Source organism: Carcharhinus amblyrhynchos, chromosome 12, assembly GCF_965287045.1.
Source record: "Carcharhinus amblyrhynchos chromosome 12, sCarAmb.v2.hapA, whole genome shotgun sequence".
Taxonomy (NCBI): Eukaryota; Metazoa; Chordata; class Chondrichthyes; order Carcharhiniformes; family Carcharhinidae; genus Carcharhinus; species Carcharhinus amblyrhynchos.
Window position 1 is genome coordinate 2,011,390 of NC_137335.1, and position 275,820 is coordinate 2,287,209.

The 275,820-nt window shown below is 45.9% G+C and overlaps 5 protein-coding genes across 11 annotated transcripts; 3 read left to right on the forward strand and 2 right to left on the reverse strand.

The window, feature by feature from the left end:
- The first annotated feature begins 54,170 nt into the window (after positions 1 to 54,170).
- slc1a4 (solute carrier family 1 member 4) lies at positions 54,171 to 79,638 on the forward strand. The gene is made up of 8 exons (XM_080199971.1): positions 54,171 to 54,750; positions 63,158 to 63,200; positions 63,936 to 64,013; positions 65,744 to 65,910; positions 68,331 to 68,564; positions 70,892 to 71,086; positions 75,394 to 75,528; positions 76,156 to 79,638. Exons 1-8 carry the CDS (start codon positions 54,206 to 54,208, stop codon positions 76,388 to 76,390), a joined length of 1,632 nt encoding a protein of 543 aa, XP_080056097.1. The 5' UTR covers positions 54,171 to 54,205; the 3' UTR covers positions 76,391 to 79,638.
- Positions 79,639 to 90,928: 11,290 nt separating this feature from the next.
- cep68 (centrosomal protein 68) lies at positions 90,929 to 129,532 on the forward strand. Of its 2 annotated transcripts, none has more exons than XM_080199972.1 (7): positions 90,929 to 91,015; positions 108,207 to 108,567; positions 111,025 to 112,551; positions 114,809 to 114,931; positions 117,039 to 117,135; positions 123,503 to 123,669; positions 128,464 to 129,532. In XM_080199972.1, exons 2-7 carry the CDS (start codon positions 108,538 to 108,540, stop codon positions 128,485 to 128,487), a joined length of 1,968 nt encoding a protein of 655 aa, XP_080056098.1. In that variant the 5' UTR covers positions 90,929 to 91,015; positions 108,207 to 108,537; the 3' UTR covers positions 128,488 to 129,532. The 2 variants fall into 2 exon arrangements, with proteins under 2 accessions (XP_080056098.1, XP_080056099.1); XM_080199973.1 differs by lacking the exon at positions 90,929 to 91,015 and adding an exon at positions 91,565 to 91,712.
- Positions 129,533 to 132,871: 3,339 nt separating this feature from the next.
- Positions 132,872 to 162,628, reverse strand: rab1ab (RAB1A, member RAS oncogene family b). The gene is made up of 6 exons (XM_080199974.1): positions 162,472 to 162,628; positions 148,451 to 148,523; positions 140,304 to 140,399; positions 139,657 to 139,752; positions 137,804 to 137,935; positions 132,872 to 134,210 (listed from the first exon to the last, which is right to left on the reverse strand). The coding sequence occupies exons 1-6, from the start codon at positions 162,492 to 162,494 to the stop codon at positions 134,013 to 134,015; spliced, it is 618 nt and encodes a 205-aa protein (XP_080056100.1). The 5' UTR covers positions 162,495 to 162,628; the 3' UTR covers positions 132,872 to 134,012.
- Positions 162,629 to 168,510: 5,882 nt separating this feature from the next.
- On the reverse strand, positions 168,511 to 195,869 carry LOC145350734 (N(4)-(beta-N-acetylglucosaminyl)-L-asparaginase). 5 transcript variants are annotated; one of them, XM_080199978.1, is made up of 11 exons: positions 195,790 to 195,869; positions 188,967 to 189,105; positions 187,963 to 188,114; positions 185,382 to 185,430; positions 181,463 to 181,501; positions 181,263 to 181,355; positions 179,500 to 179,511; positions 177,936 to 178,003; positions 176,350 to 176,454; positions 171,151 to 171,300; positions 168,511 to 168,909 (listed from the first exon to the last, which is right to left on the reverse strand). In XM_080199978.1, the coding sequence occupies exons 2-10, from the start codon at positions 189,094 to 189,096 to the stop codon at positions 171,193 to 171,195; spliced, it is 756 nt and encodes a 251-aa protein (XP_080056104.1). In that variant the 5' UTR covers positions 189,097 to 189,105; positions 195,790 to 195,869; the 3' UTR covers positions 168,511 to 168,909; positions 171,151 to 171,192. The 5 variants fall into 5 exon arrangements, with proteins under 5 accessions (XP_080056104.1, XP_080056101.1, XP_080056103.1 ...); XM_080199975.1 differs by lacking the exon at positions 195,790 to 195,869 and adding an exon at positions 195,502 to 195,737 and having other exon boundaries at positions 187,963 to 188,119; XM_080199977.1 differs by lacking the exon at positions 195,790 to 195,869 and adding an exon at positions 195,502 to 195,601.
- A 184-nt stretch (positions 195,870 to 196,053) lies between these two features.
- actr2a (actin related protein 2a) lies at positions 196,054 to 243,522 on the forward strand. Of its 2 annotated transcripts, XM_080199980.1 has the most exons (9): positions 196,054 to 196,185; positions 206,010 to 206,120; positions 213,161 to 213,376; positions 225,097 to 225,169; positions 228,442 to 228,578; positions 235,119 to 235,268; positions 235,885 to 236,030; positions 236,337 to 236,469; positions 241,550 to 243,522. In XM_080199980.1, exons 1-9 carry the CDS (start codon positions 196,138 to 196,140, stop codon positions 241,718 to 241,720), a joined length of 1,185 nt encoding a protein of 394 aa, XP_080056106.1. In that variant the 5' UTR covers positions 196,054 to 196,137; the 3' UTR covers positions 241,721 to 243,522. The 2 variants fall into 2 exon arrangements, with proteins under 2 accessions (XP_080056106.1, XP_080056107.1); XM_080199981.1 differs by lacking the exons at positions 196,054 to 196,185; positions 206,010 to 206,120 and adding an exon at positions 209,520 to 209,534.
- Positions 243,523 to 275,820: the final 32,298 nt, after the last annotated feature.

The following is a 275,820-nucleotide window of genomic DNA, read 5'->3' on the forward strand; positions in this document are numbered from 1 at the left end:
TTACACATAGTTTCAATGTCTTGTTAAAAATTAGACTAAAACTTGATTTTGTTTTATTACATTCTTGGGAAATGTCTTGGAATGTTTTACTGCATTCAAAAAATATACAAACAGAACTTGTAACATCTCTTCCCCCTCCCTGCTCTGCCCACCAAAAACAGAACTTAATTCTATTCAATGTATCAGAGACATTGAACTATAGGACTCTTAATTCTAAATGCAGATCTCCCAGTGTCTGACATGAGCACTGGTGAAAGCTGAACATACTTTTCCACAGATGTTGGTTTATACAAGGATGGATCTGCTGTGACTTTCTGTGAAATCCCACTTGATCTTTCTCTGCACCCTAGCTATGACTGTAACACTATATTCTGCACTCTCATTTCCTTCTCTATGAATGGTATGCTTTGTATTATGTGCAAGAAACAGTACTTTTCACTGTATGTTAATACATGTGACAATAATAAATCAAATAGCCCACAAGTGTTTGTAAAGAGACAGTACTAATCAACCCCGACAATAACTTGAAACAATAAGAATCACATATATAACTGACAATATTGAAAAAAAGTATTGATTTTTTAAAAATAATTCGTCCATAAAGAGCTGTAAATTTCATTGTTCTGAACTTCAGTTAACTTCTGATTATCCGAAACCTATTATTGAATTCAAAACTTATGTGCTATATATAGAAGTGATTTCCAACCTCTATTTTAGCAGGAAAAGTTTGAAAACAGTGCAGTGTAATAAAAGACAGTGGAACTGCCATCCAACAATGATTAAAAGACAACAATCCCATTGAGGGATATCAGTCCAGGTCAAAACTAAAATAGTAAAGATTTAGGCAGATGGAGAATCCAAACATTTTCTAAACATATAACATCAGACTGCTGTTTTCCACCCACTCCTGAATACCCATTATTTTATTAACACAGAGTTAAAAGCTTAGCTTCAGAGGTGAATGTTACACGGGCAACATGCGCACATTTCCATTCACACGTGATGACACCCAGCTGCAGTGACTGACATTCAGCTGGAATACTCTGTTTATTGAGAAATGACTCACACAGTTTAAGCTGATCAACAGAAAACTTAACAACAACTTGCATTCAAATAGCACCTTTCATGTAATACAACATCCCAAAGTTTTTCACAGCAGTATCATAATGGCAACATTTGACACCAAGTCTATCAGGATGTTTTAGGGCGGGTGACCAAGAGCTTGGTCCAATAGGTGGATTTTTAAGGAGCAGGTTAAAGAGGAGTGTGAGGGAGAGAGTTGGAGAGGTTCTGGGGGGAGATTTCTGAGTTTAGGGTCCAGGCAGCTGAAGCCACGGCAACCAATGGTGGATCTACCAGGAGCGCATTGGAGCTGACGTTGGACTGAGGTGGACACAGTGAGACGTCTCACAACACCAGGTTAAAGTCCAACAGGTTTATTTGGAATCTTGAGCTTTCCCTGTTCCTTCATCAGGGAAGTCAAGGCTAGAGGGAACAAAGGTATAATTGGTGACTTTATCAGCTGATGGGCTGAGACTGAGGCAGAGTACAGAGGTGGAATAAGGTGCTCATAGTGATGGCATCAACTCATCCTGATGCTAAATATGACACCCTAACTGTGAACAGCTTGGCTCAGCAGAGTTTGTTGGGGAAAGATTGGCAGGGGTAACCAGTGAATGGAAACTGTAGCAGGGATCAAAGACAAAGATTTTAATCTTCCCAATATCTAATTAGAGAAAATGTCTTCTCATCCAGAACTGGATACTGGAAACCAGTCTGACAATTTGCAAGGGATAGGAGCGGGGGTGTGGTGATGTTGAGAGAGGTGCGGAGACAGAGAATATCAGCACATGTTTGGAATCTGTCACTGGGTTTTCAGATGGTGTCAGAGGGCAGATTCTAAACCAAAAATGATAAGAGAATTAATCAGATTACCAAACCACCTGATTCAAGGTGGTCGATGTCCAATATTAAAGTGAATTAAAAAGCTGCATTTCAGGGATTTGCTTCTGATGACAACTGTTTCAATAAGCTCAGATGGTTCTGAACCACATCATATCACAGCTAACTCACCAGTTTGCAGATAACACACTGAACTGGATTAATGGAGTCACATTTACAATTCCTATCTTCTATAAGGAGATATTCCACGTGGAGTTCAAGCAACTCCCTACGAATGAGAGTCCGCTACAGAAACATACAGAGAGGATGTACTGAACAGACAAACTGCATCTTGAACAGGAATCATTTCAGATGCACACGAGGAGAAAGTTCTTTACCAGCTCTACTTGGTGTGGGGTGGGGGCGTGGGGTGGGGTGGGCTTTGTTGAACAGTTAGTTCCCCATTTGAATGGGTAGCATTCACACCAAATGGGACAGTGGCTGTTCCAATGGAGAGGACAACCTGAGAGCCTAGCATGGGATGGAAACTAAGTATTGAAAATAAAAACATAAAGCACTGGGTAAACTCAGCAGCTCTGGCAGTCTCTGTGCTAAGAGACAGAGTTAATGTTTTGGATCTAGGTGATGCTCCTACAGAACAGAAGCAAGGAAGAAATGTACAGAATTATAGAGTAAGAAAAGGATAGAAGACCTGGGATAGGTCAGGGTGAGGGTGAGCAGTGGTTAGCACTGCTGCCTCACAGCGCTAGGGACTCAGGTTCGATCCCCGGCTTGGGTCACTGTCTGTGTGGAGTTTGCACATTCCCACTGTGTCTGCGTGGGTTTCCTCCGGGTGCTCCAGTTTCCTCCCACAGTCCAAAATTATGCTGGTTAGGGTGCATTGGCCATGCTAAATTCTCCCTCAGTGTACCCAAACAGGTGCCAGAGTGTGATGACTAGGGAATTTTCATAGTAACTTCATTGCAGTGTTAATGTAAGCCTACCTGTGATTAATAAATAAACACAACAACACAGTGGTTAGCACTGCCACCTCACAGCACCAGGGACCCGGGTTCAATTCCCAGCTTGGGTCACTGTCTATGTGGAGTCTGCACATTCTCCCCGTGTCTGCATGGGTTTCCTCCAGGTGCTCAGGTTTCCTCCCACAGCCTGAAAAATGTGGTTAGTTGCATTGGCTGTGCTAAATTGCCCCTAATATCCCAAGATGCATCGGTTAGGGGTGTAAATACGTGGGGTTATGGGGATAGGGCCTGGGTGAGATATTCTGTTGGCGAGTCGGTGCAGACTTGATGGGCCAAATGGCCTCTTTCTGCACTGTAGGGGTTCTACGAGAGAGTGGTGTTGAGAGGACTAGACTGGATACCTTGGCTGGTAGAATCAAAGTTAAGTCGTACTAAATGACTACACGAAGGTTTAACACCGTGATGGTAACGCTCTATAGAATATTTGAAAACAGTGATAAAGTGACTTCACCGTGGGTAAAAACACTTCCTCAAGTTGGTTATTTGACAGCTTAGTTGTATGAAAAAGTTTCTCAAACTGCACCAAACTCCACTGCCTTGCTAGCATGTAAGATGTCAGACAGGAAATTGTTATAGGTATTGAGTGAATCATTAGACAATGAGAATACAAAGGTATCAGTTTACACTGCTGTAATGGAACAGTTGTCAACTAACCAAGCTGCTGTCAATTATTTTACCATCAATCTATCAGACTTCAACTTGGAAAGAAGTTAATCTCTTCTCTACAATTCCTCTGTCACAGTCTCTGGCTAAAAACAAAATCAAACTGTTTGTAAGTGCAGCAGGAAAGTGGAACTCCCCAGTTCAACTCGGTGGCAAAATCTCGAACTTTCTTCGACAAGGATCCTTAACACGGCCCCCTTACACAATCGTAAATAAATCAAACCACAAGTTTCTCCAAATGTTAAAGATGACAGTTTAACTCAAACACACAGCAGAGGAAAATGAGCAGCTTCACAACTGTTGGTCCAGTCCCACAGTCCAAAGCCACAGAGAGGGTTTGAAGGGAAACAGACTGGGGGACTGGCTCTGTCAGAGTGCAGGCAGAGCAGATTAGACACTCCAACAGCAGCCTCTCTGTGTCTCTCTGAATGGGATCAAAGCAAGCCTCCAGCAGCATGCCCACCCTCTTTGCATCTCTCCCTCACACAACTTGCTGCTTCTCACTTCAATATCAAACAGCCCTGGATGAACTATCACCCTGTGTGTATATGTGTGAGTGTCACATTCTGGGTGTCGCTGTGTATGTGTCTCTGTGTCATTCTGCTTCTGTGTTTGTCACTGTGCATCTCAGTTTGTGTGTCTGTCAGTTTGTCTGTCTCACTGCCTGTGTCTCATGACCTGTGTCACTGTCTCTCTCATTGCCTGTCTGTGTCACTGTGTGTCTAGCCCTGTGTCTGTCTCTATCCCTCTGTATGTGTGTGTCTCTGTGTATGGGGGTGTGTGTGTGTCTCTGTGTGTGGGTGTGGATGTGTGTGTCTCTGTGTATGGGGTTGTGTGTATGTCTCTGTGTGTGGCTGTGGATGTGTGTGTCTCTGTGTGTGGGTGTGGATGTGTGTGTCTCTGTGTGTGGGTGTGTGTGTGTCTCTGTGTGTGGGTGGGTGTGTGTGTCTCTGTGTATGGGTGGGTGTGTGTGTCTCTGTGTGTGTGTGGGTGTGTGTGTGTCTCTGTGTGTGTGTGGGTGTGTGTGTGTCTCTGTGTGTGGGTGTGTGTGTCTCTGTGTGTGGGTGGGTGTGTGTGTCTCTGTGTGTGAGTGTGTGTGTGTCTCTGTGTGTGGGTGGGTGTGTGTGTGTGTCTGTGTGTGGGTGTGGATGTGTGTGTCTCTGTGTGTGGGTGTGGATGTGTGTGTCTCTGTGTGTGGGTGTGGATGTGTGTGTGTCTGTGTGTGTGGGTTGGTGTGTGTGTCTCTGTGTGTGGGTGTGTGTGTGTGTCTGTGTGTGGGTGTGGATGTGTGTGTGTCTGTGTGTGTGTGTGTGGGTGTGTGTGTCTCTGTGTGTGGGTGGGTGTGTGTGTCTCTGTGCGTGGGTGTGTGTGTGTGTCTGTGTGTCTGGGTTGGTGTGTGTGTCTCTGTGTGTGGGTGGGTGTGTGTGTCTCTGTGTGTGGGTGGGTGTGTGTGTCTCTGTGTGTGGGTGTGTGTGTGTCTGTGTGTGTGGGTGGGTGTGTGTGTCTCTGTGTGTGGGTGTGTGTATGTCTCTGTGTGTGGGTGGGTGTGTGTCTCTGTGTGTGGGTGGGGGTGTGTGTGTCTCTGTGTGTGGGTGGGTGTGTGTCTCTGTGTGTGGGTGGGTGTGTGTGTGTCTCTGTGTATGTGGGTGTGTGTGTGTCTCTGTGTGTGGGTGGGTATGTGTGTGTCTCTGTGTGTGGGTGTGGATGTGTGTGTGTCTGTGTGTGTGGGTGGGTGTGTGTGTGTCTGTGTGTGGGTGGGTATGTGTGTCTCTGTGTGTGTGGGTGGATGTGTGTGTCTCTGTGTGTGGGTGGGTGTGTGTGTCTCTGTGTATGTGGGTGTGTGTGTGTGTGTCTGTGTGTGTGGGTGGGTGTGTGTGTGTCTGTGTGTGGGTGGGTATGTGTGTCTCTGTGTGTGTGGGTGGATGTGTGTGTCTCTGTGTGTGGGTGGGTGTGTGTGTCTCTGTGTATGTGGGTGTGTGTGTGTCTGTGTGTGTGGGTGGGTGTGTGTGTCTCTGTGTATGTGGGTGTGTGTGTGTCTCTGTGTGTGGGTGGGTGTGTGTCTCTGTGTGTGGGTGGGTGTGTGTGTGTCTCTGTGTGTGGGTGGGTGTGTGTGTCTCTGTGTGTGTGGGTGGATGTGTGTGTCTCTGTGTGTGGGTGGGTGTGTGTGTCTCTGTGTATGTGGGTGTGTGTGTGTCTCTGTGTGTGGGTGGGTGTGTGTCTCTGTGTGTGGGTGGGTGTGTGTGTGTCTCTGTGTGTGGGTGTGTGTGTGTGTCTCTGTGTATGTGAGTGTGTGTGTGTCTCTGTGTGTGGGTGGGTGTGTGTCTCTGTGTGTGGGTGGGTGGGTGTGTGTCTCTGTGTGTGGGTGGGTGTGTGTCTCTGTGTGTGTGTGGGTGTGTGTGTCTCTGTGTGTGGGTGGGTATGTGTGTGTCTGTGTGTGGGTGTGGATGTGTGTGTGTCTGTGTGTGGGTGGGTGTGTGTGTCTCTGTGTATGTGGGTGTGTGTGTGTCTCTGTGTGTGGGTGGGTGTGTGTCTCTGTGTGTGGGTGGGTGTGTGTATGTCTCTGTGTGTGGGTGTGTGTGTGTCTCTGTGTATGTGGGTGTGTGTGTGTCTCTGTGTGTGGGTGGGTGTGTGTCTCTGTGTGTGGGTGGGTGGGTGTGTGTCTCTGTGTGTGGGTGGGTGTGTGTCTCTGTGTGTGTGTGGGTGTGTGTGTCTCTGTGTGTGGGTGGGTGTGTGTGTCTCTGTGTGTGGGTGGGTGTGTGTGTCTCTGTGTGTGTGGGTGGATGTGTGTGTCTCTGTGTGTGGGTGGGTGTGTGTGTCTCTGTGTATGTGGGTGTGTGTGTGTCTCTGTGTGTGGGTGGGTGTGTGTCTCTGTGTGTGGGTGGGTGTGTGTGTGTCTCTGTGTGTGGGTGTGTGTGTGTGTCTCTGTGTATGTGGGTGTGTGTGTCTCTGTGTGTGTGGGTGGGTGTGTGTCTCTGTGTGTGGGTGGGTGTGTGTCTCTGTGTGTGTGTGGGTGTGTGTGTCTCTGTGTGTGGGTGGATGTGTGTCTCTGTGTGTGGGTGGGTGGGTGTGTGTCTCTGTGTGTAGGTGGGTGTGTGTCTCTGTGTGTGTGTGGGTGTGTGTGTCTCTGTGTGTGGGTGGGTGTGTGTCTCTGTGTGTGGGTGGGTGGGTGTGTGTCTCTGTGTGTAGGTGGGTGTGTGTCTCTGTGTGTGTGTGGGTGTGTGTGTCTCTGTGTGTGGGTGGGTGTGTCTCTGTGTGTGGGTGGGTGGGTGTGTGTCTCTGTGTGTGTGGGTGTGTGTCTCTGTGTGTGGGTGGGTGTGTTGAGTATCCCACTCCCCCAGAACCAGCTCCCCACCCTGCCCGGAACGGTGACATTAATAACAACTCACCCTTTCCAGGTCACTCCGGCTCGGGGGGAGAGGCAGCCGGGGGTTGGGTGGGGGTGGGGGTGGGGTGGGGGTGGGGGTGGGGGTGGGGGTTGGGTGGGGTGGGGGTGGGGGGGGGTGGGGGTTGGGTGGGGGTGGGGGTGGTAGGGCTGTGGTTCCTGATTCTCTTTAATCAAATGTAAAATGTGAGGCGGAACCAGGAGCCGCTCTGCCCGGGGGAGGGGGGACTATCCCATTCCCCAGCAAAGCTGCAACTGCCTGCTCGCTGCAACTTGTCCACAGCCTCTCCCACTCTGCACTCACACACACCCACCCACTCTCTCTATCTCCACTCAGACTGAGATACACACACACTCTCTCTGTACACACACTCAGGCTCTCTCTCTCTCTTTATACACACACTCAGGCTCTCTCTCTCTCTTTATACACACACTCAGACTCTCTCTCTCTCTTTATACACACACTCAGTCTCTCTCTCTCTCTCTAATACACACACTCAGTCTCTCTCTCTCTCTAATACACACACTCAGTCTCTCTCTCTCTCTCTAATACACACACTCAGTCTCTCTCTCTCTCTAATACACACACTCAGTCTCTCTCTCTCTCTAATACACACACTCAGTCTCTCTCTCTCTCTCTCTAATACACACACTCAGTCTCTCTCTCTCTCTCTAATACACACACTCAGTCTCTCTCTCTCTCTAATACACACACTCAGTCTCTCTCTCTCTCTCTAATACACACACTCAGTCTCTCTCTCTCTCTCTAATACACACACTCAGTCTCTCTCTCTCTCTAATACACACACTCAGTCTCTCTCTCTCTCTAATACACACACTCAGTCTCTCTCTCTCTCTCTCTAATACACACACTCAGTCTCTCTCTCTCTCTCTAATACACACACTCAGTCTCTCTCTCTCTCTAATACACACACTCAGTCTCTCTCTCTCTCTCTAATACACACACTCAGTCTCTCTCTCTCTCTAATACACACACTCAGTCTCTCTCTCTCTCTAATACACACACTCAGTCTCTCTCTCTCTCTCTAATACACACACTCAGTCTCTCTCTCTCTCTAATACACACACTCAGTCTCTCTCTCTCTCTCTAATACACACACTCAGTCTCTCTCTCTCTCTAATACACACACTCAGTCTCTCTCTCTCTCTAATACACACACTCAGTCTCTCTCTCTCTCTCTCTAATACACACACTCAGTCTCTCTCTCTCTCTCTAATACACACACTCAGTCTCTCTCTCTCTCTAATACACACACTCAGTCTCTCTCTCTCTCTCTAATACACACACTCAGTCTCTCTCTCTCTCTAATACACACACTCAGTCTCTCTCTCTCTCTCTAATACACACACTCAGTCTCTCTCTCTCTCTAATACACACACTCAGTCTCTCTCTCTCTCTCTAATACACACACTCAGTCTCTCTCTCTCTCTCTCTCTAATACACACACTCAGTCTCTCTCTCTCTAATACACACACTCAGTCTCTCTCTCTCTCTAATACACACACTCAGTCTCTCTCTCTCTAATACACACACTCAGTCTCTCTCTCTCTCTAATACACACACTCAGTCTCTCTCTCTCTAATACACACACTCAGTCTCTCTCTCTCTCTCTAATACACACACTCAGTCTCTCTCTCTCTCTCTAATACACACACTCAGTCTCTCTCTCTCTCTCTAATACACACACTCAGTCTCTCTCTCTCTCTAATACACACACTCAGTCTCTCTCTCTAATACACACACTCAGTCTCTCTCTCTCTCTAATACACACACTCAGTCTCTCTCTCTAATACACACACTCAGTCTCTCTCTCTAATACACACACTCAGTCTCTCTCTCTCTCTCTAATACACACACTCAGTCTCTCTCTCTCTCTCTAATACACACACTCAGTCTCTCTCTCTCTCTCTAATACACACACTCAGTCTCTCTCTCTCTCTAATACACACACTCAGTCTCTCTCTCTAATACACACACTCAGTCTCTCTCTCTCTCTCTAATACACACACTCAGTCTCTCTCTCTCTCTCTAATACACACACTCAGTCTCTCTCTCTCTCTAATACACACACTCAGTCTCTCTCTCTCTCTCTAATACACACACTCAGTCTCTCTCTCTCTCTCTAATACACACACTCAGTCTCTCTCTCTCTCTCTAATACACACACTCAGTCTCTCTCTCTCTCTAATACACACACTCAGTCTCTCTCTCTAATACACACACTCAGTCTCTCTCTCTAATACACACACTCAGTCTCTCTCTCTCTCTCTAATACACACACTCAGTCTCTCTCTCTCTAATACACACACTCAGTCTCTCTCTCTCTCTCTAATACACACACTCAGTCTCTCTCTCTCTCTCTAATACACACACTCAGTCTCTCTCTCTCTCTCTAATACACACACTCAGTCTCTCTCTCTCTCTAATACACACACTCAGTCTCTCTCTCTAATACACACACTCAGTCTCTCTCTCTCTCTAATACACACACTCAGCTTCTCTCTCTCTCTAATACACACACTCAGTCTCTCTCTCTCTCTAATACACACACTCAGTCTCTCTCTCTCTCTCTAATACACAGTCTCTCTCTCTCTCTCTAATACACACACTCAGTCTCTCTCTCTCTCTAATACACACACTCAGTCTCTCTCTCTAATACACACACTCAGTCTCTCTCTCTCTAATACACACACTCAGTCTCTCTCTCTCTCTCTAATACACACACTCAGTCTCTCTCTCTCTCTCTAATACACACACTCAGTCTCTCTCTCTCTCTCTAATACACACACTCAGTCTCTCTCTCTCTCTAATACACACACTCAGTCTCTCTCTCTCTCTCTAATACACACACTCAGTCTCTCTCTCTCTCTCTAATACACACACTCAGTCTCTCTCTCTCTCTCTAATACACACACTCAGTCTCTCTCTCTCTCTAATACACACACTCAGTCTCTCTCTCTAATACACACACTCAGTCTCTCTCTCTAATACACACACTCAGTCTCTCTCTCTCTCTCTAATACACACACTCAGTCTGATTGATGGACTGCTCAATAGCCCATTGGCTCCTCCGTACATGCTGGCTCTGCTCCCACACACCACTGACCTGTCAGCAGCCCGCATCCACAGCACAGCCGGCCAATAGCAGCAGAGCCTAGCAATTAAATCCCATCCTCCTGCCCAATTGTAACAGAGAAAAGTTTGTTACTCAGACAGACACAATCTCTCTGACAGACAGACAGACAGACTCACTCACTCAGACAGACACAATCTCTCTGACAGACAGACAGAACAGACAGACTCACTCACTCAGACAGACACAATCTCTCTGACAGACAGACAGACAGACAGACAGACTCACTCAGACAGACACAATCTCTCTGACAGACAGACAGACAGCCTCTCTCACTCAGATAGACAAGTTCACTCACTCACTCAGATAGACACAGACAATCTCATAGATAGATAGACAGACTGACTCACTCTCACTCACTCACTCACTCTCTCAGATAGACAGCCTCACTCACTCAGATAGACATACAGATGCACACTCATTCACTCAGGGGGTCTGGCGGGTGGTTTCCGTCTGTTACAGGGGGTCAGGAGGAGGTTTCCCCTGTTATGGGGGGGGGGGTGTCGGAGAGGGTTCCTGTCTGTTGGGGGGACGTTTCTGGACGGGGTTTCTGCCTGTTATAGGGGGCGGGGGGTGGTCTGGAGGGGGGTTAAAACAGAAACAATGGTCTGAAGCACTTACAGTCTCTGGATGAGATCTCTGCTCTCTCAGATCCTGCTCCTCGAGTCAGAGTTTCACGGCACAGAGAGAGTTATGGTTATTGCAGAAGGTCAGGGGACATGGAGTTGGGGGTAGGGTGTTAGCGTGGATAGAGGACTGGTTGTCAAATAGGAGGCAGAGAGTGGGGGTCAGTGGGTGCTATTCGGATTGGCGGATGGTGACTAGTGGAGTGCCCCAGGGGTCGATGCTGGGGCCTCAGCTATTTACCATTTATATAGATGATCTGGAGGAGGGAACCGAGTGTATGGTGTCGAAATTTGCTGATGACACCAAGATTGGTGGAACGGCAAATTGTGCGGAGGGTGTGGAGAGTCTGCAGAAGGATCTAGATAGGCTGGGCGAATGGGCCAGGAAATGGCAAATGGAATTTAATGTTGGCAAGTGTGAGGTGGTCCACTTTGGTAGGAATAATGGTAGGAAGGATTATTACTTACGTGGCGAAAAACTGCAGCAGGCGACGGTGCAGAGGGACCTCGGGGTCCTTGTGCATGAGTCGCAAAAAACCCAGCCTGGAGGTGCATCAGGTGTTCAGGAAGGCGAATGGGATGCTGGCCTTCATAGCGAGGGGGATTGAATATAAAAGTAGGGAGGTCTTGCTGCAGCTGTATAGGGCATTGGTGAGGCCGCAGCTGGAGTACTGTGTGCAGTTTTGGGCGCCGCACTTACGCAAGGATATTTTGGCCTTGGAGGGAGTGCAGAGGAGGTTTACTAGGCTGATTCCGGAGTTGAGGGGGTTGAGCTATGAGGAGAGGCTGAATAAACTAGGCTTGTACTCGTTAGAGTTTAGAAAAATGAGGGGAGATCTCACTGAGACGTATAAGATGATGAAGGGGATGGATAGGATAGAGGTGGAGAGACTCTTCCCGCTCAAAAAAGACAGTAGGACTAGGGGGCACAGCCTCAAGATAAAGGGGGGGGGGGGTTTAGAACGGAGTTGAGGAAGAACTTCTTCACTCAAAGGGTGGTGAATCTCTGGAATTCTCTGCCCGTTGAAGTGGTGGAGGCTGCCTCGCTAAATATTTTTAAGAAGCGGGTTGATGGGTTTTTGATAAGAGAGGGGATTAAGGGTTATGGGGAGAGGGTGGGAATGTGGAACTGAGCAGCGACAGATCAGCCATGATCTTATTGAATGGCGGGGCAGGCTCGAAGGGCTAGATGGCCTACTCCTGCTCCTATTTCTTATGTTCTTATGAGAGGCCATTGGGCCCAGCGTATCTGTGCTGGCCCTCAAACAGCTTTCTCATCCAGTTCCATGTCCCAGTTCCTAAACAACATTATTTCTATTCTCTTCCCAGAACACACACACACAGGTGCCTGTTCTGACAGCTCTGTAACCTATCCATATAGATAGCAACAGGGGCAATCTCAAACACTGTCAAAATATTCTCATTCCCCACAGGAATACCAAATCTTCATATAAGAATTAGGATGTGGTACAAACCCCTTTGAAAGTGGGTATACAGAGGGAAGACAGTCAGTGGAAGTGACTGTCCACACTAGCTTGTGACACGATACAAAGTCAGTTTTCCACAGCCTATTCATTCAGCCAATATTTGGTATAAATAGAAATTGTAAGTTGCCAGTGAAATGTGTCATGTTGTGAATTGGCGACTTGGGAGGTGGGATTTCCACCTGTGAATCAACTCTCGCTGATCTTTCTGCCTTCCTACAAGGACAAGTGACTGGGGCTGGTAGATTGTAACACAGAACCAAGTCAAGCCTGGCATCGCACAGCAAAGGCCATGTTTTAGGAACTTTTTCCTCAGATGCAACAACTGAAATGTGCATTTATATGGCACCTGTAAAGTAGTAGAAGATCCCCAGGCAGCTTAGAGAAGTGTTATGGATGTGAGGGGAGGTGACCGATAGCCTCAGTACAGAGGATTAGGGAGGGAATTCCAGAGGTTGGGGGTGAGGCAGCTGATTGTGGAGCAATTAAACTCGGGGATGTGAATGGCCAGAGTTACAGGCGAGCAGAGATCCCAGATGGTTATGGGGATATATGAAGGTGCACGGTTTACAAATACTTCCATTCCATTGTGTCAAATTCCAAGCTTTGAAACACAAGATTATTTCTAATACTTGGGTGGAAATCTGTGTGGAAGTTCAAAATTAGGGTTTATAAATGTAAGATAGTCACTGATAAACCCACCAAGGGAACTCAGGAGTAACGTCTTTACGTAGAGAGTGATGAGAATGTAGAACTCACTACCAAGGGCTAATGAAGCAAAAAGCCCAGCTAGTTTAGGTCAAGTCAACAAAGTCCCAAATGACCACAGAGCTACCGGTGATTTAACCACAGCATCACCACACCTCAGGTGAGAGGCAGGGTTGAGAAAGGAGGGCCTTCATGAATAACCATATAATATGTAGGGATATGGGGGTAGGGCCTGGGTGGGATTATGGCCGGTGCAGACTCGATGGGCCAAAGGGCCTCTTTCTGCACTGTAGGGTTTCTATGATTCTAACCACAGCCTAGACAGGAATTGAACTCCTGCTGTTGGCATCAACTCTGCATCATGAACCAGCCATCCAGCCAATGGAGCTAACCAACTCCCCAGTCCAGCACAGGATCCTTACAGTGCAGAGGGAGGCCATTCAGCCCATTGAGTCTGCACCAACCACACTCCAACCAGGCCCTATCCCCATAACCCCATGCATGAACCCTAACTAGCCACCCCCCCTCCCCCAACACTAAGGAGCAATTTAACATGGCCAATCCGCACATCTTTGGACTGTGGGAGGAAACCGGAGCACCCGGAGGAAACCCAAGCAGCAGGTTTAAGGAAAGTGAGGTAAGCAGGAGAATAGATGACATTGAGTAGGTGAGATGGAAAGTGGTGAGATGAGTTTGTGTGGGACACACCAGTTTGGCTGAATGACCTGTTTCTGTGATGTGGGACTCTCTGTGATAGAAAAGGCTCATGTGGGAAAAATTAAGCATTGAGTTTCTTAAAACAAATTCAAAACATATCTCCAACTTCTATAAAAGCGGATAGAAACTGATTATATCTTGCAGGATATCCTAACTTGTGTAGGCTTTTAGAGGATTTTTCTTTTCAGCACCATCTCTTTAGTGATATGTTCAATTCTGTCGGAGAGTTAAAGAACTCCATTTGTAAAATACTTACTGTTTATCCTGGACTCAAACATATAACTGAGTTTGATACTTCAACATGGTACTGACTATTGTAGGAGATGCTCTGGTTCAAATGACACTTCATTCACACCTGGCTGTTCAGAGGACTCTGATCCCATGGCATTTTTCACAGAGTTCTCTGGGTGAACTCACCTATATTCCTCCAATATCAACACAAAAATGTATGTGTGTACCATCTACAAGATGCCCTGCTCACTACGGCTCCTTCAACAGCACTTTCCAAATTCCTAACCTTTACCATCTAGAAGGACAAGGACAGCAGATACAACCACCTGCAAACTCCCCAACAAGTCACTCACCATCCTGACTTGGAAATATTTTGCCATTCCTAAATGTGGAAAGATGTGAGGTCTTTTTGGGTGAAGAACAACACAACAAACTTTCTGGAAGAATTTACATTTCCAGAAATGACCTTCTGTTCCCAGCCGAATCTCGGCAGGCGGTCGACATCCTTTATTACCACGATGAAAGTGCTTGTCAAACATGCAAACACCTGGTGAGTGTTCAAGGTGCCCTCCTGAGGGTGACAGGTTACATGATGTTTAAATTCAGTGTCAAAAATAATCAGTTCACCACAATGACCTGATGTTTGCCATCTCCCCAAACAGTAAAATTGGTTAATAACATGACTGCCCTCCTATTGCGAAAGAATCAATTTAATTTGAGGTGTTATAACCTGCTTGGAACATCACAAGTGCGACTGCTGTCACCTATTTTCCTTTCCCCATTCGTCTGTATCCCTTTATCAGGATGGTTCTGTTAAGCTGAAGTTGTAATGATCAAAGACTATGAAAATGTTTTGTAAGAGCTTGGATCTTTTAAAATTATTTTTGAAGCTGTTTAATTTGCTGTTAGGTGAAACAGTGTATTGCTAATTAATTGTTGATTGCTGCTTCTGTGTAATTATTGATTGTTATAAATAAATGCGACCTCCATTTTTAGCCTGACAGAATGTTGTTGATTCCTTTTGCTGTGGATCAGAGACAGATGATAATAATAAGCTGAACATTGTTGTTAATTGATAGTCCTTAGTTGTTGGCCCTTTGACACACCATCCTACCACACATGATCAGGGGTCAGTTTATGGAACCTACCATTTTGTCAGATAGAATACTGGAAGAATCCTGGGAGCGGATTGAGACACTTGTGTAAATCAAAGATATCGAATTTGTCATGGATGCTGAAAAACAGTTTAACCAATGAACTGGAAGCACAGCACACTGGGAGATTTCCCTGTCAGCTCTGTTTAGATGGAACTTACTGTTGGCATTCAAAATATCTACTGCGGCTCCTCTGGGTTCGAAAGAACAGGAGAATTCGACCTTATTGGTGTTTAATTAAATGTTTTGTGTTAAGATCTGCCTTCTAGCTCTTTCTGAGTGGTTGGGTTTGTGTGGAGATGTCTGGTCAGCATTCTCACCTGTTTTTGGTAAGAAGGAGATCTCATCATTTACCTGCTGAGCCTAATCATTTGGACCTTCAATCATTCCCATCAGTGTGTCCAAACTGCCCGATTCTTCACAATTCTGTCCTTGCCTAAAGACTCACATAAGCAACCCGGAAATTCTCTCTTCCACCTTCTTCCATTAGAAAATGATACAAAAGCCTGAGGTCACGTACCGACCGACTCAAGAACAGCTTTCTTCCCTGCTGCTGTCAGACTTTTGAATGGACCTACCTTGCATTAAGTTGATCTTTCTCTACACCCTCACCATGACTGTAACACTACATTCTGCACCCTCTCCTTTCCTTCTCTCCTCTGAACTCTAATGACGATAAGTTCTGCCTGTACAACATGCAAGAAACAGTGCATCTCACTGTATCCCAATACATGTGACAATAATAAATCAAATCAAATCAAAAGTGCTTAGGTAAACAAACAATTTTGGACTAATGTTTATCTCATCCAACCACTTTACAGATTTTACTTTGATCTTTGAAATCAGTGAGGTATCACATTAAACACTGTTTAAACATGAACAACTATTTGTCTCAGAAAGTCAAGGCTCTCAGTCCAGGGCAGGTCTGAGGGGTGCTACACTGTTGAAGGTGCCATCACTTGGAGAATATGGGATTTGATTTGATTTGATTTATTAGTGTCATGTATTAGTGCACAGTGAAAAGTATTGTTCCTTGCGTGCTATACAAACAAAGCATACCGTTCATGGAGACAGTACAGAATTAGTGTTGCAGTCACAGCGAGGGTGTAGAGAAAGATCATCCCTACGTGAGGTAGGTCCATTCAAAAGTCTGACAGCAGCAGGGAAGAAGCTGCTCTTGAGTCGGTTGGTACGTGACCTCAGACTTTTGTATCAATTCCAGCCTCAGGTCACTGTCTGTGTGGAGTTTGCACATTCTCCCCGTGTCTGCATGGGTTTTCTCCGGGTGCTCCGGTTTCCTCCCACAGTCCAAAGTTGTGAGGGTTAGGTTGATTGGCCGTGTTAAATAGGCCCTAACGTCAGGGGGATTAGCAGGTCACGGGAATGGAGCCTGGGTGGGATTGTGGTCGGTGCAGACTCGATGGGCCAAATGGCCTCCTTCTGCACTGTAGGGATTCTATGATCTTCAAAAGTTGGTGAGAGTCATAACGAACATACTAAATTTCCTTAGCCTTCTGAGAAAATAGAGGCGTTGGTAAGCTTCCTTAACTCTTGTGTCGGCCTGGGGGGACCAGGACAGGTTGATGGTGATCTAGACACCTAGAAACATGAAGCTCTCGACCATTTCTACTTCATCCCTGTTGATGTAGATGTTGCAGCTAAGCAGCAATACACCTGAACTGGGATTGTGTGAGTGCAGACAGAGTGGAAGAGGCCTCAGATCTGTGAAGGTGATGTCCAATTTCCTGTCCATCAGTTTAAATAACTGGTATACGGTGCTCTCACCTAATCCCCAGACCAGGGACTGCGTCAGGCTGACCTCATTCGTACCCAGACTTCATTCCTCAGGTCTGATGTCACATTCAGAAAAGTCACCCAAATCTATGGGGAAAAAGAAGTCACTTTTCGAACATGTTCCATGTCAAATAGTCTTCAGGGTTAGAAACATCAAAACTTTAAAAAACTGGCCTGAGGCTCCCAGACGGTTCGTTACTGCTCACACAGACACCATTCAGAAATAGTCTATAATTACTGCGGCCTAGATTAGACTAGTCGTGTGATCCCAACATTCGTAGAAGCTTTGAGACAAAATAATGAATCTGCCTCTTGCTGTTGGTAATGTATCTCCAGTCTTAGTCCCACTGTTAAATGTGAAATAATAGTCCAGATTAATCCCACATCTGTAACAATTTCATACGTCACAGCACAGAGTCAGGCCATTCAGCCCAGACCTATCCACTTCTTCTCCATTGAACCAAAGACTCCCTGCAGTTCAGGGAGGTCCATCGATTCTGCACTGTCTCTCTGACACAGTATCTCACCCAGACCCTCATCCCTATCCTCACAACCCCACAAATTTATCACAGCCAATCCACCTAATCTATACAGCCCAGCAGGGGGATCAGTGGGGTAAAATGTGGGATTATGGAGATAGGGATGACACAGTAGTGCAGTGGTTAGCACTGCTGCTTCACAGAGTCAGGGACCTGGGGTTTGATTCCTGTCTGTGTGGCATTTGCATGTTCTCCCCGTGTCTGCGTGGGTTTCCTCCAGGTGCTCTGGTTTCCTCCCACATTCTGAAAGCTGTGCTGGTTAAATGCATTGATGATGTGGGTATGCCGGCGTTGGACTGGCGTAAACACAGTAAAAAGTCTGACAACACCAGGTTTTAATCCAAAACCTGGTGTTGTCAGACTTTTTACTGTGTAAATGCATTGACCCAGATAGATGCTGGACTGTGGTGTCGAGGGAAATTTCACAGTAACTTCATTGCAGCGTTAATGTAAACCTTACTTGTGAGTAATAAATTAACTTTACTTTATAGAGGCCTGGGTGGGATTGTTATCGGTGTAAACTCGATGGGCCAAATGGCCTCTTTCTGCAGCGTAGGGATTCTATGATTCCATCCAGACAATAACCCGAGGCAGGAATCGAACCCAGATCCCTGAAGCTGTGCTAACCACTGTGCCACCGTGCTGCCCTTTAGTGCCCATGATGTGGCGATGCTGGCGTTGGACTGGGGTAAACACAGTAAGAAGTCTCACAACATCAGGTTAAAGTCCAACAGGTTTATTTGGTAGCACGAGCCACTAGCTTTCGGAGCTCTGCCCCTTCATCAGGTGTTTTACCTGTTGGACTTTAACCTGGTGTTGTGAGTCTTTTTACTGTCTTTATTCCAGTAGCAGCTTCTTTTCACCGGCACAGCCTGGTGAGGGTGGTCCACGGGCCGGTGAGGGTGGTCCATGGGCCGGTGAGGGTGGTCCACAGGCCGGTGAGGGTGGTCCACGGGCCGGTGAGGGTGGTCCACGGGCCGGTGAGGGTGGTCCATGGGCCGGTGAGGGTGGTCCACAGGCCGGTGAGGGTGATCCACAGGCCGGTGAGGGTGGTCTACGGGCCGGTGAGGGTGATCCACAGGCCGGTGAGGGTGGTCCACGGGCCGGTGAGGGTGGTCTACAGGCTGGTGAGGGTGGTCCACGGGCCGGTGAGGGTGGTCCACAGGCTGGTGAGGGTGGTCCGTGGGCCGGTGAGGGTGGTCTACATGCCGGTGAGGGTGGTCCACAGGCCGGTGAGGGTGGTCCACGGGCCGGTGAGGGTGGTCCACGGGCCGGTGAGGGTGGTCTACAGGCTGGTGAGGGTGGTCCACAGCCTGGTGAGGGTGGTCCACAGGCCGGTGAGGGTGGTCTACAGGCCGGTGAGGGTGATCCATGGGCCGGTGAGGGTGGTCCACGGGCCGGTGAGGGTGGTCCACGGGCCGGTGAGGGTGGTCTACAGGCCGGTGAGGGTGGTCTACGGGCCGGTGAGGGTGGTCCACGGGCCGGTGAGGGTGGTCCACGGGCCGGTGAGGGTGGTCCACGGGCCGGTGAGGGTGGTCTACGGGCCGGTGAGGGTGGTCTACGGGCCAGTGAGGGTGGTCCACAGGCCGGTGAGGGTGGTCTACAGGCCGGTGAGGGTGGTCTACAGGCCGGTGAGGGTGGTCCACAGCAGAATTCAGTGTCCATCCAGGCTGGTGACATTTTCACAGTGAACGTATTTACCTGTTTTCATTCCTCTTTCTACATTTAGCCGTGACTTTGTGCTGTCCAGTATTCAGTAAATAGGCACAATAGAGATGTGCTGTCCACCCCCACCCCCACCCCCACCCTGCCCTGCACCCCTCCCGCCCCCCGCCCGCCCCCCCAATCCGTGTTGAGTTTCCGTTACTATAACACAGCACAGGGAGTGTTACAAAAGCAGGAGGGCTTTATCAGTGTGTTATAAAGGAGCTCCAATTAAACTTTGCAAACTATTAAAAGATGAGATTTTTCTTAGCAATGTGATTGCAGAAGGGTAGCTCAGTGGTTAGCACTGCAGCCTCGCAGGGACCCGGGTTCGATTCCTGGTTTGGGTCACTGTCTGTGTGAAGTCTGCACATTCTCCCCGTGTCTGTGTGGGTTTCCTCCAGACGCTCCGGTTTCCTCCCACACTCTGAAAGATGTGCTGGTTAGGGTGGATTGGCCGCGCTAAACTCTCCCTCAGTGTACCCCAACAGGCAGCGGAGTGTGGCGACTAGGGGATTTTCACAGTAACTTCATTGCAGTGTTAATGTCAGCCTTACTTGTGACGAATAAACAAACATCAAACTTCAAACTGATCTCCAATCTCCCTGATCACTCTGGGCACTGTGACCCCCACCTTGCCACACTACCCACAATCGCGATTTAACACTGGGGAGCTGTTCCCTGGATGCCCAGAACCCTCCCCCACCCCCCACCCTCCCCCCCCCCCCCCCACCCTCCCCCCCCTCCCCCCCCCCCACCCTCACCACCCCCATCCCGGGACAAGGAGAGTTAGCGGCCAATGTGTCAGCCCAGCAGCGCCACCCGGCTGTGATGGCCAAGGCTGGGATTACAAGCAGCTCTCCCACCACAATGGGAAACCCAGCTGGGTTTGGGTTTGGGGATCTTGGTGAGGCTCCGGGTGGGGGGGGAGGGTAAGGGGAGTGTGGGGTGGAGGGTACAGGGGGAGGATGAGAAGGAAGAGGATGACCTTTGGTGGGGGACAGGTCTTCAAAAGGGGCTTCCGTCCCCCTTGCCCAACAGCAGGTAAAGCTGCCAACCTCACAGTGTGAGCGTCCCCGAGAGAAATATTGGGGGTGGGGGAGGATGAAGCTCGGAAATGGTCACGAATGAACCCCTCAATAGGCACAATAGAGGTGGGTGTCCAACACCACCACCACGACCCCCCCCCCCACCCGTTTCAGACAGATCGGGGTGGGGTGGGGGGGTTGCGGTTACAGGGTCAGACGACCCACCTCCTGGATTTTACACGTTGCTGGTGGGGAAGTGTCACACCCGGCCCTCTGCCCCATTCACCAAACGGCTTTGTTTAGGTCGCCTTATTTTCTGAATGAGTTGTCAGAGGCGGCTTCCCGTTCGGGTGGGGGGGGGGGGGGGGGTTGGTGGGGGGGTGGGGAAGGGGAGGTTGGGGGGGGGGAAGGGGCGGGGGGTGGGGGGCGTGGGGGTGCGGTTGGAAATCTCACAGCTCCTCGGCCTGACACAATCGTTCTAAAACCTTCACTCCTCTGAATCACCTCTGGAAGATGTACAGTCCTCGGGGCCCTGCTTGTAAACTCGGAGACTGGGAAGAACTCACACTGCTTTATTTCAGGATCATCCCTTGGGATCTCCTACCCCCACCTGAGAGAACAGAGGCGTCCCCAGGTTAACATCTTTTCCAAAGGACAGCACCTCTGACACTGCAGCTCCCCCTCGGTACAGCACCGAGGTGTCTGGCTGGACAGTTGTGTTGAAGTAGAAGAAGCAGAGCAGTTGGGTAGAATCTAACAATCTCTCACTGGGTTTGTAGGTGGAAAGTCCTGGGGGGGGTGGTGCAGGGTGCCACCCTGTCATCCATCTTTGATCTGTCTACAACTGGGCCTGGGCTTTACACCCACCACTTCAGAGATTCTTAAAAGAACAATTACTGGCCGTTCAGTGACCCCCCCAGTGCATGCCCCCCTCCCTCCCTTCACTTGCCTCCGCAGCAAGTTCCCTTCTCCCCATCCCTCACCTCCCCTCCCTGTTGTGAGACCCTCTGCCCTTACCTGGGCCTGGACTCTGGGAGTGTGAGACTCATGGTGACTGGTGGTTGTCCCAGTGCTGGACACTGCTGCTGAGTGTGGCTGGAGTGACTGGCAGCTGTCTGAGGCCGCGCTCCCTGTCTGGAGAGAGGGGCTGAGGGGTGTAAGCAGCTGGAAATCTGTACCCCAAACCCAATCTGCCCTGAGGTGCAAACTTCAACTGTTCTATGATGCTGACACTTAATCACTTAAGTTCGGCACTTCATCACAAAGTCACAGCACTTTCCAATATTTGTTTTTGTTTTGAGAGGGGCAGTGCGGTGGCACGGTGGTTCGCACTGCTGTCTCGCAGCGCCAGGGACCTGGGTTTGATTCCCGGCTTGGGTCACTGCCTGTGCGGAGTCTGCACATCCTCCCTGTGTCTGCGTGGGTTTCCTCCCATTGTCTAAAAGACGCGCTGGTTAAGTGGATTGGCCGTGTTAAATTGCCCCTTAGTGTCCCAGGGTGTGTAGGTTAGAGGGATCAGTGGGGTAAATATGTAGGGTCACGGGGATAGGGCCTGGGTGGGATTGTTGTTGGTGTGAACTCGATGGGCCGAATGGTCTCCTTCTGCCTTGTAGGGATTCTATGGTTCAATGGAAAGGTGGAGGGGGCGGGTTTGAAAATATTACTGAAGAAAACGGTTAAAGTTACACAAATCCCGAAGGTGAACTTTGGAAAGATGATGAAGAATTTCAGATTTGTCTCACAATCGGAAACACAAAGTATTTCCTTCTACAAAATGTAAATCCATTGCAATATTGATTTCAGTTTCCCGCACTCTCGGATTGCAGTTAGTAACTTTTCAAAGTGTTTCAGAGTGTATGTTAGGTGGGACACCTGGATAGATCCAGCCTGTTGTTCTTGGCAGGTTGCCCACGCTGGTGCTCCATAGAACCACTGGCTGGAACTCTGCGATCCTGTAACATAACAGGAAGTGGAGAATTGGATTTTTTTTTCCACTGGAGGGTTACGGGTCTTTTTTTCAGCCGAAAAAAAATTGCTCAGTGCAAAACTGAAATGTAATCTCACCTTCTGGCCTGTAAACATTTTATCTGTTGCATCGACGGAGGGACGTCTGATTATTCAGCAAGTAGCCATTTGGGAGAGTGAGGATTGAGGTTGTTCTGCACTGTGACACGTTCCGTGTGATTGATGTCATGTGTAGGTGATTTGAGAATTCCCCCTCCCTCCTAACTCACTCTGGAGTGTACAGACCTGGCTTCCCTCCAGCTCCTATTCCAAATGGTTGCCTGTTGTGTATGAGGCTGGAATGTGTTAGCAATCTTCAGTGATAGAGTCATAAAGACATAGAGTTAACACAGCACAGAAACACTGGTCCATACTGACCATGCTGCCCTCTCAGCTCGTCCCAATTGCCCGCCTTTGGCCCAATATCCCTCTAATCCTTTCCCACCCAATTACTTATCCAAATGCTTTTTAAATGTTGCTATTGAACCTGCCTCTACATCACTCCTGGCAGCCCATTCCATACACTCACCACCCTCTGTGTGAAGAAGTTTCCCCTCCGGCCCCCTTTAAATCTTTCCCCATAACCTTTAACCTCTGCCCTCTAGTTTTCAATTCCCCCTTCCTGGGGAAAGACACCGTGCGTTCATCCTATCGATGCCCCTCATGATTTTATACACCTCAGGAAGCTCATCCCTCATTCTCCTACATTCCAAGGAATGATGGCCAACCACTCCCTATAACTCAGGACCACTAATTCCTGGCAACACCCTCGTAAATCTTCTCTGCATTCTTTGCAGTTTATCAATGTCTTTCCTGTAACAGGGTGATCAATTCTGTACACAATACTCCAAGGATGGCCTCACGAATGTTTTATATAACTGGTATACATTGTCCCAGTTCCTGATCTCAATGCCCTGACTGATGAAGCCCAATGTGCTAAACACCTTCTTCACCAAAAGGGAAAATGCTGGAAAATCTCAGCAGGTCTGGCAGCATCTGTAAGGAGAGAAAAGAGCTGACGTTTCGAGTCTAGATGTCAAAGCACCTTCTTCACCACCCTGTCTAACTGTGACAGTGCTTTCAATGAAATATTTATTTGTATTCCTATGTCCCTCTGTTCCTCAGCACTCCCCAGGGCCCTACCCATTCACTGTGTAAGTGCTACTCGGGGGAGAGGGTGGTGTGGGTTATATCTCAGCCAGATTCAGTCCCTGCCCTGGTGCACCTTCCTGTACCGATCGCGACCGGGAGCAAGATTCAAAAGGAACTTCTTCACTCAAAGGGTGGTGAATCTCTGGAATTCTCTGCCCGTTGAAGTGGTGGAGGCTGCCTCACTAAATATATTTAAGACACAGGTAGATAGGTTTTTGGTAGGCAAGGGGATTAAGGGTTATGGGGAGAAAGCGGGAAAGTGGAACTGATCCACTTCAGATCAGCCGTGATCTTATTGAATGGCAGGGCAGGCTCGAAGGGCTAGATGGCCTACTCCTGCTCCTATTTCTTATGTTCTTATGATTCCAGTCCCAGGACATTGGAACCAATCGCAGCATTCGCCCTCTGGCTTTGGCTGGGATTCCTTGCCACAACCCAAATCAAGGACTGAACCTGGAAGTGGACGAGCCTTTCTGGTGATGTATTCCTGCAGTGTTATGGTGCATGCAGCAGGGAGGTGAATATAACTGGAATGAATCACTTTGGGGCTTTCTTATCCATTAGCTGTTGTTAATCACCCTCTAACACCCCTTCCTGAGACATAATCCGATTCCCTGTTTATGATTCTGTCTCCAATCGGGAAAATCCTCCAGCTCTTCCCTGCTGGTCACACAGCCTCCACGGGTTCCCACTTGGCCTGTCCAATACTAATGTCAGGTCCAATCACATCGCTCTGTTCTACTGCTTTTCATTTCCTTGCAGCACAGTGTGGACCATCATTGGATCATAGAATGGTTACAGCGCCAAAGGAGGCCATTTGTCCCACGAGGTCTGTGCTAGCCCTCTCAGCCCACTATTCCAGCAATTGTAACTGTAATGTCATTGGCCTTTCGGGGTTTATAAAACTGGAACGTTTTGGTTAAGATGAACCTGTCCTCTACCTGGATAGAGTCTGGGGTTCTCCGGCTGCTCCTGTCCTGATAGGACAGGCAGTGAGAACGGAGAATGTGGTGCTCAGTTCTCCGTGTACACAGGATCTGCTCAGACGGGGAAGATAACAGCAGACGTGTACCGCTGAAAGACGCCCTCGTGAGAACGGGGTATGATCTCGACTCATCTGTTGGCAGTTTCAACACGACACAGTGAGAAACCGCACCGAGCTCCCAGAAAACAGGCTCGGGACATGACCGTGAAGGATGCTCTGTCTGTGTTTGTCTCCTGAGAAGGTTCTTTGGCGCCTCAGAACTGTCAATCGATGAGTCCAGTGTCAAATGATGCAACAGACCATCAAATTGTGACGAAACAATTCGAGGCTCTATCAGCTGGGTCAGCCTTATCCCTGCTCCTGCCTTCAATCCCATTGGTGAGTGATTGTCACCTCTCAGGATCGCTCTATGTGATTGGCCACAGGCTCTGCCCCTGCTGAAATGGGTTGGAGATGGGCAGGTGCAGAACCTGCTGTGGAAATTGGGTTCACGTCAATGTCTCACTGAACAGGTCATCACCTGCTCTAATAGATCTTTTAAAAGCAATTTAGACACTTTCCTGCGGAAGGGGAATTCTGAAGGATGGGCCGTAGGATGAGATGGTTCATTTCCTCACTAATCACAGCATTGTTACAGTGCCGTAGAGCCCCAGGGCTTTGTGCTATTCTCCTGCCTTTTCTCCATACCCAGCACATTGTTTCTATGTAAATAATCAGTAAATGACCTCTCGAATGCCCCGATTCATCGAATCACACAATCCCTACAGTCCAGAAGCAGACCGTTCGGCCCATTGAGTCTGTACTGACCACAACCCCCCACCCCCCAGGCCCTATTCCTATAACCCATATTTATTCCGTTAATTCCATGACACTAGGGTGAGTTTAGCACGGCCAATCCAGCTGACTTGAACCTGTTTCCACCACACTTCCAGGCAGCGCATCCCAGACCCCAGCCACTCACTGGGTGAAGAAGTTTCTTCACGTATCACATTTACTTCTTTTGCAAATCATGAAATCTGTATCCCCTCGTCCCCGATCCTTTACAAATAACATAAATATAGAAACATAGAACAGAACAGCACAGTACAGGCCATTCGGCCCTCAGTGTTGTGCCGAGCTGTGTCCGAACCCAAGATCAGTCTATCCCACTCCCTATCATTCTGGAATGCTCCATGTGCTTATCCAATAACCGCTTGAAAGTTCCTAAAGTGTCCGACTCCACTATCACAGCAGGCAGTGCATTCCACAGCCCAACCACTCTCTGAGTGAAGAATCTGGAACAAAGATCAAAGAACAACACAGCATGGGAAACAGGCCCTTTGGCCCAACGAGCCCACGCTGCCATTTCAACATTGTGAGTCCCCTCTTCCACCCATGACCCTTGTCTACGCTTGTGGCACTCCACATTGGAAACCAGATTGAGGGGAGACTAATTTAGGGACAATTTGTCACTCCAATCAGCCTAACAGCACATCTTTGGGGCGTGGGAGGAAACCGGAGCAACGGAGGAAACCCACACTGAAATCTACCTTGGACATCCCTCCTATATCTCCCACCATGAACCTTACAGTTATGCCAATAGTTTTTCCCCAGTCCATTCCCTAAACAATGACATATCAACGCTGTCAGACTGGACGGCTTGTCCACATTCAGTAAATCAGAAGTGGAACTCTCTCACGGAGCCAGAAACAGTGATTTTGTTCCTTCTCCAGAATCCAAACCCTCTCTCTGTCCGTGGACATGTTGATTCCCGATCGGCCACAAACTCTTCCCAGTCACCAACAATCGTTTGTTTCTATTGCTGTTGATGTCGACACGAGAGCAGTGAGAGAGTCAGGCTGCCCGGGGTAACTGGCCAAAAGCAACACACCAGCAACCAATGGGGACTGATAGCAGTGAGTAGGAGTGAGAGGAGTCAGCACTGAATACAAAGCTGCTCTTATTATTTCTGTTGAAGCAAAGCAGTTTGGGGTGTTAATGAACACAAACGTGGCTCTATAGACCCCAAAATAATGTTGCAATCTGACTTCACACATTGTATTAAGGCCAAGTCCAGGGCTCCAGGATTTCCCACCACTCCATCCTGGCACTGGGATATGGATAACTTCAGTCTGAGCCCCCAGCATCCCTGTCTGCAAGAATTCTTCCTGAAACCAGTCATTCTTTTCTAAATGTGATCCTGAGATGTGGGTGTCACTGGCTAGACCAGCGTTTATTGCCCCTTGGGATGGTGGTGGTGAGCTGCCTTCTTGAGCCGCTGCAGTCTGTATGATGTAGGTACACCCAGAGTGCTGTTAGGGAGGGAGTTCCAGGATTTTGACCCAGCGACAGTGCAGGAATGGTGATATATTTCCAAGTCAGGATGGTGAGTGACATTGAGGGGAACCACCAGGTGATGGAGTTCCCAGGTATCTGCTGCTCCTTGTCCTTCTAGATGGCGGCGGTCATGGATTTTCACACAGGCATTGTGGATCTTTAAAAATGGCTGCTGGGACTCGATTCCGAGATTCACAACCACATTCCCAGTGTTTGCAATTTCCCCTCGGGCCTTTTAACGGTGTGGTCTGGTTTAGGTCACAGCCTTGTACCCTGCAGTCCTGATCTGGTCAGCCACGTTATGGAGATGAGTGTGTAAACATTGCCGGCACTTTCCATAGAGTCGTACCAAGGGTCAGCAATGTTCGCTGGTGTAAATAAAATATCATGAAATTGACAACATAGATCAGAGACCCAGAGCAGTCAGTCAAGCAATGTTTTCCCTGGGGTTCAGCTGTTTCAACAGACTAATGGATTTCTGGACTCTCAGCTAAGTCTTATTGTATATTCTCGACAGTCAGCCCAGACATCCATTAGAGTGTTAAAACACCTGGGGTACAGAGGGCACCCCTGTAACCATCAACATGCGCTAGCCATGAGGTATACCAATATATTGTTTAAATATATCTTTTCATGGGATGTGGGTGTTACTGGAAAGGCCAACATTTTTTGCCCATTCCTAATTGCCCCTTGAACAGAGTGGCTCACTCGGCCTTTTCAGAGGGCAGCGAAGAGCCAACCACATTGCTGTGGCTCTGGAGTCACATGTAGGCCAGACCGGGTAAGGACAGTAGATTTCCTTCCCTAAAGGAGATTACGACAATCGACAATGGTTTCATGGTCACCATTACTGAGATTAGTTTTCAATTCCACATTTCTTTATTAATTTAATTCAGGTTTTAGCAGCTACCTTGGGATTTAAGCACCTACAGGCAGGATGTTAGACTGGGTGTTTAGATTACCCAGTGACACGGGGCTCTCTGTCTAACCGAGATGGAGTTTAGATGAATGAAGTAAATCAATGCAATATTTACGAGTGAAATTAAAATTTGATAGGAAACCGTGCCTCCTTTATAGTTTCAATAAGTTTTATGTTAATGGCAGTGGAAATGGGCAGGGAAGTTCCAGTCTGACGCACAGCATCCTTGTCAAGCTATAGAATCCCTACAGTACCAAAGGAGGCCATTCAGCCCATCAATTCTGTATTGACAACAATCCCACCCAGGCCCTAACCCCGTATCCCCATATATTTATCCTGTAAATCTCCCCGTCCACCATCTACAAGGCACAAGGCAGGAGTGTGATTGGATATTCCCCAACTGCCTGGGTGGGTGCAATTCCAACACTCAAAGCTCGGCACCATTCGGTTCAAAGCAGCCCGCTTGATTGGCACCACATCTACAAACATCCATTCCCTCCCCCACCGAAGCTCAGTACCAGCAGTGTGTACTATCTAAAAGATGCACTGCAGTAATTCACTAAAGATCCTTAGACAGCACCTTCCAAACCCACCACCACTTCCATCTAGAAGGACAAGGGCAGCAGATACATGGGGAACGCCCCCACCTGCAAGATCCCCTCCAAACCACTCACCATCCCGACTGGGAAATATATCGGCTGTTCCTTCACAGTCACTGGGTCAAAATCCTGGAATTCCCTCCCTAACGGCACTGTGGGTCAACCCACAGCACGTGGACTGCAGCGATTCAAGAAGGCAGCTCACCACCACCTTCTCAAGGGGCAACCAGGGATGGGCAATAAACGCCGGGCCCAGCCAGTGATACCCATGTCCCAGGAATGAATAAAAAAAATTAAGGAGCTATACGCCATAGCCAATCCTAACTTATGGCTTTTTGGAGTGTGGGAGGAAACCGGAGCACCCGGAGAAAACCCATGCAGACACGGGGAGAATGTGCAAACTCCACACAGACAGTGACCCGAGCTGGGAATGGAACCCGGGTCTCCAGCGCTGTGAGGCAGCAGTGCTAACCACTGTGCCACCGTGCCATCCACCAGGCTTTGTTTTAGCCGCTTGTGGCAGTGGCACTGTTTGAACAAAAGCTCCCTCTGTCGAGAGCACAGCATTTTAAATGATAAATGGAATTGTGTGGAGATGAGAATCAGGAATGTGCGTTCCATTAAAGCTTCACGGTAATTGTTGTTCAGGGTGTGGTTTATTATCTGATAGTTTCCCAGCACTCGGCTCAGATACATCCAGCTATCGTCTGCAATGAAACTAATCTCTGTGAAATGTCAGTGTGCAGACAGTGAAGCTGTTCCGTTTTGGGAGCAGCCTCTCTGTTACTTTGTTGGGTGTATTTACCCATCAGTGCGACTTGGTCACACTGAAGCTGATGTTATAGAGCAAGCAGGCGTCACAAGGTAACCCTCAGGAATTGGGGGGCCTGTACCTCACTGTCAGGGGGCAGCGAGGGACATTACAGTGTGCCAGCTGCTGCAGGTCCTGAGCTTGCCTGGGTCTGTGGAGCTGACTGGCAACAACAGCAACCTACATTTATATAGCACCTTTCCAACACAGTAATCCATCCCAACAGGTTTCATGGGAGCGATCATCAAACAAGAGCGATCAGCACAGCGCCAGAGATGCAGGTTCGATTCCTGGCTCAGGTCACTGTCTGTGTGGAGTTTGCACATTCTCCCTGTGTCTATGTGGGTTTCCTCCGGGTGCTCCGGTTTCCTCCCACAGTGCTGGTTAGGTATATTGGCTGTGCTAAATTGCCCCATGAGGTTGAACCCACAATGATGCAGGGAAATGTTATTTGTTGCTGATTTAGAGTGAGCTTTGTTGCTGTCTGCTTTCTGCTGCTTTTGATGCCGGGAGGAGGACTGAAGGCAGCGAGTGTCTGAGAACAACTGTCTGTGCGAGCGTTCAGAACCCAGAATGACTGCAGCGTCCAGAGGAACAGACACGGCTGGAGCCAGAGTTAGGGTGGAGCTGGCTGAGGACTCGTGAGTTTAATTGTAACTGTCCCCACATCAAAGGCAGAATGGAAATGAATCTTATAATTACTGAAGCATGTGCTGATTGAGGGAGTTGAAAGCTGAATGCAGAGCGGTGACTGGCATTGCCAGCTGCTGATAGAATTGTACCTGATTTAATATCTAACACAGCCTGTCAGGGCTCCGCACTGTGCCAAGGAAACATAAGGTGATGCTGAAAATAGGAGCAGGATGGATTCTGTCTAAACTGAAACCTTTCCCCTCCCTCTTGGCCAATGCTTTATCCCAGCTCCCTCCAGTGCTCCCTCTCTACGAGTTAAAGTATTAAGCACCGGGAGAATCTTCAGCAGTTGACCCAAATGTTATCCTGATCCAACATTGCTGCTTCCCGGCAGGAAACTTTAGCAGAACTGTACACTGGGAGACCAGTTTCAGGATATATATAAAATATGTTGGGGTTTGGGGGTGAGGACTATCCCTTTAAGAATATGGGTCAGGTGACCCCTTGGGCCATTAGCTCCGCCCAGTGTGGGACCCTATTGGTCAGTCTTAGATGTGACTGTGAATGAGTGAAGAGCTTCAATAAACAGCTCCCGGTGCTGATAGATTCAGGCTCACCTCCTGATTCCTGCTCTGCCCAAGACCACAAAAAACTACAAAGGGTGGTGAATGTAGCCCAGTCCATCACTCAGACCAGCCTCCCATCCATTGACTCTGTCTACACTTCCCGCTGCCTCGGGGAAAAGCAGCCGGTATAATCAAGGACCCCCCACACCCCGGACATTCTCTCCTCCACCTTCTTCCGTCGGGATAAAGATACAAAACTCTGAGGTCCCGTACCGACCGACTCAAGAACAGCTTCTTCCCTGCTGCTGTCAGACTTTTAGATGGACCTACCTCACATTAAGTTGATCTTTCTCTACACCCTCGCTGTGACTGTAACAGTACATACTGCACCCTCTCCTTTCCTTCTCTGTGAACAGTATGCTTTGTCTGTATAGTGTGCAAGAAACAATCCTTTTCACTGTGTACTAATACATGTGATAATAATAAATCAAATCAAATCTACTCATTACTTCCACAGGGGTGCACACATCATAAATTCTAGCCCCAGACCTCATAGTCCATGTCTGGTGAGGGGTGAATATTATCAGGAGCAATCTCTCCACAAATCTCCATCCTCCTTTTACCCTAAATTGTAACCCAGTGATGCAATAAACCATCAGAGTCTCCCATTAACTCATTGTTAATGTTATTTATTTGATTGATTTATTATTGTATCAGTATGGAGTGATAAGTATTGTTTCCTGTGTGCTGTACAATACATGTATTGGGTTTGGAGGGAGGGAATGTTTGTGGATAAGCTGCCAGCCAAGCAGGGCTGCTTTGTCCTGGATGGTGTCGAGAGTTGTTGGAGCTGCAGTGATCCAGTATAACTTGATAAAACCTCCTTTCTTTTCTAATCTGCGGGCTGGATTTTCACTCCAGCTTCCCAGTTGAAGTTGGGATGATTTCTGGATTTGGAACCCGGAGATGATGGTGGTGGGAACAGGGAACTGAAGCCACCCCAACGAACCTGAGGTTCCCTGGACATGGGATCATTCCCAGTGCAATACAAACTCCGAGAGGAACACACTGCAGCTCCAATGCAGCCAGTGCAGCTACAACACAACCGCCTGCAGCTCCAGTGCAACCAGTTGCAGCCTGGGTGTAGAGTTTGTGGGGAACCCTGGTTAGAGCGTGCTGGGAGTACGGTGACCTATTCTGCTTTCTGTAAACGGGATCTGGGGGCACGGGAGGAGATTTGTGTGGATGTAATAACCAATACCTGACAGGAAAGGTTTGAGTGGACTTTTCATTGGAGGGCAGTGTTTTTCGAAGGGTTTATTGAGTAGATTTGGAGAACTTTCTCCTGCTAACCAGACAGACCAGAATGGGGGGGGTAAATACTGGGAGCACTGAACAGGGCAGGCAGCGTCTGTGGGGAGAAAATCGAGTTAATGTTTCAGGTTGGTCAGGACTGGGGAAAGTTCAAAATAAACTTTATCCATTAGTCATAGTAGGCTAACATTAACACTGCAATGAAGTTACTGTGAAAATCTCCTAGTTGCCACACTCCGGCGCCTGTTCAGGTACATTGAGGGAGAATTTAGCACGGCCAATGCACCCTAACCAGCACGTCTTTGGACTGTCGGAGGAAACCAGAGCACCCAGAGGAAACCCACGCAGACATGGGGAGAATGTGCAAACTCCACACAGACAGTGACCCAAGCCGGGAATCGAACCCGGGTCCCTGGCGCCGTGAAGTAGCAGTGCTGACCACTGTGCCACCATGCGTTTAACAGGTTATAAATGGAGCAGAAACACACACTCAGATATATCTCAAAAATACAGAGTTAATGATTAGGAAATGAGGTCAGAATTCTGAAGATTCCCAATTTAAACTCTGGTGTGTGCTGGAGATGTGGCCCAATATCGCCCTCTGGTGCTGTTACCAAATACTGCTCCTCATCACCCAGTGTGGCACTCACTCTGCAAACTGTGCTGATTGCGGTAAATTCAGGGTAAAGATTCCCGGCACAAATCCTCCTGGTTGCTGCTTTCCCTCAGCCACTGGTGAGGCCATCCGTACCTGGAGTACTGTCAATAGTTTACATCTTTTGACCAAAGGAAGGAGAGACTCACATTGGAGGCAGTTCATAGACAGTTCGCCGGTTGATTCCTGGGATGAAGGAGTTTTATGGAAAAGGGTTTGGTGGATTGGATCTGGTGGAGTTGAGTGGCAAGGCAGAGCTCGATGGGCTGAATGGCCTACTCCTGCTCCCAATTCTAATAATTTTATAAAAAGCTCGGTCTGGTCCCCTTACAGGAGGTTAAGAAGTGACTCAGGATGAAGGAGGTGATAACTAGACAGAGAGACACGATGTGCTTTGGGATTGGGTTAATAACCAGAGATCAGAGATTTAAAAATCTCCGGGAAAGAGGGAGATGAGGAGTCACTGGGATTGGGACATTTGACCTGGAAAGGCGATGGAAGCTGATTGAATGAACTAATTTAAAAGAGAAATTCATGAGTTACTGATAAACAGCGGCAGGGATATGGGACCACAGCTGCTCCTTCAGATAACTAACACACTGTAAGGATTTTTTGGAATGTTTAACTTCCAAATTTGTGAGTCTGAACTCACTCAATATTAGTTTTGTCTGTCTGAGATTTAACCATTCCAACAATAGGAGATCAGGAAACATTTATTCAGCAAGTTTTACTGAGCGAGATAGCAAGGCAGCTTAGCCTGGTTCCTGCCGCCCAATTCTGCCAAGGGACCCGGAGACAGGGAATCTTTCTCAGTCCCTCTCTCACTCTGTCAATCTCCCTCTCTCTCTCTCTCTCTCACTCAGTCAATTTCTCTCTCTATGTTTTTCTGTCTCTGCCTCTATGTCTCTGTCTTTCTGTTTCTTCCTCTCTCTCTCTCTCTTTCCGTCTCTCTGTCTTTGTCTCTTTCTCTCTGGATCTCTCTCTTTCTCTCTCTCTGTCTCTCTCTCTGTCCCTTTCTCTCTGTCTCTCCCTCTTGTCTCTCTCTGTCTCTCTCTGTGTCTCTCTCTCTCTCTCTGTCTCTCCGTCTCTGTCTCTCTTTTATTGGTTTGGTCTGTGGAGGATGAGTTTCTGTTTGGTTTAGGTGGTACATGGTCAGTGATTGGGTCATCCCCTGTCTCCTGGCCTCTGTCGAATTCTATGTTGTGATTTCCCAGTGAGGGAGTGCACAGGCCTTCTGGGAGTTGTGTGATTTGCTTTCCTGAGATAAAGCAGTGTGGTGTCTCACGCTACAATCAACACTTGAGCTCTTTAACCTAAATATTTCATTGGTATCTGAGTATTCTGTAGAATTCACATCTGTCTGTGTTTGCTACAGACTAATTAAAACTATTAAAAGAGTACAGAGTGCTTCGATAGCCTTACAGAATTTACAAACATACAGAAGTTACATGGGTGGCACAGTGGTTAGCACTGCTGCCTCATAGTGCTAGGGAGCTGGGTTCGATTCCTGGCTTGGCTCACTGTCTGTGCAGAATCTGCACGTTCTCCCTGTATCTGTGTGGGTTTTGTCTATACGATCAGGTTTCTTCGCACAGTGTGAAAGACATGATGGTTAGGGTGTGTTGGCCATGCCAAATTCTCCCTCAGTGTAACCCAAACAGGTGCCGGACTGGGGCAACTAGGGGATTTTCGCTGTAACTTCATTGCAGTGTTAATGCAAGCCTACTTGTGACTAATAAGTAAACTTGATTCTGGTCAATGTAACCTGTCCTCGTAATTTACCCCTTGTTCAATAATTTGTGCAGCTACCTAGGAAATAAATTCTGGTTTTAATTATCTTTTGCTTTGATTTCTGGTCACCTCTTTGCGCAGAGTGTGTCCAGAGGAACTGACAGTGAGCAGTCAGTGGGTGGGGTGAGTGAGCAGCCGAGCTCTGGGTGTTTGAGAATCTCTCTCTGTCCCCACCCTGGATGGAGATGGTCGGCTAATTCCCCCCTGGACCCTCCCTGCGCAGGGTGACTGCGACCTGAATTCACTCACACCTTTTGTAACTATCCCCCACTGGCTGCATTTTGCACGGGAAACTGTGAAATATTTGCACAGTAAAAAGTCTGACAACCCCAGGTTTAAGTCCAACTGATTTATTCGATAGTAAACTCTCAAGCTTTCGAGGTTTCCCTCTTCGTCAGGTGAATGGAGAGTTCTGGCCTCAGACAGAGCGTATAAAGCACAGACAGTTTACAGATTACTGATTAGAATGTGAATCTTTACACCTAACCTGCTGTTCAAGTCCTAAAGTGGCCGACAATGTGAGTGGTAGGAGCACTGAGCACAGCACAGAATGAGGCCATTCGGCCCATTGAGCCTGTGTTGTAGACCGATCCCGTTATTCCCCTGCTCTATTCCGTTTGATCAACTTTTGCTGCCCTCTCTCTACGGCAAGTATAAATTTTCCAGGATAAGGAGACCAAAGTTGCACACAGTGGAGACAATTTTCCCAAAAGTGGGGAAGCTGTTTGAGATCACGACTGTCTTTTCAGTGCAGTTTCAGAATCTCCGCACTCTCTGCGCTGCTGAGATCACATCTCTGGATCTCATTAAAAACCCGGGGGGACGGGCTCTAATCACACCAGAATTTGACAGTTCTGGAACTCTGTGCGTGCAGAGCTCTGACCTGTCAGACTCCCCGTTTACTGGCCAGCCCGGGACCCCCACAATGCAGCCCCCCCACATGGCCCAATCACAGCCCCCACAGCATTCCCGGGCCAGCCCTGACCCCCTCCCGTCCCAATGTCCAGGCCCCGCTCCCCCAGCGGTGGCAATTTCCTCCCCCCTCATCCTAACACTAACTCCCACTGACCCCCACCCCGGGTCAGACCGTCCCCCCCAGGAGGCAGACCACATCCCTCCCGGCAGACACCACCACCACCACCCCCCTTCACCCCGCACCCCCACCATCGGCCTGCCCCGATCACTGCTCTCCCTCCATCCCAGACCGATCCCAATGCAGAGTGGCAGTGGGACCCCCCCCCCCCCCCCCCCCGCTATCCATTTCCCCCTAGGCCCTGCCCCCGATGGGCAGTTCCAAGGTGCCTCCTTGGGCTTGGGCACTTTGCCCCTTGGGCAGTGCTGGGGGCGCAGGCTGGCATTGCCAGGGTGCCCATGCCCAGGGGTCACCACCTCCCCACTGCCCAACCTCCCGGGGGTCCCGATTGCCCTCCCTTCATTCTGACGGGGTCTCCCGCTAGTTCCCCGAATGTGGGGAGCTTTCTAAACCCCAGGGGAATGAAGTACTCCTGGGGGGGGTGGGAGATGCTAGCACGATCGCAGGTTCTGACGATCACATGCAAAATATATTGAAGCTAAATTTAGAAAGGGTTTCGGCCCGCTGGTTTCCAGTCTGCTCCGATCGGTGACCGTTCTCTGGCTCTGGGAGATGTGCTCCCGGCGCAGGCACAAATCCCGGAAAAAGGCCGGCATGTAATTTTCCAGACTGGACACACCAGGAACGTTGTGGGTTGCGATGGGAGAATCAGGGCCCATTATTCCAGGTATGGTCTCACTGTGGCCCTGTCGATCTGCAGCGAGACATCCTTGTTCCGGTTATCCAGCCCTCCTGCAGTGGGAGCCGCTGTCCTGTTCACCTTCCTCACCGATTCCTGCCGGACAGCAACACTTCCCAACCTCCCGCTGTTTACGTGCTGCTTCCATCGATGATACCAGTGCTCCGTACACACACCGATAAACAGGCATTCCATATATTCCAACTCATTTCTTACAAAAACCAATGGGATCAGGGGGAGGTCCCAGAGGGGGGAGGGTCCGGACTGAGGAAAGATTCTGGAGCAAGAGAGGGTCCAGAAGGGGGGAGGGTCCAGAATGCTCAAAGTTCCAGAGAAGGAGCAGTTCTGGAGCGGTAGAGATTTCAGAGTGCCGCACTGTCAGAGGGTCAGCGCTGAGGGAGTGCCGCACTGTCAAAGGGTCAGTGCTGAGGGAGTGCCGCACTGTCAGAGGGTCAGTGCTGAGGGAGTGCCGCACTGTCAGAGGGTCAGTGCTGAGGGAGTGCCGCACTGTCAGAGGGTCAGTGCTGAGGGAGTGCCGCACTGTCAGAGGGTCAGTGCTGAGGGAGTGCCGCACTGTCAGAGGGTCAGTGCTGAGGGAGCGCCGCACTGTCAGAGGGTCAGTGCTGAGGGAGTGCCGCACTGTTAGAGGGTCAGTGCTGAGGGAGTGCCGCACTGTCAGAGGGTCAGTGCTGAGGGAGTGCCGCACTGTCAGAGGGTCAGTGCTGAGGGAGCGCCGCACCGTCAGAGGGTCAGTGCTGAGGGAGTGCCGCACTGTCAGAGGGTCAGTGCTGAGGGAGTGCCGCACTGTCAGAGGGTCAGCGCTGAGGGAGTGCCGCACTGTCAGAGGGTCAGTACTGAGGGAGTGCCGCACTGTCAGAGGGTCAGTACTGAGGGAGCGCCGCACTGTCAGAGGGTCAGTGCTGAGGGAGTGCCGCACTGTCAGAGGGTCAGTGCTGAGGGAGCGCCGCACTGTCAGAGGGTCAGTGCTGAGGGAGTGCCGCACTGTCAGAGGGTCAGTGCTGAGGGAGTGCCGCACTGTCAGAGGGTCAGTGCTGAGGGAGTGCCGCACTGTCAGAGGGTCAGTGCTGAGGGAACGCCGCACTGTCAGAGGGTCAGTGCTGAGGGAACGCCGCACTGTCAGAGGGTCAGTGCTGAGGGAGTGCCGCACTGTCAGAGGGTTAGTGCTGAGGGAGTGCCGCACTGTCAGAGGGTCAGTGCTGAGGGAGTGCCGCACTGTCAGAGGGTCAGTGCTGAGGGAACGCCGCACTGTCAGAGGGTCAGTGCTGAGGGAGCGCCGCACTGTCAGAGGGTCAGTGCTGAGGGAGTGCCGCACTGTCAGAGGGTCAGTGCTGAGGGAGTGCCGCACTGTCAGAGGGTCAGTGCTGAGGGAGTGCCGCACTGTCAGAGGGTCAGTGCTGAGGGAGTGCCGCACTGTCAGAGGGTCAGTGCTGAGGGAGTGCCGCACTGTCAGAGGGTCAGTGCTGAGGGAGTGCCGCACTGTCAGAGGGTCAGTGCTGAGGGAGTGCCGCACTGTCAGAGGGTCAGTGCTGAGGGAGCGCCGCACTGTCAGAGGGTCAGTGCTGAGGGAGTGCCGCACTGTCAGAGGGTCAGTGCTGAGGGAGCGCCGCACTGTCAGAAGGTCAGCACTGAGGGAGCGCCGCACTGTCAGAAGGTCAGCACTGAGGGAGTGCTGCACTGTCTTTGGGGTAATAGTCACTTTTCAGTCAATATCACAACAGCAGACTCTCTGGCTGTTATGATATTGCTGTTTCTGGGATCTTGCTGTGTACAGATTGCTTGCTGTGTTTCCAGTGTTCCAGCAGTGTTTTGAAAAGGTTCTCATTGAGTTAGGTGAAATACTTTGCAATGTGCTGGAGTCTGCCAGGGCGCTATACAAATGAATATCTGTTATTGATCTTTCTTGGAAATGGAGAGAGAGTTGGGAGTGTGTGGAACCGGTGATTTAATCTCTGTCTGAATGCCAACAATGTGATCAGAGAGTGAGGATGTAATGGAGAGTGACGTGTGATTTACCCAGCTGTGCCCTCATTGTGTAAATGAATCGAGATTATATCAAAGCTTAAAGTTGAAAATAACTTTTTACCTTTGCCAAGATGAGGATTATGCTGTGGGTACATTGCAAATTCCAGCCTGGACTGTGACCACACACAGTGTCCAAGCATAAGGCAGGGGATATTTCTGAAAATCAGCATCAAACATCAGACAAATCCCCCTCCCAGACTAATATTCATTAATTATTCAGCAGTTTTGAGAATGTTAACAGGATTCAAAATGTCATTGATTTGATTTATTATTGTCACATGTATTAACAGACAGTGAAAAGTATTGTTTCTTGCACGCCACACAGACAAAACATACCATTCATAGAGAAGGAAAGGAGAGGGTGCAGAATGTAGTGTTACAGTCATAGCGAGGGTGTAGAGAAAGATCAACTTAATGCGAGGTAGGTCCATTCAAAAGTCTGACAGCAGCAGGGAAGAAGCTGTTCTTGAGTTGGTTGGTACGGGACGTCAGACTTTTGTATCTTTATCTCGATGGAAGAAGGTGGAAGAGAGAATGTCCGGGGTGTGTGGGATCCTTAATTATGCCGGCTGCTTTGAGGCAACAGGAAGTGTAGACAGAGTCAATGGATGGGAGGCTGGTTTGTGTGATGGATTGGGCTACATTCACAAATTTTTGTAGTTCCTTGTGGTCTTGGGCAGAGCAGGAGCCCAGACCAAGCTGTGATACATCCAGAAAGAATGCTTTCCGTGGCTTATTCGTAAAAGTTGGTGAGAGTCGTAGCCGACATGCCAAATTTCCTTAGTCTCCTGAGAAAGTAGAGGCGTTGGTGGGGCTTTTTTAACTATAGTGTCAGCATTGGGGGGACCAGGACAGGGTTGTTGGTGATCTGGACACCTAAAAATCTGAAGCTCTCGACCCTTTCGACTTGGTCCCCGTTGATGTAGACAGGGGATGTTCTCCTTTACACTTCCTGAAGTTGATGACAATCTCCTGCGTTTTGTTGACATTGAGGAAGAGATTATTGTTGCCACATCAGCTCACCAGATTCTCTATCTCATTTCTGTACCCTGTCTCATCATTATCTGAGATGTGACCCATTGTGATGGTGTCGTCAGCAAGCTTGTAAATGGAGCTTGAAGGGGAATTTAGCATATCACCATGCTCTGGATCTTTAATGTGTTATACACAGTGCCTTACACTGGCAGGGTGGCTGAACAGAAGTGAAGGATAGTTATAAAATACAGCAGCATGATAATAAGATCATAAATAACCAGATATTGGAAAGGTTGATGGGGGAAACTGCGTTCTGGAAAGTTCTGTGCTCTGAGGCCAGCCACTCTCCAGTGTGAGGGACTGTATGCAGCAGGCTCTGTCCTTGCTTGTGGGGTGAGTGTAAACTCCCCTGACTGTCAGCAAAATGGACCTCACCGAAACCTGCCATATGATGGCTTTGGATTTGCGAGAGGAACTGCAGAGAGAGCATCTGCAAAATGTAAATCAGACTGTGAAACCTTTTAGCTCCATTGCATCAGCCGGTATTACCGATTGTATTCAGTCCATTTACTCAGAAACTGACCAGTGAAACTATGAACAAGATCAGCGCAGCCTTTTTGACGTCGTTTTGGATTAATTCAGATCTGGTTAGAGATGGAGATTTGGACACACATTCGGAATGTTTCTGTGACCTCCCTGCTGTCAGCTCTTTGGGTAAAGCCACACCACATTCCCAGTCTTCAATCAATCGAGGAACATGTTTCAAAACAAAGGAAAAGTCACAAATATTCTGTTAGTTGCCCAGTTTGTGAAATGAAATATTTTATAGAGATCCAGACAATCCCTACAGTGCAGAAGGAGGCCATTCGGCCCATCAGGTCTGCACCCACCGCAATCCCACCCAGTCCCTATTCCCACAAACCCTCATATTTATCCTGCTAATCCCCCGGACATTAGGAGCAATTTAGCGTGGCCAATCCACCTAACCTACACATCCTTAAAGTGTGGGAGGAAACTGGAGCACCCGGAGAAAACCCACGCAGACACGGGGAGGATGGGCAGACTCCGCACAGACAGTGACCCAAGGCCAGAATTGAACCCATGTCCCTGGCGCTGTGAGACAGCAGTGCTAATCACTGTGTCACCGTGCTGCCCCGGGTCCCTGGCACTGTGAGACAGCAGTGCTAATCACTGTGTCACCGTGCTGCCCCGGGTCCCTGGCACTGTGAGACAGCAGTGCTAATCACTGTGTCACCGTGCTGCCCCGGGTCCCTGGCGCTGTGAGACAGCAGTGTGAATCACTGTGTCACCGTGCTGCCCCGGGTCCCTGGCGCTGTGAGACAGCAGTGTGAATCACTGTGTCACCGTGCTGCCCCGGGTCCCTGGCACTGTGAGACAGCAGTGTGAATCACTGTGTCACCGTGCTGCCCCGGGCCCCTGGCGCTGTGAGACAGCAGTGCTAATCACTGTGTCACCGTGCTGCCCCGGGTCCCTGGCACTGTGAGACAGCAGTGCGAATCACTGTGTCACCGTGCTGCCCCGGGTCCCTGGCGCTGTGAGACAGCAGTGTGAATCACTGTGTCACCGTGCTGCCCCGGGTCCCTGGCACTGTGAGACAGCAGTGCTAATCACTGTGTCACCGTGCTGCCCCGGGTCCCTGGCACTGTGAGACAGCAGTGCTAATCACTGTGTCACCGTGCTGCCCCGGGTCCCTGGCGCTGTGAGACAGCAGTGTGAATCACTGTGTCACCGTGCTGCCCCGGGTCCCTGGCGCTGTGAGACAGCAGTGTGAATCACTGTGTCACCGTGCTGCCCCGGGCCCCTGGCGCTGTGAGACAGCAGTGTGAATCACTGTGTCACCGTGCTGCCCCGGGTCCCTGGCACTGTGAGACAGCAGTGCTAATCACTGTGTCACCGTGCTGCCCCGGGCCCCTGGCGCTGTGAGACAGCAGTGTGAATCACTGTGTCACCGTGCTGCCCCGGGTCCCTGGCACTGTGAGACAGCAGTGCTAATCACTGTGTCACCGTGCTGCCCCGGGTCCCTGGCGCTGTGAGACAGCAGTGCTAATCACTGTGTCACCGTGCTGCCCCGGGCCCCTGGCGCTGTGAGACAGCAGTGTGAATCACTGTGTCACCGTGCTGCCCCGGGTCCCTGGCGCTGTGAGACAGCAGTGTGAACCACTGTGTCACCGTGCTGCCCCGGGTCCCTGGCACTGTGAGACAGCAGTGTGAATCAGTGTGTCACCGTGCTGCCCCGGGTCCCTGGCACTGTGAGACAGCAGTGTGAATCACTGTGTCACCGTGCTGCCCCGGGTCCCTGGCACTGTGAGACAGCAGTGTGAATCACTGTGTCACCGTGCTGCCCCGGGTCCCTGGCACTGTGAGACAGCAGTGTGAATCACTGTGTCACCGTGCTGCCCCGGGTCCCTGGCACTGTGAGACAGCAGTGCTAATCACTGTGTCACCGTGCTGCCCCGGGTCCCTGGCACTGTGAGACAGCAGTGTGAATCACTGTGTCACCGTGCTGCCCCGGGTCCCTGGCACTGTGAGACAGCAGTGTGAATCACTGTGTCACCGTGCTGCCCCGGGTCCCTGGCACTGTGAGACAGCAGTCTGAATCACTGTGTCACCGTGCTGCCCCGGGTCCCTGGCACTGTGAGACAGCAGTCTGAATCACTGTGTCACCGTGCTGCCCCGGGTCCCTGGCACTGTGAGACAGCAGTCTGAATCACTGTGTCACCGTGCTGCCCCGGGTCCCTGGCACTGTGAGACAGCAGTCTGAATCACTGTGTCACCGTGCTGCCCCGGGTCCCTGGCACTGTGAGACAGCAGTCTGAATCACTGTGTCACCGTGCTGCCCCGGGTCCCTGGCACTGTGAGACAGCAGTGTGAATCACTGTGTCACCGTGCTGCCCCGGGTCCCTGGCACTGTGAGACAGCAGTGTGAATCACTGTGTCACCGTGCTGCCCCGGGTCCCTGGCGCTGTGAGACAGCAGTGTGAATCACTGTGTCACCGTGCTGCCCCGGGTCCCTGGCACTGTGAGACAGCAGTGTGAATCACTGTGTCACCGTGCTGCCCCGGGTCCCTGGCACTGTGAGACAGCAGTGTGAATCACTGTGTCACCGTGCTGCCCCGGGTCCCTGGCACTGTGAGACAGCAGTGTGAATCACTGTGTCACCGTGCTGCCCCGGGTCCCTGGCACTGTGAGACAGCAGCGCTAACCACTGTGTCACCGTGCTGCCCCGGGTCCCTGGCACTGTGAGACAGCAGTCTGAATCACTGTGTCACCGTGCTGCCCGGGTCCCTGGCACTGTGAGACAGCAGTGTGAATCACTGTGTCACCGTGCTGCCCCGGGTCCCTGGCACTGTGAGACAGCAGTGTGAATCACTGTGTCACCGTGCTGTCCCGGGTCCCTGGCACTGTGAGGCAGCAGTGTGAATCACTGTGTCACCGTGCTGCCCCGGGTCCCTGGCACTGTGAGACAGCAGTGCTAATCACTGTGTCACCGTGCTGCCCCGGGTCCCTGGCACTGTGAGACAGCAGTGCTAATCACTGTGTCACCGTGCTGCCCCGGGTCCCTGGCACTGTGAGACAGCAGTGTGAATCACTGTGTCACCGTGCTGTCCCGGGTCCCTGGCGCTGTGAGACAGCAGTGCTAATCACTGTGTCACCGTGCTGTCCCGGGTACCTGGCGCTGTGAGACAGCAGTGCTAATCACTGTGTCACCGTGCTGTCCCGGGTACCTGGCACTGTGAGACTGCAGTGCTAATCACTGTGTCACCGTGCTGCCCCGGGTCCCTGGCGCTGTGAGACAGCAGTGCGAATCACTGTGTCACCGTGCTGCCCCGGGTCCCTGGCACTGTGAGACAGCAGTGCGAATCACTGTGTCACCGTGCTGCCCCGTGTCCCTGGCACTGTGAGACAGCAGTGTGAATCACTGTGTCACCGTGCTGCCCCGGGTCCCTGGCACTGTGAGACAGCAGTGTGAATCACTGTGTCACCGTGCTGCCCCGGGTCCCTGGCACTGTGAGACAGCAGTGTGAATCACTGTGTCACCGTGCTGCCCCGGGTCCCTGGCACTGTGAGACAGCAGTGTGAATCACTGTGTCACCGTGCTGCCCCGGGGCCCCTGGCACTGTGAGACAGCAGTGTGAATCACTGTGTCACCGTGCTGCCCCGGGTCCCTGGCACTGGGAGACAGCAGTGTGAATCACTGTGTCACCGTGCTGCCCCGGGTCCCTGGCACTGTGAGACAGCAGTGTGAATCACTGTGTCACCGTGCTGCCCCGGGTCCCTGGCACTGTGAGTCAGCAGTGTGAATCACTGTGTCACCGTGCTGCCCCGGGTCCCTGGCACTGTGAGACAGCAGTGTGAATCACTGTTGTCACCGTGCTGCCCCGGGTCCCTGGCACTGTGAGACAGCAGTGCTAACCACTGTGTCACCGTGCTGCCCCGGGTCCCTGGCACTGTGAGACAGCAGTGTGAATCACTGTGTCACCGTGCTGCCCGGGTCCCTGGCACTGTGAGACAGCAGTGCTAATCACTGTGTCACCGTGCTGTCCGGGTACCTGGCACTGTGAGACAGCAGTGCTAACCACTGTGTCACCGTGCTGCCCCGGGTCCCTGGCACTGTGAGACAGCAGTGTGAATCACTGTGTCACCGTGCTGCCCGGGTCCTGGCACTGTGAGACAGCAGTGCTAATCACTGTGTCACCGTGCTGCCCCGGGTCCCTGGCACTGTGAGACAGCAGTGCTAATCACTGTGTCACCGTGCTGCCCCGGGTACCTGGCACTGTGAGACAGCAGTGCTAACCACTGTGTCACCGTGCTGCCCCGGGTCCCTGGCACTGTGAGACAGCAGTGTGAATCACTGTGTCACCGTGCTGCCCCGGGTCCCTGGCACTGTGAGACAGCAGTGCTAATCACTGTGTCACCGTGCTGTCCCGGGTACCTGGCACTGTGAGACAGCAGTGCTAATCACTGTGTCACCGTGCTGCCCCGGGTCCCTGGCACTGTGAGACAGCAGTGCTAATCACTGTGTCACCGTGCTGCCCCGGGTACCTGGCACTGTGAGACAGCAGTGTGAATCACAGTGTCACCGTGCTGCCCCGGGTCCCTGGCACTGTGAGACAGCAGTGTGAATCACTGTGTCACCGTGCTGCCCCGGGTACCTGGCACTGTGAGACAGCAGTGTGAATCACAGTGTCACCGTGCTGCCCCGGGTCCCTGGCACTGTGAGACAGCAGTGTGAATCACAGTGTCACCGTGCTGCCCCGGGTCCCTGGCACTGTGAGACAGCAGTGCTAATCACTGTGTCACCGTGCTGCCCCGGGTCCCTGGCGCTGTGAGACAGCAGTGTGAATCACTGTGTCACCGTGCTGCCCCGGGTCCCTGGCGCTGTGAGACAGCAGTGTGAATCACTGTGTCACCGTGCTGCCCCGGGTCCCTGGCACTGTGAGACAGCAGTGTGAATCACTGTGTCACCGTGCTGCCCCGGGTCCCTGGCACTGTGAGACAGCAGTGTGAATCACTGTGTCACCGTGCTGCCCCGGGTCCCTGGCGCTGTGAGACAGCAGTGTGAATCACTGTGTCACCGTGCTGCCCCGGGTCCCTGGCACTGTGAGACAGCAGTGTGAATCACTGTGTCACCGTGCTGCCCCGGGTCCCTGGCACTGTGAGACAGCAGTGTGAATCACTGTGTCACCGTGCTGCCCCGGGTCCCTGGCGCTGTGAGACAGCAGTGTGAATCACTGTGTCACCGTGCTGCCCCGGGTCCCTGGCGCTGTGAGACAGCAGTGTGAATCACTGTGTCACCGTGCTGCCCCGGGTCCCTGGCGCTGTGAGACAGCAGTGCTAATCACTGTGTCACCGTGTTGCCCCGGGTCCCTGGCACTGTGAGACAGCAGTGCTAATCACTGTGTCACCGTGCTGCCCCGGGACCCTGGCACTGTGAGACAGCAGTGCTAATCACTGTGTCACCGTGCTGCCCCGGGACCCTGGCACTGTGAGACAGCAGTGCTAATCACTGTGTCACCGTGCTGCCCCGGGACCCTGGCACTGTGAGACAGCAGTGTGAATCACTGTGTCACCGTGCTGCCCCGGGACCCTGGCACTGTGAGACAGCAGTGTGAATCACTGTGTCACCGTGCTGCCCCGGGACCCTGGCACTGTGAGACAGCAGTGTGAATCACTGTGTCACCGTGCTGCTGTATGTTTGTGATTATACAAAGGAGTTTGGACAGAAGCCTGAACCTTGGAATCATTTTATTCCAATTATTGGACTTCTGGATGAGTACATGGCGCCGTACTTACGCAAGGATATTTTGGCCCTGGAGGGAGTGTAGAGGAGGTTTACTAGGCTGATGCCGGAGTTGAGGGGGTTGAGCTATGAGGAGAGGCTGAATAAACTAGGCTTGTACTCGTTAGAGTTTAGAAGAATGAGGGGAGATCTCATTGAGATGTATAAGATGATGAATGGGATGGATAGGATAGAGGTGGAGAGACTCTTCCCGCTCAGAAAGGACAGTAGGACTAGGGGGCACAGCCTCAAGATAAAGGGGAGGCGGTTTAGAACGGAGTTGAGGAGGAACTTCTTCACTCAAAGGGTGGTGAATCTCTGGAATTCTCTGCCCGTTGAAGTGGTGGAGGCTGCCTCGCTAAATATTTTTAAGACGCGGGTTGATGGGTTTTTGATGAGAGAGGGGATTAAGGGTTATGGGGAGAGGGCGGGAAAGTGGAACTGAGCCACGACAGATCAGCCATGATCTTATTGAATGGCGGGGCAGGCTCGAAGGGCTAGATGGCCTACTCCTGCTCCTATTTCTTATGTTCTTATGTTCTTATGACCTAATAGGATTGAGGGTTATAGGTCGGCCTCGTAGGTAGGGATATGATCAGTGAAATTTGTGGGCCGAAGGGCCTGTTTGTGCTGTGGTTTTTCTATGTTCTTTGTTTTATTTTGAACAATCTTTGGCCCTGTTTCCTCAGAGTGAGGAAGCCAATCCCTATCTCAGTACCTCGGCCAATTCAATCAATCAATTTTCACTATTCTCGGGTGGAAGGATCTCCTGTTCAAATGGATGAATAATCACAGCCCCGCCCCCCCACTAAATTATACAACAGTCAATGTGATAGTGCTGGCTGGAACTCCCTCCCAAACAGCACGGTGGGTGTACCTACACCACATGGACTGCAGCAGGTTCCAGAGGGCAGCTCACCACCACCTTCTCGAGGGGCAATTAAATATGGGCAATAAATGTTGGCCCAGCCAGCGATGCCCAGACCCTGTGACACTATTATAAAAGTGTTTCAGTATGTGAGTGTTTATTTACAGGTGTCAGTCTGATGGATGTGACTGTTTTTCACCACAGGGTCTGTCTGATGGAGCCACTTTCATCGTGAACCTCTTAAATTATTCTCTACAAAAGTCAACATTGCTCATTTTTTGGGGAATAGTGGATGGAATTGTGGAATGTTGTCCCTCAAACACCAGCCCATGGGAAATAGGGTTTGATTTACTCAGTCTGGAGGAGGCAGGGGGAAGTGTGGGCATTCGATTGGTTTGAGCGCTAGGGCACTGAGCCAAGAGCTGCAGACTCTGCCACTTGCTCCATCACTCGGCAAGGAGCTTCTCCCCAGTCCATCCAGACGGAGCAGGCACTACCAAGTGTGCCACGCTGAGATGCCAGCTCTGTCCCTGGTGCTCACCCACCTTGCCCGTCTGTGAGACTTCAGCTGCTCTGTGGACACTGCCAGGTTATTGCCCGGAGCTACCCGGAATCTCCCTGCTCTCCCAGGGTCCGGAGACACCGGGTTTAAACATTCAGTCAGGTTAACCCGGTGTTTAGGTTGGTTTTCAGTTTTTTCCTGGAGAGTTCTCTCCTGCTGCAAGCTCAGTGATGAGGGCAGAATCTCACCAACCTCCTGCAGGCGGTAGGAGGGTGGGGAATGTCCGAGTGAGGGGTCATCATTGCTGAGGCTACGATCAGCTCATCAGCAGTGGGTAGCCAATCAGTGACAGCTCAGCCCCCTGGGCTTTAGACTGGTGATGCTGCTGGGATCTTTAGACAAGCAGATAGCCCCCCTGCACCCCCCCCACCGCCCACCCCCACACCTCCCTCCACCCACCCAGCTGGGTCTGAAAGCAGCAGTTACCTGGAAGTGGCCTCTCTAGAACAGGGTGGGAGGAGGGACAGGATATGGGCAGAAAGGCCTTTAATTCCCCCCTTCGTTCCCCAGAGTCTCTGGCTCTGAGATACACACAGTTGCCCCGTCCGCACTGTGGCCATCCTGGCCATGTTTCCATGCTCTGAGGCAGTCCTGTGTTTCCCACATACATCAGCAGCACCCACCGCACCCCGCAGCTTCAAGCACTCTGATTGGCCCTCACACCCATGGAGTCTGCACGTCTTCCCTGATTGGATGGAGCTCCAGGCGGTGGCCTGTTATTGGCTGCCTCCGGGGTTCCGATGTCTCCGAATCTTTAAGCCAATGGGATTCCACCCGGAGAGTTTGATGGAGTGGTTGTTTCGCCGTTGACGTTCTGCACTCAGAGCAGACTGGGTTACTTGTGGATGATAATGTGGCTAAACGGTTACAGACTGTGGCAATCTTCCTTTAGTTTTATCAAATTAGGGAACTATAGCAACAAAACAGAGATGTTGCATCAGCCTCAAAGCTTATCACATGACGCAAACTGAAATGAGAATACTGAAGTATTAACTTCCACATCGAGAGAGGGTCAGATTGTAATGCTGATAATGTGAGACTTGTCTATCAGTGGGATAGCCGAGAATACTGCATTCTGCACCTTCTCCTTCTCTATGAACAGTAAGGAGTCTCACAACACCAGGTTAAAGTCCAACAGGTTCATTTGGAAACACGAGCTTCCGGAGCGCTGCCCCTTCATCAGGTGAGTGCTGAGGAAGGTACAGTTCTTGACAGCCGCTCACCTGACGAAGGGGCAGCGCTCCGAAAGCTCGTGATTCCAAATAAACCTGTTGGACTTTAACCTGGTGTTGTGAGACTTCTTACTGTGCCCACCCCCAGTCCAACGCCAGCATCTCCACATCATTCTCTATGAATGGTATGCTTTGTCTGTATAGCATGCAAGAAACAACACTTTTCATTGTATACCAATACCTGTGACAATAAACCAAATAAAATTATGAGACTAGGGACACCACTGAGATGGGAACAAAACTGTACAGTTCTACAGCCCATTGGTGTAGAACTCTTAGACTGAACGGCTCCCCACTCTATGTGGGTTGAGTGGGAATTTAATAGCCTCATCACAGTGAGAGTTTTTGATGGACTGGGGAGGAGTGGGGGGAGTAGTTTTCACTGGCAGAGCGATCAGTAACCAAGAATCACAAACTGAAGCAAATTAGCAAAAGGAAAAGGGCGGAAACCATGAAGAGAATGGTTTTGGCAGTGAGTTAGAACATAGAACCATAGAACATAGAAGCCTACAGTGCAGAAAGAGGCCCTTCAGCCCATCGAGTCTGCACCGACCACAATCCCACCCAGGACCTACCCCCATATCCCTATATATTACACCCACTAATCCCTCTAACCTACACATCCCAGGACACTAAGGGGCAACTTTTTTAGCATGGCCAATTAACCTAACCCGCACATCTTTGGGGTTGTTGTGATCTGGAACACACTGCCTCAAGGACACTGGAAGCAGGTTCAATAACAATTTTTGAAAGGCAGTTGGATAAATATTTTGGTAAAAATTGCAGGGATATAGGAAAGACTAGTCGGGAATGGGAATTATTGGTCAGTTCTTTCATTGATTTGATTTATTATTATCGCATGTGTTGGTATACAGTAAAATGTATTGTTTCTTGCACACTATACGGATAAAGCATACCATTCATAGAGTACATAAAGGAGAAGGAGAGGGGAGGGTACAGAATGTAATGTTACAGTCACAGCTAGGGTGTAGAGAAAGATCACCTTAATATGGTCCATTCAAAAGTCTGACAACAGCAGGGAAGAAGCTGTTCTTGAGTCGTTTGGTATGTGACTTCAGACTTTTGTATTTTTTGCCCAATGGAAGGTGGAAGAAGGAGTTAGCAGAGGGACAATGGGCTGAATGCCTCCTTTTCTGTTTTGTTCTCTGTTTCAAATATTCACCATCTTATTCTGAGCAATGTCTTGGCCCCTGACATTCAGAGACAAGTCTGTTAATCATAGAATGCGTACAGTGCAGAAGGAGGCCATTCAGCCCATCGAGTCTGCACCCACCACAATCCCAATCAAGCACTATCACTCTAACCCCAAGTAATCCTCTTGACACAAAGGGCAGTCCCACCCAGACCTGTTCCCCGTAACCCTAAGTATTTATCCTGCTAACCCCACCTAACATCTTGGGACACCAAGAGGCAATTTAGCTTGGTCAAGTCACCTATCAATCGGCATTGGGAAGGAGTGAATGATAATGGAACTGGAGCAAGTGGCTGCTTCAGACTATCCCACTCTCAGTTGTAATATGGTTCAGAAAGGGGGCAGGATGCTATGGGAACTGACTGATGATTTGCCTTTAAAGACAGAGGTATAATCCAGGCTGCCCTTAATGGTGAGTTTAAGTTGTTTGTGCGGGACTGAATCCTAACAGACAGAAGGGGAGTCGCAGACACAAATATCAGGGCCTCACTGAGGGGAAAGGAAGCAGGTTCATTTTTCTAATCGAGAGGCAATTCATTCTCCCTCCTTATAAAAATAATTCTCATTGGGAAGCTCCTGGCTTTAAAAACAAATCATGACCTTGGTAATTCTTATCATCATTAATTATACAAATACTACAAACTGAATAATTGGACAATTGTTTCTCCTAATGTAGCAGGACGAAGAGGTTAATTTACAGAATCTCACAACAAAACCTCCAGCAAAAGAATTTGCAACTTACAACCACAAAACTGTTACTTGCTATCCTCCTCCTTCCCACACGCCTCTTCCCTTCTGAATTTCTGCCGTGCTTTAGTAACTTGCTCAAATAGCCATGTGCAATGTGCAGCATTCAATTTTGGCCAGTTATCAGAACTGTGGCAGTTGTTGTAGTTAAATCCAGGCTCACAGAAATGTCCAATCAACGAGGGAACACGTTGACTCAGTTCTCAGACAGACAGCTTTGACGCCTCAGGGTACACCGTACACTGGTGACAACAGAACAGCGAGAGCTGGAAACCCTCCGGTCAGGATAAGCAGGGTTTCTGGCGGGGTCTGGTTAGTGTGAAACATAGAACAGAATAGATCAGAGCATCCCTAAGGTGCAGAAGGAGGCCATTCAGCCCATTGAGTCTGTACTGACTCTCAGACAGAGAATCTTATTCAGGCCCAACCCCCCCCCCCCATCCCTGTAACCCTAATCATTTAGCCCGCTAATCCTCCTAATGTTTGCACAGTGAGGGGTAATTTAGCATGGCCAATCGCATCTTTGGAAGAAACCGGAGCACCTGGAGGAAACCCACGCAGACATGGGGAGAGCATGCATACTCCACACAGACAGTCACCTGAGGCCAGAATTGTACCCGGGGTCCCTGGAAGTGTGAGGCAGCAGCGCCAACCACTGTGCCACCATACTACCCCTTCTGCTGACCCAGACATGACCTGTGCCATCCCAGAAGATAAGGCTGGATGGAGATAATTCCCAGGCTGGGAATTCCATCAGCCCTGGAATGAGGCGGATGGGATTTGTAAACGGGCGCAGTGGCAGCAGCTGGGATGTAATCCGGACAAGTCAGAACCCCGTGGACAGGGAATCCTCCAGGAATGGAGTTGAAGTTATTCAGCACGAAGCCCAGAGGGAGCCCAGGGTCGGAGCACCCTGGGTGTTAAAGGCAGCCAATCAGAGCAGAGTGGCCAAAAACAAACTTTACAAGAACAGAGAAAGTGGGAAACGTTCAGCAATTCCAGCAGGAAGAGAAAACAGAACTCACACCCTGAGCCTTTCTTCAAAACTAAAGAGGTGGGTCAGTGGTGATTGTGGATAAGGGGGGGTGGAATCGCTGGGAGAGTGAATCGTGGGAGCTGGGGGAGATTGCAACAAAGATGAAGCAAAACTTAAGGACAAATAACAGCTGGCCCAGTTTGGGGGGGGGGGAGGGATTTTTGCATTGGGAACAAAAAAAATTCAGGATATTTCAGAGAAAAAGGGATCAATGTGGAGGAGAAAGATCCCAGTAAAATGTTACTGAGCTCAATGTTGGGTCTGGAGGGCCATACCGTGCCTGTTTGGAAGTTGAGGTGCTGATCCTCCAGTTTGTGTTGGGCTTGACTGGAACATTACAGCAGGCCAAGGATGGAGGTGTGGGCCACGGGAGCAGGGTACTGCGCTGAAATGGCAAGTGACAGGGGGGTGCACTTGTAGACTGAGTGAAAATATTCCACAAGGCAGACACCCAGTCTGTGATTAGTAATAGACAAAGTGAATAGACTGTTGGACTCTGTAGAATTTAACTCAAAGGAGATAAAGATTAAAGTTTATAGTGCTTTATTCAGATTCTAGAGAGAATATTACATCCAGGTGCTAAACCTCTCCATTTCTCCCTCATCCTTTAAAACCCACCTGTCTGTGCATGTTTCTGATCACCTGCCTGAATTAATCTTTATGTGGCTTAGCACAGGATAATCTTTCCTATAAAGCACCTTGGGATGTGTTACCAGGTCACTAGTCACATTTGGGGTGGCACAGTGGGTTAGCACTGCTGCCTCATAGCACCAGGGACCGGGTTCAATGCTCAGGTCACTGTCTGTGTGGAGTTTGCACATTCTACCGGTGTCTGCGTGGGTTTCCTCCGGGTGATCCAGTTTTCTCCCACAGTCCAAAAATGTGCGGATTAGGTTGATTGGCCACGCTAAATTTCCCCTTAGGGTCGGGAGATTAGCAAGGTAAATAAGAAGGTGTTTGATAAGGTGCCTCACAAGAGGTTATTGCAGAAGGTAAGGGGACATGGAGTTGGGGGTAGGGTGTTAGCGTGGATAGAGGACTGGTTGTCAAATAGGAGGCAGAGAGTGGGGGTCAGTGGGTGCTATTCGGATTGGCGGATGGTGACTAGTGGAGTGCCACAGGGGTCGGTGCTGGGGCCTCAGCTATTTACCATTTATATAGATGATCTGGAGGAGGGAACCGAGTGCAGGGTGTCGAAATTTGCTGATGACACCAAGATTGGTGGAAAGGCAAATTGTGCGGAGGGTGTGGAGAGTCTGCAGAAGGATCGAGATAGGCTGGGCGAATGGGCCAGGAAATGGCAAATGGAATTTATTGTTGGCAAGTGCGAGGTGGTCCACTTTGGTAGGAATAATGGTAGGAAGGATTATTACTTACGTGGAGAAAAACTGCAGCAGGCAACGGTGCAGAGGGACCTCGGGGTCCTTGTGCATGAGTCGCAAAAACCCAGCTTGCAGGTGCAGCAGGTGGTCAGGAAGGCGAATGGGATGCTGGCCTTCATCGCGAGGGGGATTGAATATAAAAGTAGGGAGGTCTTGCTGCGGCTGTATAGGGCATTGGTGAGGCCGCATCTGGAGTACTGTGTGCAGTTTTGGGCGCCGCACTTGCGCAAAGATATTTTGGCCTTGGAGGGAGTGCAGAGGAGGTTTACTAGGCTGATACCGGAGTTGAGGGGGTTGAGCTATGAAGAGAGGCTGAATAAATTAGGCTTGTACTCGTTAGAGTTTAGAAGAATGAGGGGAGATCTCATTGAGACGTATAAGATGATGAATGGGATGGATAGGATAGGGGTGGAGAGACTCTTCCCGCTCAGAAAGGACAGTAGGACTAGGGGGCACAGCCTCAAGATAAAGGGCAGGCGGTTTAGAACAGAGTTGAGGAGGAACTTCTTCACTCAAAGGGTGGTGAATCTCTGGAATTCTCTGCCCATTGAAGTGGTGGAGGCTGCCTCGCTAAATATTTTTAAGACGCGGGTTGATGGGTTTTTGATGAGAGAGGGGATTATGTGGTTATGTGGAGAGGGCGGGAAAGTGGAACTGAGCCACGACAGATCAGCCATGATCTTATTGAATGGCGGGGCAGGCTCGAAGGGCCAGATGGCCTACTCCTGCTCCTATTTCTTATGTTCTTATAAGTGGGTTAAATATTTACGTATTAGTGTCACAAGTAAGACTGACTTTATCAGTGCAATGAAGTTACTGTGGAATCCCCCTAGTCGTCACAGTCCAGCCCTGTTTGGGTCAATGCACCCTAACCAGCAGGTTTTCCAGAATGTGGGAGGGAACCAGAGCACCTGGAGGAAACCCAGGCAGACACGAGGAGACTCCACACAGACAGTGACCAAAGCTGGGAATCGAATCCAGGTCCCTGGCACTGTGAAGCAGCAGTGCCAACCACTGTGCCACCCTGCCACTCCTTTTGGATAGGGTTTCGATGGGATTGTGATCTGTGCAGACTTGATGGGCCGAATGGTCTCCTTCTGCACTGTAAGATTCTATGATTCTAGATTGTATCAGTACAAGCTGGTACGAAGCAACAAGTGAGTTAAAGACAAGAGTTAGGACAGCGAAGAGATTATAAAATGGACCTCCCAGTGTTAAGCTGTGGGGTAAAGGGGAGAAAGTGTATTAGTGCTGGAGAGGATGTGTCTTATACATAACATTCCCGTTTGTGAAAATCTAGAACTAGAGGCCATTGATAAATGACAGTCACTCAGAAATCCAATCAGAAATTCAGGACAAACCTCTTTACCACAGGGGGCGGGGAGAATGTGGGACTCGCTCCCACGGGGAGTGGGGAGAATGTGGGACTCACTCCCATGGGGAGTGGGGAGAATGTGGGACTCGCTCCCACGGGGAGTGGGGAGAATGTGGGACTCGCTCCCACGGGGAGTGGGGAGAATGTGGGACTCGCTCCCCCGGGGAGTGGGGAGAATGTGGGACCACAAGCTTTTGGGGTTTGCCCCTTCGTCAGGTGAGTGACACACACCTGAGGAAGGAACAGCGTTTCTGAAAGCTTGTAGGTTTACTATCAAATAAACTGGTTGGACTTTAACCTGGTGTTGTGAGACTTCTTACTGTGTTTACACGGTATGTATCAGTGTACAAGTGTGTGTGTAGGATCTGTGATCACAGCGTGTGTGGGTGTGGGTGTGTGTGTGTGCAGGGTATGTGTTCACAGTATGTGTGCAGGGTGTGCGTACATGGATAGCTCCTACTGCCTCTGTGTACACAGTGTGTGTGCAGGGTGTATGTACACAGTATGTGTGTGCAGGGTGTATGTACATGGACAGCTCCTGCTGCCTCTGTGTGCAGGGTGTGTGTACACAGTATGTGTGTGCAGGGTGTATGTACATGGACAGCTCCTGCTGCCTCTGTGTGCAGGGTGTGTGTACACAGCCTGTGTGCAGGATCTATGTACACAGTATGTGTGCAGGGTGTATGTACATGGACAGCTCCTGCTGCCTCTCAGATCGATAAGAAGCAGGCTGAGAGGCAGTTGCATCATCTCAGTGCCTTCCCCCTCCCTGTCTCCCCTCCCACAGCTGGGTTAATATAGCCCTCTCCCCTGTCTGTGTCCCTCACTCACACACACAGGCAGCGATGGAGAAGGTAGAGGAGGCAGTGGCGAATGGACACGCCGGGCTGCAGAGAGGGGCAGGCTGCAGCTTGTTCAGGCTGCGGACGGGGGCAGGAGCCCGGGGGGAAGCAGCCTCCTCCCGGCTGCTCAGGCTGCGCTCAGCGCTGCGGAGGAACGGGCTGGTGCTGCTGACAGTGTCGGGGGTGCTGCTGGGGCTGGCGGTGGGGCTGGCGGTCCGGGGGCTGCAGCTCTCCCGGGGCCAGCTGCTGGCCTTCGCCTTCCCCGGGGAGCTGCTGCTCAGGCTGCTGAAGATGGTGATCCTGCCCGTGGTCTTCTGCAGCCTGGTGTCCGGGGCTGCCAGCATCGATACCCGGGCCCTGGGCAAGCTGGGGGGCAGAGCCATCCTCTTCTTCGCCATCACCACCCTCCTGGGCTCCGCACTGGGGGTGACCCTGGGGCTGCTCATCAAACCAGGGCATCACAGCCAGGCTGGGCACAGCAAGGTGCCATCCTCCAGCACCCCACTGCCCTCCAAAGAGGCCACAGACTCTTTCCTGGACCTCTTCAGGTAAGGAAGATCCCACCTGATTTGATTCATTATTGTCACATTTTATTAACGTACAGTGAAAAATATTGTTTCTTAAGCGAGACAGGCAAAGCATACCATTCATAGAGTACAGAGAGGAGAAGGAAAAGGATTTAATTTGATTTATTATTGATGTGGAGGTGCCGGCGTTGGACTGGGTGGGGGGGGGTGTTGGCCCAGTAAGAAGTCTCACAACACCAGGTTAAAGCCCAACAGGTCTATTTGGAATCACCAGCTTTCGGAGCGCTGACTCACCTGATGAAGGGGCAACGCCCCAAAAGCTTGTGCTACCAAATAAACCCAATTTATTGTTGTCACGTGTATTGGGGTACGGTGAAAAGTATCGTTTCTCGCGCGCTATACAGGCAAAGCATACCGTTCATAGAGTACGTAAGTGAGGAGGGAAGGAAGGTGGTGCGGGACGGCTGGGCAAACTGGATAATGCTTTCAAAGAGCTGTCACAGACACGATGGCCTGAATGGCCTCCACCTGTATCATTCTGCTGAACAGTTCATGTTAGCCAGTGAGATGCTGTTAAAAGTTGACACATTCAGTGAGGAGGTGGGTGGTGGGTAGTGCCCACAGCAGTCGCCAAGGGCAGGCGTGAGTTAATGTTCTTTGTGCTAAATCAATGGGCTTTCCTGTATCTGATGAAATAGTTGATTGAAATGACACAGGTTCCCAGTCACGCAGAAACTCATCATTCCAGGCAGCACAGTAGCACAGTGGTCAGCACTGCTGCCTCACAGCGCCAGGGACCCGGGTTCGATTCTCGGCTTGGGTGGAGACTGCATGTTCTCCCCATGTCTGCGTGGGTTTCCTCCGGGTGCTCCAGTTTCCTTCCACAGTCTGAAAGATGTGAATGTTAGGTTGGTTGGCCCTGATAAATTGCCCCTGGGTATCGGAGGGATTAGCAGGATAAATATGTGGAGTTACAGGGATAGGATGGGATTGTTGTCGGTGCAGGCTCATTGGGCCAAATGGCCTCCTTCTGCACAGTAAGGATTCTATGATTCAGGGGGTTGTCTGGAGAGTATAACTCAGAACTGGTGGGATTTCAGAGTGGGGGGGGATCGATTTGGCATGGCCACACGGTCTATCTCGATATCGATGTGGGTCCCTGCCCCAGTCAGTGCCTGGGTCTCGATCAGTGTGAGTGAGGTTGGAGGCATTGGGGAATTATGGGGGGGAGTTTTCCAGTCGTGAGATTTTAGTGGGACAGGTGCACTGGATCCACCGGCTCTTATCTTCCAGGTTTCCCAAGGTTTTCAATTAGAAATGGTGGATAAATAAATAAATATTAAAATTGTCAAACTGCTCCACGTGGAGAGGTTGTTCCCTCCCCTGTTAAAACCTGAAAGTGGGTAGAATTGGTGGGTGGGGTGTGGTTACTATTTATTACACTTTAACCCCCCCCCCCCGCCCACAGGTCAACACTGCAGGGATTTTATTCTATTTTATAATTGAGGGGATTATTTATTTATGCCCATGAATACTGAAGTGTTCCCCAACTGGAAGGGAACACTCCTGCCTGGGGATTGGAGAACGCTTACCCAAAGATCAGAGGCTGAATGCCTGTGAGTGCAGGAGTGTTCCCTTCCAGTCAGGGGAACACCTCAGCAGTCACGGGTATTCAGCCTCTGATCTTCGGGTAACCGTTCTCCAAGGCGGTCTTCACGACACACGACAACACAGAATCGCTGAGCAGAGACTGATAGCCAAGTTCTGCACACATGAGGACAGCCTCAACCGGGGTCTTGGGTTCATGTCACACTATCTGTAACCCACATGACTTGCCTGGATTTGCAAAATCTCACTAACTGTCCTGTCTGGAGACAATACATATCTCTTTAACCTGCGCTTAACCCTCTCTCCACTCACATTGTCTGTACCCTTAAGACTTGATTACCTGTAAAGACTCGCATTCCAACCATTATTTTTTAAATTGAGTTTGTGTCTATACACGCCCTGTTTGTGAACACAACTCCCACTCACCTGATGAAGGGGCAGTGCTCCTGAAGCTTCTGCTAGCAAATAAACCTGTTGGACTTTAGCCTGGTGTTGTGAGACTTCTTACTGTGTTTACCCCAGTCCAACGCTGGCATCTCCACATCAGAAGCCAGAGAGACAGAGAAAGGTTTAAAAAAAAGGAGTGATGACAGGGAGCGTTACAAACAAATTCCCAGGAAGGGAACAGGGATTATGGGGTATGCCTCAATTATTTTCTTGTGTAGAGGTGTGCAGTGATGTTTCAAAGGTTGGGAGCCATTGTATTCAAAGACAGATCTGTCAGATCTCGTTGGATTGTGGAACAGAATCGAGGGGCTGAGTGACCTCTTCCTGTGTAATGATATTTCTCCGAGTTCCGCACTGGATTAATAGTGACCGGTATTTATAAACTGCCCTCAAAAGTGGAAACATCTCAATGTCCACCTTATTAAACCCCTTCATCATTCCAAAGCCCTTGATCAGGTGAGTCCTCAATCTTCCCTTTTCTCATTTAATAAGAATTAAAATGAAATCATTGCAGGTGACACACACCTGGCTGGGAGGGTGAGCTGTGAGGAGGATGTAGACGTGATTCAATGTGATTTGGACAGTGACTGGGCAGAAGAATAGCAGATGCAGTTTAATGTAGATTGATGGGAAGGCAGATTGCTATCGATTGGCCATACATTAGGAGAAGGGAATGTACAAGGAGACCTGGGTGGCCACCAGTCACTGAAGGTAAGTGTGCAGGTACAGCGGGCAGTGAAAATGGCAAATGGTATGTTGGCCTTCATAGTGAGGGGATTCCAGAACAGGAGCAGGAGTGTGTTGCTGCAGTTATATTCAGCTTTGCTGAGGCCACACCTGGAACGTTGTGTTCAGTTTTAGTCTCCTTACCAGAGGAAGGAGGTCCTTGTTCTGGAGGGAGTGCAGAGAAGGTTTACCAGACTAATCTCTAGGATGGCAGAGCTGACATATAAAATCCTGACAGGACTAGACAGAGTGGTCTTATTAGAGTTATTCACACGTGAACCTTTCCACACGTGACCTTTTCTACATGGGGTGGTGGGTGGTGCTCCCCTGTCTAGACCTTTTGAGAGACCCCCAGAGGTGGCAAGCAGCCCACAGGGGTTTCCCATGTGGCGACAGACCCCTCCTTCCCCCACAGCTGGGCTAATACAAGGGGTGGTGGCTGGATGAGCCTCTTATAATGGTCACTAATTGGCCACTTGGTGACCTCAGTTGATGACAGGAAGGTCAACAATGGACCCCTACCTGCCCAGAGCTGGGTGTGTTTGGAGCTGGGATATTGGGGGGGATCCAGTAAGCCCTCCCCAGTGAAACACCCTTCCCATCGCCAGGCTCATCACCGGAGAGAGCAGATTCCCCCAGGGGCAGCGCCCGGGAATGACTCCGAGAGAACCTAATTGGCTTCCAGATCAGTGCCAGGAATCACATCTCATTAAAAAGATCTATTTGATCAGAGTGTCTGAACCAGTACAGACACTGACGGCCTGCCTTAGAAACCCTTTTATCTCTGACTAGATGTCAGTTCATTCTCCTTCAGTTGTGTTAACAGCTGTGACTGGGTGGCGAGTTTGGAAATCTGGGCAGGGTTAGAGAGACGAGACAACGACCTCAATCATTAGTGAAAACCCTGATCAAAGGGGCAGGCAGGAGCTCTGCTCGGACTGAACACGTCTCACTGAATCTTGTCTTGGCAATCTGATTCCGTTCACTTACAGAATATCTCTCCATACGTCAGTCCTGCCTTTCCAGGAATCAGTTGAACTTTTAGCTTACAAAATATTCAGGTTGGTCTGCCGAACCCTCACTTTTATCATTTTCATCCAAGTTTTCAAAGCCCTCCATGACCCCTGTAACCTCCATGACCCCTGTAACCTCCATGACCCCTATAACTTCTTCCCAGCCGTACATTCTCCAAGAACTCTGTTCCTCTCTCATCCCCGAGTTTAATTGTTCCACTGTTGGTTGCCGTGCCCCTCAGCTCTCAAATTCCCTCCCTAAATACCTCCATCCCTCTTTCTCCTCCGGTAAGACCCTCGTGAGCCAGTTTTTGGTCACCTGTCCTAATATCTCTTTCCCGTTTTGTGAGGATGACCCGACGCCAGTTAATAATTCCGACCTTGAGGAATTGGCATAAGTTTGGGACAATAATGAGGCCAGGTTGACCGTTCCTTTCAGAGGGAATTTGTCAGCTCTGAAGCCTCTGAGCGCTCAGTCGTTGAGTATATTCAGGAATGAGATGGCATGATATTAGAACAGTAAGGAATTGAGGGAAATGGGGCTAGAGCCGGAATGTGGAGCTGAGAGAGATCAGTCGTGATCTTACTGAGTGGCAGCACAGGCTTGAGGGGCTGAATGGCCTCTTCCAGCCCTCAGTTCTAGTCTCTGGGGAACCGGGGAAGGTTGTAACCTGAGGGTTCACCGTGCAGGCAACTTGGCATTGAATGGAAAATCATCTCACTTTGAGTCAGACTGAAAGCATGCAAACCTCTCTTTCCTCCCACACTCAACTCATTCCTAGAGCATTGTTTGGGATGTGGGCGTAACAGGAAAGGCTAGATTTTATTGTCTACCTTCTCATTTCCCCTCAGGAAGGGAGAGATGAACCAGCTTCTTGAGCTGCTGCAGTCAGTGTGGTGAAAGATTAAGGATCCTGTCCCCAGCATTGCTGCTCATATATCTATCAAGTGGGTACAGTGTAGTCACATTTGTTGAGTCAGAGCAACAGACCGTGAACACTGAGAAAGATAAACTGCTCTGAGTGACAGGGCCAGAATGTAGCTGCTCTTGTTCCACATTGCAGTTCTATATTTAACAGGCTGATCCTGTCACACTGCAAACTGCAGCTTTACTTTCTAGTATTTGTTTGGACTTAGAAAGATCCTCTCAAACAAGTAATAAGATAATTGAGTTAATATTTTTAATGGAAAAGCTGAATGAAAAAACTGCCATTGTTATTTCTATTTCCCCAATCCTGCTGTCGGTGGCACAGTGGTTAACACTGCTGCCTCACAGCGCCAGGGACCTGGGTTCGATTCCTGGCTTGGGTCCATGTCTGTGTGGAGTCTGCACATTCTTCCCATGTCTGCATGGGTTTCTTCCCACGTTCTGAAAGACGTGCTGGTTAGGGTACATTGGCCGTGCTAAATTCTCCCTCGGTGTACCCAAACAGGTGCCAGAGTGTGGCAATAGGGAATTTTCACAGTAACTTCATTAAGTAACACTTAACTGCCCCCTGATGTGTTCATGAGCATTGATGAAAGGGTAACAAATATTAGCCTTGCCAGCGCCACACACATTCAATGCAAGAATAACTAAACAAAATTGGATCCCATTAAGTTTCTTTATTCAATCACACTTTCAACAACGATCTCAGATCAAGGCTTCCAGTCTAATCTTTTGTCTGGACAATGTACCAATATTAAACAGTATCAAATGTTAAAAACAGTAGAGATTTCATCGATGCAGTAATAATACACAATGCAAAATCGGATCACTAAATTACAAGAATCTCCTTGGACGGAATTCCCCGTCTCGCCCACCGTGGGAATCGTAACGGGTGGGATACAGACCATGCAAAGGTCTCAACCTTGGGCCGGAAAATCCCATCAACTGCGTCTGTGTGGAGTCTGCACATTCTCCCCGTATCTGCGCGGGTTTCCTCCGGCTGCTCCAGTTTCCTCCCACAGTCCAAAAGATGTGCTGGTTAGGGTGTATTGGCCGTGCTAAATTCTCCCTCTGTGTACCCGAACAGGTGCCCAAGTGTGGCGACTGGGGGATTTTCACAGTAACTTCATTGCAGTGTTAATGTAAGCCTACTTGTGATGCTAATAAATGAATACACTTTAAAATAATTAGCCGAACTGCAGTTTAACCTGGAGAAACGTCAAGTCCAGAATGGAATTTTTCTTATCGTTACAACATAGAATATATCCCTACATTTGCTCCTGTTTAAAACCTGTCCTGACTGGGAGGTTAAGGTTAGGCTGAGACCCTTGATGGATATCATTACCGCAGGGTGGGAGTGATTTATACAGACACTTTCTCACTGCGTGATGAGTAACCTCGATTTGACACTGTTAGACTGAGTGTCTGTAACAGGAGAAGGTTCACTCTCTGATAGATTCACTCACTTTTGGGAAAAGTGTGTTGTGATTTTGTGAATCCATCCTGCTCACCTCTGCTTTAAATCTGACTGACAGACCAGGGGCCAGGGTAACTGGACCCCAGGGAGGTCTGCGTCTTTACCAGGGAGAGGTGGAGGCAGGGACACAGGGAGCCAGAGAAATCTTTGGCCTGTGACATTACACATTTATTATCTAAATATCTTCATTCCACCTGCACAACAACTGCCTGATGGATATCAACATTCTGTCAGCTTTCCCACAGAGCCAGTGAGAAGCTGGAACATCTCCCCAGGGCTTCCTAATCACACACTGCTGGAGCTGAGGTTTGCCACAAAGGCGGAGGGAGTGGGAAGGGGAGGGGGATTGGGAGGGCGAGGGGAGTGGGATAGGGAGGAGAGGGAGAGATGAGAGGAGTGGGATAGGGAGGGGAGGAGAGTGGGATGGGGAGGAGTTTCCGTTTTGGAATGGGATGTGATGAGCTGGGAATGGGGTTTGGAACGGGGAATGTGAAGGAGGATGGGATGGAATGTAGGATGGGGGGGGGTCAAGTGGAGGGTGGGAGGGGCAGGGGATGGGTTTTGGGATGAGTGGGAGGTTCCGGTTTGGGATGGGGATGGGATGGAGTGTTGGGATTCAGAGGGTTGGTCTTGAGGCTGTCCTGTCCCCTGATAGGTTGCCATGGGGATTGATAATCCACCATGGTGGAGATAGCCCCACCCAGGGGCATCTTTAAACCCACCCGCGTTGGGCCTGCACCCCCGCTGAGTCCGGAATGGTGGCAGCATTGTGAACGAGGTGGTGGCAGATCAGGAACCCACCTTGTGTGAAGACACGTTGACAACAGGAGTGGGCACAGGAACCACACGTGGTTCTGGCTTTGGAGCCCTGAGAACCATGGGAACATTCAGCCCATCGGGAATTCCAATAAAGTGTGGATAAGAAATCTGCTTTTTCAGAAAATACATGTAAATATATCCCAGAGGCTCTGCACTCCCCCAGCTGATTGGAGTGGTTAGTAACGATAAATTGAATGCAGAAGCTGTGGCTGGTTGGGAATTGTCCACCAGTGAGGGTCAAGAGGGTTTCCTCCGGAGCAAAATGCGCAGGTTAGAGGGATTGGCCATGCTAAATTGTCTCTTTGTGTCCAAAAATGTCTAGGTTAGGGGGATTGGTGGGGAAAATATGTGGGGTTACAGGATAGAGCCTGGGGAATAGTGTCAGTAATAATGGAATGAAGCAGTTTAATAGTGTCAGTAATAATGGAATGGAGCAGTTTAATAGTGTCAGTAATAATGGAATGGAGCAGTTTAATAGTGTCAGTAATAATGGAATGGAGCAGTTTAATAGTGTCAGTAATAATGGAATGGAGCAGTTTAATAGTGTCAGTAATAATGGAATGGAGCAGTTCAATAGTGTCAGTAATAATGGAATGGAGCAGTTTAATAGTGTCAGTAATAATGGAATGGAGCAGTTTAATAGTGTCAGTAATAATGGAATGGAGCAGTTTAATAGTGTCAGTAATAATGGAATGGTGCAGTTTAATAGTGTCAGTAATAATGGAATGGTGCAGTTCAATAGTGTCAGTAATAATGGAATGGAGCAGTTCAATAGTGTCAGTAATAATGGAATGGAGCAGTTTAATAGTGTCAGTAATAATGGAATGGTGCAGTTCAATAGTGTCAGTAATAATGGAATGATGCAGTCTCTCTGTGACTGTCCAGAGTGGATGAAAGTAGGGAAACATAGCATACAAATGAGCATTTCTGTTTTTTGTGCTGATTTTGAAAAGGGATTTGTGTCTACGTAGATATTGCTTACATTGGAACTATAGAGATAGCTAGCTGTTAAAAATTATGCCTTGTCATGTTTAAATATTTTAATAGGTGAAGACTGTGCTAATTCTTTCTTTTATATTCCATTTGTGCTGTTAAATAAAGTTTGTTTTAATGAAAGCTTCTTAGTGGGTTAATAGAATCATACCTGAAGTGAAATACCTTCTGCTCACACTGATGCCAAAATCAATAATAGTTGAAACTTAGGCTAACTTCAGAATATACCTTAGAGTCTCTGAACTGGTCTCTGACAAGTGATGAAAAACCAGACAGACCAGAATCAGACATTACAAAGAGTATTCTCACTCGTGCTCCTTCTTCCATTTCTTATCTGAGATGAAGTTACTGTTTATTTTTCTCCGTATCAAGTTTATCAATTGATCGCTGAGAGATTGCGCCTTCTATTTGTTACAGAAATCTAGTTCCTTCAAATCTTGTTGCTGCAGCTTTCCGATCGGTGAGTTTCACTCTATTCAAACATTCGGGCAAATTCAATGCGAGTTGAAGTAGATCTGTGATTGGAAACACTTACTAAACAATCCTGATTGTGTTAGGAAGTATTCCAGGTTATCAGTCAGTCTCACAGTGTGGCTTATTATGTGCACAGAGAGGACCCTGTCCCTTGCAGATAAAAGGAACATGTCAACACTTTGTGCTTTTGCTGAATGTGTTGACTCCTGGGACGGCAGGCCTGTGATATGAGAAGAGACTGAATTGGTTAGGATTGTATTTACTAGAGTTTAGAAGAGTGAGAGGGGATCTCATAGAAACTTATAAAATTCTAACAGGGTTAGACAGGGTAGATTCAGAAAGAATGTTCCCGATGGTGGGAGAGTCCAGAACTAGGGGTCAGAGTTTGAGGATAAGGGGTTAAACCTTTTAGAACTGAGGTGAGGAGAAATGTCTTCACCCAGAGGGTGGGGAATGTGTGGAATTCACTCCCACAGAAAGTAGTTGAGGCCAAAACATTGCCTGGTTTCAAGGAGAAATTAGATATCACTCCTGGGGCTCAAGGGATATGGGGAGGGGAAGGGGGGCATCAGAATATTGAATTTGATAATCAGCCATGATCAAAATGAATGGCAGAGCAGGCTCGAAGGGGCAAATGGCCTCCTCCTGCTTCTAGTTTGGATGTTTCTGTTTGTGCTGATCTATGTACTGGGACAAGTCTAATGCAACCTTTGTTTTGCAGTATGCGACAGATTACAAATGGGTGCAAACATCTGCCCCGGGTGAAAATGACACATCTGGAAACAAGACATATGAAAAGGTAAGAGAGGATAGGACTTGGTTAGCAAAGGACAGAACCAGAGCCTGGTCTTTACACATCAATAAAATTTTATTTGCGGAGATATAATTGCGAGCATGCACCTCCAAACCCAACAACCACAGATTCAGTCTGCTCCTAATTTGTTTTTCAAACTGGAGGCCTGTGACCAGCGGTGTGCCTCAGGAATCAGTGCTGGGTCCACTGTTATTTGTCATTTATATTAATGATTTGGATGAGAATATAGGAGGCATGGTTAGTAAGTTTGCAGATGACACCAAGATTGGTGGCATAGTGGACAGTGAAGAAGGTTATCTCCAATTGCAATGGGATCTTGATCAATTGGGCCAGTGGGCTGACAAATGGCAGATGGAGTTTAATTTAGACAAATGCAAGGAAAGGCATTTTGGTAGATTGAACCAGGGCAGGACTTACTCAGTTAATGGTAGGGCATTGGGGAGAGTTACAGAACAGAGAGATCTAGGGGTACATGTTCATAGCTCCTTGAAAGTGGAGTCACAGGTGGACAGAGTGGTGAAGAAGGCATTCAGCATGCTTGGTTTCATCAGTCAGAACATTGAATACAGGAGTTGGGACGTCTTGTTGAAGACATTGGTAAGGCCACACTTGGAATACTGTGTACAGTTCTGGTCCCCCTATTATAGAAAGGATATTATTAAACTAGAAAGAGCGCAGAAAACATTTACTGGGATACTACCGGGACTTGATGGATTGAGTTATAAGGAGAGGCTGGATAGACTGGGACTTTTTTCTCTGGAGCGTAGGAGGCTGAGGGGTGATCTTATAGAGGTCTATAAAATAATGAGGGGCACAGATCAGCGAGATAGTCAATATCTTTTCCCAGAGTTGGGTAGTCTAAAAGTAGAGGGCATAGGTTTAAGGTGAGAGGGGAGAGATACAAAAGTGTCCAGAGGGGCAACATTTTCACACAGAGGGTAGTGAATGTCCGGAACAAGCTGCCAGAGGTAGTAGTAGAGACGGGTACAATTTTGTCTTTTAAAAAACCTTTAGACAGTTACGTGGGTACGATGGGTATAGAGGGATATGGGCCAAATGCGGGCAATTGGGATTAGCTTAGGGGTTATAAAAAAAGGGCAGCATGGAGAAGTTGGGCCGAAGGGCCTGTTTCCATGCTGTAAACCTCTATGACTCTGTGACTCTCTGTAAGGGCACCAGTCGATCTCTAGTTAATGCCCACCACCTGAACACAATTAACACACCCAGTTCATACACAATTAGAATAAAGACTGGGGTGGAACTTGCTGATTGGCAGTGGGGTTCATGGTGCTAGATCTTTCACCTTGTGAACTGAATAAAGTTATTACCCGGAGGGTGAGAGTCCAGTGGTGACGGGGAATGGAGAAACAGAAACTGGAAATATTCAGCACCTGTGGAAAGAGAAACAAGAGTTAACGGTTTGAATCTTCCCGTCCTCCCCACCAGGGGAATCGTAGCAGGCAGGGCAGCGGACCATCCGTGCAAACCTCGGACGGGACTTTCCGGTTTCGATGTGAGCATGGCTGGAAAATCCCGCCCATTGTTTCAGCTCCGTGAAGGAGGAATCTTTTAAAAACGGAGAAAGCAATTCTCTCAGAACGACAGGAATGAGTCACTTTAAACTTCTCCTTGTCTGTGTGACCATGAAGATTGTTGCTTTTATTATCCTGCCTCCTGTTTATTTCTCTGCCCTGTATTTGTGTCTATGATTCCAGGTTCCCGTTGGCACTGAGGTGGAAGGAATGAATATCCTGGGATTGATTGTCTTTGCAATGATCTTTGGGATCGCTCTGAGGAAGCTTGGCCCCGGTGGGGAGCAGCTAATTCGGTTTTTTAGCGCCTTCAATGACGCTACAATGATCTTAGTGTCTTGGATTATGTGGTGAGTTACTCGGTGTGGTGCTGCTTGGAAGGATCTATGATTATGGAGAGTTGCAAGCCTTCACCCAGTCTTAGATTCTAACTCCAAATCCAAGGGTGGGATTGTTGCCAGTGCAGACTCGATGGGCTGAATGGCCTCCTTCTGCACTTGCAGGGATTCTATGATTCTAAGGTGGGGTAAAGGATGGAATGAAGTTAGAATAGAGCAGAACTCTTAGCTCCTGCTTTCCTGTCCTGTTTTATTCATTCCTGGGACATGGGCATCGCTGGCATTTATTGCCCATCCCTAGTTGCCCATGGAGGGCAGTTGAGAGTCAACCAGATTGCTGTGGCTCTGGAGTCACATGTAGGCCAGACCGGGTAAGGATGGCAGATTTCCTTCCCTGAAGGACACTAGTGAACCAGACGGGTTTTTCTGACAATGGGTCATCAGTAGATTCTTAATCCCAGATATTCTTTTATTGAATTCAAATTACACCATCTCCTGTGGTGGGATTCGAACCCTGGTCCCCAGAACATTAGCTGAGTTTCTGGGTGAATAGTCCAGTGATAATACCACCAGGCCTCACCTCCCCTCCTCCCACTGATTTCACTCATTTTAAATCCCAGACAACAAGGATGCAATCCCAAACTGCTGAGATCATCCTTAAACATTCAGGTCGAACTCTGATATCTCATTGGGACTTGATGTGCTGTTTTATTTCAGGAGCTGAGCTGTGATAGATTCCTCGCCACACTGAACCCTGGGAACACAGTCAGATCCAGTATCTTTAACACATTGCCTAATCATCCAGACACTCGGTTTCATTTTGATCTCTGTCCCTCAGGAGGAGAATATTTAACTCCGAGAGAGTACAACAAAAGTTGCTTTGATTTGCCTCTCAGTTGAGGGATTCTGTAGTGCGGAGAGATGAAAGAGAATGAGCTTAAGGTCTCCGAAACAATGAAGACTCTTGGAGAGCATCATGGGGCAGATGTTGAGCAGCTGTTCCCCTGGATGGGGTATCTAGAACACTTGGTGGGGGGGGGGGAGTGGGCATAGTCTTGGGGGGGTGGTGGGTGATCATCTAGGACTGAGAGAAGGAGAAATTTCTTCAGTCAGAGAGTTGTGAATCTTTGCTATTTTGAGTCCTGCGGGTTACGGTCACAGAGTTTCTGGGTCTATTTTGGACAGCGGACGATAGGTTTTTGGCTCCAAATGGGATTACAGGATGTGGCATTATTGTAGGAAGGTGGAAGTGAGATTGAAGATTAGCGGTGATCTCACTGAACCGTGAACAGGTTAAAGGGGCTGAATGGCCCCTCCACTTCCTGCCTCACAGGAGAAGCAGAAATGTCTGCCATGTCCTGTGCTTCTCCCACACATTCCCCCTACCACCCCCCCAAAAGCCCCCAGAGTGCCCTTCCCCCACCACCACACACCCAACCACATACCCCCATATCTCCCCCTCCCCCACCCTCCACCCTCATATCTCCCCCAAGAGTTTCACTGTTTATTTCAGAGTTAGAGAGGATGAGAGAAATCACCTGTTGGCGTCAACACTATAATCAGCCTCGATATTGCTGGAACAGCGATATATTTCCAAGTCAGGACGGTGAGCGGTTTGGAGATGAACCTCCAGGTGGGGGTGTCCCCAGGTACCTGCTGCCCCTTGTCTTTCTAGATGGAAGTGGCCGTGGGTTTGGAAGGTGCTGCCTAAGGATCTTTGGTGAGTTGCTGCAGTGCATCTTGTAGATGGTCCACACTGCTGCTACTGAGCATCGGTGGTGGAGGGAGTGGATGTTTAAGGGACTTACACTGATGCTAACCAAAGATAGAGCGGAGCTCAGGCTGTGAAAATATATTTTTACCGAACCAAAGATCATGGAAAGTACTCTGTAAATGGAGGGGAATGTGGCTGATGTGGATCCATGCCTCTGCCCCCTATACTTCTGTAAATTGTGTACCATCAAGGGAAGTTTCACATTTTATTAAACTTGATTTGATTTATTATTGCCACATGTATTAGCATATAGTGAAAAGTATTGTTTCTTGCGCACTATACAGACAAAACATACTGTTCATAGAGTACATAGGGGAGAAGGAAAAGAGAGGCTACGGAGTGTAGTGTTACAGTCATAGCGAGGGTGTAGAGAAAGATCAACTTAATGCGAGGTAGGTCCATTCAAAAGTCTGACAGGGAAGAAGCTGTTCTTGAGTCGGTCGGTACGTGACCTCAGACTTCTGTATCTTTTTCCCGATGGAAGAAGATGGAAGAGAGAATGTCCGGGGTGTGTGGGATCCTTAATTATGCCGGCTGCTTTTCTGAGGCAGTGGGAAGTGTAGACAGAGTCAATGGATGGGAGGCTGGTTTGCCTGACGGATTGGGTTACATTCAGCACCCTGTTTAGCTGATGATTGTTCTGTCTTGTTTTAATCAGGTACGCGCCGATTGGAATTCTGTTTCTGGTTGCCAGCAAAATAGTGGAGATGGATAATGTTGTTTCCCTGGTCGCTGGTTTGGGAAAATACGTTCTCGCATCAATACTGGGGCATTTCATCCATGGAGGACTTATCCTTCCCATGATCTACTTGGCATTTACTCGCAAAAATCCGTACAAGTTTCTCCTGGGCATCGTCACACCGTTAACAACAGCCTTTGGAACATGTTCCAGGTCAGAGATTTTCTGTTGTTTTGTCATCTGCACGGGGGAAAATGGTGTTTCTATTTACAGCTGTTGAGATCACCAAGTTCTGCAACCTCAAAACGCAATCCAATTGGGAGATCTCACATGTCCAAGAGGCTGGTCACAGGGGCTGGTTTTCAGGAGCAGAGCAAAACCCTCATTCTTCCAAACTCCTTCCACTCAAACACTTGCCACTGGACGGCCCAGTCACCAGGGGAACCTGGCTGCGGGTGTTCACAGGCATCGGTTTTTGACAGGCTTTTGGGAGATACAACGAAACAACAAAATCAAGCGGTTTTGGGAAAGATCAGGGCCTATTGCATGAAACGTTGGCCAATAATGTCCAAATGTGAAGAGAAAATCAGAGTTTTTAAGTTTATATATTAGTCACAAGTAGGTTTACGTTAACACTGCAATGAAGTTACTGTGAAAATCCCCTAGTCGTCACACTCCGATGCCTGTTCGGGTACACTGAGGGAGAATTTAGCGTGGCCAATGACCCTAACCAGCACGTCTTTCGGACTGTGGGAGGAAACCAGAGCACCCGGAGGAAACCCACGCAGACACGGGGAGAATGTGCAAACTCCACACAGACAGTGACCCAAGCCAGGAATCAAACCCAGCTGTGCCCCCAGTTGGAGTTGGAGTGTGGAGGTCGTAGACTGGGAACTCTGAGTCGAAAATTGTTTTAATTTTGTGGGTTGAGATCACAGGATAATTGGATGACAAGAATAAATTGATGCACAGATGGAGGGGGAAGGCAAGGTTATATCACACTGTGTTCAAGAGAGAGTACAGGCTGTGGAATTATGGTTTAACTGAAGTTTTTACTGTCAGAATGGGGTAGGGAAGATTAACTAGGAGAACAGCCAAAAAATTGTTTATTGTGATGTGAGCAAAACGCTAGACCAGCATTTATTGCCCCTCCCTCGTTGCCCCTTGAGCACCTGGGGGTGAGCTGCCTTGTTGAAGCGCTGAAATCCCTGTACCTACTGCTCCAGGATTTTGACCCAGCGACTGTGAAGGAACAGCGATATATTCCCAAGTCAGGATGGTGAGTGACCTGGAGGGGAACTTGTAGGTGGTGACGTTCCCATGCGTCTGCTGCTCTCATCCTTCTAGATGGGTTTGTAATGTGCTGTTGAAGGAGCCTTGGTGAGCTCGGGCGGTGTATCATGTAGCTGGTACACATGGCTGTGTGGTCCTGGTGGGGGGCAGCGGGTGGATGTTGAGGGTAGGCGAGTATGTGAATGGCAGCTTCAGACAGGGACAGGAGCGGAATGTTACGGAGATGAATATTTACATTTTCCGGATTCAGTCAACTCGACCACCTTGGGAATGTTACAGATGGTGGATTTACACCAAAATATCGAGATGTGGACGTGCTGCAGCTCGGCAAAAGAGAAATGTCTGCTGAATATTGAGACAAAAGACAGAGTTTCTGTCCTGGGAACAAGGCGCTGTTTATTATTTTGTAGAATTGAGGGATCTCTGAGTCAGCAGCCTGGGAGATAAGGATGAGCGATGGGCTTTTCCATAACAGGTGTGAAGAGAGAATTGTTAATATTTACCAGATTTCACTCCCATTAATCAATGGATTGACATAATTGATGTCCTAATGGACACTGCACTAATGGGGAATTTACTCACTTGCTGCTAGTGTTTGCTTAGCTGGGTATTCTTGGGCTGAAAGCTTCACATTTAAAAGGATGGTCACACAAAATCTTGCAACCAAAGCATCGCTGCAAAGTGGTGTTATTGTAACCAGGCAGGAAGGAGAGAGTGCAGCAGAACTGGTCAGTCTGCACATGGCGGGGGGCTCACTGCCCCCCCCCCTGGTCACAGAGCAATGACAGAATGTGAACAGGGAGAGAGGGTGGAGGGGAGGGATGGGAGATGGCAGGAACATGGGCGTGAGGAGGAGAGAGAACAGCAGCTGAGGGAACAGAATAGGAGAACAAAGAAAATTCTGCTGGAATCTGAAACGAAAACAGAAAATGCTGGAAAATCTCAGCGGGTCTGACAGCCTCTGTGGAGGGAGAATAGAGCCAACGTTTCGAGTCTGGGTGACCCGTCACCAATTCATGAGGCTCATCCCAAAACTGTAAAATCCCACCTCAGATCAACAAACATTCCCAATCTCCACCTCTCACCCGCTCCGATGGGGGAGGGGAGGTGGTGGGACATGATGTTTTATTACAGTAAAGGGGCTATATAAATGCAAGTTGTTGTTACTGGGAGGGAATTTCAGAGTGTAGGCCCCAGGCAGAGGGTAATTTTGGAAGGACTTTATTAACACTATCTGATATCCACAGCTCAGCCACACTCCCGTCAATGATCAAGTGTGTGGAGGAAAATAATGGAATTGATAAAAGGATTTCTCGCTTTGTCCTTCCTATTGGAGCTACGGTCAACATGGATGGTGCTGCCATATTTCAGAGTGTTGCCGCTGTCTTCGTTGCACACCTGAATGGAGTCACCTTGGACGCAGGACAGATCTTTACAATTATGTGAGTACCATGTTCTCATTTTCACCCTTTGCTGCACAAATAACTGACCCTGGGATCCATTACTATCAGGAAGCTCTTACCCTACGCTGCTTTCACACATCTCATCGTGTGAAAAGGGGTCAGAGTTTGAGGATAAGGGGTAAACCTTTTAGGACTGAGGTGAGGAGAAATTTCTTCACCCAGAGGGTGGGGAATGTGTGGAATTCACTCCCACAGAAAGTAGTTGAGGCCAAAACATTGTCTGATTTCAAGAAGAAATTACTAATAGCTGTTGGGGCTAAAGGGATCGAGGGAAATGGGGGAAGGCGGGATCAGGATATTGAATTTGATGATCAGCCATGATCAAAATGAATGATGGAGCAGGCTCGATGGGCCGAATGGCCTATTCCTGCTTCTAGTTTCTATGTTTCTATCTCACCCTTTCCCTTAACGTCATCTGCAGAGAGGCAGCTTCTGTTAAACCAGTGTAAATGCTCCCAGGCCCCGATGTGTAGTTCTATAACTCAGATTGCCAGTATGGGATGATTATGAAGTCATTGTATTTTATTGACATTGTAGAATGCAGAAAGAGGCCATTTGGCCCACAGTGCCTGTGCCAGCTCTTAGAAAGAGCTGTCTGATGAATCCCACTCCTCCCCATAGCCCAGCAAACATTCTCTCTTTACATATTTATCCAGTTCCCTTTTGAAAGTTATTATTGAATCTGTTTCCACTGCCCTTACAGGCAGCACCTTCCAGATCACAAAAACTTCCCCATCTCCCCCCCCGGCTCCTTTTGCTGAAGACTCAAATTGAGACACTCGATCTTTGATGTCCCAGTGTTTAGCATTGCTGCCTTACGGTTCCAGGGAGCCAGGGTCAATTCCATTTGGGTCACTGTCTGTGTGGAGTTTGCAGGTTCTCCCCGTGTCTGTGTGGAATTTGCAGGTTCTCCCCGTGTCTGTGTGGAGTTTGCAGGTTCTCCCCGTGTCTGTGTGGAGTTTGCAGGTTCTCCCCGTGTCTGTGTGGAGTTTGCAGGTTCTCCCCGTGTCTGTGTGGAGTTTGCAGGTTCTCCCCGTGTCTGTGTGGAGTTTGCAGGTTCTCCCCGTGTCTGTGTGGAGTTTGCAGGTTCTCCCCGTGTCTCCCACAGTCCAGAGATGCGCGGGTTGGCTGGATTGGCCGTGCCAAATTGCCCCTTAGCGTCAGAAGGACTAGCGAGGCTAAATGCATGGGGTTATGGGGATAGGGCCTGGGTGGGACTGTGGTCAGTGCAGACGCAATGGGCCGAATGGCCTCCTTCTGCACTGTAGAATTTTATGGTTCTATGATAATTAAGAACATAAGAAATAGGAGCAGGAGTCGGCCATCTAGCCCCTCGAGCCTGCCCCGCCATTCAGTAAGATCATAGCTGATCTGTCGTGGCTCAGTTCCACTTTCCCGCCCTCTCCCCATAACCCTTAATCCCCTCGCTTATCAAAAACCCATCAACCCGCTTCTTAAAAATATTTAGTGAGGCAGCCTCCACCACTTCAACGGGCAGAGAATTCCAGAGATTCACCACCCTTTGAGTGAAGAAATTCCTCCTCAACTCTGTTCTAAACCGCCCCCCCTTTATCTTGAGGCTGTGCCCCCTAGTCCTACTGTCCTTTCTGAGCGGGAAGAGTCTCTCCACCTCTATCCTATCCATCCCATTCATCATCTTATACGTTTCAATGAGATCTCCCCTCATTCTTCTAAACTCCAACGAGTACAAGCCTAGTTTATTCAGCCTCTCCTCATAGCTCAATCCCCTCAACTCCGGTATCAGCCTAGTAAACCTCCTCTGCACTCCCTCCAGGGCCATACTTAGCTCATTGCTGTGGTTTGAGCAGTTATGGAAGTGAAAGATCAACGTGTTAACTCACTCCAACCCTTGTCTCAGTAATAACTAACTTCAAGACAGGAAAGAGGGCCCTTAATTTGAAAAGGGACTTTTTTTGGAATAATAATTATAATAAATGTGTTCTGAATTGATGGTAATCACTGCTGCCTCTATCCTTACTCCCACTCAATCCCATTGATCCCATCAGCCTGTGCCCACTGACCTACCTGAGCTCTGTGTGCCTGGCACACGGCCTTGGCCGCAATCTCCTCCAACCGCCCAGAAACCTGTTCTCCTCCAACTCGGACCTCCGCGCATCCCCAATTCTAATTACTCCACCATTGACCCAATGATATCGCGATCAAATCATGTGACCTGCTCTTAAAGCAATCATACAGCCACTTAAATATGTAACAGTGGGTCATGTTACAAAGATGGGAAAAGACTTTGTGATGGATGATGGGAATGGGCTGATGTATGAGGTGGGTGGGGGTGGTGGGTGTGGAGGGGAGAACCGCGATGTACAAATGAACCAACTCTGACACAGAATCAAGAACAGCAGTTTGAAGTCATCCAGGCTCATTTGTCTGAAAGTTAATTCCGTGTTTACTCTTTGGGTGAGATTTTCCAGTCACACTTGGGCCAAGTCAGAACAGTGAGTAGCATGGAGAGGAACTTGCATGTGGTGGTGTTCCCATTTACCTGCTGTCCTTGTCCTTCTAGATGGAAGTGATCATTGGTTTGGAGGGTTCTGTCTAAAGATTCTTGGTGAATTGCTGCAGAGGATCTTGTAGATAGTACACACTGCTGCCGAAGGGACATTTGTTCTTGGGACATTTTATTGGTGTCACTGTTTGAAATAATCGATGGATTAAAGCACAAAGCTGCCAGAATTGAGAGATCAGGAAACACATGAGGAGGTTGGAGCTCTTTCCTAGAAAACAGATCAGGCCAAAGGGTGACCTAATCAAAGCTTTTAGACGTTTTTGCTTCCGGGAGAGACCGGAACTAAAGACCAGAGATATATGATAGTCACTAAAAATCCAATTGGGAATCCTGGAGAAAGTTCTTTACCCAGAGAGTGGGGAGAATGTGGGACTCGCTCCCATGGGGAGTGGGGAGAATGTGGGACTCACTCCCACAGGGAGTGGGGAGAATGTGGGATTCGCTCCTACAGGGAATGGGGAGAATGTGGGACTCACTCCCATGGGGAGTGGGGAGAATGTGGGACTCGCTCCCATGGGGAGTGGGGAGAATGTGGGACTCACACCCACGGGCAGTGGGGGAGAATGTGGGACTCGCTCCCACAGGGAGTGGGGGAGAATGTGGGACTCGCTCCCACGGGGAGTGGGGGAGAATGTGGGACTCGCTCCCACGGGGAGTGGGGGAGAATGTGGGACTCACACCCACGGGCAGTGGGGGAGAATGTGGGACTCGCTCCCACAGGGAGTGGGGGAGAATGTGGGACTCACACCCACGGGCAGTGGGGGAGAATGTGGGACTCACACCCACGGGCAGTGGGGGAGAATGTGGGACTCACACCCACGGGCAGTGGGGGAGAATGTGGGACTCACACCCACGGGGAGTGGGGGAGAATGTGGGACTCGCTCCCACAGGGAGTGGGGGAGAATGTGGGACTCGCTCCCACGGGGAGTGGGGAGAATGTGGGACTCGCTCCCACGGGGAGTGGGGGAGAATGTGGGACTCGCTCCCACGGGGAGTGGGGAGAATGTGGGACTCGCTCCCACGGGGAGTGGGGAGAATGTGGGACTCACACCCACGGGGAGTGGGGGAGAATGTGGGACTCGCTCCCACGGGGAGTGGGGAGAATGTGGGACTCACACCCACGGGCAGTGGGGGAGAATGTGGGACTCGCTCCCACGGGGAGTGGGGGAGAATGTGGGACTCGCTCCCACGGGGAGTGGGGGAGAATGTGGGACTCGCTCCCACGGGGAGTGGGGAGAATGTGGGACTCGCTCCCACGGGGAGTGGGGGAGAATGTGGGACTCGCTCCCACGGGGAGTGGGGAGAATGTGGGACTCGCTCCCACGGGGAGTGGGGGAGAATGTGGGACTCGCTCCCACGGGGAGTGGGGAGAATGTGGGACTCGCTCCCACGGGGAGTGGGGAGAATGTGGGACTCGCTCCCACGGGGAGTGGGGAGAATGTGGGACTCGCTCCCACGGGGAGTGGGGAGAATGTGGGACTCGCTCCCACGGGGGGAGTGGGGGAGAATGTGGGACTTGCTGCCATGGGGAGTAGTTGTGGTCAATCGTAGGGATACATTGAAGGGGAAAGCAGGGGGAGGGAAAGGAACTGAAGGATATGCAGGTAGGGGGAGATGAAGGGGGGGCTGAGAGGTTGATGTGGAGCATAAATCCTAGTATGGGCCATTTGGGCAGAATGGCCAAGTGTAAAGGAACAGGATACAGGGTGAAGGAGTGAGATTGTGTTTGTTGTGATTACAGAGTGACCGCCACAGCGTCCAGCGTGGGAGCGGCAGGGATTCCAGCGGGAGGTGTACTCACAATAGCTATTATTTTGGAGGCGATTGGACTTCCCACCAATGACCTGTCCCTGATATTAGCAGTGGACTGGATAGTGTAAGTGCCTCAGATCTCTCCAATGTCCAAATCATCACCCTCTTTAAAAATAGAAAATATAATTTAAATGTAGAATTATTTATTTGCCTGAATTTGTGAATTTCTATTTATTATCCTGTGTCACTCAGAATGACTGGAAACTGGGGAATATTCCAAAACAATGCCAAAATGGAAATTGAATTCCCTAAAAACTGAGAACTCACTTTGATGAAAGTGTTCATCTCGGCTCAATATCAGTGACAATGTAAAAGAGACAGCACAGCGGGTTAGCACTGCTCCCTCACAGCACCAGGGACCCGGGTTCGATTCCCTGCTCGGGTCACTGCCTGTATGGAGTCTGCACGTACTCCCTGTGTCTGCGCGGGTTTCCTCCGGGTGTTCCGGTTTTCTCTCACAGTCAGAAAGACATGGGGGCTAGGGTGCAACGGCCAGTGGGGATGGGTGGGGCGGTGGGACAGGGTAAGGTGCTCTGTCAGAGAGTTGGTGCAGGCTGGACATTCCTCACTATCCAGAGGGAGTGAGGAATTGGGAGGGCCAGTTCCCCCCCCCCGTCAGAAGGGAGTGAGGTATCGGGAGATGTAGGAGTTAGCTGACTCATTGTGAATGATTGCTGTGGTTGTGTATCAGGGACCGGACCTGTACAGTGGTTAACGTTGAAGGCGATGCTTTGGGTGCAGCAATCCTGCACTACACCAGTCTGAAGGAATTGGACACGGGGAAAACGGAACTAACAGATGTGAAAGTTGATTCTGTGGCTAACCCTGGGGCGGAGGAAGAAACATCCCCACTGGTGACCTACAGCACGCAGCTCCCACCTCCCACCCATAACAACGACCCAGAACCGAAAGAATCGACACTGTAAATTCATCAAAATATCAAAATATCCAAGATAAACAACTCCTACCTGTGTCAGGAAGCCAGTTTATCCTGGTCCAGCTGTGATATCGATTTCTGCTGATATGTTTTGTTGGTTTTAGTGCCCGAGTCATGAACATTCCATTTCAGCAAAGTGTAGTGTTTAAAAACTTCTACTTGATTTAATATTTGTTTTTTTTTTCCCTATTTAACCTCAGTGTCTGAAGAATAAAATGTTCTTGCAATGTACCCCTTCCGTTAACAGAGAAAATAGGAGGCTTCATATGTTCTTGTGTCAATTATTAATTTTTCACAGTATTCCGTTGCCATGTACGAGATCCTCTATATCATTACCTGATAGTGTTACAGCAGCGCTGAAAGATCTTTCCGATAAAAGGGTGTTTTCAGATGCTGGAAATGTTGCTTTGACCTGTTACTAAGCCCTGTGCCTTAGAGTGTTCTCACTCTCTGCTTTCTTTTGACTCCTTTTCAAGCCCATCCTGAACTCTCTACAGCTGGATTTTGACCCAACAGTTAACACAAAGAGAAATATTAATGGGCGACACAGTGGCACAGTGGTTAGCTCTGCTGCCTCACAGCGCCAGAGACCCAGGTTCGATTCCCAGCTTGGGTCACTGTCTGTGTGGAGTTTGTACGTTCTCCCTGTGTCTGCGTGGGTTTCCTCCGTGTGCTCCGGTTCCCCCCCACGCTGCAAAGGTGTACAGATTAGGTTGATTGGCCATGCTAAATTGCCCCTTAATGTCCCGGGATGCACAGGTTAGAGGAACTAGCTGGATAAATAATGTGGGGTGACAGGGGGTCGGGCTTGGATGGGATTGCAGATTTGATGGGCCGATTGGTCTCCTCCTGCACTGTAGGGATTCTATGAGACACTCCCACGAAGCAAAAATAATGCCACAAAAAAATGGAAAATGGTTAACAAAGCAAAGGGTTTTGCTACCCTGCGTGCCACTTGAATATGCAGCAGTGCAGAGTTGCTGCTACAAGCTTCTGGTATCCCCTAGCAGCACATTGTACAGAACAAGGTCCCCCCACTGCCTCTGCCTTTGTACCTGAGGCTAGCGGAGCTCAGTGCCTGGTGGGACCGGCTTTCTGAGGGTGCGTTTCAACAGTTGACTGCTAGAAGATCTGCATGTAAAGAAGGCAACAAGGCAAAGGCTTCCAAGAGTTTCAGTTGCTTTTTTTTGATGTAAACTATTTTGGCCTGAATCAGTGAATGTCCCTCATTCACCCAAATCTTAGTGAAAAACGCTTCCTTTTGTAAAAGCCCCCTGGTAAAGATTGTAACGCCAGTTAAAAATATTTAGCAATGTATCCACCATAGTTTTCAGGATAGTTTTTAATGTTTCCAGATTGAACCTGGGGAGTTATTCAATAATTGGCAGTCACCCTTGTTACTCTCACTAACTTTTGCCACATTTATGTTCAGCTTTTGTTTGCAAGACGTTTTTGCATCACAGTTTTGTGCCATAAAGCTGCACATAAACATTTGCAAACCGGGGGTATGTGTCCATCAGGAGGTTTCTCTGTCAGCCCAGCCCATTACCTCAAGGACTAACATCAAGGATCTTTTTAAAAACCTCTCCCTTTGGGATCCAGGAACAACCCTTGACTCGTCTGGTTAGAACTCGCTTTCGCGACTCGTGGGCCAACTTTCACACTCACTTCTCTCGAAGCAGGTTGTAGCCTTTTGTTACTAAGTCCTTGAGGGAATGAAGCAGGAGGGTATTTTTATTGAGGAAGACAAATTAATCTCATTTTTAAACCATTTCCGCCGTAGTGAGAAAGGAAGGAAAAGAGGGAAAAAAAAATCTTTTCATATTTGCATCCCTAAAGAAATGTGATACATTACAACGGAATGTTTAGTTGGGATGAATGTAATAGTTTTTGTTTGTATTGATCTTTTCATTTTAAAGATAGTATTTCACTTTATTATACATGTTTGTTACTTAATGACTTTATACGTCAGTCGGAACAATAGAACTTGGCCAATTCTCATTCCTGCCTCACACAGCACAGATAGGGAACGGGAGCTTAGGGATCACCTTACTGGGCTAGTAAACCAGAGGATGGGTTTGATTTGCCAGGGGCGTGAGTTCAGCTTCCACCGTGACAGCGATGGGATTTAAATTCAATGACTAACCATTGGAAATAGGAAGCTAGTATCAGTAATAATGACCAAGGAATACTGGGTTATCACATTTTTAAAAAAACCCATCTGGTTCACTAATGTCCTTTAGGGAAGGAAATCTGCCCATCCTTACCCAGCCTGGCCTACATGTGACTCCAGGTCCCACAGTTCAGACGTGGTTAACTCTCAACTGCCCTCGGAAATGGCCGAGTGAGATCCCCGGATTAGGCTGGGTGGCAAATGCTGCTGTCAATATTCACATTGCCAGATAGACCAAAAACAGTGCAATGTGTACAACACGACAGTCTACAATACACAGCAATAGCATAACGCCAGCTTCTTCTTTCCGTTCCACCCCTACCCCACCCGTTCCCTGCCAGTGCTAGAACTGGCGCACTCACTGCTGATGCCCCCTCACGTTTGGGTGACACCGGGCCCTTTCTCTCTAGTGCTCCGTCCTGTACGTCTGGTTAAAGTAAGACACAGCGGAAAGACCTGGAAAGAGATCGTGGCTGTTTACAGATTCTCACCCGGGGAAGATTATTGGACACAGTGAGGATTGGAACAAGAAGCCGGGGAAAAGAGTGCACAAAAATATTGCCTTTAGGATTTAAGCAATTATTTCACTTAAACACAGCGGCCTTATTTCAATCTGATTTTAACAGTATTGCTGCAACTCAGCATTGTTCCATCACCCCAAACTGCTCAAAAGGTGAAAAGGACAATGATAGTTTGCACTTGTTGATGTGACTACTGATGATTGATATCTTGTTTGTTTGTTTAAATTGTGTAATTTAACCCACTTTGACGTAATTTATCACAATAATTTCTAATCTAATAATCTGATTCTTGTTGTGGACAATGTTACAGGCGAATGTCATGAATTTAAAGTGCCAACTTTCATCCTATGAAATGAACAGAGTTATTACAAATCTGGATGTGATGTTCTTTGAATAAAGTTCCAGCTGTCAGTCTGATATCTTTGTATTTTTCGAACTAAAATCCCACTGTCACCATTTAGGGGTTTGTGTCCTTTAGAGTTATTTCCCATTACAGATCTTCTGGACTAAAAAAACAGAAATAAAAAACAGGAACTAAATTATGAAATGTAATTTTTATGCTAATTTCGCAAGTACAGTGCAACATCAGGCGATACAAATTACAAGTAAAATTCCCCATAAAGGAAGACTTATTAGAATCATAGAATCTCTACAGTGCAGAGAAAGGTCATTTGAGATTGCATCATTCATCTTACCCAGGCCTCATGCCTGTAACCCTACATATGTATCCCTCTATGTCCCCCTAGGCTACACTTCTTGGCACAGTAAGGAGCAATTTAGCATGGCCAATCCACCTAACCCGCACATTTCTGGACTGTGGGAGGAAACTGGAGCACCCGGAGGAAACCCACGCAGACACAGGGAGAATGTGCAAACTCCACCCAGACAGTGACCCGAGGTGGGGAATCGAACCTGGGTACCTGGCGCAGTGAGGCAGGAGTGCTAACCACTGTGCCATCATGTCGCCAAGGCTTTAGCGAGAGAGCAAATATGGTTCACTGGAATGGTATTGGGGATGAAGAACTTGAGTTCAGGTGAAGAAGCTGAGGTTGGTTTCCAAACAGGAGCGAAAGTGAAGAGGAGATTTAATCGAGATGTTCAAAATCACGGAGGGTTTGATTGAGTAAGTAAGGAAAAAACTGTCCCCATTGGCAGATCTTGGTCTGATTGGCTATTTATCCACCAACAAAGGCACACAATCAGAGAGATTAAAGCAGCAAATAATTTGCAGAGACATGAGAATGCGGTGGTGCCTTTGTTTCAAGATCCAGATTGTAATTGTAATGATTTAAATCAGGCCCATGAAGCGGGCCTGTTGGAGTACAAGCTCCCTGATTGAGGTCTGAATTACCTGCCCAATCAGTGGTGTCAGGTCCACTGGTACTCCGGATTCTGACGGTGAACCTGACCCACTCTGGGAGCGGAATGGAGTTTGTAAATAAAGGGAATGTGATGAAGGTACGCCAGTCTCTCTCTGAGGAATTAATTCAGTGATTATAACATTGACCAATGTCATTGCTGTTAGCAAAATAAAGAATATTAAAACATCGAATTTATTATTTTATCGAGCAAAAGCTGATAAATATGAATGTTTGAAACAAGTTTCTGAATAATATAGAATGTTACAGACAAGCTTATCTTACTCTTCATCAGACTGATTCAAGTCAAGGCAAGGCATGTTGCTTGGGTTTTTTGATTTTATCGACTAAATAACGTATTGACAGCATTATAGAGAGGTTCTGGATATCTGCTTCAGTTGAGTAGCAGAGTTACTGGTGAGATTTTTAGTGAGAAAACACCAAATCTTGTTTCCAGTTTGTAGTCTGTTTACATTCTGACCATAAAGATCTGTCAGAAATGTGTAACAAAGCTGTTCTCAAATTCAAACAGTTCAAAGACATTGGCTGGGATGTCGGGGTGGTGAGCTTGGTTAAGTGAAGGGTGTTTAATTAGTAGGGTGATGGCGCACAGGAACCCAACACATTCCCAACTCCACTATGATCAGGTTCTGAGTGGGAAACACCATCTTACCCCACTGCCAATTTACTTGGTTGGTTAATGACCACCCTAGGGTGTTGTTGGAGGGAATGAGCAAATTAAGTCTTCAAGACCATATAGAACTTCAACAAAAAGGCTTTATTCAACATGCATCAGGGAGAGCTGTACTTGGAGCTGTAATTCCAGCTTGTTCCCAAGCTACTGTACCCATCATAGGTGCTTAGACATTTTCATATGTTTTCACATTACAACGTGCTACATTTCAATTAGGTTATCATATTGTTACTTTAAAATTGCTAAAGCTCTGTTTTGATCACATTATGCTGATCCATTGTCCTGTGTGCTTTATCTTTAATTGTTTTCTGAATATATCTTATCTACCTGTTTGCAATATCAAAGCACTGTAGTTATCATGTCGACTTGAATGGTGTCCCCATTTCCTTGACACTTGATTAGTTTCCCAGAGACACAATGGCTCCTCTAGACATTGTGGAGTCTCGACAAGTGGTATTGATTCTTTTATTGTTGCTGTAACCTCGGAGCGATCTCCTCTGCGGTGTAACAGTTTAATGCCGGCTGGGATGTAGTTATTTGTAATTTGTCGTGTGTCTGCCTGCACTGAGTGTGGATACTATAGTCAGGCAGTGTGCTTAACCCTTTCCGTTCTTTCCCCTCCTGCTGCAGCCCACGCTCTGTGGGTTGCCCAAGTACAGACCTCAGTGTCACTCCTGGTATCAATCCAGCAGCTGGGGAAGGGGGGTGGTGGGGTGGGGGGGGGCATGCCACCATGTGATCGGCATGACAGGTAAACTTCTGTGGGGCTGCTCCCCCTGGGAGCCAGGTGAGGGGGTGGGGGGGGGGGGGGGGGGGGCCACGAGCAAAGATACTCAGTCCTTGATCGTGGGACTAGACACTGAAAGCAGGGGAGGTGCTGCGGAGAGGCCCCCATCCCCCAAAACTCACTCCCCACCCCCCCCACCCTCCCCGCATCATTTACTTGTAGCCTGAGCCTCTGGGCAATTCTGGGACTCTCCGATGCCTGTTCTTCCGGCAGCAGCCACAGGGGCGCTACTGAGCATGACTCTGGCTGGCAGCTCGCAGTGGGCGACACGCTCCTCCCCAGGGTCTCAAATCCAGTGGAAGCCCCCACTCCCACAGCCCATGCCTCTGTCTGATTGGCACATGGTTTGATAGGCCCTGTCTGGTTCCCCGGAGATTCCCTATAACTGGGCCCATTGACTCTCAGATTCTCCAGGAGGAGACGCCCCAGGGCTGATCTCAGTGTAGAATTCTCAAGCTAACTACTCACACCCACCAAATCTTATTGCATCATCTAGAATGAGGAGGTATCTCTGAGGTGCTTGTGTTGCTAGTTAAATGAAAGTTGTTGTTGTTGATGGAAGTGACTGGAATTTAAGGATATAACTGAAGCAGTCCGTTCCCTCTGAAACAGAGGATTGGGAGGAAATCCCACTCTGACATTGAACTTGTGGCAAAGAATTTGAAGTTTTTCTGAAACGCCCTTATCCAGAAGGCACAGAATGTGCTGGCAGATAGAGCTGGCACAGCGCACCGACCCCACTCAAACACAGTCCCCCTCGTGGTGCTGGATGTGGCACAAGGTCTGATTTAACCTGGTTCTGTTAAAGATGCTGCGTTAACTGCCCCCACCCCCGAGAGAACTGACAATGCAGAAAATCAGGTGGAGATAAAGCTCGGAGACATCGCTCCCGTCCTGTTTAACCTGCTTCTGACTGCCCCAAATACACGGGAAGTGACATGGAGCAGGCGGCACGGTGGTTGGCACTGCCGTCTCACTACCTGGGTTCGATTCCCGACTTGGGTCGCTGTCTGTATGGAGTCTGCATGTTCTCCCCATGTCTGCATGGGTTTCCTCCGCGTGCTCCGGTTTCCTCCTGCAGTGTGAAAGCTGTGATGGTTAGGGTGCATTGGCCTTGCTAAACTCTCCCTCAGTGTACCCGAACAGTCACTGGAGTATGGCAACTAGGGGATTTTCACAGTAACTTCATTGCAGTGTTAATGTAAGCTGACTAGTGACACCAATAATTGAATAGCTTTGATGTCCCCACAGAGTCTGTGTCTGGGTGATGTCTCTGTCTCCACAGTGTCTGTGTCTGAGTGATGTCTCTGTCTCCGCAGTGTCTGTGTCTGGGTGATGTCTCTGTCCCCGCAGTGTCTGTGTCTGGGTGATGTCTCTGTCCCCGCAGTGTCTGTGTCTGGGTGATGTCTCTGTCCCCACAGTGTCTGTGTCTGAGTGATGTCTCTGTCTCCGCAGTGTCTGTGTCTGGGTGATGTCTCTGTCCCTGCAGTGTCTGTGTCTGGGTATGTCTCTGTCCCTGCAGTGTCTGTGTCTGGGTGATGTCTCTGTCCCCACAGTGTCTGTGTCTGAGTGATGTCTCTGTCCCCGCAGTGTCTGTGTCTGGGTGATGTCTCTGTCCCCGCAGTGTCTGTGTCTGGGTGATGTCTCTGTCCCCACAGTGTCTGTGTCTGAGTGATGTCTCTGTCCCCGCAGTGTCTGTGTCTGGGTGATGTCTCTGTCCCCGCAGTGTCTGTGTCTGGGTATGTCTCTGTCCCTGCAGTGTCTGTGTCTGGGTGATGTCTCTGTCCCCACAGTGTCTGTGTCTGGGTGATGTCTCTGTCCCCGCAGTGTCTGTGTCTGGGTGATGTCTCTGTCCCCACAGTGTCTGTGTCTGGGTGATGTCTCTGTCCCTGTTTGACTCCAGTTACATTTCCTGGGCTCAGATCGATGTGAGGATGTCTAACAGCCAGTGATGGGGGGGGGAGGCGCTGAATCACCAGTTCTGCTGTACTTATTAAACGGCAGCAGTGACACACATTCAGAGAGAGGCCATTAAACTGGAGCTCCCTGCCCAGGGGGCTGGGTTAAAGAATATTTCCTGTTAATATTCTCATCCTTGTTTTCAACTCCCTCCATGAGCAATATACATATACAGTAAAAATATGTAAAGAAATGTATTTAAATTTACAGAACTATATGTACACATAAATATAGAGGAAACAAGTAGAGTAAAAGTATGGATATAGTAAATATATACACAGAAATATATACTTTGTAGATACAGAAACATACATACAGTAAAGTGCTGTAATTCACATCATCACAGTTGGCGAATATGCTTATCTGCGTGAAACATTATATAAACCATTCCACTGATTGTGGGCATAATGTTCACTTAGCCACAGTTTTCAGAGAAAAAAATTAGAAAGAGAGTTGGAGAAAATGCCAGTGACACAAAAGCTGTCTAAATGACCATTAACAAAGCAGGATATTTCTTGGACTAGAAGATGCGCAGTGTGTGCATGTGTGTGTGTGTGTGAGTACGTGTCTTAGTGTGTATGAGTGAGTGTGTGCGTATGAGTGTGTGTGTGTGTGAGTGTGTGTGTGCGTGTGTGTGTGAGTGTGTGTGTGCGTGTGTGTGTGTGAGTGTGAGTATGTGTCTTAGTGTGTGTGAGTGTGTGTGTGAGAGTGTGTGTGTGTGTGCGTGTGTGTGTGTGTGAGTGTGAGTACGTGTCTTAGTGTGTATGAGTGTGTGTGTGTGAGTGTGTGTGTGTGAGTATGTGTATTGGTGTGTGTGTGTGAGTGTGTGTGTGTGAGTATGTGTATTGGTGTGTGTGTGTGTGTGTGTGTGTGTGTGTGTATATATGTGTCTATCTATGAGTGTGTGTGTATATGTGTGTGTATGTGTGTCTGAGTGTGTGTGTGTATCTGTATGAATGTGTGTGTGTGTGTGTGTGTGTGTGTGTGTGATTCGAACTTGTTACAATTCCACTTGTGTCTACAGTACGGTATCTGGGTAATCTCTGAGTTATTGAACCATTATTGAAAAACCAGTGAATCTGAACCATCCTAAAAAAGTGATGAAACTTGCCAAAAAATTGTCAATATCAGATAGGATGAAAACTGGTGGCATGTTAGCATGCTGGCCAGTGGTAATGAATCAACACTTAGGTATATTAGACAGTTTGAAGGTAGATTAAGGGTTGGAGAGACTTATATTAAGGAAATATATAACAATACATATTTATTATTTTGTTAAACAGCAGGACAACTTTATATTGTTTTTATTGTATTTTATTCTCTAAACATATCAAATTTTTGGATGGTTGGAACCTATCTAATTGACTGCCATTATAAAATATGTTTGCCATTTGCACATTAACCATTTGCAACATTTTCCAAGAAGTCCCATGGGTGACAGGAGTATATTATATACATTCCACTCTGCCCAAATCTAAAACTCAGAGGGAGGCAATAGCCCAGTGGTATTATCACTAGACTACACAGTGGCTAACACCCTTGACGTTCAGCAGTGATAATGTGATTCTTGGGGAAGAATTGTCAAAGATATGAGCTAATGGGGACTCGGGTTCGAATCCCACCACAGCAGATGGTGGAATTTGAATTCAATAAAAAGTACCTGGAATTCAGAATCTTCTGATGACCCTGTCGGTTGTCGGAAAAACCCATCCGGTTCACTAATGTCCTTTAGGGAAGGAAATCTGCCGTCCTTACCCGGTCTGGCCTACATGTGACTCCAGAGCCACAGCAATGTGGTTGACTCTCAACTGCCCTCCAAGGGCAACTAGGGATGGGCAATAAATGCTGACCAGCCAGTGACGCCCTCGTTCCATGAATGAATAAAAAGAAACTCAAACATAATCCACATGAAGATTGCTCCCAAATTTTACTTTTAAATATATGTATTTTTTAGATATGTAAATGTTTTACATACCTGTGTATCATGTATATATCATGTTTGCATGTGTTTGCCATGAGTAGGTGTGGGCGAGAAAGAGGGTAAATAACATGAATTAATGTAGCTACACATCTACTTAAATGAATAATCTCTTACTGAACCGTATTAGTTCCTGCACTGTGACTAATGCCCTTGAGGTTCAACATTCATAATGTGACTCTTAGGGAAGAATTCGTTAGAGATATGAAGAATTGCTACAGCTGTGTAACTTCACAAGTTAAATTGTAACAGCTTTCAACTTTTAACGTTTTAATTTTTGCTGGAATATGTTGCAGGACGCGCAAAATATAACCAATTGCAAGCGAGAAAGAACTGACAGTTTCTTAACTCTTTCTGAATGTGTTGACAAACTGAAAGAGAAATGCGGTGAGGAACCTCCCAGTTATTGATGGGTGCGGAATAGTTACAGTAAAAAGTCTGACAACACCAGGTTTTAGTCCAACCGATTTATTTGATAGTAAACTCACTAGCTTTCAGGGGGTTTCCCTCTTCTTCAGGTGAATGGCGAATTCTGGTCTCAGACAGAGCATATAAAGCCCAGACAGTTTACAGATTACTGATTAGAATGTGAATCTTTACACCTAACCTGCTGTTCAAGTCCTAAAGTGGCCGACAATGTGAGTGGAAGGAGCACTGATCACAGGTTAAAGAGATGTGTATTGTCTCCAGACAGTACAGTGAGTGAGGTTTTGCAAACCCAGGCAAGTCACGGGGGTTACAGATAGTGCAACATGTGAGTGGGTTCATGTCGCACTATCTGTAACCCCCGTGACTTGCCTGGGTTTGCAAAACCTCACTCACTGTACTGTCTGGAGACAATACACATCTCTTTAACCTGTGATCAGTGCTCCTTCCACTCACATTGTCAGCCACTTTAGGACTTGAACAGCAGGTTAGGTGTAAAGATTCACATTCTAATCAGTAATCTGTAAACTGTCTGTGCTTTATATGCTCTGTCTGAGGCCAGAACTCGCCATTGACCTGAAGAAGAGGGAATCCCCTTGAAAGCTAGTGAGTTTACTATCAAATAAGAACATAAGAACATAAGAAATAGGAGCAGGAGTAGGCCAACTAGCCCTTCGAGCCTGCCCCGCCATTCAATAAGATCATGGCTGATCTGTCGTGGCTCAGTTCCACATTCCCGCCCTCTCCCCATAACCCTTAATCCCCTCTCTTATCAAAAACCCATCAACCCGCGTCTGGACTGAAACCTGGTGTTGTCAGACTTTTTGCTGTGTTTACCCAAGTCCAACGCCGGCATATCCACATCATGACTACTTTCGGAATAGTTGCCAGCCGCTACCTTAAAAAGGTTCCTGCGCCTGGGATGATTTCTAATGAATGTGGAATTCTTGAGCTTGGCAGGACAGGAGCAGGAGGTTTGTTCAAACTTCAGCACAAGGTGGAGCTGCAGTGTGCGCACTTGTAGTTTGGATTAAACCAACCCAACGCACTTAATATTTCATGTTGAGTTTATGATCTTCTGAGAATCACACAGCACCGCAGGATTCAGCCCATCATTACTGTGTTCGACAGAAAGATCCAATTAGTCCTAATCCCCTGCTCTTTCCCTGTATCATATTTATCCATTTCCTTTTGAAAATGATTGAATCTGCTTCCACCACCCTGCCAGGCAGTGTGTTCCAGATCAGAAAGGCTCACTGTGTAAAAACACTCCCATTCCCCTCCTCCGCTTCTATCGTTGATTAACTCCTGTTCCATGGGAGACAGAATTTATTAAACGTTATGAGTGTGGGTGCTTCCTCAGCCTGCCCTGAAGCACAGAGATTCCCTTCTCATGTCCAAAACTGCCCAGACACCATCCCCCCTGGTTCAGCTCAAACACTATTGGGTCAAACAAATGGGGGGTTGGAGTGAATGAGCCACTGGGTTAACAGAGCCTGAATGTGTGCCATGGAGACAGTTATAGGAATCATTCCAGCTATTTCCAGGGAAGGACAGGGTGGATAAGGATAGACTGTTGGATGGACTGTTTCCACTAGTCAAAGGCCCTAAAACCAGTGGCCATTATCTAAAAATTAGAGCCAAGCTGTTCGGGAGAGATGTTAGAAAACATTTCTGCAAGAATCTTTCTCCACACCATAGCTACGACTGTAACACTACATTCTGCACTCTCTTGTTTCCTTCTCTATGTACGGTATGCTTTGTCCGTATAGCGTGCAAGAAACAATACTTTTCACTGTATGTTAATATATGCAACAAAAATAAATCAAATCAGAATGGTGGAGGTTTGGAACCTTCTCCCTCAAAAGGCACTGGATGCTGGTCCAATTGTTCGGAGTATCTCTGAGAGAGAGAGAGACTGTTTTTTATTGAGCAGGGGTATCAAGGGATATGAACTTAGGGCTGGTACATGGAGTTAGGCCACAGGTCAGCCATGGTCTTATTGAATGGTGGAGTGAGCTGGAGGGGCTGACTGGCCTTCTCCTTTGATTTGATTTGATTTATTATTATCACATGTACTGGGATGCAGTGAAAAGTATCATTTCTTGCGCGCTATACAGACAAAGCATACCATTCATAGAGAAGGAAAGGAGAGAGTGCAGAATGTAGTGTTACAGTCATAGCGAGGGTGCAGAGAAAGATCAACTAAATGCGAGGTAGGACCATTCAAAAGTCTGACAGCAGCAGGGAAGAAGCTGTTCTTGAGTTGGTTGGTACGTGACCTCAGACTTCTGTATCTTTCCCAACAGAAGAAGGTGGAAGAGAGAATGTCCGGGATGCGTGGGGTCCTTAATTATGCTGGCTGCTTTTCCGAGGCAGCGGGAAGTGTAGACAGAGTCAATGGATGGGAGGCTGGTTTGCGTGATGGATTGGGCTACATTAATAACCTTTTGTAGTTCCTTGCAGTCTTGGGCAGAGCAGGAGCCCATACCAAGCTGTGATACAACCAGAAAGAATGTTTTCTATGGTGCATCTGTAAACGTTGGTGAGAGTCGTAGCTGACAAATTTCCTATTCCTATGTTCCTATTGTAATGGGGGATCAGGGAATGAGAATCCAACTGCAACCCAGAGCCCAGGGAGTGAGGGGTTTGACACTTTTTGATCCTAAATTGTAAGTTAGCTTCAACTTGTTCCTGAAATGGCGTGGAGATGCCAGCATTGGACTGGGGTGGACACAGTAAGAAGTCTCACAACACCAGCTTAAAGTCTGAAAGGTTTATTTGGAATCACGAGCTTTCGGAGCGCTGCTCCTTCATCAGGTGGGTCACTCACATGATGAGGGAGCAGTGCTCCGAAAAGCTGGTGATTCCAAAAAAAGCCGTTGGACTTTAACTGGGTGTTATGTGAATTAGAAATGGGTGGAGGCTCAATGGAAACAGGAGTCAGAAGGCAAGAGAAAACTGAAAGCGAGGCTCCGAGTGCAGTAAACCAGCAACAGGAATGGGGCCAATTAGTAGAAAATAGATACAGAAACCACAAGAGGGAAATCTAAGTCAAATAAAAACCTGCAAGGAGACACACAAATAGTAAGATTAAAAAAAGGGGTAATTATCAACCCTACATTTCAAAAACACCTGATGCGTGTGTGAAAATAAATTGTATAATCTGTATAAGGAGCTTAAACTAAACAATAAAAGCTTGTGCTGCATAGAAACTATCTCTCACATCCCCAGGATATCCCCAGTCATAGAACCCAGCACAAAAGGGAGGCCCTTTGGCCCATCATGTCTTTCTGGCCATCAAGCACCAATCTATTCTAAAAATTTATTTCAAAGTCAATTAATTACTTTTAAATGGTTGTCGCTAAATGGGAAGATTTAACTTTTTGATTTGATTTATTATAGTCACATGTACGGGGATACAGTGAAAAGACTTGTTCCTTGCAAATACTATACAAAACATACCGTTCGTAGGGTGTATAGGGGAGAAGGAAAGGAGAGAGTGCAGAATGTAGTGTTACAATCATAGCTAAGGCGTAGCGAAAGATCAACTTAATGCAAGGTTGGATTATTCAAAAGTCTGTTGGCAGCAGGGAAGAAGCTGTTCTTGAGTCAATTGGTACGTGATTTCAAAATTTAATATCTTTTACCCGACGGAAGAAGGCAGAAGAGAATGTGTCCAGCGTGCGTGGGATCTTGAGTAGAGGGGCTGGTGGACTTTCTCAATTATAGTATCAGCACGGGGGGACCAGGACAGGCTTTTGGTGATCTAGAAACCTGAGGCAGAGACAGCTGCCAATTTGTACACAGCAAGATCCCACAGACAGTAGGTAGACAAATGACTGGTTGAGCAGCTTTGATGGTGTGAGCTGAGAGACGAATATTGGCCAGGACATGAGGCAAACTCTCCTTTCCCTCCTCACCTGGTACAGTGGGATCTCTCGTGGCCCACTGGAATAGGGATTAACACTTCATCCAATAGGCACCAACTCTGCCAGTTCCAACCATCCCTCACTCCTGCTCCAGGGCTCCAGGCTGGAGTCCCCTTCCCCAGCCGCTGGGATGGGTAAACTCACAGAGCCTGTGACTGGGTCAGTGAGCCTGGAGCTCAGTGCAGATACACAGCAATCAAACTATTCTTCACACTGAGATTCCAACCTGGCTCACAAGTTCATGATGTGGAGATGCTGGTGTTGGACTGGGGTAAACACAGTAAGAAGTCTCCCAACACCAGGTTAAAATCCAACAGGTTTATTTGATAATAAACCCACAAGCTTTCGGAAACACTGTTCCTTCGTCAGGTGTGTGGAAAGTTTGGAAGGAACAGCGTTCCGGAAAGCTTGTGGGTTTATTATCAAATAAACCTGTGGGGAGATTTCTCACAAAGATCATCACAGAACCAGATCCCAGATCCCTCTCCCAGCATTGACCAATGGAACCCCTCCCTGGGACCGGATTGCAGCGAGCTCTCTGATTGGTCCTGGGGACAGTGTAACAATGTCCTTGCTGCGCTCTGATTGGCTGCAGCAGCGCTCGCCCCGCCCCTTCTGTTTGTTACACTTTCCCCGAACGTCTCAACTTCTTCCGGAAAAAACCGAATTTAGAGACAGAGATCCACCGACAGAGATCCAGTGAGATCCACAGACAGAGACAGGTAGATCCAGACAGATCCAGAGATCCACAAAGAGAGAGCAGCAGCAGCGGGATCCGGGCTGTGGGTGAGTTTGATGATTTCATTGATTAAAAGCAGAGTCTCTGCTCCAGCCCCGTGTCCCGGGGATCTGCTCCCTCTGCGGCTTTGATTCATAACTGGGGAGGGGTCCCCACTCTCCCTGGGGAACGGGGGAGGGGTGGGCGGCTCCCCACTCTCTCTGGGGACTGGGGACTGGGGACTGGCGGGGGGGGGGGGGCTTCCCACTCTCTCTGGGGACTGGAGAGTGGGGAGGGGGGGGCTTCCCACTCTCTCTGGGGACTGGAGGGTGGGTGGGGGGCTCCCCACTCTCTCTCTGGGGAGGGGGGGGGGGGGTGGAATCAGTCTGGAATCAGAGGAGGAAATGCCACGGAGAAGGTTCCGCTTTATTTTGCACATTTCTGCTCCAGCCGTTGCTTTTTCTACAATGGGCAATTCTGCAAATAAATCCCTTTGTCTTTAGATATCCGGGAAGTTGGTGCAGAAAACGAGTCTCTCACACCACTCTGTCTCTCACTCTCTCATTCTGTCTCTCACTCTGTCTCTCTCTCTCTGTCTGTCTCTCTCACTCCCTTCCTCCCTCCCTCACACTCTCAGTCTGTCAGAATCCTGTTCAGTTTCCTCTGGGGAATCAGTGGCAATGGCGGATGAGGAGTGAGTCTGACCCTCTGCCTCTCGGAGTGAACTCAATCCATCTTCCCTTCACTCAGAAACCTGAGTTTGCAGTAAGTGATTTGCAGAATTTGAAGCCTTGGACAAACATTGCAGATGGAAAGCAGTTTAAATGAGCGATGCAGTGTTAGAGACAGAAACTGGATTGTGTATCAGAATTGCTTTTTCAGGAAGTGAATTGGATCAGTTATCTTTGCTGAGTTTTCTCCCTGGTCTGTTCCAGACAGCCTGTGCTTGCTGTGACACTCTGTAACAGGGATTCATCCTCTGATCTCTCACACATTTCCCCAGAAGGGGTAAATGATCTGTAGATGAACCAAATTTAATGTGGATGATATTGCTACCATTCCAGTTCAGTGAGTGTGGGCACATGTGTCTACCTCTTGTATCTGGTGGGGAATCCCTGTGGGGGAAATTAGTCTGTGAAATTGCCAGTGTTGTTTTGGTTCTTTGGCTCACCAGAAACAACACGTGGAATTTGGTAACTTGACAATGCACAGCATATACAACATAAAGATCTAACTATCACTTGTAGGTAACTCATTGCCAAAAATAGCATTTGCCAAGATTTTGTCATTATTTGCATACCCCAAATGCTCATAATTGTGCAATCATTTTATTTTGTACTTGATTTTTATTTTAATGATCTGAATTATTATTTTTCAATCTAATAGCACAGTGGTACAGTGGTTAGCTCTGCTGCCTCGCAGCGCCAGGGACCTCAGTTCGATTCCCAGCTTGGGTCACTATCTGTGCGGAATCTGCACATTCTCCCCATGTCTGCGTGGGGCTGCTCCGGTTTCCTCCCCAGTCTAAAAGATGTGCAGGTTAGGTGGATTGGCCGTGCTAAATTGGCCTCAGCATCCTAAAATGTAAAGATTAGGGGGATTAGTTGGGTAAATATATGGGGTTACAGAAATAGGGCAGAGGTGGACCTGGATAAGATACTTTGTCAGAGAGTTGGTGCAGACTCAATGGGCTGAATGTTCTCTGCACTGTAGCGATTCTATTCTATGACCTATCTCTGTTTTCTTTTAACTCTTTGCTTTCTGACTACTGACGACCTTCTGTCCACCAAATAACACCATGGAAATGTGAATCAGTAACAGTGGGGACAGTCAGGAGTTCAGGAAACCAGTGTCAGAGGAAGACCAGCTTTTGAATCCATCACTGCAACTCCCATAGGCCAGCAGCACTGAGAAAGAAATGGGAGGGTTTAGGCAGTGCCGAGCTGGTGAAGAGATGGTGAGGTGGCTGGAGGGTGAATGGTTAAAGAGCAAGGCAGAAGGAGATCTAATGAGAGGAACTGAATGTCCAAAAGGCAAAGTTCCCAATCTCTGCCTTTTAGAGATCATTCACCCACCTCCAAGAGAAAATCCAACTATCGCCTCTTGACATTCAATGGCATCACCATCACTCAGTCCCCACTGCCATCATCCTGCGGGGGTTACCATCACTGAATTCCCCCCACTATCAACATCCTGGGGGTTACCATCACTCAATCCCCCACTATCAACATCCTGGGGGTTACCATCACTGAATCCCCCACTATCAACATCCTGGGGGTTACCATCACTGAATCACCCCACTATCAACATCCTGGGAGTTACTATCACTGAATCACCCCACTATCAACATCCTGGGGGTTACTATCACTGAATCACCCCACTATCAACATCCTGGGAGTTACCATCTCTGAATCCCCCCCACTATCAGCATCCTGGGGGTTACCATCACTGAATCCCCCCCACTATCAGCATCCTGGGGGTTACCATCACTGAATCCCCCCCACTATCAACATCCTGGGGGTTACCATCACTGAATCCCCCCCCCCCACTGTCAACATCCTGGGGGTTACCATCACTGAATCCCCCCCACTATCAACATCCTGGGCGTTACCATCACTGAATCCCCCCCACTATCAACATCCTGGGGTTACCATCACTGAATCCCCCCACTACCAACATCCTGGAGGTTACTATTGACCAGAAACTGGACGAGCCATATTAATACTGTGGTTACCAGAGCAGGTCAGAGGTTGGGAATCCTGCGGCGAGTAACTCACATCCTAACTCCCCAAAGCCTGCCCACCAGCTACAAGGCACAAGTCAGGAGTGTGATGGAATACTCCCCAATTGCCTGAAATTTAACACCATTCAGGACAAAGCAGCCTGCTTGATTGGTACCCCATTTACCACCTTAAACCTGCACCAGTGGCAGCACTGTTTACCATCCACACTGCAGCAACTCACCAAGGCTCCTTCAACAGCACCTTCCAAAACATGACCACACCATCTAGAAGGACAAGAGCAGCAGACACATGGGAACACCTCCAGCTACAAATTCCATTCTAAATCACACAGCATTCCTGATCTGGAAATATATCGCTCCAACTGCTTCATAATCCAGCTTCAACTGCATTTGATTTGATTTGATTTATTATTGTCACATATTAATGTACAGTGAAAAGTATTGTTTCTTGCGCGCTGTACAGACAAAGCATACTGTTCATAGAGAAGGAAACGAGAGGGTGCAGCGTATAGTGTTACAGTCATAGCTGGGGTGTAGAGAAAGATCAACTTAATGCGAGGTAGGTCCATTCGAACGTCTGACAGCAGCAGGGAAGAAGCTGTTCTTGAGTCGGTTGGTACGTGACATCAGACTTTTGTATCTTTTTCTCTTGGAGGAAGGTAGAAGAGAGAATGTCCGGGGTGTGTGGAGTCCTTGATTATGCTGGCTGCTTTTCCAAGGCAGCAGGAAGTGTAGACAGAGTCAGTGGAGGGGAGGCTGGTTTGCAGGATGAACTGGGCTTTGTTCACAAACCTTTGTAGTTTTTTGCAGTCTTGGGCAGAGCAGGAGCCCAGACCGAGCTGCGATACAACCAGAAAGAATGCTTTCTATGGTGCATCTGTAAAAGTTTGAGAGAGTCATAGTGGACATGCCAAATTTCCTTAGTCTCCTGAGAAAGTTGAGGTGCTGGTTCTTAACTATAGTGTCAACATGGGGGGAACCAGGACAGGTTGTTAGTGATCTGGACACCTGGAAACTTGAAGCTCTCGATCCTTTCTACATCAACCCCATTGATGTAGTCGGGGGCATGTTCTCCGCTATGCTTTCTGAAGGCGATGACAATTTCCTTTGTTTTGTTGACATTGAGGGGGAGATTATTGTTGTCCCACCAGTTCACCAGATTCTCTATCTCATTACTCTATCTCGTCAATGTTTGAGATCCGACCCACTACGGTGGTGTCATCAGCAAACTTGAAAATTGAATAGGAGGGGAATTTGGCCGCACAGATGTAGGTGTATAAGGAGTATAGGAGAGGGCTGAGAACACAGCCTTGTGGGGCACTGGTGTTGAGGATGATGGTGGAGGAGGTGTTGTTGCCGATCCTTACTGATTGTGATCTGTGAGTTCGGAAGTTCAGGATCCAGTCGCAGAGGGAGGTATCGAGGCCCAGGCCACGGAGTGTGGAGATGAGTTTTGTGGGCTTCATTGCTTCATACTGTCCCTTGAGCTATAATGGCCCAACGAGGCAGCTATCCTTCGCTCATACACTGTGCCCATCTTGACACTGTACATCTGTTTTAAACATGTCAGTAATACTCCATGGCGTGTGGATGCTGCAGATATCTTGAAGATTAATTTCAGCACAAACACCAGCACTTACTGTCTCACATTTCCCATGATGTGGATGTGCCGGCGTTGGACTGGGGTAAACACAGTAAGAAGTCTGACAACACCAGGTTTCAGTCCAACCGATTTATTTTTAGTCCAACCGATTTCTAATCAGTAATCTGTAAACTGTCTGTGCTTTATATGCTGTGTCCGAGGCCAGAACTCTCCATTCACCTGACGAAGAGGCAGTCCCCTCGAAAGCTTGTGAGTTTACTATCAAATAAATCGGTTGGACTAAAACCTGGTGTTGTCAGACTTTTTACTGTGTATCACATTTCCCAACCAGCAAGATAAGGAAGCAATCCCTCAAATTATTGATTTCTTATGAGATGTTGCTCGGTGATTTTATCCGATTTCAGTCAACGAGCGTGTCATCTTGCCAGGGAAAGAAGCTGTCAGTTAAAGGCTGGCCAGGGTGAACTGTGGCCGTACCTGGGTCCCGTGGTGATGGCGGGAACTTGGCGAGGGCTGGGCTGACCAGTGACCCGGGAGGAAGATGAACGGAGGCCGGGCAGCTGAAGGGACAGGGATTGGGAGGATGGGGCACGGACATGACCGAGACACCATTGATAGTTGGGCCTGATGTTGGCCTCTGTACCGTGTGGGCATGGCAGGTGGTGTTGGTGGGCGCTGAGCTCCACACTTCACCGCTGTGGTCTCTGGGACTGGCAAGGAGTACCCAGGGTCATGTCCTACATGGGATGACAGGGGGAGGGGCGCTCCACCAGACCACGAGGACCTGGGCAGAGGTGGCTGGACTGACCCAGGCTCTGGAGGCTGCAGTGGGTTAAAATGTTCACAAATATCTTAAAAAACTGGAGAGCTCCAACAACAAGTTAAACTCTGCAAAACACTCAGGAAATCAGTCCAGTAAATCAAGAGGAAGCTCTCGGTAACCCCTGTCTCCTCACCCTGTCAATGTCCCTGTCTCCCCCCTTCCATCCCATCCTTGGGTGACAATTTGACAAATTTGTTGACCTGAACCTCGCGTGGGCAATGTCACATTTTACTCCATTAACCCTTTAATGAGCTTAATGAGTGTTTTAATTGTCAGTGGATATGTAACCCACTCCTGATCGCACCTTCCAGCTGAAATATCACCCGACTGCGCGATGATTTTGGAATGTGTGCCTGAATCTTCTTGTGCCTTTTTGCCCACTTCTGGATTGGGGGCGCATCTGTCCGCGACGCGTTTAGTTCTGGCTGTGGTTTCTTGTAGTGAGAATCTCGGTACGTTTTCAGAGAAGATAAACATCCTCAAATCATTGTCAGCTTTTGGCGCTTTTTAAACACTGATTTAAAATTGCTTGTTTAGTCCAAATGCTGATATCTGTTTTTGTGTTATTGGCCATCTCAGCTCTATGTTATTGCTGTAGTTCTTGCTGCTTATTGGGTTTAGCCAAATTTTCTGACTTTTTGGCCTCTTGCTAAACATTTGACCATAAATATAGGAGCAGAATTAGGCCACTTTGGCCCATCACCACTCAATCATGGCTGATAAGTTTCTCAACCCCATTCTCCTGCCTTTTCCCCGTAACCTTTGGTTCCCTTACCAATCAAGAACCTTTCGATCTCTGTATTAAATACACTCAATGCCCTGGCCTCCACAGGCTTCTGTGGCAATGACTTCCACAGATTCACCACCCTCTGGCTGAAGAAATTCCTCCTCATCTAAAGGATCGTCCTTTACTCTGAGGCTGTGCCCTCGGATCCCAGTCTCTCCCACTAATGGAAACATCCATGTTCTCTCTATCTAAGCATTATTTTCTATCACAGATGAATCGCTGCGTTTGTCTATAGTAAGAAAGTGTTTACAATTTTTAACCAGTTACTTTAGTTCCAAAAGCCCGTTGGCCTTCACAGCCCATGTTTGGGGGGTCCAGTCAGTTCCTGCGTGCGCACCCGTTCAGTATGTCATTAACCGATCTGTGTTCCAAGTCTCTGAGCTCCAGGAAGGGGTGGCAGGAGTTGAGCTGGAGTACACACCCTTCCTTATATTAAACACAGAGTCTGGGTGAAGCAGCCATAAGCTGCTTTGTGTTTATGCCACGGGTGTTTGCCGGGCAGTGATGGAGATGAGGTCACAATAAGGAGGGATATATTCAGATTAAAGTCCATTGGGCAGGATGCCTGCATGTCTTTTTGTGGTTTTCCCCAATTGGGTTTAACACCCTCAGGATAACAGCCACTCGATAGCCAGGAATCCTGCCCAAAGCCAAATCTGAGCTGCCAGCGATGGAATTCCCGTGTTGAATTGAAGATGTGAGTTGGGGCATTAATTGACCAGCAAAGTGTGTTCCAACGGGCAGGAAGTGGACAATGGGTTTTCCCACTGACACCTCTCCGTGACCAGTGCCATATGAAGACTGGGTGAAGATCATCGATCTGTCCCTGTTCAAGGGGGGGGGGGCTGGGGGGGAGCAGTGAATTGAGAGAGAGGAAGTGGAACTATTTTGGAAGAGGAAGGGAGGGAGAAACCTGTCTCCGCTGGTTCACGTTTATTCTTCATTGACTGGAAAGATCTAACACCCAACATTTTCCAAGGTAATTTTTGATATTTGTGTCTGTTCCCCGGAAGCTTCCTGCAGTTGGGTTGTCCTCATTGGGAAATGATAAATCACGGTTGTAATCCTAACCAATCAGAGTGTCAGAAATAAATCTAAAGTCAGGGAGACCAACTTTACACCAGTGTGAGAAATCTGTCCCTGTGCGTTCGGTTGTTTTGTTCCTGCTTTCTCTCTGATACTTGCTCAGAGTTGGTGATTTTGTTTTAAGAATGACCAGTCCTCACCCAGGTTTCCTCCTGATTGAATTGAATCTCTTTGGCTGCTTCTAGAACAGGTCAGATTACAGCAATGTCAGAGCCAACAGTGATTGGCTGGAAGGTCCACTCGGAGGATGTTTTGAAAAGGTAGAGGGGAGCCTTGTAACCGGAGAGGGGGACTGGGGCTTCCATAGGTGTAGGAGCAAAATTACTGTGGTGCTTGAGGGATGGACTAGCAATGGAATTGGGTCAAGAGACGTGATGCTGTGTGGGGCGAGTGGAGAGAGCAGCGGTCAGTTGATGCTGACCTTGAGAAGCTGATGAGGAAGAGATTGGAGAAAACTGGTGAGGGGGAGGGGGGGGGGGTGGGAGATAGAAGCTTCAAGGGAAACAGTGACAGGCAGAAGTTGACCGTCAGAGGTGGGATTCAGCAATGGAATCAAGTGGATTCCACCACCACCCCCCCGGTTGAGTTTGAGTGGAAAATGAGAGATTGTGGGGCAGTGGGATGTGGAAAGGTGTGGAGTCCCAAGTCCTGGTGAAAGAGAAATGTACAGCACAGGAATAGGCCCTTCGGCCCTCCAAGAAAGAGGATAGCTCAGATCCTGCCAGTGTTGAGCTGTAGAAAGTGTGGACCACCCATCAGTTAATGCAGGAAATTTGTATAGCGCAATAACAGTGGAGCATCATGGGACTGACTATGGTCAGTATATAAAATCATGAGCTTTACAAATGGTTCTGTCGTGAACTGTACCAAGAAAAGCAGAGAATTCCAGATAAACCCCTCTGTTCAGAGACATGTGACCCAGTTGTTTAAAGTTTATTTATTATTTATTAGTGTCACAAGTAGGCTTACATTAACACTGCAATGAAGTTACTGTGAAAATCCCCTGGATGTCACACTCCTGCACTGTTTGGGTACACTGAGGGAGAATTTAGCACGGCCAGTGCACGTCTTTCAGACTGTGGGAGGAAACCAGAGCACCCGGAGGAAACCCACACAGATATGGGGAGAACGTGCAAACTCACGCAGACAGTGACCCAAGCCAGGAATCAAACCCTGGCGCTGTGAGGCAGCAGTGCTAATTACTGTGCTACCCTTTGTATTTAACTCCCTTGTAACTAATATTTAAGCTATGTTGTTTTTTGTTACAGCAGAGTCTTAAAAGGTGAAATCTTGTCCTTTGATTCTTTCCACCAGTTGCTAGGGAATGAATCTCTGATTCTATAGGAATTATAACTATATATAAAAAGCTGTCTTTCTGATAGAGTAAGAGGTCTCACAACACCAGGTTAGAGTCCAACCAATTTATTTGACAGTAATCCCACAAGCTTTGGGAAACAGTGTTCCTTCGTCAGGTGTGCGGTTCCTTCCACACACCTGACAAATAAACTGGTTGGACTTTAAGCTGGTGTTGTGAGACTTCTTACTGTGTTTACCCCAGTCCAACACTGGCATCTCCACATCATTTCTGATAGAGGGCATGTTGCTCTGGAATGTGAGCATTGTTAGCAAGGCCAGTATTTACTGTTGAACAGAGAGGGTGATTTAGAGTCACTACATTGCTGTGGCTCTGGAGTCACATGTAGGTCAGATCGGGTAAGGACAGCAGATTTCCTTCCCTAAAGGACATTAGTGAACTGGATGGGTTTTTCCGATGATTGGTTACTGAGACTGGTTTGACAATTCCTGGATATCACTTGAATTCCACCAGTTGCCATTGTGGGATTTGAACCTTTGTGACTCCTGAACATGAGTCTGGGCCTCCTGGATTATCAGTGACATTACCACTGTCACCATCTCCCCTATATCCTAACTTGCACCAAGTCCCATTTACCAGTCACCCCTGAGCTCCCTGACCGATGTTGGCCTCCCACCAATACACCCACCCCAGTCAAACAACACCCCAGATGGAAATTCTCATCCTTATTTTCAAATCTGCCCATGGCCGTCCCCTCCCTATCACGGTCATCACCTCCCCAATCCTCCATGTTATACAATCATACAATCCTACTGTGCGGAAGGAGACCTTCGAGTCCACACTGTCAACAATCCCACCCAGGGCCTAATCCCACATATTTACCCTGCTAATCCCCCTGACACTAGGGGCAAATTACCATGTCAACCTAACCCGCACATCCTTGGAGTGTGGGAGGGAACTGGAGCACCCAGAGGAAACCCACGCAGACACGGTTATCTCTGCGCCTTCAGTTGTGACCTCCTTGGTATCTGATTTTATAATTGCTCTTCCATTTGCAGTTGTGACTCCAGCTGCCTGTGTCCTCGGCTCTGGAATCTCCTCTCTAAAACCTCCCTCTCTCTCTCTCTCTGTCTCTCTTTCCACCCCCCCCCCAACCCCCGTCTCTCTCTCTCTCTCTTGCCCTCTCTCCCCCACCTCTCTCTCTCTCCCCCCCGTCTCTCTCTCTCTCTCTCCCCCTCTCTCTTTCCCTTTAAGACATTTCTTAAACTTGTCTCCCTAATGTAGTGTCCTGTGGCTCAGTGTCGAATTCTGTTTGCCAATCGCTCCTGTGGTATGGTTTACTCTGTTCGAGGTGATTTATAAGCAGACGGAGATTGAAAGGGTTAATCACTAATGGCAAAGGAAGGAGGTCATTAATCCTTTAGTTAAAGATGGATTAATGGCAAAGTTTGTGAAGCTATTGTAGACAGGATTATAAATAACTCTGATTGTTACAGGACGTGTTGTTACATGTCGGTGGGGTGAGGAGAATTTGATCTTTTACGGTTGAGGCTGAAGTATAATTTTTGAGCTGTCCTTCGACCGCTGATTCCCAAACCAATGGTGTTCGGAGTCTCTCCCACAAACTGAAACAGCATCTCAACATCTACACCACCAAACACACATTCATCGTCTTAAAGACTGCTCTCCAGCCATCCCCACCGCACCAACCTTTCCTTCTCGAGGCTGGAGACACCCCCAGCCCATTCAGCCGAGGGTCGCCCAGAAGCACAAGAGCTTCTTGAAGACAGCAGTGGCTGTGATCAGATATTCTCAGAGAAGATTGGCTGCTGGACCTTGAAATAGTGGAAAATGTGAATCACAGACCCTCCTGAATGGGCAGGAATTCAGATCCATTTGTCTCTCAACATGAGGAATTTGGGAATATGATTCGCTGTGTAAGTTCTGCATTATGTTGTAACAATTTCCGTTTGTAAAGATTACACGTGACTGTGTAAGATTTACACAAGTCAAACAGGACAGAGAAACCCCGGATCAACTCATTGGAAAACCAGGAGGAATCTCCCACTGGATAAGAGGATTTATTTTTCTTTGATCTGGCTTTGAAGATCTAGAGTTTTACCTCCTGGAATTTAAAAGGTTGACGGGAAGATTTGATTGAAAATTCCAGGGAACAGGCAGGGTGGAGAAGTGCTTTCCTCTGGCTGAGGAATTTGGGATGAGGGGGCAGGGTCTGGAGTTTAGATATTTGAGGATTGACGTGAGGAAAGCCCTTGACGCACAGCGGGTAGTAAAGGTTTGGAATTCTCTTCCACAGTTGAAGCTCGATCAGTTATGAATTTGAAACCGGAGATTGGTCGGTGTTTGTTAGTGACGGGGATTGAGGGGAAAGAGGTGAGGAAGTTAGCTCACCAATCAGCCCCCATTCCACTGAAGGATGGAACAGGTTCAAGGGGCTGAATGGCCTCGTGTTTGGTTTGGGCTGGTGAAAACAGGAACCTCGCTGTTTCAAATCGCTTTGCATCTGGTTTCTGCTCTTAAATTTTACACAAAAAAAATTGGAAATGTGATCAGCCTGAGTCTCTGACTCTTCAGTATCCCTTCCCCTACACTTCCCGCCTCCCCCACCCACCCCATTGTTTCATAGAATCCCTATAGTGCAGAAGGAGGCCATTCAGCCCATCGAGTCTGCACCGACCACAATCCCACCCAGACCCTACCCCCATAATCCCACATATTTACCCTGCTAATCCCCCTGACACTAAGTGTCAATGTAGCATGGTCAATCAACCCAACTCACACATCTTTGGAGTGTGGGGGGAAAACGGAGAACCCAGAGGAAGCCCACGCAGACACGGGGAGAACATGCAGACTCCGTACAGACAGTAACCCAAGCTGGGAATTGAAGCCGAGTCCTTGGTGCTGTGAGGCAGCAGTGCCAACCACCGTGCCACCCTCTTCTCATCTCCCCTCCCCTCACCTCCCTTCCCTCCTGTCTCCCACCCCCTCTGCTTCCTCTGCCTTCCCCCTCCCCCCTTGCCTCGTCTCCCCTCCCTTGTCTCTGTGAAGTTGCTTGGGAGGGGGTGAATGAATGTGTGTGCAGGGATTGTAGTCCTGGGGACGAGCATGTTTTAACTTGTCCTGTTGAGTAGCTGAAGGATCGGGTGAAGTAAAGGGTATTGTCCTGTCGCTTGGCAAAGAAACTAATTTGTGGGGCCCCCAATATTCAAGTGTTAATTAAAACATTTGATAGGAGTGTGATGCCCTGTGCCAGGGAGGGGGTTGTGTGTGTGTGTGGGGAAGGGGGGGATGTTTACTGCAGCTAAAACTGGAAAGGCCACACTCGCTGTTTGGTAATAGTTTGGCATGACAACAGCTGCTGTGGCCGGTTAATAAGCCCAGGAATTTCCCAGTGGGTGGTAAGTGCTGGAAAGGTTCACCTACCTGAGTGCTGAGGATCCCTCAAGATGTCTTGCAGCAGGAGGGAGAATATCAGAAGCATGTTCCTCTCCACAGGGAGCCCTGTAAGGCCAGGACTCAGATCTACATTGAGGAGCCAGACTGAAGCAACACTTAACCTACAAACATATCAGTGAGGAGTTTAGGACAGGAACAGATTGAAACGTCCTGAGGGGAGTGGACAGAGTGAGTGTAGACAGGATGATTCCTCGTGTGGAAGAACCTAAAACCAGGGGTCACTGTTTATAAAGAAGGCGTTGCATGTTTAAGACGGAAATGAGGAGAATTTCTTCCTCTGAGGGCTGTGAGTCTTTGGAACTTTCTTCCTGAAAAGACAGTGGAAGCAGAGGCTTGGAGCAGGGGTAGGCCACTCTGCCCATCAAACCTGCTCCCCCATTCAATAAGAACACGGCTGATCCAATTGCAACTCAGCCCCACCTTCCAGCCGACCCCCGATAATCTTTCACCCTCCTTAAAGAATCCATCCACCTCTGCTTTAAAAACATTCAAAGACTTTGCTTCCACCACCTTCTCAAAAAGGGAGAAAAGTTCTGTTTAACTAACTTAACTAAATCCTTAGATTTACAAGGATGTTGCGAGGACTCAAGGGACTGGGTTACAGGGAGAGATTGACAGGCTGGGATTTTTTTCTTTGGCGAGTAAAAGACTGAGGGGTGATCTTACAGAGGGGTATAAGATCATGAGAGGCACGGATAGGGTGAATGCACTCAGTCATTTTGCCCAGGGTTGGGGAATAGAGAACTAGAGGGCCCAGGTTTAAGGTAAGAGGGAAAAGAATGAATGGGAACCTGAATGAGCTGCTGGAGGAAGTGGTTGAGGCAGGGACATTGTCAACATTTAAAAGGTATTTGAGCAGATACATGGATGGGAAAGGTTTAGAGGGACATGGGCCAAAGGCAGGCAGGGTTAGCTTTGGTGGCCATTTTGTTCAGCATGGACCAGTTTGGGCTGAGGGGCCGGTCTCCGTGCTGTGGATCTATGTGATTCTATGACTCTATAAGTTACTAGAGTTTTCTGAGAAGGTTGATGAGGGTAATGCGGTTGATGTGGTGTATATGGATTTCCAAAAGATATTTGATACAGAGCCACACAACAGCGAAATTCCTGCTCATGGAATAAAAGGGAAAGTAGACCCTTGGACAAGAGATTGCGCTCTGTTTCTCACCCAATGTGATTGGTGGAAGGTTTGGGATGGAGTTCCCCAGGAGTCAGTTTGGAACCCTCGTTCTTCCTGTTCTATATTAATAACCTACACCAGAAATCTCTGACCCCCCCGCGGCTGGGATTCCCGCTCTAGTGAATGAAGTTTACGCCAAAATCTCCATTCCTGCTGACAGAGTGTGGGAATGGATGATACTTCCCCCCCCAACTGAAGGGCCGAATGGCCTCGTCCTGCTCCTGACTTCTATGTTTCAAAAGGACATAGATATATTGAATAGATGGGAATGAGATAGAGAATCTGGTGAACTGGTGTGGCAACAATAATCTCTCTCTCAACAAAACGAAGGAGATTGTCATCAACTTCAGGAAGTGTAAAGGAGAACACGCCCCTGTCTATATCAACGGGGACAAAGTAGAAAGGGTTGAGAGCTTCAAGATTTTAGGTGTCCAGATCACCAACAACCTGTCCTGGTCCCCCCACGCCGACACTATAGTTAAGAAAGCCCCACCAACGCCTCTACTTTCTCAGAAGGTTAAGGAAATTTGGCATGTCCGCTACGACTCTCTCCAACTTTTACAGATGCCCCATAGAAAGCATTCTTTCTGGTTGTATCACAGCTTGGGATGGGCTCCTGCTCTGCCCAAGACCACAAGGAACTACAAAAGGTCGTGAATGTAGCCCAATCCATCACACAAACCAGCCTCCCATCCATTGACTCTGTCTACACTTCCCACTGCCTCGGCAAAGCAGCCAGAATAATTAAAAACCCCATACAGTCCGGACATTCTCTCTTCCACCTTCTTCCGTCAGGAAAAAGATACAAAAGTCTGAGGTCACGTACTGACCGACTCAAGAACAGCTTCTTCCCTGCCGCTGTCAGACTTTTGAATGGACCTACCTCGCATTAAGTTGATCTTTCTCTACACCCTCGCTATGACTGTAACACTACATTCTGCACTCTCTTGTTTCCTTCTCTATGAACAGTATGTTTTGTGTGTATAGCACGCAAGAAACAATTTTCATTGTATGTTAATACGTGTGACAATAATAAATCAAATCAAAAATATTGGTCTATTGGACAGACAAATGACAGATCTAATTCAATGCAGAGAAGTGTGAAGTGATTAATTTTAACAGGAAGAGCACAGAGAGACAGTTTGGAATAAAGGGAGAAGCTCTAAGAGGTGCAGGAAGAGGGACCTCAGTAAGTCCTTGAGGATGGCTGGACATATTGAGACAGGAGTAAATAAACGTATGGTACCCTACTTTATTTAAGGATATTGAGTACAAGGTGCAAGAGTAAGGAGGTCATATTGAACTTGCTTAAGACACTAGTTAGGCATCGCCTAGAGGCTGTGCCCAGTTCTGAGCACCATACATGAGGAAGGATGTGAAAGCATTGGAAAGCATACAGAGAGATTCACAAGGATAATTCCCAGGATAAAGATCTGTAGCTCTGAGGATAGATTGGAGAGATGAGGACTGTTTGCTTTGATGAAAAGAAGCTGGGATGGGATTTAATAGAGAGATTGAAGGAATAGAGGAGCATGGATAGGTTAAACAGTGAGAAACTGTTCCCTCGCGAGAGAACATCAGGAACCAGAAAGCACAGGTTCAACGTTGGCAAATATGGGTGGCATAGTGGTTAGCAGTGCTGTCTCACAGCGCCAGGGATCCTGGTTCGATTCCAGCCTCAGGTCACTATGTGGAGTTTGCATGTTCTCCCCGTGTCTGTGTGGGTTTCCTCTGGGTGCTCAGGTTTCCTCCCACAAGCCAAAGATGTGTAGGTTAGGTGGATTGGCCATGCTAAATTATCCTTTAGTGTCGGGGGGACTAGGTAGGGGAAATGCATGGGGTTAAGGGGTAGGGCTGGGTGGGGATTGTGGTCGGTGCAGACTCGATGGGCCAAATGGCCTCTTTCTGCACTGTAGGATTCTGTCAAAAGGCGTGAGGGTGAAATGCTGATTTTATTTTACCCAGATTGTGATTGGATTCTGGAACAAACTCCCTGAGAGGGTGGTGGAGGCAGGTTTGTTTGAGATATTCAGGAGGGAACTGGATGGTTATCTGAAAAGAATGTGCAAAGTTATGGGGAGAAGGCAGGAGAGTGGGATTGGGTAGAATGCTCTTTGAGAGAGCTAGTACAGACTTGCTGGAACGAATGGCCTCCTTTACGTTGTACAGATTCTGTGAACCCATTTTTAAATCATTGAGTCCTGCCAGTTTTCAGGATTTGTGTACATGGACACCCAGGTCTCTGTCTGTTCTCAAACACTTTTGAAAACCCTCCCATTATAAAGGTACTGTCTTTACATAATCATACTCCCAAAGAGAGAGGTTAACATGAAGAACAGGACCCTCCAAAGCAACAAACATGAGAGAGAGAAATACAACATGATCAAAAATAAGATTGAGGTTTAATATTTCAGCTTTAAGTTCTGGTTACCCTATTATAGAAAGGATATTATTAAACTGTGTGCAGATAAGATTGACTAGGATGCTACTGGGACTTGATGGATTGAGTTATGAGAGACTGGATAGACTGGGACTCTTTTCTCTGGAGCGGAGGAGGCTGAGGGGTGATCTTATAGAGATCTATAAAATAATGGGGGGCACAGATCAGCTAGATAGTCCATATCTTTTCCCAAAGGTAGGGGAGTCTAAAACTAGAGGGCAGAGGTTTAAGGTGAGAGGGGAGAGATACAAAAGTGTCCAGAGGGGTAGTTTTTTTCACACAGAGGACGATGAGTGTCCAGAACAAGCTGCCAGAGGTAGTAGTAGAGGTGAGTACAATTTTGTCTTTTAAAAAGCGTTTAGATAGTTCCATGGATAAGATGGGTATAGAGGGATATGGGCCAAATTAGGACTGGCTTAGGGGTTTTAAAAAAAGGGCAGCATGGACAAGTTGGGCCAAAGGGCCTGTTTCCATGCTGTAAACCTCTATGACTGTTGTTAGATCAGTCTGTGGCCACTTGAGTTTGGTTTGGAACGGGGATGAGAATATGGACACAGCAACATGGGCTCTGATTGGAGTGAGTTCTGTATTCTGGTGGGGTTTGTGTTGGCCAGCTAACCCCTGCTTGCTAAAATCTTTCACCTCAATGTGCCCAGCTTCCTGATGAACACTCACTCCCAGAAGTGGATCCTGTCAAAATGGGGAAGTGTTGACTTGTGTATCCCGGAATCCTTGCATCCTGAAACTCCCCCAGCTGGATTGAAAAGCAGCTCTCAATGTAGAGTGCCACGGTCTGGTGCGATTGTGAATTTACAACAGTGTCAGTCAGAACTCCCGAGGAACTACTTCCTCGGAGCACAGGGAGGAACTTCTTGGCTCCATGTCTCCTAGCAACAAGCTCAGGAATTGGCAAAGGCTATAAATGGAGAAGAATGTCAGTCTAGCTGGGGAAATGTGGACTGCAGCCAGGATTGATCACAGCTTCTGAATTTCTTAAGGCTGATACTGGATTTAACGTACTTTCAGCTGTGTCCTCAAACTGTGAAAATACATTTTTACTGAACCAAACATTGTGGAAGGTACTCTGTAAATGGAGGGGGAAGGCGGCTGATATGGATTCCTGTCCCCTGTCCTTCTGTAAATTGTGTAGCATCAAAGGAAGTTTCTCATGAGTGATTTTTTTTTTACTGGATTTGATTTATTATTGTCACGTGTATTAGTATACAGTGAAAAGTATTTTTCTTGCACACTATACAGACAAAGGATACCATTCATAGAGTACAAGGGAAGCAGGAAAGGAGAGGGTGCAGAATGTAGTGTTACAGTCATAGCGAGGGTGTAGAGAAAGATCAACTTAATGCGAGGTAGGTCCATTCAAAAGTCTGACAGCAGTAGGGAAGCTGTTCTTGAGTCGGTCGGTACGTGACCTCAGACTTTTGTATCTTCCTGATGGAAGAAGGTGGAAGAGAGAATGTCCGGGGTGTGTGTGGTCCTTAATTATACTGGCTGCTTTTCTGAGGCAGCGGGAAGTGTAGACAGAGTCAGTGGATGGGAGACTGGTTTGTGTGATGGATTGGGTTACATTCACAACCTTTTGTAGTTCCTTGTGGTCTTGGGCAGAGCAGGAATCATACCAAACTGTGATATGACCAGAAAGGGTGCTGTCTATGGGGCATCTGTAAAAGTTGCTCAGAACTGGAAGAAAATTCCTGTGGAGTATAAACACAGCAGGGGCTGGTTGGGCCGAATGGCCTGTTTCTGTGCTGTAAACACACTGTAACTAACAATGTGTTTTTATTTTTCAGACAATGCCAGGTGTTGTAACTCTATCCGGTTTAGACCTTCATGGATGTGAAGATTGAGGTCTTTTCCAATGTTTGAAAACCAGGGACTCCGAGAGGTCCAGTAAAGGGAATAACCCTGAGTGAATGGTGACTGCATTAAACACCCTCCCTCTGTCTGTCAGTCATTTCTCTGAAATGAATCCATCTCCGTTCACTATTAAAGCTTCCTCGGTGTCTGAGTGAGGGATCATTGCAGCTAGTGCAGGAAAAACATGTCCACATTGTTCTTCACTTTTCAACTCAAAAATCATTTTAGGAAAATTGATAACTGATCAAAGATCTCTCCAAGCAGATGTCCAATCAATTTGGGAGATCTCAGCAGGTGAGAAATACAAATGTTTTGCGTACACATTGTCCATTTTTTAGAAGGTAATTAGAAAGTGGAACAATACAGATTAAACTAGACTGTTGTTTAAATATTAAATTAGCTCCTGCACAACAGAAGCAGGTTCACTTACTGACAGCGAGAATACAAACTCTGTCTGTCTCTCTCTCCATTTCTCTCTCTCTATATTCCTGTCTGCCTCTGTGTCTGTGTGTGTCTCTCTCTCTCTCTCTCTCTCTCTCTCTCTCTCTCTCTTTGTCTGTCTATCTCTCTCTCTGTCGCTGTCTCTCTGTCTCTGTTTGTCTCTCTCACTCTATCTCTCTCTGCCTCTATCTCTTTATCTCTGTGTCTCAGTCTGTTTTTGTCGGTCTCTGTCTGTAAGAAAGCTAATAGAATGTAACTCTTTATTGAGAGGGGAGTTGAATTCAAAAGCAGGGAGGTCATGTTACAGTTTTACAAGGCATTAGTGCGACCACATTTTGGTCTTAGTTAAGGAAAGATGTAAATGTTAGAAGCAGTTCAGAGACCAAGAATGGGCAGCTTGTCTTTTGAAGAAAGATTGGAGGGGGTTACGTGTGTATGATCTGGAGGAGGGAACCGAGTGTAGGGTGTCGAAATTTGCTGATGACACCAAGATTGGGGGAACGGCAAATTGTGCGGAGGGTGTGGAGAGTCTGCAGAAGGATCTAGATAGGCTGGGCGAATGGGCCAGGAAATGGCAAATGGAATTTAATGTTGGCAAGTGCGGGGTGGTCCACTTTGGTAGGAATAATGGTAGGAAGGATTATTACTTACGTGGAGAAAAACTGCAGCAGGCGACGGTGCAGAGGGACCTCGGGGTCCTTGTGCATGAGTCGCAAAAACCCAGCTTGCAGGTGCAGCAGGTGGTCAGGAAGGCGAATGGGATGCTGGCCTTCATAGCGAGGGGGATTGAATATAAAAGTAGGGAGGTCTTGCTGCAGCTGTACAGGGCACTGGTGAGGCCGCAGCTGGAGTACTGTGTGCAGTTTTGGGCGCCGCACTTACGCAAGGATATTTTGGCCTTGGAGGGAGTGCAGAGGAGGTTTACTAGGCTGATACCAGAGTTGAGGGGGTTGAGCTATGAGGAGAGGCTGAATAAACTAGGCTTGTACTCGTTAGAGTTTAGAAGAATGAGGGGAGATCTCATTGAGACGTATAAGATGATGAATGGGATGGATAGGATAGAGGTGGAGAGGCTCTTCCCGCTCAGAAAGGACAGTAGGACTAGGGGGCACAGCCTCAAGATAAAGGGGGGGGCGGTTTAGAACGGAGTTGAGGAGGAACTTCTTCACTCAAAGGGTGGTGAATCTCTGGAATTCTCTGCCCGTTGAAGTGGTGGAGGCTGCCTCGCTAAATATTTTTAAGACGCGGGTTGATGGGTTTTTGATAAGAGAGGGGATTAAGGGTTATGGGGAGAGGGCGGGAAAGTGGAACTGAGCCACGACAGATCAGCCATGATCTTATTGAATGGCGGGGCAGGCTCGAAGGGCCAGATGGCCTACTCCTGCTCCTATTTCTTATGTTCTTATGTATCCAGTGGAGTTTAGAACAATAAGAGGTTTCAGTCGAGTCACCTATCAGATCCTGATGGGGTGGGTGCAGAGAGGATGTTTCCTCCTGTGAAAGAAAATCAAACTAGGGGCCACTCTCTAAAAATGAAGCTCAAGACAGAGATGAGGAGAATTTGTTTTGAGGATAGTGAGTGTCTGGAACTCTTCCTCAGGAGGCAGAGGAAGCAGGAGCCTTTAAATTATATTTAATCAGAGCGAGATAGATTGTTAATTTAACAAGCGGATGAAAGGTCAATGCAGTAGAGGGGAATGTGGGGTTGAAGTTAGTCAGATCAGCCAAGGAGCAGGCTTGAGGGGCCGAATGGCCCTATCTACTCCCAGTTTGTATTGATGTACATTTGTCTATCTCCCTCTCCCTCTCTCTCTCTCTGGCTGTTGCACTCTCCTCCCTGGCTCTCTCGCTCACTCTCTCTGGCCTTTCTCTCTTTGGCTCTTGCAGTTACTCCCTCTCGCTCCCCCTCTTGCTGTTTCTCTCTGGCTCGCTCTCTCTCTCTCTCTCTCTCTCTCTCTTTCTGGCTTCCTCCCTCTCTTTCCCCCCTTTCTCTCTATCTTGCTCTCTCTCTCTCTGTGTGTGTCTCTGTCTCTGTGTGTGTCTCTGTCTCTGTGTGTGTCTCTGTCTCTGTGTGTGTCTCTGTCTCTGTCTGTGTCTCTCTCTCTGTCTGTGTGTCTCTCTCTCTCTCTCTCTCTCTCTCTGTGTCTCTCTCTCTGTGTCTCCTGGACACACTGGCTGATATATTGAATGGTTTCTGGGCCACTCTGACTATCCAGGGAATGTTGTCAGTGGAATCTATTGTTTGAAAATGTGATGTTTTATAAAGAGAAAAGCAAATTTAATAATCGCTTCCCTCCCTTTTTTTCGAAGGGTGTTGATATGCAGGAGCTGAATAAAAAATATTCCTCCCCACATTCGGGATGTTCATCCAGAGGAATCCCGTCAGAAAGCGGGAGTGACAATGTGACCTCTTCCCTGCTCAGTAAATCCTTACAGTCTTCACTTGCCGGATATCAGCCCAGAACCTCCTCCCCCTCGCTGTCCCAAAATCCAGCTGGTCGAGTTGATCTGAAAATGATCCGATTCCATGTGTCCGTACCGAGATCCCTAAAGAAATTGGAGTTTGAGAAGGCAGATGACCAGAGGTGTCTGTCCACTCCGAGGTACAGTACCTGTCTCGACACATCCATGTTCTCTCGGTGCATACCCAGGCGAAAGGCCACGTTAAGCTCCCAACATGTCAACTTTAACAAATATCCATCATTGGACCAAAATTCCAACGGGTGCCTTTCCTCTGCTGTGTCCAGCGGTAAACCTCCGGCACAGAGCCTGCCGTACTCACCACAGCGCTGGGAACCAGGGCATCCTGATATCTTCAGCTCATTTCGAGATAGGATGTCGCCTGATTGGGACCCCGATGAGGAATACCAAGCTCTGCTCGATTTTACATACCCGTTAAGACCAGGGCACCTCACCTCCAAGGGCTGTCTGGATGATGATGATGTTGAAGATGATGACTTGTCCTCGGACTCCTATTTGAAGGACTCTGGCATCATGGATGACAGCCCTTTGCCCTCTCAGTCCAGCACACTGATCACAAGCAACACCTTCTCATTGCCTCCCCACCCGTCTGCCTCCAGCAGCTCCACTAACCCAACCTGGGAGCTCAGGGAGGAGAACAACCTGGACTTACCCCGTCATTCCTCCGGCCACTTCCACTTGTACAGCCAGCCTTCCAATTGGACCTCTCGCCTGAGCTACAAAGCCAGTGTGGTGCCGAGAGTCTTTGCGGAGAGTCGCACAATCAGTGAGGCACAGCTTTCCGAGGATTCTGTCGACTGCGCGATCACGTCCGATTGCACCTTGGCCAATTCTGCGATTGACTCCAGCGTCCTGTCGAGAAACTCAAATGAAGAATCTTCCGATTGGTTAATCTCGGCAAAGGACCCTGCAGCCTTCATACTGAGCACACGGATCCTTCCCTTACACAAGGAGTGGGAGACGGATGAGGAATTCCTAACTCTCCCGTACAAACTAAATGAACTGGAAGTCTTGGCCCAGCAGCTGGACAAACTCTCTGTCCACTTGGACAACGATCCACTGAGCGATGTGAAGATGGGGGAGGACACGGACATTCATGGTGGCTGCTCGGACGATAGCCTCGTTGATCAGAGCTACAGCACCGAGGTCACCCAGCTCAGCTCCCAGCTGGAAAGTGCTCCTGGAAACAGAGGCCGGGATTGGCAGTGTGAAGATATAATCATTGATCTGAAAAAGGCCAATAACTTTATTGAAAAGCTGGGCAGGTGGCCCGCCTCCCGGCTGGTATCCCGTGAACCAGTGGAACAAGGAAGTGAGGAGCAGAAGAATGATGATAGTCTCCTGGCCCACATTCAGGTAAAACTGCCCACTCCTTTAGGAAGCTCCGAGTGTCAGTCTGATATCTGTTAGGGACCGGATCACAAACCTCAAGATATGTCTTGAAGCCGGACTGGACCCCAGCAATTTTCTATTTTGACATTAGAATCATAGAATCCCTACACTGCAGAAAGAGGCCATTCGGCCCATCAAGCCTTGTTGTGGGGTTTGAGGTGGCCAGGTACTGTCAGAATTTTCAAACAATAGAAGACTCACAAAGCCAATCCCTCCGTTTAAAGACATAACCTTTATTTTGACCCCTAGGAGAAATTATTGAAGAGTCCTAGGCCCCTCCAGGTGTAGAGCAACCAGACATTTCCAATAATACAGCTCGAGATAGATCAATTATACATTTTCTTGTCAGATACATCTACTTTTCACTAGCTTTGATTCAATCACCTTCAACATACATAAATCAACAATAATACCTGTCAAATACCCAAGCCAAACACATCTTATCCCCTGGCATAGTGACATTCCGTTGGTCTATAAAATCCAGACCAATCTTCCCATTTTGACGCCTGCCACAAAGTTCAAAGTGAACGTTCGCACAAGTTCCTCTATACGTCACTGCCAAACCAGATTATCGCACGATTCCACGCCTGGGTATGTATCTGCCTTATCTGGGCAGTGAATAAATCTTACTCATCAAGGTTGATTTGAGATTTCTGAACGTTTTTACCATTTGAAACTCTGCTGATAAAACTTGCACATTCCCAAAGTTTAATTATTCCCTTAGAAAATGGCTTTGTCCTAATGCCCTTTACCGTGATGCTTTGCAGCAACCTGCCTTTGGCTAAAGTGAACACTGATTCTTAAAAATACATTCAAAATATCAGCGTATCTATTTTTAAATCATAATCACCTAGTTAAATCTCTTACTGCATTGTGTAGGTGTGTAAACTGCTTTCTCGTTACCGTATAAACCTGTTATAAAGTCATTTAATTCAATGCTGGGAATTCTGTCCGTGTCTAAGGCTGGAATTTTACTGGCACGCCCACCCTGGAATAGGGCAGGTGAGACTTGCAGAATGGAATTCTCCGTTGGCCTCAGACAGGATTTTAGGAGTCTCTCCCGAGTGAATTCTCTGTGTCTAATGGTTTAAACATCTTTACTAACCTATTAGAATTTCTCCCTTTATAAGCCTGCACCCAGACACTATCCCCATAGCCTACTTATGTAGCATATTTACTCTGCTAATCCCCCGACACTAAGGGGCAATTTAGCACAGCCACATCTCGAGGGCAACATGACAGCTCAGAGACTATCTCTGTTGCTGTGCGGACACATGGATTTGGGCCTGTGTCTGTGGGAGTTTGCACGTTCTCCCCGTGGTTGCGTGGGTTTCCTCCGGGTGCTCCGGTTTCCTCCCACATCCCCAAAGATGTGCTTTTAGGCTGATTGATTGGGTAACAAATTGTCCCTAAATTGGACCTCCCTGATCCTCGCACATTAGGCGTAGACTAAAATCATGAATAGGTCACTGAGACAGTGGGACGGCGGCGTGGGCTCGTTGGGCCGAAGGGCCTGTTTCCCGTGCTGTGTTGTTCTTTGTTCTTTGTTAATCCACCTAACCCGCACGTCTTTCGGACTGTGGGAGGAAACTGGAGCACCCGGAGGAAACCCACACAGACACAGGGAGAATGTGCAAACTCCACACAGACAATGACCCAAGCCAGGAATCGAACCCGGGTCCCTGGTGCTGTGAGGCAGCAGTGCTAACCGTTGTGCCACTGTGCTGCCTGTTAGGGTATATTATGAAACCAGACCAGTCCCCCAACAATTTACAATTTTGGCATTAGTGTGAGGATGGGCTGTTTCTCTCCAGGTGTGATTCTACTGGCCCACTAGGAAACTTTCATTAAACCAAACTTATTACAAATGAATCAGCTTAACGTTTAACAATTGAACAATATTTAAATTGGACAGGATGCAATTCTTAACTGCTAACCTCTCACTATTAGCACCATTCAAGCAATATTCCTTTTATAGACTTAAGGCCCCTCTTCAAAATTAGTCAGCAAAATACAGGATGATTTGCTTGTCTCAGGTTAACAGTCCTCACCTAGTTTGGTCCTTTGTTCCTTGGGAAGGGAACAGAAAGATGTTCTGAGAGAATGGGAGCGACTGGCGGGGAATGTAAACAGTACAGAGCAGTTGTCCTGAATGGCCTGTTTCAGTGCTGGACATTCTGTGTTGATTCAGTGTAACTGAGCAGTGGTTTTGTTTAAATAGAGCTTCAGTTGTAAACTGGAAGAGATGGTCCAGTGGTTGTACCAGGTTGCTGAAACCACAGATAACTGGATCCCACCACAACCCCAGATGGACAATATCAAGGCGTCCCTGGAGAAATGCATGGTAAGCGGTAAGCAGCTCCCGGCAACCTTTCACTGCCAAAAATCCCTCAAATAAATTATTAATCAGGATTATTGTTTTCCCCAGGTTCAAACATACTGGATTTTTGATAAGATTTGGATTGAGACATCATGAAAATTGAACTGATTTTTGTTTTAGTTAATCCTGTCTTTCTGATATCATTGTCTTAGTTTTGGACTGACCAATTCACTCTCTCTCTGATTTGTTTCAGTTAACTTGCTAATTAATCTTCCGTGTGAAATAAATGTTCTTATTCAGTTGATGATAAAAGAAACTTGCTTTTTTCTAGTGACCTCCGAACTTTCCAAAGTGCTTTACAGCCAATGAAGTTAGCTTTGAAATGTGGTCTGTCTGTAAGAAAGACTGCAACCATTTTCCACACTTCCAGCTCCCACAGACTACAGTAATTGTAATCTCCTACTGTGCTAACTTCTTTCACCAGAAGGAACTCTTCACGTGCAGACAATAAAAATCGAGCAAAACTTACTCCGACTTTTAAATCAAAGAAAGGGTTTAATAAAGAAACTTCATTACTCCAAACCGGGGCCTTTGCCAGGGGCCAATCCAAGCTCCTCCACAATTCCAAACAGGTTCTTATTTATAATGAGTCAGCTGGTCAGCTGACCATTACATCATTCTGTCATTGGTTCCATGGTTTATTGGGTCAGCTGACCTCTACAGCTTGTTATCATTGGCCATGTTACATCCAATACAAAGTTGTCGCTGGTTACATTCTAACATATCTTACCCGTATGCCACTATCAGCACCTTCTTTAGTCTTTAACACTGCAATTAACACTTCCTTCGTCTTGTGCCTTGGACATCCACGTCCAAGCTCCCAGCTATCTCTGATTACTATGTTTCACCCCTCTGAACCCACTGTGAAAGAGCTATTCTCTTTAGCTCGGAATGAGAATCATTTGGAACTGAAACGTTAACTGTGTTTCTCTCTCCACAGGCGCTGCCAGACCTGCTGAGCTTTTCCTGCCTGGTTTTATTTTAATTTTAGATTTCCAGCATCTGCAGTATTTTACATTTATTATTTATGATATTTGGATGATTTGTAGACAGTTTGAATCCATCCTCAGGTTAAAATAATGAACTGACAATCATTCCCCCGGTGCTGGAAACAGAAAATCACAGCAGGGGTTTTAAAGGCTGATCAGCTAAGGTGGCTGTGAGTCCGGGGATTGGGGGTGTTGGTGGATGTGTAGAAAGATCAGGGTGGCACAGTGATTGGCACTGCTGCCTCACAGCTCCAGGAACCTGGGTTCGATTCCCAGCTTGGGTCACTGTCTACGAGGAGTCTGCATGCTCTCCCCGTGTCTGCGTGGGTTTTCTCCGTGTGCTCCGGTTTCCTCCCACACTCCAAAGATGTGAAGACTAAATGGATTGGCCGTGTTAAATTGCTCCTTGGTGTCAGGGAGACTAGCTAGGGTAAATGCATGGGGTTATGGGGATAGAGCCTGGGTGGGATTGTGGTGCAGACTCGATGGACCAAATGACCTCCTTTTGCAATATAGGATTCTATGATTAGGTGCACATTCAGTGGCGCAGTGGTTAACACTGCTGCCTCACAGCACCAGGGACCCAGGTTCAATTCTGGCCTTGGGTCACTGTTTGTGTGGAGTGTGCACATTCTCCCCATGTCTGCGTGGGTTTCCTCTGGGTGCTCCGGTTTTCTCCCACAGTCCAAAGACATGAAGATTAGATGGATTGGCCGTGTTAAATTGCCCCTTCGTGTCTAATAATGTGTATGTTAGAAGGGTTAGTGAAGTAAATATGTGGGGTTACAGGGTTAGGCCTGGATGAGATGCTCTGTCAGAGTTGGTGCAGGCTCGATGGGCCGAATGGCCTCCTTCTGCACTGTAGGGATTCTAGTCTATGTATTGTGGGTGGGAGGGGGGGTCAGATAGATCACTGAGGTAGGTGGGTCCAGCAGGGAGGGACTGCGAAGGTGCAGACGGAACGGACAGTCACTGAAGTGAGTTCCTCTTACTGAGCAGTGGGGACATTTGCTGTAAATACAGTGTTTGATTTTCTCCTGTATGAAGCTGCTTCAGAGTTGGAATTTTGTCTTTCTCTGCAGGCTTTCAGGAGTGACATTAAGGAGCACAGAGGGCTGACTGAAGCTGTATTAACATCTGGAGAACTCCTGCTCAAGTCACTGACTAACATCACCCCAGGTACAAACCCCTAGCGTGCACACAACTCTCTGTTCCATCTTCAATACCTTATTGTTACCTGTACTCCTTTGTAAATTAAAAACTATAAAAGAAAACTCAAAAGAATCCTTTGACTGTGAAACCCGTCAATTTAATCGGATCTTAGAGACAGAAGATTTTCTTTTTTCAACAGAGAAGAGGCCATTCTTTTTCACTTGGGTACTGTCGATGTGCGTTGGCCTAAAGGAGAGGCAAAGGCCTTTTTTTAATTCATTCCTGGGAATCGGGTGTTGCATTTATTGCCCATCCCTAATTGCCCCTTGGGAAGGTGGTGGTGAGCTGCCTGGTACCAGCTGCAGTCCTCGTGCTGTGTGTTGCCCCGTTAGGGAGGGAATTCCAGGATTTTGACCCAGTGACTGTGAAGGAAAGGCTGAAAATTTCCAAATGAGGATGGCCTCGTGGTATTATCACCAGAATATTAATCCAGAAAGTCAGCTAATGTCCTGGGGATCCGGGTTCGAATCCCGCCACAGCAGATGGTGGGATTTGAGATCAATAAAAAATATCTGGGATTAAGAATCTACTGATGACCAAGAAACCATCGCTGATTGTTGGAAAAACCCACTAATGTCCTTTAGGGAAGGAAATCTGCCGTCCTTACCCGGTCTGGTCTACATGTGACTCCAGAGCCAAGGCAATCTTAGCTGCCCTCTGAAATACCTGAGTAAGTCATTCAGTTCAAGGGTAACTAGGGATGGGCAATAAATGCTGGCCCTGCCAGCGATACCCATGTCCCACAAATGAATAAAAGAAATGGTGATTTACTGGACTAGGAGGAGGCCATTCAGTCCCTCAGTCATTCAGTGAGGCCGTAACTGATGTGGAAATGCTTTTCTTAATGCCCTTGTCCAGCACAAATCTGCGATTGTAAAGTTAATTGTGTTACTGGTTTTAGCAAGAGTGATGTGTCAGTAACTTCCTGTTGGAGATCAGTGGAATCCTGAAAACAATATAATCGAAACAAAACAATATCGGGCAGATAGCAGCTTTTAAAAACCCGAAAATCAAACCTCTTCACGTTTGAGAAGATTAACTCACCTGATTGGCTGTTTCGTTCTTCTAAATAAAATAACTGGAATTCAGATTGAAAAATAGAAAGATCCCAAACTGCTTCACTAACTGATTGTTAAATGAAACTCTTCTTTATTGGAGAGACTTCAGGATATGCAGTTGGACAATATCAAACCAGTGGAACAGTTATAAGATGATGGAGAAGTTGAGTTAAGCCTTTCACAACTTCAGGGAATCCTAAACCGTTTATAATCTTATCGGTGATTTCCCACAAACTAATCGCAGGGGACAATCCTTTATTCAAGCATACACAGGGTCAGCACTACTTCAGGGAGGGGTTCCTGAGGCAGACTCTGATGTTTATATGAAAATGTACCCAGTGAAAAATCACCAAGTGCTACATATAGGCTCCAGCCTATTTTCGATTCACATTAAATAATTTACACCCCCTTACGAGGCAGGCTGTCTGTCATCTTTCTCCCTCGTTGGTCTTGCAGTGCCAGCTTGAGGTGGTACAGAGGTCACTGGGCGTACGGGCCAGCTGGTCACTGGGCGTACGGGCCAGCTGGTCACTGGGCGTACCGGTCAGCTGGTCACTGGGCGTACGGGCCAGCTGGTCACTGGGCGTACGGGCCAGCTGGTCACTGGGCGTACCGGTCAGCTGGTCACTGGGCGTACTGGTCAGCTGGTCACTCACATTAACACTCTCTGTTCTTTTGTCGATGGTGGAATTTTACCTCAGCCCCTGAACAGTTTTATGTAGATTCCCTCGTCCCATCTAATGAGAGATTTAATTTTTATGGAGATCCCTTAACAACCCATACCCGCTGCTTACTGAGGAAATTACATATTCATCATTTCCCTTTGATGATGTGCAGTTGCCGTGGTAACGTGCGAAAGGCAGAGGCTAAATTGTACACAGCTCAGCTCGCACAGACAGCGCTGAGATAATGACCAAATAATTAGTGTTGGCAATATTGGTTGTTAAATGTATTAATTATTTTTCATCGAATCATAGAATCCCTACAGTGCGGATTGACCCATTGAGCCTGCACCGGCTCTCTGACACAGAATCTTACCCAGGCCCTCTCCCCACCCTATCCCTGTAACCCCACACATTTACCCCACTGATCTTCTAACCTGCACATCTTTGGACACGAAGGGGAAATTTAGCTTGGCTGACTCTGTCTGTCTGTGTGGAGTCTGCACATTCTCCCCATGTCTGCGTGGGTTCCCTCTGGATGTCATAGAGTCATAGAGGTTTACAGCATGGAAACAGGCCCTTCGGCCCAACTTGTCCATGCTGCCCTTTTTTTAAACCCCTAAGCTAGTCCCAATTGCCCACATTTGGCCCATATCCCTCTATACCCATGTAACAATCTAAATGCTTTTTAAAAGATAAAATTGTACCCGCCTCTACTACTATCTCTGGCAGCTTGTTCCAGACACTCACTACCCTCTGTGTGAAAAAACTGCCCCTCTGGACACTTCTGTATCTCTCCCCTCTCACCTTAAACCTATGCATCACGGTGGTAGCAAGGGATGATATTGGAGCCAAGGAGCAGAAAGTGGAATCGTTGTGGGTGGAGATTAGGAACAGCAAAGGGAGGAAGACGCTGGTGGGTGTCGTCTATAGGCCCCCGAATAATGATCTGGAGGTGGGGCGGGCTGTTAACGCGCAAATAAGTGCGGCGTGCAGGAATGGGACGGCCGTAGTTATGGGGGATTTCAATCTGCATATTGATTGGTCGACCCATGTTGGACGCGGTGGGCTCGAGGAGGAGTTCTTGGAATGCTGCTGGGATAGTTTCCTGGAACAGTGCATGTTGGAGCCGACGAGGGAGCGAGCTATCTTGGATCTGGTGCTATGTAATGAGGTGGGTAGAATTAGGGACCTTGTGGTGAAGGATCCTCTTGGGGAGAGTGATCATTGTATGGTGGAGTTTCTGGTGCAGATGGAGGAGGAGAAAGTAGGATCCCGGACACGCGTCCTCTGTTTGAATAGAGGGGAGTACGGTAGGATGAGAGAAGAATTGGTGAATGTGGACTGGGAGAGCGCGTTGGAGGGAGGGTCTGTTAAGGAGCAGTGGAGGATCTTTAAGGAGATCTTTCTTGGTGCTCAGCGGAAATTTATTCCGATGGTCAAAAAGGATAGTAGGAAGAGAGGTAATAAGCCGTGGATAATGAAGGAGGTGAAGGAAAGTGTTAAACTAAAAGCGGAGGAATTTAGAGTAGCTAAGAGTAGTGGGCGAGAAGAGGATTGGGAGAGGTTTAAATGTCAACAAAGATTGACGAAGAAGTTGATAAAGAAGGGTAGGAGAAACTGAAGCTGGGCTAGCGCTTAATATAAAAAAGGATAGCAAGAGTTTTTATAAATATATAAAAAGGAAGAGGCTGGCTAGGGTGAACGTTGGTCCTTTAAAGGATGAGAAAGGGGACCTAGTGGTAGGGGATGGGGATATGGCTAAGGTATTGAATAACTTTTTTGTTTCTGTCTTCACGGAGGAGGACGTGATTAATTTGCCGGGTGTTAGCGATGGAAAGGTGGTAGGACTGGAGGGTCTTAATGACATTACTGTTACTAGAGAGGCGGTGCTCGACAGACTGGAGGGGCTGATTGTGGACAAGTCCCCAGGACCGGATGGAATGCATCCGAGGGTTCTGAAAGAAATGGCGGAGGTGATAGTGGATGCCTTGGTGGTTATTTTCCAGACATCGCTGGATTCCGGGGAAGTGCCGGATGATTGGAAAACAGCTAATGTTACGCCGTTGTTTAAGAAGGGTGCCAGGCAAAAGGCGGGGAATTATAGGCCGGTTAGTTTAACGTCTGTGGTAGGTAAAATGTTAGAATCCGTCATTAAGGAGGAAATTGCGAGGCATCTTGAAGGGAATTGCTTGATAGAGCAGACGCAGCACGGTTTCATTAAAGGGAAGTCGTGTCTGACAAATTTACTGGAGTTCTATGAGGATGTGTCTAGGGCGGTGGATAGAGGAGAGCCGGTGGATGTGGTCTTTCTAGATTTTCAGAAGGCGTTTGACAAAGTGCCTCACAAGAGGTTATTGCAGAAGGTCGAGGGACATGGAGTTGGGGGTAGGGTGTTAGCGTGGATAGAGGATTGGTTGTCAAATAGGAGGCAGAGAGTGGGGGTCAACGGGTGCTATTCGGATTGGCGGATGGTGTCTAGTGGAGTGCCCCAGGGGTCGGTGCTGGGGCCTCAGCTATTTACCATTTATATAGATGATCTGGAGGAGGGAACCGAGTGTAGGGTGTCGAAATTTGCTGATGACACCAAGATTGGGGGAACGGCAAATTGTGCGGAGGGTGTGGAGAGTCTGCAGAAGGATCTAGATAGGCTGGGCGAATGGGCCAGGAAATGGCAAATGGAATTTAATGTTGGCAAGTGTGAGGTGGTCCACTTTGGTAGGAATAATGGTAGGAAGGATTATTACTTATGTGGCGAAAAACTGCAGCAGGCGACGGTGCAGAGGGACCTCGGGGTCCTTGTGCATGAGTCGCAAAAACCCAGCTTGCAGGTGCAGCAGGTGGTCAGGAAGGCGAATGGGATGCTGGCCTTCATAGCGAGGGGGATTGAATATAAAAGTAGGGAGGTCTTGCTGCAGCTGTATAGGGCATTGGTGAGGCCGCAGCTGGAGTACTGTGTGCAGTTTTGGGCGCCGCACCTGCGCAAAGATATTTTGGCCTTGGAGGGAGTGCCGAGGAGGTTTACTAGGCTGATTCTGGAGTTGAGGGGGTTGAGCTATGAGGAGAGGCTGAATAAACTAGGCTTGTACTCGTTAGAGTTTAGAAGAATGAGGGGAGATCTCATTGAGACGTATAAGATGATGAATGGGATGGATAGGATAGAGGTGGAGAGACTCTTCCCGCTCAAAAAAGACAGTAGGACTAGGGGGCACAGCCTCAAGATAAAGGGGGGGCGGTTTAGAACGGAGTTGAGGAGGAACTTCTTCACTCAAAGGGTGGTGAATCTCTGGAATTCTCTGCCCGTTGAAGTGGTGGAGGCTGCCTCGCTAAATATTTTTAAGACGCGGGTTGATGGGTTTTTGATAAGAGAGGGGATTAAGGGTTATGGGGAGAGGGCGGGAATGTGGAACTGAGCCACGACAGATCAGCCATGATCTTATTGAATGGCGGGGCAGGCTCGAAGGGCTAGATGGCCTACTCCTGCTCCTATTTCTTATGTTCTTATGCCCTCTACTTTTAGACTCCCCTACCTTTGGGAAAAGATATTGACTATCTAGCTGATCTGTGCCCCTCATTATTTTATAGACCTCTATAAGATCACCCCTCAGCCTCCTACACTCCAGGGAAAAAAGTCCCAGTCTATCCAGCCTCTCCTTAACTCAATCCATCAAGTCCCGGTAGCATCCTAGTAAATCTTTTCTAGTTTAATAATATCCTTTCTATAATAGGGTGACCAGAACTGTACACAGTATTCCAAGTGTGGCCTTACCAATGTCTTGTACAACTTCAACAAGACGTCCCAACTCCTGTATTCAATGTTCTGACCGATGAAACCAACCATGCTGAATGCCTTCTTCACCACTCTGTCCACCTGTGACTCCACTTTCAAGGAGCTATGAACCTGTACCCCGAGATCTCTCTGTTCTGTAATTCTCCCCAATGCCCTACCATTAACTGAGTAAGTCCTGCCCTGGTTCAATCTACCAAAATGCATCACCTCGTATTTGTCTAAATTAAACTCCATCTGCCATTTGTCAGCCCACTGGCCCAATTGATCAAGATCCCGTTGCAATTGGAGATAACTTTCTTCACTGTCCACTATGCCACCAATCTTAGTGTCATCTGCAAACTTATTAACCATGCCCCCAACCATTGGCCGTGATAAATCCACCTAACCCGCACATCTTTCGGACTGTGGGAGGAAACTGGAGCACCCGGAGGAATCCCAAGCAGACATGGGGAGAATGTGCAAACTCCACACAGTCACCCAAGGCGGCAATTGAACGCGTGTCCCTGAAGCTGTGAGGCAGCAGTGCGAACCACTCTGCCACTGTGCCACCCATGGTATAAAATAATTGCTGAAAATTCTTCACAATCTTTGTGGATATCATTTATCAGTGAAATACTCAGCAGGTCAGGCAGCATCTGTAGACAGAGAAACAGAGTTAAAGTTTCAGTTCTGATGACAGGTCAGCGATCTGGGTGATCCGGTGCTACCTGACCTGCTGATTGTTTTCCCTGTTTTTATTTTGGATTTCTGGAATTTGTCGTGTTTTATTTTTTGTTGGTTGCTCTGAGCTGCTTTTCTGATCACCCCCCCCTGCTCCTGTTTAGTTCTCAAGGAGACACTTGAATTGATAGCAAGACAATCCAAGAAACTGAACGGATACGCGGCACACCTGTACCTATCGGTTCTCACCGCCATGAACACGGTAAAGGATGATCTGGAATTGAAGCATCGGGAATTTGAGGTTGCTAGTTTGGAAAATCACCCCACACCGGTAAAGAACAATTAATTCTGGCTGGATTCTTGCTTTGTATGTTGCTCAATGTGATGAAGTAAAAACCTTGTTTCTGGATGGATATCGTGCTGGAGAATAGGAATAACAGTGTGTCCTTTCACACTTCACTGAGCTTTTAGAGTTTGTTTATTACGAGTAGACTTACATTAACACTGCAATGAAGTTACTGTGAAAATCCCCCGAGTCGCCACACTCTGGTGCCTGTTCAGGTGACACAGTGGTTAACACTGCTGCCTCACAGCACCAGGGACCCGGTTCGATTCCTGGCTAGGGTCACTGTGCAGAGTTTGCAAATTCTCCCCGTGTCTGCGCAGACTTCCTCTGGGTGCTCCAGTTCCCTCCCACAGTCCAAAAGACGTGCTGGTACTTGCGACTAATAAATTAACTTCGACCGTGCTAAATTCTCCCTAAGTTAATGCACCTTAACCAGCACATCTTTCAGACTGTGGGAGAAAACCAGAGCACCTGGAGGAAACCCATGCAGACATGGGGAGAATGTGCCAGCTCCACACAGACAGTGACCCAAGCTGAGAATTGAACCTGGGTCCCTGGCGCTGTGAGGCAGCAATGCCAACCACTGTGCCACCCATTTCAGTTATTGCTTCAATTTTAGTTTGTGGTGGGGTGGTCTATAATATATATACTATATTAGAAAATGTTGTGATTTAAAGCCTAAGAGATGTGATTCTAAATGTTTTAAAGTTGGTTTCTCACGTAGCTAGACAGAATATCAATTCTCTTGCTTTAGGAATGGTCAGAATCTAGGGAATTAATGATTTCTGTTACTTTCTGCATTTTTTTTTTTGTTGAAGTAACTTATTGTTTTGTCAGGAGCGAGGGGATATAGTCCTGGAAAAAGGATCAACCTTTTTGGACTGAGCTCTGGGGCAGTTTCTTCACTGTAGGTTGTGAACTGTTGCAGTCCACTCTCCCAGAGAGCTGAGGGTGATCAGTGATTGGGTATATTCAGCACAGAGATTGATCAGATTTTTGGACGCTAAGGGGAATTGGGCTGAGGTTTGGAGAAGGGAGTTTATGCGGAAAATCAGCCATGATCTTACTGAATGATGGAACAGGAGAGGGCTTAGGGTGGCACAGTGGTTAGCACTGCTGTCTCACACTGCCAGGGACCTGGGTTCAACACTGGCCTCAGATCACTGTCTGTGTAGAGTTTGCGCATTCTCCCCGTGTCTGCGTGGGTTTCCTGCGGGTGCTCCAGTTTCCTCCCACAGTCCAAAGATGTGCAGGTTACGTTGATTGGCTATGCTCAAGTGTCCCTTAGTGTCTTGGGATGCGTAGTTTAGAGAGATTAGCAGGGTAAATGTGTGGGATTATGGGAATAGAGCCTGGGTGGGATTGTTTTTGGTGCAGACTTGATGGGCCAAATGGCCTCCTGCACTGTAGGGATTCTATGATATGCACGAATTCTAGTCTCTCCTGCCTTCCATTGCAATGCCACGGTCATGTTTTAATGAGAGCTGGGTCATGATCAGCAGAGGTTTGTGTTGGGCAGAATCTGGGAGGCTATTGAGCAGTGACAGGGTGAAACAGGCCATAATTTCCAACTAGTCCGTGCTGGTGTTTATAATCCTCACACCTCCTCCTGTTCCACCAATGTCATCTGTCTTTCAGCAGATCTTTCTATTCCCTTTAAACCCCAGCCCTGTTCATCTTTTCTGATTTAATTCTTCAAAAAGAAATTCCTGTGTGGAGTTTGCACATTCTCCTCATGTCTGTGTGGGTTTCCTCCAGGTGCTCTGATTTCCTCCCACAGTCCAAAGATGTGTAGATTAGATGAATTGATTTGATTTTGATTTATTGTCACATGTATCAGTATACAGTATATTGTTTCTTGTGCGCTATAGAGATAAAACATACCATTCAGAAAGGAGAGAGTGCAGCATGTAGTGTTACAGTCATAGCTGGGGTGTAGAGAAAGATCAACTTTAGTGCAAGGTAGGTCCATTCAAAAGTCTGATGGCAGCAGGGAAGAAGCTGTTCTTGAGTGAGTTGGTACGTGACCTCAGACTTTTGCCCGACAGAAGGTGGAAGAGAGGATGGCTGGGGTGTGTGGGATCCTTAATTATGCTGGCTGCTTGCCCAAGGCAGTGGAAAGTGTAGACAGAATCAACGGATGGGACACTGGTTTGTGTGATGGACTGGGCTACCTTCACGGCCCTTTATAGTTTTTTTGCCGTCTTAGCTGGAGCAGGAGCCCATACCAAGCTGTGATACAACCAGAAAGAATGCTTTCTATGATATATCTGTAAAAGTTGGAGTGGACGTGCCAAATTTCCTTAGCTGCCTGAGAAAATAAAGGCATTGGTGGGCTTTCTTAACCATAGCCTCGGTTATGCTGACCCTTAGTATCAGAAGGATTATCAGAGTAAATATGTGGGTTTTGAGGAGATAGGGCAGGGTTGTTCTCAGTGTAGACTGGGATGGGCTGAATGGCCTCCTTCTGCACTGTAGGGATTCTATATTTCTATGAAACTAAGGTAAAAAAATACACTCATTCAGAGAGTGACCAGAAAATTGACTGATTTATCATAAAACCTCAACCAATCGCTAATGTTATTCCAGGAGGAATCAATCCCACACCCACATCTGCAAAATGCCCTGTGAAACAGACACACTATTAGCTTGTATCTATTGTACAACCTGACATTTCCCTACTAGTCTTGTCTAAATACCTGCAGAGAGACAGATTCCTGCTGGGGAACAGGGTGAGGTTCAGGTTGCTGGGCCACAGTCTGCAAACAGCAGGATAAATAGCAGGATCTGAAATACACTTAACATTGCAGCATCCTTCTCCTGACCTTCTCTGAGTGACTGTGAATGTGCAGTTGATGTGGGTGTGCCTATGAAGGGACATCCTGTACACTCAACTAGGAAGTGATCTGCAGAATACGCTGCAGCCAAATTAATCCCACTACTCAGCCAATCCTCAAAATAAAAAGGTGGTCTTTGAACTTTACATTGTTAATAATTCCCTCAATAAAAACCCAGCTTTTAAATTCTTTATTAAACAAATGCTTCTTTCCTCCTTCATACAATCATTCAAGTAAAAAAGTTTAAGGTTTATGTATTAGTCACAAGAAGGCTTACATTAACACTGCAATGAAGTTACTATGAAAGTCCCCCAGTCGCCACACTCTGATGCCTGTTTGGGTACACTGAAGGAGAATTTAGCACGGCTAATGCACCCTAACCAGCACGTCTTTCGGAGTGTGGGAGGAAACCCACACAGACACAGGGAGAACATGCAGACTCCACACACAGTGACCCAAAAGCAGCAGTGCCATAGTGGCACCTGTGCCCTAGAGTACAGGAGGAAACCATTTGGCCCACTGAGACTGCACCAACAACATTCCCACTTATCTATTCCCAACTTATCCCCATAACCCAGAGTATTTATCTACTTGTCCCCATGACCCAAAGGGGCAATTTAGCATAGCCAATCCACTAATCCATCTTTGGACTATAGGAGGAAATGGGAGCATCTGGAGGAAACCCACTGAGACACAGGGAGAACGTGAAAACTCCATGCAGAGTGTAAACAAAGGGCAGAATTGGAGCCAGGTCCCTGGTGCTGAGAGGCAGTAGTGCTAACCATTGTCCCACCCCAAGTTTTCCTTGAAAACTAATCCACTGGAGGGCACCATGGAGCTTTGAGACAACCCACATTAAAGGACCAACCCACTGAGTCATTGCAGCAATAGAATTAAATGTGATGATTTGAGCTTTAAACCTTTTTAGGTTTTTGTCAGAATTTAGTCTGTTGTCATTTAGATACAGGTTTTACTAATCATTTCTTCCACATTCCTCAAAAACCATTTACAAAGTGGCAGCTGTTGTGTTTTTAGTATATTGTCAAATTTTCATTCAACCTCTTGTTGAGTACATAGCAATCTAGTTCTTTCTAAAATTAAACTTTAAAGTACTGAAGTATTTTTAAAGCTAATAAGCACTTGAAGCAGGGATTTTAATTTTAGCTTTTTGTGAACTGACTTTCAGAATTTTAAACAACACAAAGCCTATCGAGTCGACCTGTTTTAAACAAAGACTCCTTCACTGGTTAAAAAAAAACCTGTAACAGGTGCTTTGACAACTGCAGCTGATGAGCAGCAGGATTGGGGATTGATTTTAATTAAAAGCTTTAAAAAAAAAGACATATAGACTGTGCCAAAGTTTAAGAAGTGTCATCACTGGAACTCGTTATTCCTAACCAACTACTGGTTGCTGAGAAACAGGATGTGGGGATCAGTTTCAGTATTTCCTGAAATGTGACTCACCAAATCACATGAATATAATGTTACTTTCGCATTTAAATCTTCAGAGGGGAAGCAACTTTGTATTTGTAGAGATCAGGGGTTTGGAATAAGTAAACTACACACAAGCTTCCTTACATTGTTAATTACATTTTTGGTCTTCACTAAGAGTACTCACCTTCTGGAAGTCTTCAGTTTTAAAGTTTTATTTATGGTGGATAGTGCATCCAAATTACACTGCAAGAAGTTTCACAATGCCAGGTTAAAGTCCAACAGGTTTATTTGGAATCATGAGCTTTTGGAGCACTGCTCCTTCCTCAGGTAAGTGGTCCACTTACCTGATGGAGCAGCACTCCAGAAGCTTGTGATCACAGATAAACCTGTTGGACTTCAACCTGGTGTTGAGAGACCTCTTACTGTGTCCATCCCAGTCCAACGCCGGTATCGCCACATCGAATTACATTGAGCACAGGAAACTGACGAGTGAATGTTGCTTTTCCAGACTCAGGATGGCAGCATGCTTTGAGGAAGACAGTACAGCAACCCACATGAAGTTGGATCATTGTTACAATGCTGAGCAGTGGGGAGGTTGAAATGCCTTGAATTCAACGTGGGACAGAACTCGTTCTGCCAAACTGTTGATCTACATTTACACACTAATTTAAAAGTTAACTGTCAAGTGAAAGGGTGTGTACATTTCCTGCATATAGTAATTCTTTCAAAGTGTTATGCAGTCAGTCACATGGTTTACTTTCATTGCCATAACAATTTTAATTACATTTTTAAAACTGGTCAAATCTAGAGGCATACAAAATAAAAATCTGTTCTTAAACTGCACTAAATATTTTTGGAATTGCAGATAGATCTCCTCTGACAATGCCCACAGGCCACCTGTGACTGGAAGTCCAGAGGGGAGAGAACTTCTGATCATTACCACCAGCTGACGATTTGACATTCACTCCTTGCTCTGGAGAATTTCTAAGCTGGTGTGTTATCAAACCCCACACATGGGAGTATCACTTCTCCCTCTGCCCATTCCTCCCTAATTCTGTATGCTGGGGGCTACAGAATGAGTTCAAAAGCACCAAGTGACCTGTACATGGAGGAATTCTGATTCTATAGCTTATGTAGCAAGTCAGCCTTCCTCTATAAGCACAGGGCAGATATTCAGAGGTATCCTCGATCCGGCTAAAGGACAAAAAGGATGATCCTATTCTGTCAAAACTTACCAAGGAACAAGGTCTCAAAACAGCACGTTACAAAAAGTAATTGATGTGGAGTGCTGTTTTGATGACACCAGAGTTTATTGATAAGGGCACAAACTGCTCGAGTACAATGTCCTGCAACTGGGATATAACACACTGAAAGAAAGAAACATTGCATGAAGTCCCACAGGTAATAGAAATATTGTGAACTAACTCTGCAATAACTTGCTCCAACCATATTGCATAACTAGAAGTAACCTAGCTTTTGTTAATTTTTCAAAATTACATTTATAAATGAAGACATTTAAAATGGATTTGCAATGTTATGTAATTTTTTTATTAAAGCTTTGGTCATATTTCAATGATTGTGCTGACTTGTTTTAGCATGTTTGTGGATCTTAAGGCAAAACTCATTTACTTTTAGAATAATGTAGTTCTACAAAAACAAAGTTGGGGGGGGTCGGTAAATGGAGGAAGAGCAAGGGAAAATAATCATTGCTTGCACCTTCATGAAAACCAGGGTTCCAAAGCAGAATTGTGTTCCGTTAATCCAAAAGTGATGATGATGCCTTGTTGCAAAGTCTAAACTTCTTGAAGAATTCTATTAATGCCCACTATAAGTTTACATCAATTTTAAAGGGCTTTTACAATAGAAAAGTTAGTCTTGTACAGAAATATCATATAACAGGAAATTCTGGAAGTGATTAGAAAACAAAAATCTAATGGACTTTACAAATCATCCCAGTAAAACCATGCAAATCATTTAAAGATGTGAAGTGAGCACTGGTCTGAGAGGTTGCAGAATACCTTACCACTGTGTGTGTTTGAAGTCGATTGTGGATTAATCCAGTATTAGAAAAGCAGCCAAAGATCAGGCTTGCTGTTATGTGCTGCCTTTAACATAGTACAACTTGGAAAATGCTTTACAGAAGTGGAATCCAACAAAAACCCTAATTGAGTCTAAGTAGCCATATGTTTCTCAAAGGAAGCAGTTTAAGGAGAGAATTCCAGGGCTTCAATCTTCAGTATTAAGGCTTAGCTGGTAATGATGGCCAGCTGACAGTGAGGGATCATTGTCAATTCAACCCATCAAGCCTGATCCACCACTCAGTAACATCACATCTGATTGGATTGTAACTCCTTTCCTACCTAACCCACATTGCCCTAAAGTCCCCAGTAAATCAAAACATGTCTAACCCAACCTTGAATAAATCCAGTGATACAGCCTCTGTTGCCCAGCCTAATAACCGGTGAAGAAATTCCTCATCTCCACTTAAAACAGTGCCCCTTGGTTCTAGATTCCTCTCAGGAAACATCCTCAAGTCTTCAGGTTCAATAAGATCACCTCTCATTGTTCTAAACACCAATGAATACAGGCCCAGCCCACTCATCTTCCTACCTACACAAGACAATCCCTTCATCCCAGTAATCAACCTAGCGGATCTCATCTGAACTGCTTCCAACACAAGTACATCCATGCTTAAGGGGTGAGGTGCGAGTGACTGTCCTCCATATCAAGTTAGCATTTGACAAGTCTGACATCAAGTAAGTCCAGCAAAAGGAATCTGTGGGAACTGGGGAAAAACAATACACTGCCACTGGTTAGAGTCCTAACTGGTACAAAGGAAGGTGAGCACTGGAGGTCAATTGTTTCAGTTCCAGGCCATCACTGCAGGAGTTCCTGAGGGTAGTGTCCTAGGCACCACCTGCCTTCCATCATATCATCAGATATTCACTGATGTTCAGCACATTTGCAGCTCCTCAGATGAAGAAACCTGTGCTCACATAAGAAATAGGAGGAGTAGGCCAACTAGCCCTTCGAGCCTGCCCCGCCATTCAATAAGATCATGGCTGATCTGTCGTGGCTCAGTTCCACATTCCCGCCCTCTCCCCATAACCCTTAATCCCCTCTCTCATCAAAAACCCATCAACCCGCGTCTTAAAAATATTTAGCGAGGCAGCCTCCACCACTTCAACGGGCAGAGAATTCCAGAGATTCACCACCCTTTGAGTGAAGAAGTTCCTCCTCAACTCCGTTCTAAACCGTCCCCCCTTTATCTTGAGGCTATGCCCCATAGTCCTACTGTCCTTTCTGAGCGGGAAGAGTCCACCTCTATCCTATCCATCCAATTCATCATCTTATACGTCTCAATGAGATCTCCCCTCATTCTTCTAAACTCTAACGAGTACAAGCCTAATCTATTCAGCCTCTCCTCACAGCTCAACCCCCTCAACTCCGGCATCAGCCTAGTAAACCTCCTCTGCACTCCCTCCAAGGCTAAAATATCCTTGCGTAAGTACAGCGCCCAAAACTGCACACAGTACTCCAGCTGCAGCCTCACCAATGCCCTATACATGCAGCAAGATGAGTGGCGAGTAATATTTGTGCCAGGCAACAACCATCTTCCAAGAGAAAAATCACACCACCCCAAGACATTCAATGGCATTATCACTGAATCCCCTACTATCAACATTTGGAGTAACCATTAACCAAACTGGATTAGCCATATAAACACTGGCTACACAAGCAGGTCAGATTCTGAGAATTCTGTTTCGAGTAACTCACCTCCTGACTCCCCAAAGCCCAGCCGCCATCTATAAAGGCATGAGTCAGGAGTATGGTGGAATAATCTCCCCTTGCCTGGATGAGTGCAGCTCCAACACTGAAGATCGATACCATCTGGGACAAAGCAGCTCCATTTGACTGGAACCCATCCACAAACATTCACTCCCCCCATCACTGATGCACAGGCACAACAACGCACACCATTCACAAAATACTCTGCAGGAATTCACCAAGGCTCCTTAGACACCATCTTCTAAACCTATAGCAGCTACCCTCAAGGTCAAGGCTAACAGATTCATGGGAACATTAGTAACTGCAAGCTCCCCAGGTCACACCATCCTGACTTGGAAATATATTGTCATTCCTTTACTGTCAAAATCCTGAAGCTCCCTCCCAAATAGCACTGTGGGTATACCTGCACAACATGGCAGTTCAAGGTATGAGCTTGCCACTTTCTCAAGGGCAGTAAATGCTGGCCTATTTAAGAGGATAAACTGTACACAGTGTTCCAGTTTGGTTTCACTAATAGCCCGCACAGCTGCAGAAAGACATCTCTCATACTCCACTCACCATGCAGTAAAACCCAACATTCAATTTGCCTTCCTAATTACTTGCACACTGACTTTTGTCCATAAATCACAAGGACACCCAGATTCTTTTATCATTCTGCTTCCCTCCCCACACAATGTACTCCATCTGCCTGTTTCCATTAACAAACTATCCACATCCACTTGTGGGTCTTTGCAACCTCCCAACTTGATACAAAGGTAGGAAAGCATCAGCAAATTTGGCTAGAGTATATTCTGTTCCTTCATCCAAGTCACTCACATCATCGAGTACCGTCCACTGATCCCTGTGACAGCCCTCTCAGTTTACCAACCCAAAAGTGATGGAGGTGTGAAAGGCCAGAATGAGAAGGGAGTGGAGATCTCAGAACATTGTAGGACTGGGAAAGTTTAGAGAGCAGCAAAACAGGCACAAAGTGTTAGGGCCTGCTTACATGAAGAGACTGGCTGGGTCCAACTGTGTTTCTATGTAATTCTATGATTTATTTTGTAATCAGTGACTTGCATGATCCAAGTAAAGTTTAATGTCTTTTACAGAATTAATGAATACATACAAAATAAAAAGAAGAAATGTGGAGGAAAATGTGCCATTAAGCATTTTATTTAGAATGAGTAAAAATAAATTTGAATTAAATCACCCTTAACCATGCTTAAAATATTTTAATTAAATTGTTTCAAATTATATGGGTCCCTAAACTAGTCCTAGAAAATGAAATGGTTAGCATGCCTGATATACTGTAACTGTTTACGAAACTTTCTGGAGAAAAGAACAACCCACCAGCATCCAGATGCACAGTTTCTAAAAATCCACAAAAATAAATGAAATTCACTTGTAAAAATGTCACCTGTTTCGAGCACCTCTTCAATGAGCAATGTCTCTGTGCTCACATACGCAGTTTATAAATACAAGCCATTTTCCAAGGCAAATGGGAATCGTAACAACCAGTGATCTACATATTGAAAACTGTCATCCACAACCAAATCTACATTGAGATACAACAAATGAGATATATGCAGAATAAATAATTAAGACATTTAAAGCTCTGCAGCAGTTTAGCCCACTTTGCCTTGTAGACCATGAAGCTCTGTGTGGACCATTCTGTGCCACCATGTTAGTTCTAAGTAATTCTAGCAAGTACAATATTCATTAAACATTTCTTCAGTTGTTTAATGTTACATATGTGCAACAAGTTACAATATCCTGCAGCCACAAGTTATATGCAGAGAATATGAAGGTAATGCAGTGTAATCCTCTCGTATCTGCACAAAGTACTGGGAAAATCAGGTCTGACACATAACATTTCACTAAACTTTATTGATGTCAATGAACATGACAAACACTTGTGCTGCTTGATGCAAAATGGCTAAACTTCATCTTCAGAGGAGATCCAATGTTGACATTTAAAACATGCCATTATAAACAAAATCAATTTTTATAATAAACCGACCGCAGGAAAATCTGATAACGGGTATGAGATTTATGCACATTATTAATGACCTGCACGCTTTAAAGTTTAAAACCGTTCTGAAAATGAAGTTAGTCTCAAGTTGGAAATTGTAGCCAAGAGTGGCATTTTCAGTCCCCGATTGTGTGTCTGGAAGGGAGCAGGAAAGGGGCAAGTCTGTAGTAGTGTGGCTACATACAGTACAATTCAGGCAACGTTTCTTACTTTTGGGCCTATTAAATCAAATTTATTAGGAGAATGTGAAAACTTTAGCAGCAGCCCCCGCTGGATGGCTTCACTGGTGTGCTCTGGATATTTACATTTGACTTTTCAGAACCACCAGATGTGGCTCCAGGACCCATTCGCTTTTTAATCTCAGCAGCCATTGTCATGAAGGCTTGTTCTACATTTGTTGCATTCTTTGCACTGGTTTCCAAAAATGGAATCCCAAGGGAATCTGCAAATTCCTGTTAACCAATAAAAGAGGAAAGAATTAATCAGCAAGAATAAAACAGTGTTTTAAGCTTCTTGTGTAATTTGCTACCTCAATTGCACTTAAAAGTTTTTCTTTAACTGAAATGTCTTAACATACATTTTAGTGGTCTCAACACCAAGTCAAGTCCAACAGGTTAATTTGGCAGCATGAGCTTTTGGAGCCAGATGAAGGTATGGGTATAGATGTGATCGGCACAACTTGTGGGCCAAAGGGCCTGTTTGTGCTGTAGTGTTCTATGAAGGAGCAGTGCTCCAAAAGCTCGTGCTACCAAATAAACCTGTTGGACTTTAACCTGGTGTTGTGAGACTACTTACTGTGCCCACCCCAGTCCAACACTGGCATCTCCACATCATGGTCAACACATTGTTCAAGAATATACAATGACATTATAATGCAATTTTAGATTAGTGTTTCTCAGAGCTACAAATATCCACAGCATCATAAATATTGCCTTCAGGTTGCAGTTTACACCAGTTGGTACTGCCTAACCACAAGTTTTCTATTCATTTACTGCAAGGACAGCTACTATGTAGGAATGGAAGATATTAAATGATGTAAAAGGGAGGGTGGGAAGGCACTCCTTACCTGCATCAATAAGCCAACTGTTTTGAAATACAACTTGCGTTCTTTTTTAAAACTGCTTTTAATGTAGGTAAACAGTAGAGCATTATCAAACAATGACACTAAGCCAAGTAAGGAGATACCAGAAGAGGAGGGCTTTAAGGAGCTTTTTAAGAGGAAGACAGAGGTGTGATATTTAGGAGCTAGACAAAGGAAGGTAAGACAGAGATGCTAAATTAATACTTTGCCTCAGTTTTCATAGTGGAGGACACTAGTATCATTCCTATACAAACAGGCAAGTCAGATGTAATAGAAAGGATAAAACTTAGAATAATCAACATCAATAGTGAAAAGCTAATCAGCAAACTATTGGCATTGAGGCAGACAAATCCCCCAGGCCTGATAGCCTACATCATAGGGTATTAAAAGGGAGTGGTAGCAGAGATAGTACATCCATTGGTTATAACATTCCAAAACACTCAACACAGGAAAGGTTCCAATGGAATGGGAAAATGCTCTTATTTAAAAAGCATGGGGTGGGGTGTGTGTAAAATGTGGGAAAATACAGACCAGTTAGTTGGTTTAACACGTGTTGTTGGGAAAGTGTTAGAATCATTCAAGGAAGCAATATATCCAGAGTCAGCATAGTTTTATGAAAGGCAAATCATGTTTGACTAATTTGCTAGAGTTCTTTAAGGATGTAACAAAGTGGATACTGGGGATCCTGTAGATGTAGTATATCTGGAATTCCAGAAGGTGTTTGATAAGGTGCCACATAGAAGATTAATTCACAAGGTTAGACCACATGGGATTTAGAGTAATTTATTAGCTTGGATAGGTGACTGGCTGATGGACAGAAGAGAGTGGGAATAAACAATTTTTTTCTGGATGGCAAATAGTAACTAATGGGGTGACACAGGGTGTTGTCACTGGGCCCTAGCTCTTTATAATCTATACTAATAATTGGCTACAGGGACAGAAGGCTCATAGCCAAATTTACAGATGACAAAGGAATAGGTAGGACAGGAAGTTGCAGTAAGGAAATAAGAACCATACAAATGTGTACAGATTAGGTTAGGAGAGTGGGCCAAAATGTGGCAAATAGAGTTTAACGTGGATAAGTGTGAGATCATAAATTTTGGTCACAAAAATTTGAAGGCAACTTATCTAAATGGGGAGAGACTTCAGGGTACTCTGGTGCAGAGATCTGGGTGCCCACATTCATGAGTCACAAAACACTAACATGCAGGTACATCAGATAATAAAGCGAATGGAATGTTGGCATTTATAGCTGAGGGAATAGAATATAAAAAAGGTAAGAAAGCATTGTTGCAACGATACAAGGCATGGGTGAGGCTGCACCTGGAGTATTGTGCATAGTTTTGGTCCCTGTATTTGAGGAAAGATGTAGTGGCATTGGAGGCAGTTCAGAGGAGGTTCACTAGATTGCATACAACAAACCCCTCATCTCTGGAATCAAAGAGATTCAACAGTTGAGGCCAACACTATGGAATTTAGAAGAATGAGCGGAGATCAAATTGAGATATACAGGATAAAAGGTCTGGATAAAGTAGACTCGGAGCGGATGCTTCCTCTTGTGGGAGATTCTAGGACGAGAGGTCATAGATTTAGGATAAGGGGCAGCAAATTTAAAACAGTTGAAGAAAAACTACTTCTCCCAAAAGATTGTGAATCTGTGGAATTTGCTACCCCAAAGTACAGTGGATGCTGGGACAGTGAGTAAATTTGAGGAATGGCACAGATTTTTAATTGGTAACGGGTTGAAGGCTTATGAGAAGGCAGAAAAATGGGGATGAGGAGCATATCAGCCATGATCGAATGGCGGGGCAGACTCAATGGGCCAAATGGCCTAATTCTACTCCTATATTTTGCAGGCTTATGAATGTCAATGATGGAGCGAGTGATATCAGGGGAGTGCCAGAGGCTTGAACTGGGGTGTAGATGTTGGAGTGTCATAGGGCTGGAGGTGTTCAGAGATTGGGAGGGGGCCAGGACATAGACTGATTTGAAAACAAGGATGAGGATTTTAAAACTGAGGCAATGTCAGTCCAGGAACTAACATAGCACATCGAGCACAGGAGTGGGTGTGCAAATAGGACTTGGGCAGCAGAAGTTTGGATGAGCTCAACTTAATGGCAAAGCCTTAACCACAAAAGGCCGATGTTTAAAAATGACACAGCAATCATAACTGTACATTAGCATTAGTGATGATCACATTTGCAGAAATACTTCACCAAAATGCTTTGACTTCACAGTGATACAAGTTTAATGCTCACTGAAAACCTTGGAGGAAAGTTCAAATTAAGCACTTTGACTTTTTAAAACAATGTTTGTGCTCAAAAAGGAAGTTCAGCAACCTGACATTACAAATGAAGATGTGGTCCACAGGCTTGCAGGTTGCTTCTGCAGCAAGCACCAGACAAATGTGGCCTAAAGATGGATCTGCCCAGAACCTCCCAGTGCACAGACACACAAAACTCAAGTCTAGGAATGGATCACTGCTCTATCTAGACTGCGAAATTCAAAAATATCTCTCCATATAAATCTCAGACAGGTTTATCCCCACCTGAACGCAACAGCAGACAGGTAGCAACCTCAAAAAATAATGAAAAACAAACTGATATATTTAAGTTTTCACTCATTTAAAACATTTTCATAGAATCCCTACAGTACAGGAGGCCATTCGGCCCAATGAATCCCACTCAGGCCCTATTCCTGTAACTCCACACATTTACCCTGCTAATCTCCCTGAGGCTAGGATTAATTTAGCATGGCCAATCCACCTAAACCACACATCTCTGGACTGTGGTTTTAAACAAGTATTTAAAACTGTGAATTTTGCTTTTGATTTTTTTTTCTACATGCCTAAAACTGCCAATATTCTTTTCCTCATTAACATTTGTGAATACAAATTGGAATGTTTCCCATCACCAGTTCTATATTAAGTCAAGTATATTAGAATCTGACATTCATACAACATACCTTTGCTGTTGTATAGTCCACCACTTTCTTTGTTGTCAGGTCACATTTGTTCCCTACCAATAACTTGTTAACATTTTCACTGGCATAACGATCTATCTCCTGGAGCCACTGTTTTACATTGTTGAATGACTCCTGGAGGGAAAGAAACAAATAAGATTCAAATTGTGGTCGACCCGCCCCTTCCTTCCTTCTCTAAAGATATTCCGGAAGTTTTAGAAATGGTAATTATTCTCCAGTCTCCACACCCCAGCCCTGGCTTTCAACCTGAGCAGTGCCTGCAGGCTCCAGCTGACAGGATTGTAAATCTATTAGCATTTCATTTGATAAGTTTCTCCAGTAAAGATTCAGAGAGGGATACGCATTCTAAACTCATTTTTAAACAGAAGCTAAACAAAACCAAAAATGCAAAGCCCAAAGGGGAAATCAAAGATGTTATCTGCACAGAACAGCAGATCATGGCACACAAGGATCATGTGAAAGCAAATCACATCAACTTTCATCTGTTTGGGGCGAAAAGGATGAAGGGATATGGGAGAAGGTAGGATCAGGATATTGAATATGATCAGCCACGATCATAATGAATGGTAGAGCAGGCTCGAAGGGCCTAGTTTCTATATATGCTTATTTGAAAGTAATATTGGCCTGGACATTATCGTTCTTGAATAGTGCCATGGGATCAGTACATCCAGTTTAACAGGTAGATTTGGACCCAAAAGGATACCACCTCAGACAACTGAGTACTTAAATGTCTGGAGATTATATTCTCAAATCCCAGAGCGGGATTTAAATCCTTATTTGACTCTGGTAGCAACTACATCACTAACCAGGCTGAGGGCCAAGCTGATGTCATGTCCTGGAGAGGTCAAACAGGAAGCAGGAACTACCCATTGAAACATATCGCCCCAGAGTAGTAAGGAAAGAAAGTTGAGACTAACTGTAGTGACTCTACTGGTACAAATCAACTTTACATAGACCTAGAACCTACCCATTACCTTCTTTGTACACCATGCCTATTTATCCACTGATCAACAGGGAGTGTTGCAGTATTGTTACCCTACATTTAATTATCACCACATACAGCAGTACTTCCAAACCCCTCACTAGAAACAGCAAAGCATTACTAGGGCCATTATTAGTTTAAAAAATGTCACAAGTAGGCTTACATTAACACTGCAATGAAGTTACTGTGAAAATCTCCTAGTCACCCAAACTCTGGCACCTTTTCGGGTACACAGAAAATTTAGCAGGGCCAATGCACCTAACCAGCACGTCTTTCAGACCAAAGCACTTGGAGGAAACGCACACAGACACAGGGAGAACGTGCAAACTCTCTCAGACAGCAAACCAAGCCAGTTGAACTCAGGTCCCTGGTGCTGAGAGGCAGCGCCAAACACCATCAACCACACTTTTACACTTGGATGATTGACACGACTAAAAGGTTTTAACTATACATATTTCCCATGTTAACTTCTTTCACATACGTTCCCATTTATAACAGAAACTAGCCTCATTAACTTAAACTGATTGCATACTCCCACCAGCTTGATGTTTTTACAATACAACACCCAGTTCCACAATCCATGCTAAGAAAAGCTTATATGCCCCCAAGGTGATAAAATAGGCTTCTGTAAAATACTGCAATGCAAATCAGCTTTGTAAATTAGACAATTAAATAGAATGGGTGGGGACTAGCCATCCCTGTACTTCTATTTACCTATAATCTGTCTATAAACATTGCTGGACAACAATAGCTGATCATTTCTGGGAATAGATTTGGTTTTAATTGTGTAGCCATATCTGCTGTATATGTTCCCCTTCCCCACACTGCCATTGTGTTGTTAGTTTTACAGTACCTGGTCTGTAACATCGTACACAACTATGATGCCATGTGCTCCTCTGTAATAACTGGACGTGATTGTTCGAAACCTCTCTTGACCAGCTGTGTCCCACTGGAAGCAAGAAGAAAAAAAGAGAAATTCCCTTCAAGTCAGGGTTGACGCAGTCATAGTGTGCACGACACTTCAATCTCAAAACAGCCAGCCAACTAATGGCCCCAGAGCTTGTGCGTTGCTCTCCATCTCCCAGTTCAAGCCATAGCTTCTGGATCTTTAAGAATGAGTAGTTGGAGCTAAAACAGTGCAGATATATACTTTAAAAAGGTGCTACTTTGTTCAAGTTGTTAACAATTACATTTCCATAGCACCCTTAATGTATAAAGCATCCCAAAGCTCTGAGCAATCAAACATTTTGATACACAGCCACGTAAGGAGATATTAGGCAAAGTGACCAAAAGCTTGGTGAGACATAGGTTTTATGGAGATGGGCCAAATGGCCTCCTCCTGCACCATCAGGATTCTATGGATGATGTCTCAAATGAAGGCAGGTTTACGAATTGATTTTTTTTTAGAAAAAGAAAAATGCTGGAAATTTCCAGCCTTTTAACTTTATAAAAAAGTCTGGATTTTCCCATTTCGATGCTGCAGCATTTATAAATACTTACAATTTGAAGTTTGATGGTCTTGCCGTCTAACTCTATAGTCCTGATTTTGAAGTCCACACCAATTGTACTGATATAGCTTTCTGTGTACGTATCATCCTGGAAATGAACAGAAAATTCAAGTTTTATATTAAAACTACAGTAGGACCACAATGAAATCATTTACTTTTGACACTGACATATTCCCCATCACCCAAAGATGTGCGCGTTAGGTTGATTGGCTATGCTAAATTGACCCTGAGTATTCGGAGGGTTAGCTGGGTAAACACGTGATGATGGGGATAGGGCTTGGGTGAGATTGCTGTTGGTGCAGGCTCGATGGGGCGAATGGCCTCCTTTTGCACTGCAGAGATTCTATAATCCTATTTCATGAGCCTGGAACATTCTTAATACTGACATGGTGTCCATCTGCTGGGTGGTAATGTCCCTACAACCCAGCTTTGAATGTGTTTATTTTAAAACTTCTGCAATACCCTGAGGAATTTATGCTAATCAATCACTACCCAAAAGTGCATGTCAATTGTAATAGAGTTTTTCCTTAATGCTGCTCATCTTGAATTGGAATACCTATACACATTAGTTTTCACTTAATTGTACCACCTTCTGCAGTTTGCATTAATTAATTTAAAACTTGCCCACAAGCAGGAACGTAATCAGTTTGGATCAGGGATTGAAAATGACTGTGTAATGCATGAACAAGTAAGCAATCACAGATGTTGCTCAAGCTGAATACAGAATGACAATCTGACAATCACATGAAACATGCATTACTCAGCATCCATCTGCCATTTACAAGCAGTGCTTATATGGGCAGCAGTCACACAGCGGTTAGCACTGCTGCCTTACAGCGCCAGGGACCCAGGTTCAATTCCCGACTGGGGTCACTGTGTGTGGCGTTTGCACACTCTTCCCCGTCTGCGTGGGTTTCCTCCGGGTGCTCCAGTTTCCTCCTGCAGTCCAAAGATGTGTGGGTTAGGTGGATTGGCTATGCTAAATTGCCCCTTAGTATGAGGGTAAATACATGGGGTTGTGGGGATAGGGCCTGGGTGGGATTGTTACTGGTGCAGGCTCGATGAGCTGAATGGCCTCCTTCTGCACTTTGAAGTGTGTGAGAAAACATTTCCAGGAACAATCCTGATAACTATTCTTCACTATTAGGTTGCTCCTGATAGTTTTTAACTGAGCCAGCATCACCCCAAAGTCAAACCTTGTGCTTTGGTCACGGAGACAGGAAAGCGAAGGTCAGAAAATTACAAAAATGCAACTTATGAACCGCTGCTGTGAGAATCAGCTCATCATCACAGAATGGTCCACTCAGGAAAACAGCTACTCATTGTTTAACACCAAAAGGTGTTAATTTTTTTTGTACTACTGAACACAGTTCTTGATTTTCTTTTTGTCGTACAACAGTAAGCAGTTTCTAAAGAAGTTTCATTCCCATTCATATTACTCTGAAGAAAGCACCAATGTAAGGCAGCAGTTATGCGGTGAATTCATTTCCAGAACGAACGAGTATGCTCATTTTAAGGTAAAGAATATATCTTGTCTTATGACTGGGGCAATTACAATGGGTTATATGCCTGTTATAAGCAGATTGATTCAGTTTAAAATTGAAAAGTGTGATGGGGGATGGGGGGGGAGAGAGAGAATATTAGCATCTCTGGGTGTGGCAATTTTGCTTCATCTTCCTGTGACAGCTTGATTAAGTGATCAGTTCAAACTTGCCTCCCTCTAAGGCAAGGAGAATGGTGAGACAAGTTAGCACAATATGCTTCCACTCTGCCTGCCATCAATGAGTTTATGGGTTTGTCACACCAAGAACTGTAAAGAGATAAGTCTTCCTCTGGTCTTATCTGGTGTATATGTTATGACTTGTAATATTCTTTGTTCTAGTGCAGTTGAACAAAATAACCTTTATTTTCCAGTACTGGAACTCTGTAGAACACTCAAGTACAATACTCGAAATGGATTCAGGACACTACGTTCTGTAATTAATGTTATGCATGGATAGGCTCATCAACTTTCAACTAGTATTGAATGACTGCAGGAATTCATCACAACTCCCATTATGAATACGGAACAGTCTGGTCTGAGTTTTAGATTTTATTTTCACAGGACTGTATGATGCAATCAGATAACAAGGTCAAGCCACCATTTTGTACCAATATCTTATCCAAAAGAAGCCATTTTGTATTTGGCCACTTCCTGTCTGACTAAAATGCAATATTTTAATACACTAACTAGTAAAGTAGCAATTAACCAACAGTTAAGTATTAGAAGTACCTAAATTGCTCTAATTGAAGTAATTCATTTGGAGTTGGATTCTACACATTTGTTTTCAACTAACATTATTATTCATGTTTTAAACATGCTGAGACCATGTCTGTGGGAAGTAACGGCACTATTCCTTCAATGCTTCCATCAAAACAAACTTACCACTGGTCTGGTGAGCACCCCTAATGAACGAGTATGCTTATTTTAAGATAAAGAATACACCTTGTAATTGCCCCAGTCTTAAGACAATGGGTTATGTGCAAAATTGGCCAACTCCAATGAAATAAACTTATACAACACTGACCAATAGCCTCCTAACAACAACTTGGGATCAAGATGATGTGATGCCAGAATTAGGTATAAAACAGGGTTTATGGACTACCTTGCTTTGTGAATACTTTTTAAATTCTTTATTTGTGAGACATGGACATCACTGGCAATGTCAGAATTTGCTGCTCATCCCTAATTGCTCTTGAACTGAATGGCTTGCAAGGCCATTTCAGAGGGCAATTAAGAGTTACATCTCAGGTTGGAGCCACATGTAGGTCAGACCAGGTAAGGACTGACGATTTCCTTCCCTAAAGATGGAATTTTTACAAAATTGACAATGGTTTCACAGTCATCTTACTTCCAGATTTTTCTTAAAAAATAGGTGGGATTTGAACCTGGCTCATTGGAGCATTACCCTGGGTCTCTGGATTCCTCCCCCAGTAACAATACCACCAGATCAACTCCCTTCCCCTATACTGAGCAAAGAGACCGTGCATAGTGTTTTCTCATGGCAGAGGTGGAATTCATGTCAGCATGAGATGGGGAAGTATAGCACTGAGCTCAGGGGCACAGGCAGAATTCCTGTTAGCATGGAACTGGGATAGTACAGCTCTTGTTGCTGGCAGAATTCTTGTCAGCAAGGGTTGAGGCAGCTTCCTGCTTGGGCCATCCATCAAATCTGCAGTGTATCTTTGTGCTTTTCGTTTAGTTAATTAAAAGAAAAATATATAAGGGCAGCATGGACAAGTTGGGCCAAAGGGCCTGTTTCCATGCTGTAAACCTCTATGATGAATTGATCAGTGCAATGCTTATTCCATCTTTTTTTCAGTAAGCTTTAATACTACTTGTTAATTCAGTGTCTGAGTCTTTGCTTAATTGTTTTGTCTATTGAAGAATTCAAACTGTTGTGATCCAATAATTAAACCATGCAATTAAATCAAGTTTAAATTTAACACCTTTTAAAAAAGTTTCCTCCACCCCCCTTCACCCACCCATGACCGTAGGTTGCCTTGCTATTTTACAATGTCCAATTGATGTTCGATCTAGACAAGCAAAGACGATGATTTTCAATTGAACCAGAGTTCTGTTCAGAATACAACTTCACTATTGACATCAAAAGTTTGAATTGACTGTCAAAGGGAGAAGCTTTCATATTCAAACTTTGTAATGCCACCCAGGCCTGAACAAACATTCCTGCATGTTTAGCAGCAGAAACAGCACTTTTGTGGTAACACAGTAAACTCAAATTCCCACTTGGCTTTACTATTGTTGCTGATTTACTACATTTCGGGTGATGTTGCCTGACCACAAGATTTAGTGCAGGAAGGAAGGTGTGGCAATGTGTTCTCAGAGCTACATCCACATTTAACCACATTCTCCAATTCTGCCTGCATCTCTTCATTTGGTCACGTTGATAAAATATTGCTGAATGTTTTAGCAGCCATCTGTAGTATCTTCACAAAATTGAAATGTGTCACTCTCCATTTGTACACTTTCATTACCAACGCTCGGGTTAGTACACTCTTAAATAAAATGGAAATAGGTTCAGCAGCTGCACAAATCTTTGTCAACACATCCGAACTTGACAACATTTCTCATCTTATAGGTGGTGTTTCTGGCACATAGAAAATAAAATTCCAGAAACATTAAAAACCAAAGTACACCTGTAATTCCGAGGGGGCGAGGGAGGGGTAAAAGTGGAAAACAGGTCTTGAAAGCCAAAATGCACATATTAAAAACAGACAAATGAAAATGAATCTGAAGGAAGAGCACAGCTTTCACTTAGATGTTATCAACAATACAATCTACCTATACGTCATCATTTCAAACTATTGGCAAACTAGATTTTCCCACAAACACACAATTAGGAAATTGCAATTCTGCAATGATTACTTCCCACGTGATCACTGAATTTTATCAATCTTAGAACATGCTGCTCCAGTGCCATCATCAACATTCTGTCTCCATTAGGAACCAAATCAGTCACAACAAAAGGTAGAGACAAGAATTGAAGCGTGGCCACAGACCTGCGTACAACAATTCAAAAGACAATATTTGTAATTTAACAGATCAACCTAACAAATAGATTTGTTCCACTGTTTTTGTATAGACATTTGTCATCTTTCACACCATTTACTGCAGACCTTAAAGAATCTGAAAATTCAGGTTTGTTCTTTAGCTTGAGAGATCAGTATGCATAGAACTGCAACACGTACAACTAACAGGCTCAGAACAATGCTATAATTTTAAAATGCAACTTCACTATTATCTGTTCAAACTGAAGTGCAAAAGTTTCTCTTGTGAAAAGTGAATTGAATATTCTAAATTTTGGCACTGGGTAGTATATCATAAAGGCAGTTAGCAGGCATAAAGACCAAATTAACTTTGCTTCCAACCTGCGAAACAAAGACAAGATCATGAAAAATCATTGGCCAGCAAGATTAAGAAAAATCTCAAGGTTCTTCACACATACATAAAGAGCAAGAGGGTAGCTAGGGAGAAGGTTGGCCCACTCAAGGACAGGGGAGGGAATTTATGTGTGGAGCCAGAGGAAATGGGCGAGGTATTAAATGAGTACTTTACATCAGTATTCACCAGAGAAGGATTTGATGGATGATGAATCTGGGAAAGGGTGTGTAGATAGGTTGAGTCATGCTGAGATCAAAAAGATGGTGGTATTAGGGTTCTTGAGAAACATTCAGGTAGACTAGTCCCCAGGGGCTGATGGGATATACCCCAGAATGCTGAAAGAGGCTAGGAGGAAATTGTTGGGGTCTTGAAAGAAATCTTTGTATCCTCACTGGCTACAGGAGGGGTCCCAGAGGATTGGAGGATAGCCAATGTTGTTCCTTTGTTTAAGGGTAGCAAGACTAATCCAGGTAATTACTGGCAGGTGAACCCTATCTCAGTGGTAGGGAAGTTATTGGAGAGGATTCTTCAGATAGGATTTACTCCAATACATTTATTTCCACTTGGAAACAATTGGATGTATTAGTGAGAGGCAACATAGCTGTGTGTTTCACTAACTCGATCAAGTTTTTCGACGAAGTGACGAAGATGATTAATGAGGGCAGGACAGGACAGTGTATGTTGTCTACATGGACTTGACTAAGGTCTTGACAAGGTCTCTCATGGCAGACTTTGGTGCAGAAGGTGAAGTCACATGGGATCAAAGGCAAGCTGGCAAATTGCATACAGAACTGTTTCAGTCATAGAAGACAGAGGGTAGCAGCAAAAGGATGCATTTCTGAATGGAGGTTGCACTTGGAATATATACTGTCCAATTCTGGTCACCATACTGCCAGAAGGATGTGGAGGCTTTGGAAAAGGTACAGAAAAGATTTACCAGGATGTTGCCTGGTATGGAGGGCATTAGCTATGAGGAGAGGTTGGGGAAACTTGGTTTGTTCTCACTGGAGCGATGGAAATTGAGGGGCGACCTGATAGAATTCTGCATGATTATGAGGGGCATGGACAGACTGGATAGTCAGAAGCTTTTTTCCAGGGTAGAAGAGTCAATTACTAGGGGGCATAGGTTTAAAGTGCGAGGGGCAAGATTTAAAGGAGATGTACAAGGCAAGTTTTTTTTTACATAGAGGGTAGTGGGTGCCTGGAAAGGTACTGGATATGATAGTGACTTTTAAGGGGTGTCTTAACAAATACATGAAGAGGATGGGAATGGAGGGTCTCCGGAATGGTAGGGGGTTTTAGTTTAAAATCGAGCAGCATTGTCAGTACAGGATTGGAGGGCAAAAGGGCCTGTTCCTGTGCCGTAATTTTCTTTGTTCTTTGTTAATTGACAACCCAAAGCCAAATGTGAACATTTTTCAAACACTTGTGTAGTGTTGAACTGTTTAAAAAAATTAGGTGGACAAAAGGAACTTCAGAGGTGAGAATTCTGATCAGCAAGGACAATGGGCATCACAGCTTGATCCTGTTTTCACCCACAAATATTTCCTATCTGATCAACCAGCAAATGGATGCAGAAACCATGGATACAACCCTATCTCCCCTGAGGACAGTAAGGTAATTTCTCATTTCTTTACTTTCCCCATATCCACTGCCCCAAACAACATCCTGGCTGAGGGGCAGCAAGTATCAAGGTCCAAAACAGAGTTGCACCACCATTTAAGGTAGTGACTATGACAAAATATAGACCCTTTCATTTATGCAATTGTCTATTACTTAGCAAAGGCTTATGACTCTAGTTTAAAAAAAAGTACAAATATCTAGATGGAGGCACTTGAACAGCTATCCCATTCAAATGTACCCATCCACTCAAAGTCTCCCTTATTTTAGAGGTGAACAGGCTGAAGATTTTGGCTCCTGCCCTGGTCATCAGCGGACCAAAGCTCGACGGTAATTTCTACCTTGCATGCTCAATCTAATTGTAACCATGCTTCTTCTCAGGCTTCAACTCAACAAAAACACTCACGGGCATGAACAATGCAACAGATTAGAGTGTTTTCATTTTGTAAGACTGGTAAGATTGCAATATGAAGTAGGTAATCTGCTACTTCATGGAACAAGTTAAACAATGTGCAGAAATTTTTTGCTGCCACCTAAGTATCAGGAGATTTAAAATCATTAAACTAGCAGTCAGCAGTATAAATTGGTCAGACTAGATATTGTCAAATAATAGATATATTTGCACTTGTGAGCAAATTACATTGAACACTGCTTATTTTCCATTGAGCATCAAGTAACAAAACATTTTTACAAGCTGCACATTTTGAATTCAATTAATAGCCGATGATTCATACCAACCATGTATGTTTCACAGAGCAATGGCAATTGCTTAACTTATTAACTAAAATAGACATGAGCACGTTTATCAGGGTTTGCTGGGTTGCGAAAGAAGATAGTCAATCCCATTGCAGAGTACACTGCACCATCCTAGAGCCATCTAGGTTTAAGTTAAACTTGGCAGCCAAGTGGCCACATCACAAACCTCCCATGCATGATTAGAGACTGGTCAAAGAATTTTAATTTCTGATCTCATGGGCCAGTTATTTTTCTGGACACTGTTCCCAAACTGATAACAGGACACAAACACCTGAACAGGACTACACTAAACCTCAGCTTAGGGCTGTGGGTGGCTCTCCAATTCTGGGAATTAGCATATTTGTTTGGGGTGGGGAGTGCAAGCTCAATTCATTTTATGCACACTACCAAGACCCTTGACTCCAAATCAGAAAGTAGGAAGATTTCTTGCACCTCAAGTACCAATATCCTATCTGGAAAATTATACAAGCCAACATTCTTCAATTTGATACTCTTATTCTTCACCTTAGAGAAATCTTAATTCCAAACTAGTGACAGATTGTTCATAATACCCTCTTCAGGCACAACCCAAAGTTGGAAGAACAAGCTACGATATACCTCGTGCTTTTTCCACTTGCTGCTTACACACCATGTTATGTATATCCTTGCAGCAAGAATGGGAAAGGTAAATTTGGATTTGTGTGCCACTGTGAATAGCAATCTGTATTTGAGACCTTGAGTAACGCTGCAAGTAATGAAGTAGCCAGTCTTCATGGCAATTATAAAGCTGGCATAAAGATTAGCATAATGTTACCATTTCAATAAGTCAATGCTGTACTTACTGCAAATCTAAGGAGGAGACAAGATTTCCCAACACCAGAATCTCCAATCAGCAGCAGCTTGAATAAATAGTCACTAAAATAGATAAAAACAAGATAAGTTATCAAACATTTCAATGAGGTACTTCATGTGCTTCATCAATACATGATGACAGAGTCACCTTTCATTATTGCGGCTGTATGAATACAGAGCTCTCCCCTCTCCTGAAAACAACTGCACTCCTGTGGGTTCCAACAATCCTCTGTTGCCTCACCCAAATGATCATTCTTCATAAAGAGTTTGGTAGCTTCCCACGATGCGATTGAGTGAATAGACTTAACTGAAGTCAGTACTGGACACCGATGCCTGTATTTAACAATGTGCCAACCTTACACATTTCCTCCCAATGCAGGGAGGTAAACTGTATCAAAAACTTCCATTTATATTGTACCTTTAATTTAATATAATATTCCAGGGTGCTTTGAGTGTTATAGAACAGAGTATGCCACTGAGCCACACAAGTTATTAGGTCAGGTTTTTAAGCAGTGCCTTAAAGCAGGGAAATGAGAGAGATAGGCAGAGAAGTGTCACAGAAGTGAAATCAAACAAAAATGTCTGTCAAGCCAGAGATGAGATCAGGAGGAACGAACAAAAAGCTTGGTCCTGGAGGTGGGATTAAAGGATGGCTCTAAAACAAAAAAGCTGGAAGAAAGTTGGAAAAGTTTACAGACAGCACTCCAGAATGCTGGGTCCAAATAGGTGAACATAGTGCAGGCAATGCTGAGTTTGGAGTGGGGGATAAATGAGAGACCATTGCAGCAAGAATGCAGAGCATACAAATGTAGGAGCAGTGGGCCATTCGACCTCTTCAGCCTGCTCCGTCATTCTGATTGTGTCCTCAATTCCACATACCCCCAACTGTTAGTTAAGAATCTATCTACTTTTGCCTTCATATTCAATGACCCTGTCTCCATCACTTTTTGGAGAAGAGAACTCCAAATTCTCATCTCCATCTTGTACGGGAGACTCATTTTTAAACTGTGTCCTTGAGTCCTAGTCTCTTCCAGAAGGGGAAAAACATCCTCTCAGCATCCACCCTATCAAATCCCCTCAGGATCTTGTCTGTTTCAATAAGATGACACCTCGAGTCCCCTAAACTCTAATGGATACAGGTCCAATCTTTTCAGAACACTCCCCAGCCCAGTTGAATTAATCTTCTCTGAACTGTTACTAAAACCTCTATATCCTTTAATTAAGAGATCAAAACTGTACACAGATGTGGTCTCACCAATGCCCTGTTAAACAGCAGCAATACAGGTTCCTTTCATTCCCCTTACAATGAACAACTTTTTTTTTTATTTGCCTCCCTAATCACTTGCTGGCTTAAACATAATAAAAAATATAAATTTGGGAGGTGACCAGGTGGGGAAGATAAGTAGGCACGATAGGAGTGATACATCAGCAGGAAAGTGCACAACTTACGCTGACAGCTCCAAGGTAGTAAACTGTTCAAACTGCTGTAATCAAACAGAATACAAGATGGAGCCACCACAGGCAGATGGCCACAAGTTTTGACAGTGGTCAGCAGGCTTTAAGAGCTTCTTTAAGGAATTCCAGCTCAGGGCCCAGGAAGCCTAAAGCACCACCAGCAATGGTGAAATGATTACAATCAGATGTTCAAGAGCCCAGAACTGGAGCAGCATGGAAGTCTAGATAAGTTTTAGGATTAGATTGGGAGGGGCTGAGGCCACAAAGGAATTTGAAAATGAGGATGATCAAGGCGTTGCTTCATCAGAAACCACTCTAGGTGAGAGATGAAGACAACTTGGACAAGCCAGCTTCAGCAGCAAAGGGGCAAGGACACCGGCTGAATGTGACAATGGTGGAAGGTGGTGGTTTTATGGAGACCGTAACTGAGCTCTGTTACAATCAAACAATAATTAGCACAAAACACCGACTGAAGAGTTCTACTGAATCAGAGTCAAGGATCAAAAAACATACTTTGATGCATAAATGGGGGAATTGAGACTGACAACACCAGGTTTTAGACCAACCGATTTATTTGATAATACTCACAAGCTGACACCTGACGAAGAGGCAGTCCCCTCGAAAGCTTGTGAGTATTAACAAATAAATCGGTTGGTCTAAAACCTGGTGTTGTCAGACTTTTTACAGAATTGAGACTCACAGTACTCAAAAGACAGGCAACGAGACTGACAAACAATGGAATTGTCAAATAAATTCTTAAAAGATAAAGTAAATCAAACAGAAGTACGGGGTATCAGAACATTCCAGTATTAGTACCAGAGTTTGTAAAATAGTTGCAAAAGCTTTTTATTTGGGTTGAGGAAGGGACTGGAGAAAGGAAGAGGATGTAGTAACAGAAAGGAAATACAAAATATGTTGTTGGCTACATTATACTGGAACTGAGTGACTAGCCTACAGGATAGCTATGATGCTTCACTGCTCCTGAGGCCCTTCTGAATATTTAGCCTCATTAGTCACTATTCTCTCACATATCTTTCGCCATCCTCTGCAAAACTGAGGCATCTCCACTACTTCATGAAAGTACAAGATAATCACTCCAACCCCAAACAGACATATTCTAACACAAACCAGCATCAAAGGGAACCAATTGAGAATTAGAAAATAATAAATGGGAACAGGAGTAGGCCATTCAGCTCTTTGAGTCTGCTCCATTTGACAAAATCATGACTCACTAAGTCCACTTTCCTGCCTTCTCTCCACAACCCTTAAATTTCCGACTGCTTAAAAACCTCTCAATTTCAGCGTAGAAATGTTCATGGACTCAGCCTTCACAGCTTCCTGGGATAAAGCATTCTAAAGATTCACCACTCAGAAATTATGCCTCAAATGTGTCTTAAATGAACACTGCCCTGTGACTATAACCTCTGGTCTGCACTCTAATGTGGGAGCATCCTCCATTTACCTGAACCTTCGAAGAATCTTATATGTTTCAATCACATCACCTCTCGCTTTTCTGAGCTTCAAGGAGTACAGACACAATCTGTTTAATCTTTACTCAAACAGCTTACCCTCCATGTCCAAGATCATCTTAGTAGAGTGGCAGTGACACAGGTTTGATTCCCGGCTTGGGCAACATTTGTGCAGTGTCTGCAGGTTCCCGCCCGTGTCTACGTGAGCTTCCTCCCACAGTCCAAAAGACATGTTGGTTAGAGTGCATTGGTGATGCTGAATTCTCCTTCAGTGTACCTGAACAGGCGCCAGAATGTGGTGACTAGGGAATTTTCACAGTAACTTCATTGCTGTGTTAATGGAAGCCTACTTATGACTAATAAACTTTTAACCTCATCTGTACTGCCTCCAGTGATATCTTTATTTAAATAAGAGAACTAAAACTGTACACAGTATCCAAAGTGATCTCATTAGTACCTTGCACAGTTGCAGAACTTCATACTCCAGCATTTTTGAAATAAAAGCCAACATTGCATTCTTAAGGGCCCATATTGGCTTATTATAATATTTTAAGTCCAGGAGTGAAAAGTGTCCAAACAATTGAAATACGAATATACGAATTAGCAGTAGGCTCTTTGAGCCTGCTCTGCCATTCAATAAGATCTGATTGTAAACATAATGCCACATTCTCATCTACCCTCAATAACCCTTCATCCTTTTGCTCATTAAGAATCTATCTACCGCAGCATCAAAGCACTTAAATGTCAAGTATGCAAAACTACAGCAACATTTAACTTGGTGACGACTGAAAAGGCAGTTTGGTTCTGCCACAGCAATTCAGCTGTAAATGGAGATTATAAATGCACAGGTGAGTTCAGCACCTGAGTTGGTATGGATTGCTGTTAACTCAGGATTAGGTTCCGTACATAGTCAGTCTGTGCTAACCACGGACGTACACAGGGCGATTCTCCCATCCCAACATGTGGAAGTCGCCAGGCCCGCTGGCGTCTTTCCCCTGGCAGTGGCTCCCCACTTGTGGGAGCTGGTGACCCAACACCAGTGGAGCAAAGGGGTGTAATTGAGGCTCCCACAGGGTCAGATGTTGAGGTGGTGACCTCTGGACACTGCCAGCCTGGGACCCCAGGCACTGCCCAAAGGGCAAAATGCCAATGCTCAGGGGGCATCTTTGCACTGCCCATCGGCCATGGGCAGTGCCAAGGGACTCAAGGCTACAGGGGCTGCGACTGGTCCAGACATGTCTGCGAGACCAGCGATTGGAACTTTGGGGCGGGTGCACAACTGGCATTGCAGCGGTTGCGAAGCTGGCCAGCTATCGGGAGACTGGCAGACAGGAGCCACTGCACATGTGCTGATCTCAGCAATGACAGATCAACATGTACAGTGGCTCACTCAGTGCTGTGCTGCAGGCCACGCCCGATTTTGAATGATTCACACTAGTGCACTCTGCAGTGCAGTGTGGGAGATTTTTCTTCAAATTCCCGCTGGAAAAAACAGCGTGATTTACTCCAGTTTTCACACTTAAATTTTTTTTGTGACAATTGCCCCCCTAGATTGTTTCCAGAACTGATGCAAGTTTATATTAATGAACTGGTTACTTTTTCTTCTGGGAGACTGATGTTAATCTACGACCTCTTGACTAGCATGACTAGTTAGATCATCCAGACACAAACTAGCTAAAATTCTCAACAACAATGGGATCAAATAAATTGTCTTTAGTCTCCACCACATTATTCCCTCAAAAACTCCATCCCCTTCCCAACCAATACGTCCAATATGAACCCCGATCCTCTACATCCCAAAAGACTGCCTCTGGAAACCGTTACACTGACTCTTATGCTAGGCTTTCCTTACTGGCTTCTTACTTTTCATTGGAAGTTTACCAATCTGAGTGCAACTTTGTGTTGTGTTACAAATATTACATTTAGCCATGTCGACAAGCCTGGGAGGAAAAAAAGACTGGTGGCCACCAAGCAATCTGAATTTTCTGGTTCTACATTGTTAGGTCTGGAATAAAAGTAGGTATTTGCTGATGCTCCTTACTTGATTAATGATCCCATCTGTTTAGAGAACAAACACCATTCAGCCAAAGAAATATCTTAACCAGTTAACATGTTTAAAAGTTGTAGAAATTTGAGCCAACAGTCTTTGTCTCAATCAAACTCACATTAAAAGCTTGGGCGCTACTGAAATCATACCTTCCTGCTCTAAGCTGTGTAGTTGGTGGAAAGGAGACATGAATGATTGTGGTGGAATCATTAATAAATAATCCATGGTCAATATCACAACTGACTAATGTAATTTCTTTGTATTCTCCTTCGTAGACAACACAATTTGTATTTTTCATTTCAAATCTTTTTTGCTCAACTTTTACCATTGTCCCTTATCTTTTTTCAATGCCCTTTGTACAAAAAACTTTCAGGGACAAAACACTGAATCAGTGCTAAAATCAGAAAATGAAAGGTCAAAAGAAAATTTGGAAACTGTGCAGAATCAATGACATCAGAGCTAACTCAATTTTAGCATACTATTATTATTTAAATGGTGAAAAATTACAACAAGCTATTGTGCAGAGACACCTGGGGGGTTCTTGTGCATGAATCACAAAAACTCAGTTTGCAGGTGATCAAGGTGGCGAACGGAATGTTGGCCTTGATCACGAGGGGGATAGAATATAAAAGCAGGCAACTGTGCTAGGCACTGGTGAGGCCACAACTGGAGTAGTGTGTGCAATTTTGGTCCCCTTATTTGCGAAAGGATATATTGGCCTTGGAGGGAGTACAGAGAAGGTTCACCAGGTTGATTCCGGAGATGAGGGGGTTAGCTTATGAGCAAAGATTGAGTAGATTGGGCCTGTTCTTGGAGTTTAGAAGGCTGAGGGGAGACCTTATAGAGACATAAGATAACGAAGGGGCTACATAGGGTAGAAGCAGAGAGATTATTTCCACTTCGAAAGGAAACAAGAACTCAAGGGCACAGCCTCAAAATAAGGGGGAGTCAATTTAGAAGAGAGTTGAGGAGGAACTTCTCCCAGAGGGCAGTGAATCTTTGGAACTCTCTGCCGATTGAGCAGTGGAGGCTACCCCATCACGTGTGTTTAAGTCAGAAGTAGATAGATTTCTGACCAATACGGGAATTAAGGGTTATGGGGAGCAGGTGGGTAAGTGGAACTGAACCACTATCAGATGAGCCATGATCTTATTGAATGGTGGGGCAGGCTCGAAGGCCTACTCCTGCTCCTATTTCTTATGTTATTATATCCCAAAGGACAGTATCAGTAGATATTTTCCAATTAGGCCCAGACTGCCTAGATAAAGATTCACCAACTCTTCAACATATAACTCCAAAATCAGTTTAGTTTTGTAATTTAATCTCCCTCCTGGGGATGAGATATACATTTCATTCCACTGCACAAACAGAAACTACATGGTCTATCATGCCTCTTCCAAAGAGTAATCCCTCTGTTACAGGGCATTCCTGAGGAAACAAGGGGATTGAGAGAGGTAGGCAAAACTACAAACCCTAATCACACACAACAACAACTACCAACACAACTGCAGTATTAAATCCCCAAAATCCTTTTTGCATTCATGTCCATCAACTACCTTTAGGGAATAACTAAACATCAGCTTTGTGCAAGCTTTATTATTCTAACTACTCCAAGCATTGTGTTCTTTCTTGTAGTTTACAATGTCCAGAATTACACTAAGCAGCTAGGAGAGAGCATATACACGTAACTCAGTAAATGCCTTGCATAGATCAACATACCCTTTAAAACCAATCATGGACATTAGCTAATTACTTGCTTCTTAGATCCTCAAAAGTTACTGAAATACAACGTCCTTAAGTCACAATAAAAATCATTCAGCCCCCAGGTTAATGCCAACTTCACAAGCTAAGGCAATGATTGGACTTTGCAGACAAATCTTGTGATATCTGTTAGGATGTGCGCAAGGTCAAACACTAAAACAGCAGCTTTCTGGTAATAGAGTTCTATTCCCACTTACACCAGAGTTTCACGATTCAGCACTTTCACTGAAGACCTTTAGAGGAATCATTTTAATGTACATAATACTTGGTTCAGATGGAATTTAGATGCAAGAATTATTGTGTTTGTTTAAAAAGATTACAATGTTTCCCCAGTGGAACTTATGGAAATAGTTTGCTACAAATAAACATAATTAGATTGAGTTTTGAAATGACAGTGCCTTTTTGTTGAATTTTACCAGTAACAGGTCAAAGCTGAATTAATTGAACAGCTTGGATAGCACATGACAACCATTTCCTGCAGTTCCACATACAAAGTCTCCAAAATATACACATTGGGAGCAGTGCCAGATAGCAGATATTAGAAAGTAGAAAATAATTGGTCAATTTAATTTGTTTGATTTGTCACATGTATTAGTATACGATGAAAAATTTTATTTCTTGCATGCTATACAGACAAAACATTCATAAAGAGAGTTCATGAAGAGAGTGCAGAATGTACTGTTACAGTCATAGCTAGGTTGTAGAGAAAGATCAATTTAATGCAAGGTTAGTCCATTCAAAAGTCTGATGACTTTTGCAGGGAAGCATTTATTCTCGAGTCGGTTGGTACATGTCCTCAGACTTTTGTATCTTTTCCCCCCAATGGAAGGTAGTGGAAGAGAGCATGTCCAGGGTGTGTGGGGTCCTTGATAATGCTGGCTTTTTTGTGGCAGCAGGAAGTGTAGGCAGTCAATGATAGGAGACAGCTTGGTATGGCTACATCAATGGGGGTGAAGCAGAAATGGTCAAGACCTTCAAGCTTTTAGGTGTTCAGGTCACCAACCTGTCCTGGTTCCTCCATGCCGACAGTATAGTTAAGTACACTAATGCCTCTACTTTCTCAGAAGACTCAGGAAATTTGCATGTCCGCTACAACACACTCCAACTACTACAGCTGCACCACGGAAAGCATTCTTTCTCGTTGTTAGAGTGATGAATTGGGCTTCATTCACAGCTCTTTGTAGTTTTTTGTGGTCTTGGATAGAGCAGAAGCCATACCAAGCTGTGAAACAACGAGAAAGAATGCTTTCCATGGTGCAGCTGTAGTAGTTGGGGAGTGTTGCAGCGGACATGCAAATTTCCTGAGTCTTCTGAGAAAGTAGAGGCGTTGGTGTGCTTAACTATACTGTCGGCATGGAGGAACCAGGACAGGTTGTTGGTGACCTGAACACCTAAAAGCTTGAAGGTCTTGACCATTTCTGCTTCACCCCCATTGATGTAGACAGGGGCATGCCCCCCCACTATGCTTCCTTAAGTTGATGACCATCTCCTTCATTTTGCTGACATGGGGAGGCACTGACCTAATGGTATTATTGCTAGACTATTAATCCAGAAACTCAACTAATGCTCTGAGCACCCAGGTTCGAATCTTGCCGCAGCAAATGTGAAATTTGAATTCTAAAAAAAATTTTTTTTGAAGTTTTTAAACTTATTAGGATCACAAGTAGGCTTATAAAGATACTGTGAAAATCCCCCCGTTGCGACACTCCGGCGTCTGTTCGGATACACTAAGGGAGAATTTAGCATGACCAATGCACCTAATCTTTCGGACTCTGGGAGGAAACACACACAACATTGTCAATTGTAGTAAAAACCCATCTAGTTCATAAAAGTCCTTTAGGAAAGGAAATTTGCTGTCCTCACCAGATCTAGCCTCCGTGTGACTCGAGACCCAGAGCATGCTCTGTGAACAAGGGCAACCAGGGATGGGTAATAAATGCCGGAAAGCCAGTGACACTCTTGAATGAATAAAGACCTCTCACCGGTGTGTGAATAAGGAGAATGAAATTGGTCACCATTGAAGGCAAAATCTCATCCAGACGGAGGGAAAGTGCTAGGTTGAATACTTAGTCAATAGTTTGCTGTCAATATAGTGTTTCAGTCACATCCAGTTTGCAACACCCAGCACTGCTCAATAAAGCAATGTCCATTGTTTGAATCATGCTGAAGCATGGGGATAAAGGGTTGTCAGAAACAGGTTGGGGAAATGCAGACGGAAAGGATGTAAAGTTTCTGATCTCAAAAGTTATCGAAAAACACAAACACCATCTGGGTGTCACTCATTACCATTCTGCAGTTCTCTTTCACTGGTACACTAATGACAATATTAGTGCAGTTTCCTGCTCTCTTCCCAAACTGGAAAATTTCATTAACTTCGTTTCCAATTTCCACCTTCTCTCAAGCTTCACATGATCCAACTCTCCTTCCCATGCCTAACTGAGAGCTCTGGGAATAGGTGAACAACTAACATTCTCTACAAACCTCATTAATTACTACAAAAAATTTGATTACACTTCCTCCCATCCTGCTTCCTGCAAGAATCCTATTTCATTCTTGCCGTTTCTCCGCTTTTGTTCCAATTTTCTGAACATACTTTCCATATTTATGCTGCTGACATTCTCCCCCCCCACCCCGTGAGGATTTTCTCCCAGTGGTTGATTGGGCCCTTCAATCACGTCTGTCCCATTTCCTGCACTTGTGTTCGAACCCTTTCTCCTTTGTCCCACCCATCAGCCTCTCGTGGATCACCCTCTGCTATTTCCACCAATGGCACAATGCCAATACTAAACACATCCTCCCCCCACATTCCAAATGGTTCATCGCACCTTAAAGTCCCTGGACCACTTTTCAATCACCCTGAAAATGTTTCTACTAGCACACAATGCCCAAGCATTCCATCATTTAGCACCAGTCCAGAATCCCCTCCCAGGTGAATTTGCCACTGACTGCATTTACTGCTTACAACGTGGAATCTCTGCACTACAAAGTCCAAAGAAGATCAGATAATTGCTTTGTAGAGCATCTTCACTCAGTCTGTCCAAGCTTCCACCATTCAGTATGGTCAGCGTTAACTTTCAGCTTCAACTGAAGGATTGAGAGTTATAGATAGGCCTGGTAGGTATGGATATGATCGGCGCAACTTGTGGGCCGAAGGGCCTGTTTGTGCTGTAGTGTTCTAACTCCACTTTCCCACCCATTCCCCATATCCCCTGATTCTCTAAAATATCAAAAATCTGTCCACCCCAGCCTTAAATAGTGTAGAAACTCTGGGGCAGAGAATCTCAAAGATTTTCAAATCTCAAAACTGGAAAAGAAATGCCTCCTCGTTCTAGCACTAGTTGATCAGTCCCTAATCCTGACTCTGTGCCCTCATGCTGCAGATTCTCCAGACAGGAAAAAAAAAATCCATCAATCCTGTCAAGCCCCTTCAGAACCTATTTGCTCGCCACAGACTGCTAGATTCAAGCATTCGTTTTTATTGCATGGAGTACATTAAATTCCAAATTGAAGTGATGTATAGGTAAAGCTAACTAGGACCAAACTTGGCCCTTATTTCACTAACCCAGAGTTCACAGCCATTAGAAATATTCAGTAGTCTAAAGAACAACCTAAAGTATATTTGGGGGAAAAAGGGGCTGGAGAACCGAAAGCAAATCAGATCAACACTGAATCCTAAGCACAGATTGACCTCAATCTCAAGATAAAAGCACAATACTGCAGATGCTGGAATCTGAAACAAAAACAAAATTATAGAAAATCTCAGCAGGTCTGACAACATTTGTTGAGAGAGAATAGAGCCAATGTTGAGTCTGGATTAAATCTCAATTCATTGTCCTCCTCCAAAATCCTGAATTGATCAACACAAAGAAATCCGAAAATACCTCTTAGCCAGTTCCTGGCAGCAAATCAGTAACAGTGCCAAAACCTTCTTAAGAGCAACAAGGAATGGACAATAAATGGTGGCCTGTCAGCAACACCCATATCCCACAAGTGAACAAAAAAAATGAATCTTCAGGAAATGATTGCCAGGTTAACATTAAGATAAATAAATATTCCACACTATTAAATGACATGATTAAACCCTATTTACACCCACTCTGGTAGGATCTCTCTAGTTTCCAGTTCCTATTTGTCATTGTGTATTGCTTAATTGCTTTAACAACTTTGCCAACACAGCAAAAATTGTGGCAGAAATAGAATTCCCACTTCTACTGCCTGCTCAGACTTGAAACATGTTGTCCTCTCTCCTTCCAGTGGTGTGACTGGGTAAATAACCTGTGTACAGTTGACATTATGCCTACTCTTCATTTAAACATGCCTCGATTCGAGGCTTTCATTAACTCAGTCAAGCTTATCTGCAAATCTCAACACCAAATCCCAAAAGCACTCTGAATCCTCATCTAAACGTCACCAAACCCATTCCGGAATGCCAAGTGCCCAAATATTCAAAATGCAGCCTGCTAGAATATGGTTAAGGCAAATCAGATGTAACATATAATCAAGTGTCCTTGACCTCCATCCCGGCAACTGATGATTACGGCTTCAGACTGGATACATTAGTAAACAAACACAAATAAATCTTTTTCCAACACTGTCAAAGATACCCAACCACTGCAGGGGTTTCATGTTACATCATAAATACACATTATAAATATTTCCCAATCTTGCCAGGGCATTAGCTTCAACATATGGGTCAAATCTTTCTGCATTCTCTCAGAAGATTTGGACTGTACTTTGGAGCTGATAAACACAATCTGCCAGCAAATCATACCAGCTCCATGTGGCCCCCTGGTCTCTTAAGAATACAGTATAGTACCAACTGGCATGAACCCGTCAGCTCAGAGTAAACAATTGTCTCAATTACTTAATTTCTCAGGTCCAATACTAATGTTTTGGCATTATCATACAAAAAGTATGGCACATTAATTTAAATTATAAACAAATTAGTTGCCAAAATTTTAACCAGCTGTCTTTAATTCCTGCAAGATCTATTACTTACAAGTTATTGCCTCAAATTTTTAACAGCACTACTTTATTGAATACAACATTTACAGTTTGCTTCACACACAAAACAATTCCATCAAATTATTCCAAATTGCACATATTGAACGAACAATTGCATTTATATAGCACCTTTCATCGAGCAAGATTTTTCAATGTTGTTCATAGGAGTGCAATCAGACAAATACTGACACTACTAAAGGAGGAAAGGTTTGGTTAAAGAGGCAGACTGAGGCTGATGGAAGGAGGTGGAGGGGATTAGGGAAGGAATTCCAAAGGTTACAGCGCAGACAATTAAAAGCATAGTGGGGAGAAGGAATGAACAAGAGGCCTGAATTGAAGGAATGCAGAGCTCTTGCCAGGCTGCAGGAGGTTACTGAGATGGGGACGGGCATGGTCAGCGAGAGATTTGTACATGGGGATGAGATTCTTAAAATGGAGGTTTTTGTAAATCAGGAATGCATAGCAAAGTGGTGATGAGTAAACAGGACAAGGTACAGGTTGGGATGCAGGCAGAATTTTGGCTGAACACAGATCCACATTGTGAAAGTTGGGAGATCAGTCAGGAAAGCACTGGAACAGTCAAGGTAACAAAATGGATGAGGGTTTCAGCAGCAGATGGACAGAGCTGGCATTATAGAAAAAGGTTAGAACAGATTCTTCAATAGGTTTAATTACACACTTTCCACACAGCTACACATTCCATCCCACTGCACCACTTCAACCCAAGTGTGAGCATAACTCCACTGGTAACTGATGATTCAAAGTTACAGCTCCAAGCCCTGCCAACTGCATCATGCACAAACCAAGCTGACAGTTTAGTGCAAGGCAGAGAGCGCTACCTAGTCACAAGTGCCAGAAATGAAATCAGCCTCAACTGGGAATGTTTGCTGATAGGTAGAGTAGCGTGTTTTAATTTGCATTAATTGATGTCATGACAGAAACACAGAGCATTTTCAAACCTCAACGCTTAAGCTGCCATTGTTTCACTGTGAACTGAACCATATCAACTAACTCAAAGGTCTCGATTCAAATCTACATTAACTGTCAAACATAAACGGAACCAATTAGGAAATGGTTTCTAGTCAGCAGCTGATCCACTCACTACTCTCATTGTAAGAAACATTTGATGCAAAATCAGACCAAGTGTTACACTGTAAAGTCACTCAAGAATAGACGTAAAGATGAGCTCATCTCTCTCATCATCACTGACATGTACATTTTATAAGCTCTGTGCATTTCCCTACAAGGTTGCCTTGTTGTAAATAAAAAAATGTGAACTATAAATTGACAGGCATTTTGGGGCCCAACTCATTTTGAATTAGTAGGCTATCAAAAAGCACCGAAAGGACTGGCATTCCAGAGTCGCTTATGTTGAGTGTTCAGTATTTAGTAACGTCCACGTAATCTACACCTGCCACATCCTGGGTGGATCACACTGGACTGGGTCAGGAAAGACTGCTGAAAAACCTTTACAGGCAGCTCAAAACGAAAGAAACAGACGCTGCAATAATCAACAGTGATCAAAGTTCTGGAGCCAGGAAGCAGTTCGTGCAAATTCAGGCACGAAAGGAGATGGATACAACTGGGGTAGTCAGCAATTAAACTACCACCGGAGCCTGCTTGGAGCAGTTTCTTCATTACACACACACAGAGGCCATTCAGTCCCTTCTAATCTGTTAAACTGGGGTCAGGGCAAAACAATCTCCTGACCCTGTTACAAAGGGGCAAAAGGAGGTCACGCAGTCCCTTCCAGCTTGGGGCAGGAGAGGGCTTTCAAAGGGGCCTTTCAGCCCCTTTCAGTCTGTTAAACTGCGATAGGAGGAGACCATTCAACATCTTGAACCAGTTCCAAAGGGGCAGGAGGAGGAAGCCACTCAGCACCTTCCAGCTTGTTGTGCCAGCCAAGGGCCGGGACACTGCTGAGGTGTACCACCATTCCACTTGCCCAGTTTAGTGGGTAACCCTTCGGCTGACTGGGCAAAGGGTTGGGAATGCCCCCCTGCAGCCCCAGCGGGACGGGGCGGGGAATCCAGATGCCCCACTGCCCCTCTCTATGGGGGAGGGGGGCGGTGAGGGGCTGCTGCCCTCCAAAGCGGGGAGGCCTGAAGACGGTGCCCTGCCCTGCCCGCCTGCCTCCGGGTGACTGTCACGGGCGGCAGGCCGGCGGGTGAGGGGGGGGACAGAGAGGGCGGTAGGCCCGGGGCCGGATCCGGGGCCCGGGGAGCGGCTTCACCTCCCAGCCGGCAGAGAAAGGAAAGAGAAAGGAAGCACTTACTACTCGGGATTCATGGTTGACATCGCAGTCTTCACCCCCCGCGCAGTTAGCTGTGTGTTTGTTGTTGTGTTATGGGGGAAATCGCTCTCTCTCTCTGGGGTTGGATTGTCAGGCACTCCGCTCCCTCCCCTCCCCCTCACTGACTAACCAAAATGGCGGCCCACCAACCCGGAAATAACAAGCCGCCGCGCTCCGCCCGCCGGGAATTGGAGGCCCCGTGACGTCACCCGCCCCGCTCCCCCCCGCCGCGGGCCAGGTGCCGGACTACAACTCCCGGTGGCCACCGCGCCCGCCCGCCGCATGCGCGCTGGCCCTCCGCCCCGCCGGCCGCGCCTCTGCGCCGGCGCGCTGGCCCCCCCCGCCCCGCCGGCCGCGCCTCTGCGCAGGCGCGCTGCCTCTCTCCGCCCCGCCACCCTCCGGGTTACGTCACCAGTGAACACGTGGCAGCCTGGCTGAGTTGGGACTCAGTGTGTGTGTAATTGGGCAATCAGGAAGCCGGGGCTTTGCACAAGGCCAGTGTGAGTGGTGTTTGTGACCACTGGTAACTGAAGAGGCATGTCATGAGACATTCCCAGAGAAATACCTCGTCAATAATAATATTGCAATCACTCATGGAGGGGGGTGGGTAGCAACTCTCAGCTTTGGAACCAAACTTGTATGGGGTCAAGTTGCAGTGTTGTGGGAGGAACCTATAATGCAAAAGGAGGACGTTCAGCCCATCACATCCGCACTGACTCTCCAGAAGAGTTTGTTAGCTAATCTGCACCCGCCCTATCCCCAAAAACCCGCACATTTACTGTGCCCAATGCAACTAACCTACACATCTTTAAACACTAAAAGACAATTTTGAATCATAGGATCCCTACTGTGCAAGAGGCGGCCATTGGCCCATTGAGTCTGCACCGACAACATTCCCTCCCAGCCCTATCCCCGTAACCCCATGTGTTCACCATGCTAATCACCCTGACACTAAGGGGCAATTCAGCAGGACCAAACCACCTAACTTTTTTACAATTAATTCTCAGCACATGGGTATCACTAGCTAGGCCAGCATTTATTGCCCATACCTGAGTTGCCTTTGAGAATTTTTTAATTTTATTAGTGTCACAAGTAGGCTTACATTAACACTGCAATTAAGTTATTGTGGAAAATCCCCAAGAAATGGTGGTGGTGAGTTGCCTTCTATAATCGCTGCAGTCTGTGCTGTGGATTGATCCACAATGCTGCTCACATGGCCAATCCACCCAATTTGCACATCAGTGGACACTAAGGAGCAATTTAGCATGGTCAATCCACCGAACAGGTATATCTTTGGAGTGTGGGAGGAAATCGGAGCACCTGGGGGAAACCCATGCAGACATGGGGAGAATGTGCAGTCTCCACACAGAATGACTTAAGCTGGGAATCAAACCTGGGTCCCTGGCACCATGAGTGCTAGCCACTGTGCTGCAGAGAGTGGAGATAATTGGATAGCCCTTTTTAAAGGGTGCAGCAGGATACTCTGAATGGCCTCCCTATCTGTGCTCTATGATTCTATGATGTAAGATCAGTGCTGACGTTTTCAAACTCTGATAATTCTTGCAACATGAGTATTACACCTTGTTCCACTCTTAGCAACTCCCTAATCTAAGTTCATCATTAACCAGAAGGTGCAAGGAAGCAAGAGCACGTTATCAGCATCACCTGCACATTTCCTTTCACATCACATACCATACTGACTTAAGAACATAAGAACATAAGAACATAAGAAATAGGAGCAGGAGTAGGCCATCTAGCCCTTCGAGCCTGCCCCGCCATTCAATAAGATCATGGCTGATCTGTCGTGGCTCAGTTCCACTTTCCCGCCCTCTCCCCATAACCCTTAATCCCCTCTTTTATCAAGAACCCATCAACCCGCTTCTTAAAAATATTTAGCGAGGCAGCCTCCATCACTTCAACGGGCAGAGAATTCCAGAGATTCACCACCCTTTGAGTGAAGAAGTTCCTCCTCAACTCCGTTCTAAACCGCCTCCCCTTTATCTTGAGGCTGTGCCCCCTAGTCCTACTGTCTTTTTTGAGCGGGAAGAGTCTCTCCACCTCTATCCTATCCATCCCATTCATCATCTTATACGTCTCAATGAGATCTCCCCTCATTCTTCTAAACTCTAACGAGTACAAGCCTAGTTTATTCAGCCTCTCCTCATAGCTCAACCCCCTCAACTCCGGTATCAGCCTAGTAAACCTCCTCTGCACTCCCTCCAGGGCCAAAATATCCTTGCGCAGGTGCGGCGCCCAAAACTGCACACAGTACTCCAGCTGCGGCCTCACCAATGCCCTATACAGCTGCAGCAAGACCTCCCTACTTTTATATTCAATCCCCTATATTCACCATTTCTTCATTCTCACTGGCTCAAAACATTGTAACTTCCTCCCCATAGAGACTACAGTAATTTTTGAAGGTAGCTTACCACCACTTTTTCAACTCGGGTAATTAGGATTGGGAAATAAATGCTGGCCTTAATAGAGACACCCACATCATATGAAAGATTGTTTCTTGCATGCTATACCGACAATGCATACTGTTCACATTGAAGGAAATGAGAGAGTGCAGATTGTAGTGTTACAATCTGAGCTTGGGGTGGCATGGTAGCACAGTGGTTAGCACTGCTGCTTCACAGCGCAAGGGACCTGGGTTCGATTCCCAGCTTGGGTCACTGTCTGTGCGGAGTTTGCACGTTCTCTCTGTGTTTGTGTGAGTTTCCTCTGGGAGGCTCTGGTTTCCTCCCACATTCTGAAAGATGTGCTGGTCAGGTGCATTGACCCAAACAGGTGGAATTTCACAGTAATTTCATTGTGGTGTTAACGTAAGCCTTAGCTTTGTGACTAATAAATTAACTTTAGGGTGTAGAGAAAAATCAACATAATGCGAGGTAGATCCATTCAAAATTCTGATGGCAGCAGGGAAGAAGCTGTTCTTGAGTCAGTTAGTATGTGACCTGAGACTTTTGTATCTTTTTCCTGACAGGAGAAGGCGGAAGAGAGAATGTCCAGGGTGTGAGGGGTCCTAAATTATGCTGACTGCTTTTCCGAGGCAGCGGGAAGTGTAGACAGAGTCAATGGATGGGATGCTGGTTTGAGTGATGGGTTGGGCTACATTCACTACCTTTGTAGTATCTTGCAGTCTTCAGTGGAGCAGGAGTCCATACCAAGCTGTGATACAACCAGAAAGAGTGGGAGGAAACAGGAGCACTGGAGGAAACTCACGCAGACACGGGGAGAATGTGCAAACTCCACACAGACAGTGACCCGAGGCTGGAATTGAACCCTGGCATCATGAGGCAGCATTGCTCGCCACTGCGCCGCAGGGAATGGAGGTAATTGGATAGCTCTTTTTAAAGAGTACAGCAGGATACTCTGAATGGCCCTCCATCTGTGCTCTATAAGATCAGTGCTGACAATTTTGAACTCTGATCAATCTTACAACATGAGTATTACACCTTGTTCCACTCTTAGCAACCCCCTAATCTTAAAAGTTCATCATTAACCAGATGGTGCAAGGAAGCAAGAGCACGTTATCAGCATCACCTGCACATTTCCTTTCACATCATATCCCATGCTGACTTGGAAATATATTCACCATTTCTTCATTCTCACTGGATCAAAACATTGTAACTTCCTCCCCATAGAGACTACTGTAATTTTAGAAGGTAGCTTACCACCACCTTTTCAACTCAGGTAATTAGGATTGGGTAATAAACATTGGCCTTAATCGTGACACCCACATCATGTGAAAGAATAAAAAGAAAATTGCTCCTTCCCATATTTATTATCTGAAATGCATGAGATGCACCTTTTGCTTTGGTCAAGTGTTATCTCAGTAAGATGGCCAATGGTACCAACATGACCATGTTCTATAGTTATTACAACATTCACTTGACCTCCAGTGTTATTGTTGAGAATGGTTTCTGGATCTGATCACACTTTTTTTAATGATCTCCTGCATTTCAGACATTTAAAATTCTTGTCATCGAGGTTTACAGCATGGAAACAGGCCCTTTGGCCCAACTTGTTCATGCCATCCCGTTTTTACCATTAAGCTAGTCCCAATTCCCCACATCTGGCTCATATCCCTCGATACCCATCTTACCCATGTAACTGTCTAAACACTTTAAAAGACAAAATTGTACCCACCTCTACGACTACCTCTGGCACCTTGTTCCATTCACCACCCTCTGTGAAAAAATTGCCCTTCCGGACCCTTTTGTATCTCTTTCCTCTCACAAACTTATGCCCTGTAATTTTAAACTCCCCTACCTTTGGGAAAAGATGTTGACTATCTACTCATCTATGCCTCTTATTATCTTACAGACCTCGATAAGATCATCCCTAAGCCTCCTACATGCCAGGGAAAAAAGTCCCAGTCTATCCAGCTTCTCCTTATAACTCAATCCATCAAGTCCCGGTAGCATCCTAGTAAATCTTTTCTGCACTCTTTCCAGTTTAATAATATCCTTCCTAAAATAGGGTGACCAGAACTGTACACAATATTCCAAGCATGGCCTTACCAATATCTTGTACAACTTCAATAAGACGTCCCAACTCCTGTATTCAATGTTCTGACCAATGAAACCAGCAGGCCGAATGCCTTCTTCACCAGTCTGTCCACCTGTGACTCCACTTTCAAGGAGTTATAAACCTGTATTCCTAAATCTTTTTATTCTGTAACTCTTCCCAACGTCCTACCATTAACCGAGTAGATCTTGCCCCAATTCGATCTCCCAAAATATATCGCCTCACATTCACCTAAATTAAACTCCATCTGACATTTGTCAGCCTACTGGCCCAATTGATCAAGATCCTGCTGCAGTCCTAGATAACCTTATTCACCGTTCATGATGCCACCAATCATGGTACCATCTGCAAACTTAGTAACCATGCTTCCTAAAATCACATCCAAATCATTAACATAAATAACAAATAACAGTGGGCCCAGCACTGATCCCTGAGGCACACTGCTGGCCACAGGCCTCCAGTTTGAAAAACTCTCTACAAGTACCCTGTGTCTTCTGTCATCAAGCCAATTTTGTATCCAATTGGCTACCTTACCCTGGATCCTGTGAGATTTAACCATATGCATCAACCTACCATGATGTACCTTATCAAAGGCCTTGCTGAAGTCCATGTAGACAATGTTGATGGCACTCCCCTCGTCTACCTTCTTGGTTATCCCCAGTTCATGAGACATGATTTTCCACTCACAAAGTTATGCTGACTGTCCCTAATCAATCCTTGTGTCTCTAAAAGCCTGTAGATTCTGTCTCTCAGAATACCTTTTAACAACTTATCCACTACAAATGTGAGACTCATCGGCCTGTAGTTCCCAGGCTTTTCCCTGCAGCATTTCGAAATAAAGGCATAACATTTGCCACCCTCCAATTTTAAGGCACCTCACCTGTGGCTGTTGATGATTCAAATATTTCTGCGAGGGGACCCACAATTTCCTCCCTAGCCTCCCACAACGTCCTGGGATACGCTTCATCAGGTCCCAGGGATTTATTTACCGTGATGCACTTGAAGACGTCCAGCACCTCTTTCTCTGTAATATATACACTCCTCAAGACATCACTATTTAGTTCCCCAAGTTCCCTAACATCCATGCCTTTCTCAACAGTAAATACTGATGAGAAATATTCATTTAGGATCTCACCCTTCTCTTTTGCCTCCGCACATTGACAGCCTTGTTAATCCTTAAGAAGCCCTACTCTCTCCCTAGTTACTCTTTTGCCCTTTTATGTATTTGTAGAAGCTCTTCGGATTCTCCTTTGTCTTATCTACCGAAGCAATCGTGTCCCCTTTTTGTGAAGCCAGCCTGAAATGTACAATTGACTTGTTTCTCACTTAGCCTTCCAATGTTGGAAACTTCCATGATTGGCTTGACTCGTGACTCGATTTCTGTCTGACAAAGAAATCTAACTGAGTTTGTGAAGAGCAAAACAATGTAGAATCTACAACATAGTCATTCGCAGAAATAAAGACATCACAAATGGGACTTTTAAACAATCCATATTATTTGGACAAAAATATATTTATTTGAATTTTAAATCTAATCTCATATCTACAAGTACCTTAAGATGTCCAAAATTCTCAACTATTATCAGTCCAATGCATCAAAAAGGGAGGGAAGCAATGCTGTAGATTAGACTTTGGCATGACCTCAGTACACAAGAAAGATTTGCATTTCCATCGTGTCTTTCACAACCTCGACATTCCAAAGTGTCTGCCAATTAAATATTTTTTGTACGTTTCCCATCCAAGCACGTCCACATTCAGGAGGTTTAGACTGGAGGATATTTGATGCACAGCTGGTTCAGACATCTGTTGAACAGATTTGGATCGGTCATATCAAATGCTGTCCGTGCACTCTGACTTCCCAAAACTGCAACGTTTTCCAGGATCATCCTGGAAGACAAAGATAACCATGAGGTTCTTTTCTCCACCACCAACAGTCTATACACATAACCTTCACCCCCAAATACAAGGTTGCAAAAGATGAGAAAGTTGCATACTACCAGAAAGATGTGGAGGCTTTGGAGAGGGTACAGAAGATTGACCAGGATGTTGCCTGGTATGGAGGGCATTAGCTATGAGGAGAGTTTACAGAAACTTGGTTTGTTCTCACTGGAACGATGTAGGTTGAGGGGTGGCCTGATAGAAGTCTACAAGATAATGAGGGGCACAGACCGAGTGGATAGTCAGGAACATTTTCCCAGAGCGGAAGAATCAATTACCAGAGGGCATAGGTTTAAGGTGCGAGGGGCAAGGTTTGAAGGAAATGTACAAGGCAAGTTTTTTTTACAGAGGGTGGTGGGTGCCTGGAACTCACTGCTGGGGGTGGCAGTGGAAGCAAATAGTGACTTTTAAGGGGCATCTTGACAAATACATGAATGAGATGGGAATAGAGGGATAAGATCCCTGGAAAGGTGGGGGTTTTCGTTCAGTTGGGCAGTATGGTCAGTGCAGGCTTGGAGGGCCGAAGGGCCTGTTTCTGTGCTGTAATTTTCTTTGTTCTTTGTAAGTGTTGATGTTCAAAGAGAATTGGGTGTGCTCATACAAGAAAAACAAGTTAGCATTCAGGCCCAGCAAGCAATTAGGGAGGCACGTGACATGTTGGTCTTTATTTCAAGGGGATTAAGACAGAGGAATGACAAAGTCTTGCTGGAGTTGTACAGGGTTTTCGTGAGGCCACATCTGGAATACTGTGTGTAATTTTAGAATCATAATTATACAGTGCAGAAGAAAGCCACTTGGCCCATCAAGTCTGCACCGACTACAATCCTCCCAGGCTTGATCCCCATACACTTTACCCTAGTTAGTCTGCCTGACACTTAAGGGCAATTTAGCGTGGCCAATCCACTTAATCCGCACATCTTTGGACTGTGGGAGGAAACTGGAGCACTTGGAGGAAACCCATGCAGACACAGGGAGGATGTACGAACTCTACACAGGCAGTGACCCAAGCCGGGAATTGAACCCGAGTCCCTGGCATTGTGAAGCAACAATGCTAACCACTGTTCCACTGTGCCACCCATTTTAGAACATATGTACTTGTATTGCAGGCAGCACCATGAAAGTTCACTAAGTTGCTCTCTGAGATGTAACGTTTATCCTACAATGAGAGGCTGAGCAAATTGGGTCTATTTTCGCTGGAGTTTAGAATCTCATTGAAATGTACGAAATTCTGAAGAGGTTTGATACTGAGAGCTTGATTAGGGGATCTCAAACACAGGGGCACAATCTTAGGATGAGGGACCAATCATTTAGACCTGGGTTGAGGGGAAATTACTTCACACAAAGGGTTGTGAATCTTTGGAATTCTCTGCCAGAGAGGGTTGTGGATGTTCCATTGTTGAACACATTTAAGGCTGGGATAGACAGATTTTCAGTCTCTCAGAGAATTGAGGGATATAGGAAGCGGACTGGAGCCCAAGATCAACCATAATCGTATTGAATAATGCAGCAGGCTCAATGGGCCGAACGGTCCACTCCTCCTATTTCTTATCTTCTCATGGACTTCCTTATTACGATGAGCGGGGTGATCTTTCAGCTGCTTCTCTACCTCCTCGTCGTCATCAACCTCCTGTTTACCTTCGTCCCGAATCCACATCTCCCTCCACTTCCTTTCTCATCATGACTTCTTTGAGGGCTTGCTGCTTTTCCCTTAAAAGATAGGGCAGTCCCTACCCCATACACTCTGTGACAAAGCATTCAAGACTAAACCCATTGTGGAAAGAAATGTTTCCAAGCCTCACTCTGCTCTGAGTGACTATCTCAATTGATGGCCCCTTGTCACTGAATTCCCAATTACAGGGAATAATCTTCCTTTATTCACCCTTCACCTGAGCAGCAATGAACTGCCAATGTAAGTCAGTTTTCATCCTCAACCAAAAACATCCCATAATTTCCCCAAGATGATGATGTGATCATAACCCAGCGTATGAACAGCAGCTGTATACCAAGTGATCTGTATTCATTCCCAAGTTAAGCTGAAGTTATCCCATGTGATGCTGCAATGACGGAAGGGCTACATACAAAGGAAAGAAAAGAGTCGATTTCCAAGCATTTTCCAGTCAAGCACAAAGTTGAGTTCAACAAGCCTTGACGCTAAACCCAATGCTTCACTTGGTGGCACAAGGCACCAACCTATAAGAAGTGTAGGTTTTTCAATCATTGCAGTGATATTAATCAATGGAAGTGTGTACTAGGATTGCTCTGTCTCTGTTCTGCTGCTTCCATTCCATGAGCCCAGAAGGTATACTGAAAAAACACAGTTGAAGCCGCTCCAACTTCACCCTGTGTAAAGAATCAAACAATTTAAAATGTTGCTTCTCAGAATATCCCACTCTTCAAAAATTACTTGTCTGTACATTGGCTGCACATTACAAACGTAGGGATGCCCTGATACTGTGAAAGTTCATTCTTTCCTTTCAATTGTCCTTCCAAGAGTGACCAGATCAACAACAAACAGAATACATTCCTCTGATGGAGCTATTGATGATTAAAATAAAACATATTGTGAAGCTGCAAATACAGCACTTAGATTCTGCCTGGTTCAGTTGCTTCTCTACATCAGAAACTAGTAGATTCAATTGGTACAGGGGTTAGCTCTGCTGCCTCACAGCACCAGGGACTCTGATTCAATTCCTGGCTTGGGTCACTGTCTGTGCAGAGGCTGCATGTTTTCCCAGTGTCTGCATGGGTTTCCTCCCACAGTCCAAAGATGGTTAGGTGGATTGGCCATGCTAAATTGCCCTTTAGTGTCAGGAGCACTAGCTGGAGTGAATATGTGGAGTTATGGGAATAGACCTGGGTGGGGTTGTGGTCGGTGCAGACTCAATGGGCCGAATGTCGTCCTCTGCATTGCAGGATTCGATGATTCAAGCCCACTTCTCACATTTAAGCACATCAACTAGGATGACATGGAGGGGTGGGAGTGCTACACTGTCAGAGGCTGTGCTTTTCAAGATGAGACGTTAAACAGAGTTGCCCTTGTCTGGTGGTGTCCTGTGGTTTGGCAGTTTGGACATGAAGATGTGGAATTCTCTATCAAAGCCTCCTTGCCTCTCTCTGCCTTTAATAAGCTTCTTAAAGTCATTGAGCTTTTGAACTCCTGTCCAAACAGCTCATTGTATGCATTTTCATTGGCTTAATTTGTGAAGACAAAAATAATTTATTAATAAGTAAACAGCAGTGTCATGACCACACCTCGCCCCCTGCAGGTCTCCAGCCAAACAGAGCAGTCCACCAACCCGAGTCTCAATTAGTCCTCCAAACCAGGTGATCTTTACTCTGCTGTGTTGCCCTTACAGGGACAATCACCACAAGTCACCACAGAAGGACACTCTTCAGAAACCACCCAAATAGCATCTGCCTTCACAAACAGGCACCAAGTACTGTGTGTACAGAGACTCTTTTTCTTTCTTCCACATTTATCTTATAGGACACTAGATTCCAGCAACCCCTCCTCCCAGCAATCCCCAGAGCCTCATGAAAAAATGTTCAAAACATTTCAAATATTTGTGGATTTTTCAGTGGCAAACAAAACATTTCTCCTCACATGTGACCACTGCCTGTCAAATACTCCTATCAATTCTTGTTCTTAAACTCTCACAGGGCTACTCAGAAAGTTTCCCTCTTTTCCTGTTAAATCTGATAAATGATTCGTTAATAACTTTGCAACCGGTGAAGCATTTTCTCCTTTCAGACAACATCAAAACAAAATGAAAACTGCAAGTGATGTTGAAAACATTAACCCAACGCTCCTGCCCAAAGTAATCCTGTTGCAAAAACAATATTTGTATCCCGTGATTAACAATAAAAGTAATCTTTGTATTAAATAACCATCACACCACCTCTGAAGAAAGTTAACGTTTTTTTCATACAGAATCAAATGTGCAGTTCTGGACGCTAGTCTTTAGAAAGATGTGAAGGTTTTAGAGATGGTGCAGGAAAGATTCACAAGAATGGTTGAGTCTGCACCGACCACAACCCCACCCAGGTCTATTCCCATAACTCCACATATTCACTCCAGCTAGTGCTCCTGAGGAACTTCAGTGATGAAGTGTGATTGGAGAAGGTAGGACTGTTTCCCTTGAAGAGCAGGCAGAGAAGGGATTTAACAGAGGCATTCAAAATCATGAGGGGCTCTGGACAGTCGGCAGGAAGAAACTGTTCCCAAGGCAGAAGGATTGAGAACCAGAGGATACAGGTGGCAAAAGCATCATTGGACATGTGAGGAAAAACCTCTCAAACAGCGAGCGATTAGGATCTGGAATACGGCGAGTGTAACAGAGGCAGGATGAATGGAAGCTTTCAACAGGAAATTGCATTCTTATCCAAAAAGGAGGAATGTGCAAGGTTACGAGGAGAAGGTAGGGGTTGGGGGGGTGAATTGTTCTTACAGAGGACCAGCACAAATATGATGTTCCAAGGCCCCCTTCAGTGCTGTAACCATTCTGTGGTTCTAAGAACACCTCTGTAATTCATTTTTTGCACTGCCTGCTTCTACTTACAACTGTTAACAATGTTAGAACAAGTGAATATTTTGTTTTGGACTTGCTGAATATTGCATTCATTTAGCAGTTTGCAGTGTGACACTGTGCATTGCAGAGTACAATCATACACAACAATAATATATGTTGTTGTTCATCCATCGTCATCAATGAGGACCTCGCCACCATTAGTCATTTTGATGCTGAATGCAGTGTGTCCGAAGATGACTGATCAGGCCAATTTGGGCACTGAATGTCCTGGCACATATTGCACAGACTTGTGTAGACACTGTATTTGTTGTGGTGGTGGCTCTGGACTTAAGAACATAAGAACATAAGAAATAGGAGCAGGAGTAGGCCATCTAGCCCTTAAGTTGTGTTTCAGCATTGCACCTTGCTTTGACAGCCTTTGTGGATGAGGCAGCGCCAGGTAGGGCGGTTTTGTGCCAGTGTTTCCCAGATGGTCACATTTACGTCAAGTGACTTCAGGGAAGCCTTGTGTGTCTTTGAAACATTTCTTCTGCCCTCCCTGCAAGTGCCTTCCAGCAGACAGTTCCCCAAAAAGGAGCTGGTTGGCTATGTGGTCGTCTGACATACGGATGACATGACCTGCCCACCGGGTCTGCGGTCTCATCAGCAGTGTGTAGACTGCTCTAGAGAGAACTTCAAATGTCTGGTACTTTGTCTTGCCATCGGATGCGTAATATTCTACGAAGATAAGTCAGGTGGAAATGATTGAGCTGTCTTGTATGTCTTCGATACACAGTCCACATTTCACAGATGTGCAGGAGGGTAGTGAGTACCACGGCACTGTAGACCTTCAGTTTTGTTGCTGGGCTGATTCCACGACATTGCCATACAGTGGAGCACAGTCTACCGAACTTGCCTTTGCTATTCTGCAGTTAATGTCTGTATAAATAGTCACTACTTGGGAGAGGGTGCTGCCAAGATAAGTGAACTGGTTCACTGCCTATAGTTTCTGCCCTTTGATTGTGATTATGGATTCTGTGTATGGTGCATGAGGAGCAGGCTGGTGCATGACTTCGGTCTTTTTAATGTTGATGGTGAGTCCAAAGTTGTCACAAGCCTTGGAAAATTTGGCCATGTTGACTTGCATCTCTGGCTCTGAGCCAGTACACAGGGCACAGTCATCGGCAAAGAGATCTCTCAGAACAGTCTCCTTCACTTTGGTAATAGCTTGAAGTCTCCTCAGGTTGAAGAGCTTCCCATCCACTCTGTACTTGAAGCTGATTCCAGCAACACTGTCCTGGAAGGCATCATTCAACATGGCAGGAAATGTCATGCTGAACAGTGTGGGTGGGAGCACACAGCCCTGTTTAACACCACTGGTGATTGAGAATGCCTCAGAGGATTCTCCGCCATCCAGTACTCTGGCCATCATGGAACTGGCATACCATCTGAATGAATTTGGGGGGGGGGGGGGCAGCTGAACTTTGACATGATCCTCCACAAGCCCTGTCGGCTTATAGTGTCGAAGGCTTTTGCAAGGTCAAAGGTTGTGTCGAGCTCGCGATTCTGCTCCTGACACTTCTCCTGAAGTTGATGCACGGCAAAAATCATGTCAATAGTCCTGCAACCTTTGCGGAAGCCACACTGTAACTCTGGAAGCAGGCCCAGCTCCAGATGAGTGACCAGACAATTTAGCAGGACTCTTGCGAGGGTTTTTCCTGGGATGGAGAGCAGCGAGATTCCTCGGTGGTTGTCGCATACTTGCCGATTGCCCTTCCTCTTGTAGAGGTGTACGATGGAAGCATCTTTAAGTTTCTGAGGAATGGATCCTTGCTTCCCAAAGGACAGTAACAACTTGGTGAGCTTCTCGATAAGTATAGGACCAGCAGCTTTGTAGATGTCTGCAGATATGGCATATGCCCCTCGGGCTTTACTACTGGACAGCTGGCTGACAGCTTTTGTGACTTCGGCTACTATCGGTGGATCATCCATGGCGCTGTTGATATTGACCTGGGGAATTCTGTCTATTGCCTCATCATTAATAAATGACCATTGGTTGAGGACGGCTTCAAAGTGTTCAGCCCATCTCTGCAGGATCTGAGCCCTCTCTGTAATGAGAGTTGTACCATCTGTACTCAGGACAGGGGAACTCCTGAGAGATTGAGGTCCGTAGAGAATGTTGAGGGCTTCATAAAACCATTTCAAATTGTTTCTGTCAGTGTATCCCTGTATTTCATTTGCCTTGGCGCTCAGCCAGGCATCCTGTATTTTACGCAGTTTATTCTGGACTATCCTGTGAGCACTGGTAAAGGCGTTTTTCTTGGCAGCTGATGATGGGTCATTCTGACAGGCCCGATGAAGACGATGCTTTTCAACACCAATAATAAATAATGTTGACATGAAAGGCCATCTGGATATTGCAGAGTTCTACATGTACATATTCTAACTGTAAGGTTTTCAGTCAGTGCTGTGTATGATGGATTAGCAATGCGTTCATGTCATTTCAAAGGGAGTTGCCTGGCAGTTACATAGTACATTCATAACAATTGCCCCTATCATTCAAAATACATGAGATTGCTACAGAATGAACAGGAATCTCGATACAAACTGCAGCCACTCAGAGTTTAAATTCAATCTTTTGGAAGCATTCACATTGCTCATCCAGAAACACACTGCAGTCCATCTGACTGAAGACAGAAAGGGAAGGTTCAGAGCTTTGATCTCCACTCTGTGCTGAGCTTGGAAGGGTGGGATTAAGCGTGATCCTTCAACACCCTGAGACACCAGAGGAAAATACCAAGCAGCCTGAGCTCTTAATCCAGTCACTAGCTTGTGAGCTTGTTACGCAAACTTTAAAACATGAAGCAGCTTTAATAGGTACCTTCATATTCAATGCAATGAGGCCAATTTCAAAGATGCCTTTCTTTCCCACTCTGTGGCAAATATCCTCAATCACAGCCTGACAGGCGTCCGAGGGAGAAAAACCCTGTGAAGATTGAGAGGCAAAGTTAATTCCCACAGAATGGAATATCGTTAGGAATTTTCAATCCTGAAAGCAGTCATTCTGAAGGTTTCAAATCAATGCAAATGATGCCAACATTGCATAACTGACAAGTTTTAATGAGATGTATGCAAAATTATAACTGGATGGAGCAGAATTACATGAAAGAGAAGAAAAGATGATTTGTTGACTCAAAATTAGCAACAAACTCAGGCAACAATGTTTGCTGAAAGAAACCCATCATGAGGTAGCGTGCTATTAAAAATGTGAATAGCTAATGTGAAAAGAACAACACGATGAAGTTAAGAGCAGAACTTTAGCGAATGGGTAGATGCTCAATATGAGCAGGCAGTGCACGTCACCGGAATGCACAGACCACCCACTGGACACGCACCTGAACGTTAGGGATGGCAGCCAATTAAACCAAATCAGAGGGCTGGCAGTTTGACAGCATCATCAGGAGCAGTTACCCTGCTGAGGCAGACAGGGCAAAGTAGGCAAAGAAAACTTTTATGAAGTTCCAGGGCCAAGTGCTGAAATCACTGCAACTTGGGCTTTCTTCCCTGCTCGCAGTCCCACTTTTGCTTTTAAAAAACCCTTACCCTCCCCCCCCACTAGCCCCATTTAGCTGGCGACTCCCTCACATGATGTGAAGATGCCGGTGTTGGACTGGGTAAACAAAATAAAAAGTCTCACAACACCAGGTTAAAGTCCAACAGGTTTATTTGATAGCAAAAGCCACCAGCTTTCAGAGCACTGCTCCTTCATCAGGTGAGTGGGAGTTCTGTTCACAAACAGGGCATATAAAGACACAAACTCAATTCACAAAAATAATGGTTGGAACAAAGAACAATACAACATAGGAACAGGTCTTTTGGCCCACTAGCCAAAGGTGGTGCTGATATGTGGTTTCTATCCCTCTGTTCTCTTGATACGTTGTGAATGGTGCTAATGTGCCTGCTTCCAATGGCAGCGTGTTCCCGGCACCCACCATCTCTGTGTGAAAAACGTTCTCCACACATCTGCGAACTCACCCCACCTCACCTTAAACCTGTGCCCTCTTGTAGTTGACTTGTCTACTCTGACTATCCACCCGATCTATGCTTCTCTGAATTCTGTTGACTTATCAGGTTGACCTTTGGCCTTTGTCTTTCCAGTGAGTTTATCCGACCTCTGCTCGTACCTAATGAGCTGCCCACCTCCTTGGGGCGGGTCACCTGTCAGATTCTAGTCTCAGCCTTTGTAAACCTTCCTGATGGTCATGTTCCCCAAGATGTTGCCATCTTTCACCCTCTCCCGAGTGACAATAAAATTCAGCCCAAAGTGAATAGATGGCATGAATTCAAGCTGTGGGCACTCCGAAAGATTACAACATCCTGGGGGGCAGCTGGACTGACTTCTTATCATTTAGCAAAAACAAAAACAAACTTGCAAGAAACTTTTAAATATGTCCCCAAACACATTACCTGCTTCATGAGTTGAACAACATGGAAACAAGGGCAGAAGCACATGATTTTATCACCGTCACCAGTGGCTCGAATTAAAAAAAAAGATATTTACTTTAGAATGGCATCTTGAGAACATTAACATACACCGTCATTTCAACTCAAACTTTTAACATCATCATCCTGCAGCTGGAAAACCAACAAAGGGTGAAATATCACCATGGATCTTCTCAAACGCTGCTTCAGTTGTTATTCATTACCAATGGAAGCAAAACATCTTATTCAGGAGGGGCAGGAACTGAGTGGAGTGTCAGTATGAGACAGAAGATCAAGTGCTCATGTCACTGCTATAACTTCAACACATCATCTAGGCTGAGAGTTCAGTGCAATGCTGAGGGAGAGCTGCATTGGCAAAGGAGCTATCTTTTGGGTGAAATGCTAAACAATAGGTGGAATGTTGGAGTCCCTACTGCCAGCAGGATTTTCCAGTCCCGTCAAAGTCAATGGATTTTTGAACAGCTCGTCGCGTTTTTCAGAGCCGTGCCCATCACAATAGGATGGTAGAATTCCACCCCAGGTCTCCTTCACACAGTGCAGGTGGATGTTAAAAAACCCAGACCACCACATGAAATGGAGCAAAGGTTCTCCTGCGCACAAGTGATGCCTGAAGTAGCGTGAACAATTATTCAATTCATTTGCCATTTGTGGGATCTTGCTCTGCTTAGATTGGTTGTTGATTTTGCCAGCATAACAACAATGACAACACTTCAAAACTAATTCACGGTGCGGAGGGGGGGTTCATCAAGAGTGAAATCATGCAAGAAAATTATAAAAAGCTAAAGACAAGTCAAAAACCTGAAAGGTCACACGAATTAAACTGAGCATGGAGTTTGCCACGTTTGCTCACATACCTCATGCTTGATAGATTGTTTCACATGTCTGAAATAATGTCATGTGACTGAAAGGAAGACATGGTCTGCACTGAATAATAATAGGGGAATTTCACAGTAACTTCATTGCAGTGTTAACGTCAGCCTCATTTGTGACGAACAAAGAAAGTTTTCTTTAAAAACTTTAATTATCCCAATTATGGCCAGGAGAAATTTGAACAAGAATGACTAAATTGATATCATTATTCTAAACTATTCAAAACATGTTTCTGCTCAGTGCTATATGTCCAACTACTTAACGAAATACTGCAGATTAATAAAGCCAAACATACCACAGGTTATTAACAATTCCAGTGGAATGGTGTAACTGTCCTGACAAATAAAGGCGTGTCAGGATAAAGAAGTTAGCAGGAACTATCACAGCCTACACTACATGTTTGTATTTTATCCCGCATAACATATCGTAAACTTGTCTTTTGTTTTTAAGACAAGAATTAAGCTTGGAAGTGCAAACCCTGACAGAGGATAACAGCTTATTTCTGATTCCCCAAAGCCACCGGTTTGAGATCTCTGTCAGACATAGCACTGTGAACAGTTTGTAAGTTCAATGCAAACATTACTTGAAGAGGTCTCATATCTGATCCAACCTGGATGACCAGAAACGAACCATGCAACTTATTCCCTGAGACACATACCAGCGGCAGCTCCTGCCTGTAAGAATAACAGCTGTCACAAGGCTGATTGTAATCGAGTCACCTTGAACATAGAAACAAACCAGTAAACAATCAGAGTAATAATTAGAGAAATATTGTCATTTAAAAAAATAATAATTTTCCATCCCATTTTTAAATTTCTGAATCAGAGTTCTCCAATCGAAAGAGGGAGCAGGTAATCTTGTCTCAGAACAATTCCTACTCTGTAAATGCCATGTAAAAACCAGTCACTAACAGCTGCTCAAAAAACACAATCACTAATTTACTCTCCTCACTGAAAGTCTCCTATTGAAGAGTTAAGAATCCTACAAAGCAGAAGGAGGCCATTTGGCCCATCAAATCTGCATTGACCACAATCCCACCCAGGCCCTATTCCCATAACCTCATTTATCCACCCTGCGAGTCCCCCTGACACGAAGGGGCAATTTACCACGACCAATCCACCTAACCTGCACATCTTTGGAGTGGGAGGAAACCAGAGCACCCAGAGGAAACTCATGCAGACATGGGGAGAATGTGCAGACTCCACACAAACAGTCATTCAAGGCCAGAATTGAACCCGGGTCCCTGGCGCTGTGAAGCAGCAGTGCTAACCCACTGTGCTGCCCAATAAATGCTGGACACATCCATATCCCAAGAAGAAATTTTTTAAAAAGGCCCCCAAATTTGTATCAAAGTCACGCTGGCACCATTTTAATCAGTTTATTTGGGGAATGAGGTTGTAGCCAGATTCTCCATGACCACCACTAAACCCCCCATGAGTTTTTAGCTGGGGGGGTGCGGATTTCCACCCAAGGTTTCAGATCCGTGACCTGCTCCCTTCACAGATGCTGCCTGACCTGCTAAAGCATTTCCAGCACATTCTATTTATTTCCTGATGCCAATGCTCACACTAATTTGCTTTGCTTTGGGGAGGCGATGGCCCAGTGGTATTACCGCCAGACTATTAACCAGAAATGCAGCTTATGTTTTGGGGAGCCGGCTTCGAATCCCGCCATGGCAGATGGAGGAATTTGAATTCAATAAAAAATGTCTGGAATTAAGAATCTACTGATGACCACGAAACCATTGTAGATTGTTGGAAAAACCTATCTGGTTCACTGTAGTCCTTTAGGGAAGGAAATCTGCCATCTTACCCTGGTCTGACCTACATGTGACTCCAGAGCCATAGCCACGTGGTTGACTCTCAACTACCCTCCAAGGGCAACTAGGGATGGGCAATAAATGCTGGCCAGCCAGCAATGCCCATGTCCCATAAATGAATAACTCTGCGCTTTTACCACGGCCAATCCACCAAACTTGCACATTTTTGGATTGTGGGAGGAAACCAGAAGCACCCGGAGGAAACCCACACAGACACGGGGAGAACGTGCAAACTCCACACAGGCCTCCAAGACCAGAATTGACTCCGGGTCCGTGGCGCTGTGAGGCAGCAGTGCTAACCACCGTCCAAGGTGGATCAAGCCACTATCTGTCCCAATCAAAAGTAAACAAATAAATTCATAAGCGAGGGGATTAAGGGTTATGGGGAGAGGGTGGGAATGTGGAACTGAGCCACGACAGATCAGCCATGATCTTATTGAATGGCGGGGCAGGCTCGAAGGGCTAGATGGCCTACTCCTGCTCCTATTTCTTACGTTCTTATGTAATTCAGTAATAAAAACATTGCCAAATATTTATCATTGTGTAAACAAGCGATATGACTCTTCTCAGTTGGCATCTTAGAATTAAATGGTGCAAGGTACTTGCCCGGTTGTCTGCATACAGTCCACACCCAGGTAAAGGTGAGTCACCAACACGTCCAGGGTCTTTGAATGGAGCCCCGGAAGTAGATACACCTAAAGAATTCAAAGCAAAACCCACAGAAAGATGATTTAGAAACCAATGGAAACTCCTGATCAGGCCAAACTACGACTGACTCTAGCTGTTTCAGAATTGTACATACCTACAGTTATATTGCCCAGACGATCTAAAACAATCAGACCTGAGAACAAACAAAGTAGAGACCATCAATCACTGAACAAGTGGCTTTGTGAATTAGAAGTTTTATCTATCGCTGCAAATGCTACACTTCCTTAAATATTCATTAAGAAACTACAAAGGGTCATGAATGAAAAAAAGAGATGAGGAGAAATTTCTTCAGCCAGGTGGTGGTGAATCTGTGGAACTCTGCCACAGAAGGCTGTGGAGGTCAGGTCATTGTGTGTCTTTAAGACGGAGACAGATAAGATTCTGGATTAATAAGGAGATCAGGGGTTATGGGGAAAAGGCAGGAGAATGGGGACGAGAAAAGTATCAGCCCATGATTGAATGGCTGACCAGACTCGATGAGCCGAGTGGCCTAATTCTGTTCCTGTGTCTCAGGAAGCCCAATCCATCACGCAAACCAGCCTCTCATCCACTGACTCTGTCTACACCTCCCGCTGCCTCGGAAAAGCAGCCAGCATAAACAAGGACCCCACGCGCTCCGGACGTTCTCTCTTTCACCTTCTTCCGTCAGGAAAAAGATACAAAAGTCTGAGGTCACGTACCAACTGATTCAAGAGCAGCTTCTTCCCTGTTGCTGTCAGACTTTTGACTGGACCTACCTTGCATTAAGTTGATCTTTCTCTACACCCAAGCTGTGACTCTAACACTACATTCTGCACTTTCTCGTTTCCTTCTCTATAAATGGTACACTTGGTCTGTATAACGTGCAAGAAACAATACTTTTCACTGCATCCCCATACATGTGACAATAATAAATCCGAGCAGAGTTGTTAGCCAGTTTATTCTCCTGGTGTAAGAGATCTTTCATTCAACTGACCTCAGTTTCACCTGCCACAAATTTATTCAATTTAAGTGTTGATTTGGACCTCCTGTTGAACTCAGCTGCTTTCCCAGCCTCTATTTACTGGCAAGCACCCAGCTACCACAACCTCACCCTGCACCCCCCCCCCCCCGCCCCACCCACCCTGCCCATGAACCCCAACCTCCCAAATTTACATTGGAGTTGTTGAATCTGAGTCATTCATATTGATCAGTACGAAGCAATGGGGAATGGACACTCCTGGTCTGGTGACACTGAAAAAATACTGACCGCTTTCTCTCATTCAGCAGTTCTTCATCCACATCCAAGTGTTAGGAAACGCAGAGCATTACTGAGGATACCCAGTGCGTTTGCTTGTGAGAAGTCTTTCCTGTGGAACTTTACTGATGCATTTCCAGGAGACTGGATGCACCACATGATTGATCTTTCCACTATCCACTTGGCATGTATCCATCCCAAAAATATCAAGGAGGTTGGGAAGGCAGGGTTTGCCCCTTTGAAAGCATGGTAGTTGCCACTTAGTTAGAAATAACTAAGTTATTTTCATTTAGGTAGCTGGTTTTATTTTCTTTCGTGGGATATAGGTAACGCTGACAAAACCAGCATTTGTTGCCATCCCTAACTGCTCTTGAACAGTCAGTCACACACTCAAGTGACATGTAGGCCAGACTGGGTAAGGACAACAGATTTCCTTCTCAGAAGGACAATCGTGAACCAGATGTTTTCAGAGTATTAGCCCAGGCCCCTGGCATACAAGTCCAATGACATTACCATATCCCACCATCTGCCCTATTTTCGCATTTACTGAAACAATGCCTGTGTCTCTCGCTGTCCAGACTTGTTACACTGGCTTCACTGGGTGGAATTCTCCATGTTTGAGACTGTGCGATAGCAGGTTGCTCCAATGGTGCCTTCCCCTCTGGCCAGAATAGCAAGATGCCACATCAGATGCTGCACTTGGAATCTCATTATTACGCACAGTGCATTCCCCTTTGACTCTCCTTGCAGACTGGCCGTTGATTCGTCCACCTGTCATCAGCTGCTGGATTTGAAAATCCCAGTGCCACAATTAAACGCACAATCCTGCACAATCATATCACTCTCTCCAGCCCACCTGTCTTCACAGTCCGTGCAGGATGTCAGCAGCTCCCGAGAGAAAAGACTCGCAGCCTCAAGAAGAATTAGGTTCCTCAATTCAAACACCCTCCCACTGTGTCCATCATCTGTGAGACGACCATTTCCCAATTGGATCTCTATCCACCACACCTGAAATTTTCATCTATCCCTGTCCAGTAAATGATGTGATATCACCTTGACCCCCTTGTTTGTGAGGTCTTCATGCAGCTTTGTTGGGATCTAGCTTCCCTCCCCCTCACTCTTCCCCTGCCTTCCACTGTTCATCATCCTCAGCCACCTCCTTGCTCCTCTGTCTGTCATCATGAGCCCTTACCTCCCCACTTCCTCCATTTTGCCCCCCTTGTCTTCATCAGTTCCCACCAGCCTCATTTCACACTCCACCCCTGGTCAACCTACAGCTGTGTATCGTAGTGGTAGCATGAGTCTCACAGCACAGTCCTGTCCAGACAGACACTGGGGGAAGGAGACCCCTGTGCGTCCCAACACCAGGTACCATACTGATCCGACTGGGTGATACAGGAGGGTGCACGAGTCCAGCAGCACGGTGTTGTCCATGGAGACCAGCTCAGTGTGGAGACAGAGGGCAGGAACTGGTCTGCCCTGGCAGAATGGTGTATCTGAACCAGTATAGCACTGTGGCAGTAAGTTATTGCACTCACCTCGAAGTCTCTGGTGAAGTGATGACCGCCTTGTGCAGCCACTCACTGGAAATCGGGTTTGACATGGACAGAGATTCCCACTGGTGTGACACAAGATTGGAATCTTGGGATACTGTTGGGCAGCTTTTTAATGAGCATTCATGAGATGCAAATGAATGCAAATAGCATTCATGTCACCAGCCAACGGGAATGTGCAACCCACCATTAACCCGCCATCAGGAGAACTGAAACGGGATTTGATGCCAGTGGGTTTCTGATTTTTTGCTTCCTGCCAGATTCACCAGGCTACCAAAGGAAATGCAGGCAGGATAGGAGAGTTCTGCCCATTGAAACTAGGTACCATATTGGCATTGGTACTAGATTAACTGGGATTTCTTTTAATGAGGACAATACGCATTGCATTAACAAAGTTACATGGGATGTATTTGCATATGGATGTAATTGAGTTTCATGACAACAAGGGGCTGTTTTGACTACCTGCATTGTTAAAGTAAACTTTATTTATTAATCACAAGTAAGGCTTACATTAACACTGCAATGAAGTTACTGTGAAATTCCCCTAGTTGCCACATTCCAGCGCCTGTTGGGGTACACTGAGGGAAAATTTAGCACGGCCAGTGCACCTAACCAGCACGTCTTTCGGACTGTGGGAGGAAACCGGAGCATGGGCATGGGGAGAACATGCAGACTTTGCACAGACAGTGACCCAAGCTGGCAATCATACCCAGGTCCCTGGTGCTGTGAGGTAGCACTACTAACCACTGTGCCACTGTGCCAGAACAGAGTTGAGGAGGAACTTCTTCACTCAAAGGGTGGTGAATCTCTGGAATTCTCTGCCCGTTGAGGTGGTGGAGGCTGCCTCGCTAAATATTTTTAAGACGCGGGTTGATGGGTTTTTGATAAGCGAGGGGATTAAGGGTTATGGGGAGAGGGCGGGAATGTGGAACTGAGCCACGACAGATCAGCCATGATCTTATTGAATGGCGGGGCAGGCTCGAAGGGCTAGATGGCCTACTCCTGCTCCTATTTCTTATGTTCTTATGTTCTTATTAAGGGTTTATTAAAAATTGAGGTCTGGTGTAGATACCTTCTTGTGTTTACTCTGTAACACAAAAAGCCTTATTCAGAATGAGAAGGTTCGAAACATGTCTCAGGCAAAAATAACCAGGTCCCTTCGATAACAATCGATGTAACTAAACAGAATTCGCTGCAAGTTGTAAACACTCATACTTCTTTTCAACGTGCAAGATATTTCTCACCTAAAGTGTCATGACTTTTTGAAGTACTCTTGCGATTTTCTAAAAATTCCTAAACAAATTGAAACTGTTAAGAACCTCCAAATATAAAATAAACAGAAAAAACATAACACATGTCAACACTCAACCATGAGAAAGATGGAAAGTGTAAATTTGAATGTCTTTGGAAAATTTGCAGATGTCACCACCAAGGAATGCCGTTTAGTAAAATGCATAGCAAATAAATTTGACAATTATACACAATTAAATTAATTTTTAATATCGATATATAAGTGCTTTGAAAGTTAGGCACTGGATTGTGAATCCAAGATACGTCAGGTTTGCTGGGGAATTTTAATAAATACCGGAGCATGAGAATTCAGTCCATCACACAAACCAGTCGCCCATCCATTGACTTCTGTCTACACTTCCCGCTGCCTCAGCAAAGCAGGCAGCATAATTAAGGACCTCACGCACCCCGGACATTCTCTCTTCCACCGGGAAAAAGATACAAAAGTCTGAGGTCATGTACCAACCAACTCGAGAACAGCTTCTTCCCTGTTGGGGTCAGACTTTTGAATGGACCTACCTTGCATTAAGTCTATCTTTCTCTACAACCTAGCTATGACTGTAACACTACATGCTGCACTCTCTCGTTTCCTAATGTATGAACTGTATGCTTTGTCTGTATCGCGTGCAAGAAACAATATTTTTCACCATGTTAATTCATGTGACAATAATAAATCAAATCAAATCATTGCATTATGTTATGTTCTCCCTTGGTTAAAAGCATAATGATCTTGAATTATGTAACACTAAGTCACACAGAGGAGAGAAGTTGCAAGTTGAATCTCATATGGAAGGATATGATAACAGAATAAAGAGGTTTGGGATGAGACTCAAGTGGGGTATAAGCACCAGTGTAGATTGGAAGGGTTAAACTTGATATAGATCTGCTGGTCACAACCATGGTACTGGTGAAGAGGCTACAACTGTTTTATATACACTCATGCTAAAGATGGTAATCAAGATTACTCGTATTAATAACTCCTGACTGCCCCTCAGTTCATGCGTTTGGATGTGGGAAAGCAATCAAAGAGGGCTAAGAGGTTTTTTCCTCTTGGCTGGGACCATTCCCACACTCGAAGCATATATACAAAGTGAGGTACTGAAGGATTACTGGGGATTATGGAACTGAACACCAACTAGTCTTCAAAAGACAGGGAAAATACATCTTTAAAATTTAAAAACTGTTTTATTCATATATGAGGATATTCTCATTTTGGACCTTAAAAACACATGATCATTTTCTAAATGATAAGAAGCTAGGAACTTTGTGGGAAAGAGCGATCCATGAAGGAATTTCTTCTGCCAGAGAGTGGTGAATCTGTGGAACTCTTTGCCGCAGAGGAGGCCAGGTCATTTAGTATCTTTTAGACAGAGATAGATAGGTTCTTGATTAATAAGGGGATCAGGGGTTATGGGGAAAAGGCAGGAGAATGGGGGATGAGAAAAATATCAGCCATGATTGAATGGCGGAGCAGACTCAATGGGCCGAGCGGCCTAATTCTGCTCCTATGTCTTATGGTCTTACGTACAGAACTCTCTGAACGCTTGTAAAGAGAGACAAAAAACAATTAAAAAGGAGAATGGAATGTTGGCCTTAATTTCAAGTGGGATGGAACACAAAATTAGCTTTGAGTTAATAAAGTCGTGGTCAGACCATATCCTGGAATACAGAGTTTAACTCTGGGCACCATACTTCAGGAAGGTTAGATTGGTTTTGGAGGGGGTGCAGGGCAGATTCACCAGAATAATACAAGGTTTCAGTCGGTTAAACTAGGTTTTATTGACTGGGGTGGAATTTTCTGGTCAAGATTCTCTGGTCCCACTACAGCGAACAGAGAGAGTGCCAAATTCTCCGTCCTCGCTGAAAATTCCAGCCTAGGTTTCTATCCCCTTGTGTCAGCAGATTGAGGGGAAATGTAATTGAGGTATTTTGAGAAGAATGAAGAAGTTGATACTGTAGATAGAGAGAAACAACTTCCCTTAGTGGGAGAATATAAAACATGGGGTCATTCAAAGGACAACGAATGTGAGCATTTGTTCACACAAAGGAGAACAATTTCGGAACTCTTCCCCCCTCCCTCCTAAAAAGCTGCTGAGGTTAGCTGCCAACTGAAAGTTTCAAAACTTTGTGACTGACAGATTTTTTTTAGGTCATGATATTATTTTAATGATTAGAGAATATAGGCAGACGGTTGAAGTTAAGACACTGATCAGGTATGATTTAACTGAATGAACAGGCTTGAGGGGCTGAATGTTCTGCTCCTGTTCCAGTGTTGCTAGCTGCGTACAGATGCACAATTGAGCAAGAAAGCTGCAGAGCGGTGACGTTTATGAGGTCAGCAATGGGAATGGAAGTGAATGAATCTCTGTTCATTGCAGCAAGACCAGTAAACCCTGCCGGCATGAAGTGCCGGAAAATTCCACCGCTATTCCATGAAACCTTCTAATTGGGCGGCACATTGGTTGGCACTGCTGCCTCACAGCATGATACACAGTTGTGTCAACCACTGGTATTTGTTAACTGCTGTTTGATTACCTCATACGCAGCCAAGCTTGCCTCGGTCATCATGTCACTGTTGTCTTCAATACTGAATCCCTGCTCTTTGGCGAAGGTTACTGCTCCCTCTCCAACGAGCATGTTATGTGCGTTCTTATCCATCACCATTCGAGCTACTGTCAGTGGAGTACCTACACTATTGCAAAACACATTGATAGTCATAAAACACAGTCAGAAAGAAACTTGCCATGTCAACAATTAGAAAGTTGTGCTTCCCTGAAGTTGTGTGTGTGCACTTAGAATCATAGAATCCCTGCAGTACAGGCCATTTGGCCTAACAAGTCTACACTGACCACTATCCCACCCAGGCCCTATTCCTGCAACCCCAAGCATTTATCTTGCTAAACCCCCTGACACGAAGGTCAATTTATTACAGCCAATCTAAGCTGCACTGTGGGAGGAAACCGGAGCACATGGAGGAAACCCATGCAGACACAGGGAGAATGTGCAAACTCCACACAGACAGTGATCTGAATTAAACTTGGGATCCAGGTGCTGTGAGGCAGCAGTGCTAACTACTATGCCACTATAACATAGCACAACTGCACCAAGTTCTGAATAGAGTTTTCACAAAGTGAAAAGTGAGAAGTTATACTTGGTGCTGCGTTAAAGATTGTTGGCACTGAAAACATTTAACTGATTTGAATTATTTTTCGGCATGCACTATAGCATGGTCCCAATCCCCCGACGAATCAAATGTCTGGGGAACCCCAAACGCGGGGAAATGTTAACTCAACAATATATGTGAATCAATCAACTCAGATAAACAAAATTTGGGCCAGCAATTATTTAAGACTTAGTGCAATTTCAAATCCTCTCTTAAAGATGGACTTTTGAGAAGAATCCCTGATAGTTTAGTTGGTAGACCAGAAGGATACAACACCGGAGGCCGTTCAGTTCTTCTTTTATCATTCCATAATTCTGACGAAGATGAGAACACTGACTCACAGTAACAAGGACAACAACCAAGAGCCAGCACGTACCCGGGCAAGGCTGCGACTGCTCCAAAACGGCCGGGCAGCCCTTCCATGATTGCAGCGTCACACTGAACCACTCCAGCTTTGTTTGGGAAGCCCCCGCGGCCCACCACAAAGCAGCCTGTCTCTTTATCATTCTCTAGTTCTGTAAGTCAAAACAGAAAGAAACCTCCAATTATTAACGTGCTTTATTTCTGTTTGCGATTCTGCAATATTGCCGAAAATCTGCCACACTTGGAAGCAACCTGGCAGAAACAGAAGAAGAGATCATAAAACATGGGAGTAGGACTAAGGCATTCAGCCACTCAAGCTGCTGTACCACTCAATAAGATCATGGCTGATTGAGTTGTGGCCTTAACTCCACTTTCCTATCCAACTCCTGTAACCCTCGAGTCCCTTGTCAATCCAAAATCTGTCGAACTCAAATGACCCAGTCTCCGCTGCCCTCTGGGAACAGAATTCCACAGGTTAACAACCCACAGGAAGAAGAAATTCCTCCTCATTTCCATTTTAAATGGGAGACCTCTTATTTACAAACTGTGCACCTTGGTTCTTGATTCTCTACAAGGGAGATATCCTTTCAAATCTACCCTGTCAAGCTCCCTTATCAGTATCACATTTTTCAACAGGTACACCTCTCATTCTGCAGTCTCTCTCCACTTCAATAAAATTCTTCTTTTCTATTCTTTCCACCAAAGTGGACATTCACATTTTCCCAAAGGGTGGATACCCAGGGGGAACAGATTTAAGGCCATTGGCAAATTTAATTAACCCCGAGGAAAAACATTTTTTGCACCACAAGTATTTGGAATGAGTTGCCTGATGGGATGGTACATACAGATGCAGTGGTCACTTTCAAAGGAGAATTGGATAAATACACAAAGGAAAAAGTTGCCGGGTTTGAGACAGAGCCAAGGGAGTGGGATTATTTGGAATTTTCTTCAAAGGAGCCGGCAAAGGCTCTGGGAACCAAATGACATCTTCTTTGTCGTACTGCTGATAGATTCAAAGATGTGTGGGTTAGGCAGATTGGCCAAGCTAAATTGGCCATGCTAAATTGCCCCTTTATGCCGGGAGACTAGCTAGGGTAAATGCATGGTGTTATGGGGATAGAGTCTGGGTGGGATTGTGATTGGTGCAGACTCGATGGACCGAACGACCTCCTTCTGGAATGTACGATTCTATATCCCTTCAGTTCCAGTTTTGTAAGGAGCTCTCAGTGTCACACTGCTCACTATGCTCATCTATTACCGGAACTATGTTACTTTGAGTCCTGACTCGTTAACTGCCTTGTGCCATTGTTAACAGTGCAAACAGCTGACTGGAGCCTCCCCTAAACTTCCATCAGCTGTTTACAGTGTTAACAATGAATCACAGAAAGCAGGCAGACAATGGAGATTGCAGGCAACTTTGGGAATTATTTCATTCCTATAACCTGGCCTGGACTAATGATCCCAAAAAGTGTGTACACAATCCCATCCCAGCAGCTGAGAAGTTTCATTTCAATTAATTCAGGGCAATTTTTAAAAGTCTCATCTCAGTGACAGTGATCATGAACCTGTGAAAACCCATCTGATTCATGAACATTCTCTGAGGAAGAAAATCTGCTGTCCTGACTCAATCTGGTCTATCTGTGACTTCAGAAGCACACTCAAATATGACAAAACGCCTTTTTAGAGAACTAATTCCAAACAAAACTGTTCATAATGAGAAATAAAACAAACCAAGTCTCTTTAAGTGTGTATCATGTTCTTGTTACGTTCGGAAGCTACTTCTTTCTGGTACCAACCAAATAAATGAACTCAAATTAACTCAGGATGTTTGGAAGGCATTTTTGAATCATTGCAAACATCCTGAATGATGGGCCGTGCTGAGATGTGAAGGACGTTCTCCAGTAGATCAACCTGTTTCCCATCTGGATTTGGAGGACAGAGCTCAGGAAATGGTTTCACAATTTACCCACAGGGGAAGCTAGCCAACCACTGCCATCTACAGGCACAAGTGTTTTTTAATTCAATCATGGGCTCTGGTGAGTCACTGGCAAGATTCTTTCCCATCCCCAAATGCCCTTCAAAGGGAGACAGTGACACAGCGAAGTGGCTTGCCAGTTCATTTAGGAGAGCAGCTAAAAAAGACCACATTGCTGTGGCTCTCGTTACATATCGAATAGACCAGTCAGGACAGCAGATTTCCTTCCCTTTCCCTCCTTTTTATTCAGCTTCTCCCATTGGGATTGCCACGCTGTTTGATTACCCTTCCCATTTCCAATCCTGCTGAGTTTAAATCTCTCACCACTTCATCTTCCCATCTCGTCTTAGACATTCCTTTTCTTCTTGGACGGCATGGTAGCACAGTGGTTAGCACTGTTGCCTCACAGCACCAGGGACCCGGGGTTCAATTCCCGGCTTGGGTCACTGTGCGGATGCTGCATGTCCCCCCCTTGCCTGCATGGGTTTCCTCTGGTTTCCTCCCACAGTCCAAAAGACATGTTGGTTAAGTGCATTGGCCATACTAATTTCTCTCCCAGTGTCCTGGAACAGGTGCTGGAGTATGGCGACGAGAGGATTTTCACAGTAACTTCATTGCAGTGTTCATATAAGCCTACTTGTGACAATAATAAATAAATTTTAAAACTTCTTTCTGGCAGTTCATCTCCACCACTCATCTCACCACATTCCCTCTCTCCGTAACAGCTATAACATTTCACTCTCTTCCCAGCTACTTTCTTTGATGCTCCCACAATCTTCTCTGACCCTCTGGATGTGCTGGTTCCTGATCTTGTTCTCTCTTGTTACGTCACACACATCCACAGCTCTTAAGGATCCAGTCCCTGTTCCTCTCTTCTTAACGTTGCCCAGGATTTCTGCACTTCTTACTGAGGCTGGTCTCACAGCTCTCTTGTAGATTCTTCCTTTTGCTTTCAGTGATACTTTTCAATCACATAACACTCCACTGCACTTTTCCCAATTACTCCAACCAGAGCTAATCCATTGCTTAATTTCCATACACCATCTACCACCACTGATGCCAAGTACTTGAAACTGTCTTCTTTCTCCCAAGTCTTCACCGAGAACCCTCACACCTTCATTCCATTCCTCTTCCCTCGGTTCAAATTGGATAAATTCAAAGGATTTCCTTCCACATAGGACATTAATGAGCCTGATGGATTGATCTGACCATTGAGTTTGATGGTCACCATTACTGATTACAACTTTTATTCAATTAATTGATGAAAATTAAATTCTCCGAGTGCCAAGGTATGAGTTGACAGTCCTGTCCCAGGCATCATTCGTGTTTGTCTCTGGAACACTGGTCCAGTAACATTACTACTGGGTCACTGTTGCCCCCAGCAGACCACCAAATAAAAAGGTTATCTGCAGCGAGTGGTGCACAGAGACCCAACCAGCCAGCGTAAACAACAAGCTTCCACAAAGCTGTGCTGACTGATTCACAAGCAGTAACTTTGACAACCTTCATTATGTTATGAGCACGCTATCGCCTCTCATACATATGGATCACAGAATCCATAAAATTCCTATTGTGCAGGAGTCTCTCCGACAGAGCATTTTACCTAGGCTCATCCCCTGCTCTATACCCATCACCCCACCCATACATTCCACTCATAGCCGAATGTACACATTTTTGGACACCAAGGTAACCTCAAACCCAGCTTTGAAAATAAATTTCCCAAAGCGCACACACTATCCAGGTCTGGCTTCAGAATAGTTCTGGATAAAAACTTTTTTTTCCAACTAATCCTCTCCTAAATTTACTACTTACCTTGTCACTGCTTGGAGCTTCCCCATGGCACAACAGCAGTGCACAGGCACGCACCAGACTGGGCAAAGTAAAAATCACTTCTGTACAAAAATAGACTAACACAACACTGGATCATGGCAATGCAGTGTAACCTCACAGCGAGTGACATTGGTGCAATTCACCTCAGGCAGTTAAGCTTTGTGCTGAATTTCTGCACAATATATTGCAATGAGCGTTTTAAAAAGCTATTTCTTAGCTGCAAAGGGCTCTGACACATCCTTAGGTCATGAAAGGCAAAGCATAAATACAAATCTTTATTTTACACATCACCGGGCGTACTATTTGGAGCATAGTAAGAATAAAAGTCCACTTAACTAAAAAAAAAATCCATTTAAATACCATTTATGATCTCAAGATTGTGCCTATTATGGCAGACGGTCAGCGCCGGGGGAGCGCCGCACTGTCAGAGGGTCAGCGCCGGGGGAGCGCCGCACTGTCAGAGGGTCAGCGCCGCACAGTCAGAGGGTCGGCGCCGGGGGAGCGCCGCACAGTCAGAGGGTCGGTGCCGGGGGAACATAAGAACATAAGAAATAGGAGCAGGAGTAGGCCATCTAGCCCTTCGAGCCTGCCCCGCCATTCAATAAGATCATGGCTGATCTGTCGCTGCTCAGTTCCACTTTCCCGCCCTCTCCCCATAACCCTTAATCCCCTCTCTTATCAAGAACCCATCAACCCGCGTCTTAAAAATATTTAGCGAGGCAGCCTCCACCACTTCAACGGGCAGAGAATTCCAGAGATTCACCACCCTTTGAGTGAAGAAGTTCCTCCTCAACTCCGTTCTAAACCGCCTCCCCTTTATCTTGACGCTGTGCCCCCTAGTCCTACTGTCTTTTTTGAGCAGGAAGAGTCTCTCCACCTCTATCCTATCCATCCCATTCATCATCTTATACGTCTCAATGAGATCTCCCCTCATTCTTAAACTCTAACGAGTACAAGCCTAGTTTATTCAGCCTCTCCTCATAGCTCAACCCCCTCAACTCTGGTATCAGCCTAGTAAACCTCCTCTGCACTCCCTCCAAGGCCAAAATATCTTTGCGCAGGTGCGGCGCCCAAAACTGCACACAGTACTCCAGCTGCGGCCTCACCAATGCCCTATACAGCCGCAGCAAGACCTCCCTACTTTTATATTCAATCCCCCTCGCTATGAAGGCCAGCATCCCATTTGCCTTCCTGACCACCTGCTGCACCTGCAAGCTGGGTTTTTGTGACTCATGCACAAGGACCCCGAGGTCCCTCTGCACCGTCGCCTGCTGCAGTTTTTCGCCACGTAAGTAATAATCCTTCCTACCATTATTCCTACCAAAGTGGACCACCTCACACTTGCCAACATTAAAATCCATTTGCCATTTCCTGGCCCATTCGCCCAGCCTATCTAGATCCTTCTGCAGACTCTCCACATCCTCCGCACAATTTGCCGTTCCCCCAATCTTGGTGTCATCAGCAAATTTCGACACCCTACACTTGGTTCCCTCCTCCAGATCATCTATATAAATGGTAAAAAGCTGAGGCCCCAGCACCGACCCCTGGGGCACTCCACTAGTCACCATCCGCCAATCCGAATAGCACCCGTTGACCCCCACTCTCTGCCTCCTATTTGACAACCAATCCTCTATCCACGCTAACACCCTACCCCCAACTCCATGTCCCTCGACCTTCTGCAATAACCTCTTGTGAGGTACTTTGTCAAACGCCTTCTGAAATTCCAGAAAGACCACATCCACCGGCTCTCCTCTATCCACCGCCCTAGACACATCCTCATAGAACTCCAGTAAATTTGTCAGACACGACTTCCCTTTAATGAAACCGTGCTGCGTCTGCTCTATCAAGCAATTCCCCTCAAGATGCCTCGCAATTTCCTCCTTGATGACAGATTCTAACATTTTACCTACCACAGACGTTAAACTAACTGGCCTATAATTCCCCGCCTTTTGCCTGGCACCCTTCTTAAACAACGGCGTAACATTAGCCGTTTTCCAATCTTCCGGCACTTCCCCGGAATCCAGCGACGTCTGGAAAATAACCACCAAGGCATCCACTATCACCTCCGCCATTTCTTTCAGAACCCTCGGATGCATTCCATCCGGTCCTGAAGACTGAGCGCCGCACTGTCAGAGGGTCAGTGCTGAGGGAGCGCCGCACTGTCAGAGGGTCAGTGCTGAGGGAGCGCCGCACTGTCAGAGGGTCAGTGCTGAGGGAGCGCCGCACTGTCAGAGGGTCAGTGCTGAGGGAGCGCCGCACTGTCAGAGGGTCAGTGCTGAGGGAGCGCCGCACTGTCAGAGGGTCAGTGCTGAGGGAGCGCCGCACTGTCAGAGGGTCAGTGCTGAGGGAGCGCCGCACTGTCAGAGGGTCAGTGCTGAGGGAGCGCCGCACTGTCAGAGGGTCAGTGCTGAGGGAGCGCCGCACTGTCAGAGGGTCAGTGCTGAGGGAGTGCCGCACTGTCAGAGGGTCAGTGCTGAGGGAGCGCCGCACTGTCAGAGGGTCAGTGCTGAGGGAGCGCCGCACTGTCAGAGGGTCAGTGCTGAGGGAGAGCCGCACTGTCAGAGGGTCAGTGCTGAGGGAGAGCCGCACTGTCAGAGGGTCAGTGCTGAGGGAGAGCCGCACTGTCAGAGGGTCAGTGCTGAGGGAGTGCCGCACTGTCAGAGGGTCAGTGCTGAGGGAGCGCCGCACTGTCAGAGGGTCAGTGCTGAGGGAGTGCCGCACTGTCGGTGTGATGGGGGATCACCTGCCATAGCCTCCTGGACACAGTCGGTGGCCCCGTTCCCCGCCGCCATCAGCCGCCGCGCCGCCTCCACCGCCGCCCGGGAGAAAGGCCATGTCCCCACCGCCGCCATGGCAACTCGATCCCCCGCTCGCTGATTGGCCAGTGTCCCCACCGCCGCCATGGCAACCCGATCCCCCGCTCATTGATTGGTCAATGCGGTTGAGCGGCCCGCAGAGGAACCGGATCCTTTGCGACCAGTTGAAGAATGATAATTAGTGATGGGGATCGCTGACAGGATTATAACCTCACCAGATTGAATATCGATCGAATATAATTTAAACTGATTGAATCGGACTTTCCCCTCAGTCTCGCCCCATTTGTCCGCACGCCATTGGCCAGCAAGACTGTCAATCACATGACGTCGTCCGTCCTGCCAATCAGAGTGCGCTGGCCTCAGGCCCCGCTCCGTCTCCGCGAACTATTGGCTATTGCCAGTGTCATTCACCTGACGTGTCAACACTTCTCGCCAATCAGAACGCGGTCCACCATTTCCCCGCCCCCCCCACCGGAAGCGGATGGTCACGTGCCGCCGCGCCCCGGGGAGCGGGAGGCGCTGGTTTCCGGTGCGGGGAGAGGTCCAGTTCCAGCGGCGGCACCATGGACAGCCAGGGCAGGAAAGTGGTGGTGTGCGACAACGGCACCGGGGTAGGTGCGGGAAGGATGGGGAGAAGCACCGAGGGGAGGCTTCGGAGAGATGGTGTGAGGGTCTCGGGCTCCGGCCTCACTGCCTTTGTATAGCGCCCTGAGAGCCGGCCTCACTGCCTTTGTATAGCGCCCTGAGAGCCGGCCTCACTGCCTTTGTATAGCGCCCTGAGAGCCGGCCTCACTGCCTTTGTATAGCGCCCTGAGAGCTGGCCTCACTGCCTTTGTATAGCGCCCTGAGAGCCGGCCTCACTGCCTTTGCATAGCGCCCTGAGAGCCGGCCTCACTGCCTTTGTATAGCGCCCTGAGAGCCGGCCTCACTGCCTTTGTATAGCGCCCTGAGAGCCGGCCTCACTGCCTTTGTATAGCGCCCTGAGAGCCGGCCTCACTGCCTTTGTTTAGCGCCCTGAGGCACAGTGCCAGTTGCTGTCCTGGACGACGTGAGGCCACTCGGCCCTGTGGGGCCCTGTTGTTATCCATGTCTACGTGTCTCCTCAGTGGGCAACCTTCTGGCTCAGCAGATCGTGGGTTCGGGGCTTGCCCCACTGACTGGAACATGAGAAAGTCAGACAGACTCTGCCTGGGCGGTGCTGAAGGGGTGCTGCCCTGTTGGTAGTACCCTCATCTTAAAACTGAGGCTTCATCTCTCTTGTTTGAAGAGAAACAGGGGGTTGTTGTGATATCCTGAATCAGCCTCTCATCAGTTAGCATCACAGGAATATCTGGTTATTTTCAAATTGTAGTTTGTGGGAGCTTACTTTGCCCTAATATTGTGGTGTTTCCAATATTAGGGAAACTACCCTTCAATAGTAATACTTTTAAAGTTCTTTACAATGTATAGTAAGTACATGTATTCTGTATTCAAATTGTTACTCTCCACATTATGCATTTTGCAAGCTTCCCTTTAAGGACATTTAGACTATTCATTTCAGCCACTTCCTGTGTTAGCAAGTTCCACATTCTCTTTCTCTGAAGTTTCTTCTGAATTTTGACTGACTTTATAAGTGACCGTCTTGTATTTATGATCAATGCAAATTACTACAGATGCTGGAACCTGAAACTAAAAGAGAAGCTTATATTTATGTTTATGGATCTCGTATTTATGGTTGAAATTCTTCCCCACGAATGGGGACGTGTCAATGCCAACTTGATCAAACAATTTCTTAATGAGGTAAATACTTATTCCTTTCTGGAGTAAGTGCACTGGCTTGTTGAGGTTCCCCTCACAGTTATCACTAGCCAGACCTAATACTGTTTTTGTGTACCTTTTTTACACGAGCAGCACTTCCATATTCTTTTCATAATTTTGAGACTAGAACTATGCACAATACTCACCTGTGCTTGAACCATAGGCAAAGCAACCCATGACTACTTCATTGGAATGATAGTCAAACATAGCTTAACCCTGAACCATGAAAGATAATATTGGAATGGGGGAACCTGAGGCGTGATCAATTTTAAGGAGCAGATTAAAGAGGAGACTGTGTGGTTTAAAGAGACAGTTTCAGAGCTTAGATGGCTGAAAGCATATCTACCAATGACAATGGAAAACACAAACTGTAGATCTCAAGCTAGAGAAGTATATGAATTTTGGAAAGTCTTCACTCAGTGGGTCAAAATCCTGGTCAACTCTTCCTTACGGCACTGTCGAAGTACCTACACCGCATTGACTCACTAGCAACTCAACAAAGTGGCTCACCACCTCGAGGGCAATTGAGGAAGGGTAACAAATGCTGGCCTAACAATATCCTGTGAAAAAGATGGGCATGGAGGAGATTATGGCAAGAGAGCATGACAGCATTGCTTGTCCCAACTGTCTGTCATTGGTCGGCACTGGGAGTGGCTGAGCATCTTCATTACTGCCAGGTATCTGAACCAGACTGAGTTCAGATCTGGAACGTGTTGCATGAGGGTGGTGGAAGTACGTTCAACAGTAACTTTCAGAAAGCGACTGGATAGATAGTTAATGTGGAAAACGTTACAGAACTATGGAGAAAGACGAGAGGAGTGGGACTAATTGAAGAGCTCTTTGAAACAGCCAGCACTGGGCCAAATGGCCCTCTGTGTTGTATCATCCTGTGACGAGAAGAGAAAAAGTTTGAACAGAATAACTTCCCTTTCTTAAAAGTGAAGTTGGGCCTTCTCTTGTCTCTTGGTTGCTATTCTTTGTAATTGTGAAGCTCAAAGTTTGATTGCTTTGAATCTGGTCTTTGGGAATGCTTCTCTAGATTTGAGTGTGCAGCTTGATGCCCAAATTAGGAGATTTTACCAAGTGTGTGCCTTGAGAAGGCTTGTGCGTACCACTTGAGCAAAACTTTTGGTACATTAAAATTTCAAAATGTATTACGTTCCTCGGATGTTAATCATTCCAGATCATGAGTGGAACTTTGTGCACTCGCCCCTGCTTAGCTTTTGCTTGTTTGGGCTTTCTGACGAATGGTAAGAGGCACTTGGGCTGCTTTTGGTCAAAGTGGGATTTGAGCTGCATGAGGCTTTTGAGTGCAAAAAGCTGTTTTCCGTTTCAGAAACCACTTAGAGAATCCCTGCAGTGTAGAAGTGGCCATTCGGCCCATCATGTCTGCAGCAATTCTGTGTATCTCGCCCAGGCCCCCCCCCCGTCTTATCACTGTAACCTCACACACTGACTATCCATCTAACCTAGACATCTTAAGACAGTAAGTGGCAGTTTACCATGGCCACACCATCTAACCATTACATCTTTGGACTGGGAGGAAACTGGAGTACTTGGAGGAAACCCACGCAGACACAGGGAGAACATGCAGACTCTACATAGACAGTCATCCAAGGGCAGAATCAAATCTGAGTCCTTGACACGGAGGCAGCAGTGTTGACCACTGTGCCACAGGCTGTCCCCAAATATTACTGAGACGACTGAATTACTGAAAGTTAGATGCATGGACCTGAACAGGTGCTGGAGTGTGTTGACTAGGGGAATTTCACAGTAATTTCATTACAGTGTTAATGTAAGCTTTATTTGTGACTAACAGACTTTATCTTGAAATTCTAAATTTGTTAATTGAATTTAAATTCCACCAGCTGCCATGGTGGGATTTGAACCTGTGTGCCCTGAGCATTAACCTGGACCCCAGGATTACTGGTCCAGTGACATTACCATTGCACTAATATTTCAGATGTCAAGAATTTGACCACTTGATTCATATTAGCAGTTGAAGCAAATTCTGGTTGAGCAAGAACCATTTTCCTTTCCAGTGTAATTATAACAGTGAATAAATGGAGCTCTGACCTCTGGATTAATGAAATACAGAGAGCTGAATAACTGTTTCCTGTGCTTAAAATCTCTCTGCTGACTTAGTAAACACCCTCTGGGGGAAAACTGCAAGCCTCAACTGACAGGAAGAGTGTGTTCTGGCCCCAAGCCACATTCTTCAATGTGGTTATGAGCTGCTACATACCTTAGAGCATGTACAGACTGTGGTATGTTGGGAAAGGGTGGAGGTGATGTCTGAAAATTATAGTTTGCTCATTGATTAGTGCTTTTGGGGGAAGAAAATGCTAAAGAGGTGATTGCATTATTTGGGCAGCATGGCACAGTGGTTCACACTGCTGCTTATAGTGCCAGGGACTCAGATTTAATTCTGGCCTTGGGTGTCTGCGTACGTTTTGCACGTTTTCCCTGTGACTGCATGGGTTTCTTCCAGGTGTTATGATTTCCTCCTACAGTTCAAAAATGTGCAGGTTCTGTTGATTGATACATTGCCTCTTCGTGCTAGGGGGATTAGCAGGATAAATATGTGGGGTTACAGAGATGGGGGCCAGCGTGGGATTGTGGTTGGTACAGACTTGATGGGGCCAAATGGCATGATGCGATATAGGAATTTGGTGGTGTTAGTCAACTTGTTTAATTCACACAATGAATTCAGGTAATTGATTTTAGCAGGACAGGAGTTGTTGAATTGCATTTGGCCATGTTTCATTGAATGAAAAAGATGGAAATGGACAAAGGGTCCACTCTTCATGCTGTCAGCTGTCTGATTGTAGCTGGTGATGTGCCTGTTGTCAGGTAGAAGCAGTAACATGACTACACTCAGCTATGATGTGCTCCTGAGATGACAAGTGTGCTGATTTTCAGACAGCTCCTCGCTCAATACCTTCGTAGCTTCCGTGGAACTGGAGATAACTCTTTGAAGACACAGAAATCGGGAGATGGTGAGCAGCAGCTTGCTCAGAAAGGTTTTAAGGAGCAAAGAGATCTAGATAATCGAAATGGAGCCTTATAGAGGAAGTAGTCGATGTCCAAAAATGGTAAAATTCTCGCTTAAGTGGAGGAACTGCGTTTAGACCCTTCCAAGTAGGATTGCAGATTAATGTCAGAATTACTACACTAACAGCTTGCATTTAATAGATTCTTGATCTTTTGGATAGATCCAGCATTAGATCAAGCCCAAGATGGGATGCAATGCTTTATCTTGTCATCTTGTTGGAGGAGTGCAGAGATCCTGAAGGTTCACAGGCTGAACGAAGTTTTCAGAGGGGTCAGCCCAGAGCATGATTTGAAAGCAGCAATGATCATTTTCAAATTGGTTGCTTTAATTTTAAAATTCTACGTTAAACTATATATGGTAGAAGTTAGAGGAAGTTGCCCTTAAATTGTTGTGTACTCTGCTGGTAACAGCAATACTGAGTTCTGCTTGGTGACTGAGACCAGCAAGACTTTAAAGATTTGATATCCTGGAAATAGGACAGCTATTTGATGAGCCCCTGTGATCCAGACTTCAGTGTTTGTGAAGATTAGAGAAGCCTCTTTTTCAGCCGTGAAAGTTGGTGACTAAGTGTTTGAGGTACTGACAATCTATTGGTAATGGAAAACTTGAAATACTACTGAAACTATAACTGTAGAGGAAGTGGTGGGGGAGGAAGGTTCAGGCAACTAAGACAAATGCAGCACTGACATCAGGAAGTTCTTAAATGACTGCATGAAATGGACTTCTGCATTGGTTAGTGAAGATGCAAAACAGCCTTTTCTCAATGCTTATATCCTCGTATGGAGATTTTCTGGATGAACACCTACAATGTCAGTATTCAATTAATGAAAAGAACAAATGGTTCAGCCAAAAGCTGGAAGCAATGTATTGTGATACTGCCTTACGGAAATTGGATTTTCTACATATTTGCCCTGTTGAATCGCTACCATTCTAAACATGATTAGATCACTCGACCTTCAACTGAAAGAATGCAAACAATGTTTACCAGGTTATCAACAATATAGTCATTGAAACTGTGGTGCTTCTCCAGTCTTTCTAAAACTGAAAACCCATAGTTAAGATTGTTCAGACGAAGGCTTTGTGGCATCACCCTTTAAACTTATTGCTCCTTATTGTAAGGGAACTTAACTGAGCTTTGTGGCTTACTTGCAAAGCTTGGGCTTGCGCAGCTCCTAGTGAGAAATAAGCAATTGTTCTGACTTGTATTTCTAAGATAAATTTCCACATTGAGCTTCATCCACCCACCATAATTCTATTCTCACCTATTCTATGTTCCTTTGCAACTTCCTGCTTCTATTTACATAATCTGCAACTTTGATATGCAACTTAGTTCCTTCATCTAAGTCACAAATATACATATTGAAAAGCTGACTGCTGTACAAATCCCCAGGGGTTGGGGACTGAAGTGTCAGAGGTCAAATTCCACAATCGGAATGAGCTTTTTATTCCAAGTCTCTCTCCCACCTTCCAACCTGTATCACCTGGGAATGGCCTTCGAGCCATCTGAGAGACATGCTTACAAGGAGATCAAAGCTGGGAGCTAAATGTTCATGGGTAAGGACAGTAGAAAGGAAAGAATGGTACAGGATAATTTTGTTAGTATGAAATGGAATAAGTACTTCAGCAAGAAGTGATCCTGGATTGGAAGATGTGGAATCCATATCAGTGGAAGTAAGAAACAAGGGGAATAAGGCACTGATGGGAATAGTGTGTAGGCCACTTAGGTATACTCTAGAATGGAGAATAAAGCAGCAAATAATGGGAGCATGTAAAAGAGACAGATTATTAATCATGGGTGACTTTAATTTTCACGTGGATTGGGAAAATCAAATTGGCAAAGGTAGCCATGAGGAAGAATGTGGGACAATTTCCTGGAACAATATGTTCTGGATCCAATCAGGGATGCGACTATTTTGATCTGGTGATGTGCGTTGAGGCAGATTTAGTAAGCAATCTCAGTGAAAGATTCCTGAAGAAACAGTGACCATAATATGGTAGAATTTCGAGTTGGGTTTGAATGAAAAACTTGGGCCAGAAAAAACTGCTGAACTTGAATAAGGATAATAGCAGAGAGGGTAGACTTAGCTGGAGTGGACTGGGAAAGAAGTTTAGCAGAAAAGACAGTTGATCAGGGGTTATTAACCAAGGAAGTTAAAGGTAGTGTTAAACTGAAAAAAAACATACAATGTGGAAAGATTAGTGGTAAATCAGAGGATTGGGTATGTTTTAAAAACCAACAAAAGATGACCAAAAAATAGAGGGTGAAGGTAAACTAGCGAGCAATAAAATAATGGAAAGTAAGAGCTTTAAATATATGAAAAGGAAAGATCTGCCGAAGAGAATAAAGCCCCCCCTTAGAGAATGAGACTGGGGAAGTGTGGAAATGGCAGAGGAATTAAATACCTTGTGTCAGTCCTTGCAGTAGAAGACAGTAATAGCATTCCAAAAATACAAAATAATTGAGGGACAAGAGTGAGGGAGGAAATAGTTATTGTAGTTATCAGGAGAAAAAGTACAAGGGGCTAAAGGTCGCTAAGTCCCCTGGACCTGATGGATTGATCATAGGATATTCCAGGAAATCGGTGCAGAGATAATGGATGCAGTAGCAGTAATCTTGCAAGAATCCTTAAATCCTGATCAAGTCCCAGAGGATTGGAAGTTCAAAAAGGGAGATAACAACAGGTAACGATAGCAGTTAGCTTAATAACTTGTCACTGGGGAAAATGTTCGAGTTCATTATAAAGGATGTAATAGAGCATTTAAAAATATATACCATAATCGAACAGATTCAGCGCGGCTTCATGAAGGGGAAATCATGCCTGACAAATTTATTAGAGTTCTTTGAGGTGGTAATGAGCAGCAAAGATGAAGGGGAACCTGTACATGTAAAATACTTGGATTTACAAAAAGCATTTGAAAAGGTATTGCACAAAAGGCTACTTGAGATGAGAGGCCATGGTGTTGGGGGTAATATATTAGCATGGATAGGGAATTGGCTAAGTGAAAGACAGAAGAGAATTAGGATAAGCGGGGCCCTTGCAGGATGGCAACCTGTAACTAGCAGAGTGTCACAGGGTTCAGTACTGGGCCACAATTATTTACGGTATGTAAAATAGTAACTTGGATGAGGGAAGTGAATGTACTATTGCCAGGTTTGCAGATGAGACTAAAGTAGGTGGGAAGGAAGTGGTGAGGATGGCACAATCTGTGGAGGGATATGGACTGTTTGTGAGAGGCAAAAACTTAGGTGGAATGTAATGTAGGAAAATATGAAGCTATACACTTTGCTGGAAGAATAAAGGAGCTGAATATTTAAATGGAGAAAAATTATAGCAAGTTGCAGCACAGGAGGATTTGGGGGTCCTCATACATCATTAAAGCTAGCATACAAGCTCAGCAAGTAATAGGGAAGGCAAATGGATGTTGACCTTTCGGGAAGTCTTGTGAAAACTGTACAAGACATTGGTTTGACCCACCTGGAATACTGTGAACAGTTTTGGTCTCCTTACCTAAGATGAGACATTGGTATTGGAGGCAGTCCAGAGAAGGTTCATTAGGTTGATTCTGGCTATGGAGGGATTTTTTTCGGAGAAGTTAAGTAGATTGGGCCTGGACTCATTGGAGTTTAGAATAATGAGAGGTGAACTTAGTGGTGCATCTTGGATTCTGGGGTACTTGACACTGTAGATGCTGAGAGATTTTTCCCCTTTGAGAATGTCTAGGACCAGAGGGCATCATCTGAATAAAGGGTCACCCGTTGAAGATAGATGAGGTGGAATTCCTTATTGAGGCAAATGAATCTGTGGAATTCTTCACTGCTCATGATCTCACAAAAGCTTCAATCAAAAGCAAGATTGATATTTCAGTGTTCAGTTACTGCCTCTGATAGATTCCTGCAACATTCACAGCTGGCAAACTGTTTCACCAAAGATGACTTACGAATGGAATGCAATACTCCAGTAGGCAATTGAAATTCATTCAATTAATCACGCCTACTTTTTCCCATTGCAAAGTAATTCATGTAATGCTTGGTTTTCTGGCCTCTTGCATTTCTCAAATTTTCATTGCTCCAAAGTTGTTTGTACCTTTAGCTGGCATGGTGCTTAAACTGTAGAATTTGCTCACTAAGCCTCTCTGTCCCTTTCCTCTCATCCTACAAGACATTCCTTAAAAGCTGAGCTCTTTAATCAGGCTATTGGTCGTCGCTCCCTCATGTTTCCTTCTGTGGCTTACTGTTGAATTTTGTTTGATACTCTATTCTATGAAGTACCTTGGGATGTTTCACTCCATTGCATACGCTCTAAAAATGCTTATTGTTTGTTTAGGATCAATTTAGTTGACTGTTAACTCTTCTGAAATGACCTAGCAAACCATTACATTGAAGTCAGGAAGTGGTTAACCATCACCGTCTCTTGGGCGATTGGAGATGGGAAAATGCTGGCCTTCCCATAGACCCTACATAACATCAACAAATGAGAAAAAGACAGATTTGTGGTTGCTTAGTATTTTGATTTTTAAGTTGTTTATGAAGTTAATAAGACGTTTGAGAAATACTTGAGTGGTCCTGCTGCTGACTGCACCAGTGTATGTATTGGTACATGATATATATTAAAGGGGAAATGTGTGAAGTCTAGAATCATACAGTGCAGAAGGAGGCCATTCAGCCCATTGACTCTGCACTGACACAATCCCATCCAAGCTGTCTTCACTTAACCCCATGTATTTACCTAAGAAATAGGGGTAGGAATAGGCCATCTGGCCCATCGAGCCTGCTCCGCCATTCAATAAGATCATGGCTGATCTTTCCCTGGGCTCAGCTCCACTTCCCCACCTGCTCATCATAATCCTTAATTCCTTTGCTGTTCAAAAATCTACCTATCCTTACCTTAAAAACATTCAATGATGTAGCCTCAACTGCTTCACTGGGCAGGGAATTTGACAGATTCACAACCCTTTGGGTGAAGAAGTGCCTCCTCAACTTGGCCCTAAATCAATGCCCCCTAATTCTGGTTTCACCCGCCAATGGAAACAACCTCCCTGCCTCGATCTTTATCTATTCCCTTCATAATCTTACATGTTTCTACAAGATCTCCCTCATTCTTCTGAATTCCAATGAGTATAGCCCCAGTCAACTCAGTCTCTCAAAGCCAACTCTCTCAACTCTAATCAGCCTACTTATCTTGACACTAAAGGGCAATTTAGCATGGCTAATCTACCTAACCTGTATCTTTGAACCGTGGAAGGAAACTGGAGCACCCAGAGGAAACCCACGCAGACACAAGGAGAATGTGCAAACACCACAGACAGTGACCTGAGGCCACAATTGAACCTGGGTCCATGGTGCTGAGAGGTAGCAATGCTAATCTTCAAGAGATTCAAGTTTGTTTATTAGTGTCACAAGTAGGGTCACGTTAACACTGCGATGAAGTTACTGTGAAAAAATTGCAAGTGCTGAAAAGAAATACAAATATTTGAGAGTGAGATTTTTTTTAGTCTATTTTTCCTGTGATGAATAATTGACTACAAAATGGCGACTGTAAGAAGCTAAGTGATTTTTTTTTTCCTATTTGTCCCACTTTATAGTTTGTGAAATGTGGCTATGCTGGTTCCAACTTTCCGGAGCACATCTTTCCGGCGCTGGTGGGCCGTCCCATCATCCGTTCCACTGCCAAAGTTGGGAATATTGAGATCAAGGTAAGAGATGGTCTGCAGAGCTTTGCTGTTGTTGATTCAGTGTGACTGTGGCTTCTCGTAACCATTGTGTTCCAGTGTGTTGGCATGTTTTTGACCATTTCTTTTGTATAACAAACTGAAGGAGGTGGGGTTGGGGGGGGAACACACCCTCTTAATAACACCTGCCTAACAAAACCAGTAGGAGCTTCTCGATGCTTGCAAGAGTGGTCAGTTAATCTTTTAAAGCCTAAATATTTAAAGCGTCTGATTGTTCGGCAAAGGCTTTTTAGGGACACAGGCTTGGTAATAAATCAAATATTAATAAAGCCAAATATGCATTTGTTTTGATCTATGGCATTAGTTGCTGCTCTTGGCTATCACAAATACAATTGAAATAATCATTTGCAGTGCAATTTCAAATCTGTCGAGAGATTAAGATCTTTAAGCCAGAGATAGGTTCTTGATTAATACGGGGATCAATGGTTATGGGGGAAAGACAGGAGAATGGTGATGATTAAAATATCAACCATGATTGAATGGCAGAATAGGCCTGAGGGGCCAAGTGGCCTAATTCTGCTCTTAATCTTATAATATTGAAAGAACTAGGAGCAGGAGTAGGCCGTCTGGCCCCTCGAACCTGCCCTGCCATTCAATAAGATCATGGCTGATCTTTTTGCGGACTCAGCTCCACTGCCCCGCCTGCTCACCATAACCCTTAATTCCTTTGCTGTTCAAAAATTTATCTGTCCTTGCCCTCAAAACATTCAATGAGGTAGCCTCAACTGCTTCACTGGGCAGGGAATTCCACAGATTCACAACCCTTTGTGTGAAGAAGTTCCTCCTCAACTCAGTCCTAAATCTGCTTCCCCTTAATTTGAGACTACGCCCCAAGTTCTGGTTTCACCTGCCAGTGGAAACAACTTCCCTGCTTCTATTTTATTTATTCCCTTCATAATATGTTTCTATTAGATTTCCCCTCATTCTTCTGAATTCCAATGAGTATAGCTCCAGTCTACCCAATCTCTTATAAGCCAACCGCTTCAACTCCAGAATCAATGTTGTGAATCTCCTCTGCACCCCCTCCAGTACCAGTATATCCTTTCTCAAGTAAGACCAAAACTGTAGACAATAGTCCAGGTGTGGCCTCACCAGCATCTTGTACAGCTGCAACATAACCTCACTGTTTTTAAAATCTATCCCTCTAGCAATGAAGGACAAAATTCCATTTGCCTTGTTAATTACCTGTTGCACCTGCAAATCTACTGAGATTGCTTTACAAAGACACCCAGATCCTGCTGCAATTTTTTGCCATTTAAATAATAGCCCATTTTGCTGTTATTATTACCAAAATGAATGACCTCACATTTATCAACATTGTACTCCATCTGCCAGACCCTCACCCATTCACTTAGACTATCTATATCCCTTTGCAGACTTTCAGCATCCTCTGCACACTTTGCTCTTCCACCCATCTTAGTGTCATCTGCGGATTTTGACACACTACACTTGGTCCCCCATCTATGTAAATTGTAAACAATTGCGGTCCCAACACTGATCCCTGACGCATACCGCTAGTCATTGATCGCCAACCAGAAAAACACCCATTTACCCCCACTCTTTGCTTTCGGTTAGTTAACCAATCCTCTATCCGTGCTAGTACACTACCCATAACACTCTGTACCTTTATCTTATGTAGCAGTCTTTGGTGTGGCACCTTGTCAAATGCCTTCTGGAAATCTAGATACACCACGTCCGCAGGTTCCCTTTTTTGTCCACTGCATATGTAATGTTCTCAAAGAATTCCACCAGATTAGTTAAACATGACCTTCCCTTTGTGAACCCACGTTGCGTCTTACCAATGGGACAATTTATATCCAGATGTCTCGCTATTTCTTCCTTGATAGACTCAAGCCTTTTCCCTACTACAGAAGTTAAGCTAACCGGCCTATAGTTGCCTACCTTTTGTCTACTTCCTTTTTAAACAGTCGCATTTGCTGTTTTCCAATCTACGGGAATCACCCACAGTCCAGCGAATTTTGGGAAATTACCACGAGTGCACTTGCTCTTTCTCCCGCCATCTCTTTTAGTACTCCGGGATAAACATAAGAACAGAAGAAATAGGAGCAGGAGTAGGCCATCTAGCCCTTTGAGCCTGCCCCCCCCATTCAATAAGATCATGGCTGATCTGAAGTGGTTCGGTTCCACTTTCCCGCTTTCTCCCCATAACCCTTAATTCCCCTGCCTACCAAAAACCTATCTACCTGTGACTTAAATATATTTAGCGAGGTAGCCTCCACCACTTCAACGGGCAGAGAATTCCAGAGATTCACCACCCTTTGAGTGAAGAAGTTCCTCCTCAACTCCGTTCTAAACTGTACCCCCCACCTCCCCCCCGAGGCTGTGCCCTCTAGTCCTGCTGTCCTTTCTGAGCGGGAAGAATCTCTCTACCTGATGGATGCATTCCTTCAGGACCAGGAGACTTGTCTACCTTTAGCCCCCTTAATTTGCCCAACACTATCTCTCTCATGAAAATAGTTTCTCAGTTCTCACCTGCCATTGCCTTCCTGTCATCAATTTTTGGCATGTTATTTGTATCTTCCACTGTGAAGACCGACCCAAGATACGTGTTCAGTAGTCTTATTAATTACTGATAACGTGAGGTGCAGTGTAGTCTTGAAAAAAGATTTTTCCAACGAGGTCAAACAGCTCCCTCTTCCCTCCAGATATTTTCTAAATCCAATCAGCATCCTGACATAACCTTTTCTTTGAGGATTTTCTATTTTTTTGGCAGCTGAAATGCACGCATGTGTAATGGAGATGTTTGCAAACAACAAAATGTTGTCCAGATTGTCCTTGGTGAAAAGGATTAGAAAGTTGGGTATTCTATTCGTAAGATTCGTACAAAATGTGAGAAATGTTTGCTTCTGACTGAAATAATTCTAAATGGTTGCCCAGAGGCTGACTCAGTTGTTGTGCTTTAGCCTCATAATATCCAATAAGATAATGAAAAGATTGTTATGTGGAGCACAATGTGGTTAACTTCAGTTGTAAGGCAAATTCTACACTAATTGAGAGAAACAGCTTAGTGTGACATAGATAGTACTGATTCCATAACACTTAGGTAACCTGTTTCTTTTATATATTGCAGAGCTAGTGTGCTTTTGAAATACAAAACTCTTAAATATTTCTTGACTAACTTGCTTTATAAGGAATGACACTGAACAAAGCCATAGATTTTAGCGGCACATTGGATGCTGCACACAACTGATGGGGAGGTTTCTCAAAATGCTGTCATTTTCTTTTAATTTTGGAAGGCATTTTGGATCTTTGAGTTCCGGGAGTGATGTTTTCACTCAGACCTTTTCTGACCTTTGTTTTTACCTTCTTTCTCTCTTTCTCTCTCTTCACCTGTTGAAGTAGAATAACAAAAAGATGGTAAGTAAGTTGTTGGAGTGTGTGTTCCATCTTTTCATTTCATTTTATTTTGGTATTGCAATCAAAACATCCAAAACTTTGCATTTAAATAATTCCTTTTTGTTAACATTTTGCAGCTTTTTTAACATGTAACAAGACAGCATTTTTGTCGATTGCCGTTCTCTGATGCCAGAAAGTTAACTTGTCGGTTCTATTCACATTTTTAAAAGCATGGATTAGAAAGATTTTGCACTGGTGGCATGTTGTTGGACTGGTGCATTGCATCAGAGTGATAAGAGCACAGGATCAAGTGATATTCACACAGCGAATTGCTGATCTTTTCCAGGCTATTGGGAGCAGGTATTGGGTAAAGATCATGTGCAGCTTTAGGAAAAATCAAGAATATGTCATCACTCCCACCCGACTACTGAAGAGATAAATTACAGAATTGTTATGGTGCAGGAGGAGGCCATTTGGCCTGCTGGTGTCTGCACTGGCTCTCCAAACAAGTATCTTGACTTTGTCATTCCCCTGTTTTTTTTCCCTGTATTCCTGCGTAAGTAGAGAGGCCTGAGATCAGGTAGCATGATTAGTCACTTAACTGTGCAACACTGTTGGGATTTGGCGGGGAATGTGGTGAGCGCCTGGAGGAAAGTGGCACCGATTTTCCTAAAGTTGAAAACTAATCCTCAAACTTAGTTGAATAATCCAAGATTAATTTGAGAACTGTTTGTGTAATTGATCTGAATTACGGCTCAGGTAAGATCCTTAACAGGCACCTTTCCTTGAAAAATGAGTATTTATATATATATAATAAATATCAAAGAGCTAGACAGGGATTGGTGCCCACACAACCTTTTATAACCTGCCCACTAAGTTTCAGGGATGTGATCAACTTATCAAAACAGAAAATTCTAAATGGCTTGTTATTGAATTAAATCCTTCCTCCTGACCATTTGGAGGCCAGTAACCCAAGTATAAGCAATAGTGAATGGAACAGGTTAGCCTATGAGAAAAGGAAAGTAGTGGTTGATAAATGAAACACCTCTACAATAAGTGTCTCTTTCTTGCGACAAGAACTTTTGTTCCTGCCCCGATTTCACGCTGTTAAAACATTAAATTCCATTTTGGTTAGGCTCCTGAATAAATAATTTTCTGTTTTTTAAAAATTGCGATAAGCCTATTTAGGTTTTTTGTTTCACACTGCAGCATGAATTTGCCACAATGCCTTTATTTTGCTTTGAAGCATGTATTTAAACTGAATTTATCGACGTTTTTGTGTGTAAGTAATAGCATTTGGTTGTTTGGGGCTTAAAAGTTAACATTCCACTAGGCAGACATACCATGTCCATTTTTTTCAGTGACAATGGAATGCTGGCTGCTGAGGTGCAGCAGCTGATGCATTCCTGTGTAAATGCTAATTCTCCTGTTGTGGACCCGACTAGCAAGAAGCATGTGTATCTATTTTATCCAAAACTCCTCCACGTTACGTGTGCGCTGTGTTTAAGACTTGGATCACTGATCTTTACCTTTTTTAAAAGGTAGTTTATTACTGTTGCTTTTTGGGCCGTTCTACTGACGAATTTCCGCAGTTGAATATCTTTGTCTAAAACTGCATGCACTGAATGGATCACTTCAAAAGTTGAAGCATTTCACCAACTTTTGTCAGAATCCAAGTTGAAATCTGACTAGGTTTGTCTGTTCATTTTGTGGCTATGAGGTGCTTTCTGCTTTGCACTAGTCAGTTTTTGGACATCTGGTGAACTGTCCGAGCATGACTAATTATTATTTTGTGCTTCCTGTAATGTGCTTACGTGCAGAACCCTTTTTGTACAGGCATTCTGCAAACTGCCTTCAGCAAATATCAGTGTATCAATGAGTACTTTTATCAGGTTTGTGTAAGTTTGATTGAAGCAATACTGTGCATAGCCTGCATTTTGGGTCTTTTGGACAGAAAATGGTGAATTTGAATCGAAGGGCAGTTCTTTGAAATTCTTGCTTTTGTCCAAGAACTTTTGTTGTGGAATAGCTCTGAAAATTTGGCTGGTATTTTCGCATTCAATTGGTACAGTATCAGTAGGCCCATTCCCATCCATCCAGAGGTGAAGGTGTGTAATCATATAGGATGTAACATATTCAATGAAAAGTATGTGTCAAATCCATGTCCCGCTCCCATCCACAGCCAATGCTCGCCTTTACTGTGCATTTGGTTTCTAATCATTGCACTTTAAAACAAAACGACTTGTCCCAGTTTGTAGGAGTATTTAAACTGGTTGAGACAACTGGCATTTCACTGCAAGATTTCCTTAAAATGTGCGAGACATCTCATCAGTGTTGTGTAGAAGGATTCGTAATCTCCATCAGTGGGAGGATTGGAGTTGGTCTCTGAATCTTGGTCAGGGGTGGAGAGCAATAGGTTAGCGTTGTCCCATTTGTTACACTCAAACAATGGCAGAATTGTTATGGGCCTAGAGTTGGTACCAACTTGGTTTTGATAGTCATTACACTGTTAATGTAAACAATTGCCTCTAAAATTTAAAAAAAACACTTCTGGGTACTGTGGGTGGTAGTGGTATTGTCACTGGACTAGTAATCCAGAGACCCGAGGTAATGTTCTGGGGACCTAGGTTTGAATCCCACCATTGTAGATGAAGAATTTGGATTCAATAAAAATTTGGAATAAAAGTCTGCTGATGACCATGAAGCCATTGTCGATGGTCAGAAAAACCCATCTGGTTCACTCGTCCTTTAGGGAAGGAAATCTGCCGACCGTACCTGGTCTGGTCTGCACGTGACTCCAGACTCTCAGCAATGTCATTGACTTGTAAGTGTCTATCAGGGATGTGCAATAAATGCTGGCTCAGCCACACCCACATCCTGGAATCAATATAAAAAATGCAATGTAATATAACTCAGTGTCCTTGGATGAAAAGGGAAAATTAAATGTAAATAAACCATAAAGGTTTTCATCCTACCTGCTGAGGTTCATAACTAAGAGTAAAAATATTTTGTGCATGAGTATTTTGGTCAGTGAGCCCTTTGATTAATGTTTTGGAAATATTTGGTTTAATTTGCAACTTGTTTGAGTTTAGTGCAGGTGCAGCCATCAACTGATGGATTTGCTGAAGTCATACCTTCCCCTATTCCATTATAAACACTAACCCATTGCCATCTTCAATGGTAGCTCTGTTCGTGATCTCTTTACCATTGACCAAGCTGCCTTCAGCCATTATCTTGTATCACTGACCACCCACGACCCTATTTACTGCTGTGCCCATCTGTGAAACAAATTCCCCATGTGCCACCCCTCATTCTTTAAAACTGCATTCATCTATCTCCCTGTCCCAGGGAAAGCTTTCTAGACACCCCCTCCGTCCTGTCCTACCCCTCGCAATTGAGCACCATGTTTCCTCTCCAAAATGTGGAAGAAGTTTCTTGGTTTTTAAGGGGTAATTATCCAGCTAAGTACTTTACTAAACAAGTTCATTCAAACAATCACCTGCCCGGTGCAGGTTTATTTTGCTGACTTTCCTTAAAAATTACTGTTCTCAGAATATCCTGGTGGTTTTATTTTTTTTAAATCAGGCTTTGTTGAACAATGTTGATGGTGACCTCTGTCCTGAGTTTATCATCTTTTCTTTTCGCAGGATCTGATGGTGGGCGATGAAGCCAGTGAACTGCGTTCTATGTTAGAGGTGAATTACCCAATGGAAAATGGCATCGTTCGAAACTGGGATGACATGAAACACCTGTGGGACTATACATTTGGCCCTGAGAAATTAGACGTAGACTCCAAGAATTGCAAGATTCTCTTAACTGAACCACCAATGAACCCCACAAAGAATAGGGAGAAGATAATAGAGGTAAGAATATTGGTTGAGGAAAGCTATTTTTTTGGTGAAAACTTGGATTTCACAAGATGGGGGGGAAGGGGGAGAAATGGACTTGTTTCTTTTTTAACCTCTTGGAGCTGTCTGGGCAATAATTGTCTTGTCTAACTTGGACACGCTAGGCTCTATTTAGACGTAGGACTTTCTTGCCTCAAAATATATCTCCATATTGGCTAATTATAATCCCATTGAGGCCAAAAGAGAGATCAGATGTTGACGATACAGTCAGTTCATAGCTTCAGAAAAGTGCTGCTGTGTTTCGCAGCTTACAGATTCCAACATCTAAACTAACAGTCAAATTATTTCTCAACTCCACTCAAATGGGTTAACCTTTTTCCAAAGCCCTGTTTGTGATAACTTTAAAAAAAGGGAACTGCTTAAAATAAATAAAATTTTGTGCACTTGGAGTGGGGGTTGGTGGTGAAGTGAAAGTGCTGGGGTGGAAGAGCCATTGGACAGATGGAATTTGGGACAAGGATTGCAATAACTGACTGTCGGGTACGAGCCTCAGCTGGTACCCCTGGAAACAAGCATCTGACCTGCCCTCATTCATTCATTGAAAACAGGATTTCTTTCCACGTTCAGGTTGGTGCAGTCCCTCCATGTGAGCTTGAGTTAGGAAATTTGTGCTAATTGGGTTCATGTGGAAGATTATGACACGGGTAATCTATGTGTAGACAGTTAATCCGGGAGGGTGCAGATTTTCTGGGAAGCAACTTAGTTGGTTTATCCTGGTTTCTCCCATGACTGGACTTTCGGAATGCTTTTGGTCCTTTTACTGTGGACTCTGTTTATTTATCAAAACAAAAACAGTTTGGAATGCTTTGAAATTTGATCTATGTTTGTACAGTAATCTACACAAATTTACCAGTCTCTTGTCTTAAGCTTGAGAGCAGTGTACTATGGTGTTAATCTTTGATGCTTTTGCCCAGATATCATGCTATTGATTTCATGATATTAATTGGTGTAAAACCATACAGTGCAGGGGTTCCCAAAACACAGATTACAGTCCTAGATGAGGTCATGGGCCAATTGTTTGGTGCTGTCAGTGACCCACTGTCAAGATGAGGCTTCTGCTGGGCCAATAATTTTTCAAAGGCTGGCCGTCAAAAGAAATTCATCAATGTCCTCTGAATCCTCCACGACAAGATGTTAGCAACAGTCCACACGGTGGGAATAAGGCTCCAAGGTCAAGGCTGGAGTTAAGCAGGGAATGTCATCCCCCACCTCCCCATTCTTTTCTCCATCTTGATCACCACCATCCTCCAACTTGTTGAGAACAAACTTCCCAGTGGAGTGGACAGGATGGACGGAAAATTTTTCAATCTCGACCGGTTGAAATCTAAGAACAAAACGACACTGATGTCACTTGTGAAGCTTCAGTGTGTGAATGGCATTTCCATCTCCGCTCTCTTGGAAGAACATCTCCAAGTCAGACTTGACACCTTCGTGGAAGCATACTGAAGAATGGATCCCAGCCTCAGCCTCAACCTCAAAAAGACATCAGCCCTTGACCAACCCATGTTTTAAAATTCTTAATCAGGACAAGATCCAGTGTCTTCCTCCTCCTGAATCAACTGAGAAATGCTCCCAAATGGGGAATCACCTCTCAACCAAGGCTGGCATTGATGCAGAGATCCACCATCATATCCAATCCAAATGCCACTTTCAGGTGCTGAATGACAAGAGCCTTGGACCATGACGTTTGATGTTGATACAAGAATCCTCGTGCCATTGATGGCATAATAATTGCCTATTCATTGGAACAAAACCGAACGGTGCTGGTGTTTCCAAAAGACAGGTTACAACCCAGAGGGAGCCGCTTGTCTGCTGATAGCTCGCAGTGCTTGTTGAGATGCACCTCTTGTGGGGCACTAATTTGATGCCCCAAACAGTTAGCCAACATAACGGCTTGTTGCTTTGTTGATTGGGGGTTTCCATGATGTGCTCGGAGGTGGCCTTAATGTGTGTGCGAGTAAATGGAAAGGGGCAGTCCTGGAATTGGCAGGAAGACTCCATCACAGATTGTCTCACGATTCTTAGAGGTCCCATCAACCCCTTCTAAGTGTTTCTGACTGTGGTGCTGGATATTGGCCTGACTCTTGATTGTGGAGGGATAGTCTTATTGATTTGTTCTACGAATGTTTAACTTGTGCACCAAAAATAGTTTCCATGCTTAAGAAAAATGGCAATAAAAAGTCAATAATAAAGAATTATAAATTTGAATTTGTGATGTTTCACTTCGGGTGAAAGTACACTTGCCTTACTTTGATAGGTTTAGATTTTCATCTGACTTGGAATGCTGAGGTTTGTTAGATTTACACTTGCAGCAAGTTCTGTTGCCCCATTACTCCCATGTTCACTGACCTTCATTGGCTCCTGGGCAAGCAATGTCTTAAGAACATAAGAACATAAGAAATAGGAGCAGGAGTAGGCCATCTAGCCCTTCGAGCCTGCCCCGCCATTCAATAAGATCATGGCTGATCTGTTGTGGCTCAGTTCCACTTTCCCGCCCTCTCCCCATAACCCTTAATCCCCTCTCTTATCAAGAACCCATCAACCTGCTTCTTAAAAATATTTAGCGAGGCAGCCTCCACCACTTCAACGGGCAGAGAATTCCAGAGATTCACCACCCTTTGAGTGAAGAAGTTCCTCCTCAACTCCGTTCTAAACCGCCTCCCCTTTATCTTGAGGCTGTGCCCCCTAGTCCTACTGTCTTTTTTGAGCGGGAAGAGTCTCTCCACCTCTATCCTATCCATCCCATTCATCATCTTATACGTCTCAATGAGATCTCCCCTCATTCTTCTAAACTCTAACGAGTACAAGCCCAGTTTATTCAGCCTCTCCTCATAGCTCAATCCCCTCAACTCCGGTATCAGCCTAGTAAACCTCCTCTGCACTCCCTCCAGGGCCAAAATATCCTTGCGCAGGTGCGGCGCCCAAAACTGCACACAGTACTCCAGCTGTACTCAGCTGTACTCCAGCTGTACACAGCAGTACTCCAGCTCCAGTCTTGATTTTTAAAATTCACATCCTTGCTTTCCAATCCCTCTGTGACCTCATCCGTTCCTCCCTGTCTAATCAGCTTCTTAAACCTCGGAATTTCTGCGCTCCTCTAGTTCTGGTGCCTTTGCATTTCCAATATAAATGGATCCATCATTGTTCTTAGCTTCAGCTGCCCGGTCCCCAAGCTCGGGAATTCCCTCCCCATGTCTTCCTCCCAACCCCTCCCCCTCAGTCTCCACAAGACACTGTAAAACCCACCTCTTTGACGGAGCTTTTGGTCACCTGCCCTAATATAGAACCTAATATGGAATCATACAATCTCTACAGTGCTGAAGGAGGCCATTTGGCCCATCGAGTATACACCAACCGCAATCCCACCCAGGCCCTACTCTGAATATGCTCAGTAATTATTCCTTAAGGCTTCGGGATGTTTTACTGCGATATAGGTGCTTTAGAAATGTAAGTTGTTCTCTTCTATTAGTTACTTCAGGTATCATTGTTAGGAAAAGTGTGACTGGTTCAATAAAAGATTTGTTAAAGAAAATGCACTTGGCATAGTTTCCCCACATTGCACTCTGATTTATACCTTGGGCAGCCTGTCAAATCGGTGGTGAGGAAGCAGTGAATTTCAGGTGAAATCTGGGTGAATGCTTTGCAGGGGGCTGATTGAGATCTCCTTTTGTACAGGGTGACCCTGACAGTCCCCTGGGCCAGAGCAGTCCTGCCCCAGCCTGTTCTGGTTATCCAGAGCTGAGGCGAAAGAAAGATGCCAGCCCCAGATATAAACTCTGATCGCTTCTCTGATCACCCTTGTTCACAATGTCAGAGCTCTCCCCAATTTCACTCTAGCATGACTTCCCAATCATTGCTCTGTGGAGTTGGGAATTCTATCAGTTTGCTGAAAATCTTGAGCTCTCCCAACAGTGCCTTCTTCCTTGAGAAATGGTTGGATGTGACCAGCTTTCCTGAGAGACAACTGAACAGGGATTTGTTCAGGAAAGCAGCTTGGCACAGTATTTAACACTGCAGCCTCACAGCGTCCAGGGACCCAAGTTCAATTCTGGTCTCTAGTCACTGACTAGAGTCTGCACGTTCTCCCCATGTCTGTGTGGCTTTCCTCCGGGTTCTCCAGTTTCTCCTCAGTCCAAATATGTGCAGGTTAGGTTGATTGGCTGTGAAAATTGCCCCTTAATGTCAGGTAGGATTTGGGGGGGGGGGGGCTGGTAAATACATGGGTTACAGGGATAGAACAGGACCTGGGTGGGATTGTTGATGCAGGTTTGATGGTCCAAATGGCAGCCTCCTGCACTGGAGATTCTATGGCATCATTTCTGGAAGACTGATTCACCTGAAGAACAAGAGGCTGTGATCCCGATAGAGGTTTGTTCTCAGCCACATCCACTTGTCCACCCAGTTTCAAATCCATGATCCTGGCAATGGAGGCGGACGCTTTGCGAATCAGGCTGTTGTTCAGGCGGTCTTTTTGGGAGGAACTTGAAGCTGAGAAGAGGTTTGCTGCACCAATGCTTCCTGGTGACAAATCTCATTTTTCCAGATTGAAACCTGCGCGTCATTCGTGCAGAAAACCTGTACAATGAACACGTTTCCGAAGTATGGAAGTTGGATCTAATCATTCTGCAGCCTGCCATATTAATAAACGTGGGTGTTTACCTTGAATAATTCAGTATTTGTTAATGAGGGGATTTGTTTGGCTAATTTAAGGCTGGTATGAGCTGTTCCTGAATGCTTTGTAAACCAGCATGATGACAACACTCGACATTGAGCCACATTTGTGATTTTGGGACAAGGGACCAGAAACGTGGCCAGAGGTTTTAAGGAGCGTCTTAAAGATGGCGAGGCTTCGGGATGGAAATTCAGAGACTGGGGCCAAGGCAACTGGAGAGAAACACCAACAGTGGAGCAGTGAAAATTGAAGCACAAGAGGCCAGAACGGTAGGAGAGTAGTCTCTGAATTAACTGCTGCTGTTCACATTGCTATTTTTATCACTTCAGAAGGTCCACACAGACTCTGTACTTGGGACTGGCTGCCACTGCAATGTATCATTTCTCACTGACTCGAGCATTCAAGTGAGAATTTTTCCTGCTGTTTAACGTGGATATGAGAACTTTAGTTTGTGCTTGAGCAATTTCTTTGCTGTTGCCAAGCCAACTTCCTTCCTTTTAGCATCCCAGCTTGCTGTGCACGATCCTCTGTGATAATGCATTATTCTGTGCAGATGGCAGTCCCTGAGCCTTGCAGGCGTGCCAGATCAGCAGGAACAGGGACTGGCTTGCAGAGCTTTTGACCTGCTTGAGGAACTTCATGTTGTTTGGACGGTTGATAAACCTTCAGCATTGAAGGCAGAACTTAGCAAACTCCCAGGGGTGACGGTGGTAATGTATCAGTCTGATCTGTGATTTGTCCTGTGCAGTTTCCACTTGGCTTTGAGATTAATTCCATGCTAGTTCCAGGTGTGGTAAAGTGGTCTTCCATTCATCGAGCTAGTTAATTCATTTCCTATTTGTGCATTATTTAATGATGCTTGCAAGAGATGCTGTGTCACTTAGGATCAATTGGGCCTTTCAATAAAGGAAAGAAATCGTGTTGCATTTACGAGTAAACAACCTAATGCTGATCGAGGTTTATCAATAGTGACAGTCAAATCATGACGGATCTGGACGGAGTAGAAAGGATAAAACGATTCACACAACGAGAAGGCACAGATTTTAGAATCATTGAGAAAAGCATAATGCCAAAAAGTTTCATGCAATGATTAAGATCTAGAATGTACCGTCTGAGAGTGGCAGAGGCAGATTCCACTGAAGCATTCAAAAGGGAATCGGACTTATCTGAAAATTAATTTACAGTGTTAGAGGGGAGGTGGGAGAATTGCTTGAAGGGAATCTCTCATTTGGAGAATCAGTGCAGACACAGACTGAATGGTAGTCTTTTGGCCCTGTAACAATAGTTTGCTGCAGCCACCACATATATGATCTTACCCGTCGGTATGTTTTTGTACTACACACATGATCTTACCAGCCGTTCATGCCATGATCCCACTGCAGCAAAGTTGGAGAATTTGGTGCCCAGTTAAATCCCCGTCAGTGGCAGTGGGGTGGGAAAATCTTGCCAGCGTGAACAGCGGGAGTATTCCAGCCACAATATTTGGTGTTCAATTACTGTTTTATAGAATCAACGTAAACTTTGAAAGGAATGTTAATTTTAGTCTTATTTGTTGGCCATAGCATAGGATTGCTAATTCTGATTGGATACATTCCTGGCTGTTTCATCATCTGACCTGCCTCCAACAACCTGACCCCTGTTATATATTGAAAGGAGTTGCATATTTGCTTTGAACTGATCTCGTGATTGTTTATATCATTAGGGTGTTTTGTAGAGGTTGTTACTTGCAGTTTGTACTCTACAGAAAACATCTCCTGGAATCAATCAGTTACTTTGAATCCATGTGTGTAAACAACAACTTTGTTAAAACCCCCAACCCTTAAGTCAGGGCATTACGGAAAGAGTGCAGAAAAGATTTACTAGGATGCTACTGGGACTTGATGGCCTGAGTTATAAGGAGATGCTGGATAGGCTGGGACGACTTTCTCTGGAGCGTACAAGGCTGAGGGTGATCTTACAGAGGTCTATAAAATAATGAAGGGCAGAGATCAGCTAGATAGTCAATATCTTTTCCCAAAGATAGAGGAGTCTAAAACTAGAGGGCATAGGTTTATGGTGAGAGGTGAGAGATACGAAAGGGTCTAGATGGGCAATTTTCTCTCCCAGCATATTGTCTGGAACAAGAGGCGAGTACAATTTTGTCTTTTAAAAAGCGTCAGACAGTCCAAGGGTAAGTTGGGTATAGAGGGATATGGGCCAAATGTGGGCAATTGGGATTAGCTTAGTAGTTAAAGGGGCAGCATGGACAAGTTGGGTCAAAGGCCTGCATCCATGCTGTTAACCTCTGACTCTGTGACCTCAAACTGGAGACTAGGGATTTTATTTAATTGCCAAAATGCAGAAAATATATTAGTGGGTCCTCAGTTTGAATGTTCGAAGTCTGGGGAAAATTCATCAATATAAAGTATCAGTGTCAGTAAGAAAAAGCTCTGTGGTTTTAAGAGGGGATTTTTCCTGATCTGAAAAGGGTGAGATACCAGGCAGCATCTGGCAAATTGGAAAAGGAGTGGTTTGGAAAAAAATACATCAGGTCAACAGTCGCCAGGGCTAAAAACGAATACTGGATGACAGAGGGACAAAAGTGAGCAGTCTCTCGTCATTGATCCTTGCAAGAGATGCCGTGTCACTTAGGATCAATTGGGCCTTTGAATAAAAGAAAGAAATAGTGTTCCAATGCAGACTTTTCAGTATTTTGTACAAGTGAATATAATTGCTGATGAAATGCTTGTACTAGCTTTTCTCGGTACAATTGGAAGTAAAACCTGTAATTTGCTGTAGAATGTAGTTCATTCAACAAAACCAGGAACCAAAGCTTAAATGACTTGACAATGATCCTTGAAAAGCATTACTGTCCAAAGCCATTGATCGTCGTGGGACTGTCCAGGTTCCATCAAAGGAATCAAATGGAAGGCAAAACCACTACTTGTTTTTTGGTAACTTTTTAAAAGGCTGGCACAAAATTGAATTTGGTGAGTCATTAAAAGATTCTCCCGAGATTTAATTTGACTTCAGATAACCTCATTTGGGAAAAGATTACTTACTGAACATGCTTTGACTTTAAAGACAGCAGTAGAAATTGCAGTGTCGATGGAACTGGCTACTAAAGAGGCTTCACAATTTTGTGCCAGAATGAAGCATCAACTTTTGAAACCAGCTGATGTGATTTTGAGGACATAGACAGAAGTGATCATGCTGTTCAAAGGTTACATTCTGGTCAATGTAGAGTTGAGTGGACAAGCAGCTACCTGTCCATGTGGTCCATGGTAATTTTCGACTTCTGCGAGATCATGGGTGAAGAAGATAAAGTTTAATTGGAATGCTGTTAACAGATTGGTCGATGCCAAAACACACCCACAGCAACTATACCATGTGAAAATGATGCAGAATTAGCTCCAAGAGAAGTGTCGACTGAAGTTCCAAATCATAATTCCGGGTCAAGGACAGCCAATCCCAGAACGTTGTCTATCCCTCTGTACACATCTTCCTGGTTGACTTCTTATTGACTGTAATGATGCATTATACTGTCGATACAGTACTATTGATGTGATGAATAACAACATTTATTGTCATTGAAATAAAGGGGGAGGGATGTTGCGTATTTGAAAAGGTTCTATGTTTCTTCAAGAGCATGATTTGATATCATGAACGTCTTGGCAGAGGCTGCTGTTTTCCTTCCAGTTTGTACTCTGTGCAGAGGACATCTAGAATAAATCTGTAACTTTCAATTCATGTGGAAACCATGTTCTTGTTAAAACCTGCAACCCCTAATATAGTTGGGACATTACACCCCCATACTACCATCGCTGATCTATCCTTCAGTCTCACTGCCACCTCAGTCATTCAGAAAGTGAAGAAACTCTTCCTTAGTGAATTAGGTTAACCTTACCTGTTAGTGAAACAGTCATTTCCCCCTTCTTCCTTGCAATATTTTTACAACTAACGAATTAAAATGTTCAAAGAAAATTGAGAAAGAAAGCACCTTAAAGGTTCCTCCCAAGTTGTTGCTTGCAGCACTATCCTGGAAATGAACCTCTCATTCCTAGTGACTCTCGGACAATCCTGAAAAGTCAACGACCCTAACCAGGCAATGACCCAATCTGATTACTACTGGGGTAAAATTACCATCTGAACCATCTTGACAATTCAGTTTGCCTGTTCTAAAGAACCTAATCCTGACAAGCGGACAGCAAAGTGAGAGAAATTGGTAGAGGGGAAATGACTCCTGTCTTCCCATGTTGTACTGTGGTATTGGAACATGAGTGTTCCATCTATCTCCTCTGTAGCTTTGCTCAGTAAACAGCTTATGAAGAGAGCAGTGGTGGGTTTTGTTTAGCTTTTCCTTTCATTGTTTGGAAGGATTCCAAACTCTGCACATCATTGCGGGATAGAAAGCACAATCTAAGGTTGAATTGTACTCAAGACTATGGGCTCTTGCAGATACTGTGTGTGGTTAAGCACTATAAAAGTTGAAGCCCCCAATTATTCAGTCAACTAAAATAAACAATCTACCAAATTTTCACCAAATTCCAATGGACTTTATCAGAATTCACAATTTACCTACTGACCTCTGGATTTTAACACGGGGAGTTGTCATCAAGGGTTAAAGAATGATGGATAATTGGACCAGGTGGGTAGACATAATTTAGTCCACATTTGTACATGTAACAGCATTAAGACACTGGCTTTGACTCACTTGTCTGCTTAAGGAAGTGTTGTAGAGAGCCGAAACTGAGGATGAAATTGTTTTAATTAAAAATGGAATGCCATTGTGTGATTAATAACTTCATTTAATTCTGCAAATTAAAAACACCCAAAAATGTGCATAAGAACATAAGAAATAGGAGCAGGAGTAGGCCATCTAGCCCTTTGAGCCTACCCCGCCATTCAATAAGATCATGGCTGATGTGAAGTGGCTCAGTTCCACCTTCCCGCTTTCTCCCCATAACCCTTAATTCCCTTGCCTACCAAAAACCTATCTACCCGTGTCTTAAATATATTTAGTGAGGTAGCCTCCACCACATCAATGGGCAGAGAATTCCAGAGATTCACCACCCCTTGAGTGAAGAAGTTCCTCCTCAACTCTGTTCTAAACTGCGCCCGTGGCCCCCCCCCCTATTCTTGAGGCTGTGCCCTCTAGCCCTGCTGTCCTTTGAGTGGGAAGAATCTCTCTACCTCTACCCTATCCCTTCCCTTCATTATCTTATACATCTCTGTAAGATCCCCCCTCATCCTTCTAAACTCCGAGTACAAACCCAGTCTATTCAGCCTCTCTTCATAGTCCAACCCCCTCATCTCCGGTATCAGCCTAGTGAACCTCCTATATATGTGCGCCGATATATGGAAGAGCGTTCTCGATGGTTAAGTTGTATTCTCAACATGGTGCTCTGCTCCTCATTGTCAGATCAGGCAGGTCATCCTGTGGGGAAAACAGCAATGCTTGCGTTGTTTAAGATTGGACTGGGATGAGCTCCACTCATAGCAAGCCAGACATGAATTCTGGGAGACACTAGTTGGCAGTGGATGTTGAAAACTCATGCCTGCAACGCATGATGACAAAATCCTGTGGTGTATACGAGTCCTGCCTGTCTCTGTGTCTCAACTCCTGGAATAACTCCTCCCCCGTAACATACTTCGTAAAGCAGATCAAATGCGAGTCAGAACGTGTGTGTTAATGCTACAACAAATATGCGTATGGATGAAACTGTCTGCCCAAACAGTGTTACAGGGAGATAAGAACATAAGAAATAGGAGCAGGAGTAGGCCATCTAGCCCTTCGAGCCTGCCCCGCCATTCAATAAGATCATGGCTGATCTGTCGTGGCTCAGTTCCACTTTCCCGCCCTCTCCCCATAACCCTTAATCCCCTCTCTTATCAAGAACCCAGGAGTTTCAGTGTCTCCTAGTATTTATGTTTGGCTTGCTACGAGTGGAACTCATCTCAGTCCAACCTTAAAGAATGTGAGCATTGCTGTTTTCCCCACACAATGACCTGTCTGATGAGATAATGATCTGAGCTCAGCAGGGAAAGTGGACCTCCTTCCTTCAAATGCATCTCCAAGCAGACCCAGAGTGGATTCATAATATGGGCTTATATAAGTTGATGTCCATTTGTCAGTTTCCTTAAAATGTAAGAGGAGAGAAGATAGATGGAAACGAACTTGGGCTGTTTTCCCTTGAGAGACGTCGGCTGAGGGGGGATCTAATAGAGGTTTATAAGATTATGAAGGGGATAGATAGAGTAAATGGTGGTAAGCTTTTTCCGCTATTAAAAATGGATAGAACGAGGGGTCACGGGCTTAGGGTGAGGGGGGCTAGGTATAAGACAAATATTAGAGGGCAGTTTTTCACGCAAAGGGTAGTGGGGGTGTGGAATGCACTGCCGAATAAGGTGGTGGAAGCAGGCACGCTAGGGTTGTTTAAGAGTCACTTAGACAGCCACATGAGCGGGCTACATATAGGGGGATATAGCAGGCCTTACTAAACATTGTAGGCTTGGGATTACGTTTAATAATGAATTTTTTTGTCTCCACAGGCATTTAAGTCCAGCAAGGGGCATGCATGCGGCAGGTTGTAGTGGGCTGCTCTTGGACGTTGCTTCGGGAGTTGCCTATTGCTTCGTCGTTAGTGTGCTTAAACTGGACCATCTCGAGGGCAACATGACAGCTCAGAGACTATCTCTGTTGCTGTGCGGACACATGGATTTGGGCCTGTGTCTGTGGGAGTTTGCACGTTCTCCCCGTGGTTGCGTGGGTTTCCTCCGGGTGCTCCGGTTTCCTCCCACATCCCAAAGATGTGCTTTTAGGCTGATTGATTGGGTACTAAATTGTCCCTATATTGGACCTCCCTGATCCTCGCACATTAGGCGTAGACTAAAATCATGAATAGGTCACTGAGACAGTGGGACGGCGGCGCGGGCTCGTTGGGCCGAAGGGCCTGTTTCCCGTGCTGTGTTGTTCTTTGTTCTTTGTGAGACCAGCTAACTTACAAATTCTTCTTTGTTTCAGGTGATGTTTGAAACGTACCAGTTTAGTGGAGTCTACATTGCTATTCAGGCAGTACTCACGCTGTATGCTCAAGGTATGTATACCTGTTCCCCAGCTGAACTGGGAGCAATGCTGAAGTTAAACCAAGATGAAGTGTAACATGGAGCTTGAGGCTTAATGGACCAAAAATTGTTAGAAAATTACGACGACGTTGATCAGACTAATCTCATCGGTAAAACTTTGCTAGCAGTTCCCTGGTGGAATTTGAGAAAGTTGGGGAGTGCAGTTTCGCGCTCAGCTGTGTTGCTGTCACTGCACTGTCTGATGAATATGATCGGTTGTAATCAGTCTGGATTACCGTAATTTACCCTTTATCCCATTCTAAAGTGGTACAGTAGATGGAAGACATCCTCAAATGAATAAACACACAAAATAAAAATGACAATTTATCTAACCTCAGCCTAAATCTTGATTTGAGTATTTTACAACATAGGCAGGTTAATACCCCACGAAAGTAAATGAATCATCCCATGTAGCTGTGAAAAAGGTTTATAAAGTCAGTGAGTAGCATTTCGGAAGTAGTTACGTGTTTTTCACTCTTTCTTGCTGACTTTCTAGGTCAGCAAATACGATTATCTGTAGATGTGAAAATGAACTTAACCTGCGTTAACAATCTGGGTTCTGGAGTTGAATGCGAACTGGTTACATAAGTTCATAAGATATAGGAGCAGAATTAGGCTACTCAGCCTATTGACTCCACTCTGCCATTCGATCGTGGCTGATATACTCCTCATCCCTGTTTTCCTGCCTTCTCCCCATACCCTTCAACCCACGACCAATGGAAAATCTGTTTAACTCCTTCTGAAATTTACTCTGTCCCAGCATCCACCGCACTTTGGGGTAGCGAATTCCACAGATTCACAACCCTTTGTGATAAATAGTTTCTCCTCAACTTGGTTTTAAATTTGCTACCCCTAATCCTAAGATTATGACTTCTTGCCCTAGAATGTCCCACCAGCGGAAGCTACCACTCCATGCCTACTTTATCCATACCTTTAATCTTGAATATCTCAATTTGAACTCCCCTTGTACTTCTAAATTCCAGAGAGTATACCTCTAAAGTGTTAATTCTCTTCATAAACTTGTTACATCAAACAAAGACTTCAAGGCCTTGGGATATTGAGGAGGTTTTCCAGGATATTATCCCAGATGAGGGAATGTTGGAAAAGTTTTTGCTTTGGTTGGAACAGAGGAGGTTCTGAGATGGATGAGTAGGGGTGTGAAATGCTACTCAAGCTCGGGAATGGAGGCAAAATCCTGAAATATTATTGAAGGGTGAGGTACCCTCATGGTGAATGGGCTTAGTTGGGGCAAATTGATGTCATCACCCATATTAGTATGTTACTTGATGTGTTTCTAACGAAGACTAAATTCCACCTCAGATTTTGACAGCGTTTATATTTAAAAATAACCCATCTTTGTAAACAAATATTGATTTGGGTTGCTTGCCAATGCATGCATAAAGCTAAAAGCAAGGATCTTCACTTGGTTTCATCTAATTTGTGCACAGAATAAAATTGCAATGTCCCGTGTTACACTGCTCCATCGTCATAAACTGGGGTTTGACACTAAAATAATTACTTTAAATTGGGCTAGAGATAACATTAACATGAAAGAGAACTGGGTTAGGTTTATTTAAGATGGGTGCTATGAAGTGGGTCAAACCAGATCTTGATTCTTTTAAAGTCATGTACCGGTGAGGCAGAGTTCTGACGGTTATATCGTCAGTGTTTTTGGGTTAGTAGCTGAAGATTTACAATTTCTCTGGTTGGTGAAATAGCGCCATTTGATAAACGGGAGAGAAATTGCTCCCACCCCAATGTGTCAGGCTGATTTTTACACTTGTCCCTAAAACAAGGCTGATTCCTGGGATGGCAGGTCCCTCATATGAGGAGAGACTAAGTCAGTTAGGATTACATTCACTGGAGTTTAGAAGAATGACAGGGGATCTAATAGATACTTGTAAAATTCTAAAAGGATAGATTTAGAAAGAATGCTTGCAATGGTGAGAGAGTCCAGAACTAGCGGTCATAATTTGAGGTTAAGGGGGTAAACCTTTTAGAACTGAGGTGAGGAGAAATTTGCTCACCCAGATGATGGTGAATGTGTGGAATTCACTATCACAGTAGCTGAGGCCAAAATGTTGTGTGATTTCAAGGAAAAAAATAGATATACCTCTTGGGACTAAAGGGATATGGGGCGAGGGGGGGGAAGAGGGGATCAGGAAATTGAATTTGATGATCAGCCATGAAACGAATGGTTGAGAAGATTCAAAGGGCTGAATGGCCTTTTCTAATTTCTGTTTCTATGTAAAACACCAATTTACAATTCTCTTCATGGTTTTAATATAGACTGTGTTTCCAGCAGCTTTGTGTGGCAGTAGTAAATAACCCACTGAACCATGGTGTGAAAGTTGGAAGTGGATCTAGGCCTGGCTTGGAGGTTTGGGTTTGAGGAGGGGCTAGGGTGGCTCGAGCATTGGCGTAGAGAGAGAAATGCCAAAAGGATGAGGGTCAGTGAGTCCGAAGCTTGGGGACAGACTCGTGTTGGATTTATGGGTGTCTGGGGGCACGGAGCCAGAGTGGCCCCAGGACAGGGCTGCTGTTTTGGTCGCGTAAACTGATCAATTGAAATGGGGATGGAGAGATGCCCACTCGCGGGAGTTCTCTCGAGTTCGGGACGTAATGGTGAGGGCTCGATGTGGGATGTGAATCCGAAGCCAGGGTCATTGTACTGCCAGATCCCCATTGAGAATGTGTGGCAGGGAGTGGAGTTTATATTAATGAAAAGAAACCACAACTCCAGTCTTCAGGTATCCAGGTTCCAGACATTTTGACTTGTTTCCAGTGTGTCAGACACAGTCCCTGACCGCAGAGATACCTGGGGTGACCGTAATGGTACCGTGCTGGGAGTTTAGCTACTGCCAAGGTTGTTTGCACCCTTGTCACATCTGATTGTGTACAGCATCACCCAACTCTGAGATAGTCAAAAAATACTGAATAAAAGCAAATTCCTGCAGATGTTGGAATCTGAAACCAAAAGAGAAAATACTGGAAAATCTCAGCAGGTCTGGCAGCATCTGTAAGGAGAGAAGAGTCAAGATCCAAAGCTTTAACAATGGGTCATCTGGACTTTTCTCCCCTTAGATGCTGCCAGACCTGCTGAGATTTACCAGCATTTTTTCTTGGTGAGAGTTTGAGAGATCTCCCTGTGCATTGTACTTCCAGTAACAATGCTTTACCTCTATTCACAGGTCTCGTGTTGCGAGTTGTTCTGGCCTGATGAACATTGTCCTTCCTATTTCAGGTTTACTGACTGGTGTGGTTGTGGACTCGGGTGATGGCGTGACACACATCTGCCCTGTATATGAAGGGTTCTCACTGCCACACCTCACAAGGAGACTCGATATTGCCGGCAGGGACATCACCCGATACCTCATTAAGGTGACAAGGAGACTTTGATCGTATTACTCAGCGGCAGTGTGAAATTGTTGCACAGTCTCTCACTGCCTTTCTACGCTCACCGCTGCTCAATTATTCCACTTCTAAACTTGCTGACGTTCTGCTGGGGAGACCGGATATCGGTTCCTCCCGTTAATTACAGAAGAATGCAAAACCGGTGTGTCTGCAGTTTAGAAAGAGTTTTCAGTTGCGGGTTTTAGGGTCTTGTTGGTCAGTGCCAATGAGAAGTCGTCCTAACCTGTAATGGTTGAAGGGTTGTTGAAAGATTAAAAAAAAATTGAATTGGGCAGTTAGATTTGATGAACCTCAGAGATGCTTGTACATTGCTCCAGACTCTGCAGACTGGGACCGCAGAAGATTGCCTCAGTGCAGAATGGCTGCCAGTAATCATAGAATGCGACAATGCAGGAGGAGGCCATTTGGCCCATCAAGTTTGCACTGACCATAATCTCTCCCAGGCCCTTTCCCCATAATCCCTTAGCTAATACTCTAGCTAGTCCCCTGGTACTAAGGGGCAATTTAGCACAGCCAATCCACCTAATGAGCATATCTTTGGACCGTGGAAGGAAACCAGAGCACCCAGAGGAAACTCTCTCAGACACGGGGAGAATGTGCAAACTCCACACCAATGGTGACCCAAGCCGGGAATCGAACCCAGGTCTCTGGCGCTGTGAGGCAGCAGTGTTGACCACTGTACCACCCCAAGTTCACCAAGACTGGAGCTGGAAGGCAGTTTGTTCTGGACTGAGTCTTTGAGAAATTCAGTCCTAGTAATTCCTGGCAGTGGCCAGTATGATTAGCTGTAGAAACACTGGGAAACATAGAAGATAGGAGAAGGCCATTTGGCCCTTCAAGCCTGCTCTGCCATTCATCATGACCATGGCTGATCATCCAACTCAATAGCCTAATGCTGCTATTTCTCCACAGTCTTTGATCCCATTCACCCCCAGTGCTATATCCAGCCGCCTCTTGAACACATTCAATGTTTTGGTATCAACTACTTCATGTGGTAATGAATTCCACAGTCTCACTACTCTTTGGGTGAAGAAATGTCTCCTCACCTCCGTCCTAAATGGTCTACCCTGAATCCTCACACTGTCACCCCGGGTTCTGGACTCATCCTCCCTGCATCTACCCTGTCCAGTCCTGTTAGAATTTTATAAATCTGAGATTCCCCTCTCGTTCGTCTGAACTCTAGTGAAAACAATCCTAACGTAGTCAATCTCTCCTCACATCAGTCCCGCCATCCCTGGAATCAGCCTGGTAAACCTTCATTGCTTTCCCTCAAGAGCAAGAACATCCTTCCTCAGAAAAGGAGACCAAAACTGCACAGGTTATTCTAGGTGCCATGCAGTTCCACTGAGGCAAATTTTATGCAACATAAAAATGCTAAACTTGAATAACCATTACACCAGCTCTGTAACAACCCGGCAAGATGCTGCCTCATTGTTGGAAATCACCAAGTAGAAGGGAATCTGTTTGAAGGGTTAGTTTCACCTGCCTTTTGAAATCACTTTGGAAACAAACTGTACCTGAGTTCAGTTACAGTGATATCACTATTTTAATTAGATTATGGAGAGCTTCCAACACAGGAACATAACTATTGGACCAGCCACTGCAAGCTGCACTGTTTCACATCAGCCTTTTCTAAAAGCTTCACTCTAATCCTCGTTTATCTACTGACCTTTAAAAAGTATCCCACCCTGTTCCGCTCCCTACTCCCTGCAGAATTAGTTCTACATTCTCCGATGAGAAGTTTCTTCTGCTGCAGGTTTCCTAGGTGACGATGTTCTTCCTTCCTCCTCCGCCCGCCCGCGCCCCCCCCCCCCCCCCCCCCCCCCCCCACACACACACACACACACACACACACACACACACACACAAATGGAGGTGATGTTTTTCCTTGATCCGGGCCTTTCATTGATGCAGAGTCTGGGCAGGTTATCTGTAATAAAGTGCTTGAAAAAGTCTAGTCTGGCAGCACCTGGGGAGAGAGAAATAGTTAACGTTCTGAGTCTGATGTGGCCCCTTCTCGGAACTGGTCTCGAGAAAACAGTGTAAATGTCAGGCTGACCAGCCTGTACAGTGTGAGCAAAGTTAATATTTAAAGAAGTGGTGATGGTTCCATGAGCTGTGAGCACTGTGCAGCAGTAATGGATTGCAGTACGGCTTTGTGTGTGTGCTCTGTGCTGGGCCCACAGGCAGTGCTTACATTGGAACTCCTCGTGCCAGTTAGTGCAGCATACACTGACTGAGGCCAGCCAATACCTGTGACCAGGAGCTGATGCGTTCAATGCATACTCCTCTAGATTAGTCCCAGGGCTCCCTTGGCAAGCTGCATCACCTGTTGTACCAGAAAGGGTTAGCCCTGTTTGCCCTGATCTTTATGTTGGGCAGCTGTGGGTCAACACCACATATAATCGGCACTTTATCTTGGTGCTTTCCATTGCCTTCCACCAGCAATCAACAGTGAGGTAAATACAGGCCATCAGTGAACATGGCTGAAAGCTTGAGACAGAGCAGTGGCCTTTGAGGAGGGGGTGGGAAATTTGGTTCATATAGAGAGGCGTCATTCTAATTGCGGGATTTTGCAATGGTGGCTGGCAGGGCCTGCACCCCTGCCCCATATGCAGAAATCTGGGAAAGAATCTCTGGACTGTTCTTACACTGTATAATAAATATCAGGCTTAGGTGGAGGAGAAATAAGGACTCAAAATGCTGGAATTATTCAGCAGCTTGGACAGTGCCTGTTCTGTGGGGTGGGGCTTTTGGTTCTAGTGGCTTTCTCAATGCCCTTTTACCTGTGGCATGGTGGCCCAGTGCTTATCACTGCTGCCTCACAGTGCCAGGGACCCAGGTTCAATTCCTGGCTTGGATCACTGTCTGTGTGAAGTTTGTACCTTCTCCCCTTTTCTACATGGGTTTCCTCCCACTGTCGGAAAGATGTGCTGGTTACGGTGCATTGGCTGTGCTAAATTCTCCTTCAGTGTAACCTGAACAGGCACCAGAGTGTGGCGACTCGGAGTTTCGCAGTAACTTCACTGCAGTGTTAATGTCAGCCTACTTATGACACACAAACTTTTAAACCCTGGTGATTTGTAATTGTTTAAGCTCTTGCTGCCCTTCATCCCCTGATAGAATTAATTCTGGGATATTGTTTGTCTTCTACAGTGAACACACACTCAGTGTACGTTTAGTACTTCTGTCACTTTGTTTTTTCTCAATTCCCCGTTATGTTTAGAGGAACAATCCTCACTTAAATTCTTTTTCTTGTGGAGAGATGTCTCGGTATGTCAGTGCAGGAGGCCATTGTTACTAGTTGTTTTCATATTTCTAGCTAGCTTGCTCTGATTTCTCCCTCCTGATCTGTTTTCTGTTCTGGACTATTTCCCACCCCTCTCCTTGTTGCCTCTTACCCCCAGACAGGATGGGGATTTCCATGTCCCGGAGGTTAGTTTGTCTGGGCCTGTTTTACAGGAGTCCAAGAGGTGGAAGACGTTGGCCCACTCTTGCCTTGTTGACCCCATGCTAGCTCTTAGGAGTCCAGTCATATCGTTTTCCTCAACACACTTTGTTTTGGCTTTTAATTTTGTGTAATGGTTCTGAACTTTATCAGAATGCACCTTCTGTTGTAGTTCATAATTCCACCACCAGGTGGTGCTGCAGTGCCATCTGGTGACAATAATTGGAACTGCAGGAGTGACTTGTTTTAAAAAAGGCAGAATCCTGCAGATGCTGGAATCTGAAACACACAATGCTGGAAGATCTCAGCAGGCCTGACAGCCTCTGGAGAGAGAACAGCCAACGTTCCGATTCTGGCTGACCGTGTGTCAGAATGTCTTGTGGTGTTCTGATGGAATTACAGAGTAGTAACTCAAACAAGGCAGGCAAAAGATAATATGATGGGGTTACTGAATTGAATCATCACAGTGCCAATCCATCTCTTGTCTTTTTGCGGCCAGTTAGGAGTGTGAATAATGCTGAGGACTGAGCAGTTTGATTAATTGACCTTAAATAGAAACATGAGTAGGCCATTCAGACATGGGTGGTGCAATGGCACAGTGGTTAGCACTGCTGCCTCTCAGTATCAGGGACCTGGGTTTGATTCCCATCTTCTGTGTGGGGTCTGCAGGTTCTCTCTGTTTGCGTGGGTTTCCTCCGTGTGCTCTAGTTTCCTCCCACATCCCAAAGATGTACAGCTTGGGTGGTTTGGCCATGCTACGTTGACCCTTAGTGTCATGGGGACAAGCTAGGGTTAATATGTGAGGTTATGGGAAATTGGGACTGGGTGGGATTGTGATCCATGCAGGCTCGATGGGCTGAATGGTCTCCTGCACAGTAGGGATTTGATCAGTGGCCTCACTCCATATGCCTGTCTTTGGCCCATTCCTTTGCTGATCAAAAATGTATCTATCTCAGATTTAAAGATGGCAACTGATCTCGCATCAACTGTGGAAGAGAATTCCAAACCTCTCCTGTGTGTCGAAGTTGTTTTGTAACACATTCTGAACCGTCTGACCCTTTTTTTAGACGCTGCCCCCTAGTTTCAGAATCTCCAAGCAGTGGAAATAGTTTGTTTTTATTGACTGTCTTTTCCCTTAGTTTATTCATGTTAGTCGCAAGTTGTCTTAACTTAACACTGCAATGAAGTTATTGTGAAGATCCCCTAGTCGCCACACTCCAGCGCCTGCTGGGGTACACTGAGGGAGAATTTAGCATGGCCAGCGCACTTAACCACGTCTTTCGGACTGTGGGAGGAAACCCCTGCAGTCACGGGGAGAATGTGCAAACTCAACACAGACAGTGACCAGAGCCAGGAATCTTTAGTTTTAGTGTCTTGAAGACATAATTAAATCACTCCTTAACCTTCCAAATGCATTGTGTGGATCGAAGTAAAATAGCCTGTCAGCGTATTGTTCTGGCGGCTCATTGACACGATAATGTTTGCTGATCAAAATGTTTGATTTTAATTGTTGATGGGCCATTTGCTCTCTCCATAAATCAATTCCTTCCTTTTATAAAACCATATTTCCTTAAACACAGATTATTGTTGAGTTACTATGCCAGTGGTTTAAAGTTCTCAATGAATAAACAGCTTCAAACGACGCTTCAGTTACACTATTGAAGTGTCTGTGTGTTTAAACAATGGCAGGCAGCTTTTAATGATGGGAAGTTGTGTACAGTGTAACTCCCGAGAGTGACACGGGGCCCAGTTCAGCACTCTGCTCTCTCGCAGCCTCTTCTCATTTGCAATGCAGGAGAATGCAGTCTGTTATATCAGCAACAGCATCAGTGCAATGAAATTTACAGTGTGACTCATCAATCTCAGCACTGCTACAAAACCCAGGGCCCAACATCCCATCTGACAGTACAGTGAAGGGAGGGGGAGATCAGCCAGACAGCTGAGGTGTATTCAGTGTTCCAGGAAAAATGGATTTCTCGATCTGTTGAAGCTGAAAGGATGCAGTGTCAGAAATCTTTAGAGACTTGAAGATATTAAAATGGGACTCTTGTCAAAAGTATTCCTGCTGACTGTTAGTCTTCTCTAGTTACCTGAATAGCCGCCACACTCAAATCTAATTTCAAAGCCCACATCGTGACTGGAGCTTGGAACCCAGGCTGAGGGTCTCGGAGTTCTCGTGACATTTTTCACACTTTCTTGGCGATGTGGGGTTTGTTTCTTCCCGTGGAGAGAGGATCGGGATGTATTCTCCTGGTATCCTGGCCAGACTGGTCACCAACAGAAATACAATCCCTCCCCCTCCCTGCTGGGGGATCGAGCCATGCGCAAAGCAATTGCTGCACTGTTCAGTATTTCAAAACCAATCAGTTGTTTTGATGGTTCGGCCGTGATGTGAATTCCTTGCTGGGAATCGCTGAACTGCCTCAGTGCCAGGGACCCGGGTTCAATTCCTGTCTTGGGTCTCTGTGTGGGGTCTGCACATTCTCCCCGTGTCTGTGTGGGTTTCCTCCCAAGTCCAATCATGTGTGGGTTAGGTGGATTGGCCGTAGCACGAGGGGGATTAGCAGGGTAAATGAGGAGCGTGTGAATAGGGCCTGGGTGGGATTGTGGTTGGTACAGACTTGATGGGTCAAATTGCCTCCTACTATAGGATTCTGTGGATTCTATTAATGTTATTGAATCAGTCAGTTATAGAAAAGGCCCTTCAGCCCATCAGAGGGTTAGGCTGATGCTCAAAGTTGGGAAGATTTGAGTTATTCTTACCCAGGTTGTGGTGATATTGACGGCTCACAGTGAATCACCAAAATGTCCAAACTTAGAAACTTAGTGGAACCAAGTTTCAAAACTGTTTTCTCATCTTCCCCATTGTCAGGTTTTGTGTGTTTTAGCATTGTCGAGATTCCAACAGTCTATATGTCATTTGCTGAGAATGTCTTTTGTGGATGTTTCAGTTTGGACATGAATGTTGGTCTGATTCGGACTGCCTGGTTTGAAAGTGGAGTGTGTATCTCATTATGCACGGATTGTTTGCCGGTATTGAACCATCTATATCTCGACAGCTGCTGCTCCTGCGTGGTTACGCCTTCAACCACTCGGCTGATTTTGAGACGGTTCGCATGATGAAGGAGAAGTTGTGCTATGTGGGATACAACATTGAACAGGAGCAGAAACTGGCACTGGAAACGACCGTCTTGGTGGAATCGTACACGGTGTGTATTGCTGGAGTCTCCAGTTAGATCCAGAATCCGAAATCACTCCGTTCTCCAAGTGTGAACGTGTTCTAGATTTATTCAGTCGTCAGCAAGAAGTAGAGAGTCACTGTTCGTGCTGGATGCATGTACTCCCTCCCCAGATAATTTCTGTGTCTATCTGCTATCCTCCCCTTTGCAATGCCCCCCCCCCCCCCTCGCAAAAAAACACCTTCCTCTAGCTATTCAAATTCTCTAACCTCTCTATAACCCTCCTTTCTCTTTCTCTCTCTACAAACTTCTCTCTCTTCCTCTGTGTACAACCCCCCCTCTTTTTCTCTCTGTCCAACCCCTCCAAACCCCCAACCACCACCCCTGACTCTCCAACCCCTCTCTCTCTCACTCTCACTCATGTCCACCGGGACCTCCTCTCCAATCTGTTGCAAGTATCTGAGCTGTGTGAAACTCCATGGAACCAGTCAGTGCTGAAAGCATACCTCTGCGTCTGAATCCCTTTTCGATGGGCCAGTTTTCTTTTGATCAGGGTCCGTATTTGGGGAACAGTTAGGTTGTATTTCAATATTTGTGCGTGCGTCTCATCGTTGTTTTTGAGTTGCTGAACTCTGTGTATTTGCAGCTTCCAGATGGCCGTGTTATAAAAGTTGGCGGAGAGCGGTTTGAGGCAGCAGAGGCCTTGTTCCAGCCTCATCTCATCAACGTTGAGGGTGTCGGTGTTGCAGAATTACTTTTCAATACAATCCAGGCAGCTGACATTGACACCAGGTATGTGTGTGGAGGTGGGGGGGGAGGAATGGAGATCGGGTTTGTTATCAGGTGTGTGTGTGTGTGTGTGTGGGGAAAAGAGAGTGGGTTTGTTATCGGGTGGGTGGGAGGCAATGGAGAGCAGGTTTGATCCCGTGCCACTTTATGGATTCCCTAAGCCATGACTTCAGTCTCGATGTGTTTTTGGAGATGTGTTTTGTGACAAGCTGTTTGCCCTTTAGTTTCTCAATGAGTTTGAGTTTGTACTTTAGGCAGTGAGTATTTTTCCACATTCCCCGTGTGATTGCTGTCTCTGCTCTCTCTCAGGTCAGAGTTCTACAAGCACATTGTCCTGTCTGGTGGCTCCACCATGTACCCTGGCTTACCATCTCGCCTGGAACGGGAACTCAAACAGCTTTACCTTGAGCGTGTGCTGAAAGGAGACGTTGAGAAACTTTCTGTAAGTCCAGCTTTGCAATTACAAATTTTCTACACATTTGTCCACTCACGTCCCGGGTAAGAGCCTGGTGTTAGTGAAGTGACACAGTTCAATTTATTTCAATCCAATATCTGGAGAAACTTGACCTAATGTTGCAGCAATGTGTTCCCTCTGCCCTCCCCTCGGCGCCCCTCCTCCCTCCCTTCCCTCGGCTCCACTACCCCCTCCCTCCCGTACCTCAGCGCCCCTCCTCCTCCCTCCCCTCAGCTCCACTACCCCCTCCCTCCCCCACCTCAGCCCCATCAAGGCCTCCTCCCTCCCCTCTGCTCGGGGGCCACTCTTTCTCCCCTTTCTCATCCTGTTCCTGCACCGTTATCTCTGGTTCCCCCTCCTGTTCCTCCGTCCAGTTGCTGTCCTTGGTGACGTTATCCAGAATCGCTGTTGATTTTCTCACGTGGGCAGACAGTGTCCGACAGTAGCTCGCCCACTTCCTCTTGATTCCTCCGCTGTTGCTAAATAATCAGACTGTTGATTTGATGCCCAGTTTTGTGTAAGTACAGGGAAAGCCAGAGTCAGTGTTGTCAATCCCAGCCACAAACTCTGTCCCCCTTTTTGAAGCTCTGAGACTGAACCAGACTGACTGTAGTGTGGTACTTGAACCTGAGGTGAGTTTCTGACCCCACACCTGAGCCCTCAACAAGGGCTTTTCACCTCTAGCATCATCTGACTCTACCCTGCATCAGCCTGTGATGTGACCCCCACACACATGCATTTTATTACCTCTGGATTTAATCATTCCCTTGCCCTAGAATCCCTACAGTGTAGAGGGAGGCCAGTTGGCCCATTGAGCCTATACCAACTCTTAGTTGTAACCCCATGTATTTACTCTGTTAATCCCCTTGACCTGCTCATCTTGGGACACTAAGGAACAATTTAACATGGCCAACCCACCTAACTTACACATCTTTGAACTCCTGTTTTTTTATCCTCAATAAACTTGAACCTATCTAAAGCTACCTGTATCCTAACTTGCAACAGGTTCCCATTCATCTTTTACCCCTGAGCTCACTGACTGTCACTCACTCCCAGCCCAGTGACAGCTCCAAGTTTTATTTATCCAGTCTCCCAGTGCCTCGATCTCTGAACCTCCTTCACATCTCTGTTTTGGCCTTTGCTTTCCATCACTCTACCATCGGTAGCTGTGCCTTTGCTGCCTGGGGCCTCAAGCTTCTCTTCCTCAAACCTTGCTCCCTCTTCAAGGTATTGTCGGAAACCCGAGGTTCCTGGGCAATTTCCCCCATATCAGATTCTGTCCCAGAGCTTTCAAAGAACAAAGAAAATTACAGCACAGGAACGGACCCTTCAGCCCTCCAAGCCTGCACCGACCATGCTACCCGACTTAACGAAAACCTCCCATCCTTCCCGGGACCATATCCTTTCCTGTGAACTACCTTGGGGGCGTGAAAGATGCTATATAAATGCAGGTGGTGGTTGTAGTAGTAATGCACCCCCCTCCTCGCAGGGTGGCAGAGACTGAACCTATACACCCATCTTGAGTTCTCGCTTTAATATCTGCAGCCACCTGACTCTGTCTCGAAGCAGTCTCTTCTCAAACCCCGCCCCTCTGTCCCTGCCTTTGTTTATTCCCTTTAATCTCCTCTCACTCATGCTTGGTGCCTAATGCTGCTGGTTATAAATTGCCTGTGATGTTTGTAACATAGTATGGCTGTATTCAGTTGCTCACCATGTAGGGAAACTTGTGGATTAATTCCTGTAGCAGCATTGCCTCCGCCAGTTCAGGCAGTCCCGTACAAATCACTCTGATAGCTGAGTCTCCTCTGTCCTGCACGGGGCACGATGGGGCAGCAACTTTATTACTGACCACCTCACTCCAGTTCAAATCTGAGCTCGAGTTCAGTTCCCTTTTAAACAAATTCTGTTTATTAAAATCTGGTTGTAGTAAACACAACCATGTGTTTATTGGTTTGTTGCAAAAACACTAAACACGTTGGCACAGTGGGTTGGCACTGCTGCTCAGCACCAGGGACCTGGGTTCAATTCTGGTCTCGGGTCACTGTCTGTGTGCAGTTTGCACATTCTCCCCGTGTCTGCAAGGGCTTTTCCTCCGGGTGCCCCAATTTCTTTCCACACTCCAAAGATGTGCAGGTTAGGTGGATTGGCCACGATAATTTGCCTCTTCATGTCGGGGGACCAGGAGGGTAAATGTAAGGGGTTACGGGGATTGGGTCTGGGTGGGACTGTTAGTGCAGGCTCAATGGGCTGAGTGGCTGCCTCCTGCACTTTTGGGAGCCTTTGAATCCCTGCTGTTGTAGAGGAGGATATTGGCCATCATTCCCTGGCCTGGGTGCTTCTGAGACTCCAGTCCCACGGTCATCATTTCCCTCTGAAGTGACCAAGCAGCCTGCTTACTCCAGGGCAGCGTGGCATAGCTGATAAATGCCCATCTTAAGAGCAGCTCCAAAAATGAATGAAAATTAAAATAGTCCCTTCCTGTGGCTGGCTCTCTTTACTCCTGGCATGTGGATCTCATTTAAAAGACACACCATACAGCTACCCTCCCCCCACCCTGTGTATCACTGCATAGGGTCTGCCTGGGACTGTGAAAGCTGTGGGTTTAGTCTCAGGTTTAATCTCCACTTGGATACAATGCTAAAGCGCTGAATTGTCGGATGTTCTGATCGCCATTAAGCTAAGGCAGGTGCATGGTGAAGATTAGAGAGAGCTGGTGGCAGTGAGGGTGAGAGAGACAAGTAAAGAGGGAGAGAGTTCCTCGATCAACACCAGAACGGGGAAAATCTTTTGAATAACCTCCTAAATAGGTTTTTAAAATCAACTTCCTTTACTCATTGCCTTCTCTAGTTGTATTTTGATACAGTTCCATGGGCTGTGGTTAACACTTGGCCAAAGTGAACACTCGATAGGTGACCTATGAAGGGGAGTGTTTGAGAGCTGACCCTGATTTCCCCCTACTCCCCTATCCCCTCCCTGTCATAGAGGTTACTGAGAGTTGGGAGCCTGGCTGATTCAGTGCTGTGTTTCTCCTGAGTGACGTGGTTCAGAGATTGAAGGCTTCCTCAGCTGTTGGGAGTTGTGCAGAAGCTGCTTTCTGAGATACCTATGCTGTTATGTAAAGCTGAGATGTGACTCGATGCCCATTAGAATGTTCCGGTGGAGCATAATCTGCTTTAAAATGATGCGACTGACAAAGCTCTGAGTTAAATGTGGGTGTACAGTCCTGCAGCTCACAAAATAGTTGCCACAAATCTTGCTGAAGGGGGAAGTAGACATTGGAATCTGTTAGCCAGTTGTATTGGAAGAGATGATTGAAGCAACCGAACAGGGTTTTGTTTTTATATTGGTCTGGAGGGAGAAATTAAAGGATTTGGAGGGAGTTGAGAACAGGTTTACCAGGATGTTGCCTGGTGTTAGCAATGAGGAGAGATTGAATAAACTGGGATTGTTCTCCCTGGAAAGACGGAGGCTAAAGGGCGACCTGATAGAAGTTTATGAAATTCAGGTGTAGATAGGCTGAACAGTTCGACGCTTTTTTTAGGGCAAAAATGACAATTACAAGGGGGCACAAGTTCAAGGTAAGGGGGTAAAGGTTCAGTGGAGATGGAACAAAGAACAGTACAGCACAGGAAACAGGCCCTTTGTCCCTCCAAGCCTCTGCTGCTCATTGGCCTAACTAGACATGCAGAGAAGGTTTTTTAAAAATGAAAAAGTTTCAAAAATTGGCAAATCACGTTGACATTTTGTAGAACCTTAGGGAGCCGCACTTGGAATATAGTGTTTTAATCACCACACTACCAGAAGGATGTGGAGGCTTTGGAGAGGGTGCAGAAAAGATTTACCAGGATGTTGCCTGGTATGGAGGGCATTATCTATGAGGAGAGGTTGGATAAACTTGGTTTGTTCTCACTGGAACGATGAAGATTGAGGGGCGACCTGATAGAAGTCTGCAAGATTGAGAGGCATAGACAGTGGATAGTCAGAAGCTTTCTCCCAGGGTGGAAGAGTCTGTTAGTTGGGGGTACAGGTTTAAGGTGCAAGGGGCAAGATTTAAGAGATGTACGAGGCAGATTTTTTTGAGTGGTGGGTGCCTGGAACTTGTTGCCGGTAGTGGAAGCGGATACAGTAGGGTGTTTTAGAACATAAGAACATAAGAAATAGGAGCAGGAGTAGGCCATCTAGCCCTTCGAGCCTGCCCCGCCATTCAATAAGATCATGGCTGATCTGTTGTGGCTCAGTTCCACTTTCCCGCCCTCTCCCCATAACCCTTAATCCCCTCTCTTATCAAGAACCCATCAACCCGCTTCTTAAAAATATTTAGCGAGGCAGCCTCCACCACTTCAACGGGCAGAGAATTCCAGAGATTCACCACCCTTTGAGTGAAGAAGTTCCTCCTCAACTCCGTTCTAAACCGCCCCCCCTTTATCTTGAGGCTGTGCCCCCTAGTCCTACTGTCTTTTTTGAGCGGGAAGAGTCTCTCCACCTCTATCCTATCCATCCCATTCATCATCTTATACGTCTCAATGAGATCTCCCCTCATTCTTCTAAACTCTAACGAGTACAAGCCTAGTTTATTCAGCCTCTCCTCATAGCTCAATCCCCTCAACTCCGGTATCAGCCTAGTAAACCTCCTCTGCACTCCCTCCAGGGCCAAAGGGGTGCCTTGACAAGTACATGAATGAGATAGGAATAGAGGGATACAGTTCATGGAAGGGGACGGGATTTTAGTTCAGTTGGTGCAGGCTTGGAGGGCCAAAGGGTCCATTCCTGTGCTGTAATTTTTTGTTCTTTTTAGAGTGGTAAGGGCCTGGAATGCACCACCAAGTGAGGTTTTTGAGGCAGATATGTTCGTCACATTTAAGATGTACCTTGATAGGCATATGAATAAATTGGGAATAGAGGGAAACAGGTGATTGATCTAGGTGGGACAACATGATTGGCACAGGGTTGGAGGGCTGAAGGGCCTGTTCCTGTGCTGTACTGTTCTTTGTTTAAACCTTGTTTATAAAATTCACTTTACGATGTGGTTGTTTCTGACATTTGGTTATTTTTTGTTCCCCATGTATAGAAATTCAAGATTCGCATCGAAGACCCACCTCGGCGCAAGCACATGGTGTTTTTGGGAGGTGCTGTCCTGGCCGACATCATGAAAGACAAGGATAGCTTCTGGCTGACCCGGCAGGAGTATCAGGAGAAGGGAGTGCGCGTGCTGGAGAAACTGGGAGTGACTGTTCGATAGACTAACACACTCGTTCCAATGGTTCTTGCTGCTTTTTTTTTCCTTGCTCATCTTTAAATCATTTTGACTGTCTGACGTGACTAGGCTTCTGCCCTCTTGACTCCTGGGATCAGCTTTTGCTCACTGGTATGCTGACTTTCCTGGGAGAGCTCGGTTTAATGTCTGTCAACCATCCTACATTTCAAAGCAATGTACCATTTCCTTACAAACAGATAGAAAAGGGGCAAAGTGGGGGGCGGGTTGGGGGAAGAACCTGTCTGCCACACCCGACGGGCACTTGGCAAACTCCTCTTGGCTTTATTCGCATCAGTTGCATTGGATTGCCTCCTAACCGTGTCTGTAGAATGCCAGGTGGCTTGATGCTTTGGCTAAGAGGAACGACTGCATCCAATTAAAGAAAGCAGCTTTCATGGCCACTAGATTGCGGTGGTTAGCACTATTGATTTAATGATTTTTTTAACATAGATTCACCTTAAGGAAGTGGGGCTAGAGAATGATGTTAGTGTTGACGTTTTTTTTTTAAAACAAGCCTTCATTGTAGTGTCCAGGGGTGGGTTGTGGTAGTGGATGATTCGGTGAGATTTTTTTTCTGTTGTTTGAGACGGGGGGTGGGGGGCTGGGGGGCTGGTGTTTAAAAGGACAGCTAGCCTGATTTAACTATGTATGTTGCTTCCTTTTTGAAATAGCGATATGCAGTGATCCACATTTCTGATCCTCACTCTGAAGAGAGGAAATGTGACAATGGGCGTACCAAACACTCTTCATTTGGCACGAGGCTACAGCATAAGAAAAAAAAACTTGTGAAACCAAAAGGGACTGGGTTCCTTTTGTGTTAGGTTTTAAAGTTTGTAGCTGTGTTAACTAAAATTAAACCTATATTATATAAATATATATAAAATATCAAAAACTAGAAATGTTAGAGCTGATATTTAAGTTGATCGGCGCTCAGTTGTGTCTGAAGCGCTTTACGTTGGAACTCATCAAATATTTTTTAAAAATATTTTAAACGTTGCCGCCTATACGGTTACCCAGTGCCAGAAGAGTTATTATAACTGGATCTCTCTCTTCATAAACTGCATCAAACAAAATAAAGCAGAGTGATTTGTAGATAATTGTGCATACATTGTTTAGATTGGTGTCATTGTGTCAGATGAGAAGGGGCACATGATGTTTCAGACAGTCATAGAATTGGGGATCTGGGTGCAGGTGGAGGCCACTCAGCCCATCATGCTTCTGCTGGTACTAATCTGCTGATCTGAACTATCCACTGCACTTTACCTGTTAACTTTTTAATATTTGTTTCCTTCCTTCCTAGTCGCTTATCCAACCTGCCTCTTAAAAATGCAATCAACTTGGCTTCAGTAGTTACCTGTAAAATGCATTCCATCTTCTATTGACCTTATTGTGTGTGTGTGTGTTGGGGGGTGGGGGGAGAGGCCCTTTATACTAAATTTCTATAGAGCTGAACAGAGTAAATGTCAGTGCCAAAACTTCTCAATCTGTTATCTGCCAAATTTCCCGTGTAAAAGTTGCAGCCTCAGATCCATATCAGAAATGTTGAAAAGCTTGGTGTGCCTGTCTGTAACATACAATATAATATGTGAGAGGGTGTGATTTTTTTTAAACAAGCTCTTTGGAAGTCTGTAAGAAAATGCGAAGCCTTTCAGATTTCCCTTTAACTTGTTTTAAAGAGATGTTACCTGACCTGGCAGTACTACATGGCTGAATTAGCAAGGATCATACCTGCATTACATTCTTGGATCTTTAATAAAGTTTAATTATGGGTTACCCTCATTATCCTCCTCGCTTGAACCAGCGTTGTGTTTAAGAATGAGTAAACTGGTGAGAGTATTGTGTGAACTTCGGTTTTTAATGGTTGCTCTGTTTCTTAAAAATGTATTGTGCAACTTTCAGAACGAAAAGTTGAGCAAACAACTTGTGTAAACGGTTGCTATTAAAATAGTGCAAAGTTGGCCACCCAAAAAAAACTAATCAGATATCTTTTGTACATGAGGTTGCTTAAGAGGGCCTGAGTAATTCCACATCTAAGATCAGGGCCATGCTCACTTCTGGACGATCAAATTCAAAAACTGTGTTTAAAGCTACTACCTATCAAAGTAGATCTTCAAGCCTGGGACAGCTGTCTGTGATGTAAACTAAACTTTTTCGAATGATGGACCTTTTCCACGTGGAGTGAATTAGATGATCACTGCAGCATATGGTTCAGTCTCTGAATGCGTGATTTGACCTTGAGTGGCACAGTGGTTAGCATTGCTGCCTCTCAACACCAGGGACCCGGGCTTGATTCCAGCCTCGGGTGACTCAGTGTGGAGTCTGCACGTTCTCTCTATGCCTGCATGGGCTTGCTCCGGTTTCCTCCCACAGTCCAAAGATGTGCAAGTTAGGTGGGTTGGCCATGGTAAATGGGTGGGTTAAAGGGATAGAGTCTGGGTAAGATGTTCTAGCGGGCAGTTGCTGCAGACGCAGTGGGCTGAATGGCCTCATGTATTGTCGTGATCTTATTCTTATTTCCTGGGACTGTTGGTTTGTGAAGTTCAGACTGTAACCGCAATCACTGACCATCTTTTAGTGCTCAGTCTTAACACCAGAAACAAGATCAATGGGGATCTGACACCAGGATACATTTCTTCAGCACTTATAAACTTTACATCACACTTACCACATGTCACTCATTACAATTCAGTACTGGCAAAAGTAATGGCCTTTTGTATTAAATCCATTTTGCCAGTAAAATCTGCTAACCCAAGTGCCTAATGCTAAATATCTCATGTTTGTCAAATGAATTGGTGTGTCCCCCATTCTGCTGTTGCTTTGTAGATATGGGTTTTGGATTTTGCAAAATGGAGGTTTAAAAAAAAAACAATTTTCCAGCAAAGTTGACAATCTGATTTCCACTGCTGCTGAAAAATTAAAACATTTTTACCTAACACCTGATGACGGATATGCACTTGGCTATACCGTAGTGTGATGTTTAAAGAACTAACTACATTGGATACCTGTGAAATAATGAATCTAGTGAATGTGCTATCAGCTTGAGGCTGCCTCCCATTGCTGCAAGTGGTGAGTTGGGCCCCTCCCTGGGCTGTTCTGCAGTACAACACCATCATGTTTAGTGAAAGGAGTTCCACCGAGCCACCACGCTCCTTAATCCCGAATAAGTTTTTAAACTAGTATAGTGCCGCATGTCCTCAGTTGTTACCAATTTTAGAAAATGAAACAGGATCTGAAGATGAGATGAGATTTAGGGAAAATGGTACACTTTCAAGTGTGAAGTTTGCATTGAATCCCTACAGTACCAAAGGAGGCCATTCGTCCCATCTGCACAGACCACAATCCCACCCAGGCCCTATCCCTATGACACCATGCATTTACCCTAGCTAGTCCCCCGACACCACTAAGGGGCAATTTAGCATAGCCAATCCACCTAACCCCCACATCTTCAGTGTGGGAGGAAACCCACGCAAGACACTGAGAATGTGCAGACTCCACACGGACAGTCACCCAAGGCTGGAATCGAATCTGGGTCCCTGGCGCTGTGAGGCAGCAGTGCTAACCACTGTGCCACCTGAAAACAGTTTGAAATTCTCTGCAATTGCATTTTAAGTTTTTAGCCCTTATTTCTCAATGAACTTTAAAAAAATCAGCATAGTGAATGGAACGTTTCCTGATTTGGATTCCCTAGTGAAGTTCGAACAACAGATGTAACCAACAACTCCCTTGACTCTTAAAAACTGCCTTGATGTTTGAGTGTCAGCTGTGGCTGAGTCAGTGCCAGTCTCACACTTCCTTCTCCCTCCAGACAGTCGAGCACAAAACCTGTGCCACCGTTCCAGAGCAGTACCAGAGGAATGCTGCATCGTTTGTGTGGGTCAAACCCAGGTTCTGTCTGCTCCTTCAAGTGGAAGCCAAGGATTCCAAGGCAGTTTGTCCTATTGAACAGGGGAGCTGTGCAGAGTCCTTCCTATATTTACACCTCAACATCTCTCAAAGATATCTGGTCATTATCACACTGTTTTGTAGGAGCTTGCAGCATCCAACTTGTTACCCACGTGTCAGTGATGGTTGTACTTTGAAAATATTTAGTTGGTTGTAGTGTATTTTGAGACATTCTGCAGTTTATGAAAATCTATCTCCACCAAGGGACATGATCCAATTTGGAATATATTTTAATGCCCTGTGCCTGATTGTCTTAAGCTAAATGCCTTTTCAATTCCTAATAAAAAGGTTTTAAGTTACTTCTAGCACTGCTGCTTCACAGTGCCAAGGACCTGGGCTCAATTCCTGGCTTGGATCACTGTGTGGAATCTGCATGTTCTCCCTGTGTCTGTGTGGGTTTCATCCCACAATCTGAAAGACGTGCTGGTTAGGTGGATTGGCTGTGCTAAATTCTCCCTCACTACCTGAACTGGTGCTGGAGTGTGGCGACTAGAGGATTTTCACGTAACTTCATTGCAGTTTAAAGTTTATATATTCGTGTCACAAGTAGGCTTACATTAACACGGCAATGAAGTTACTGTGAAAATCCCCTTGGCGCCTGTTTGGATACACTGAGGTAGAATTTAGCGCGGCCAATGTATCTAACCAGCACTAGTGTTAATATAAGCCAACTTGTGACTAATAAACTTTTTAAAATGGTTATTGTTCCCTGTGCATTAGTGTGATTATTAAATCTTAATGCACTGCTTGCAGCCTGGCAAGTATTTTAGTCTTGGCAGTTTTGAGCCAATGTGGTCTTGATAATGTAATTTGCTACTGTATTTAACTAATCAACTCTGAGCAGTCTGGATAAAAGCAAATTACTGCAGATGTTGGAATCTGAAATCAAAAGAGAAAATGCTGGAAAATCTCAGCAGGTCTGGCAGCATCTGTGAGGAGAGAAGAGCTGATGTTTCGAGTCCAGATGACCCTTTGTCAAAGCAGTGTGCCAGTATGAATACGGAGGATTTTTAAAGTGAAGTTGACCTTTATTAGTGCCATGAGTAGGCTTACATTAACACTGCAATGAAGTTTTTGTGAAAATCCCCCAGTTGCCACACGCTGGTGCCTGTTTGGGTACACTGAGGGAAAATTTAGCATGGCTAATGGATGTAACCTTTCAGACTCTGGGAGGAAACCCATGCAGATGCAGGGAGAACATGAGACTCCACACAGACAGTGAGCCAAGGCTGAAATTGAACCTGGGTCCCTGGCACTGAGGGGCAGTAGTGCTCAGCACTGTGCCAATGTGACAGATTTTGCAATCAGTACACCAAGGAATGGCAGTTCATATTTGACTGCTCCATTTCAAAGGTGAATTTTAGGGCTGGGTGGAGCCCATTGAGATGTAAAAGGAAATTTATTCCGTGCTGCATCAAATTGAACTATAGCTAACACGTCATCCACATCGGAAATCTGGGATCGGAGGTGGTGTCTTTCCATGAAAGACATTTTTCATGGATCTGGAGGAAATTAAGCCTCCAGTGTTGTGGAATTTAACATCGGTTTGCATCTTTCATTTCCTCAATCAGCAAACGCAAGTCGGGGAACTTTGTCCTGAGATTACAGGGTCAATTCCAATGTCAAAATGGATTTCTTGGAAGTTGCTCGTGGCTAAACAGCTGTCTGTGTGGTTTATGTGCAAGTACACACCAACATTGCGTGTGCCTTTTTTTTTAAAAACTTGCCCATATAGGCCTTGAAGAATCAAACTGCCCATTGAACGATTGGCACAGCAGTCATCATTCTATCCTGTGGGTAGAAATACCAAGCTGCATAAATGGGGTAGTTTGGCCAGCAGGGGAGAGAAGACTGGATGCTCGACTTTCCAGTGTGGCTTTGTAGTATAAATGCACGTACAAGAGTTCCTTTCATTCCCCTGTGTTAGCATTGTTCAGAACATGCTTGAACAGGGCAATGTAGGAATGCCTGCTAATGGTTATTTTTCATGTATTCTGGGCTTGGTAACAATGCGGCACTGTATTATGAAAAGATTATTTAATCTTTGTGGATTAAAACCAGCATATTTTTGACATGGTGTAATGCTTTATTTACACTGTCACATCAAGGTTGCACTGGCTGTAACCCTGCCTCTGACATGCATAGTTAATGTATCTGAATTGTAGATGTCTGTATGAAGTAGCCCAGTTTTGCCCTCTCTTTGCAACGGCACAGTTTCAGTGCGTGTCTTTTTTAATCTGGCAATGTGTATTTGACACACCCTTCCTCACCCACTGCACTGTTTCACCTGTGACAGGTGATTTGCAATTCAAGAAAATTAGAAATATCAAGGTGACTATTTTCTCCTTTGCACAGAACAGGAGAAAAATCTGGTTAAAATAAGGGCAGATTTAGTACCCCCAGCTTTGGTATTGTGGCTCATGACTGGAGGTGAAATTGCTTTAGTTTAGGGTGGAGGGAGAGAGCAAAAGCAGCCAGCTTTTTATTTTCCCTTGGAACTCCCTGCCAGGGCAGGTAGTGGAAGCAGATTCAATAGTGACTTTTAAGGGGCATCTTGACAAATACATGAATAGGATGGAAATAGAAAGATATGGTCCCTGGAAGTCAGGCAGCATGGTTGGTGCAGGTTTGGAGGGCCGAAGGGCCTGTTCCTGTGCTGTAATTTTCGTTGTTATAGAGTCATTGAGGTTTACAGTATGGAAACAGGCCCTTCAGCCCAACCTGTCCACGCCGCCCTTTTTTAAAACCCCTAAACTAATCCCAATTGCCTGCATTTGGCCCATATCCCTCTATACCCATCGTATCCATGTAACTGTCTAAATATTTTTTAAAAGATAAAATTGTATCTGCCTTTACTACTTCCTCTGGCAGCTCGTTCCAGACTCTCACCACCATCTGTGTGAAAACACTGCTCCTCTGGACACTTTTGTATCTCTCCCCTCTCATCTTAAACCGATGCCCTCTAATTTTAGACTCCCCTACGTTTGGGAAAAGATATTGACTATCTAGCTGATCTGTGCCCCTCATTATTTTATAGACCTCTATAAGATCACCCCTCAGCCTCCTACACTCCAGAGAAAAAAAGCCCCAGTCTATTCAGCCTCTCATAACTCAATCCATTAAGTCCCAGTAGCATCCTAATAAATCTTTTCTGCACTCTTTCTAGTTTAATAACATCCTTTCTATAATAGGGTGACCAAAATTGCACACAGTATTCCAAGTGTGGCCTTACCAATGTCTTGTACAACTTCAAGACATTCCAACTCCTGTATTCAATGTTCTGACTGATGAAACCAAGCATGCCGATGCCTTCTTCACCACTCTGTCCACCTGTGACTCCACTTTCAAGGAGCTATGTACATGTACCCCTAGATCTCAAAAAAGACAGTAGGACTAGGGGGCACAGCCTCAAGATAAAGGGGAGGCGGTTTAGAACGGAGTTGAGGAGGAACTTCTTCACTCAAAGGGTGGTGAATCTCTGGAATTCTCTGCCCGTTGAAGTGGTGGAGGCTGCCTCGCTAAATATTTTTAAGAAGCGGGTTGATGGGTTCTTGATAAGAGAGGGGATTAAGGGTTATGGGGAGAGGGCGGGAAAGTGGAACTGAGCCACAACAGATCAGCCATGATCTTATTGAATGGCGGGGCAGGCTTGAGGGGCTGGATGGCCTACTCCTGCTCCTATTTCTTATGTTCTTATGTTCTTATCTCTCTGTTCTATAACTCTCCAATGCCCTACCATTAACTGAGTAAGTCCTGCCCTGGTTCAATCTACCAAAATGCATCACCTCGCATTTGTCTAAATTAAACTCCATCTGCCATTTGTCAGCCCACTGGCCCAATTGATCAAGATCCCGTTGCAATTGGAGATAACTTTCTTCACTGTCCACTATGCCACCAATCTTGGTGACATCTGCACATTTACTAACCGTGCCTCCTATATTCTCATCCAAATCATTAATATAAATGATAAATAACAGGGGACCCAGTACTGATCCCTGAGGCAAGCTGCTGGGCACAGGCCTCCAGTTTGAAAAACAATCCTCTTCAACCACCCTCTGGCTTCTGTCAAGAAGCCAATTTTATCTATTTAGATACCTCACCCTGGACCCTGTGAGATTTAATTGTTCTTTGACCCCTCTCAGTATCTAGATTTTCTTATTTGTGGGACATGGGTGTCGCTGGCTGGGTCAGCATTTATTGCCCATCCCTAGTTGCCCGAGGACAATTGAGTCTGCCACATTGCTGTGGGTCTGGAGTCACACATAGGCCAGACCGGGTAAGGATGGCAGATTTCCTTCCCTAAAGGACATTAGTGAACCACATGGGGTTTTCCAACAATCGACTGGTTCTGTGGTTATCAGTAGATTCTTAATTCCAGACGTTATTGAGTTCAGATTCCATTATCTGCCGTGGTGGGATTCGAACCCGGGTCCCCCAAACATTAGCTGATGTTCTGGATTAATAATCTAACGAGAAATATCACTAGGACACTGCCTCCCCTATCAGTGAAGTATTTTACTCTAACCCCTCAGTCTATCTCAAGGGCTGTTTGCTTCTATCTCTATAGTATCACTCTTCACCCCCCAGTGTCAGCCATTCTGCTAAAACCCTCGCTCAAACCTTTATCAAACTGAACTATTCCACTGCTCTCCTGGCTTCTCCATCTTCCACTGTTTGTTTAAAACTTTACTGCCTGTATCCTGTCCTGGCTGCCTTTCAGTGGTTCCCCCCAATGTTAATTAAAATGTTTGTTCTTGTGTCTGCGTACACTCGGGTACTTTCTGAAACTCAAAACCTTCTGGGGAAGCTGTCTTAATTTGCAATCTGTGATATTGCCCATTCTGAGATCGTGTTTGGTTACTGAGGAAAGTTTTCAAAATTTTAAAGATGAAAACTTCAAACTGTCCCTGTCTGTTAAATGTTGTTTTGCAGTGGATTTGTCCCATTTTGGATGGGTAATTTTTTGAAGTTACTGGTTGAAGTCTCCTGGGTGTGTTAAGCCAAGTCTCAACTTGTATAAGTTGGAAATGGTGTATATGAAGGAATTGCCCTTGACACTGTCCTGCTTGATCTGAAGACACTTGACTTTATCTTCCAAGTTTATTCATTCGTGGGACGTGGGCATCACTGGCTGGCCAGCATTTTTTGCCCTTCCTGAGGTGCCCAAAAGCAGTTGAGAGTCAACCACATTTGCTGTGGCTCTGGAGTCACGTGAAGGCCAGACCGGGTAAGGGCAGCAGATTTCCTTCCCTAAAGGACAAGTCTTAAATCAAATTTCAATCATTTGATAATTAGAGACTTGAATATTTTGGTTTATCTGAGGTTGTTTCCTGCCATATGTTGGGGTCCAGTTTGTAAACTCAGAGATTGCCTTTCCGATTGTATCTAAGTTTGGGATGTCCTGTGGTGTTTTCCCTTTTCTCAGCTGCCAATACTGCCTTTGCTCCGAGGGATTCCCCTGTGAAGCACATGACCAACCCAGTGCTGCTGAGTTCTGACCATGCTCGAGGCTGGGTACACATCCTCAATATTGGGGACTTGGGCCTGTTCAGCTGATGTTGCAAATAGATCTTGGATATCGAAGTTCAACATGATGCTGGTCAGCTATCCAAGTGTCTCACCCATAACGAAGTGATGTGAGAATCAGTCCCAGGTAGACTTTGATCTTTATTCTGAGACAAAGTCCATGTGAAGGTCAGAGTGAGCCCTGCCAAACACTCAGCTTGCTTTTGCCAACTAATGATTTTGTCACCCAGTGTAATAGTGGACACCCCCTGAGTGGAACGCACTGTTATTGATGATGACTGTGGATCTGTGGCTGGAAGTGGGTTGATTATAAGATCTCTGGCTTCGTACATAACAGGCCAGAGTGTTTTGAGGCTCGGGTAAAGCAATCAGCTGAGTGTCCTGTATGAGTCTGAGCTGCTGAGGGTTCAGTTGTCAGTGGACAAGAGTTCATGCAGTCGCTGTTTATTAACTTTGTACAAAGTGTGGGCCTTTGCAATTTGAAGAGTTTGCTGTCTGAACAGAATTAATATTCCTGTGTTGAGATCTTTGAGTGCGCGCTGGACCACAGTTGAGAAGTGGATAAAAGCAAATTACTGCGGATGCTGGAATCTGAAACCAGAAGAGAAAATGCTGGAAAATCTCAGCAGGTCTGGCAGCATCTATAAGGAGAGAAAACAGCTGATGTTTCGAGTCCAGATGACCCTTTGACAAAGCTTTGACAATGGGTCAGCTGGACTCGAAATGGCAGATGCTGCCAGACCTGCTGAGATTTTCCAGCATTTTCTCTTTTGGTGACAGTTGAGAAGTATCTGGAAAGCAGATGGAGCCACGAATCCACCTTTCTTCATGTTGTTGGCGACAGGAAAGACATCCGGTGACGTTCCACTTTTCGTTGTGATGACCAGAATGCCATAGTGAAAGGAGCGAGTGACGCTAACCATCTTTTCAAGGTGGCCATGTTTGTGTGGAACCTTCTGTACAAACTTACCCACTTCAATAAGCTCAATGCAGGTTACTCAGCGGATATTTACCCAAAACAGCAGAGATGCCGAGTTCTGTGGTGACGGGGAAGTGATGACTGGGACAGGAAGGTGATGTCAACGTCCTGTGCACGAGGATCTTCAGTAACGGTCACTTTTCCACCTCCTCCAATCTGTGGACTGTTACAGAACAGAGCTCCCGTCTGCTGCTGCTCCCCTCACTTTGCAGAAGGGGAAGGAAAGGAACCCTATCCACAGCCTGCTGTCCCTTCATCTGTCACATCCCCACTCCTGCCTGGTTAACCAATCCCTCTGCTCAAACTGTAAAGAATAAGACACCAGTTGTTGTCTGAAGCTCGGTTTATGGGATGTCCGAACACTTCTCAACAGTGATCTTAAAAACAAAGGTCAGAACTTAGTCCTCCTGGCCAGAATCGTTGACCATTTCAACATTAACATTGAACCTCATTTTGCTAAGGGTGACAACTTGACGTTGGTGCAGGCTACGCTTCACATTAGGTTAACAAATCCAAAGCCCAGCCTTGACAGTTGGGACTGGTTTTGCTGTTCAATCTGAACTAACTCTCGAGCTTGTCTCTCCTCTCGGGACCAGTGATTGACCTGTGGTTCTGCACTTAAGATTTGTCAGTCCCTGGTGAGCAGCAATCTAAATGTTACGCCCTGAAAGTGACTCTCAGAAGCGTTCTATGATGACAGTTGGATCCGTGCTGTATGTCTCTGACTCCAAATAGTTATTTAGAGTTAGAGACAGATGACACGGAAACAGGCCCTTCGGCCCAACTCATCCATGCTGACCAGTTATCCTAAACTGAACTAGTCCCATTTGGCCCATTTCCCCCTAGACCTTTCCCTTCATGTACTGGTGAGAATACCGATTACTTTAACTCTAAGCCCTGGACTATTCTCAGTGATTTAAATTCCTGAGTGGCCACAGAGTGTTACACACGGAGAGGAACTGCCAGCACTCCATGGTGTTGGCAAGAAAATTCCAATGGACAATTTCTTCTCTCAGTGCAGGCAGTTTAACTTAACCATCACATGGTTCCAGCAAAACTGGAAAGACCCCAGGCTCACCCAGTGGCACAGGTTGGACCACGTTGTTCTAGATGTGTGCTGTACCCCAGCCTCGAGACGCAGGATGCTGGTCTGATCATTGGCTTCTCACAGAGTCAAACCACAAAGGAAGCTGGATGTAACTGTTCTTAAAGACATGACCGAGAGGGAGGAACTGGAGCACAAACCAGCCACAGGCCTCTCTGCAGGACAGTATTACTATGGCAGATTTGTGGGAAAAAGCTAAAGGATGTTCCTTGTATCGTGGTATTGTATTGTGGGCTCATCAAACAGAAACCGAGACTCTTTCAACAACAATAGCCAAGCTGTGTGCATTCCGTCCTTGCTGAACCCCCCTCTTGCGTATCAGACAAGGAATTACTCGCAAGGTCAGATAACGTTGCGCAAAACACACTGCAGGCAAACTGAGAAAGATGAAGAAACAAGTTTGGGCAAAACAGCTGCTGAGGTTCGAGCTGTTACTGGTGAAAGTGACCTGAAGACCGGTAGATGGTTCATGATCGGTGTACAGGCCCTGAACCAAGCCACCCTCTCCGCAGAGGGCAATCAGCTCCTGGAACACAGCTAAGAGTCCCTCACTGGGCAGAGAACGACAACAATCTCCTGAACCAATAGCAGAGGCCACAAAGCAGCTTTCTCCGAGCAAGTCACTGGGAGCTGATGACTTTCCAGCTGAAGTATTCAAGTAAAAAGCGTCTTGTGGTTAAGCAAGTCACAAGTCTCTCTTACACGAGTCCCTTTTGAATCAGTGCACTGTGGCCCAAGACCACAAGAATGCCTCCAAAACTCATCTCTACAAACGGAAAGGGAGCAAGTCCATCTGTGACAATCATTGTGGAATCAGTTTTTACCACAGCAGGAGACATCCTTGTAAAGGTTATCCTTAATCGTTCTGATTGACTCTGGGTGCACAGAATCAGTGTGGCCTCCCTGCAGGACCGGGGACGTGACCTCTGCAGAGGTCAAACTGGAGAAAAGTCCAGCAAACGCAGTGCAGGCCTCCTGTGGTGTAACCAAGGCACTTTCTTTTGTTTTTGTTTATATCCAATTCAAAGTCTCCGCAATCGAGACATTCCCGATCCCAACTGATGCAAATGAGATCAAACCTTGAAGGAGGAGCTATCCAGTCAGCTTGGATCATGTCGATCAAGCCCAGGACAGGAGGTGTCAGCTTGGATCGGGAATGTCTCACTTGCTGAGACTCTGAATTGGACTTTGAAATGTTTTCAGTTCTGCACTGGCTACCTTCCTTCACCAAATACATCTTTTCATGGAGTTTATTTACTTACTTATTTTAGTGTCACAAGTAGGCTTGCATTAACACTGCAATGAAGTTACTGCAACAATCCCCTAGTCGCCACACTCCGGTGCCTGTTTGCCTACGCTGAGGGAGAATTCAGCATGGCCAATGCACCCTAACCAGCACGTCTCTCAGACTGTGGGAGGAAACCAGAGCAAACCCAGAGGAAACCCACACAGACACGGGGAGAATGTGCAGACTCCACACAGACAGTGACCCAAGCCAGGAATTGAACCCGGGTCCCTGGTGCTGTGAGGCAGCAGTGCTAACCAGTGTGCCACCGTGCCTCCCTGGGTCCCTGGCACTATGAGACAGCAATGCTAACCACTGTGCGTGTAATATTTCCATTTGTATTTTTTTGTGGATTTCTCCTGGGTTGAAAAACCTGAGATTTTTTTTTGCACGCCTGTTGTTTCCTTTTCATTCAATGCTGATTTTGGTTGGAGTGTTTTTGTCGTTGTGTTGGCCACCTTGTTTCTGAGCTGTCCAACTGTAGCCCGTGAGGTGACTGAGATGATTCCAATTCCCCCTTTTCCCCCTATACTTTCTCCAGAGGAGAACATTGCCACCAGGAGCTGGGGTTCTGGGGGGAGTTATTTTCCCAGATGCGGTGTTTAAATTCTTACCTGCACCAACTGGGGAGCAAGCCTCAGCATTCCATGTGTGTAAAACCAGTTTTAATTAGACACTTGAACATTCATGTACAGGTATTATTAGTAAGGCTCAGTTCCCAGACAGCATTTAAGAAGTATTTGTTATTGTTCATGGAGCTGTCAGTCAGGTTGGTTAAAGAAGAATTTGGGTTGTTCTGAGGTTTTTTCTTCTCTCTCTCTGCTAATATAATGAGTCACTTTATTAGCTCAGGTCTAAACATTTGCCTTGTCCCATTGAGTTGGGTGATCGTTGAGGCTGTGCTGTGTTGTGGGACTACTTTCTCAAGTCAGTAAAGTCAATCGTCAAATAACAAATTGCTTTGCATGTTAAGGATGAGGTCTTGGAAGTGTTTACACTCCTGCCTCTTCCAGTTTAACCAGTCACAATAGCCTCCAGCTGCTTCATGTGGTTATTAAAACTGCTATTAACATTTTGAAGGGATGAAGACAGGGCAGGAATTTGCTACAAAGGTGAACACACAGGAACAGGTGCAATTACAGCTCACAAAGGCTTAGATTGACAAAACAGGGCAACTTTGATTTGAGCTAATCCAGCCCTTCCCTCTCCCTTTTAAGGAAGTTATTTAGACTTTACACTAATGCTGCCTCTTCCTTCCCAACCCCTTGTATTGCTCACTATATCCTTGGGCCCTCGCTCCTAGACGTTTGAAGTGGAACTTGAATGAAGCGGAAAGAAACATCTTGTCGAAGCTTTTCATCTTGCACTCATCAGGAAACTGAAAAGAATGTCAGTGGTCTGGGGAAGTGACAATTTATACTCTCTCTCAAAGGAAATGCTGGAAAATTTCAGCATCTGTGGAGAGAATAGAGCCAATGTTTCGAGTCTAAGTCACCTTTTGTCATAGCTGAGATTTTCCAGCATTTTCTGTTTTCGTTACAGATTGCAGCATCTGCGGTATTTTGCTTTTGCTTTTGTTGTACTGTCTGAGGCGACCACTGGTTGCACTTATTAATCAAGAACCTATCTATCTCTGTCTTAAAGACACTCAGTGACCACGGCCTCCTCTGCGGCAAAGAGTTCCACAGATTCACCACTCTCTGGCTGAAGAAATTCCTCATCATCTCTGTTTTAAAGGATCGTCCCTTTAACCTGAGGTAATGCCCTCTGTTTCAAGTTTTTCCTACTAGTGGAAACATCCTCTCCACGTCCGCTCTATCCCAGGCCTCGCAGTATCCTGTAAGTTTCAATAAGATTTCCCCCTCATCCTTCTAAATTCTGAGTACAGACCCAGAGTCTTCAACCGTTACACATACGACAAGATCTTCATTCCAGGGATCATTCTTGTGAATCTCCTCTAGATCCTTTCCAAGGCTGGCACATCCTTCCTTAGATATGAGGCCCAAAACTGCTCACAAGACTCCAAATGGGGTCTGACCAGAACCTTATACAGCCTCAGAAGTCCATCCCTGCTCTTGTATTCTAGCCCTCTCATGAATACTAACATTGCATTTGTCTTCCTAACTGCCGACCGAACCTGCAAGTTAACCTGAAGAGAATCTTGAACAATGACTCCCAACTCCCTTTATGTTTCTGATTTCCTAAGCATTTTCCCATTTAGAAAATAATCTCTGCCTCCATCCCTCCTTCCAAAGTGCGTAACCTCACACTTTTCCACATTGTATTCCATCTGCCCCTTCTTTGCCCACTCTCTGAACCTGTCCAAGTCCTTCTGCAGCCCCCCTGCTTCCCCAGTACTACCTGTCCCTCTACATATCTTTGGATCACCTGCAAACTTAGCAACAGTGCCTTCAGTTCCTTCTCCCAAATTGTTAATGTACATTGTAATATAAACAAGCTGACTGAAAAGGGTTAAATTATCTTACAGAATTATTTCATGTCCTGTAGTGATCTAATAGACAATCTAATCTTGCTGCAGGCAGGAAATCATTATTTTTTGTTGTCTATGTGATTGCTTTGTGGATGGCAGTTACTGATTCCTCTACTGGAGAAAGCAAAGTGGTTCTAAAATGCAACCTGGCCACTTTCCACCTCAGCCGTTGATGTGTTCTTCCAGGTCATGGGTCAATGCGTTTGTGTATGTGGCCATGTACCTGCTTGGGGCCTGATTCCAGCTCCCTAATGCACAGATCTTGCAGCTGGGAGCACAGGATGTGGTTTGCCTAATGTGGTCTGCTTTGGACTCGAACCCATGTTCCAATGATAAAAGTCCATTGTGCTCACCCCCTGTACTCTCCAACATGTGTTCAGTAAAGGAGCGAGGAATGTCTTTAATCCCCGCGGCTCTGAGCACAACCCTTGATGGCATCGTCTCCAGATGTGTTTATTACTGTGACTGAAGTCAGGTTTTCCTAAGCTTTGGAAATCTTTCATTGGCCGCATCTCCATCAATGAGAGTAAAGATCAGAAATGAAACCTCACTTCTTACTGGTTGTCGAGAAATTGTTACATTTATAGTTGTGCAGATTTTAGTTTATTTTTTTGGGATCTGTGTCCCAAAAGCACCCCATTCACCAAGCACTTCTGTGTCCCCTGGTCAATAATGTAAATGACCATTTGACCTTCCTCCCTGGGCCAAGGGACTGGGCTTCAATTCAGTAGCACATCTCTGAAGGCTTGATGGTAAAGGATGAGAGAGTCCCTCCCCTTGCTGAAGAGTCGAGGACAAGAGGTTGTATTCTCAGGGTAAGAGGTCAGCCATTTAGTTCTCAGATGAGGAGAGATTTCCTCACTCGGAGGGTTGTGTTTGAACATCAGGAGAATCGGAAGAGATGGGGCAAAGGTGACAGGGCATCAGGTGGGAAAGTGGAGTTCCAGTAGAAGATCAGCCATGACCTTATTGGAGCAGGTTTGATGGGCTGAATGGCCTCCACATACTCCTTTTTCTTAGGTTCCTTTTGTTCTTTTCATGGGATGTGGGCTTTGCTGGCAAGGCCACCATCCCTAATTGCCCTTGGGAAGGTGGTGGTGAGCTGCCTTCTTGAACTGATCCAGTCCACGTGGTGTAGGTATAACCACGTTGCTGTTAGGAAGGGAGTTCCAGGGTTTTGATCCTGTTGTATGATTTGGATGGAAACTTGACAGGTGATTGTAATTCCATGCATCTGCTGCCTTTGTCCTGTTGGGTGGTAGAGGTCACGGGTTTGGAAGGTGCAGTCCGAGGAACCTTGATGAGTTCCTGCAGCGTATCTTGTAGATGCTGCATACTGTTCCCACACTCTATCGGTGATGGTGGGAGTGAATGTTTGTGTACATGGTGCCAAGATACAAAAGTCCGAGATCTCGCATCGACATACATCAAATCAATCGAGCGAGCTGCTTTGTCCTGGATGGTGTCGCGTTTCTTGAGCTTTGTTAGAGCTTTCGTAATCCAGGCAAGTGGAGAGTATTCCATTTCACTCTTGACTTGTGCTCTGTAGACATGGGCAGGCTTTGGGGAGTCGGCAAATGAGTAATTAGTCACAGAATCCCCAGCTTCTGGCCTGCTCTTGTACGCGCAGTGTTTATAGGGCTGAGTCCAGTTCAGTTTCTGGCCAACGGTAACTCCCAGGGTGTTGATAGTGGGGGATTCAGCGATGGTAATGTCATTGAATGTCAAGGGGCGATGGCTAGATTTTCTCTTATACTAGACACTTTCACAGAGCTGAGTGATATAACAGCAGTGACCTGAAGCACACACACAAATGCTTGGTGTGGGATTGCGAGGGACACGTCATTGAATTGTTCGGCATCATGCTTAACTCCTAACTGATGGTCATTGCCTGGCATTTGGGTGCCCCGAATGTCAGTTGTCGGCAGGCTGAGCCTGAACATCGTCTCGGAGAGATTTGGACGTGGACAGCTTCAGTATCCGAGGAGTTATGAATGGTGCAGAACATTGTGCAATCATCAGCAAACATTTTTTAATGATGAAAAGGGAAGGTCATTGTTGAAGCTTGAAAGAAAAGTATATTAGCTCACTACTGGCATTGGAATTTGACATTACTTCAGTAGATGGCCAGCAAAGATATTAAACAGGCATTTATTACAGCAATTTAAAAATGCTCTTCATGATATAGTTCATGTCTGATAATGACTGTTCTGCTGATAAAAATCTGCAGCTCAAAACAGATTTCTTTTCTGTTGAGACTTTGTCTCCTTGTTGAGTGCATTGACTCCCCGATTGGACTGCAGCGGGTTCAAGAAGGCAGCTCACCACCACCTTCTCAAGGGGCAATTAGGGATGGGTAATAAATGCTGGTCTAGCCAGTGACACCCATTCTTCTGGTTGTATCACAGCTTGGTATGGGCTCCTGCTCTGCCCAAGACCGCAAGGAACTACAAAAGGTCGTGAATGTAGCCCAATCCATCACACAGCCTCCCATCCACTGACTCTGTCTACACTTTCCACTGCCTCGGCAAAGCATAATTAAGGACCCCACACATCTGGCCATTCTCTCTTCCACCTTCTTCCATCTGGAAAAAGGTACAAAAATCTGAGGTCACGTACCGACTGACTCGAGAACAGCTTCTTCCCTGCTGCCATCAGCTTTTTGAATGGATTTACCTCGCGTTAAGATGATCTTTCTCTACACTCCAGCTATGACTGTTACACTACTTTCTGTGCCCTTTCCTTTCCTTCTCTATGAATGGTATGCCTAGTCTGTATAACACGCAACAAACAATACTTTTCACTGTAAATACATGTGACAATAATAAGTCAAATCAACCCACATCCTATGGATGAATGGATAGAGTTCGGTGCCACTGCTACCTTACCTCAATGGTCATCATTCACCTACAATCCTTCACCATACACTCTGTCCAACTGCAAAGGATATTGTGGTTGACTTTCTTGTATCCTTGCAGAGTGGTATCTCGAGTTGATATAGATCAGAGATCAGTGCTGGGGCCTGATGGATTTTTCATGCGTTGACCTTGAGGTGTTACGATGAATCCAATCACCCATTGCTGTTCGTTCAAAGAACATAGAAAAACTACAGCACAAACAGGCCCTTCGGCCCACAAGTTGCGCTGATCATATCCCTACCTACTAGGCTGACCTATAACCCTCAATCCTATTAAGTCCCATGAACTCATCCAGAAGTGTCTTAAAAGACCCTGTTGAATTTGCCTCCACCACCACCGATGGCAGCCGATTCCACTCACCCACCACCCTCTGAGGGAAAATCTTTAAGACCCTTACTGCAGAGAAGTTGAAAACTACTCCATGCCAACCCCTCTAAGGAACTAGGTGTTCACTTAATCAATAGTTACAAATCTGAGATCAGTAGATTTTTGCTACGTGAAGATATTGGAGATAATAAACAGGTGGATGGGGCTAGGATATTTTATAGATCAGCCATGAGCTCATTGACTGGTAGAACAGTCTTGAGGGGCTGAATGGCCTACGCCTATTTCTCAGTTGCTATATTCCTAACACATTGAGAAACATCTTCATCAGCAGATTTACTCACCTCGTCTTTGGGGGAAGGGCTTTCTTGATGTTTTAATACCATTGGAGAAATGGGTAGATAGATTGATGTGTGCTGGTGATAGATTGAATGGACGCCAAAACTGTTAAAGTCTCTCTGACCATTTTGTTCCAAACCTTCCTTTATCCAGCAGATCCTGATGACATCTGGAACTCTGAGCACTGAGGGTGTTGGACATTTTACTTGGATGTTGCCCTGGTGTGGAGGACATTAGTTATGAGGAGAGATTGGAGAAACTTGGTTTGTTCTCACTGGAGCGACGGAGGTTTGGGGGGGCGGGGGGGTACCTGATAGAATTCTACAAGATTATGAGAGGCATGGACAGAGTGGATAGTCAGAAGCTTTTTCCCAGGGTGGAAGAGTCAATTACTAGGGGGCACAGGTTTAAGGTGTGTGGGGCAAAGTTTAAAGGAGATGTACGAGGCAGATTTTTTGCACAGAGGGTGGTGGGTGCCTGGAACTCGCTGCTGGGAAAGGTAGTGGAAACGATACGATAGTTACTTTTGAGCAATGTGTCTGAACAAATACATGAATAGGATGGGCATAGAGGGAAGTGATCCCCGGAAGGGTAGGGGGTTTTAGTTCAGTTGGGGCAGCATGGTCAATGCTGGCTTGGAGGGCTGAAGGGCCTGTTCCTGTGCTGGAATTTTCTTCTTTTTTCTTTGTTCTATTATTCAAAACGAACGAGCAGCCTTTATATCCTGACAGAAAAATTGTCCTGTGATCGGAACAACGTTGCTGGGAATAACAGGCAGTTTTACAGACCTGAGTGATATAGCAGCAGTGACCTGAAGTGCACACACAAATGCTTGTTGTGGGATTAAGAGGGACACATCATTTAATTATTAGGCATCATGCTTAACTCCTAAGTGATGGAGGAGTTAATAAATGATAATGAGAGTCTGGGTCAGATGCTTAAAAATGTTTCCACTTTTGTTCTTTATGCACTAGTTTTTCTATTAAGTGAGTGTAAGGGGAGCACTGTCACACCAGATATTGCACTAACCACATGGAGTTCCTGTTTATTCTACTGGGTGAATGTTTCATAGATATCAGGGGGGTGAGTATTCAGGAGTGGACTTCACTGTGGTTGGTCTGGTCAAGCTGTTAATCCACTTGTGTTCCAGCAATGTTGCAGAAGGAGTTACTGAAGCAGATATCTTTACAGTACAACGTACAATTACAAAAAGATAATGTGTAAAAAGAGGTTTGATATTGGATAATGGAAGTGATCTTCTAACAGTTTGGAAGCTTCAACTTTTCCACCTCTCCCATTATTGTGTTGTCTTGTTGTGAACAATGTGTCCTTATTCCACGATCATTAGTCAATGGTTGAGTCACAAAAACAAAACTGCTAAGTCTTGGTTAGCCGCACGGGTTTCACTCCATCCTGTTGCTGCTGAGTGAATACACAGATAACAGGATCTCCTTATCTAAAGTTAGCGCTAATCCTGAGTTGCTGACATGACATAAACTTGTCTCTCTCTTAATTTTAACATCATACCCAATGGCTTATCAATTAAGGAGCAGGAGTAGGCCATTCGGCCCCTCACACCTGCTCTGCCATTTAAAGTTTATTTATTAGTTACAAGTAAGGCTGACATTAACACTGCAATGAAGTTACTAGAAAATACCCCTAGTTGCCACACTCTGGCGCCTGTTCAGGTCAATGCACCTCTACAGCACGCCTTTCAGAGTGGGGGAGGAAACCGGAGCACCCAGAGGAAACCCACGCAGGCACGGGGACAATGTGCAGTCTCCACACAGACAGTGACCCGAGCCGGGAATCGAACCGGGGTCCCTGGTGTTGTGAGACAGCAGTGCTAACCAGTGTGCTACCCTGCCACTAGCATAATAAGATCATGGCTGACCTAATCGTGGCCTTAGCTCTGCTTTCCTGCCCCCACCCCCTCCACCGCTATAACTCTTGACTTCCTTTTCAATTTAAAAAAAAACCGAAGGCAGCTTTGAATATATGAAATAACCCGACGGCCTGTACTGGCCTCTGCATTCTGCTGTCTGCCTCCAAGCATTCTGTGGTGGAGAGGTTACTGGGGATTTCTATACTCTCTCATCCCCCCGCCTATCTCTCTGTTTGTGAGGCCTACTCTGCGTGAGGAAGGGGTTTTATTGGGTGGGATGCCAGAATGGAAAGAGTACAAGAGGAGGTCATGCAGTGAGATCACTGGCTGATTAAAGACTGCCTTGATTCGGTATCTCGTAATATCTTTGCCCAACAAAAATCTTATTGATTTCAAATGTTTAATTGCCTTAAGTTGACGGCTTAGTGTTGTTATATCTTTAGGAGCAGGTCAAACATTGGTCACTCTATCTGATATCGATCACAGAAACAGCCATGCAATCTGACTTCTCTGTACTGGTCTTTCCACACCAGCTTCCTCCTATTTCTCAACGTCCTGTAGGTGCTTTTCTGCATGCAGAGTGAATCTATCGTGTGAACCCTCCAAGTTAACTCACAGCCGGCGCTAAGCAAATATTTCCTTGTTAATGGGGCTGGGGAAATTCGGAGAAAGCACAAAAAAATGTATCCAACACCAAACGACGCGATCAAAGAAAAGATATAGTCGTTTCAGAGTCTGTTACAAGTCAGATATGACGTTACGCAGAGAACAACTCAAATATTTCAAATATGTGCAAGAGTCCAACACATCTCGCTTACTTTACCAGCAATTCTTTTGCTCATCGAATATACACATACTACCTGCAAACGGGGGTCCAAAGATGTGCAGGTTAGGGGAATTGGCCATGCTAAATTGTGCTTTAGTAGCCAACAATCTGTAGGTTACATAGATTGGCCATTCTAAATTGTCCCTTAGTGTCCAAAGATGTGTAGGTTAGGTGGATTGGCCATGCTGAATTGTCCCTTAGGGTCCAAAGATGTGCAGGTTAGGGTGGATTAGCCTTGGGAAATGTGTGACGTTTTGGGGATAGTGTGCAGGAGAGAGCCTGGGTAAGACATTCTGTCAGAGGGTTGGTGCAGAGTGGATGGGCTGAATGGCCTCCTTCTGCACTGTAGAGATTCTATGATTCAGTGAAATGAGCTGCTTAAGACATGTCACCTTTTTTGCATTGGGCAAATTCTCCAAATATCAGCTTGTAAAGCCCCTCTTAATTTCAATTGCAAATCCTTCACTGTGTGATGAATACTGATTGGAAATTCTTTAGGTTAACCGTGTCCTTGCTTCTCTTGTGCAGCGAACCTCAGTCTTCAGATCACATCAATGCTGCAAAATTGTCCTTCACAGAATAGTTAATGATATCCTCCCAATGGGGTGGCTGAGACTAAAAGCAGCCAGTTCAATTAAAGACCCCACACACCCCGGACATTCTCCCTTCCACCTTCTTCCATCAGGAAAAAGATACAAAAGTCTGAGGTCCCGTACCGACCGACTCAAGAACAGCTTCTTCCCTGCTGCTGTCAGATTTTTGAATGGACCTACCTCACATTAAGTTGATCTTTCTCTACACCCTGGCTATGACTGTAACACTACATTCTGCACCCTCTCCTTTCCTTCTCTATGAACGGTATGCTTTGTCTGTATAGCGCGCAGAAACAATACTTTTTACTGTATACTGATACATGTGACAATAATAAATCAAATCCAATCAAATTCTACGTAACACACCCTGGACCTTTTATTATTCCTGTGTTTTCATACTTGCTTTAATTATGTAGAAGACCGATTACAAATGAAACATGTAACATGGACAGTCAGGAACGTTATCTCAGTTTGCAGCGGGATCTTAATCAATTGGGCCAGTGGGCTGACGAATGGCAGATGGAGTTTAATTTAGATAAATCTGAGGTGATGCATTTTGGTAGATTGAACCAGGGCAGGACTTACTCAGTTAATGGTAGGGCACTGGGGAGAGTTACAGAACAGAGAGATCTAGAGGTCCATGTTCATAGCTTCTTGAAAGTGGAGTCACAGGTGGACAGAGTGGTGAAGGCATTCAGCATGCTTGGATTCATCAGTCAGAACTCTGAATACAGGAGTTGGGACATATGGCAGTTTGGAATACTGTGTACAGTTCTGGTCACCCTATTATAGAAAGGATATTGTTAAACTAGAAAGAGTGCAGAAAAGATTTACTAGGATGCTACCAGGACTTGATGGATTGAGTTATAAGGAGAGGCGGATGGACTGGGACTTTTTCCTCTGGAGTGTAGGAGGCTGAGGGGTGACCTTATAGAGGTCTATAAAATAATGAGGGGCACAGATCAGCTAGATAGTCAATATCTTTTCCCAAAGGTGGGGGAGTCTAAAATTAGAGGGCAGAGGTTTAAGGTGAGAGGGAAGAGATACAAAAGGGACCAGGGGAAATTTTTTCACACAGAGGGTGATGAGTGTCTGGAACAAGCTGCCAGAGGCAGTAGTAGAGGCGGGTACAATCTTGTCTTTTAAAAAGCAATTAGACAGTTACATGGGTAAGATGGGTATAGAGGGATATGGGCCAAATGCGGGCAATTGGGTTTAGTTTAGTGGTTGAAAAAAGGGGCTGAATGACAAGTTGGGCCGAAGGGCCTGTTTCCAAGCGGGGAACCTCTATTGAAAAACAAACAGGTGAAAGGCGAAAAGCCACTCAGATGATTTTTGGAAAGTCTGAACATTTGATTATTAACAGTTGCTGCGATTTCTCACCATGTGGCTCTCCAACAATCAGCCATATCTCCTCCCCTGTAAGCAGCTCCCTCTTGGCCTGCCTGTGTCTCACATGGCGGTGTACACGCCTCCTGCACCGATGTGCCACAGGAAATGACAGCTGTCCCTGAAACTGGTTATTTCCGATGTGTGGGCTGAAGGACGGCACAGATCCAAAAAAACAAATTAAACTCTTGTGTTTAGGGGCGGGCTCACAACCCTGGCCACACTCAACACCCACACACAATCCCATCCAGCCGGGTTAATCCAGGCAAAAATCCCCACTGTAAAATGTGGCCACTGAACTCACCACTGGCTCCTGTTTCTGCTGTCTGGCAGTGAGCTCGGGGGAGACCAGTGATGCAGTACGGAAGTTTCATAATGCCATTATTAATTCTAGAGTTGGGGAGAATGTATTTAGAATAACTGTAATAAAATCATAATTCATAGAATCGCTATAGTGCAGAGGGAGCTCACTTGGCCCATTGAGTCTGCACCCACTCTCTCTGACAGACTGCCTTAGCCAGGCGCTTTCTCCCCCCATCCCCATAACCACACACATTTAACATTGCTAATCTGCCTAACCTGCACATCTTTAGACACTAGGGGACAATTTAGCATGGCCAATCCCCCTAACCCACACATCTTTGGACACTAAGGGACAATTTAGCACTGCCAATCCACCTAACCCACACATCTTTGGACTGTGGGAGGAAACCCACGCAGACCCAGGAATGATGTGCAGATTCCGCACAGATAGTCACTCAAGGCCAGAATTGAACCTGGGTCCCTGTGCTATGAGCCAGCAGAGCTAGTCCCTGTGCCACCCCTTAATTCAATCTCTTTATATATAAAATACAATTAGCCCAAAACATTAAATCAGTTCACAGTAACTTCATTGCCTACTTGTGACACTAATACATAAACTTTAACAATCAGAGTTTTTAGATCAATATTGAGGATCAAATAAAAGGATATTTCTGACAAATGACATCGAGGTTATTGCTCAGGATCCTTCCTTCAGGGTATTCCCTCTCCAGATTCCAGCAAATATCTACATGAGGCTAATAAATCAATGGAAAACCAGTGGCTGGTGAGAAAAGAGTGTGGAAATGTAATCACATTCCCATCTGTACCAAAGTGCACGGGGTGCATCATAACATCGACAGGATGAACATAGCGTAGCAGCAAAAAGATTTAATACCAGCTCCGAAACAAACCCAGGCAGTTACAGTCCATTCTGTTGGGAACTCTTCCATCCATCAGTGTAAGGAATGGAAGTGGGAGAAGCCCTGTACACAAATTCATATCCCCATACCTCCACCACATTGTTCTTTCAGAGCTCAGTCAAGAGAAAGACACACAGTTTAACTACACATCTGGATTTCCTGATATTTTCACATCTGCTTTCCACATCCCCCTTTAGTTTGCTTCTGAAATTGTCAATCATAAACTTGGCATCACCCAGTGAGGGGGTCCCGGGTGGTGGGAGGGGGTGTATTTAATTCCAGTCTCTTTGCAATTAGGACTTTAATTAACAGATGTGGAGATGCCGGTGTTGGACTGAGGGTGGGCACAGTAAGAAGTCTCATAACGCCAGGTTAAAGACCAATAGGTTTATTTGGAATCACCAGCTTTTGGAGCACTGCTCCTTCATCAGGTGAGTCTAAACCTGATTCACAAGTTCACTCACCTGATGAAGGGGCAGTGCTCCAAAAGCTCGTGATTCCGAACAAGCCTCTTGGACTTTAACCTGGTGTTGTGAGACTTCTTACTGCACTTCAATTAATATATCCCAGCACAGCTTGTCCTTAAGTCCAATCTATAGTTAAAGTTTGAGGTTTATTTATTAGTGTCACAAGTAGGCTTACATTAACACTGCAATGAAGTTACTGCAAAAACCCCTGAGTTGCCACACTCTGGTGCCTGTTCGGGTACACTGAGGGAGAATTTAACACGGCCAATGCACCCAACTTGCACGTCTTTCAGACTGTGGGAGGAAACCAGAACGTCCGGAGGAAGCCCACACAGACACGGGGAGAATGTGAAGACTTTGTACAAGACATTGACCCAAGCCGGGAATCGAACCCAGGTCCCTGGTGCTGTGAAGCAGCAGTATTACACTGCCTTTACGATAATGCTTCCTCTAAACCATGTGTTTGGCTCAATCTGCTATCTGAAACTTTGTGATTGTGTTCGGAGGAATGTACCTTGTGGGCGTCACTCCAATCTTTTTGACGGGGATGAAATTTGGGAGTGAACAGTGATAAACATGAACAGTTAATTCCCTAATCGGAATGTCGGCCCTTCAGTCATGGAGAAATGTTACAAGGTCTGTGACCATCCTGGGAGCCTCGGCTGTTCTTGGGGACTGTTGGACAAACCCTCTCACTTGCAGACAAAGTGTGAAACTTCTCAAGTTTTCAATTCCAATTGAATTTTCTCCCATAAACTAAAATGATTTTATATTTTGTTGTCTTTTCCTACTGGAGTTGTTGATTCAGTCAAGTGTGTGCTTCCAGCCCTCTGGAATCTCATTCAGCCCTGCCTTCCCTTGGTTTGATTCCCAGCAGAATATCCAGCAAGAGGAATGGATACTGACTGCTGATCATCCATTGACTCTGTCTACACTTCCCGCTGCCTCGGCAAAGCAGCCAGTATAATCAAGGACCCCCACACACCCTGGACATTCTCTCTTCCACCTTCTTCCGTCAGGAAAAAGGTACAAAAGTCCGAGGTCGCATACCAACCGACTAAAGCTTCTTCCCTGCTGCCATCAGACTTTTGAATGGACCTACCATATATACATTTAGGGAAGGAAATCTGCCGTCCTTACCCGGTCTGGCCTACATGTGACTCCAGAGCCACAGCAACGTGGTTGATTCTCAACTGCCCTCCAAAGGCAACTAGGGATAGGCAATAAATGCTGGCCAGCCAGCGACACCCATGTCCCACGAGTGAATAAAAACAAAATTAACCTTTCTCTACACCCCAACTATGACTGTAATACTACATTCTGCACTCTCTCCTTTCCTTCGCCCCTGTGTTCTCTATGAACGGTATGCTTTGTCTGTATGTTGCTCAAGAAACAATGCTTTCCACTGTATCCCAATACAAGTGACAATAATAAATCAGATCACAAATCCTGTGCTGACTAGGGTTAGAATTTTACCGGCACGCCTGCCCCGATTCCGGGGGTGGCCACGGCTCGGAGAGCGGCATTCTCTGTTGGCCTCGGGCGAGATTGTACGAACTTTGGGCAGACGTGCCAGTAAAATTCAGCCCTGGGTGATTCGGAGCAGTGGCTTTGTTGCTTTATGTGTTTCTTTAGGGGCCCGAGTAGAGTGGAATTGGAGAAGTATCGCGTTCGGGGGAAAGCACTGGGGATTAATTTGATAGCTCTTCGAAATGGCCAGTACGCTCACGATGGGCAGAGTGGCCTCTCTCTGATTTTAACTGTTAGATAATGGAAGGGCAAGTCAACATAGAGCAACTCAAACAAAATCAATTTGATTGAATTTTTATCACCTCTGGTATTGGTTTAAAAAAAAGCTCAGTTTGGTCAAATATTTAAACATGAAGATGTTGGTGAACATACGGCAGCTGTGATGGTAGAATTCTGAGGAAATATCACAGAGCTGAACTCTTTGACTCAGTTCCTCACTTCACAGATGCTACACTGGCCTGTTGAGTATTTGCAGCCCTCTCTCTTTTGGGATATTATCTATTATTCAATACAAATGGCCATTTGGCCTGAGTCCCAGTGATAATAGCTACATAGTTCTGACAGTCATCACCTATTCCAGGAAGCAGGCCTACCCACCAGGGCCCAAACATGCTCACATATCTGAAAAACATTTCCTTTCAGATATAGACGCTGTACATGTCCACAAAGAAAGTGCTCCTCTGCGATTAATAACTCCCACGCAGGGAGACAGAGGAAGTGAAGGGTTTGCTTCCCTTGTGGAGCTCACTGGGTCAAGACAGCAGAGTGAAGAAATACTGAATCAGGGTGAGGTTGGGAGTTAAACTGTGAGCACCGATAAAAACATCTGCACAGACTGTGGGCCCGGTTCCATCGAGACTGGGGGTGGAGGGTGATTGGGATAAAACTGCAGAACCATTCCCCAGATCAGCTGCATAATCATTGAGAAGAGTTCAGTCCTCACTTCTTAGCTATTTCCAATGTAACTTACCAGCTCAGAGAAATCCAGAATGTTCCGGGAAAGCTCAGCGATCGAGTGGGTCTCCTCTGGTTCCTGTTTGGAATTTTTTTTTAATCCGTTCACGGGACATGGGCGTCGCTGCCTGGGCCAGCATTTATTGCCCATCCCTAATTGCCCTCGGAAGGCAGTTGAGAGTCAACCACGTTGCTGTGGCTCTGGAGTCACTGGGTGGCACGGTGGCACTATGGTTAGCACTGCTGCCTCACAGCGCCAGGGATCCAGGTTCGAGTCCCAACTTGGGGTCACTGTCTGTGTGGAGTTTGCACATTCTCCCCATGTCTGCAGGGGTTCCAGCTTCTTCTCACAATCTGAAAGACTTGCTGGTTAGGAGAATTGAACAGGTGCCAGAGTGTGGTGACTAGGAGAATTTCACAGTAACTTCATTGCAGTGTTAATGTAAGCCTTACTGTGACTAATAAATAAATGTAGGCCAGACTGGATAAGGACGGCAGGTTTCCTTCTCTAAAGGACATTAGTGAACCAGATGGGTTTTTCCGACAATGGGTCATCAGTGGATTCTTAATTCCAGATATTTTTGATTGAATTCAAATTCCACCATCTGCTGTGGTGGGATTTGAACCCGGGTCCCCCAGAACATTAGCTGAGTCTCTGGATTAATAATCTGGCGATAATATCACCAGGCCATCGCTTAGTGAACACAGGAGTGGGTTTCTGATTTTGTTACAAACACCAGACTGGGAAATCTTCCTCTGGGGATTTACTCACTCCATCAATTTAGCCAAATTTCTTTCCCTCTCTTTAAGATGCTGCCTGGTTTAATAGGCAGACTGGAGTTACCTGCTTACACCAGCTGGAAGTGCCCCAGTGGTTAATAGTATAACTTTGCCTACCAGAAGGTCTGGTACAGAGGGTGGCATCAGGAGACGGGCCGGGATGGAGATGGGGAAAGGGGGAATGGAATGGAGTCCTGACAGGCAGGGAGCTGGGAGGAAATGTAAATCCAGTCTGCTGTGGTCAGTAGGCTTTTAGTAAATATTGATTGACAGTGGGTGGCACAGTGGTTAGCTGCCTCACAGTGCCAGGGATCTGGGTCTGATCCCCGGCTTCATTAACTGTCTGTGCTGAGTTTGCATGTTCTCTCCGTGTCTGTGTGGGTTTCCTCCGGATGCTCTGGTTTCTTCCCACAGTCTGAAAGACGTCCTGGTTAGGGTGCATTGGCCGTGCTAAATTCTCCCTCGGTGTCCCTGAACAGGTGCCAGAGTGTGGCGACTAGGGGATTTTTCACAGTAACTTCATTGCAGTGTTAATGTCAGCCTACTTGTGGCTAATAAACAAACTTTAAACTTAAACTTAAAACTCGCTCCAGAAATGGCAATTAAGCAGTCAAAAAAAAGGAAAGACTCCAGAGGTAGGTTAACATTTGACATCAGTGTACATAATCCCAATGCAGTACTGAGGGAGCCCTACACTACCCGAGGTGTTCTCCTTCAGGTCTCAGCTGGCTGGAATAGATCACATAATAACATAAGAACATAAGAAATAGGAGCAGGAGTCGGCCATCTAGCCCTTCGAGCCTGCCCTGCCATTCAATAAGATCATGGCTGATATGTCACTGCTCAGTTCCACATTCCCGCCCTCTCCCCATAACCCTTAATCCCCTCTCTCATCAAAAACCCATCAACCAGCGTCTTAAAAATATTTAGCGAGGCAGCCTCCACCACTTCAACGGGCAGAGAATTCCAGAGATTCACCACCCTTTGAGTGAAGAAGTTCCTCCTCAACTCCGTTCTACTTTTGTATCGTTCTCCTCTCACCTTAAACCTAAGCCCTCTAGTTTTAGACTCCCCTACCTTTGGGAAAAGATATTGACTATCTAGCCGATCTATGCCCCTCATTATTTTATAGACCTCTATAAGATCACGCCTCAGCCTCCTACGCTCCAGAGAAAAAAGTCCCAGTCTATCCAGCCCCTCCTTATAACTCAATCCATCAAGTCCCATTAGCATCCTAGTAAATCTTTTCTGCACTCTTTCTAGTTTAATAATATCCTTTCTATAATAGGGTGACCAGAACTGTACACAGGATTCCAAGTGTATTCTTATAGACACGTATAGACATAAATGTATCGACACAAACTCAATTACAAGATAACGGTTGGAATGCGATTCTTAACAGGTAATCAAATGTGCAGACAATGTGAGCGGAGACAGGGTTAAGTACATGTTAAAGAGGTCCCCAGCCAGGACAGTTAATAAGATTTTGCAAGTCCAGGCAAGTCATGGGGGTTATAGATAGTGTGACGTGAACCACCCTAAACACTTTAAAGAAGCAATCCCCTATGGACAAGCCCTCCATAAAAACAGGCTCAGATGAGAAGGATCGCAACAGACACCTACAGACGCTGAAAGATGTAAGAACAGGATATGGTGCTCAACTCAGTTCCGAAACGCCACAATGAAAAACTGCAGAGACCTCTCCAGAAGACAAATGCAGGACACAGCAGACCTTCGTCATCCAGTACTTCCCCGGAGCGGAGAAACTACGACATCTTCTCCGGAGCCTTCAACATGTCATCGATGAAGACGAACATCTCGCCAAGGCCATCCCCACACCTCCATTCATAGCCCTGATTCCAGGAGGAAGGCCGGGGGTGGGCATTTTCTATGGTGCTCTTGGCCAATCTTGCTGACTGAGCCAGCACTTTTTGTCTATCCCTAATTACCCCTTGAACTGAGCGTCTCGCTCAGCCATGACAGAGGGCATTTAGAACAAAGAAATAACAAAGAACAACACAGCACAGGAAACAGGCCCTTCCTACAAGCCCACGCCGCCCATTTTAACACTCAGTGAGTGCCTCATTCCAATCCTACGTCTGCCCATGACTTTTGTCTACGTCTCTTGGACTCCACAATAATGGGGTGCAAATTTAGAGAATTATATGTGTGCCAGATTAAGGGAGGTCTAATTTAGGGACAATTAATTAACACCAATCAGCCTAAAAGCACATTTTTGGGGTGTGGGAGGAAACCGGAGCACCTGGAGAAAACCCACGCAAGCACAGGGAGAATGAGCAAACTCCCACAGACACCGAGCCAACCACATTGCTGTGGGTCTGGAGTCACATGTAGGCCAGATCGGGTAAGGACAGCAGATTTCCTTCCCTAAAGGAAATGAGAATGGTTCCAGCAATAAGGAGTCTCAGCTACATGGATAGATTGGAGAAGATAGTTTGGATCCTCCTTGGAGAAGATATTCAAAATCATGAGAGATCTGGTCAGAACAGAGAGGGTGAAAGCGCTCCCATTGGTGGAAGGATCGAGACCCAGAGGGCACAGATTTTGGGTAATTGGCAAAGGAAGCAACAGAGATAAGAGGGAAAGCTTCTTCACACAGTGAGTGGTTAGGATCTGGAATGTACTGTCTGAGAGTGTGGTGGAGACAGGTTCACACAGCGAGTGGTTAGGATCTGGAATGTACTGTCTGAGAATGTGGTGGTGACAGAGTCACACGGCGAGTGGTTAGGATCTGGAATGTACTGTCTGAGAATGTGGTGGAGACAGATTCACACGGCGAGTGGTTAGGATCTGGAATGTACTGTCTGAGTGTGTGGTGGAGACAGATTCACACAGCGAGTGGTTAGGATCTGGAATGTACTGTCTGAGAGTGTGGTGGCGACAGATTCACACAGCGAGTGGTTAGGATCTGGAATGTACTGTCTGAGAGTGTGGTGGTGACAGATTCACACAGCGAGTGGTTAGGATCTGGAATGTACTGTCTGAGAGTGTGGTGGTGACAGGTCCAATCAAAGCATTCAAGAGGGAATTGCATTATCATCTGAAAAGGAAGAATGTGCAGGGTTGTGGAGTGAAGGATAGTGAGTGGTTCTAGTTGGATTGCTCAATCAGAGAGCCAGCACAATTTTGATTCTGTGCTGTAAGCATCATAGTGTTGTTGTGGGAGCTTGCTTTGCACAAGGTGGCTGCTGTGTTCCCTACAATAGTGACTAACATTCAAGAAAATATTTATTTGGCTGTAAACACTTTGGTACGTACTCAATTGATGAAAAAGTTAACACAAATTATAATCTTTTTCATAAATAGTGTCACAAAGTAACTGATATTGAAATCTAGTGATGATTTACTGGTTTTGATTTGATTTTGATTTGATTTATTATTGTCACATATATTAGTACACAGTGAAAAGTATTGTTTTCTGCATGTTATAAAAACAAAGCATACCATTCATAGAAAAGGAAAGAAGGTGCAGAATGTAGTGTTCCTGAGGAATTTATTTTACATGACTGCTTACCTAACATTGTGATTTAATAAAAATTGTATCTGATATCCAATGTTAGAAAAACGCCTTACCTCTAGAAATTCTAAAACTGTTTGCGATACAAAGTGACCATCTCACCTGAACTGTGTTGTAGGGTATGAGGGGATTTACCCAGTTCTGTTTTTATTCATTCATGGGATGTGGGTGTGGCAGTCGAGGCCAGTATTTACCGCCCATCCCTAATTGCCCCTGAGAAGGGAGTGGTGAGCTGCCTTCCTGAACCTGGAGCAGTCCCAGAATGGGAGAAGGCAGAGAGATTTCAGGAGAATCCTTCTCACCTAGAGGAGGGGGAGGAGGGAGGATGGGGAGGAGGGGGAGGATGGGGAGGAGGGGGAGGATGGGGAGGATGGGGAGGAGGGGGAGGAGGGGGGGGAGGATGGGGAGGATGGGGAGGATGGGGAGGAGGGGGGAGGATGGGGAGGAGGGGGAGGAGGGGGAGGAGGGGGAGGAGGGGGAGGATGGGGAGGAGAGGGAAACTCACTCCCACAGGGAGGTTGAGGTCGGATAGGATAGAAATTACCCACCAGCAGGAACAAAAATGAAGTAAAAGGGACATTCCAATGAATGAATGGTGTTCACTTGGGGATAACCTGTAGCATCGATGCTCCCCCCACCCCCCACCACCCCCCGCCACCCACCCACCACCCCCCCCCCCCACCCCACCCCCCCCCCCACCCACCCCCCACCCACCACCCACCCCCCACCCCCCACCCCCCCCGCCACCCACCCCCCACCCACCACTCCCCCCCCCCCCCCCCCCGACAGGAAGCACAAAGCACACAGTGAGCAGGAGCATCTGCTGCACAGATCACACGGGACTGCAGGAACCCAGGAGAGATTTCAGCAACAGGACAACCAGATGAGTTAAACCACTGAATCCTGGCAGCTGCCAAATGGCCAGAGGCCAACAGCAAGCTTCCAAAACACAAGGAGAACAGCAGCAGATCCTGCAGGAATGTCTTGTTCCTGATCACTGTGTAAAGGTGTGGGGAGGCTGTCAGTGAGTGAAGTTGCTGGGATTTAACTCTCAGTTCAGAGAGAAGTCCCTGTTCTGATCCCTCGCTTAGCAGGGCAGGTTAGACTTGCAGGCTGGTGAGCTGCTATATGGATGGGGCGCTTTGCTGGTAGGTGTTGTCGTTGACAGACCCAGTTGCTGCCGTGTTAAAGGGCGCCTGTTAATCAGAATGTTAGTTTAAAAGGGAACGTTTGCTTAGGCTCCCCGTGTATCCTGCAATATTTGCAAGACTGAATAAAGGAAATAGCTTTCACCGCTGGAGTGTGTCTGTTGAAAGGCTTCGTCTGTGTTTACACAAAACAAACAAACAAGTAGATCATTTATCCACTCTCTGAAAGGGTTAAGAGTCCAAAAATATTTTGTTTTTTTTAATAAACTCACATCTTTGATCATTTTTCCCGTAGGTCTCATATTGAAAATATGAAAAATGTATTTCCCACAGACTCAGTATTGATTTTGTAACTCACACGGGCACCCTCACTACTCAATGTTTGACCAGATTTATCAGATAGATCTTGTTCAAAGGTCCCCCCTAAGAGTTGCAACACTGACAAAGTTAGGGTCACCTTTATCAGATGCAATCTCTCTCCCTTCACAGCTCCTACTCAAAGACTTGACCAGGTTTCAGGCCAGCACAGCAGCAGGCCATTCAGCCCAACTGGACAATGCTGTTCATGCTCCACAAGGAATCCTGCCCCCCCTTCCGTACCCTTCTATTCATAGAATCCCTACAGTGCAGGAGGGGGCCATTTGGCCCATCAGGTCTGCCCCAGCTAGTAAGGAGCAACTTAACATGGCCTATCCACCTAGCCTGCATATCTTTGGACTGTGAGAGGAAACTGGAACACCTGGAGGAAACCCATGCAGACACGGGGGGAACATGCAGACTCTGCACAAGCCGGGAATCGAACGCTGTTCTCTGGAACCATGAGGCAGCAAACATTGATCAGTT

Bases quoted from the DNA above. Each gene is read 5' to 3' on its own strand.
- LOC145350734 (XM_080199975.1), bottom strand. From the start codon at position 195,661: ATGGCGGCGGTGGGGACACTGGCCAATCAGCGAGCGGGGGATCGAGTT. The intron at 181,356-181,462 runs GTATGTACAATT...TGAATTCTTTAG, and splicing joins TCTGGGCAATATAACTGTAG to GTGTATCTACTTCCGGGGCT. The intron at 171,301-176,349 runs GTACCTATTAAA...TTCTTTACACAG, and splicing joins TCATTGCATTGAATATGAAG to GGTGAAGTTGGAGCGGCTTC.
- actr2a (XM_080199980.1), top strand. From the start codon at position 196,138: ATGGACAGCCAGGGCAGGAAAGTGGTGGTGTGCGACAACGGCACCGGG. The intron at 213,377-225,096 runs GTAAGAATATTG...TCTTTGTTTCAG, and splicing joins ATAGGGAGAAGATAATAGAG to GTGATGTTTGAAACGTACCA. The intron at 225,170-228,441 runs GTATGTATACCT...TTCCTATTTCAG, and splicing joins ACTCACGCTGTATGCTCAAG to GTTTACTGACTGGTGTGGTT.
- rab1ab (XM_080199974.1), bottom strand. From the start codon at position 162,494: ATGTCAACCATGAATCCCGAGTA. The intron at 140,400-148,450 runs GTAAGTACAGCA...GTTCATTTCCAG, and splicing joins GTCTCCTCCTTAGATTTGCA to GATGATACGTACACAGAAAG. The intron at 139,753-140,303 runs GTAAGTATTTAT...TCTTGCTTCCAG, and splicing joins AGACCATCAAACTTCAAATT to TGGGACACAGCTGGTCAAGA.
- cep68 (XM_080199972.1), top strand. From the start codon at position 108,538: ATGTCCAATCAATTTGGGAGATCTCAGCAG. The intron at 112,552-114,808 runs GTAAAACTGCCC...TTGTTTAAATAG, and splicing joins GTCTCCTGGCCCACATTCAG to AGCTTCAGTTGTAAACTGGA. The intron at 114,932-117,038 runs GTAAGCGGTAAG...CTTTCTCTGCAG, and splicing joins CGTCCCTGGAGAAATGCATG to GCTTTCAGGAGTGACATTAA.
- slc1a4 (XM_080199971.1), top strand. From the start codon at position 54,206: ATGGAGAAGGTAGAGGAGGCAGTGGCGAATGGACACGCCGGGCTGCAG. The intron at 54,751-63,157 runs GTAAGGAAGATC...TATTTGTTACAG, and splicing joins TCTTTCCTGGACCTCTTCAG to AAATCTAGTTCCTTCAAATC. The intron at 65,911-68,330 runs GTGAGTTACTCG...TGTTTTAATCAG, and splicing joins TTAGTGTCTTGGATTATGTG to GTACGCGCCGATTGGAATTC.